Source organism: Thamnophis sirtalis, unplaced genomic scaffold (assembly GCF_051295495.1).
Source record: "Thamnophis sirtalis isolate CommonGarterSnake01/CBP01778 unplaced genomic scaffold, rThaSir2_p1.2 scaffold_7, whole genome shotgun sequence".
NCBI lineage: Eukaryota > Metazoa > Chordata > Lepidosauria > Squamata > Natricidae > Thamnophis > Thamnophis sirtalis.
Window position 1 is genome coordinate 53,883,914 of NW_028261387.1, and position 208,386 is coordinate 54,092,299.

General features: G+C 37.7%; 3 protein-coding genes across 9 annotated transcripts; 2 read left to right on the top strand and 1 right to left on the bottom strand.

The window, feature by feature from the left end:
- The first annotated feature begins 13,443 nt into the window (after positions 1–13,443).
- RASSF5 (Ras association domain family member 5) lies at positions 13,444–95,594 on the top strand. Of its 2 annotated transcripts, XM_014060941.2 has the most exons (6): positions 13,444–14,199; positions 49,282–49,403; positions 87,126–87,239; positions 90,145–90,442; positions 91,589–91,704; positions 92,890–95,594. In XM_014060941.2, exons 1-6 carry the CDS (start codon positions 13,464–13,466, stop codon positions 93,040–93,042), a joined length of 1,539 nt encoding a protein of 512 aa, XP_013916416.1. In that variant the 5' UTR covers positions 13,444–13,463; the 3' UTR covers positions 93,043–95,594. The 2 variants fall into 2 exon arrangements, with proteins under 2 accessions (XP_013916416.1, XP_013916417.1); XM_014060942.2 differs by lacking the exons at positions 13,444–14,199; positions 49,282–49,403 and adding an exon at positions 62,257–62,972.
- On the bottom strand, positions 93,848–123,113 carry EIF2D (eukaryotic translation initiation factor 2D). 2 transcript variants are annotated; one of them, XM_087720081.1, is made up of 16 exons: positions 122,886–123,113; positions 121,279–121,469; positions 119,967–120,050; positions 118,295–118,385; positions 116,890–116,997; positions 115,224–115,519; positions 113,434–113,551; positions 111,642–111,687; positions 109,359–109,462; positions 103,379–103,537; positions 102,832–102,921; positions 101,351–101,446; positions 100,454–100,574; positions 99,744–99,918; positions 97,575–97,669; positions 93,848–93,969 (listed from the first exon to the last, which is right to left on the bottom strand). In XM_087720081.1, the coding sequence occupies exons 1-15, from the start codon at positions 122,939–122,941 to the stop codon at positions 97,599–97,601; spliced, it is 1,806 nt and encodes a 601-aa protein (XP_087576207.1). In that variant the 5' UTR covers positions 122,942–123,113; the 3' UTR covers positions 93,848–93,969; positions 97,575–97,598. The 2 variants fall into 2 exon arrangements, with proteins under 2 accessions (XP_087576207.1, XP_013916423.2); XM_014060948.2 differs by lacking the exon at positions 93,848–93,969 and having other exon boundaries at positions 97,480–97,669.
- A 118-nt stretch (positions 123,114–123,231) lies between these two features.
- Positions 123,232–151,290, top strand: DYRK3 (dual specificity tyrosine phosphorylation regulated kinase 3). 5 transcript variants are annotated; one of them, XM_087720083.1, is made up of 4 exons: positions 123,232–123,325; positions 134,745–134,860; positions 139,464–147,497; positions 150,601–151,290. In XM_087720083.1, the coding sequence occupies exons 2-3, from the start codon at positions 134,777–134,779 to the stop codon at positions 141,033–141,035; spliced, it is 1,656 nt and encodes a 551-aa protein (XP_087576209.1). In that variant the 5' UTR covers positions 123,232–123,325; positions 134,745–134,776; the 3' UTR covers positions 141,036–147,497; positions 150,601–151,290. The 5 variants fall into 5 exon arrangements, with proteins under 5 accessions (XP_087576209.1, XP_013916420.1, XP_087576208.1 ...); XM_014060945.2 differs by lacking the exon at positions 123,232–123,325 and adding an exon at positions 131,949–132,161 and having other exon boundaries at positions 134,749–134,860; XM_087720082.1 differs by lacking the exon at positions 123,232–123,325 and adding an exon at positions 131,949–132,161 and having other exon boundaries at positions 134,749–134,860; positions 150,631–151,290.
- Positions 151,291–208,386: the final 57,096 nt, after the last annotated feature.

Genomic DNA, 208,386 nt, shown 5'->3' on the forward strand with positions numbered 1-208,386 from the left:
TGGGAAACAAACTGGTTTCATCTGCAGTCTTTTGGGGGGAAATTGTTATTTTTTGATGTTTTCCTGGCACTGTCATAGTTTGTGTGTGTGTGTGTGTGTGTGTGTGTGTGTGTGTGTGTGTTTGTGTAATGTCCTGCAGTTATCTACACATTAATAATTATCAAGTACAAATAATATTTCCTTATACATTTTAGTGACCTTTCCTTACATAATTGGTGTTTTCTTTCATACTTTTAGTTCTAACTTCTGTTTCTGTTAGTTAGCAATTGATAAAACAAATATCACGTGAAAAAGTATTCGAAGCCTTCTTGATTTTAATTGTACATTTATTCATTCATGCACATTCTAATATTTATTCATTTTCATATCTTTGTTTTTCCACTGTTGTGCAAACACAATTCCAGCAGCTGTTAACATATGTAAAATTAAATATGTATTGTATTCCCTTTGAAATGCCCAAACACATATTACTGGTTTTAAATCCATATCTTGCTTTACCATTGCTTCTAACCATGACACCACTAACTCTTGAATAGCTACTTGGTCTGTCCTAAGTACTGAACCTAATTCATATATTCCTGTGTTTTGAACTGAGGAATAAATTTCAGAAAAAGAAATCTGTATTGCTCTGTAAATCTACCTATGACATTCATTCTTGATCTAACGTCTTAGATGAAAAACTATATCTTTCCTGTTTGTTGGGGGACATCCTTCCTGAAAAGATATTGTTGGGTGAAAACAGAGGTCCCTCCTGTTACCTGTAGTGTAGTCCTCAGTTTACAACCAGAATCGAGTCCAATATTGTTTTATTTCTTCTGCAGTTAGTATTATTTAACAGGATGAAGAGGCAACACAGTATGACCGCTAGGGCAGTCATCTTTTCTATGTAAGTAGCTGTTTTTTTGCTTTGTGTGCTGGTTTCATCCTTAATATAGTAGTGCAAAGAATTAAAGTCTTCCTTTTTGTATCTCTTTGTGCAGGCCATTCATTGGAGAAAAGTCGTCAGTGGGTGACTTCAACAGACAAAAGGACAGTAATCTTCCTTTTCTATTATTTTGTGTGCTGGTTTCATCCTAATGCAGTGCATGCAATGAGAGAGTTCATTTCTGTGTCTCTTCTTTGTGCAGGCCATTCATTGGAGTCAGTGATATTGAAGACTAGCAAGGACAGTCATCTTCCTTCTGTAAGTAGCTCTTTTATTATTTTGAGTACTTATTTTAATCTTATTTAAGTAGTAAGTACACAAAATAATAATTTCCTTTTTTATATCTTTTTGTAGATCATCCATTGGGACAAAAAATTCAGTGACATTGTCTTGGCCAGTCCCACTCAGTCATATAGCTGCCAAGCCATACCCATCTGGCCACATGAGTGCCAAGCCACTCCCACCCAGTCATATGGCTGGAAAGCCACTCCGACCCAGTCACATGGCCGGCAAGCCACTCCCACAAAGCAGGCCATACCTACAGAAAAGGTTCCAAAAAGTTTTGAAACCCACAACTGGTACATGGGTACATAAGCATTAAGGCATTCATCAAGGATTATAGATGTGGACTATTCCTAAGATACCCTTCTTTTTGAGTTGCTGTAATAATTTATGATGGGCTGACAGTAATAATTTTTTGAGGTCTGTCACCTCTTAGGCTGTTGTTCCACAAATGTCCTTTGAGTTGTTCTCTAAATGACATGATTCATCACCTTTTAACTTAGATTTCCCATTGGATTAGAAACAGTAACCTCATAGACTCATGGTGATTATTGGTATTCCTATGCATACATTCAATTCTTCTGGAAAGAGAATTCATGTGAGTGATAACAGTTGCATCATTTGTAGCAATGATGGTTTTTAGAAAATTGCCAAGAAATGTAATAAACGAGTCTCCTAATATAAGCATCTACTCTTCATTTATCAAATAATATCTTTCCTTGTTCTAAAATAAGTATCAGTACTTTCTTATCTATCCATAATCCAAGTGGCTGCTCACATACTCCCAGTCTTTGCAGTATTATATGTAATTGATATGGATTTTCTATATAATGTTAAAAAAGTAAATTTATAGATTATAAAAGAGCTACTAAAAGAGCTACTAAATATATCTGTTTTAAAAGTAAGTCATAGTTGAGGAATGATTCTGATCCACAGCCTGTCTTTTTTTAATAGCATCTGCCCTTTCATCTGAGACCTGGCATGCCCCCTTCCCTTTAACCTTCTGGAAAGTCATAAAGGGCTGCTTTATCCCTCAAGTACTGGAATAAGTTTGGGTAAGATTGGAGGCTGAGAATCCTCCAACCTTATTGATTGGAGATGGTTGGTCAGACATCCTGGCTTTCTTGATTTTGAGTGATTGCTGCTATGTCCCCCTGACCACAACAGCTTCTAAGTGCCCCTTTCCCCTTAACAGAACTAAATTAGCCCTTTGTTTTTAGGGATCAGACTGCAAAGAAATGGATAGGCAGGAAGCTGGAGAAAAATAATGTAAATTTTGGACAAAGCCATTTGAACATAAAGTGGAACATTTTTTAAGACCCATGTGAAATCTATATAGTGGGAGCACGAAGAAGGGCTTATTTATCTGCTTTTATCACATCTGCACAGAGCAGGCTGTTAATGTTTCTCTACATTTGTGGCATCTCTTCATACAAGATACAGAGGGAGGACAGCAGAACAAATTAAGTTTGTGTTTTCAGCTTTAATAAGGTTTGTATGTTATCCAAGCCACACAGACCACTTCAGTAAAATATTCTGGAAAGTTTCCTAGCTGTTATATTTAGCTGGACTTAGAAGTTTATTACAAACAAACAAACAAACAAACAAAAAAGCAGACAGATGGATGAAAAGATACGCAGATAGATTTTCCAGTTACAGGTTTTTTGTATTTTTCGTTCTCATTTTCCTTCACTTCTCATTCTGCAAGCATTGAGTAAGAAAAGCTGTTTCTGCTTGTTTATTTTTTTTAAATAGATAACTAAGTAAACAAAATAGTTGAATAGAATCTGAGGTAATTAGTATAGTTGTGATTCTGGAGAGTCCCATCTAATATAAAGGAAGAGGTCCCTCTGTATCCCAGAGCACCAGTTTCTTACAGCACCTCAGAACCTGCTTTTGACATTTCTTGAGTGCATGGCCTCCTAGATATGTAAACCTATGTGTATACCAAACCATAATAGAACTACTGAGCTTTTCTGCTCAGTTGTCCTAAACAGGTAACAATTTTCTTAAGTTAGCATGATTCCTGCTGCCTCTATAGAGGTAATTTTCTTGGCTAAAGTACAAAAAATGGTTTGCCATTGTCGGCATCCTAGCTCTCTAGGTTATCTTCCATCCCAGAACAAATAGGGTTTAGTTTTTTTCAAGATCAGTCAAGATTGACTATGTGCTACCATCTATTGAGCATGTAACCATTGCAACTGCACACGGAGACCTGATCTTTTCCATGTAATCAGCATGCTCTATACAGTAGTTTGATTTTTGCATAAAGGAAAACTTAAATATGGCAAGTGGCAATTACAATTGTGTCTATGGATGACAAAAGGCCTCTGGTACCTGTAGTATGTCTGTGGCTCAACAGGCTAAAACAAGTGTTTGAAATAACCTTTATGAAAATAATCTTGGTCAACAAAGAAAGAATTGTGTTTGGAGCAGGTTTTCTCAGCCTCTTGCAGAATTCAAATTAGGGCAGAGGAAAGGGGAAGACTGGGAATCCTGTAAAGCCTCAGATTTCTATTTATCAAGAAAAAAACAGTGTAAGACTTGGTGAGAGTCTGTAACAGACTTGCCATGACTTCCTGACTACTTGATTAACAATGAACTGCCTTTCTAACACTGTGCCAGTATGAGGTTGGAAATAAATTTCCCAGGTCATTTTGATGACCACATTTTTATCGCCTGATAGCTATGGATAACATTAGTTAAAGATGAGTTACTCCAGAGGTCTTCAATCCCTGATCTGTCTTCATCAGACCACTGAAAATTGGACACAGACTATTACTTTGGTATATTTTGTAGTATGGTTATTTTATTTTGTCATGGTTCCTTTTTTGTGGGGGCTGACAAGCTTCTCCATTATGAAAAAATCCACTGGTCTTGCCCATATGGGCTTTGCTGATTGTTGGCTTCAGGAATTTGTCATGCGCGTATTCACTTTCTCTCTCACACAATTTAACCATTTTTTAACCTTGGGCCTTGCAAGGGCCTATGTAATCCCTAGAGGCTGTCTCAACTGTAGGCCAGCAACCACAATGTGTCATACAATGATATAGGAAGCTCCAGGTCCCTGGGGTGCCAAGCATTCAGATGATATCAGGAAGCTATTTGCCACTGGAGAAGCAGCTGCAATATTCCAACCTTGCAACCAATTCAGCCTGCTTGGGTAAGTGATTTATTGCCCCCTCCTCCAAATGCAGGGTCTCCAAGCTGCAGATGGCACAAACAATTTCTGTGATAAATATCACCTATGGAAAAAGGAACGGCTGTGTTGAATGTCAGGGAACCACCCTCATTTTTTAAGAATAAATATTTTAGGCTCAGGAAAGTGATGGTTGAAAAGGAAATGCATTCCCTTGGCTTTCCTTTTTGCCACCCCTTAGAGATAAATCACCATCCATGCACTGTTAATCTCCCTCCTGTGTAAGGGATGCTACTTCTCAACTAAGTGGCAATGAATATTCACAGAGCTGGCACCTGCCATTAAGCTAAAACCAAACGGACTGGCATGAAATTAGGTTCAAATCCACTCTTGGCCTAAAACCTAGCCGAATAAGCTTGGTTTGGGATATTTAAAAAAAATTAAACATGATTTGTTGAACAAAAGTTTATTGACACATAACCAGGAAACCACAAGAAATGAGCTCACATGTGCTATAACTTAGCAAAAATAAGTTTCATTATAACTTTATATGACACTAACCTAGTTTATATAACATTTACTTAGACTTTATCCATGGCTTATCAGCTGTAAGAGTCTTCTAAACAACAATGGTTGGGCCTTGATTTACATCAAGCTAAATCAAAATCAAACCACACCATATTATAATTTACAGTAATGAGTGAAACCATCTTATAATTCACTTTCTCTCTGTGGATTTTTAATTTGGCCTTTTTTCAGCATTGAATTGCCAACATTTCCAGTGAGCAATGGCTGTAAGATACTGGTTGGCCATGATGGGTATTGAAGTGCTATGGACTTGGAGAACTGATCTTTAGTTCTCTCTTTTAAAATCTCTGATAACACACTGGACTTTGATGTCAGATCTGGTTTTTCCCTCTAATCCACTGTTAGTCTCCAGCAAGAATCAACCTGTGTTTGGAAGAAGGAATCTGTATGGAAATCTTCCCAAATATACAAAGCTTTTGCAGACCTCTGAGGAAGGAATCCGCTGCCTCTAGCTTGTGACATCTGTTCATTCTGCCTCTCTAAAAGGGTGATATTAGTCAGACCTAAGAAGATAGGAAAGGTAGGCTTGTTTTTCTTTGTGTTGAGTGTCATCATAAATTGATTGTTGTAGGCTGTATGAAAGTGATAAAAAAACTGAAGGGGCTGCATAGTGTTTTCCAACCTGATGCTCCCCAGATGTTGGAGACTATAACTCAGGTCCTGTATTTTTAACGTTTTTAACACAGGGTTTTGTCATTATTAAAGATGTTGCTGCATCTAGTCCACCTTTTTGTCAACTATGTTATGGCTCTAGGGACATGAAACAGAAATTGCTTAATATATAGATTTATCCATGGTATAATATCACTTTTTCAGTAATGCACAATTTGACCTAAATCTCTTTCACTGCATAACTAAACGGCCAAAAAGCTGTTTTACCATGTACAGGAAATGAGAGTCTTCTTTGGTGAGTGTATTTGGCTTGTTGGTCTAGATGCTCACCCTTTCATAGTATATAATTATCATTCTGACTCAGATAAATGTTGGCATGCCTGGACAAAAAGTGTATGTATTTCTCCACTTCTTTGTTTTAGTGCAATTGATGTTTTCATCCATGTTTCTTTATAATTTGTTATTCACCAATGAATGTGCATTGTGACTCCGCTGCACGTGCTGAAATAAATTAACCAGAAATTCCATCCACCCATTTTTCTTAGAATGTAGGCAGAGATGTTTTTAAAGCATCATTCTTCTGTGCAAAATAACAGCAAATGCAATGTAAGTCCCTAACCTAAGGGAGAATTCACAGAGATTTTTAGCAACAGTTTTGTGTGTGCGCATATGTATGCATGCCTGTGTGTTTCATGAGGATGATAGAAAACTGTAGGCGGGAGGAACATAGGCTTCTTTGAAGATAAAATACTTTCTTTTCTGGGAAATGGTTAGGCAACCATTAAATAAGAGATGGTTACACATCTTATTTAAACATTCATATGTTATATGCTGACAGGTTTGCTTAGGAACTCATTTTAATGTTTATTCAAGACATGACAATAGGTTTTACATGTGAAATCATTTAAGCTTTTTAACTTATTCTTATACTTCAGTGAGGTGAATTGTAATAAAGCTTTCTTCATTAAAGAGAAAAGGTGTGGAGAATAAGCAAAAATAGAAGAATACAGCAGAACTATTAATAATATGAATGAATATCTTTTCTGTATAGCTAATGTAAATACATTTACTGTTTTTCTAACACCATTTGCAAGGATAGGAGTCCTTTACTTGGGGTGGGGGTGCATAGTGAAACAGATTTCAGATGCCTATTCAGCCACGAAATTCACTAAACATCATCATCATAGGACTAACCACTAGCTTTCAGCTTAAGCAACTTCACAGAGTTTTTGTAAAGATGAAATATGCAGAAGAATCCTAAATTATACTGCTGGAAACCAAAGGAAAGCTGAGGTAAAATAAATGTATTTATGATATATAAAGCATTTATTTCCACCCACAGTATTCTTCCTATAGATCCCAAAGAGTTTAACTATACAGAGTCCTAAAATTCTAAACTCTGCATTTAAAGACAGAGCAAAATCATCCTACAGAAAGGGTTTCCTCTTAGATCAGCCTTCTCTTCTTAGATCACCATTCCCTGAACTGGGGCTCACTTATGGGTCTGGAAATATAACTCCCATATCACTGTCTTGAACATGGTAATGAGATCTGCAGTCAAAGAAGACCTCAAGTTAGGAGAAGCTGCAGCACATCACAGAAAAGGCTCACTCTACAAAAGTATTCAAGTTAGACTTCTGCAGATGAAAAGTATTTTCCCACTGAGGGAATTTCCTCTGGGTAGTAATAGAAATCTGGATTCCGTGTGTATGTGAGAAATAATTGGGAATTTCCTAAAATCTTACTTTAAAATGGAGAAATGAAAATAAAACTACTTCCCACTTACCCATTTATCTATTCTGCACACAAACAAATTCAGAAAAATCCACGCTTCACAACAAAATAAGGAAGTAATAAGCTGAAATGTGTGATGAATGGGCTCACAAAATTCAAAATGGGATCTGATGACAGCGGAATGATATCTTTCTTGCCATGGAATAATTTGACTGAGAGTTCATGTCACTTTGGCCTAATGGAGAGAGAATATGTGACCTTGTGGAGCTGAATTACAGCATTAGGTCTGCTGCTCAGTCAAATGAGGGTTGAGTGGGCTTCATGGAATATATTGGTTCAGTATATTTTATAGGCAGTATTTGATTTAAATTATTGATTTGCCTCATAAAATCAACCTGATTTGATTAGGGTATTCAGACAACATTGTTTAATTGGGTCCATTAAATTGAAATTGATCTTAAAAGGCCAGTTCCATGCATGTATAGAATTGTCCCAATTGTTTCAGAGGCATCCAATTTGGTTAGACATTATGAAGCTACTTTCTCCTCAGCTTTGGAAAATTCATTCCATTTGGAAATTCATCTAATTCACTTTTACACTGAATCTCCAAACTAAATATTTACACAACTCTTAAGATTCTAAATATAATTTGTTAAATATTTCACAATACTGAGTTGATGTAGTCTGCTTAAGAACTAGGAAAGATAGCATACAAATCCCATCACTCTCTTTATAACGCACAGGAAAAAAAAGTAGGCCTGTATAGCTGAAATCAGCAGCAAACTTGCCAAATGTGAGTAACAAAATGTTTTTGGCTGTTTTAAAGAAATTGGTAAAATATCTATCCAAAGCTCCAAAATCTACAAACACACTATTTATGAAACATCTAAATCATGTCAATTCCAGGAACTCTTTAAGTGGTGTAAAAGAAAAACACTGATGGAGCCAAGCTAATTTGAACATATGTACATGGATTCATAAGATGATTAATTCTGTTTCTGGAAAAGCCAAATCATCTTTTAAAAGTTGGATGTTACTGTCTTTCTTCCATAGAATTGCAATCTAAAGGGCAATTTGCTGTTTAACAAACCAACTTGTTACTCAGTGAGATTTGGAAGATACTAATTCTTCTAAACTTAAATAGTTTTTGTTGGCAGGATGTACACCTGATGCATTTACTTAATGGAAAGTGAAAAGTACACTTAAGCCATTATGTGGATTCCTTATTTTTGACAATGTTCTGAGAACATAGGCATTGTAACTTATTAACATTATACATCCACATCTAAAATTAATGTGTAGAATTCTGCTGACTGCATTTTAAAAAGAACAGAATAAAGATGGAAAACAGGGAGAAGAGGACAATCAACATAATCAGGAATCCATCCATTTGGTAAAAATAGACAAGATTGAGAATGACTGGATTATATGTAGAATGGAGAAAAATGCATCAGGAGATTGTAATAATCATCAAATTGAATAAAGCTGATTAGGAGCTCTGTTTTATCTGCTCTAGGAACAAAAAACTTCACACAGTATGTAATTAACCTGTACAATTAATAACATAATGTGATGATGGTGCTGAATTTGGATAGCTTTAAAGAGATGTGATAAATTCATGGAATAGAGATATTTCAGTGGCTATTACTCTTGAAGATTCAGTAGTACTTTTTGGTAGCATGCCTCCAGGTATTTTTTTCAAGATAACAATTACAGGAGAGGAATTTATCTGCTATTTGCAAACACCCAGAAGGATATAGATAGCTATTCTGAGAAATAAAATGAGGGACTATGATGATGTTTTTATGCTTTTATAATTTATGGTTTAAATTGTTATGGATTCATCTAAAGTGGTCCCATTAAAATAAAATAAAATCATTTGGGCTGCTTTCAGGAAATAATTTTAAGATGCTAAAAGTGACCCTCAGGGAGATGTGATTTCTGAGGTGGTCAAAAAAGTCAAGATGGATGTTGCAACATGACTGAAATCTTGCTTTTTTTTACATGCATTGCTTGTATGAAGCCCATTGAAAATGGATGGGATTTTGATTGGTTGCAACCATCATTTTGTCTATTTTCTCTCTTCCTCTCTCCCTCTCTCTCTCTCTCTCTCTCACACACACACACACACACACACACACACACACACACACACACACACACACAGTATCCACAGAGTAAGCTTACTTGAGCCTGGTCATTGGTGACTTGTTCAATGATCCATTTGTTCAGTTTCTTGGCTGACTATAATATATATTTAATTATAATATTTTCTAGAGTCGAATACCAAAATTCAGAAGTGTCAATACTCTTTATATCCAGGTATTCTGAAGTCCAAGAACTGGTTTCCATAGATTGTCACTGGGGAAACCAAGTGTGCATTTATACTTGTTTAAACATGTATGTACCTGTATGTCTTTTATTTTTGCATTTTGTGATTCCTCCCCCCCCCCCCTTTCCATTCAATCATGTCTGATCTTGGAGACTAAGTGCCTGCAATTTTCTTGGTGAGGTTTTCAGAATGGTTTTCCACTGTCACCTTCCTAAGGCTACGAGAAAGTACCTAGCTGGCTTGGTGTCTCATCTGGGACTAGAATTCATATCTCCTGGTTTCTAGCCTGATGCATTAACCATTACCCCACATTGGTTCTATAGTGAATAATTACAACCTGTAAATATTGCCAAAGTTTCCTAGCTGTTTGGTGGGTGAAATTTAAGCTCTATGAATGTTGTGTTCCTGGAAACAAACAGATGGTCTAACCAACGGGTGTCAAACTCAATCGCATCACAGGACATATTGTGACTTTTTTTTTCCTTTGCGGAGCCAGGGTGAGCATGGTCTGCAAGGCCATCCAGGCCACGGACCGTCAGTTTGACAGGCCTGGTCTGATCTTTTCATTAAAACAATAATGGGATTTTTAGGACCTGACACTGGTAATTAAGTGCCATGTGTTCAATTTGTTTTTCAGTAGAGTAGTCCCAAAATTTCAAGAGGCAACTGGACTTTCTGGTTTTTCTTGAAGACATTTTGCTTCTCATCCAAGAAGCTTCTTCAGCTCTGTGCATAGCTAAATGTCTATGGAGATTGTTAGTCATCCAGGTCATGGATGCCCCAAACCATGGGACAACCATGACTGGCGACTGAGAATCTCCACAGACTTTCAGTAAAGTAATTTCTCTGACATGCTCAATCCTCCATTACTCAATCCTCTGACAAACTCTGCAGAGCTTATGCATGAAATTCTAGCATTTACATGAATAATGGTTTACATTTTCCTGCTGTTTACATTACATCAACCCTTAGAGTTGTTAACCTCCCTACTGATAATTCTTTGGAAATACTTACAACAACTTACATGTCCTGCATTTGCACTCTTACATGCTAAGATGTACTGTATACTAGTTTGTTTGGTAAGGTATAGCGTATTGTATGAATCCAAACTTTGTGAATTATAAACCATAGTTTATGGCTTAGTATGTTAACACAGATAATTGTGGTCTGTTCAATAAACAACAGCTCAACTATGGTTTAGATCTGTGAAGGTCTGATGTGTGTGGCCATTCTTGTCTTCCTAATATTGGAAATGAATACAGGTAGTCCTTAACTTATAACAATTCATTTAGTGACTGTTCAAAGTTACAACGGCACTGAAATGAATGACGTATCAGCATTTTTCACTCTTGTGAAATTCCTATGGTCATGTGATCAAAACTACGGAAGTTACAAACATACTCAATTCATAAATCTCTAAGTCAGTTTGATTAACCATGATTTGAGGAATAAACCAGAATCGACTAGGTTCACATTCCACATCAAACCATTGTGTGTATATTTAACAATAGTTTTACACTCAAAAGAAAGGACAGCGCTGCAGACATTCAAATTAGATTCCACAAAGGGCTGACATGGATATAAATTGTGTTTAGAATTGTTCAATAAACTATGTAGTATATCATATTGATCCAGCTGTTTCTTGGAATTGTAACCATTCTTAAACTTTACAAAACCAAAGTCCAGTTTAGCTGAATATGCACATCTCATTAAAGAGATGTCCAACTCCAACAACTCTCTAGGTATGTTGATTTTCCATTCCTGGCTGAAGAGGGACCAAGCTGTGGAAAAGTACAATAAACCGTAATGTGATTTCTTATTGTGTTTTGTGGTTATTAAAAACAAATCCATCATTTAAGGAAACCACAACTTTCTACAATGTGTGGCCTAGCTGTTATTTTAAAAATGCATCTCTCCTTATTATTATTATTCCAGATTGGGGGATGATGAGTAAGAAAACATGGTTTATTCAAAATCATGTTCCCAATCCAGATCAGGCCTCTATTGCCTGAAATTTTTATTTGCTTTTGCTGTTTTTATTTGCTTTCCACTGTTTTTCCCCCAAGAGTTCATTCTGGGGCATTAATGTCCTCTAGGCTGGTGTCCTGAGTGCCCCAACAGAATGCAGTTACTGCCCATTGTATAGCCTGTGTTTATTGGTTCCTTCTACAAAGTTTCACTTCTTGGTGGGAAATCAAAAGGTTAACTTACAAAAACAGAGTCTTTAATCCTTATACTGATATACAGCTAGGAATTTCCCTGCCATGATTCTCCAAAAATCCCCAGAAGAGACTGAGATTAAACATCTGACGAATTCCAGAAATCACTCAATGAGAATAAGAAAATAGAGAGCTGACTCGGGTTGGGTATATCCATGTCGCAAAAGTGTTCTGCATTCAAATGATCAGTTTTAGATTCATAGAGTGAAATAACTTCCCAATTAAATTAATTATACTTTAGCCTGATGTATCAACCCAACCTATGAGAGGCCTGAATGCCAAAGTGGCTTGCTTTCTCATGTATCAATTGCTCAGCGCTTCTTTCTGAATTGCATAACACAACATTCCTTAATGCCAATATCTCTTCCCCACCACAGCACTTCTGCCCAGCTTCTATGCATAAGGTTCTTGCAGCTTTTTAAATATAACTCAGGCTGGGGTCACACACTGCACTGCGGTTTTCCCGTTTCTGTTTAAGACTGAATGTACATCCCAGAGAAGGAAGCCTGTCCTGTTATTCCAGATGGGAAAGGAGAAAGCATTGTGCACGTGGTGAAAGTTAAACTCACGTTTTAAAAAATGTTCAGGGTATTCACCCAATACACCAAATCATAATATGGTTAGATATTATGGTCAAGATAAATACAGGTAATCCCTGACATATGACAATTGAACCCAAAGTTTCCATTGCTAAACAAGCATTCGTGAAGTGAGTTTTGCCCCATGTATTGACCTTTCTTACCACTGTTGTAAAATGAATCAAGTTAGTAACAAGAGTTTTTAAGTGAATCTGGTTTCCCCATTGAATTTGTCTGAAGGATGTAAAAGATTATCACATGACTCTGGGATGCTGTAATTATCATTAATACATGCCAGTTACAAGCGTCCAAATTTTGATCACATGACCACAGGGTTACTGTAATTGTCGTGTGTGAAAAGCAGTTGTAATCACTTTTTTCAGTGCCGTTGTAATTACAAATAGCTGTAAGATGACGACTACCTGTTACTCATCGCCTCTTTTATTAAGCCTCGAATATACCCAGCTAGGAACTTAAAAGCTTCTTTTGATTTGATCTGCAAAACTTGTATGGCAGAGGCTGAGCACAGAATACCTTCTCTGGTGTTTTGTTTGTGGTACCTTGCCCTGAGGACAAACTTGAGTGTCAGCCACAGCTACAATTTCATGAGTTCTCGAGGACGAAGTTAGGCCTCAGATCAACCAGGGCAAAGAGTCCCCCCAGCCCACCCCTTAAGTGTTGGGGTAGAAAATCTTCCTCGCTGTGTAGAATGAAGAACCGGGGCAACACTTCTGTTCCTTGCCTCTGAGCACGTACAGAATGACTCTCTTTTCCCGCGACCCATTTTTTCCAGCCAGCTCAACTCAGGTGAAAGAGGCTGGATTCCGGGTCGAAGCGAGGGACTCCGTTTGGCTAAGCCAACCAATTTGGAAGCCGAGCCAAGCCAGCATTGGAACATTTGCGCGGCGCGGGGCTTACTCGCCCGCCCCCTCCCTCGCTCCACCCTCCCTTCTTCTTCGCAAGCCTCCGCAGGTCCCTCTTAAGAGCGCCTGCGCTGCTGGCCACCCGCCGGCAGGTCGCAGCTGTTGGGGCCGCCCGCCCGTTCGCCAGGGCCATGGCTTCCCCGGCCATCGGGCAGTACCCTTACCCGCTGCTGCTGGATAAGGAACAGCAGCTCTTCCTGCAGAGCCTGAGCGCCAACGAACGGAAGAAGATCCTCAAGCGCTCCGCTTCCAATGACATGAAGCAGTCGCCGCTGCCGCCGCCAAGGCGGAGGCAGCCGCAGGAGCAAGAAGAGCCGCAGCCTCCCCGCGCTGCGGGGGCCATGTCCCAGTGGGGCGCGGACGTAGGTAGCGGGCAGGAGAAGGACGCTCTGCTGGCCGCCAAGGCGGGACGCACCGAGGCTCTGCGCCCTACGGAGAGCCGCGGAGCTTTGCCTTTCGCCTCCTGCCGCGGGAGGCCCTTCGGGGGTGCAGTGGAAGCCGAGCGTGAGGCGCCCGTCGGGCAAGCGGCTGAGGACGGAGCTGAGGTTCGCGCGCCACCCATCCCTCCCAGAGAAGAGGCTGCGCTCGGGGCTCACTTAATACCCCGGGAGCTGCCCGCTTCCCCCGGCCCCGCGGCTAAGTCTTTCCGCTCCGGCCAGCAGCATCACCACCACCACCAACGGCTGCGCCTGAGGTCCGGAGCTCCTCGCCTCCTGCCCGACGTGCGCACCATTTTCGAGCAGCCGCGGGACCCCCGAGTGCGAGAGGAGAAGGGAGAAGGGCACCGCTTCGAAGGCTTCACTCTCTGGAGGGGCTGGTGCGACCTGTGCGGGGAGGCTGTGCAGCAGCGGGCGCTCCGCTGTGCCAGTAAGTTGCTTTCATCTCACCCCGCCCCACTGTAGGGAGCCGCTTACTGCCTTTTTTTTTGTCCGAAACGTGGCAGGGGAGACTTAAGTCCCGGGTCTGATCCTCCTTACCTGGATTTGGCAGGTGACATAAATATTCTTCCTGCCGGCCCTAAGCGATATAACCGTAGAGGACCCGATTCATCCACTCTCCTCTTTGCCCCTTGTTTAGTGCAGCTCCCGGGGTAGAGTTGCTCTTTTTTTTTTATAGGGTAGGAGTAAGTGGCTACTAAAGGACGTGGTGGCTCCGTGGCTAAGATGCTAAACTTGTCAATCAGAAAGGTCAGCAGTTCGATGGTTTAAATCCCTAGCACCGCATAATAGAGTGAGTTCCTGTTATTTGTCCCAGCTTCTGCCAACCTAGCAGTTTGAAAGCATGTAAAAATGCAAGTAGAAAAATAGGGGCCACCTTTGGTGGGAAGGTAACAGTGCTCCATGTACTTTCAGTGTGATGCCACTTCGGACAGCACTGGCTCTTCGGCTTTGAAACAGAGATGAGCACCGCCCCCTAGAGTCTGGAACTGCTAGCACATATGTGCAAGGGGAACCTTTACCTTTAAGTGGCTACTACTGAGCGGTGTTGTTTTTCACTCCACAGAAGGACAGCCTTCTCATTCGTCCTACTTCTTTAACATCGTCTTGTTCTTCTCCATCGTCAGCTTCATCTCTAGCCAACTCCAGTTATTGCCTTCAGCACTTTGGGCTGGGAAGGCTCCTTTTGTCCCAGAGTGGTGTGTGGTGTGTGTGTGTTGCATGTGTCTCTTCCATATATAAGTTATTGCCCAGGGCAGGCCCTGTGTAACCTCGTTGCATTCAGTCTCCATCCTCATAAAAGCTCTCAAAAAAGCCTGACAGAAACCTCCATCCCTTTGTGGTATTTGAACTGATTTTCTTAAGAGCAGAAAGCGTAAAAACTATGCAAGATACATTGAACTAGCTTTTGACTGTTGACCTGAATCCACATTTGTGTGAACGTCATCCTGTTTTGATCTCTCTTACAATTGGATTTTCTTCCCTTTTGAGGATATCCTTTAAAAATGGCTGCATGGTGGTCAGTTCAATCATTAAAAGCCTGCCATCCTGCTGTTATCAGAATTGTGTTGATCTATGTTCCTTAGTCTGTTCAACTTGATCTCTGTTTACTGTTCTGTCCTATGTGAGCAATATAAGATAAGCCCAACATGTCTGAATGCTTGACAGTCTGTAAGTTTTAGATACTCTGCTCAGCTTTTCAGATAAATGACAGTAGTAATACAATGCAATGTACTTATTTGGAATGGATGAATAATTTCTTTTTTGGTTTTCTTTCTGTGTTACTATGGGAAATCTTTTGCAACCTCTCCAGTGTTGAAACTTGCCATATCCCCCCTTCTCTTGTGATTTGTGTGATTTTAAATTCTGTTCTGTTTCCATTGCTGACTACTACATACATATGCCTTTATTAGCCTTTAAAAAAAACCAGTATGGATAATGGGTATTTGCAATATGTGCATGACTTGATTTAATCAACTTTTTTCCCAAACAAATAAGAGAATATGTAGACAGTAAAATAATGGGGTGTGAGTATATGTATGTATATATGTGTGTATGTATGTGTGTGTGTGTGTATGTATGTATGTTTGTGTATATGTGTATCTATATTTATATCTGTGTATATATGTATATGTGTATTTGTATGTGTGTGCATGTATGTGTGTGTGTAAGTGTGTGTGTCTGTCTGTCTGTCTGTCTGTCTGTCTGTCTGTCTGTCTATCTATCTATCTATCTATCTATCTATCTATCTATCTATCTATCTATCTATCTACTATCTATCATTTTCACCACAGATCTTCAAGTGGATTATTGAGGCTCAGGACCTGTTTAAAAACTAATCTATTGGATTTCATATAGAAAGCAATTATTAGTTGAATCATGTACTGCACATAATTTTGCATCTTTTAGCTTGATCTAGGTTTTGCAACAGTCTATATTTCCCCTGAATTACTGCAATAATGAATTCATTTTCTTTAACTATGGAGTCCAATTGGTTATCCAAAAGGTCTGCTGGTTCTTGAAACCTAGCAAGGCAATCCTACACAGAGCTATTCAGAGGATGTCTTGAATTCAGTAGTAGTTATGCCTAGGCCAGTGGAGATAACCCCACAGTCTAAGAATATTTAATTTGGCCTTACTAGATGACAACAAATGCAATTCTCCAAACTGGCTTTGACTGCATCATGGATTTCTATTTTGGATATTTCATGCTTTTGTTCTATATTCTTCTTATAAATGCTGAAGGTTGGTTGACTTTTTAATATTTCGGTGGGGTGATTTTATGAGCAGTTTTGCAGAGTAACTGCATAAACTGTTCACTGAAGGAAAAATACTCATTTATAATTGGGAAGTAAGTTGGAGTATGAAAATATGTTTTTTTTAAAATCCTAACATTGTTTCAAGCACATCTCTTTAAGTGGTGCTGTAAGGCTTTAATCATTTAATGGGGATAATGAAATGAGTGTAGCTTTTAATGAAGATTAAAATTTCACCTTCAGATCTGAATGGTACCATGCCACCCTTTTTTTTTTTTTTTGCTAAGAGATTCTATGAAAAGAGTATATATAAATATGTATTTTCTTTTTACTCCAGCTTTCTTAGCAACAAAGTATTTTGTCCTGCATTAAAAACTATTGCAGTTGTCTCTTGGGTAACTAAGGGGTCTGTGTGAAAAGCACAATCAGTTGTATTTAGCATTAACAAGAAAAATAACAAGATAATTTTGAGTCTAAGCAAGTTATAGCTTCTTAAAATTATATTTATCTTTGTTAATATAAAAAAACCCACTACTGATTTCTGTTTCCAGCTACCAAGCAATCTTACCTCATTAAAAATGGAAACAGTTGACTTTAGCAGACTAAATTTTATGCTTTCCTAAAGTAAAGAATCAACTATTAGTTGCTTGCATGTTTGCTCATCCTAGAGTTTTGTGTGTGTTTGTGTGTGTCTAGGTTATGGATGCAACTGACATATCTTTATATCAGTCAGATTTTCTCTGTTACCTTTTCTCCCTGGGTTTGTAAAATGATTTTATTGGGTAAATATGGGTGGGTTTTTTTGGAAACTAGAGAAGTGGCATTTGTACACTCTTACTTGGCCTAATAATAGTAGAGTTTGAGTTAAACATCTTGGATTTAGTAATCAAGAAAAGATAATCCCTCATTTCAATTGCTCTTGGTAGCACCTCTTGGAAAACTAGAATGCATAGCTGGTTTTTTCATTCTTTTGCAGAGGAGTCTTGCCACTTTGGATATTGTACTCTTATGCAGCCCACATTTTTGGCAAGTCATAGAACTGCCATGGATTTTCCTTGATATCTTGACAGTATTCCAACTTGCTTCTCAGTAGCAGAAAAGCTTTCTTCTGTTAGATCCAAGATTTCCCTTCCTGGATTCTCTTTTATTCCCTTCATGATTTTAATGGTTTTAATGGTAAGTTCATACTTGATTAAAGGCTAGTTTTATGGGTTGTTTTTTGGAGGATTGGTAGCCCTGTATCTGCAGAAGAATGAATCTGTTCTTGTAGAGCTTTTTAAAAGAAAAGAGTACCGTATATACTCGAGTATAGGCCGACCCGAATATAAGCCGAGGCACCTAATTTTACCACAAAAAACTGGAAAAGTTATTGACTCGAGTATAAGCCTAGGGCGGGAAATGCAGCAGCTACCGGTAAATTTCAAAAATAAAAATAGATACCAATAATGTTTTTGAATATTTATTTCAAAGAAAAACAGTAAACTAGCGGTGTATTCAATGAAATACTTCACTCACCTCATGATGCTGATGTCCCGCTGTGATGATGATGTCCCGTGCAGGCACGGGAGCGATGTCCCGCCTCCTATGACACACGGCACAGTGACTCCTATCATTGGATCACTGTACCAGAGGAGGTGGGACATCGCTATGTGGCTGCTTGCCATAACAAGGAGGAGGTGGGACATCGTTGCAGAGCGGCAGGAGGGGGAGGAAGGGGAATCGTAAGACAGCCCTGCATTACATTAGAACGTGAGGAGGGGGGATGGTGCGGTGTGCGCTGCGCGGCAAACTGACACAGAGGGAGAGGAAACTCACAGGGGCACTGGGCCATTCACGAGTGTCACCCAGCGGCATGGCCCTGGCCCTTTTTCTCCTCCATTTCGGGCAAATTTTTCACTGACTCGAGTATAAGCCGAGGCGGCTTTTTTCAGCCCAAAAAGTGGGCTGAAAAACTAGGCTTATACTCGAGTATATACAGTACATGGAAAAGAGTTCCATTGGGTTCTGCAGCCTCATATTAATTTTGTAGAATTGTGCCTAGTCCTTTGATCTGGTTGCAAAGATATGTCAAATTCAGTCTTTTTTCCCCAGCAAATGAAAGTTTGGATCCCTATGGAAGTTCTCTGTATTACTGTTTCTTTAATCCCTCTGTATGTCTCTTTTGCTTATAAAGCTTTATATAACTTGTAATAAAGGCTTATATTGTTTTAGCAACATTAAAATGACTTGACAAATGAATGTTTAAGTTGGAGTCAAGATGACAGTCCTCCCATCTTTTTTTTTTAAACTCTGGATAAAGATGCTGACAAACCTTGCTTGGTCTGCATTTTGAAGCAATTAAAACTGATCTAGCCTGTGAATATTATTTTTGAGGAAAATTCATATGTAAATGTTCTGTCACTCTCTTTTTAAAAAAATATATAGATTTAACTGGAAACGGGATGATAAGCATTCAGAATGAAATGTGCTGATCTGGCAATTCTAAACTGTGGTAACTTTGAGATGTGTGGACTTCAATTCCACTTACATTCCATGCTGACTGGAAAAATCTGGAATTGAGGACCATACATTTTGAAGATTCCAGGATTGAGAAATATAGGACTAAATTCTCTTTAACCACAGCCTGATTAGGAGGTAACAGATGTAGAAGATCTGAGTTTCATTCTGCCATGAAGTTTATCTCAGTTTGAACATCTTGTTTACATTTGAATCACTGGGAGCCAATTCATATCCAACATATTAACATATCCTACAGCAAGTAGTCTTCAACTTACAATCATTTGTTTAGTAACCATTCCAAGTTACAATGGCACTACACTAAATGATTTATGACTGGTTCTTGCACTTATGATTGTGCACTCATCATGATCATGTGATCAAAATTTGGGCACTTGGCAACTAGCATGAATTTACAATGGTTGCAGTATCCCGAGGTCATGTGATTGCCATTTGCGACTTTTCCACGGGGTCTCAAACAAACATAGTAAATGAGGGAAGCCAGATTCACTTAACAATTGCAGAATTTTTTTTTGTAAGATTGGACATGAGTCACTTAATGGACCCATTTCTTAGCATGAAGTTCCTATCTCAATTGTCATAAATTGATGGTTACTGTCTTTCAGTTTCAGCACTTGTTAAGGTTTAATATTGTTTGTTCTTGATGTATCTGGTCAACTGAACCTACTCAATTTGGTTTGTAAACCATTGGTGATTCTTCCTGTTCATAAGTACTTAGGGATTAATGCTTTAGCATATTTTGTGGATTACTGAACTATGCTTGAATTTATGCACTATATTGATAAACAGTCATGGTTTTAGTGCAATGTGTAAATATTCTTTATTATAGTGTAATGAAAGGTAACAGGTTTTTTTACTCTGACACTGAAATCAAAATCATTTGCTGCATTTCTTTAATAAATGCTCTATTTTCATATGAAGAGTTTAGGGCTGATTCCAATTAGCCTTTTATATTTAAGTTGAATATATTTAGGGAGAATTCCTACCCTTTATATGTCAGGAAATAAATTTTGCCTGGTTTCTTTTCAATGGTTCCTTTTTTAATACATAAAATAATTAAGAATGTTGATTGGTAAAATCTAATACAAACTAAACTTAAAGAAAAAAACAGAGACAAAAAAGTGCAAGGTAAAAGAAAAAAGTAAGAACATAATAAAGAGAAAAGAAATATATAAGGTGATTTCAAATCATCATAACAAACATTAAAAAATCAGAAACTCTTCACACATTCTAAAGTTTCAAAAATCTCTTCATCGCATATCCCATCTCTTATCTATAAACAAATTCATAAAACATCTTTTCGGTTGTGATATCAACAGCAAGTCCATAAAGGGTAGCCAGAAGTAGCAATGTATCTTACTTTAATCAAATAAACCAATATTATGTTCCTTCCTTTTGCTTCTAACAGTCTTACTCTTTATTCCAGTATTGTCTTAGGATTTAGTGTCTCTACATTTCTTCTATGTCACAGAGTTATTCAAGGCATTGATACATCTCTTTTGTAAATCTAGCAGGAAAAAAATATCCAAGTCTCTTTCTTAATTTGTCATTTGTATTTTTTTTTATTTTGAAACCAGAGCCACTTCCTTTGTAGATCCAGTGAAACATCCTTTTATAAATCAGTCTCTTGGTCTATCAATTGTAAATCCATATTCAATATGATCTCTATTTTGTCAGATAAAATTTGTTCTACATCTGACATTTGTTCAATGATATCTTTTGGGCATAGTTTATCTATACAAGCAAGCATAATCACTGACATTATTGATCTCATGGTTACTATTTTCTGATTTAATTTTTCAGAAGTCTCCTCCAGTATTTTTAATTGTCATAACCAACTCTCAGAACTGTATATCTTTCTAGTACCTAAAATCTTTAGTCTTCTCTAGTGTCCAGTTTTTGAAATTATGAAATTATTTATGTTGTGTCTTCTAAAAATCAAAACAGCATTTTTAACGAGAAATGGCATTTTACAATTGATTCCAAAATCTTATTGTAAAAGTTTCAATATTCCAACTTTATCTGGACCCTTAGTCCATTTATAACTTTTTAAAATTAAAAACCTATTTAGCTTTTTTTGTTTATTTCACTTTTTTTACATTCCTAACATTATGATTAAAATGATCTCTTGTTCAGGATTAAAGGCATACTCACCCTGCATTTTCAAACTTTTCATTCCAAAGGTCTCTAATAGCTTAGAAGTAATTAATGAGAAAGTTCCAAAAGTGATTAGAAAGTGAAATTTGTGAATTTAGTGTTAAAATTTCATTCTGCTGTGATTGCAAGCATAATGGCTAATCCTGCTAAAAAAAACCCAAACCCTGCTGTTCTGTGGTCTCCTTGTGGAGACCATTTATCTAGAGCACATGTGAACAATTTCCCATCCTCCATTGAGGAGTTTTTTCAAACCTCATCTTTTCAAACTCTGAAATATGCTTTTCATTGCATTCCAATACTAAATAGCCAAGCCTTCTTTCAACTGGAAATATTCAGATTTAGTGCACTACAACTCCCATCATCTTTAGCCACCACTGCATTGGTTGGAGTTGGAGATTTGTTAAATTAGGTTGGGGAAAAAGTGGATTAGGATTGTCCCTTCAGATTTGAAGGAGTACATTGGGGGACTTGCTTGCTCTGTTCACTCTTCAGCTACTTATTTATTTATATTATTTATTATTGTTATAAATAATCAAGGCAGAAAACACACCTAATATTCCTTCCTCCTCCTCATTTCCCCAGTATGATAACTCTATGTGGTGGGTAGGGTTGAGACAACGTGATTGGTCCAAAGTCACCCAGCTGGCTTTCATGTCTAAGGTGACAGTAGAACTCATAGGTTCCCAGTTGTCTAGCTTGGTGTCTTATTCAATGGGATTCTATGTTCTCTACTACAAAATAAATGTATATGTCAGGTAAGTGAACAGGCTATGTTGTTCTTCATGTGTAAAATTGACAATAGAAATATCTTATCTTTTTATTTTGTTCAGAGAACATTACAGCAGAGATTTTGTATGGACTTTTGATAAATCACAGAAAAGAGAAAAAGCTACATTGCTAATTAGATATTTTTCAAAATGATTTTTTTCTTTATGATGTCATATTTTCCTCATTTTGAGAATTTCTCATCTATCATAAAAAGGCACAAAATCAGCAAAGAGTTTAGGATAGGCTTTAAAGTGGACAGCTTTAATGCCACTTCCAAAAGAACATTTTTTGAAATCCAAAAATGAAATGCTGGAAATTATTTCTTGTTGGCCTTCCTTTCAATATTGTGTTGCTTGCCTCCCCAACTCTCCTTTCCTGGCTTATGTGGATGTGAAATTGCTTTCCTTCCCAACAGACCCAGGTGGCTGACCAGCCAAGTGTAACTGGTGCATTTTGAGAGACTGTAAAATGATGATTGCGCTGCTTAAGTGTCAGTGGCATGTTGCTTGCAAATGAATTGCAAAGCAGCTGGGAACACAGGTTGATGTGTCATTGGAATATCTCAGGTCAAGGAGAAAACTGTGTCTTTAAAAAAAAAAAGCTAAATAGAAGCAATTCCGGATGTCAGTGATAGTCTGGTTAAATATTTCTTAATTTTTAGAAGAAAATCAGATGATTATAGTAAAGGATCATAGAATATGTAGCATCAAAGCCAAGTCAAGGCAGGGACCTTCACTGGAAGCAAGGACAAATTTTAATTGCCTTAATAGAGAGTCAGGCAATTGCCTAACCACAGCAACCAAGAATTGATGCATGAATCTGAGAAAATGGATAAGCAGTTGAGTGACTTGTTCATCTAGCCCAGCCTTTTTGGATTAGTGGGTTCATCTGGTAATTTCTAGTGTTGTGAGGGCTCTTGAAAGAGCAGCATAGTGGTGAAGGTGCTTGTCTCCTATTCAGAACGTTGAGAGTTCAGTTCTAGATACCGACAGACATTCCTCTTCAAGGGTGCAAAGAACAAATATTTGTTGCGAACTCCATGTGGCATTAGGAAGGACATCTGTCCAGTAAATGCTCAGCTCCATCCAGTCATCCCACTCTATCCTGAATTAAGGGATTACAGGGTTGTAAAAAGGAAGTTGTGGGGGGCTTTTTCTCGATGAGACTTGGTTGTATACAAAATATCTGCCTTGGAAAAAGAACTATTTACTACAACTCTTCTTCTAGCAGGACATTCCCTCCTAATCTCTGCTTGCTTTTGTCCTTTTTCCAAACAGACATTGGGATGGAATTCCCTTTTAATTTTATTTTAACTTTGTTAGGGCCCAGAGGCATTCTCAGAAATAGAAATACACTTTGCTTTGCCTATCAAATATCAGGGACAAAGAAGTTAGCGATTAATTAGTACAATTTGATACCACAATATTATTTTGGGAATCAGATTTCTACGTCACTAACTCTGAACATGTTTGGCCCATGATGGCATGCATGCCAGAGGTGGCATGCAGAGCTCTCTCTGTGGGCACATGCGCCGTCGCCCTAGCTCAGCCAGCTGGTCATTGAGTTTCTAATGCACACATGCATTCTGGCCAGTTGTCGTCATGTTTCCAGTGCTCTGGTGTGTGCATGCATGCATGCATGCATGCAACACCTTCTGGTTTGGGCACTCTGTGTCTAAAAGGCTCGCCATCACTGTGTTAGGCCCACTGCTGTGAGTTAAATATCACCAATTTTCTGGAATACAGACAAAGAAAAGAAGCAATTCTTCCCAGATTCCTCCACAGGGAGGAGTGTTTTTAGTCTGGCCCAGAGGTGGCATTCAGCCAGTTCTGACAGGTTCTGGAGAACCTGTAGCAGAAATTTTGAGTAGTTTGGAAAACCGGCAAATAAGATGGCCCCGGCCCCGCTTTTTCCCAGCCTCCTAGCTAATCTTCTTTTGTTGCCCTGAACAGGGGAACAGAGCTGAAAAGCAGGTTACTGAGGTGGGGAGGGAATTTACAGTATTCTTCCTTTGCCACACCCACAAAGCCACGCCCAGAGAACCAATAGTTAATTTTTTTGAATCCCACCACTGGTCTGGCCTAATGTCAAATTTATACTAGGGCCTGGTGAAACGGCTTGCAACCAGGCAGACCTATAGTAGAAACTAAAACTATCTTCAGAATTAGTTCTTTTTAGATCAGGTTACTAATTTTTGCTTCTATCTTCTCATAATTGTCTCTTCATTACTCTTTAAAGGAAGCACTGTAGTTGCTACATTTCTATATGATTCATAGATGTTTATAACTTTTTAATCGCTTTGTTTTTGCAAAGTGTTTAAGGTAACACATTCCTTTAGCAGGTGTGGGCCTTGTTTGGATGGTTCATTGCAGGAAATGATAGGTGTTACAATGAGCAAATACCTTTATAAACCGGAGAGTTTGGAATGACATTCCATCTTTCTGCATTCACTTTATTTATTTATATATCACATTTATTATTTATACCAAAAATTCAATGCAGTGCATTCAAAGCCTTCTTCCTCCTCTCTTCTCCACAACAACAACCCCATGAGGTAATTTGGCTTAGAGAGATGACTGGCCTAAAGTCACCCAGTTGGCTTTTATGGCTGAGGACGGCATTTGAACTCACAATCTCTGTGCCTGGAGCCTTGGCCGCTAGACCAAACTGGCTCTCCTGAAATGATAAATACACAAACTTTAGGGCTAGTGCTATGCTGAAGTTTCAATGTCAGAAATAATGGAAGCTGGTCTGAATATGGAAGAGTAGGTTCATACTAGGATCCAGCCAATTCTTGCCGTGGACATCTTGGTTTTAATAAATGCATAGATGTGATTTTGGGAATCCAACGATTGGCTTATCAGCACTTTAAAATTCAATTTCAGAAGATATTCCAAAGTAAATTTCTATTTGTGCTTGATTCAGGGAAGTGCTCAAATTCCAAATGTACAGATGGAAGTGGAGTTCTGCACAGCAACCCTTAGGAGTTAGAACCTTGCTCATAGGATTTCAGCTCCTGAAGAAAATCTACACAAGTAGTCTTTGCTGAGATCTTTATGCCTGATCTTTTTGTGCTTGGCCCATCTTCACATTATTAATGCTCACAAGAAGCTACAGTCAATATTTTCCCACAGTGTACCAGGTCTTAGGACTTTGATTGCAGTACGTTATAATATTAAAATTATTTTTAAGAGCAGCTGATAGAATTTTAAATCTTTCTTTTGCTATAGTGTTGATTAATAGCAAAGAGGTCCATGCAGCATGGGTTGTTTGATACCTGCTAGTGAATTAAAAACTCTCTTCTGAGTTTTCTTAGCTCGTGTAATTGGGTTTCTCAAGTATAGTAGTTTCAGTTGCCATTTGAAAGCTATTTTATAGTGTTAAGATACTGAATATAGCTGCATTATTGTGCATGTTTAGTAATTACAGATGTGTGTGTGTATGAGAGGGAGAGAAAGAGAGAGATGAGTATTCAGTAGACATTTTAATCTGGACAAAGAAGCTATAATTTTGCAATTACAATAGTGATGAAAAACAAATGTTGTGACCAATCCTTTCATTTACAACTCCAGGGGAGACCTGAAGTCAGATCATAAGCAAAGTTGCAGTTTCACTTAGCAATGGCTTTATTTGACAACTGAGTTGCCTGTCCCAATTGTGGTTGTTAAACAAAGACTATCTGTGATTGAGTCTTTCTGGCCATCTTCTCTGTAATAAACTGTATTTCTCATAATCCAGCTACATGTCACTACCCCAATCAATGTTCTGTTCATCAGATCACAATTTCTAGTACTTGAATCATTACCTCTAGTTCATAGAGAGATAATTCATGGTGAAGCCTGTGGGAATATTGTAAAGTAATTGTGCATGTGTGGAAGAATACAGACCTATTATGAGAAGTTACCAATGGACGTCCATGAACCAGCTTTATTTATGCTGTTAGTTGTGTCCATATTTGATTGTACAAATAATCATCAATATTTTGGAAGTTTTGTTATTTGTACAGAAAATATGTATTTGTACTTTAAAACAAACAAGGCAGGCTCTTTCCAGGCTAGGACTTTATTTTGTCAGTTCAAAGAGAAATTGTGGTTGAAAATATGATGTCAGGAGAGTCTAATTCTATTATTCCTTTAATATCTATTCATAATAAGCATTATAACTCACAGGTCTTGTTTTAATGTCCTTAAAGATGCAGCCTGTTAAGATTTCTGGTTTAATTATAGTCTATGATAATCTTAATTCAAAACTAAAAAAAGATTGCAAAAGCGAAGGATATTTGAAAAAAGCTTTGCTAAAGAAAGAGATGGCTTCTGGCGCTCTCTTGACTGTAGCTTCTTCCGTTATGTTGCTTTATCTTATCAGGCAAAAAGTCCCAGAAATAGAAAGTTTTCCATGCATTACAGAAGCTGCCCTGGAAGTTTGTGGACTGCAGTGTTTGCTTTTAGTTTGAAAGCGGAGAAAGGAGACAAAAAGGCAAGGAAAACTGCAAGCGCAGGACTCTGAATTTTGTAACATAAATAAATTGTAGAGATAAAACATTTGCTGCTTTCGGTAACATTCCGCATTCAAGCACTTGCCTGCCTGTCTGCTGTGCCCAAAGAAACTATTGATCTTCTGTTAGAAGAATGACAGAGGGAGAAGGAGAAGCAGGAGCTGCAGCTTGCTTTGGACTAGTAACAAAGAGAATCCGCAAGCTCTTCAGACATTTTCCTAAGTCTAAGTCATGGTCAGAGGGACTTCAACTCCGACTTAAGAAGCCCAGTAGAACGGGCTTAATGGTCAAAGGTAAGTTCTAATAGTTTGAGCAAAAATATGCCCTGGCTAACTGAAAGATATGGGGTGTTAGTGCCTGATGAAGAGGACAGAAGATGTCCAGTGCTACTTTGCACACTGTTTATAAAATGTCTTAATGATTAACTCAGACAACACTTTTTTGGGGGTAAAGTTTTGAGTTTTACTTGGGCAGTAGATTGCATACTCTTATGGGTTGATTAAGCAGTCTAATGATTAAAGAACCTTACCCTATGGAAAACTATTTCAGCAAGCTCACAACTGATAATAGCAATTATAAATTACTGTTTAAATGGTATAGTGTTCTAGCAATGCTTTTGTGAGTTGCAAAAAAACCCACTCGTATAGATTTGTGTATTTTGTTGGTTTTTGATAATGTGAGTACAAATGTTAAATTTCAAAGTGTAGCACTTAAGAAGCATGTTTTTTTTTGCTAAAATAGCATGCTTTTTTGAAATAATGAACATAGGGAAAATCATTGGAATTTCAAAACTTGTCTTGCCTTTGTAAAGATTTGATAGAGGCAAAAAGTCATAAGGTTAACAACTGTAAGATTAGCATACTTGAGGTGCATGGTGGTATAAATTGTTATTTTATGACTTTAAAATTATTTTTATGGGAAAAAATAGACTTAATAACCAATATGGATTCTGTATTGTTCTAAAGACATTAGAATTACATGTTTTACTTAAGACATACATATAATGTTTTAATTTGAGTTTGGATTAGAAATATCCCAGTAGTATTTCGGCTATACCATTCTTCTTCAAACTATCTCATAGTAGAATCTATACTGAGTTATCCTGATGGTCTGCTGACTTCATGGAATGAGAACTGGCTCACTATTTCAAACAGACCAAACATTTCCCTTATTCTCTTTCCCTTAGTCTTTTGTGAAGATGAGAAAAAAATAGATTTAATAAAATCAATCAAGCATGGATAACATAACAAGGATCAGCAGGGTAGCTGTAATCCATAGACATCCAGCTGGGGCACTCCATAAGAACTGCCATTTTTCCCCCTGACTGCTATTTTACACATTGACTATAGTAATTATGGGGTATTATTTTTGCCCCTGTGATTTCAGTGTAATAAGTGTAACCCATTGTTTAAGTGGATGAGCAGGAGAGCATAGCACCCTTCTAAGATTTTACTGTATTGTGCAATGATAACTACCCTTATATATGATAATTTATTCTTTTATTATGTTCCCATTTACAAGATATGGACAAATATGGCTTAAACAACATATTTTGGTCTAGGAGCTTTATATACTAGTTTTATTTAGCAGTGTTTTGCATTTGTAGCTATTGACGTAAGTTGGCTTTCTCAGTTTTTCTTTTGAATTGTCCATTTAGGTCAGTTGAATTTTAATCTATAAATATATGGAGGTTGAACTCTAAACTACTATTAAGTATTGATTAAGTACAATTTGATGTGATGAAGATTTGGCTATCATGTTTAGTTGTGAACATGGAACATGAACACTGAAAGTTAGTCCCCCTAATTATGAGATTTTCTGATTTAGATGAGAGATTTACTTACTGTGCCTGTATTTATATTACAGTATTAAAGATTTAAATTCTAATTAGTATAATACATTCAAAATAATTGCAAAAATAGCATATTTTATTAAAGTTGTATTGTAAGAAAAGCTCTCATTTTGCTAAATATAAGAATTGGTGATATGTTTCAACTTGAAACCAGTTGTTTTTTCTGAGCTATGTCATATTGTTTCAACCTAAAGCTGGTGTTCAGTTTCTAAAATTAGCTTTCTCATCCAGTCACTGAAGTCATTACATCTATTTGGAAGGTGATAGGGAGTACTGCTTTTAACTATAAGTGAGCCTCTCCACTCCGGCATTCTCCAGACATCTAAGGACTGCAGGTACTAGATTTTTCAGCTAGCATGAGATAGAATTCTTACCCCTCCCGAATGATGAATGTATGTTGCTTACCATTTTAGTATATGTCTCTATTTTGTTGTCTGTATCCCCCCCTTCCTAGTTTTATGTGAGCCGCCCTGAGTCCCCTCAGGGAAAAGGGCGGCCTACAAATTCTAATAAAACTAAACTATAATAAAACTAAACTAAATAAATCTTGTGACACATATTAATTCCTAATCACTGCAGGCCTGATAATTGAATGTAAGAAAAATGGTGGGACATTATCAGGATTTTGAGATAGGCATACTCATTTTTAGCTAATTCTTAGATGAGGAACCAAAAAGACTGCCAGGATACATGCTGCAAGTTAGTTACTTGAAAGATCTATGTGGAGAGAAACCAAGACAGGACATCGAGAAGGCATCAATCACAGGGAAAAAGTAGGAAGGATTATTTTATTAGGAAAAGTGGAAAACAGGATTTAAACAAAATTCAGACTGTATTCTCTATAAATCTCTTGAATGCAGGAATGTCCAATCCCCCCTCCCTTTTATTATAAGCCGCCCTGAGTCTCTTTTGAGAGTGGGTGGCATATAAAATTTAATAAATAAATAAATAAATTTGGTGGCAAAAGGCCATCCTTCCCCTTTCAAGAGTCTGAGCATTGCATAGGACATGGCAGTTCACCATTGCAGGCAGGATGAGATGGTTTGGGGGAACGTTTAAGGAGTTATTTGTTTAATTGTATAGTGTGTGTGTGTGTGTATGTGTGTGTGTGTTAGGGCTGACATTTCCCATAGCTAATAGACAACACAGTCTTCATCTGTTTGCAATTGAAAATAATGGAGATCTATGCTTTAGCTTCCACTAACTGCAAAAAGAAAAAATAACATATGACTCAAGGGCCACAAAGTGCCTGACTTTGTTTAATAACTAGTTACACCCTGGTTTCTATACAAGGTTGCAGCTCAGTTCTGAGATAGTCTTCAAGGGCAGCCAAATCACATTGTCTTGAGAGGCAGAAGACTCAGGGACATCTTTACCTTTGTGTTACTATAGTTAATGATAGTACTTACTGCGTAACATATTATTGAAGTGATTGTTAAAAGATTTTTCACCTGGAGAAAGTAATAATGTTATGGTTCTCCTTCTGTAGACCCTTTTGATGCCTGGTACAGGGTATGTGTTACAATACTCTAACAAATACATTGCTTTAGTTGGATTATTTCTTGCCCAGATAGATGAGATTTAAAAATGCTTTTTGTTATTAGCAAAATTAGGGCCGAGGCATAGTAAGGAAGTAACAAATAATATGCAGTGGTGTGTCAAAATTAATGTGAAGAAGATAAATTGGGGAAGGGAATTTCCTGTGGTTTTAAAATTCGTGATACCTGTTTTAAAAGATATTTGCCTCTGCTATGACAGTGCAAGAAGTGTTTTACAAATGTGCATCTCTTCCTCCTCTTCCTCTCTGTATAAGAAAGAGTCTTACAATTTGAATCAAAGTAGTTCTCTGTAAAGTTTGAACTGGTAAATGGATTTCAGCAATCCACAGAAAGTTCCTGGATGATGATGATGATGATGATGAAGAAGAAGAAGAAGAAGAAGAAGAAGAAGACGGAAGAAGAAGACGGAAGAAGAAGACGGAAGAAGAAGAAGAAGACGGAAGAAGAAGAAGAAGAAGAAGAAGAAGAAGAAGAAGAAGAAGAAGAAGAAGAAGAAGAAGAAGAAGAAGAAGAAGAACTGGTGTACACCTGCACCAGATGAGTTACATGGCTTCTGGTTAAAGGCACTTACAAGTGTGCACAAAAGATTGGCAGCCCAAATGAACCAGATTTTAAAAACACCTGAACATGATGAATGGATGACAACTGGAAGGACATTTTTGATCCAAAAAGATAAAGGAAAAGGAAAGGATCCTGGAAACTATATGCCAATCACCTGTTCGCCAACAACACTAAGACCCGAGGTGGCACAGTGGTTAAATGCAGCACTGCAGGCTACTTCAGCTGACTGCAGTTCTGCAGTTCTGCAGTTCGGCTGTTCAAATCTCACTGGCTCAGAGTTGACTCAGCCTTCCATCCTTCCGAGGTGGGTGAAATGAGGACCCAGACTGTAGGAGTGATATGCTGACTCTGTAAACCGCTTAGAGAGGGCTGAAAGCCCTATGAAGCAGTATATAAGTCTAACTGCTATTGCTATTGCTATTGCTAACATACAAGCTCCTTACTGGTATCATTGCAAACCAAATTTATGGATACTTGGAAAGAAATAACTTGCTTTCTGTAGAAGAGAAAGGATGCTGCAAAAATTCAAGAGGAACAAAGGACCAACTGCTGATTGACAAACTAATCCTAAAGAATTCAAAGAAAAGACAAACCAACCTGTTCATGGCTTGGATAGACTATAAGAAAGCATTTGATTCAGTTCCCCTTAGCTGGATCAAGAAATTCCTGAAAATCTTTGGCATCAGCAGCAACATACAAAAATTCAAGGAAACTTCAATGAACCTCTGGAACACGAAGCTTATAGCTAATGAAGAAGTACTGGGTGAAGTTGAAATTAAACAAGGAATTTTCCAGGGCGATTCCCTTTCAACCCTACTTTTTATACTCTCAATGCTACCACTGAACATTATTTTGAAGAAGATGAACTATGGATATGAATTTGCAAAGAAAGGACTGAAAATTTCGCACTTGGTGCACATGGATGATTTGAAGCTATTTGGTAAAACAAAAGCTGAACTAAATTTATTAATTGAAAGCACAAAAGAATTTAGCCAAGACATTGGTATGCAGTTTGGAATTGACAAATATGCAACAATGGCAATCAAAGCAGGCAAGATTAGGTCCTTGGTTAGGACTCGAGCTGTTGAGCTACCAACCAGCCCCAAAGGCTGTGAATCTCACCAAAGATTAACCACATATGATGATGATGATGATGATGATCATCATCATCATCATCATCATCATTACAAGTTCTCCTAATACAGCAGAGGAAGGGAAGCCCAGAACACTTGTTGGAATTGGTGTGCAGCAGTAGTGGGTTGCAGACGGTACGCCCTGGTACAGGCATATCGGATCCTGCCCGGAGGACCGGATACCATTCCAGTACAGTTCTCTGGAGGGCCCACTGGCCTGCCCGAGCTCCTTACCGTTCTTTTAAGTCTTTGGTGCTTCCACGCACACACACGGCGCGTACAGTGCCTGCACAATGCTCCGCTGAGCAGCTGGAGCGTTGCGGAGGCTTGCGGAGGTGCTAAGATGCATGCGCGCACTGCGTGCGTCCATGTGGACGCCACCGGGCCCGTTCCAACCATACCGGTTGGAACGGGATCCGGAACCCACCACTGGTGTGCAGCCGTCTTTAAATCAGAGTTGCGTTTTAAAATAATTTTCTGCAGCTCATGTTTTTCCATGGAAACTTTAATTTAGTACTTGTAAGCCTGTTCAGTGACAGTTAAACACTGCAAATAATAAAAAAAAATAGTTCTTTTATATTACAATTTGTGTCTCTGGCTTCATTGTGAGTTGCGCTACACAGTATTCTGGTATATGTCAGTAGTGCTCATTTTATGGAAGTAAAGTAGCCTGGGAATAGTGGAAGGTTTGTAGTCTGGATGAATCACACACCTAAAGCAGTAATTAAAAAAAAAAATCAACATGCCACTTTAATCAAGAAAAAAGTCAATTCTAAAGAGCCTTGGAAGCACTCTTAATTATTGCATCACATATACAGTTGAAGATATATTCAAAATTGGCTTGACTTGAAATGGAAAAAAATGTATATTGGTGCCATCCCAACTAACCCCATAGCATAGAAAGTAATGAATCAGCAACTCCTTCTACATAAAGAACTTTCCATTGAAATTAATTGATGACTGCCAAACTGACAAAATATTGAATTCAGAATCAGACATTAATGAATTATATTTTTGATATTATAATAGAACAAGCTTTCAGTTCTCTTAGAAAAGAAAGAACACGAAAGCCTGTGTATTTTTATGCGTATAAATCCCTGTGTCTTTTAAATGAATAGGAAACTTTAAGATTTGAATTAATAGCTATTTGGAAAATCCTGACCTCGGGAGAACAATGCTTTTGCTTTTATAGAAAAGCATAATAAACAGTTGTTTTCATTTGAGATGAATTTTTTTTTTAAAAACCTCTTCTAATATTCATTATTTGATGGAGAAACATATTAGAAGAGTTTTGCCCAACGGGGTTTTGGGAATTAAAAATCTCAGAATTTCTAGCTCTTAAGAGATCCCCCAAATTTTAAAAACACTAGATCCTAAAGATAGGATTAAACTATACATGCACCCACACCCTATTATTGACATTAATGTGGCTGAAAGCTGCAGCTTGTTCAGGATGGACCGAAATGGATTTTCTTGTGCTTTAACAAAATTGTCCTCACTTTGCAATCACCTAAATATGGAGGATGGCAGATCAGACTTATTCCAGCATTTTGTTTCCCACAAAGGAGAACTGAGGAGAACTGTCTTTTTCTGCTGGTCTTCTATGATGTTATTTTGTAGCACCTGATTTTGACATCTGGCCTTGAAGATGATGTAAACAATCTTTTATTCTTTTATTCCATGAATTGCTGACCATTGCCATTTCCATTATCTCTATGGCACTTTCCTTTGAGATGAATCAAACATGAAATGGTCCTCATGCTTTCTTTTCATTTCCCCCATATAATCTGCCTGTCCTTTTCATTCAAAAACAAAACACTGTAGATGAGTGCCAGACAAGAGTAAGGGACTTTGATCTCTTCCAACTAGCAAATTAAATTGAACCACCTTAGTTAGACCTCCTCGGTGTATATAATGATGGAATGAAAGGATTTATGTTCTTAAAAACATGTTTTCAATAATGTAAGAAGAAATCTATGGGCTCAGACCAAAGATCTATGCAATCCAGTGTTCTGTTCTAAAGCTGGTTGAACAGATACCTTTGAAAAACTCAGAAATAGGATATGTGGTTGATGAGACCCTGGTTGATGAGACCGATCCCAAGGAGCCTCCATCTGTTATTGAATTTTAAAGAGTTCCCTAGTTTTTTTAAAAATCCTTTGGAGATACATGTAGTCCTTGACTTACAATTATTCATTTATTGGCCATTCAAAGTTACAGTGGCACTGAAAAAAGAGACTTATGACCAATTCTCACAGATATGACCTTGCAGCATCCCCATAGCCATGTGATCAAAGTTCAAGTGCTTGGCAACTGCCATGTATTTCTGATGGTTGCAGCATCCTGGGATCCTGGGATTGTCATTTCCAACCTTCCTAGGGAGCTTCTGAGAAGCAAAGTCAATGGGGGAAGCCAGATTCATTTAACAACTGGGCTTAAACTGGTAGTTTAAGCAGCAGCACATAATCATACTAACTGGATCAGAATACAGAATATAGAATAACAGAGTTGGAAGGGATCTTGGAGGTCTTCTGGTCTAACCACCTGCTCAAGGAGGAGACCCTGTACCATTTCAGACAGATAGTTGTCCAATTTCTTCTTAAAAATCTCTAGTGATGAAGCGTGCACAACTTCTGGAGACAAGCTGTTTCACTGATTAATTGTTGTCACTGTTAGGACAGTAACAGAAAATTTCTCCTTAGTTCTAAGAGCCCTGGTGGCACAGTGATTAGAATGCAGTATTGCAGGCTAACTCTGTCCACAGACTGAAGTTTGATCCTAATGGTGCTTGAGGTTGCCTCAGACTTCCAACCTTCCAAGGTCAGTAAAATAAGGAACCATATTGTTAGGGGCAATATGCTGTCATTGTAAACCACTCAGAGAGTTATGTAAAAGCACTATGGAGCGGTATATAAGTCTCAATGCGATTGCTATTGCTAGATTGAACCTCTGTTTGATAAGCTTCCATGCATTACTTCTTGTCCTGCTCTCAACAGCTTTGGAGAATAGGTCCATCTCCTCTTTTCTGTGACAACTCCTCATATATTGAAAGACTTCTATTGTGTCACACTTAATTCTTCCCTTTGTTAGACTTGACATACTCCATTCCACAATCGACTATTGTATGCTTTAGTCCTCTAATTGTCTTTGTTTCTATTCTCTGCACTCTTTCTAGAATTTCAACATCTTTTTTATATATGGAGTGGTATATAACCACCACTGCTCCGTGGGGACTAAAACTGGATGCGGTATTCCAAGTGTAATCTTACCAGTGCAATATAAAGCTGTACCAGCACTTCACATAATCTTGAAACTATCACTCTATTGATGCAGGCCAGGACTGTGTTAGCTTTTTTGGCAGCACCACAAGTGGTGTCCACTAGGATACCTAGGTCCCTCTTATAGTTATTGCTGTTGAGCCAGGTACCACCTATTCTATATTTGTGCCTTTGGTTTTTCTTGACCTACTTTTCTCACCACTGAATTGCATTTTGTTGGATAGAACCCAGTATTCAACTCTGCCAAAGTCCTTCTGGTTTTTGAGCCTATCTTCCAAGGTGTTGGCTGTTCGTCTCAGCTTGATGTCATCTGCAAATTTGATGAGTTCCCCTTCTTAACCCCTCATTTAAACTGTTTATGAAGATGTTGAAAGAATACTGGACCTAAAACAGTGGCTGGTCAGCTATTCATCAATCTGTCTGTGGGAGATGCTGTATATCCCCACCCCCTATTTCTACCTTGCTAAGAAGTAAGCTGTGCTCTACTTTGTCAAATGCCTTAGTAACGTCTATATAGGCTATGTCCACAGTATTTCTGTGATCCATTAATTTAGTCACTTTATCAAAGGATGCAGTAAAGTTAGTCTGGCATGATCTGATTTTGACAAACCCATGCTAGCTACTGGTAAAAGCTTTGCTTGTTTCTAGGTGTTTGCAAACCCGTTGCTTGATTATCTTTTCCAAGATCTTCCCAATATTAATGTCAGGTTGATAATTCTGTGGTTTCCTGGATCAGTTTTCCTCCTTTTTGAAGATTGGAACTGCATCAGCTTTTTTTAAGTCCTCTGATAGTTCCCCAGTGCTCCAGGATCTTTGAAAGGTATGTTCAATGGTTCTGAGATCACATCTGCCAGCTCTTTCAGAACCCTGGGCTGTAATCCACTGGTCTCAGTGAATTGAACTCATCCAGAGTGGATAGGTGTTCTATTACTATTTTTGTACCTATTTTTGGTTTGTATTTCTAATCTTTTACAGTATTGCTTTTGACACATTGGACTATTTTTGTCTTTTGTATGAAGATCAAAATGCACCATCTGGGAATATGGAGTCCTTGCCCACCATCTCTTGGATACCTTGCTCCAGAAGAATATTGGCAAAGCTTCATTATACTGTCCCTCTCTCTTTTGATTAGTCACTATAGTTTTGGCTTGGCTGTATAGTATTATCTGTGCAGTATATTCTGTGCTTCAGCCAATTGATGGGGTTTAAATATTCCTACAAAAATGACTGACACTATGGGATTGATTTTCCTTTTGCATAACTGTACTTGTTTTGATCTAAATTTAATCCTTTTAGAGTTAGTTGCCTGAATTAGTTAACAAATATACACTAACTTCTCCATTGAGAATAACAATTCCACTTGTTATAAGAAGACCAACATGAAAAGAAGAGAAATGGCCAAGGTAAATATTGTTTTCAGCTAAATTATGGAATCCATATTACTTCTGTGTTCAAACATGCTTCTTATTTCCATTCTTCAGATAGCTAAATCCCCATAACCTACTATCAGTCTGGAGTAGCCAGGTTATACTATCATGCTAAATTGTAACCTCTATTATTGATATACTCTGTGATATAATCAAAAGGAAGCAGGCCCTGTATTGGAATATATGCTGTTGTTCAATTAGACATTAAGAGAAGTAATACAAATTATGATATAAAAAAGGAAAAAGCAAATATGGAGGAGATGATTCTAATGATTAAATATTCATACTTGCACTTTAACTTTTCTGTCCCATTTGCCCTCAATGAAACTGGTCCTTTCCTTGTCCTGCACTCTGTGTAGGAAGAAAAAGGTTCGAATGAAAATACCATGGCTTAAAAAATGATGTGGGCTGGAAAAGAGCTGAAAAATAAATGTTTGCAACTATTATAAGTTGCTCAACAATATGCAGCAGTAAATCCATCTTTCTTGGCCATTAGTTGATTAAAAATGCATTTGAAAGTGAAATTCTGTCTTTTGCCTGCACACACGCCAACAGAATGAGAAAGGAGGCTCAGAAGCATTAGAACAGATCTATGCAGTGTGTCTCAGTTTTGCTGAGGCACTCTTGATTAATAAGCTTAATTGACTGTTGAAGTACTTGACCAATGTGATGATAGAAGCAATGGATTTCCTGCATTAGTTCTGAAAGCCTCACTTAAAGATAGAAGTATTCAGTTCAGACTGAAACATTATTGTGTAATTGAGGACTGCACTTGTGCATCATTAATAAATCTGTTCCTATTATATTCACCTGAAAAGAGGACTAGTTTTTCCCTAAATAATTAACCTTTAAAATGGAAGGGATGATTTGCTTTAGATTTATAGAGAATACACTAACGAGGGTATTCCCCCTCCCCTTTCTTTTTCTGATGGTATTATTGTGAAGTCAGTGTAATTTTTGGGGGGGGAATAACAAAAAATATGGGAATAACGTTTTCATTAATTCCAATAAACATGGATATAATTTAGTTATGAATGCTCCAAATATCTTAAAAGATATCACACAGAAGACTGGGACTCATTCTTTAGTGTAACAGGGGACAGGATGCAGTGTAATGATTTTAAATTACTAGGAAATCAGATTCAAAGTTGAATGTAGGAAAACCTTTTAACGCTAAGAGCAGTTAATAGAAATAGTTTCCAAAGAAACTGTTGTGTTCAGGAAGAGGTTGGACTACTACAATCTATAAGGATGATTTCACTCAGGACTTAAATCTTGACCAAGGGATTCAATAGCCTTAATAATGTTTTTCCAACTATATGTTTGTAATTTAGTATTTAAAGAAACATTTTAACACATTATTTATAGAGTACAAGTAGAAAAACTGCTAAAAAGCACTTCACTGCAGTCAGCTACCATTTATATTTTCTAAGAATGCCTATGCAGACTATGTAAGATTACTTTGTATTATTGTTATTGCTATTATGTCAGCTGGGCTAGAAATGAGAACCATTGGTGACCATGTGAACTCTGATTTAGAAAGTTATCATGGAGATCTTTTCAAGAAGGCATTTGACTGAAGTCTGTGTTCCAACTGTATCAGTGGTGGGATTCAACATTTTTTATTACCAGTTTTGTGGGCTTGGCTTGGTGAGCATGATTTGGTGCGTGTGGCAGGGGAAGGGTACTGTAAAATCTCCCTTCTCTCCCCACTCCAGGGAAAGGTTACTGCAAAATCCCCATTCCCTGCTGATCAGCTGGGTTTCAGGAGGCAGAGAATAGATGGGGAGGGACCAGTCAGAGGTGATATTTACCGGTTCTCCAAACTACTCAAAATTTCCACTACCAGTTCTCCAGAACTGGTCAGAACCTGCTGAATACAATCTCTGACCTGTATATGACATATATATGTTTTTCTATAAGGAGAAAACCCTAATTAATTTCTCCTAAACAAAGATTGTCTTTTGGAACTTGTTTCCTCTTTCATTCCATTGTAACAAATAACTTGTGAATTATGAGAAGATATGAAATATGAGAAGGTATCTCGTTTAGTGTAGTGGCTAAGACACCAGTCTGGAAACCAGGAAGCTATGCGTTCTAGTTCTGCCTTAGCCATGGAAGCTGGCTGGGTGATCTTGGGCCAGTCACACACACTCAGTCCAACTCATCTCGCATTCTCACAGGGTTATTTTATGGGGAAATGAGGAGAAATGAGTATTAGGTACATTCACTGCCTTGACTTATAAAAATAATAAAGGTGAGATATAATTGGTGAGCAACCAAAATTTGGGGCTCAATTGTAGTCATAAGTCAAGGACTATCTCTGCCTTTCTCTGCATGGCAGAGATGTCCTAGTAAACTATTTCTCCTTTCTGGAAATTTTCCTCTCTGTTAGAGGCACCAAAATAATCCATACAATGTAAGGTTTCCTGCTGCAGCAGGGGGTTGGACTAGATGACCTCCTAGTAGCCTTCTAGCCCTAAATTGCTGAGCTGTTTTTCTTTCTTTCTGCTAATAAAGAAATCTGCCTGAGTTTCATTTCACATGCCTGCCAGATAGAGATAATGAGATAATGACCCTAGAGAAAGTTTGGCTTCATTCACAAGCAGGGAATCATCCAAACCCTTTTAGACACACAATGCTCATATTGCACAAACCCCAAAACTTCAAAAACATAAAACCATAACATATAACCATATAACCAATTTGTTCTTTCCTGCACCTTTTCAATTTAAAGTTATTAAGACTTGTGGACTTCAACTCTCAGAATTCCACAGCCAGGCATGCTCAGTTCTGATTTAAAGCGACAGCATTTGTTTTTCTCCTTTGCAAAAGAAGTTTCCTTCTTTCTTTTTCTTCTCCCTTCCACTCCTTTCTCCGTCTCTTCCTCCCCCCCTCTCAAACACACACACACACACACACACACACACACACACACACACACACACACACACACAAGTTGGATTGGATTATCTCTCCTACCCCCTTCTCTCTCACACTCACTCTATCTCAAACACACACACACAGAGACAAGTTGGATTGGATATCTTTTCCAATGGCTTGAAAGTAGCTCCTCTGCCATCCCCTCCATTCCCTCGCTGCCTTCCCCAAACACCTCCTCCATTGCAAATGCAGCCTGCTGACTGGGTGGGAAATGCCTGGAATGCAATAAAGCCCACTCACTCATCTCCTGCTGGCAGGCTGGGGTGAGAGGTGAGACTGAGAAGCTGGAGGGGAGCTGATCCAAACCTTCCAAAAGAAAGGGGCTGGGTAAAGTGTGTGCGCTACAGCATGGCTCTTTGCCTGGCTTCCTGCCTCCTCCTATGGTCTCCTCAGTGCTCGCTTGTGCTCTCTCTTCCCAAGTGTAGTTTGATTGCAGGCGGAGCCACAGTGACTTTTCAAACTTGTAATTAGTGAAGCTGGGCTGGATTTTTACATAGCTTTATCCAGCTCTGTGTGTGTGAGAGAGAAATGGATGGGGGCCTTGGGGAGGGAGAGCATGAGCAAGCACTGAGGAGACCACAGGTGGAAGCAGGAAGTGTGTGTAGCAGACACACTTTCCCCTAGCCCCAGAAAGCTCGGATCCGCTATGTAAAAATCCAGCCCAGCTTCACTGATTACAGGTTTGAAAAGACAACATGGCTCCGCCTGCAATCAAACTACACTTGGGGAGGGAAAGCACGAGCGAGCCAGGTCCTTCCCTCCAGCCTTTGCCCAAAGCCCCGCACAGCACCAGGAAGATGAAGTTTGAATTCTTCCCCCTCCCTCTGACCCATGCATACCTTTTCCAACTGTTTCAGAGAGGGCTTCAACGCTGTTCTTGCTTCGGGTCCTCTGAAGAAACCCCGCCCTCACTTCATTCTCTTTGAGAAGTGCCTTGCAAATGGGCTGCAGGGTACAGGAGTGTACCGGTATGGGGGTGTGGCCACGCCTCTGTGAAACTGATATGCAAAAGTATGGCAAATTTCTGGAACAGGTACACCCGAAGAGGTGCGAACCGGCAGGAACCCACCTCTGTGCTGGTGTTAGGAGAACGAGGAAAGGAGGAAGTAATATACAGAATACTTTTGGGAAAGTGAATATAAAGTGATGTATAACAAAAAATAATTGCAATCGTGCAGTAAAAAAGGTTCTTCAAATATACAGCGTTAAAAAAAATCCATTAAAATCCTGCCAGGAACCTTCTACCAGTTAAAATTATTGAAACTTGAGGACCTGTCTAAATAGACTGGCATTCATGGCCAGCCTTCAAAAGTATTATTGATAGCAGGAAAATTCAACTTCTCAGTTTATAATAATGTTAATAAAAATTAAGATGATGAAGCAAAATGCTGACTCACTGGGCCATCTTTTACTAATTAGTGATGTATAAAGGAATCTTTTCTGATGTCTTCCCGACAAAGGATAATAATATAAGTTAATAAGGAAACCACGTTAGAAGCCAGGAGATCAATTGCAAGAAGAGTTAAACATACATTGGAGAAAAGTCATAGAAATTTCAAATTGTACAAGGATTTTGAAGAACCAACATTTATGACTATTTAAATTAAACTCAAGCAAGTGATTGAGTTTTTGATGTATTTATAATGCTCCACCTTCTATGTAACTTATTTTAATTTTAATAATTTCACAAAGTCTGATTCTTACTTATTTTCCAAGGTGAGTCCTTAGGCTTTGCTCTGTCAACGCAATTGTGTCTTTGTACTTGGGAACATTCCTTTCTAAGTGCAGTTCTCCTTTCAATTCATATAGACACTTGCCAGTATCTTGCTCAGTTCTCCTTAAATTAGGTAGCATCAGTTCAAAAATATATTTACTGGAATATAGTCATATTCCAGTAAACCACTCAAAGCCCTTTACTTTTCATTTGAAGCAGCAGCATATGATCTTTGCATTCTTTCGGATTTCTCTATACTGGGTTGATTAATGGCAATGGAGCAGAATATTCAGTCAAACTGTGCCGCAAGGTAAGGGAAGCAGGACTTGGGAGAGACCTTCCTTCCCCCTTCAGTGCCTGTCTGGGGAGATAGGAGGCGGCCTGGTTTGAATGCGGGTGCATGGCAGTGAAGGAGGCATGCGAGAAAGCCCCTCCCCCCTGCCTGAATGTGTGAAGGAAGGAAGCGGCAGGCTCCTTTGCCTTAGCTACGCGGCCTCCTTTTTTTCCTCCACCTGCCTCCTTCACTCATTCGGGCAGTGGAGAATGAAAGGAGGTCGTGTAGCCGAGGGCAAAGGAGCCTGCTGCTTCCTTCCTTCACACGTTTGGGCAGTGGGGCAGTTCTTTCTTTCTCCGAAGGTGTGCAAGAACTCCCCCCCCCCACTGCCTGAATGTGTGAAGGAAGGAAGCTGCAGGCTCCTTTGCCCTTGGCTACGTGACCTCCTTTCGTTCTCTGCTGCCCGAAGGAGTGAAAGAGGCACTCACTGGCCACTAAGCCTCCCATTAGCGATCATTCAAACCAGCCCACTTCCTCTCTCCTGGCATGGGCTTTCTGGAGGGGGAGGGAAGGTCCCTCCCAAAACCTCGCTTGTCCTGGTGGCACCTCGGCAATAGCAGCTGAGCGAGGGAAGGAGGAATTCTGGGAGTTGAAGTCCACAAGTCTTAAAGCTGTCAAGTTTGAACACCCCTGGGGTTTTTTCTAAAGGGTTAGGGGTGCAAGGGTCTTGTAACTTGAAAGTTTTAAGACTTTTGTGCTTCAAATGTCAGAGTTTCTGAGCCAACATTTTGGTTGCTGTTAAGTGAGTTTCACCTCATTTTACAAGTTGGCCATGCCACCAGTCACATGACCACTAAGCCACTCCCACAAAACAAGCCACACCTATGGAATAGGTTCTAAAAAATTTTGAAACCCATCACTGCACCCTACCCTTTACTTCCCTTTAGAGATTTCCATAATATAGTGCCTTAAATAGGACTAGAGCTAGCATTAGGCATTTTTAAAATTATTCTTCATCTTTGGGAAAAATATTTATCTCTATTGAGTGGTGACAAAGCAGCTGTCATCCAGAACTGGAAAATTCATATCTGAAATGTTTATAAAATGTTCTTCATTTCCCGATAAAGTGCTTTCCGTGTGTTGTCTTGGAATTGAAGAGCATTTCTGCAATTGTGGAGCTAATACTGTATGCATTTATGAAAAGAGTTCAGATAGAATACCTCATAATTGCTCCCCCCACACAAGACTTGCACACTGTTTTTTTTCAAGTTATACAGATTTAATGCAGCAAACAGTTCCAAATAGATCACTGTTTGACATTCTGAAAGCTATTCTCATCCTGAGAAGAGCTGCTTTATTCCCTAACCTTCTGACCTTTTTCTTCTTTTTTAATATTTTGGGTTCATAAACTGGAAATTTTGGCTGGCTTGCCTTGCACAATAATAAATTCCTAGGAGTGTTTAGTAATTTAAATTCTCTAATTAGTCAGCTTCACCTCTATAGAAGATGTGGATTGGCAGAATGTTTGAAAATAATGTGGGTATTTTGATCTGCAAGTTTTGTGATAAATGTAGCTCTTTGGCCCTGCCTCAGTAATATTAAATGTGATAATAAATGTGTTGGTTCTTAAAATATCACAAATCTTTTTTTTCTTTTTGTTGCAAAAATTAACATGGCTTTCCCCTGGAAACTTTAACATGATGAGCGGGATATATGTGTAGATACCAGTGGGACCACACATGCAGTAAATTGAACCAGAAAGTTGTGTAGCCCCGTAGCCATTGTATATGTGCCACTTCTGTGTTCTTTTCTGATTTATTCTTCTGCTTCTCTGAATTCCATATTCCATATTCCTTTTCAGCTGATGTATAGCTGAGCTATTCAACTTTGCTACATATTTTTTAGCCCTTCTTCCCTCATAATGCAGTGCCATTGTTCTATTTCCTTTTATGGATTGAGAAAGATGCTCTTGTCACATTTCATTAAATGTTTTATTTCTACTTTGGCTTAAAGTAGTATTTGTCTCCCCTGCCTTTTCCCTCTGCCACTATTAATAAATGTAGAATTTGTTTGATTGTACCATTACAATTCTTAATATATTTTATTCAACATGGATGAAAAGAATAAAAAGGCAGATCCTGAAACAGCATTATACACAGGTAACAGCCAAAGTCTGGGACTATAAAATAGCTATTGACCATACTATTGATTAGATGCAATTAAGTGAATTCTCCCTCCAAAGACAAAGGCACTCCAACACCAGTAGTAAAAATGGGAAAATGATAAAAAAGAGAGGCCCACTTACAATCATTCTATGCTGCTTCAACTTATCAGATTTGAAATGGTACATAGCGATAATTTGCATAATAAAATCCAATCACAACATCCATCACAGCAGCCACCCTGAAACAATATACAAGGTAGAGTATCTTACAATCATAAAACTTTAAAGTCTGTTTTGAATGGTCAGGGGCCATGAGAGTAGTGCCCACTTATGTTTTTAGGGGCATATCCCATAGAGAGAGCCTATTTCTATGCCTCCTTCCTTCAAATAGCTAGAGAACTTCGGTACACACTATTTAAATATACTGGGTAAGAAGATAATTAAGATCCAAACAGACAGGCATCTTGTTCATAACATGCTGGATGTAACAGCTGTTGAAAAGAAGAAAGTCTGGTTCATTGATGTTGGTATACTGCCTGATACTTGGATTGATGAAAAACAATGGGGAAAAAATATAAATACAGGGTCTTGCAAATAGAAGTTGAATACCCCTGAAAATTAAATCCATTGTTTTACATCAGGATTTGAAACCTCAGAGTAAGACCTAAAGGACCCTCTTGATATCTGGAAATATTTAATTTATTGGAAATGAATACCCTAATCCCCCCCCAAACCCCACAACCCCACTCTGCTTGGTACTTCTGATATTCTTAGTGGCTACCTTAATAATTCTTATGTTCTTGGTTTGGACTTGAATTATTACGTTTCCATTAAACTTGGGCTATGAGTCTAATCATAAATTACCCACATAACAAAAGCAATAATAAACTTTTTATACTGTTTCTGTTATTTCATAGTTTATTTAATATCTAGGCTATGTGTATGCATTTGTATCTGTGAAATGGAGGGAGGGAGGAATTTTCCAGAACCCAGATGCTACTTAAGAATCATGTAGTGCAAGATCTGTTATGTTTGCCATTTTATCACAAAGCCACAGCATCCCACAATTACAAGGGTAAAAGGAGATGCTTGAAGAACATTATGGTGCTGGTAACCAATAAACTACAACCTTAGGCTTCAATTGATGTTGTAAACATACACCTATTCAAGCAATCAATTGCTTTTGTTTTAAAGTGCTTCAGGATTAATTTTAGAGAGTGGTACCAGTTGTCATTTTTTAAGCAGAATTGTTTGATAAACTTCTGTCAGATTATCAGAATCTTCTTGTGGAAGAGGCTGGAGAGGGAGTGGATAAGAGGTGAAAGAGTTCCTTATGGTTTTGGGGGAGGGAACAGAATAACAGTTGGAAGGGATCTTGGAGGTCTTCTAATCCAATCCCCTGCTTAGGCAGGAAACCCTACACCACTTCAGATAAATGGTTAATCAATATCTTCTTAAAATTTCCAGTTTTGGAGACTTCTGGAGTCAGGTTGTTCCGCTGATTAATTGCTCTAACTGTCAGGAAATTTCTCCTTAGTTCTAGGTTGCTTCTCTCCTTGATTAGTTTCCACCCATTGCTTCTTGTCCTGCCCTCAGGTGCTTTGGAGAACAGTTTGACTCCCAATTCTTTGTGGCAACTCCTGAGATATTGGAACACTGCTATCATGTAACCCCTAGTCCTTCTTTTCATTAAACTAGACATACCCAGTTCCTGCAGCCGTTCTTCATATGTTTTAGCCTCCAGTCCCTAAAGATCTTTGTTGCTCTTCTCTGCACTCATTCTAGAGTCTCCACATCTTTTTTACATCGTCACAACCAAAACTGGATGCAGTATTCCAAGTGTGGCCTTACCACCGCATTATAAAGTGGTATTAACACTTCATGTGATCTTGATTCTATCCCTCTGTTTATGCAGCCTAGAATTGTGTTGTTTTTTGGGCAGCTTCTGTACACTGCTGGCTCATATTTAAATGATTGTCCACGTGGACTCCAAGATCCCTTTCACAGTTACTACTGTTGAGCGAGGTGCCACATATACTGTATCTGTGCATTTTGTTTTTCTTGTGTAAATGTAGAACATTACTTTTTTTCACCATTGAATTTCATTTTGTTAGATAGTGCCCAAAGTTCAAGTCTGTCAAGATCTTTCTGTATCTTAAGCCTATCTTGTGGAGTGTTGGCTATTCCTGCTAGCTTGGTGTCATCTGCAAATTTGATGAATTCCCCATTTATTCCCTCATCCAAATCATTGATGAAGATGTTGAAGAGTACTGGGACTAAAACAGAGCCTTGAGGTACTCCACTGCATACCTCCCTCCATGTAGATGCAGTTCCATTGAGGACTACATGTTGAGTGTAGTTGGTCAGCCAGTTACGAATCCATCTGGTGGTGATGCTGTCTAACCCACATTCTTCTACTTTATCTAGTAGTAGGTTATGGTCTACCTTATCAAATGCCTTACTGAAGTCCAAGTAAACTATATTGACAGCATTCCTCTGATCCACTAATTTTTACAAGGGTGTATGCATGTATAGAACTAATACCTATTTTGTCATTTAACCCCCAGACAAAGAGGGATCTGGAAGTTACAGAAGGGTTGATGGTGGTTTACATGTGGCCAATAGTTTTGCGCTCCCATTCTAAGATAAGTTCTTTGTGACAAACTATTTGTAGGCAGAAGATTTAAATGTAATCAAATAGATTATGAAGTGACTTTCATTTTCAAATATATTACAGTATTTATTCTGCAATAATTTAATAAAATGGAACATGCTTCACTCTTCTTGGAATTGCAGGCAGTCTGAAGTCCACTTAATGAAAAGATTTTACAAACTGAAGAAGTCATTATAGAGATAGAGTTTCTTCTCCAATTCCTTTTTGGAATGTGCTGTTTGTTAAGTGGAAATGGTATTGAGGGGAATAAAATTATGATACAGTGGCTGAATGAACTTAAAATTGGAAAAGATGAATAAATAAAGTATTAGTACTTTAGCTTTCTTCTCTCTAGATGATTCCATAAAACATCATTAGCATCCATATAATCAGAACGAAACAGGAATCTTGTATCTTAAATAAATCATAGCCAAAACAAAGCATGATATGTGCATTTGTTTAATTAATCCAACTGGTGTGGACAGGAATAGGAAGTCAAGACTGACTTGGCTGCTATTTTTTGTAAAAGGCAAATGGTGTTCAAAAGAAGTTACTCCAGGTATCTGAAGACCCTATTGGCTGTTGGTGTTCATAGGACAAACTTGGGCACACTTGAGAGAAAATACTCTTTAAAAAAACCCCAAAGCTTCCCAACCCTTTTCCTTCATTACCCAAAACCACTTACCAGAAAATCCTTTTTACCCAAACCATAAGTCAATTTAAATGTCCCTGTTGTCATTGGTTAATGTGTTTGTGTATTGTTCCCAAAAAAACACTTGACTTCTTAATATTCCTAAATAATTCCTACAGTAATGTTTTGTGTAACTCAGTTATGTATGTTTGTGAATGCAGCCCAACTAAATATATGTTTAACTCATTATGAATTAATATTAAAAATTGCCAGTTTTCTTCTTCCCAAAGTATCACCTATGTATGAGAGGAATTGCTATTCCCCTGGAGGCTTGCTTTAATGGCATCCATACACTGTGGCCAGCTGCCTTTTTACATTTTCATTTTTAATTACAATGCTGTGCAGGCTTTTTGATTTAATTGATTTCTTTACTCTCCCCCCACCTTAATACTGGATCCCAAGTGCTGTAGTCGACAAGACATTTGGTTCTCTATTAACAGCCTCTTAGTATAATAAGAATAACAATATAATATTAGCAAAGCAGCTGAGACCATTGACGTTATCTCATATTAAAGCAGTATAGCTGTATTATGCCAGGATTTCTGCTGTGGGAAGCATGTTAGGCACAGCTCCTGTCATGGTTTGAAAGAAAGTGTTGGACTGTCTATTAATGATTAATCTGAAGATAACATTTCTATAAACCTTGTGATGAATGGCGCCTTATTTGACTCATGGCCACTTTACCTGAGAGCTTGCTCAAGCCAAACCAATATAAAAAAAGGAGTGTTGGATTGAACTAATGGCTTAGGAGGTCCATCAGATTCCAAAAGTGGTCAGTTAGATGTCAGTGGGACAGCTCTAAGAAAGATATAAAGATAGTATTAAAGTAGAATACAATATGAATTAAAATAAAAGAATGAAGACATTCTTTTATTTAGACATAAAAGGGACAGTTAGAAACTTGCTTAAAGGAAATGTCATCAGCCTCTAAACACAAGATGTTCTAGCCAAACATCCCTATGTCAAAAGTCCAAACCACAAGGTTCAGATAAAGTTCATTAATGACACGTAGTCCATACCTGTAACAAAAGGAGAAGTAAGACCCTCATCTACTTATAAGGCTTTTTCCTCAAAATAAGCAATAAGAAATGAGTTAAGTATTTCCGTGCTGTGCTGTTTTTGAGAATGTATAAGAACGCGTGCTTTGATGATGAAGGTTGTTCAGAATTTGCAATGTTAGCCATTTTGCTAACTTTCTGAACCTGGCTGCCAAATAAACTTTTCTTGTATACTGGGAAGTCTAAAGCCTATCATTTTCTGCAACAGTATCACCTCTGCATTCTTATATCCTGCTATGTGGACAAGAATTGCTTATTAATTGTGAAAGTGCTTTAGCTGCAGTTTGTAAACACACATTAAATCAATTTACTACCATTAGTTAGGCAATCAGATGCTCATCAGATATTTGGGACATAAAATTGCTTCTTAGCATTGCAGTTGGAAAATCCACAAGTTTTAGTCCAAAACATATATAGCACCCTTTGTATGTGTTGCTATCACAACAGCACAAACCACACTAGTTCCTCTTTGAATGGTAAGCCAGACCCATGTGGTTGAGGTACTTAGCATTATGTACAAAATAAAGCTAAGAGGTTTTTCTCCCTATTACAATTAAAACATCGATCTAAGACATAAAGACATTGGCCTTAAGTAGAGTGCTTCCCATGTCCAACAGAGAGTTTTATGGCATAAATATTGATTTTGGCATAAAATGTTTATGGATTTTTCATTTATGAAAATAAGGAGCTCTACTTTATTAAATATTATTTCACCAGGTTCTTTTAGGTGCTGTGACTAAATTGCTCCCCCGCCCCTTGAACATTTTCCTGTTCCACACTGTTTGAACAGAAAGGGTAACAGCATTTTTCTTAGAATTATGATTTTCAGGTTTTATTACAGAGATTTGTGACCTGTTTCTAGCAAATAATAGAAGACGTAAAAGTTATTTTCTGGACTGAACCAGTTTAGGCTGCAGATCATCAGGTCTTCATCATTTGACTGTTTATACAAAATCTCTACCACATAGTGAGTCTAAACTATAGTCTCAATTGCTTTTTTTTTTCTTTCTGCAAAAAATATCAGCCATGCCGTTTCCTCACCTGTAGTATGCAATTATACAGTCTAGGCACAGATTTCAGATTTCATCTGATGTTTGTGTGAAATGAAGCCTGTGATTATGCAATTGCTTTAGGAAGCTACAACACATTGCTTTGGGGAGCTATTTTCCATTGTTTATATGGATAGGAACCAGGGTGTAATCCAATATATGCAGTAAAAGTATGGATAGCTGTGGCTAGTCAAACCTTGAAGAGGATACTAACTTTTTTCTTTGTAATTATGTCTTAGTGTTGATAGACTTTCATCAATGACATCAGTTTGTTGTTGCCTTTTCATTTTTGATTTCTGAGATCCTGATTGCTTAACCTGTGGATTTAATCATTCTCCATCTCTCAGACTGGTTTATATCTTTTGTGATGTCTTCAGTGCTGCAAAATGCACACATTGGGAAAAATGGTGTTTAGTATTTATTCCACATCTTAATCACAGTTAATTTCCTTCTTCCTCCCTAGACTGCAAATACACCTGCCATCAGGAATGCAGAAGACTCATCCAACTGGATTGCAGCCAACGGGAAGGAGAAACCCACAACAAGCCTTCACCAGAAAATACCTTAACACAGAACTATTACCAGGTATGACCTGTAGCACCTCCACCTAAATAAGAACAGAACTGAGTCTTTTCTGGAAGCTAAGACATAATAATGGAATAGTTCATTTGTGTGGGTGAGAGGAGGAATGACATTTTGTCAAGGTAGGTTGTGGTCTACTTTGTTGAATGTCTTGCTGGAGTCTAAGTATACTATGTCCACAGCATTTTGCTGGTCTACTAATTTAGTCAGTTTGTCAAAGAATGCAATAAGATTGGTTTGGCATGATCTGTTTTTAACAAACCTGTGCCAACTTCTAATTATTATTTTATTTATTTCTAAATGTTCTCAGATCTTAGAAGTTTTTTCCTATTGTGGACGTATATCTTTTAACAAGATTATGTTTTGTATCTCTGCTCATATATCTGACCATATGAAAATAGTGGCATTTTGTGCTAATGTGTAACCTACATTTAGTAAATTATTTATTATATATACTGGTGCAGATTAAGACTGAAATCAGAAAAAGGTATTTTGGCACATGTATTTATAGAAGTGGTAATGTGCCATCTAGTACAGAACTAGCAGATTCATGATAATAGTACTGATATAAGAGAAGACATCAAAGAAAACATAAGGAAGGAGCCAGGGTTTTGTGACATTGTGAAATACAACAGAAAATAGCTTACATTTTAGTGGCACAAGTTGATCATGCTCGACAGGTAATTATTGAATGATGCCAGGATCTTCTATGGAATTCAAATTCATGAGGTTCTACTTTATAATGATCAGGTGGTATTTTCAGGAACTGAGACATCATATCTTGAACAGTGGCTGCTAACCAATAGCAAGAGACAAATCTTTTTGGCCACAAGAACGTATGACACATAGATGTTTGACTTAAGTCAGGAGATAACAATTCGATATGTCATAGATATTTTCTTTGGCACCTGCCGGATTCCTGCCATATTTAACTTCAATCATTTTTAATGGTACGTGTAATGAAAAAAAAAAGAGAAGTTGATGTCATGCAAAGCAAAACATTTCAACCAGCATTTTAATTTACAAGTACGCCTCAAGGCACTCCACATTAGCATCCAAAGGCATTCTTAGAAATAAAAGGAAGATTACTTTTTCCTGGTAATATGCTCCCTGTCCTGTAAAAAAATAGACAAATGGATAGAACATCGCAAGGTACTATAGAGGTGGTAATGTTGCACTAATATAAAAGAAAGAAAGTGGGATTGTTCCCGTGATATTAAAGCATTACTTCCATAGAGAAGTTGGAAGTGAAATCAAGAATCATTTGGTCACCATTGCAACAATGAGGCAAAATTAGCAGGATGTATTTTACAATCCTGCAGTTGGCTATGACCTGAGCATTTCCTCTGAGGAGTAGGTCAGAATTTATTATTGTTCTTAGTTTTAGGTATAGCCTGCCTCCAAGTTGATTTCTAGTGGCTTGCAATATCAAACAAAGTGAATTAAATTTAATAGAATATAAATAAAATTAGTAAAATATAAATAAGCAAGAATAATCAAAGGCAGTCTGGATTGCTTGTTGGGCCCAGGAGCCAGGTCAGAAAAGAGGGGTATAAAGGAAGAAAGAGCACTAAAAGGATCTGGGAGGCATTGATTGCCAAGAGTTTAATAGGACGGTGTTGGAAGCTGTCTACTCCAGACAATAATTTCAGTCTGCCTTACACCTCCATTTTTGGAATTTTGGTCCATGAATTGTTTTTTTTTTTCTGGATATATTCATGACTTTCATCTGAACTACAACCATTCTTCTAAGCAGATCCCTCTTGGTTCTGGTACAGTATTTCCAGTGGTGGGTTGCTCTTACAATACAATACAATACAATAGCAGAGTTGGAAGGGACCTTGGAGGTCTTCTAGTCCAACCCCCTGTCTAGTCAGGAAACCCTACATCATTTCAGACAAATGGCTATCCAATATCTTCTTAAAGACCTCCAGTGTTGGGGCATTCACAACTTCTGGAGGCAAGCTGTTCCACTGATTAATTGTTCTAACTGTCAGGAAATTTCTCCTCAGTTCTAAGTTGTTTCTCTCCTTGATTAGTTTCCACCCATTGCTTCTTGTCCTGCCCTCAGGTGCTTTGGAAAATAGTTTGACTCCCTCTTCTTTGTGGTAACCCCTGAGATATTGGAACACTGCTATCATGTCTCCCCTAGTCCTTCTTTCTAATAAACTAGACATACCCAGTTCCTGCAACCGTTCTTCATATATTTTAGTCTTCAGTCCCCTAATCATATTTGTTGCTCTTCTCTGCACTCTTTCTAGAGTCTCCACCTCTTTTCTCCATTGTGGTGACCAAAACTGAATGCAGTATTCCAAGTGTGGCCTTACCAAGGCATTATAAAGTGGTATTAACACTTCACATAATCTTGATTCTATCCCTCTGTTTATACAGCCTAGAACTGTGTTGGCTTTTTTGGCAGCTGCTGCACACTGCTGGCTCATATTTAAGTGGTTGTCCACTAGGACTCCAAGATCCCTTTCATAGTTACTACTGTTGAGCAAGGTACCACCTATACCAGTGATGGCAAACCTTTTTTGGCTCGTGTGCCATAAGTGGGGGGGGGCAGAGGGGGGTTGTGTGTGGACGTGCCACACCCATAATGCAATGCGTGACTCCCCCAGTGCACATATGTGCACTACATGTGCTCCCCCCATTTTTTGCATGCTTTTTTTCACCCTCCCAAGGCTCCAGATGCTTTACAGGAGCCTGGGGAGGGTGAAAACAGCCTCCCTGCTCCCCCCAGAAGCCCTCTGGAGGCTTCAGGGACCTTCAGGAGGCTTTCCTGAAGCCTCCGGAGCAGTCAAAATGACCCTCCGAGGTTTTTAAGCACTCCGAAGACTTCAGGGACATTCAGGAAGCTTCCCTGAAGCTTCTGGAGCAGTCAAAACAACCCTCTGAGCAAACCGGAAGTCCGTTCCCGAACTTCCGGTTTGCCCATAGGACCAGTTTTTTGCGCTCCGGAGGCTTCAGGGAAGCTCATGAAGCCTCTGGAGGGGGGGCTATGGGTTGGGAGAGGGAGGCTCTTTTCGCCTTCCTCAGGCTCCTATAAAGCCTCTGGAGCCTGGGTAGGGTGAAAAATGGTTTTAAAAAAGGCTAAACTCAGCTGGCCAGCATGCCCATGCACGCTGGCCAGCTGACAAGGCAGCGCCTCGCGTGGCCTGACAAATAGCTCCGCATGCCACCTGTGGCACGCGTGCCATAGGTTCGCCATCCCAGACCTATACTGTACTTGTGCATTTTGTTTTTGTTGCCTAAATGTAGAACCTTACTCTTTTCACCATTGAATTTCATTTTATTAGATAGTGCCCAATATTCAAGTTTGTCAATATCCTTCTGTATCTTAAGCCTGTCTTCTGGAGTGTTGGCTATTCCTGCCAGCTTGGTGTCATCTGCAAATTTGATGAGTCCCCCATTTATTCCCTCATCCAAATCATTGATGAAGATGTTGAAGAGTACTGGGCCCAAAACAGAGCCTTGGGGTAGTCCACTGCATACTTCCCTCCATGAAGATGCAGTTCCATTGAGGACTACACGTTGAGTGCGGTTGGTCAGCCAGTTATGAATCCATCTGGTGTTGCGGTATAACCTACATTCTTCTACTTTATCTAGTAGTAGGTTATGGTCTACCTTATCAAATGCCTTATTGAAGTCCAAGTAAACTGTATCAACGGCATTCCTCTGGTCCACTAATTTTGTCACATTATCAAAGAATGCAATAAGATTAGTCTGGCATGATCTGTTTTTGAAAACCCAGGCTGGCCTTTGGCTATTACTTTGTTTGCTTCTGGATTTTCGCTAATTCATTGCTTGATTATCTTTTCTAGAATCTTTCTTGGTATTGAGGTCAGGCTGATAGGTCCTGGATCTGTTTTTTTCCCTTTTTTGAAGATGGGAATCGCATCAGCTTTTTTCCAGTTCTCTGGTAGTTTCCTGGTGTTCCAGGATCTCTGAAAGATATAGTTCAGTGGTTCTGAAATCTTGTCCACCAGTTCATTCAGAACCCTGGGGTATAATCCATCCGGTCCTGGTGATTTGAACTCGTCTAGGTAGACAGGTGCTCACCATTTTCTTCCCTATTTTAACTTGTGTTCCTAATCTGATTTTTGTGGTGCTGTTTTTGATAGATTGGACTGTTTTATCCCTTTGTGTAAAGACAGATGCAAAACATGAGTTAAATAGTTGTCCTTTCTCCCTGTTGCTTGTCATCTTCTTGCCACTTTCTCCCAGCAATGGACGAATTGTTTCCTTAATTATTTTTTTTAACATGTTGAAAGAAGCTTTTTTGTTATTTTTGTACTTTTGTGGCAAGCCTTTCTTCATTGTGAGCCTTAGCTTTCCTCACTTCATATTTACATGCTCGGGCTATTTGCTGATATTTTGCCTTAGTTATGTTCCCCCCCACCTTTCCACTTTTTATACTTATTTTTTTTGTCTTTCAATTTTACTGTGTTACTGTCACTACCGGCACGCTGATCACACGCTCGTGTGTTCTGTTCGTTCACATGCCTGATTTGCGCCGTGCATGCATGTGTAATCCACTGCCCCTGCAACAACCAGCTGATTGTTGGGGCTCACACAGGCATTGTGCGCACATGCGCACTTTGCTGTTTGTCATAAAAACAGCTATAGAGCGTGGGCAAGTAAATGGGCCAAACAAACCACCATACGTACCGGTACGCTCTCAGTTGTTCCCGGCCATTACCAGTACGTCCGTACCGGGCTGTACCCGCAGCAACCTACCTCTGAGTATTTCTTTGACTGCAGTATCTCTGCAAGACAGAGTTACTGGCTCTTGATCTTCGGTAAACTCTTCAACACAACCATTTGTTTTGTGAGCATTTGAAGTTACAACAGCACTGAAGAAAGTGACTTTTGACTGTTTTTCATACTTAAGACCATTGCAACATCTGCACAGTTACATGATCATAATTCAGATGCTTGGTAACTGGCATGTATTTATGACAGTTGCTGTGTCCTGGGGGTGTGTGTCATATGATCACCTTTTGCAAGTTTCTGACAAGCAAAGTCAACGGGGAAGGCAGATTCACTTAACAACTGTGTTACTAACTTAACTGCAGTGACAAGAAAGGTCATAAAATGGGGCATTTAACAACTGTCTTCCTTATCAATAGAAATGTCGAGCTCATTTTTGGTTGTAAATCGACGACTACCTGTGTTGGCTTGCAGTCCCTCTCTTGATCCTTACTGCAAAATTTTAAAAGCCAAGTTGTTTCAACCCGATGTTAAAGTTAGCAGGAGGCTTCCATAGTAAAAATATGTTTTCTGGGAAAATGTATACATTATTGTATATTTTATTTAACACCGTGTCTCACTAATATGCTACTCAAAGTGATCCTTCCATAAGAGAAGCTGGATTTTTTAAAAGAGATACAAGGAAAAATAAAGAGTCTTTCCATGGAAGATTCATATGTATTTCATCTGATCATACCAGGAAAAATCTCTTTAAAGGGCTACAAGACTCATTCTTGTTTTAATAACAAAAGAAAAATAAATAGGTTTTGAAAAGCCTGCTTCTTCTTTTGATTTTCCAGGGTTGAATAGAGTGCTCTGCTTTTCGTTTTCCATTGAATTGGAGACAAATTTAGTAGAGAAATAGATTTTCTCTGTATGTTCAAGATTTATGGTTGTTTTCTATGGTGCATCTATTCTTTTCAATGGATTTTGTGCAGGAAAATATTTGTAACTAGAGGGAAACCACTCCTTCCTTCTATCTTGAAAAAAAAAGCATATAGTAGAAAATCAAAGAAAAATATATGTTTGTTTTTACCTCTGCTTCCCTCTTCAGGTGTTCTTATTACACCAGCAACATCTAAGGAAATGTTTCTCAACCTCAGTAACTTTATGATATGTGGACTTCAAGATTTATGGGACTTGAATATCACGTGAAGATGCTGAGGTTGAAATACTGCTCTAAGGCAGGGGTCTCCAACCTTGGCATCCTTAAGCCTGGAGGACTTTAACTCCCAGAAGTCCCCAGCCAGCTCTCTCTCCCTTTCTGTCCCTGCCTCTCTGTTTCTCTCCCTCTCGCCCTCCCTCTATCTTTCCATCCCTCCCTCTCTCTTTCCCTCCCCCCTCTCTTTCCCTTCCTCTCTTTCTCTCCCTCTCTCTCTGCCTCTATTTCTCTTTCTTTCCCTTCCTCTCTTTCCCCCTCTCTTTCTCTCCCCCCTCTCTTTCTCTCCCTCTCTTTCCCCCGTTCCCCCTCTCTCCCCCTCTTTCTCTCTCGCTTTTCTCCCTCCCTATCTCTCTCTCACTCTATCTCTCTTTCCCTCCCTCCCTCTGTCTCTTTCCCTTCCTCTCTTTCTTCCCATCCACCCACCCTCCCTTTCTCTCTTTCCCCTCTCTCTTTCTCTCACTCCCTCTTTCTGCCTCTCTGTTTCTTTCTCTCTTTCCCTCTCTTTTTCTCCTTCTTCCCCCTCGCTTCTGCCCCTCCTCTTTCTCTCTCTCCCCCTCCCTATCTCTCTCCTTCATCTCTTTCTCTCTCTCTTTCCCCCTCTGTCTCTGTCCCCCTCTCTCTCTGCCTCTGTTTCTGTTTCTCTCTTGCCCCTCTCTCTTTCCCCCTCTTGCCCCTCTCTCTTTCCTTCCCTCCCTATCTCTTTCTTTCCCTTCCTCCCTCTTTTTCCATCTCTCTCTCCCTTCCTCTCTCTGTCTCTCTCTCTCTCTTTCCCCCCCTCTCTTTCTCTCTCCCTCTCTTTGCCTCTGTTTCTCTCTCTTTCCCCCTCTGTTTCTCTCTCTCTCTCCCTCCCTCTCTTTCTCTCTCTCCCTCCCTCTCTTTCTTTCTCTCTGTCTCTCTCAAATGCCAACAAAACCTGTGAACTCTTCTTAGAAGGATCTACTCAGGCAATTGGAGGACAAACTGAACTTTTGAGAGTGATTGCAAACTTAGGAGAAGAGAAGCAAGCTGAGTCTCTCTCTCTCATACACACATGCCCACACCCCTCCTACGACGGCTCCACCATCATCATCCCGGCACCAGTGAGCCAAGTCCTCCTGATGAGGGAAGGTCTCAGTATCTGTGCAGTTCACACCACCACCTTCCCATCCCCAGGCCAGATCTTTTCTGGACAGCGTTTTCATTGGGAAAACGCTGTCAATGAAAGTAAAAAATGATCAATTTCAAATACATTTATTGTGGGCTTTTTGTAGGGCCTTTCAAAGGCAGTAAGTAATTTTTTTTAAGTTAGAGTAATTCCTATAGGTTTAAATAACATTGATCCAGTGACAGGTAGACTTTTCTTCTTCAGTGTTTTGTGAAAATGAACTCGTGATAACAAGACTGAATCAATTTCTTATGCTGTACCAGTTTATATATCTTATATAATTTATAAATTATTTAACTTATTTGAAGAGTAAACCATTCAATCTAGAAAGCTACCATTCAGAAAGTTTAATTTTTTGTTAAATGTAATGGTGCTGGGAATTATCTTGATGGTTTGTTCTTGATAGTCTGCTGGTCTATTTTTGATTAAACTTCTGTTGAAAACAGAAGGAGGCACTTACGTTTAGCAATGTTTTAAGAGTTTCTACAATTATAGTGGACTTAGCTTCTGTGCATGAACCCTTCCTTCTTCCCATCCTGACAGTCAGGATACAGATACCTGTATAACTGTTTTACCCATCAACAGCACTTGGGGGAGCTGAAAGGCAAATTAATTTAATTGAGAGCACATGCTCACTAATGATAGTGTTTTGCCAGAACAAAGATTATTGGACAGTGCTCAAAAAAAGCCAGGCAGACAGGTTTTTTCGTACTTGCGAAATTGCAGTAAACTTGGAACACCTTTTCTATCACCTGAATTATGAGATGAACAGGACAGCTGCATCTTGTTGAAAAAAAACATACATTTCTCATACGACTCAGTTTAGGTATGTAAATATGACTGTTGAAATCTGCCACTTAGTTAGAGATTAAACTGGTCCAAAGGTGCTGATAACTAGGAAACATGCTGTAATTTTTGATTGCCACTTGGCATAAGTGTGCAAAGGTTGTGTGCTGCATGTTTTATTAGTGCTTTTTAGAGGAATACAATAATGATTCAGACTAACCAGTGAGGCAGTGAGACGATCACCTCTGTCGCACTTTCTTTGAGATTTTTTTTAATGTCTATCAAAGTTTTCAAAGATTTAGATTTTATACATAGCCGTGTTCAATGGCAGACATCAAAATACATTAGAAAGTATGGTTCTTAGCTCCTATTTATAGTTTTGGGGGATAAGGAATTATTTCTCTGTTTAGGACTCTACATTTTGATAAAGTTACATAAGTTATTATTGTAAATTAACCTTAAGCTCATAATGCAAGTTTAATTATGATTATGTTTTTTGGGAAAGCACATAGATGGTGGCAATTTAAGCATAAATGTTTGAGAAATGATCCTGCACATTAAGGCACACCTAGCTACATCATGATTTTATAAGTGTATAAAATCATGAAGTGAAGTGATAAAACTCACTAATGTCATGTTTGCTTAGAAGAAGATTGTGGCTTGTTCATCTTTCTGTCCACAAATATAAAGTCTTAACAAAATGTTACTCAGTTAAGAAAGAAACCTTTTTTTGAGTCCTATCCTTTTCTTCCATGCTAATTTTTAAAATATTTAGCTATCTGGCAAGGTAAAAATACAGCCTATCCTGCTGTAACCCTAACCCTAACCCTATCCTTATTTTATTCTAGATTATACATCTTCCACTTATGTCCAATTTTTTTGGTTGTTTTTAAGTTTTATGTTGTCACTGTCAACTTTCTTTTGGACAGAAATAACTGTGGTGTTTATTGGTTCAATATTTACCAAAACAAAACCTGTTTTGGCTACAATTCCGGGGATGACTAAATTTGAAAATCTCAAAAGTCATTGCAATTTGGGGTAAGAACTACCAGAGCAAGACTGTAAGTAGTTTTAATGAGCAGAGTTGGCTTTTCTTCAGGTATTTATATTCATTGGCATTTTAAAAAAAATATTATGCCAGTCAGAATTCTTAACCTTATCAAGCTTGCAATGACTTATAAAGAGATGAATTGAGTCTGAAGCTGTGAGTATTATGAAGCACATGTGATATATTCTTTCCCAGGCTCCAGATAGATGTGACCATGGAATCCAGTGATTTTGTCAGAATAACAAAAGTAGCATCATTCCATTGTATGCAGGCTCGATCCATTTCATATAATATCATGATAATGATAGAACATGCATTTCAATGCTGCTTCTGTCAGTCCCTTCTGTCAGTCCACACTCACCCCTGCCTTCCTGGATGCCTTTATATCTAATATTAGCCTTGTTGATAAGGTGGCGCAGTGGTTAAATGCAGCACTGCAGGCTACTGCTAGATCAGCAGGTCAGCGGTTCAAATCTCACCGGCTCAGGGTTGACTCAGCCTTCCATCCTTCCGAGGTGGGTAAAATGAGGACCCAGATTGTTGGGGGCAATATGCTGACTCTCTGTAAACCGCTTAGAGAGGCCTGAAAGGCCTATGAAGCGGTATATAAGTCTACTGCTATTGCTATTGCTATTGCTAATTCTGAGAGCTCTCATTAATCAGATTTGGAGACCACCTGGTTGGGAAGGTCCCCAAGGTCTATGGGGATTCTCGTTTTTCCTAAACAAATTTCAGTTGCCTTTTGAAAAAGTCCCTTGGGATTATTCCTAAGGGTTAGGAGGCAAATAAAAATATTGGAAGTTTTTAAGAAGAGATTGGACAATCATTTGTTTGAAATGGTTAGGGTTTGGTTGAAATGAATAGGGTTTCCTGAGCAGTGGGACAACAGGTTTCCTGAGCAGAGGGTTGAACTAGCTACAACAGGGCTGTCAAATTCCTGGCCCATGGGCTGGATGCGCCACACACTGGCCATGCCCTCACGCATTTTAACGAAGTGGGGAGAAGTTTGACACCCCTGAGCTAGAATATCTCCAGGGTCTCTTCCAATTCTGTTATTCTGTTCTGGTAATCAAATCAGACTCAAAGATTTGGGAAAATGTAAACCTTGGAGTCTGACAAAAGCGGAATGCTTATCTATTGCTCTAGGCAATAATATGAAGAATGTGTTCCCATCAAGGTTATATCACATAGTTCACTTCTTCCCATATTCAGCCTTTTTCAATCAGCAAATGCAGAAATCATCAAATCATTTTTATTGACTTTATTTTCAGCAAATAGTCTATGAATTTTTTTTAAAGAAAGTACTTGTAGTTTTATCCCTGATCAAAAAGGTCATTTTTGCCATTTCTGCTAGTTTTGTCATTGTTAGTCCAATGTCCATTGTAGATATTTCTTTATTTTTCCATTTTTTTCATAAGCCTTGCTGTATTTACCACATATAAAACCAATCTTCCTTGTGTCTTTTATGACTGACTATCCATAATTAAGGTGACCAGATTTTCAGATTGGTAAAGAGGGACACCTTTGACTAGGGGGGGGGGGGTGATTAAAAATTTTATACGGAGCAACAAAAATTTTCATACAATGCAAAAATAGTATTGTAATATTTTTTTTATTTCAACATAACTACAATTTACAAATATAAATTGTAACTGTTGCCAAACATCAAAATTTTGATCACGTGACCATGAGGATGCTGCAATGGTCGCTAAGTGTGAAAATGGTTGCTAAGTGTGAAAAATGGTCATCAGTCACTTTTTTCAATGCCATTGTAACTTTGGTCACTATACCACCTTTCTTGCCACAGTTCTTAAGTGAATAACTGCAGCTGATAAGTTAGTAACATAAGTGAATCTGGTTTCCCCATTTGACTTTGTCAAAAGGTGATTATATGATCCCAGAACACTGAAACCATCATAAATACGAATCTGTTGCCAAACATCAAAATTTTGATTGCGTGACCATGAGAATGCTGCAACGGTCGCTAAGTGTGAAAAATGGTCATCAGTCACTTTTTTCAATGCCATTATAACTTTGGTCACTAAGCCCATTATACCACCTTTCTTGCCACAGTTCTTAAATGAATAACTGCAGCTGGTATTTTGTATTTTGGATAAAATCTTTTTTTAAATAGTCTAAGACAATTTAAAAAAAGAATCCACACAGAATAAAACTATTTTAAAAAATCCTATGCACAATAAATAAAATATTATTTTAAAATACATTTAAAAAATAAAAGAAAAAACCCAGCTCACTTACCAGGAGCAGGAACTCCAAGTCAATCCAGAATTATGTAGATGTTAATACAAAGAACTGAGCAAATTAAAATGGTGAAATTAGTCAGGGAAATATTTTTCAAAGAAACTTTGCCACCATTTTTTCCACACGAGCTGACCTCCAACCTCCGTGTCCCTCCCCTCCGGAAAATCCAGGAAGGAACACTCGCGACTTCTTTAGCCAAGTATTTCCTGGAGCTCTATGGTATTGGGTCATTTTTTCTTCTAAAATGAGGTAAAAGGGCGGGAGGGGTTCATTTTGTTGCTTTAACGTACTTCAATGAAAGTACTGAGACAGAGAGAGGGTTTAGACAGAGTGTCTTTTGTCTTGGCCCGGTTAGGATTTCTTAAGCAAATCCACTGGGCTTTCAACATGAAGCCAGAAAATCGGGACTTTTTAAAAACGCCCCGGGATATGGGACAAATTGTTATAAATCGTGACTGTCCCGCCAAAATTGGGAGTCTGGTCACCTTATCCATAATGGATATAATAGATAATGAAATCTGGTTTCATTTGAATGTTAATTTTTTTAAGAGACCCTGTATCATCATACATACTTGTATACTGTACCACAAATAAGTTTGTTATCTTAATATATTGCACAAACAATCCAAAGTTGCTAATTTTGCAACTTTAAAACTTTATTATTCTTTGGCAGGAAATACAAATATTATTTTAAAAGCATATATGCCTTAGCTGTAGTTAATTGAGCAAGTTCAGATATGCAAGGAAATATACAGAAAGGAAAGAGGTTGTGAGAATAATATCTATGGAGTTTGAACAGATTTTAAAATGCATTTTTACAAGCAAGGCATTGGACAAGTTGTAGCAAATAAAATTATTTGACGAGCACTTTCTTTCCAAGCATATGTTAGTATTCTTGGAGAAACATAGTCTGGAACCCAGAAACTAGAAGAAGGGAGCTGAGATCAATATTTCAGCCTTAAATCTAGAGAAATGAAAGGAAATGTAAAAAAAAACATTCTGGGTTTTTTGACTAAGATTGAAATTATGATGGCAAAGTGCTTCTAACATAACAGTTTTTTGGTGACAAATAATTAAAAATACCCATGATGCATGATGATTACTAAGGTTATGATAAAAGCGGCCACTTCTTGGAGCAAAGAATGCTGAAAAAAAATCTTTCTGACTGTTCTAAAATTAGCTCAGAACACAGATGGGCTACTGCATCAAAATGTTGCTAGGGAATCTCTGTTTTTCTTCTTCTTTTTACCATATATGTTCGTCAGATATATTGCAATAAATGAAGAAATGTACATAGGTGCTCATCATAACAGGTGTCACAGACCATCTCCAGTAGAGGCCCAACTTTCTAAAATTCCCCGGAAGTCCTTGTGGAATCCCATCAATATTCTGAAAAACTCTTTCTCTTCTTTCTTTCTTTCTTTCTTTCTTTCTTTCTTTCTTTCTTTCTTTTCTCTCTCTTTTCTTAAATTATGTGCTGAGCAGAGAATGAATAAAGATACTTTTGGAGTGCTTTTAACTACTATCAGAAATGCCTTAAACCTGTCATAGGATGTTTATCTGGGAGCCTACGTCAAGTAATGCATATTTAATCAGCAACTCTCATCTCTGCCCCTCCCTTTGATAAAGGTTTGCTATGGATACTGGAGAGCAAGAAGCAGGCTGTTCCTTTCCCTGTGGGTGTATAACTCTGTTTCTCTCTTTACCAAGTTGTGTCACTCAAAATCAACTGAGATACTGTCAATGCTCTCTGAAGAACTATGTCAGAAATCTTGCAAGAGGAAGTGGTTCAAGAGAAAAAGAAGCAGGAAAGAGTGGGGGTGGGGGTGGAGAGGAAGGCGATACTGCTCTCGCAATTAGGCTCAGTTGGGCTTGCAGAGAGACCAATGAAGCCGCACAGATGGTGAGCAAGTTCGTGAGTCAAGAGCAGAAGAAAACTCCCTCAGGTCCTGGCACCCACTTTGCTTCTGGAAAACAGCCAAACCAGGGAGCCTGGTGGTGGAGGAAAGGAAAGGTTCTCCCGGCAAGATTTTCTGTTTCACTCTTGCTGGCTGGCTTGCTTGCTCTGTTAAAAAAGAAAGAAAAAAGCCAACACTATTATTTGATTTGCTGATGAGAACAAACTGTTACAAGGCATGGCAAGTAGGAGCTGGAGGAGGTGAAACTGCTCACTGTTGATTGCACAGGAACTCGATTGAGAAACTGCACTGTTGCTGCAGTGAGCTGAGACTCGGAGGTACCTGGCTGTCTGGCTTCCTGGAGTTGACATGTTCTGAAGATCTTGGAACTCTTCCTCAGATGACTGTCCATAACAGCATGAGTAGTGGCTACTGTAGTTTGGATGAAGACTTGGAGGAGTGTTTTTTTACAGCCAAAACCACCTTGTTTAGGAATCCCCAGAGCAAATTTGCTGCAAAGGTAACAAAATTGTGGTGTTTAAACTTCTGTAGAAAATCTCTATCTTTACATGTCAGCTTATCCAAATCAGTTGACTGCTTAGCATTCTTTGATTGGGGTTCTTTTGCAATAGGTGCTGAAATCAATTATAATGAGATTAAGACATTAAATCTCATATTTGTCCAATGGTTGATTTTGCTACTGGTATGATATTCTCTGGTTGTCAAAGTTACCTGATTGAGATGCTATGCTTGCTTTTCATATATAATATTTCTGCAGATTTAACTTTACAAAACTTGTCTGTGGTTTGTTGTTAAAGTAAATGAAGGATAATTGAAATGTGATCTTGGTATTGAGTCTAATGATGTGTTAAGTGTGTTAAGAATCTCCAAGAGAGTCAGGGAGGGAAATTTTCTCCCTCAATGCCATGGATTTAAAATAGAGGCAGTAGACTAATTCATATATTCAGGTGTGATGGTTCTCATAGATGAGGATGATATTTGGTATATAATCTGATATATAGAAAAACCTTATTTGTGCCATCAGTTTTGCAGAGCTTTTACAATCATAGATATAAGATTGGAGCACAAAAAGAACTAAACATTTTGCTTTTAATTTGTTGTAATGCACATGATATTTGTTCCCTCCCTCCCTCCCTCCCTCTCTCTCTCTCTCTCTCTCTCTCTCTCTCTCATTCTCTTTCTCTCATTTTCTCTCTCTCTCTCTTGTTCTCTAGGAAGATGAATGCTTGCAGAAACTTGCAAGCTAATAGAATAGAGGCAATTTTGAGCAATGAACAGATTGACACCTTTTAGGCAATTAAGGGACATCAGGGCAATTTAGGCAATTCAGAAGATCATCAAGGGTCATCAAGAAAGGCCTAGCACATCTTTCCAATCTCACATAGGATTGTGACAAGGCAATGTCCAATTTCCCACTCAGAGTTTGGATCAACCAATGTCTCTTAGCCCAACCTACCTCATGAGGTTGTTGTGAAAGTAAAAACCCTGTTGTATACCGTAGCCTGAGTTCTCACCAGATGAGTGATTATAAAGATAATGATAAATACAGCCTAGCTAATAAATTCTGTAATAATACATTTGTGACTCATTCTTTGATGCCAATGTATTGTACAACTTGATGGTCTCCTGTTAATTAGGGTTGAGGATTATGAAAGATATCTGCAAGACACCAAACAGGATAATCTTATTGTGTTTATGTTTGTAATACTTGACCTAAAATCAGTTTATTTATACTCCAGTTCCATCTTTAATGTTAAAAAATTGAACTTACTAGCATTGAAGAAAATGTGCTCATTTCTGTTTATTGGACATTTCAACATAGATGAATAATATAAAATAAAAAATTATTTTTGAACATTTGGAGGGTTATTATCAGAAATAACTAATGGATGAAACAAAACAAATAATTTTTAAAATAACACTTGATCTTTATCTGTCAAATGAACGTAAAGGTCAGATATCCCCTGTTTATCCTAAAGAGTGTAAACTGTTTTAAGAGTATTTGCAATTATTTATACATGTGTGTGTTGTAAGAGATGTTTAAAACACTTTATGCAATTGTTTCAATACAATGTTAGTTTTCTTTGAGCAATATATATTTGCCGCTCTGAATGGAAAAGTGAACATAGTCCAATTGTGCGGGTTTTTTTTTAAAGGAAGTGAATAGACAGTCTGTAGCAGCCATTTCCCATCTGAAAAAAGATCCTCCTTCATTGATCTGACATGCTAACCAGATATTGTTAGGACTGATACTTCAAATCATAGAAAGAAGAAATCAGTTGAATAGGAAAAAATGTATCTATAGTCTTTGGTTCACCAAACTATCTAGTTTATTAGAATGGAAGGGAAGGGAGATGCATTTAGAGGGAAATCAAGTTCCTTTGCAATGGAAGAAAAATCATAACATCGTTACATAAAATGAACACATTGTTTGCAGAGTGAACTTCCTTCTGCTTTTATTTTTATTTCCATTTATGTTTTCTAGCTTATAGTTGAAGAAAAGACAGCAATCTGTTTATTCTGTATTTGGAGAAAATTATTTGGATTCCCATTCCCCCTCCCCTCAATTTCTCTTTAATTATGAAATGGGTAGCTCACATTCATAATTTCTAATGATAATGTAATGCTTAATGTTACTGGTATCTTTTTTGCCTAGTAATTTGGTGCAATTTCTGGATGCAGGTTACAGCATCCAAGATACCTTTAATTTTCCTACTGTATGGATTCACTTGTATTCCTGTCTACAGTGCTGTTGTAGTTTAGAATTATAATATAGTTTATCGGTTGCCATTTTAAAAATAAAAGAGTTTTTAGGTCCGTAGTTTTATATGTATATTAATGTCTTAAGTGTTTATGTAACGTACAATGTGCATTTCTACTACACTGCATATTTTGTTCTGTTCCTTTTGTGGAGGAACAGAAATATAGAGGTAACTAGGCAGGATTTCTGAAATGAACTATCTAGCCAAATATTCTTCTCTATAATGTCTTGCACCAGATGATTCAGAGGAGGTACAAGAACACACAAATTGCTCACCATCAATTATGTGGGAGAATTTGCTTCCATGTAGAAAATTCTGGATATGTTACTGATTTGGATTGAATCCTGAAATAAAGAAAGCTGTTTTTTTTAATCATGAATTTTTAAACCCTCAATATTTAAAGGATGTTTGTTCTATATGCATTCATTCATTATTTCTCTCTGAGAGACCTATAGAAAAGCTGAATTCAAATTTGAGAAGATTCAGTTCAATGATATCTGAGCACAATTGTCAGAACAGTTGTTTCTTCTTTAAGAAACAATAGAGTATGGCTCTACAATATAGGTAAACTTCCTTTGTTACAATATTAGGTGACCACATAACTGCATGATTTCCTAATTAAGGAAAGCAAATAAAAATGGCTTAATTCCACATTGTTATGAATAGTTTGCTACATTGGATATGATCCATCTTGTTTCCTTTCTAGATTAAGAATTTTGAAAGAAGAGAATATGGATTTAGAAAATTTGTACAACAATACTGTTTTTTTCATTGCTCCAGCAATGAAGATGAAGAAAAAACAATATAGGTAGTCCTCAATTTACAACAGTTCATTTAGTGAACTGTTACAACACTGAAAAATGTGACTTATGACGTTTTTAATAGTTACTAGAACCTTTGCAGCATCCCCATGATCATGTGGCCAAAATTCAGACACTTCATAAGTGATTCATATTTATGACCTTTGCTGTAACTCAAGGTCATGCAATCTTCTCTTCTGACAAGCAAAATCAATGGGGGAGCCAGATTCAGTTAACAACTGGGATTACTAACTTATCAACTGCAGTGAATCACTTAACAACTATGGCAAGGAAAGTCATGAAATGGGGCAAAACTCACTTAACAAATATCTCTATTAACAACAGAAAATGTGGGTTCAATTATAGTCATAAGTCAAGGACCACCTGTACTAAAAATAATGTACTGGCTAAAAGAAGCAACAATATTGTAACTTTTATCTTCTTCTAGCTTTCAATGCAAACAAAATTAATTTTTTCCTATCAGAAAATTAGATTTCCATGTACTGATTAAAACCAAAAGGTAGCATCTAGGAATAAAATATAATGAATGTAATGTTGAATCTTATACCAGGTGACCTAACTACATCTTAGAAAATGAGCTTATACTGTATTATAGTAGCAGAAGTAATAACTAGGGTTAGATATAATAATTTATCCTTAAGGTAGATGACTGACTGTGTCCTCTTCCAGTAACACTTCTCTTACTAGAAAGTATTTAGGACTGGCAAACTCTGTTTATCTGAATATTTAAAAGCCAGTACCCAATATATATGATATATCTACCACCATTTCCTAGTCTGTGCAAATTCTTTAACAAAAAATGTGACTAGCTTGCTTTGCAACCCCTTCTAGGTTTTTGGTAAATAAAAAAATGTATGACCTCAAATAAATTATTCTACTAAAATTAAAGTGACATTTACAATTGTTCTGTTTTATTGTTTTGAAGGTTTGATTTAACAGAATGATACACCTGGTATATAACTCAAAGATTTAGGGCAATTAACTTGCCTTCTGAAATACAAGAAAGAAAAGGGAGACATTCACACAAAATCCAAACAATGGTTAAGTATGCAAGAACAAAATAAAGACCCAGTGTAGAAGAAGAATAGATGTTTTACAAAGGTTAATATACCTCTGCATTTTATCATTTGGGGAACTTTCTGCTGTTTTGGTCTGGAGGAAAAATACTGGTGAAACCAAATTATAGTTATGGGAGGAGAGAATAATTTGTAAGAATAATTATAACTAATGAGAATCTTTTCCTGGAATTACAATTTTCTAAACAGTATTAATGCAGTGTTTCATGGATATATGCTTTAAATTCAATTTGCTTGTTAAGCATGTTCCACTTAATGTTGATCAAATGCTTTTTCCTGCACCACCAACCATCTTCTGGGATTACTATTAAAACAGGTGTCATACTCAATTTTGCCATCATGTATCTCTTGTGCATACAAGGAAAACATCAGCTTCATCACTATTCTTATGTCAACATCTGGCAGTAGGGTATGGTGCATGATTTCATACAGAGCAGACTTTCTGAAAGGAGGCAAACTTCTTTCACTTTCTATTCTTTCAACTGAACAATGTGGAAGAAAATAGCATTGCTTGTTGACCTCCTTCTATCTCTGAATACAGCAACTAGTCTTACAATGAAATTGAATCTTTGCAATATGATAGCAAGGTCTCATGTTGAGATAGTAATGCATCCTGCTTTCTTATTATAACAAAATGGAGTCTGCAACAGGAACTTCAATTCTAAGAAACTGCTTAAACTTCCAAGTCTTCTGAAACAGACAGATGCAGACAGTTATGTGAAGTGTATAAAAAAAACCCACAGACTTTCTGTTTTTCCTTTTGACTTTTTTACCCCAAACATGTTTTTTTTTAAGTGTTTAACCTCACTGTATGGAATTCCTGTCTATAGCTACAATTGCATACAGTAGCTGCTTGTGAATCTTAATTGTGTATTTGACTATCTTAAAGTACAGAAAAGAATATTTAGACTTGCAGATGGTTTGTTAAACAATTGGTTGATCTTTCTATATGTGAAATGATTTTCAAATATATGTGTTAGCATTACGCTTTGTGATTTTGTTTTCATCTAACATATATTTGAATTTAAGTTTTTCAGGTTTTAGTTCTGTTGCTCAGATCTATGCTTTATTTCAGAAAAAGTATTCTCTCTTGTTCATTATTTAAAAAAAAAAAATCCAATCTTGGACTGTTTCTAGTTTTCAAGTGCCCACCAATTTCTAACAATTTCCATCAAGATAAAATAAAACTCTTCCAAAAATGTCCTCCATGATCCAGTAATGTGCTACCTAGAACAAAGCATTCACAATGGGATTAGATATTATTGCATGACAAAATCTCCTAATTTTAGTAGATATGCTAGAGAAGGGAAATGCACATTTTAATGACTTGTAGCACAAAAATAATTTCTACGAGGAACATGACATTTCAACTGACTTTCATAAAACATAGGTGAAGGTAATTTGCACTCACTCTAATATTTAATATTGATATAAAATATATAGTACAAATTATGAACTCACTGAACCATGAAAAACAATGAAATTTTCTTCAGGTGCTTTTTTGCAGAGTTATAGAGATGATTGAGGATAAGAATATAGATGATATCAATATAGGTAAACTGACATTTCCTAACCAATACTTTATAGGTAAAGGTAAAGGGTCCCCTCACACATATGTGCTAGTCGTTCCCAACTCTAGGGGGTGGTGCTCATCTCCGTTTCAAAGCCGAAGAGCCAGCACTGTCCAAAGATATCTCTGTAGTCATGTGGCCAGCATGACTAAACGCTGAAGGCGCATAGAATGCTGTTACCTTCCCACCAAATGTGATTTCTATTTTTCTACTTGCATTTTTACATGCTTTTGAACTTCTAGGTTGGTGGAAGCTGGGATAAGTAACAGGAGCTCACTCCGTTACGTGGCACTAGGGATTCAAACCACCAAACTGCCAACCTTTCTGATCGACAATCTCGGGGTCTTAGCCACTGAGCTACCTGTCAATCCTTTTTATACCCTCTTCCATATTCATAATAAGGGCTTCAGCATGATTCTTAGCTTGACTTGTACAGATCTTTCTCTGCAGTATATGCAAAGGAGAAGAAGGGCCTAGCTCACATTCCAGACTTAAGATTCCTTCTGGAGGACACAAGAACAGCTAGTCTGTCAGACTTCCCACTCTAGTGTGTATTCAAATGTGGAAAAAGAGTAGTGCGTGTCCTCTAAAGAATGGATAGTGTTGTCTGAGATGAGTCAATTAGTGTGATGATTGGGTGAGTTATTTCACATCCAAACCTGTCTATACAGGCAGGTAATCAAATTTATGAAGGAAAAGAGAAACTGACGGAAATCCTGATCTGGCAAACCCATATAGGAGGAGAGGAATGAAAGAAAATGTCATTAAAAAAAAAAAGACAAAGTGGAAATTTGCCCTTGAAATGAGATGCCTGATGAATAAACAAGGCAGTATCCTTCAACCCAAATATCCTTGTGCTTAAAAACATTGTGATTTGTACTCTGGAATGTTGCTATGGTATTTTGTAATACGTAGCTGAGTGGTTTGCATTGAGATTTATAGCCAATAGCATAAATTGCTTCACTCTTTTTTCTACATCTATTCCTCCCCTCCCCCCACATCTACATTTTTTGTTCTACATCTGCAGCACAATAGCTGTGTTCATTTTAAAACTGAAGAAGGTTTTAGGCAGGATGAATTTTCCATAAGAGGATTTTTTTGCAGACTACATTGATCACAGAGAGGGCAACCTGCAACCCCACATGTGTCCTCTGAATATATGTACCAGTTTGTAGTGCCTGGTCCTTTCTCTAGAAATGGTGGTAAATATTGGCAATGATATATCAGTTATTTTGAGATGGAAACAAGTAAAAGAGCACTATAAACCCTAAAAAACAGAACAGAATAACAGAGTTGGAAGGGACTTTGGAGATCTTCTAGTCCAACCCTCTGTTCAGGCAGGAAACTCTATACCATTTTAGACAAATGGTTGTCCAATCTCTTCTTAAAAACTTCCAGTGTAGGAACATTTACAACTTCTGGAGGCACGTTGTTCCACTGATTAATTGTTCTAACTGTCAGGAAATTTCTCCTTAGTTCTAGGTTGGTTCTCTCCTTGATTAATAGTTTTGAATGTAATTCAGAAACACCAGATCTGTCTGTCCATCCCCAAACCAGGAAAAAGAAAACACTGGAAATCCCAGTTCCATACAGAAATGTGAAAAGGACTGATGCCACGTCTCACATTGCCCCAACAACTCTGGACTTTAGCCTCTTACCCCAGAATGCTAAGGATGCTTCCTTGCCTCTGAACAATACTCTGTCTGAAGAGAAGATCTATATATTGCATTCTTAGCTAAGTTTTTTGTACTATTAATAGATGATTTTCATTTTTGGGGGGAATATATTGATTACTGTATGAAAACTATGATTCTCAGAATCATGTTACATGAATGCTACTGTATCTAGTCCCTTTGTGGAAGAGTCAGATAATGATAGTTTTGGGGAGTGGATTTTTCATTGTTACCAATCCCCTGTATGTTTGGTCAAATATTAAGTTTTGAATTGGATTATGTTACAAAATTACTATAAGCAATTATAAGAAAATTAATTTCCACATTGTGAAGTGAACGTTGATTTAAAATTAGTTTAGGATATTATCATTTTAAATTCAGTTTGCAATGATGACCTTGGCAGCAACTTGCAAGCTAATAGAATTCACTCAAGAAGATAGCTAGCTTTTAATTTAACTTTTTTTTTCTAAACAGAAAAAAATGTGATAATCCCCCTCATTACTAATCTGATATTGAGTGCATTTAATTGACCTTTCTACAATTAGACTATTTATTTCTGTCTTGCTTTGTCTGAATAGTATGGCATCTATTGGGTGCCAAATTCATACAATACAAATATGGAATGTTAGCATACTGGCAATTCTCTGATCCATTGTCTTTCACATATAAGATCCAATATAACATGGTTATACAATATAAAAACTTTGTGAACATAATCTTACTCATTAAATTGGCACTCATAATAGATTATTAATAATAGAGTAGGGTATTACCAGAGTTTAATTCTCGGTAATATTCTATATATTCTAGTCAATCTGACCTGGATTTTCCATAGACAAACAAAATGAAAGTTCTTAGAAAAGGTGCCTGGGGGTTGGGAATATACAGTACAAGGGACTGAGTTTATATAAATCTAGAGCAGGGGTAGTTAACATTTATATACCTACCGCCCACTTTTGTATCTCTGTTAGTAGTAAAATTTTCTGACTGCCCACCGGTTCCACAGTAATGGTGATTTATAAAGTAGAGAAGTAACTTTACTTTATAAAATTTATAAAGCAGAGTTACAGCAAACCCCTACCGCCCACCATGAAAGCTGGAACGCCAACTAGTGGGTGGTAGGGATCAGGTTAACTACCACTGGTCTAGAAGAATGGCTGCCCTTGTGGGCATGGTAAAATGTATTTACCAAAAAGTGGATTCTTTCAAATATGCTGTCTCCCATTTTAGTAGGATAAGTATGTACTTGCTGCAGCCTGGTGTTTGGCTTTACAGTATGCTACTTCCCTTTTTAATTATCTGATTAGATTTTTGTTCAAAACATAGAGCTTTGTAGGCATAAGGAAAACGGCTAGGACCATGATGGCAAACCTATGGCACACACAGAGGGCCCACACAGAGCCCTCTCTGCTGGCACATGCACTGTTGGACCAGCTCAGTTTTGCCACGTATCTGCACACACCTCCCATCGACCAGCTGATTTTCAGGTCTCTGCTTCGCATGTGCAGGGCACATGCAGGAGACACATGTGCATGCATTGGGGTGGGTCACTTGTGTGTGGGGGGTCACATGTGCATGCATGGGTGCATTGCATTATGTGTGCGCGTGCATGCACACACTTTTGGCACTTGGCGCCAAAAACGTTAGCCATCACTGGGCCAGTATTACATTGTTGACATGGATGCCACATTGCCCAATCTTGATCTAAAACACAGCATCATTTTTCTCTCACTGAATGTTTTCTTGGCTATCTTGCTCATTCTTGGTTGCAATTGGCAAAGGAGCAAAAGGTGAAAAAACAACCCCTGTAATTGTTTTGTGTGTAACCTTATTCCCAAACTTGGGGAGGGGGGGGACACACACTGAAAATACCATTTCTGCCAGAAATGTGACAAGGATCTATGCCTATTTGTTTATGAGCATTCTTAATGTGGTAATTAATTGCTTTTTCTCAGTTTGTTTTTCTACTATAATCTTGCAATTTTCTTAGTATTAATTTTGGAATCTCCTCCTTAAATCTGATATGTTTCTTAACTTGCAGAGGATTTTTAAGAGCACCTATAACATTGAATGAAGTTTCTACATCCCACTGGAAGATCCATTAGTGAGCAATTTTCTTTATTCTTTCAGTGCTGCTTGAATAAATCTTTGCAGGCATGTTGCTGAATTATTTAAATTATTTACAATGCCACGCACCACATTTCTCAGGCTGGAAATTTATTCTGAGTGGCAAGTTACAGTATTTCTTTTTCTTTTTTTCTTTTGTTTCTGGTAAATGGTAGCAGCATCAAACCAACATAGTCTGGGAATACTGGTCTCATCAAGGATGCCTCTGTATATTAATTGTACTTCTGTGAGTTTATTTCTAAATTTAATTCTGAAATATATCATTTTCAAAGTCTAACCGGGAAAGGCAACTAAGGAGTAAGTCAGCGGATAGGATCTTAATTCTCATTACTGTGCAATTGAGTGATATTCAGTAATCCAAAATATTCTAAAAGAGTCTTCAGGAAGGACCATCTCCAAATAAATAATGCATGAGTGGACTATAGCAACAAGAATAACTGCACTATATCTTCTGGTTTCCATGCTAATTTTCTGCTGTCAGTGACTAACTACATGCATTGAGTAGAAAAATGACTAGAATGTACATGATAAAGCATCACTTCTACTCATTTCAGTGCTTTGCTCAATTCCCACCTCCAAATTCACAATGTCTTTATTTTTAATTGAGACGAAATCAAAATGTGCATTAATGTATCTTTGATTGTTTAAAAAACAAAACAAATCCAAGTTGCTATGATAAAATGTATCCAACATTTACAGGATAAAGTACACTGTGATAGTCTTTGACATATTTATACTATGTATCATAAGAATTCTAAATAAATTCCATTCATTTCAGTAGTTCAAAAGAAGATGCTGAAATCTAAAATGTAAATGTGAATTTCATAACTATGCAGGTCTATACATATATTCTTTAACTTGTTGGCAATCTTCTTGGAGCAATCTAGACAAAATGCAGGTTACATACATAAAGAATAACAGTGATTCACCCCAATGCCAGTAACTTTGGAGACACACTCTTTATTAAATGCTGCTCCAAGGAATTTATCTGAAATAGAACTTGGCTCTGATTATCCTGACAACAAAGAGAACACTGCCATCATAATCTCCCACTACAAAACAAAACAGAAGAACCAAACAATTTTCGCATAATCAAAAAAATTGCATAAGGCAATTTTTCTCGGGATAGTAAAGTCAGTAAAAGGAATATTTCATTGAAAATGAAATTTAAGTTGAAAGCCTACACTTACTCTGAAAATTAATGATCTAAAATTGTAAACCATGTTTCAGTCAGAATATCAGGAAATGAAGGACATGTTAAGAGGAGATTATTTTGTCTTTCCAAGGGACACCTAGTAATTTAATACAGGATGCCAGTGATATTATGAACATCTGGGAAATTAATAATAGATTAGAGATTGATGCACATAGTCCTACTTATTCTTTCTCAATTTTTTAATTTTAATTCAAGTAAGCAATACCCTCTGGCTTTATTACTGTACAAGTTAAATAGTTGCAAAGATAAAAACATAGGCTTTAAATTCTCTTAAAGAATAAAACTTCTGCTCTTGCAAGGTTTCGTTTGATTGGATTAAAATGAATTGATAGGACTGTCTTAATTTCAACAATAATTTGTTTTCCAATCTTCTTGCTATAAAGATAATGATCAGAAAATACATTTCTTTGAAACGAATTGTGTCCACTCACTGCATATACTTGGTGGTGATATTTAGGCAACAGAATGTTGACTTGCAAGGTAGTCTCTGGAATAATGAATCTATCTTGCATAGAACATTATAAGCATGCTTGAACCAAAATTCAGTTTTGATTGTAATTATGGCATATTGGTCAAAATGTGCAAATTGAGACGAGTTTCATTATTATTAAATCAGTAAATGTTGCATGTTCACAGATACAACCAAGTCTGTTAATGTAGTCTATGTTTCTTCTGTCTTACTAAAAGTGTTGCATGAAAATCGTGCTTGACCAAAATCAGGGCAGGCAGTAAGGCTCAAATTTGTGGTTCCATTTCATGATGTCTCTAGTCTAGATTGTCTCTTCAAATGTAAGAAAAGTAAATAGTAAAGAACATGAATTAACAAAGGAAAGGAAAATAAATAAGTTGCATGTCTGTAAAACTAAAAGGAGAAAGATCTAATATAGGTAGTCATTGACAGTTTATTTAGTGACCATTCAAAGTTACAATGGCACTAAAAAAAATGACATGACTTTTTCACATTTAGAATTGTTGCAGCATCTCCATGATCAAAATTCAGGCACTTAGCAACTGACTCATATTTATGATAGTTGCATTGTCCTGGCATGTCATCACCCTTTGTGACCTTCTGATAAGCAAAGTCAATAGGGGAAGTGAGATTCACTTATCTGCAGTGATTCACTTAACAACTGTGGCAAGAAAGGTTGTAAAATGGAGTAAAACTCACTTAAAAACTGTCTTGCTTAGCAACGAAAATTTGGGGCTCAATTGTCATAAGTCAAGGACTATCTGTAGATGTAAATGCAGGTGGTCAGACATTGCTATACAGATGATGCCATGTGGTTGGCTGATAACCTGAATGAGACATTGTATCCATTGCAGTGATTGCATGGGTTAGAAAATTAAATTATTGACAGGGAAATAAAGTATTTACAATTTATACATAAATGATGACAAAGTAAGTATTTTTGAATTGGTCTATGCTAGCAGAATGTTTTTTAAGACAGAAAAATGGAAAAAGAAATTTCAAGATGTGCAAATGCTGATAGAGACGTGTGCTAATGTAAGGAATGACTATTTATTGAAAGAAGTGAAAATGGCTATGTGCTTCTGCCTACTTTGTTAAATAGAAATGAGAGTTAGACATGTCAGGAGAAACATAAAGGTAAATTGAATGCAATGGAAATGGGGAATTTAAAAACTGTATGTGTTTGAAAAAGAAGAAATAGGTTCAGTAATGTATTGGTGTTAAAAGACTGGATTGAATGATTTGTGTAAAAGAAATACCTTGGTATGATATGAAAAGAAAAATGGTCACCAGGACAGAAAGGCTGAAAAAGTGATGACTTGATGATGAGCCTCCCCCTCCAGAAAACAAGGAGTGAGAATTTTAAAAGATTAAAAAAAAAACCGTACATTAAGTGGCATAAAATAATAGCACAAGCAAGGATGATTTGTAAGGTTGAAATTGTATGAATGATGTTGGTGTCATTATTTTAGCTGGGTTTCATTTTTTTTTTATCTTTTAGCTTTAATATTTTAACTCTTTTGTGGCGTTTCCTGCACTTTGTGTAATTTTGGTTATCCGTTGAGCAACATGTATCCATATATTTATTAAATCTCTTGAAATCAGTTTTAAAAATTGTTTCTCTTTACTATACCTTCATCCTTTTGATTTATGGCAGTTCTCATTTTAGTTTAGCACGGCATACAAATTACCATAAAGGAAATATTTTCAAAGGTAAAATCTACTTAACAATTAAAATAATTAATTTTCAATCATTTTTTGAACCTTTCTCAAGTAGGCTTCCCTTCTTCCACCTCCATTTCTTTAAAGTTGGGTTGCTAGCTTCATCTTGTTTGGACAATTTCATTTAGATCCAGAAATGTATGCCCTCAAGCAAACAATTTATTTTTTGAATCTCTAATATGTCTAAATTACTATTTTTTTAAAAAAAACTTTCCCACTTATAATTGGAGGAACAGTGATGGGGAAGATGTACATTGAATCTTTTTTATAAATACACTTTGCAGCTGCTATGAGGAAAACTATAACATTTCCCCCACCTTTATTTTATTAAGTTTTGGGGCTTGATTTTTTCCCTTCAAACTAAGGTTTATTTTTATATGAAAGACCAAAGCATTTTCCTATATAACAAAATAGTTTCATCATATGTCCAAATGGGATATATAATACAATACAAATTTGAAAATGTATTGCAGGAAGAAATGTTTCATGGACATATTTGCTACTGTGAAAATGCCAAATTTTTGGCTTCATATAAAATCCCTAGACAGATTGCACAGAGAGTAATGGTTACTTTGTTCTCATAAATTTGCTTTTAAAGCAAAATATTTCCATTTGATAGATTTGCTTTTCCAACTAGCCCCTAGGTGTATAAATACTATTTTTTTAAAAATTTCAATGAAAATTCAATTACTTCTTATTCTAAATATCTGATCATCCAGATCCACCAAGAGAAATAAAACTGTATTTTCCCTTAGCAACATCAGTTATTTTGACATCAGATTTTGAGCAGAAAGTTGAGTCCACTAAGAATCCAGAATTAGTGACACACAGGGTATCAATGGAGATTCTCAATCATCCAGGTCATGGTTGTTCCTTTTTTTTCCTCTAAAAGGCAACTGGACGTTCTTGCTTTTTCCTTTGAAAACAAGGTTTTGAAAGTCAGAGTGTAAACCTTTCCGTTTTGTGTAGAATGTCTTTTACCAGTGCCCTGTGCTTGCTCTGGGCTTGCCCAATTCTTGATTTCTTTGGTATATGCGTCTTTGCCAATGACCAATATATTTGGTTACTGATGATTGTCTTCCTTCCTCTGCATGTCCCATGAACTATTTTTTTTAGCAATGCTGAGGTTTGAAAGTAAGATGTACAACAATTCATTGCATTTTGTAAGAAAAGTATTAACAGAACAGAGCAGGGTTGCAGAAGGATGTATTACGCAGAGAGACAGAGTAGTGCAACAGTGGTTTTTGGCTGTCTTTATTTCACATGCACTGGTAGCTGTACCTTTTTTTTTGTTGCAATGATATACATGTATGCTTTAGCTTTTCTGTATCAAGATTAGATCATGTTTTCACACCTAATTTGTGATCTAACAAACTATTATTCACTTCTACTTAGAAGCATTATTGATTGCTGAAATATTTATATTGCTGTAGTCTTAGTTACGACATATAATATCATGGAATCACATAAAGCTTCCTCATCATTTTGGGGTCTGTATTTTCTTTGTTTTGTATCACTATTTTTTAAAACATTTTTCTTTTTGCATCTGCTTTTGAAATATACCTATAAGTTGCACTATTTTGAATATTTCATGCTGTGTTGAAATATAAATATGTATATATGTAAATATATACATACACATACACATATACATATACATATCGTATATATATGCACTCACACACATATGCCCCAAATATACATGTGATTTGGGTGAACAAAAAAAAATTACAGTATGACACAATAATAGTAAGACAGTAGTTCTCAAACTTTGTGGTACCATGATCCTTTAAAATTTCAGATGCAATTTACCTTCTTCATTTCACTTTCACAAATTCAGGAATCTTAAGTGCAGCCAATAAACACAAACTTGTCCATTATGATTGTTGTATTAGGCCATATCTTGTTGTATTAGGCCATATCAAAAGCAGCTTTTGAACAACTGTAAGTAAGTAAGTAAGGAAAGTAAGTAAGCAATAGCTCACCTGTCAATCACCTGCCATTTCCAAAATAGCTTCAGGAAAACCTTGTTTCTTACTATTTTCCCATAAATAGTAATGCTTGGCATGGTAGCAGTAGGTAAACAAGACAAGTTGATAGCAGAGTGAAAATCCAATAATACTTTCTCAGCCAGACTGTGACTTATGTATTGTATTTATGTAATAATTTGTCAGATAAATAGACTGAAAAGATCATCATAAATTGTCCTTATACTACTCTCTAGATAAATATTCTGTTTTATCTTGAATGACTGGGAAATTGTCAGCAAGACTGCTTTTTAACCAATGAAGGAAAACAGTCAAATTAATTTCTACCGATTACTTTACAGAAACAAGACGTAAATATATTCTCTTCTTGATAAATGGAGTGCAAATACACATATGTGTCATTAAGGTGCCATAAGAGATTGCTGAGTTTTGCTAGTGCATGTTAACTCAGCAACTCATTGGGAAATTTTTCAGTACAACACAATACGCACAATGCATGCATTGCAACATTCTCTCTCTGTAAATGTTGCAATGGGGGATTCAATTTTCCCAGAATCATGTTGCTATTTTCTGAGCAAATAATATACAAATGTCAGGAACACTTCTTTTCAGAGGATTAATACAAATTTCAGTTAGAAAATACAAGAGATCCACATTTAATGTTTCACTGAAAACATTATACTCAGATTTTATAATTTCCCCCTTTGTTTTTCATTTCCATTAAAAGCAGTAGAAAAATGAATCAAATAAATGAGAAATGGATTCATTTTCTTCCAGAACTTATTTGTCTAAATTGTTGTTTATCTTCAAAGCTAAAAGGATCCAGTGAATTTGGTTTATTATCTATATTTCCATTCATAATTTTAAAAATAAATATATCTCTGTACTTCGGCAAGTGCTTTAAAAATAATTTTCTGATGGTTCTGTTCTGGTTTTTAATGTTACTTTGTGTATATTGATATATTATTTCCTAAGTGTTTGTGTTTTATTTCATTTGTTTAATATCTGCTATTGTTTTAACCATGGCATATTAAATAAGCCATATTTTGCTAGCTTCATGAAAGATACCAAACAAATTATAATAAAATTACCTTTTGTCTGTCTGTCTGTCTGTCTGTCTGTCTGTCCGTCTATCCGTCTATCTATCTATGAATTCTTAATAGAATCCACAATAACCTTATAAATAAAGTGCAATAATTCCTGGACCTCCCATATAATTTCCATAAATGAGGTTGGATGACTGAACACCAAAATGTTGCTCTGAAAGCAAACTCTACAGTAATGGCATAGTTGTTTAGTGCACAATAATCATTGAAAAAAAATTGAGAGTAGAATGATAGTGTTTTTTAGAGTAAGGTGATAGTGTTTTTTAAATCATAAAGTTATTAAGCCATTGTAACCCATTGTTGAGTTGGGCAGCCTTAGAAATCAAAGATATAGAATTTCAGCTGTTTGACACTATCAGTCTACCAAGTTCTGATTATGTATCCAAATAATTTTGTTTTTTATTCTGAACCTGAGAGTTTGTTTGCATTAGATTCACAATACAACTTAGCATTTTAAAAAGAGAATAGATTCAGATGGCACAACTTCTTGTTCTAATGGAAAGATGAGGCCTATATGATTCCTTATTCTCACTTTTGTCATTTTTAAAAAAAACAAAAGATCCTAAAACAGTGGTCTCAGGTGGAAATGAATACACATGAATTTTTAATGTGGTATATGCATTAAATGTATATATCTATCTGTATATGTATATATACATCTCAAGATATGCTTGGAAGTGGTATTTTATTTTCATCTAATTCCATGCCTCAGGGGATGGTATTGTGCAAATGGCTTTCATGTTAAGAGTTTTAAGAGCAGGTGTCTACGACATCCTGTTTTATCTGTTTGGCAATAAACAGTGAATATACAATAGAAACGTCTGTAGAGTAGAAAAATATGAAGCCTTGTTCACTTAATGTATTTTTGAAAACAAAAATGTCAGTACTGGTTTATGTATATGTTCAATCAAGCTTAACTTTGAAGTTATAATGGATGCTATTAAGTAGAAACTCCCTGGCTGATTCCAAATTTAAGCAAACCTTTTTTGCTCTTGACTAGAAAAAGAAGTTTAAAGCTCTTAGTCTGGATTTTCAGATGTAATAAATAGAAGGCTGTACAATGGAACTGTTACCTTAATATTATAGGACTCTGATTTTTGCTCTTCACATGTATTTCCTCCAGAGAATGAATGAAGCACGTGATTGTTCATATATGCAAGGCAATGCATTTGGTGCTGTACTTATTCCCTTCCACAAAATCTATGCATATTGTGTAAGCAATACAAAAAGGGTTTTATAGTTTTACTCAGCTGGTCACCATTGATGTACTTTAAATATTTGCTGGAAACTATTCTTTGGTTTATTTGTTATCCCTGTGATGTCCTAGTACGCCATAATTCTGATATCATTTTATAAGAAGTGAATAATTTGGAAATGTATACATTTACTTCCCTCTTTTTCCAAATACATAAAGGAACATATATGGTCTTTTTTTCCATCTTTATTGCATGAATAAAAAGATTCAGCAAGGATACAAGGATGGATTCAAATTTTGTTTAATTAAGTGGTGATACCATTAATTTAAATTGATATCATTAATCTAAATAGACATGACTGTGCCACCAGGCTTTTAATTAATTTTAGAGGTTGGTATAGATAAAGAATAATTAAAGCCCATTGTGAGTCATAGAAATTGTGGTTAAGCAGATAGCAACTTTTAGGAAGTAAGAGTTCTAGAATTGGAAATACAGTTACAAATTGTGTCCATTCTTTAAAGTTCCAACAAACAATTGGGTCATTGTACCCCACAATAAAGAAAATATGTTTGACAAACATTCGTGGCATAAAACAATTTGTCATAAAGAGATTGCCTTTTAAGAAAATAGTACAGCCAATGAATATTAACAAATGTAGAGACAAACCACAATTGGAAAAATTTTTGAATCGCTTTGTTTGGAATTTTGACAAGATGTTATGGGTGCTCTTACAAAATGGCTATCATAGGAACTTGAGGGTACCAAAACACTAATTTCTTAGAGAGAAACTAGTGTGTGTCTCTAGATCAGAGGTGTCAAACTCTATTTCACTGAGGGCTGCATCAGGGTTGTGTTTGACCTTGGGAGCTGGGGTGGGCGTGGCCAGTTTGACGTCACTCGTGTCAGGGGCGTCTATGGTGGCCCAAGTGCTCTGCCAGTGAAAACGGGCTCCAGAGCTCCCGCTTTCAGCTGCAATGGCCTCCTGCTGCCCTCTGCCAATGAAAATAGAGCTTTGGGGCTCCCTCCCTGAGCTCCATTTTTGCTGGCAGAGAGCAGCAGGAGGCTGACTCAGCCAAAAATGGAGCCTGGGAAGGCCGCAAATGGTCCTCCTGAGCTCTTGCTGTTTCTAGGGCAGCCCCAAGGGCCAGATCTAAGCACCCTGCAGGCCTGATAAGAAACCCCGCCCCCAGGCCTTGAGTTTGATACCCATGCTCTAGATCTAATTTAAGATATCCTGTTAATCCAGTATGTTCATCTTTTTCCTACTTTCAAATGAATCATTAGATTATGCACCCATTATTTTCTCCTAAGAATGCTAAAGAGACTAAGGGCTAATAAATACTTTATTAATGAATTAGCAAGTCAGTTTCCTAATTTTATTAAAATTAAAGTTGAATTTTAGCATGCCAAAAAGGTCCTGGGGATGTATTGGTGTTCCCAAACCCAGCCTTAAAGTTTCATGAACTTTTCCTCCATCATAAATTGGTTATTTTTTAAATGTCATAAGGTTCTTCGTTAATCTATTTAGCAGTAGAATAGCATGTCTTTTAGAGACTGTTGTAAGTATAAAAAGAATCAGGATATTCTCTGATGTTTCTCATCATAGTGTGTTCACTCTGTGACCCAGACACAAGCCTTCTATTGCCTTTTGATTCAACTCAGAGGAAAGCTGTCACCCTTAAAAGATTGCAAGATTTCCTGTTTTCAAAGAGAAATGACAAAAACTCAATAATTGTTGTCTATGCAATCTCTTTGCTAGTATCTATTTTCAAAAATACAAATAGTTTTAGTTGAGATAAGATTCTAAAAGAAAGAAGCTTTAGATCCTTCACAGTTTTGCATTCTAATTGACCTAAGTCTCTATATAGAAAAGCTAGGGAAATGAATGAAGCAAACTCATTTAACATAGCATTATCTTTAGCAGCTGTATTTTCCATTAAGGAGAAACAAAGTATCATATCTTAGTGAATAAAGTCAGTCAATAGATACTTAAAAAATGGAAAATAGAAACATTAAGTGGACTTATTTTACACTCTTGTAACAGATTACAACACATTCCTAACATAGTAACACATTGCATGTTACTATATTAGGATTTTTCTGCACTTTTGGCAAGACTGATGCTGTTTGTGACAAACAATAAGGATTCTGGGAATATCTGAGTTAACCTCTGTATTTTTCTTTATCTTGTGAGTTTAAAAAAAATTACTTAGAGCTGTGAACAGAAACAGACGGTATCTTCTCTGAACCTAGGTAGCAGGGTCTAGGTAACTGTGGTAGACCTTGGACATTTAGCAAGGTTATTTTGTTCTACTCTACTCTACTCCTACTCTACTCCTACTCTACTCTACTCTACACTTACACTTACACTTACACTTACTCCTACCCTATTCTGCATTTGGATGGAGGAATTTGACATTATATATTTCTGTTGTAGTCTATAGTAGTTTGCTGGCGGATCCTGAATAATCTGAGAGTAATAGTTGATGCCTTTGTTGGTTGTTGGCTGAGTTTATAAAGCATGTCATTTTTTTTTATTTTAATGTTGTTTGCTAACAATGCAACAGTGGAACCATCTGTCAGTAAACACAGAGGTGTAATAAGAATAAATTAATTCCACTCCACATGCAAGTTACCTTGTTAAATGACCCCCTAGAGAACAATGCCAGAACCACTAAAACTCATATTTATTCAGTTGAAGAATATGATAGTATATTTGGAATCTCAGAGAGAAGAAATTGAAGTGTATATTAACTGCCCATTATTTCCTTGTATTATAAAGCAAAGCAATCTTATGCAGACTTCAACACTCTTCTCATGGTTAAAATTTGCATCAGCTTATTTTATTTTAAGGTAACACTTCAACCTTCTATACTACCTTACCTCCTTTTTCTGTATGTAAACTGATATGGAGTACCTGAAATTCTAACTAAAGTTTCTTGCTGCATTATGGTTTTTTTAAAAGAACATTTTCTAACATTTCTCAATTTTAGAATACATAGTTGTATTTAAGTTAGGTTCAGAGCAGATGCTGCTAAGTCCAGTTTGCCAAAACTGCCTAAACAAATCCCTAAGATTACTTGGTAAGGTTTTTCATAAGTGCCACTGTCTTCTTCCTAGGAGAGAAAGTGAATAACCCCAGGTCACTCAGTTGGCTTTGTGCCTAAGGTGGGACTAGAACTCATGGTCTGCCAGTTTCTAGCCTGATGCATGAACCACTATACCAAAGTGACTTTCAATAAAATTCTAGCTACGTGCTTCTAGTGAAAGAAGGAAATGTTTTTTTTATTTTTATTTGTCATTTATAGTGTCAGCATGGTTGATCTCTCCAGCATATTTCTGTTTAGTAAAAGTATTGCTCTGCTACTATTGATACATTGCTTACTGTTTCAGAGGTCAGTAAAGCTGCTCAGAGTCAACCATGATTGAAAAAGCTCATAAGCCCAGTAGAATAAATAAATCAACACTTGGAAAAAAACAGATCTAAGTTTTGTTTCTATTCTGTTTTATGATATCACCATGCTACTTTCATGCCTCTTCAGCTTCTACAAGTCCCAGCCAGAATCATCAATGATTATGATGTTACATTTTAAAACATGTCTGTGCCTTCAAGTTGCCAACCCCTATTTAAATCATATTGCAATGAATAGTACAGCATAATAATATGAATTTCTGCTTCAAAATTGTGCTTTATTTAATAGGGAATACCTATTCTTAGGGCTTGAATTTAAGAACAGATTCATTACAGGAGAAACAATTGCTTCATTGTTTGTTATTCTTCTCCATTTGATGTACTTTCTGTATTGGAAGATGTATTTCTAAAGAAGTGTCAATTTTGTGGCCTTTCAGTTTGATGAGTTATTTTAATATCTTTAAAATATAAAAGTTATAAAAGCTTTTATAGTTATTGCTAGCTGTATAGTCGTGTTAAACATAATTGGAAGCAATGTTCCCTTTAATATTTTTTTTCAGTGTGTGCAGAAAAGTATAGAGTTTGAGCAACACATTTTCATGCCTGAGCACCTGAATTTTTTTCACAGATGTTTCACAGAGCAATTGATTTATAGGATCCAAATTGAAATGGAGAAAAATGGTTTTGTGCATGCGTGAGTGTGTGTGTGTGTGTATGTTTGAGTGAGCAAGGGATCTGGTAAAGGAACTGCGCTTATTTAGAAAAGAAGGTAAATTATTGCAAACATGATCAGTTGAAGATGAGTATGGGGACAGGTTGGGCGGTAGAAAGAAAGTGATAAAAGAGTGGGAGAGAGGAAGAGGGGAAGAAAAAAGAGGGAAGAGAGACAGAGAAGAAGAGAGAAAGTGACAGAAGAGTGGGAAAGGAGAGAGAAAGAGAGACAAAGAGAAAGAGGGTGAGACAGACAGAAAGAGACAAAGAGGAGAGAGAAGGGAGAAGGCGAGAGAAAGTGACAGAAGAATGGAAAAGAAGGAGGAGAAGAGAGACAAAGAGAAAGGATGAGAGAGACAGAGAGAGAAGAGAGGAAGAGGAAAGAGTAAGAGAGAACATCTCATTTCAAACCTGAGGTGCAAATATTCTCTTTGATTGGTAATTTTATTTGTCCATTTACTATCCAATACTCTCATTTCTCCTTAAGTTCATCAAGAATTCCCTTCTTTTTATTGAATTTATCACAATACCTTGAGAACAACTTTTTCAGCATAGCTTTACAGCTATTTAAAATATATAGTAATTTAGGTCAGGTTTTCAGAACATTAGTCTATTTATTAGTCACTAAGTGCAAAGAAACAGAATTCAGAAAGTTGGCTTCCATTTTTGTAATTGCTTATTGCCTGCTTAATTTTCTACCTACATTTTTGATAACTGATATTCACTGTTGACCCAAGAAGCCCATCGTAGAAAGAAACCCTCCCTATGAACTTTAAGTCACTAAGTGCAAAGAAACAGAATTCAGAAAGTTGGCTTCCCTTTTTGTAATTGCCTATTGCAAATGGCAAATCCAAGCAGCCGCTGCTGGGAGCCCTTCCCATGCCTTCTCCCAACCCCCACACCCCTTCTCTCAGCTACTTTCTGCCTTGTGATTGCTGTCTCCAGGCTGGCTCTCCTCTTCTATTATTGTGGAAGGTGTCTCAAAAAAACCACTGCGCGGCAGTGTGTTTTGTTGCTGCGTGCGCGGCCGCGCACCCACGCAACTTAGAGGGAACATTGATTGGAAGGCACTTGGTTGGAGAGAACTGATTTGAAGTATATGTAGTGATGGATATTGAAGCCATTGTGCATGGTTTTTCTTTTCAACTCCTGAATGAGTGAAGATAATATATTGGAAGCAAAAAGAAGATAATTTTTGTTCTACAATTTTATCACTTGTGTTGTCCCATCTAGATAAGAATCTCACAACTTGATTTTAGAAAACAAAGAAAAAACAATCAGCTATATTCAGGATAACGTAATTTGACTGCATCTGAAGGATGAGTGTAATCTTTGGGAATCTTTTGGGTTATAAAAGAGAAGTCCTCAGAAAGGTGAAGGAAAGATTTTGACAACTTGTGAGCTTAGGAATAGATAAGATGGAGGATAGTATCTCTCCTATTCTAAAGCTCAGCAATTTGTTACAATTTGTTCTTTAGAAACACAAGGGAATAGTAGTAATGCACCTAACCTTCTCATATCTGATATTGATTTTTAGGTTATAATGATATCATGAAATTAGTCTACTTCCTCTTCGATTTCACTGCACAAACATGAACAATACATGTACATTTTCTTTTGTGATTATTTGCTACGCTAAAATGTAAGATGCTAGAAATAAACTTGTTGGTGGAAAGGGAGGTGGAAACTATGCAGGACAGAAAAAGTTAGGAATCTTTTAGGTTAAATAAGCAGTACTGGGAATACTTAGCTCAATGTGAACCTGTCCAGGGACATGTGTGGCACATTGTATCAACTATTACATATCAGGTTATGGATATGCTTTTTTACAGGACAGCAGTTATTCTCATCTGGGGAGGACTTCACCATCTGCTGCATGATTGTGACTGACAGTGCAGACAGTCTGAAATAAAGTTTTTGACTGGTCTAGTGTGTAGAATGTTATTCATAATGAATCTAGAAGCTCTGAGCAGTGTACATTTTGCAGTAATGTTCTTAGTCATCATGGTTATCAGAAAGTTCTGAAAAATATATGACCAAAGCTAAAAAACATCCTATACAAAAGGCTTAGGGTAAACAACTGTAAGTTGATTTTGAATTAAGAATCTATTGTTTCCAATTTATCCATTGAATATATCTGCTCAAGTAGGCAATTCTTTGCCATGATTTTAGGAATAGATTCTCAAAGCTACAGGCTGTTGCCCCTTTTAGCTACAGTTAATAGTAGTGTTGGTCTTCTGCACATGCCCTGAGTGCTCTGTCATATAATGTGCCATCTCCTCCGAAATATGGCTTCCCCGACAACTTCAGAAGATTACCCATCAGAGACCTGAGACTTACAGAGGGTATCATATTTGTTTATGAATTGTCTCCAATGCAGAAGTCTTTCTAAATGTTTCCAGAATTTCCTGAAATTTGCATTGTTGAAACTTAAAAACAAACTGGCATTAAATCAAGATGTAGGTCAAAGCTGATTTTTGGCAATAAGTGAAACAAATGAAGCATGCTTAATATAAAAGTAAAAGAAAATCATTACTATCAGCCGGCAAAATTTTTAATTTACTGTGGCTTTGCAGAATGGCATAATATATCGCTCCTGGCTATCAAATGGTTGCCACCTTGTTTTAACTAATGTCATCTTACAACTGCAATGGAGTATCCTGCATTATGAAGATCAAATATTAGCTTGGTAGAATGTGTGTTGGTGCTAGGCTTGGTTATCTTTTGTTTGTTATTAAACTTATTATATCATCATCTAGCAAGTTTGCTTGTCTCAGTATTGCTTGTTATCTTTTGTTTTAGAATGTAACAAAGACAGTGGAAGAAGCAAAACCCAAACCACCTACTATCCAAGAGCTGAAAGAGATGATTAGCAATTACAACTCAAAAGTCAACAATTGCTTGCTGATGAAACTGGTTGGTATTGCAATTCTGGATATTTCCTACTTTTGTTGTGGTAGCTCTTAAAACTATTTTCCCTTTCAGCATTTTTGATGGGAAGCTTGCTTAAGTTCTGAAGGGAACCCATCTGTCTACTACTCTAGGATCTACAGAAAAAGGTGGACATCTCCATCTTTAATAATTGAAATAACAATTAAATCAGGTCTTCTGTTAATTGGCATTGTCTATAAAAAGAATGGCTATGTTTACTATGCTGTGCAATAATTTGGATTCAAAGGTGAAACAAATGAAGTGTTCAACATATCTTTTCAATTTCTTCTTCAACCAAATGGCTCTTTTCCTGAGATCACCCTGTAGTGCAGGAGCAGCTGTAGAGTATCATGAAAAAGTGTGGTAGCTTTAAGGAGTGCTGTGTATAACCTTGCACCCTTTGAACCACATTTTGCCTTCAAGTATGAAGTGTTGCACAGTCCTAATGTTTACTTTCTAAGATTTTGATAAGAATGGCCAGAGCAGTTGAACTATCTAAAGTAAAAGTGCTGGTGTTTTATGGATGACTATTAAGTAAATGATTGTCAAAAACAGCTTTTATCATACCTTTCCTCCCTTCTCCTTTTGGAGCTTTCAGTCACATGATAAATGGTTGTTTGCATGTCTTGTATTTGGATTTTCTGTTCTTTCATGGATCCCTTATATGATGTACAACCCAGATAGGCCTTTGGTTAGAATTTAAAGAGTAGGATTCTGCTACTCTGCAACAGAACATAGCAGGAGTCCACCTTATTGAGGAGACAGGTTTTAAATAAAACAAATATTTGTTGTTTATATCTGGACCACATAGTTTTCATCTGGATTAAAAAGCACTAGTTCCATTCCCCAAGGTTAAGCTATCTCACAGGGTTGTGGTATGAGAAACAGGATGCAAGGAAGATAAATAGGCATGAATTCTTGCTTTAGCAGAGAATTGCCTATAATTCTAACATTGAGTCTATGTTTCCATGGCACTGATGTAACTGAAAATCTGTAAGATTGGTACACAGTTTATTAGCACAAATGGGCAATTTTAGCAGGGATCCACTTTTAAAGATCTGGTTTATTTACTTTTTAAATCATGGTTCGGAGGAATTCTGATTAAAGCATGATTTTTAAGAGATTGATCCCAAGGAAAAACACTATTTGAACTGAGGAGGGTTTAGAGCAGACGTGGGTTCCTACCGGTTCGGACTGGTTCGGCCATGTAGGTAGTAATTTGACCTGCCACGCACTCGAACCTATGGCACCACCATCTTGTTTTTTGCTTCTGCGCACGCGCAGCATTTTTTTAGTACTGTGCATGCACGCATAGCATGCATCAAGCACGTGCACGCAGCGCCTCCCTGAGCAAACCGGCAGTAGCAGCAGCCGGAATCCACCCCTGGTTTGGAGGTATCTCTGTGTGAGCTGAAGTTTCCTCAACCTGTCATTTAAGTATTTTAAGCCATATAGCAGCTGTGGGGTGACTGAAGCCAATTTAAGTCTTGCAAACATTCTGTAATGTCTGCGCAAATGTTCTCTGAATATTAACTAATGATTTTACCAAAATAGCTATGCCTGTATTATTTTAGATATTTGAATTGAGACAAATCCAACTCCTCACTTTGCAAAGTGGTTCAACATCTGTCTCAGTTGCATTTATGGATGAAGAACATGTTTTCCACCACAGAATAAGTATCAGCCAAAGTGCAGAGAGCTGATAATTTCCCCTTTAGTGTGCATTCTTCAGTATGTATAAGGACCATCATAGACAAATCCATTTGGGGATAACTTTCAAATTAACTGGATAATTTACTTATTTATTTAAATACTTGCATTCTGTCTTTCTAAAGAAAACAACTTGCCACAAAGCATTGTGTGGCTTAAAATACCCCAAAGAATTAGAAGAACACTGCAGCCAAATAGCAGATTTGCAAGTATGAATCACTGACATTGACTCTCCCAGCCACTGGAATTCTGTGGCTTGACCTTGCTGCCTTTCTAAAGTTGCCAGCTCCTAAAACTGAAACTGCAGTGAAGTTAAAGGGCTGCATTCCTTTGCACATCACCTTCCCTCCCGCCCCCCAAAAAAAATCAGCTGTAGAAACAATGCAGTACCAAAAGAACTGGAGCAAGTGAAATAAATGAACCAAGTATTTACATCTTGATTCTAAAAAGAAAATTAAAAAATGGTACCTAGAAGAATCAAAAACCATGGCTGGACCAGGCTTTAGAATTGCAGTTCATGTATTGAAACCAGAAAATCGCACTGATTTTAGTGGATCTTCAAATATAAATATGAATGGATTCAATCAATGAAAAGTGCTAATTAGGAAAGAAAAGGGTGGTGAAACTGGGTATGTCTTAGTAAAGACTGTAGGCTGAATGAAGTAGTACTAACAAGTCTTCCCATTCATAAAAAGAGATTCAATTCAGCAGAATTTTAATCTGGTTTTCAATGTCCTTGCCAAGGCTGTCCTTCAACCTGATTATAGACTTTCCATTTAAAATAAAGAAATAAACAAAGTAATTGCCTATTCCTAGGAAGAGACGTTCTTATCTTCAGAGCAGTAATGCTAAAGACGGGGATGTTATGTATAAATTTTTAAAAAGCTAAAGTGGTGATTAGAATGATTATTTTTATACTTTATTTCTCTCATACATTGAAACTGCTTGGAACAACCAGAGAATATTTGTGAAAATGTTTCAGAAAGATATGTCATTATATGTGGAGCTTCCAGGATATTACATAGCTGGAGTACATTAGTTTTAGAAGTTGCTTGCAAAAACTTTCAGATTTTCTTTAGAAAAATAATCTGAATTGCTTCTTCCAAGTCATTTAGTAAATAGAGATCACAGAAAAGGTAATCTGCCTTTAACTATTTTTTTTCATTTTTCCAATCCCCAGAATGATGATGGCACTTATACCGGTTTCATTAAAGTGCACCTAAAACTGAGGCGTCCTGTGACAGTCCCAGCAGGGATTAGGCCACCATCTATTCATGACGCTCTCAAGGAAGTCAATTTAGCTAACATGACAGAGAAAAGAACATCATTCTATCTACCCTTGGATGCCATCAAACAGTTACATATCAGCAGCACAACAACTGTGAGTGAGGTGATACAGGGACTTCTGAAGAAATTTATGGTGGTGGACAACCCACAGAAATTTGCACTTTTCAAGCAGATGCAGAAAGATGGTCAAGGTGAGAAAGATACAGAATAACTATTGCAAAGAGCTTTCAGTTAAAATTATATCAAAATTATAAATGGAGATGTTTTAGACAAGGGGTCAACCATTGCTGGGTTAGATGATCAATAACTGCATTAAAAATACAGAATTTTGATTTAGAATCATAGAACTGGCGTGGGCTATTTAAACTGAACCTATAAATTGAATCTAGCCCTTCGGGAACTAAAATTAAAGCGTGCCAAAAGGGAATGAATTACAACTTCACATCAATGGCTTCAGTGCCAAACCACTCGTTATACTTCTTTATTTTTACTAATATTCAATAGGAATCTCTTTCCTGAAGCTTGAATACTGAGAATCTCTCTCAGCCTTCTTTTCTAAAGGCAAAGTATTTCCAATTACTTCAATTTCACTTCATAAACAATGATAATTTTCATTGTTCTTCTCTGATTCAGGTCTATTTTGTCTGAGTCCTTAATATACGATATCTGGAAGGAGGTCTGAATGTGATGCAAAACTAAGCTAAGCTCACTGGCTGTTTTGTAGTTACTTTATACTGCAAATTTATTTTCGATTTGTAATCAACTAATATTCCAAAATCTTTTCACAAATATTACTGTCAAACCAGATATCCTCCATCTTACATTCGTTTTATAATTGCATTATTTTCAGTTGTTGCCGTTAATTCAAATTTGGTTATTATCTGTTCACTTCTCTAACCTATAAATATCACTTTAAATTTTATTTCTGTTTTTTGTTTGTGTTATCTGTATATTAGTAAGCATTCCTTCCCTCTCTTCCTCCTGTTAAAAAAAAAAGAATACAAGACTGATGACTGAACCCCATGGTTCTCCACTTTATACCTCTCTGCAATTCTTTAACCTAGAGTTGTTTTCTTCCCTATGATGGCTTTCCGTAAGGGTAAACAGTAGGTGTTCATGTCCATTTTTGAAGAATTAATAATAAGTGTTTGAAATTGCTGTAAAGGAAGGAAGAGCTGAAGATCTTTAATTAGCAGCAGTTGCAGCGTTTTCTATTCATTCTCCTAGTGGATCTGTGCATAGGCCTGGCTATAATTACATGTGCAAACCTGAAGAAATTTGCATTTTCTTTTCACTTAAAAGATCCTAAGTGATTTTTGTTGCCTTATCTTTTGCAGTTCTTTCCCAGAAGCTTCCAGTCACAGAATGTCCTTTGTACCTCCGGCTCCTAGCGGGCCCTGACACGGATATTCTGGATTTTGTGTTGAAGGAAAATGAAACGGGAGAAGTTGAGGTAGGTCTGATTGCTGTATAGTTTTTGTTATTATTCCTAACTTACAAAGACGCACAAAAATAGAACCACGTTACACAAGCAGTGATTTGAATCTATAGAAGAGCAACTGAGTGGGTGGAAAAGCAGCTGTTCCATCTTAATAGTTCTTATAATAAACATAATTAGATACTTGTGCTCTAGAATAAGTGTAATATTGAAACAAATACAGAAGCAAAGGGCATTTCATACCTCATTGAATTACCTTTTAAAAATATTAAATATGATTAATAAAGTTTAATTATACAGGACAAAATAACCTTCCTGCAGAGTCCTGGTGTTTAAAATTTAGCTATATAAAAATGTTCAGGCTTCAGAACACAGATTAACCAGGCACCAATGAAGACATTCTTCTGTGTTTCAGAAGTACAGGACTAAGAAATAAAGGACCAAGCTCTGAGTCATAGGAATGATTTCCAAACTAAAAATAAGCCAGTCTTTCAAACCTTGGAAATAATAGTTAAAATGCATTTCTTAAAATTTGAATTGTTTGGAAGTTCTTAGAGGAGAATTTCTTTCAAGATAATTGTAATAGCATGGCTGATGATGAACGAAGTCATCTTTCTTTCCGATAAGCCCTCTGGGTTTATAGATAATACTATTACTCATAGTAATGAGTGATTTATCTTGCTGACATCTGTCTCTCAGAGAGTATGTCAACTGACACCCTCCCACAATTCCAGTGTGCAACAGGCAGAGGGCTCAAACTTTTTTTTTTTTTTAAATGTCTCAAATCCTTTTTATTGTTAACTATCCAGCAGGTAAATTTTTCAATTTTCAATGTCAGTTATGAACTAGAACCCAGCTGTCTGCCCAACCTTCTTTGAATTTCAGCCCAAAATAATGACAAAACAAGTAGCTATATTCTACAAAATCACCCTTGGCAGACATGGGCCTTTTTGTGGTTGAAAGATAGAAAACCATGTATAATCTTTCCTACGGGTAGTTTCTCTTATTTACCCTGATAGTTTCAGAGTAGCAAGCTCATGACTTGAGGGAAAATAGGATTACAGAGGATTCATTATTTTGGGATGGGGTTATATTCTGGCAAATTAAACTTGTTACAACTGACATTTTTCACAGGTTACAATAGCGTATCCCCGCTCCCCCCTGCCAGTTTAAAGCCTCTCTGTCTGTTTTCTTCTTTAGTGGGACAACTTCTCCATTCCAGAGCTACAGAATTTTCTAGTAATACTAGAAAGAGAAGAAAAAGACAAAATCCAGCAAGTGCAAAAAAGATACAGCAAGTTTAAACAAAGACTGCAAGAGGCCTTGAAAGAAGCCAATGGGAAGCCCGGATAACCAAGTTTGGCTAGTAAAAAAACTCAATTTTAGAGTCTAAATAATGAGATATATTTAAAAGAAATAAAAACAAAACCGAACAACAACTTTTTCTTTCTCAGGACACTTTTCAGTTTGGTTGTAATCCAAGCTTTGCTTAGAACTGGTAGTTACAGAAAGGGAAACTGACCCTCTAGTACCAGAAGTGGTGGCTGCTTTTCCTTCTCCATGGTCGTGCTGCCTGGAAACTCTGCAATGATGCTGAATGTCTACTTTATTGGTTGGTTTATTGTACACATGTTAAGGCTGGACTGAAATGGCTATCTCCCCTTCCTGCCATCCTGATACCTCACCTGTGGATTTGTGTTATGTGCAGTAGACATGTCTAGTAAATGTGTTCTCTGTGGTCAACTCATCCACATAACCATCGGCAAACAGAAGAACCTTAGTCTGAAATAAGTGAGACACATTATAAAAATGCCAAATGTATTGTTGCACAAGAAAAGCGAACTGAGCAATTGCCAAGGAAGTGGCAGAATATCGGCATGACTTCAGGAATGGCTCTGGACAAGAGAAAGAGTACGTTTCTGAGAGGGGAAAAAATCTCTTTGATTTTAGGATTCTGATATAAATAGAGTGTAGCATAGCCCTTCTGTTGGAACCCCTTTTGCCCTAATGCGGAACAAGTTCTGAAGGCTTTGGCAGCTGATTGTTATATTTATCTTTATTAATATACGTTGGAAGCATTAGTCACATGTTATCCTAGAATTTATGTGAAGCTTCTGAAAGGAAATAATCTTGGGTGCTATTGATACTCATACAGTAGAAAATGAGTTGCAGTTTGCAACTGCTCAGCTTACTGGCTCTTTCACTTTGCAGGGTCATGTCACCTGATTAAAGGTGTAAGTTCCAAATAGCTGGCTGCTCCATTTGTTTTGGAAACCTGAACTGGAGAAATAAAAAGTAAATGTGACAAGAGAAGAAGTATTATGAGAAATGGGCAATGTGTTTGAAAACATGGGCATTGTTATCTAAGTTCTTAAAGTTATACAGAATTTCCTGTTTGACTGAATACTTCTGATGTAGTTGCAGGTGTATGGGAACAACTTCTGAAAGATGATCTCCTGTATTTGGAACCCGACTCTGAATTATGCACACACTTACAATAGGGAGGGATAAATTGGGAATATATATGGCAACTTTGGGGTAGTCAGGCACAGCTTACAAATGTATTGGATTGTCTTGCATTGGAGCAGCTGGTATGACTGGCTGCAGTTTGCTAGATGATGTAGGATATGAGGCATTGTTCTCCTGTTTATAAGGTTGGTTGAGACAAATGATTTTATATTTTTCCTTCCCCACCCTTTTCTGTGTGTAGTTTCAACAAGAGTTCATTGAGTCAAACTAGGTTTCATGTATTTCCCCTTTAAGGGCTAGCTCAAGCATGCACTTAACCCAGCGTGTAACTCTTGTCTCGGCTGACTGAGCAAACTCCAGGCTCCCTTTCCTTGCTTTGCAAATACTAGCCTGTTGTTTAAAACAAACAAGAACATTTTTCTTACAATAAATTGATAATTAAGCCAGTACCAAGACTCTGATTTTATTAGGCCAAGAGTTTATCTGTTGTCAGAACCTGACAAGCCTTCTTTGAAGATTCTTTAAGCATATTGGGAAGGGGGCATATGAAGGGAAAAAGATATTTCCAGCTCTGGCATTGCAGGGTTATGTATAGAGGTGTACCTTGCAATTAAAAGAAATTAATGAAACAGGAAAAGCAAGGAGCAAATTTAACTAGTTCATGCTGAAGCAAAGCTACACACAAACTTCCTCAGGACTGTAGAAATGGTTAATGAAACAAAAAATGTGAAACCCCAGGAGTTTTTCATGTCTGCATAGTTGAGAAAAGGAAGAGTGAAGCCAGTTTTGTTAAGTCATTAAAGATCTTCTCTCCAAGAGGGATATTATATATTCTGTTTTGTTTTCATCAAAGAGGGAGGAAAACTGTCTCCTGCTCTTCCCTTTGGCATGTCTTGAACATTTCTATAGAAGGCATGGCTTCTTATGCAATTGATGTTAATGCTGCTGACTAAGCCTCCTGTATATAGGCAGGTGGTTGTTTTTTTTTAAATATTATATAGCTAGGGGCATTAAGCTGAGGAAAAAGAAGATGAAGATTAGATTGGGAGAGAATGCAGAGCCATTTGATCTGTGGTAGAACAGAAGCCTTAGATGTGGAGGCCCCTACTTAAAAAGCGCAGACTACTGCTAGCAGTGCCTTTGTTTAGTATATTATGTTGCTTGCATCTGTTTGTGTGTGTGAGTGTCTATTTTTGTTCAGAATGGTCAGCTACAAACACATTTATAGTCTGTATAGAATGGAATTAGTGAAAGTGTTTATGTGGGCAAAGTAAATACATTTTTGCAATGCTGTAACTTATTTTTACTACTGTTTCAGCCCTGTAACTTTTTTAAATGTCACCATCTGACTTTTTTTTAAGTTCCTTCTCAATTTGGTTATATGATGCAAACTGTGTAAGAAACTATTAAAAATAAAGGATATCTGATATAAAGAATGAGCTCTTCCCTCTTAACTCTTTTATGTTAGGTTCACTTAACATTATACACGTTATTATTTTCTACCTCACTGACTCACTATTCTTAATAGGCAAAGGATCTTGAACTTCCTGTCTCCCAGTGTGATTACCAACAGAAATTTTTTAGACTTTATTTTTCTATGCAGCTTATCTATTTGATACCATTTCCTTTTGATTTATCCTATATATTCAGCATTTCATCTACCTCTGTATGAGCAGGAAACACATTCCAATATGCATTCCATTTGAGTTCATACTTCAGCCACTGCATGTTGGTCAAGAGTTATTCCACAGAGCTATTTCGTAGCCATGTAGGAGAGAGAGAAAAATAATGGTCTAAAAGCTGGTATGATTCAGTTAAAGTGCTGAATTGGGAAGATCCAATTTCAAGTCCACCGTCATCATGGAAGCCAGGCCAATCGCACTCTCTCAGGTTTAGATACTGCCCAGCTCTTGTGGGGAACAGCTTGAGTACCTAAAGCAGTGATGGCTAACCTTTTCAGTGCTAAGTGCCCAAACCGTGTATGTGCACAACTTCAAAATGCAATGCGAGCACCCTCTAGCGCATGCGCAAGCATCCCCCACACATGGGCCCTGTTCCCCTGCCCATTTTTGACTCCCAGGTTGGTGCAGGAGGCCTTCCAGGCTCAAAACAGGGTGTGGGGGAAGGCGCATGTGCAAACCCCCAAAATGCAATGTGAGCACCCCCCCCCAATCCCCCACATGTGACCCACTCCCCACACATGTGCGGCAGACACCCAAAGACCAACTGGCCGTCGGGAGGTGCACACACATGAGTGGTGGAGCTGGGCTGGGGCGATGGCTGGTGTGCCCGCAGAGAGGGCTCTGTGTGCCACAGGTACACTATCATGGACCTAGAGCAGTGGTTCTCAACCTGTGGGTCGGGACCCCTTTGGGGATCGAACAACCCTTTCACAGGGGTCGCCTATGACCATCGAAAAACACATTTTCAAAAAATACGGAAAACATAAGTTTATGGTTGGGGGCCACCACAACATGAGGAACTGTATTAAAGGGTCACAGCATTAGGAAGGTTGAGACCCACTGACCTAGAGGAACCATGGGATATAAATCTAATGAATGTTTTAAGCCAAGGGGCATTTTTGCATTCTGTGACGCCACTCTTTGCAGTCCTTGGTAGCTCTTCAATCTATAACCTCTAAAACCTGGCTGAGTTCAAAAACACATAACTATTGTTATGTCACAATTTAAAAAAAGAAAATTTCCTGATTACTGTTTTTCTAAAACTATCCCTATTTATTTACCTGAAGGGGTTCCATCTATTTGCAGCCATCAACTTTTAAAAATTAACTCTCCTTTTCACTGAAAAAGTTGCCCATCTTGGTCTTTTTTTGACTCATCCTTTCAATTTTCCTTGCAGCAAAGTTCTTCTCATCTTTCCTATTACCTTCTCCTATTGTTATCTTATGATTTATCAGTTGTTTGTATCTTATGATTTATGATCTATCACTTACCACTGTGTTGTTTGTATGTACATTGACAGCTTATGCACTGGAGACAAATTCCTTATGTGTCCTATAACGCTTGGCCAATAAAGAATATTCCATTCCATTCCATGTGCTAGGTGCAGGAATAAGGTACAAATTCCTATCATACTTGTTCAGTAGAAACAGTTCAAAATAAACAGCTATTAAGTGGGATGAATTATATTGTTGCTAACAGAGATATAGTTCTATTCTGATTATATAGTACTACAATTATATGGTACTATAATTTTTTGAATAGCCAATATACAGAGTTAGCTTTTAGTTTTAGTATCTTATTCTGGTAAAAGCTGAGTTATAAATAAAAAGGGTAGGTTGGGGGAAAACCCTCATAGGTATCTGGGAAAAGTCTTTATTTTATCTATTAAATAAAAATAGTTTATTTATAAGGCATTTGGATTCAGTTACATTGAATAAGATATTTATAACATACTCTCAATCTGATGTACAGGTTTGGCTACTTTTTCCGCCCTGTTTTTGGTGCTTTTTTAAGACCTTGGATATAACTGCAAGGTATCTGGTAGTCCTCTGCAACAGAATCAAACATTAATATTAGTCACTTTACATTTAGCACTAATGAATTACAGCTTACAAAGAGTTTAAATGTTCTGAAAATCTGAAATCATATCAGTGGTTCTTAGATGTTGCCATCATAGACAGTGGTGAGAGATATTGGAAAGTAGTTCAACAATATCTAGTTCAACAATATCTACACTATGTAAAGGACTAACAATATGTATAATTCCACTTTCTTTTATAGAGTATACAGGTGAATCTTGAGAAATTAGAATATTGTGCAAAAGTTCATTCATTTCAGTCATGCAACTTAAAAGGTGAAACTACTATATGCGATAAGACTCATTACATGCAAACCAAGATAGTTCAAGCCGTGATTTGTCATAATTGTAATGATTATGGCGTACAGCTCATGAAAACTCCAAATCCACCATATCAGAAACTAGAATATTACATGCAATCAATAAAACAAGGATTGTACATAGAACAATATCGGACCTCTGAAAAGTATAAGCATGCATATGTACTCAATACTTGATTTGGGCCCCTTTTGCAGCAATTACTGCCTCAATGCAGCATGGCATGGAAGCTATCAGCCTGTGGCACTGCTGAGGTGTTATGGAAGACCAGGATGCTTCAATAGCGGCCTTCAGCTCTTCTGCATTGTTCGGTCTCATGTCTCTCATCTTTCTCTTGGCAATGCCCCATAGATTCTCTATGGGATTCAGGTCAGGCAAGTTTGCTGGCCAATCAAGCACAGTAATCCCACAGTCATTGAACCAGGTTTTGGTGCTTTTAGCAGTGTGGGCAGCTGGAAAATGAAGTCAGCATCCCCATAAAGCTCGTCTGTGGAAGGAAGCATGAAGTGCTCCAAAATCTCCTGGTAGACGGCTGCGTTGACCTTGGTCTTAATGAAGCACAGTGGTCCAAAGTCCTGTTGTTCAGTGGTCCAAAGTCCTCTTTTCTGATGAGAGCAACTTTTGCCTAAAGCACCAAAAGCTGGTTCAATTACTGTGGGATTGCTGTGCTTGACTGGCCTCTTCATTCTTCCTCCATACTCTGGGTCCTTGGTTTCCAAATGAGATGCAAAAGTTGCTCTCACCAGAAAAGAGGACTTTGGACCACTGAGCAATGTAATATTCTAATTTTCTGAGATGGTGGATTTGGGGTTTATTTGTATGAGCTGTAAGCCATAATCTTCACAATTATGACAAATCACGACTTGACTATCTTGCTTTGCATGTAATGAGTCTTATCTCATATATTAGTTTCACCTTTTAAGTTGCATTACTGAAATAAATGAACTTTTGCACAATATTCTAATTTTTCGAGTTTCACCTGTATATGCACTTGCAACAATTTTTGTGACTACCATAAAACAGGGTTTCTAAATTCAGCAACTTTTAAGATGTGTGGACTTCAACTTCCAGGACCTCACAGCCAGCAACCTGTCCACACATCTTAAAAGTTGGGGAGCCTGAGAAACACTGCTTTAAAGTGTTAAGAAATACTTTTTAATTCATCATAACCATTTAAAATTGATGAATGTTACAGCTCCAAAATCCATCAACCAGTTGCAATTTGTAGCACTGTACAAATGCACTGTTCACTAGAAAGGTGGCAAATTGGTATATATACTTGCAAATAAGTTCCTATTAGTGGCATCAGAACTAGTTCTGGAATCACTGCTTGCTAAAAACATTTATGAGTTTTCACTCTGATCAAAAGTAAAAGGGAATGTCCCTTTGATATATTGTGTTTTCTGTTCTGATGCCACTAATAGGAACAAAAATAAATACAAATATTCTCAGTGTCCCAGCAGGTGGCAGCACCTGAGAAACTTTGCTTGGTCTTACAAACCATGTAGGATTGGGTTGGGTTCATATTTGGATGGAAATCCTTAGGGGACTTCCCAGGGTTAATTATTAGATTGAAAAGTAAAAATAAAAGAAGAGGACAATGGCAAACTACTTCTCAGGTTCTACCAAGAAAACCATGTGGAATTATCTATGAAGTCATCAGGAATCCACCTTCATTCAGAGAGGATGATTAATTAATACTATTACAGCATGCCAAAGATACTTACCTAAGAGCAGTTTAGCAAGATGGTTGGTCTGATTGCCCTGTATCTGGACTTGTGATCTGTCCTTTGCTCCAGGGATTGCGACGATAGTGGCGCTAGCTTGAACCTTTTGCTGAAGGGTGCTAGCAACAGCCTGAGGGTCCAAACCATACCGCTCAAGATTCTTAATTATTGTTACCTAGTAACCAAAACAAAAAAAGGGCATTACAAAATTGCCACTAACAGGCAATCTACTGTAAGAATTTGGGGTATTACTTTTATGCGACTATGCTCTACTTTATTGATAATTTTCAAGCTGTGGGGATGGGAAGGTATACCTCTTACCATGCATATTAATCATATCTTTACATGTCTTTAGAAATCAACATAAATATCTTTGGAAATGCTAATATGACAGCATATCTCTAAAGGGGCATAAAAATTTATGAACCTGATTAAATTTATTTAGTTTTAGGACTTATGTGGAGAACAGATCATATTTTAGTTCATAATTATGCAGAAATATTGAACATTCAAAAGATTCAGCAATCTAAAGCATCTGGGTGGCTTAAATGAATGGATGCATGTATGGAGAAAGACAGCCATAATAACCCAGTGGGTGACACTGATGATTTCTTGATCCACGCAAGCATGTTAACCTTCTTCCTGGTGATAGATTCTGGACAAATGCAGTTGGGATTTCTGCTCAGAAATCCTCATGTTGTGACTCTTACCTTTTTATTGGCTGATCTCTGTGCTACAGTTACATCAATTGGAAGAATATATCCTTTTCTCACAACAGGTTCTTTTCCTGAAAAGGTTACCTGATGGAAGGGTTCTAGTTTGTTTAGACACCTGCCGGTAAATTAGAAAATATTAAGCTTAATCTAGTAAAAGATGTTGAGATGGTTCTTTCAGCATTTATGGCTTAGCCGTTCCTGATGTCCAAAATTGCCAACTACATCTATTCATTTAGTACATGAATGCTGAATCCTGTGAGTATGTTGCTATTAAAAATATTTCAAGAACAAGAACTTATTTCTGGGCTTGAAATGTACTATTTCTCTTCGCAGGTCATTTGTTTTACCGTATAGACAAACCAACCTGCCACTGTTAGACATTGGGAAACCTATGCTGAAGAGGCAAAAATTAAAAACTAGGTGACAAAAATCTTACCTTGCAAACAGTTGTCCAACAGTACCTTTTGCACAAGAAGTATACCTTGCAGAATTTTTGGAGTCATGCAAAACATCCGAGCAAGGTGAATGAAGCATCTTGCCTCTTTCATTAAAGCTGCTGCAACTTTTGCAAAGCTTGGAAGGCTGCTTCCAAAGAGTGCCCATGCAGCCAGTATGATTTGTTTTCCTTCCAGTGAGGAATTTCAACTACTTTTCCCATTGACTGACCATTGGCTATGAAATAACTCTTACAGTGGGTATCATCTTAGATAAATCGCAAGACACCAATTCACCAAATGTTACTTGATTGTAAAGGAATCAGCCATGCTGATAGAAAATTCTTGAGTTATGGTCTCAATAGAGAGGACTCAAAATTGGGGAAGGTAGATTTACTTTATAAGGGGAGCCTATATCCAATATATAAAACATCACTTTGAATTAGTCTTTCCTCACCTGCTGAGGAGATCATCCCACTTGAGTTTTGAGATTTCATTTTGCTCTGCTTTGTCCAACAGACAGTCACACAAAATTGGATTTACCTTTACAAAGCTGTGATTTAAAAAGAAACACATTTTTATCATGATTTACTCCCTACACCAGTCTCAATAATGTGCAGCACTTAATTTTTACTGTATCAGGTTGGTTTAAATTTATAGGAACTACAAAGAAGAAGAGTCTTGCCACCTACTTTTTGCAGTTTAGAAAGGTAAATTAAAGAAAGATAAAGGCTTCGTCCAGCCAAGGTAAACAATTATCAACTAGATAATTATAAACCAGATAATTACAAGTTACTAATCTGTGGAATACTTGCTGGGGAAAGTACATTTAATGATTAAAATAACAAACTTACTGATTTGTAATCCTATTAATTAATCAAGTTTATTGTTGATGGTGCTATCTAAACCTGAGGAAGTACTTTCTGTTTCAAATAGCTGCTAAATTAAGAGTACAAGTTCACAAGGCCCATGCCAGGCATGAAAGACCAGGTTCCAACTAAACTGATTTATTACTACTCATGCCTATGCACAGGAATGTACTCAATAAACAATTTGTACAATTTGGGTGCTGAATAATGGCCTATGGAATTCAAGAGGGGTTGGACTAGGTGAATTTGTGTCAATTTGACTCTAGGCTGATTCCTCTTTTGACTCCACCCTGAGGTTCTGCCACTCCTTCTCCTATAGCCCATACTCATATAAGTATGTTTACATGTGTTTGTGCATGGGCAATAGTAAGCACTTCTGATTACAAATCACATAATAATAAGCCTTCCAGAAAATGCCTGTCTCGTTTTTATATTGCTAGATATCAGAAAGGACCAGGATGGGACTAATCACTTGGGGGACTGAACATTCTGATTTGGAAATAGAAACATATGAGCTCAGAAAGCTAGGGTATATCATAAAATTCCAGTGTTATCATTCTATGCCAATGGTATAGAACTGTGATGGTGAACCTATAGCACACATGCCAGAAGTGGCATGCAGAGCCATCTCTCCGGACACGCGAGCTGTTACCCAGTGCTCTTCTGGGTTCCGGTGTGCCGGCCAGCTGGTCTTCACGTGTGGAAGAGTAGCTGGTTTCAAACCAGAAGACCATCAGAAGACCATCAGAAGACACATGTGCACCGGGCGGCTGCTCTTCTGGTTTCCAGCTCTTCTGGTTTCCAGTACGCGCATGTGCACTGGCCAGCTAGTCTTCACACACACATACACACCAGAAACTGGAAGACCATGTGGCTGGTGCACATGTGGGCGTCAGAAAGCAGAAGATCATCTTCCTGGTGTGCGCATGCTCACCGGGAAGAACGGCTACTCTTCCAGGCGCACATTCCCGTTTTGGTATTCGGTGCCGAAAAGATTCACCAACGCTAGTATAGAGCCAATAAGCAAATATTCTTATCTCTATGTTCAATGGTTTCATTTCTTACATACTTTTTGTTCATTTCATCAACCAATTCATTAGTCTTCACATAGCTGATTATCACACTTCTCACTTCACTGCTGGAGAGGGTATGGCCTTTCCTGGGGGAAAATGAGAACTTTATCAGTTGTGAAGTTGAATTATGAAAACAATTGCAAATATCCTGCTTTTCCAAATTGAAGATTTTCTAAAGATTTCTCAATATAGTTGACACTCTAATTAAAAGGCAAAATATGGAAGAGGTGGTTCCATTTTTCCATAAAGCACACAGAGTAATTTGGCATTCCAAAAGCATTAATATTTTAGGTATTTTTCCTGGTAAGCCACTCTTTTCAAACTTACGCAAATACTACTGATAAGGTCTAGCTATGCCATTCTATTTTTGCCTAAAACATCTAAGTTAACTCTGGAATCTAAGTGACTCAAACACATAAACAATGACACAACTCTTTCCTTTAAGCAGTGGGGTGTTGCCATCTCCAAACACTCCCAGCCCACTGAGTAAGATGGTGTTTAATGTTATAGAATACAAAGATGCTGATTTCTTATATTCCTTACTTATATCCTGACTCTTGAAACAATGGGGCCATCTTTGATGAGATTCCATAAAGTGGTATAATTTCAGGAGGATGGTACAGTTGTTCTTGGTCATCACCTTTACAATCTTGGACAGACATTTCAGATGTTGCAGTTTCAGGTACAATGAAGGATCTAATGCTGAAGTGCAGAGAAACATTATTTTCATACATTTAACCAGAGACGTATTGTAATGATTAGAGCTGACATGCAAAAACTAATCAATAAAGTATCTCAGCTTTCTGACTTAACAGAAAATAGACATTGTAAACTACTCTTCACATTATTGCTATATAAAAGCTCATGGCAGAAGTAAAAGTGGGAGCCTTTTTTGTTCTTAAAACAATAAATCAAGAGGATTCCAAGATGCACTCTTTTATTGACCTCTTATGCCTATGATGATTTTGGGCAATCCCAGATTTCACATAATGTTTTTCAACAAGATAAAGACAAATTCCTTGTGTGTCCAATCACACTTGGCCAATAAAGAATTCTATTCCATTCCATTCCATTCCATTCCACACTACCGTATTTTCACCCATATAACCCGCCCACGCAAATAACCCGCACACGCATATAACCCGCGGGTTTTCCGGATCGTGTAAAATATTTCCCGTATACCCCGCCCACGCATATAACCCGCCCACGCATATAACCCGCGACGAGTAAAAGAGAAGGGAAACAGCTGAGATGGGGGGAAGAAACGGAGAAAGAAGCCTGCGCACGCTGGGGAAGAGGAAAGGAACGGAGGAGAAGGAAACAGCTGAGATCGGGGTGGGGGAAGAAACGGAGAAAGAAGCCTGCGCACGCTGGGGAAGAGGAAAGGAACGGAGGAGAAGGAAACAGCTGAGATCGGGGTGGGGGAAGAAACGGAGAAAGAAGCCTGCGCACGCTGGGGAAGAGGAAAGGAACGGAGGAGAAGGAAACAGCTGAGATCGGGGTGGGGGAAGAAACGGAGAAAGAAGCCTGCGCACGCTGGGGAAGAGGAAAGGAACGGAGGAGAAGGAAACAGCTGAGATCGGGGTGGGGGAAGAAACGGAGAAAGAAGCCTGCGCACGCTGGGGAAGAGGAAAGGAACGGAGGAGAAGGAAACAGCTGAGATCGGGGTGGGGGAAGAAACGGAGAAAGAAGCCTGCGCACGCTGGGGAAGAGGAAAGGAACGGAGGAGAAGGAAACAGCTGAGATCGGGGTGGGGGAAGAAACGGAGAAAGAAGCCTGCGCACGCTGGGGAAGAGGAAAGGAACGGAGGAGAAGGAAACAGCTGAGATCGGGGTGGGGGAAGAAACGGAGAAAGAAGCAAGCCTCCGATCGTGTAAGCCTCCGATCGTGTAAAATATTTTCCGTATACCCCGCCCACGCATATAACCCGCAGGGGGGCGCTGTGCATGTAAAAACCGCATATAACCCGCGGGTTATATGGGTGAAAATACGGTACACTACACTACACTACACTACACTACACTACACTACACTACACTACACTACACTATTCTATTAAATGATTAACTAGTTACCAGGCATACCCAAGCCACTACATTTGCTACAAATAAGTTTTGCCTGTGTGCAGCAAGCACAAACTCCAATTTTACTCCAAATATACTGATACATTTCTATGCAAGCTAGGATCTCTAATTTAGGGTTTTTAAACCACTATATTGTTGCTCATATGCCACCAATTAGGAATACACTCACAAACACAATATACAGTTCTTAAAAGGAAGATGTTAACTCAATTTTGTGTATTTTCTAAACTTATATTTAGGACATCTGAATATTTTACTTTTGTTAACTTTTCAATACTTATTTTCCTTTCTATATAAAATTCTATCATGGGTAAAACACAAATTTTGTTTTGTACGATTTCTATTTAGAACAAATAAATTGTTCCATAAGAAATTTAAAATACTTATTACCCAGCAACTTCCTAGATACTATGGCAGTAGAAGAGTTTAACTTTACTCTTTGATTTAGCAAAGAAAGAAAGAACCAGAATAGTTAGAGAAAACATTCATACATTTGAGCAGGGTATATGAAACTGTCAAATATATTAGAAAATAGCAATCTTGGATTTTTTAATATATATTTAAGGAGACAGAAATAATCCACAACTTCCCAAACCAGTCTCATAATGATTTTGGGGGAAAAGAACAACAAATGTCCTTAAAATAATTTTATAGAACTTTCTGGAATGGATTCTAATGAAATCTATTTCTGGTGTAAAATATATGGATAGGTACATTTTATTCATCTTCTTGCATATCACTTCTAGTTAATTTCTTATCTAAAGCTACATTTAAATGATCCTCTTAGACATACTCAATCAACTTCCTTGACATCACAAGTACCTATTATGACAGAGCTAAGGCTGTACATTGCCTATTCTAGCAAATTACTACAGAAAGCCCTGATATCACATCTGTCAAAGTATAGCACAAGTAAGATCTCATCAAAGTTACTGTAAAATGTGAATTTTCATAATGCTATATTTATGTGACATCACAGATGGGTGGGGGAGGAAACGCAATAGAATTTCCTATAGGAAATAAAACCCAAGAGCCCAGAATCAAGGAACCGACCCCTTCAGAGATGATCCCCAAGGAGAAAGGTGAAGAGGGGCTGCAATGCATCTTTATCCACACTAATCCACTGCCACTTTTAGCAGAAGGAGGAGGAAGATTTGCGAAGAGAGCATGGGCAGCAATAGGAAGAGACGACAGGTAAGCATGCTCAAGTTCCAGCATTTTGCATGAAACTGGAGCGAGATGACATACAGTACGTGGAGGGTGTGTGTTGATACTAAAGGAAGAGAAGAGTAGAAGCCATGCCTTTCCTTTTCAAATATTTTCTTCTCCTTTTCATTATCACTATCTACATCAGGGATAACCATTGCCATTCAGAAGCTGTGGCAGTAAGCGAAATAGGTTAGATGTACTGTATATCTAGGTTGCAGGCATCCCCAACTTTTCCAAGTATCAAATGTGTAACAGCTGACACAATGTTTATGGCTGAGCAGATACCACAAATATTTTTGTCTGTTACCACTTATAGACTGTAAGAAAGTTAAATACTATCCTTTCATATCCACTAAGCATCATTGTTTATGAAGTTTTAAATCTTGCACATATTTCAAATGCATAGTTCCATTACAGTTACCTATTCCTCACAACAGTTTCTACACTTCCAAATTATGCATTTAAAAGTAACACAGAAATAATGTAAGCATCCCATAAAAATTTAGAAATAGACTGCTATCAAAAAAATGTGGCTCAATGGCATGGCAGCAAAGATTGTAGTGGTAATAACTATGGTAGCAATGATGGGCTGTTGTGTAGATTATCTTACTACTAAAATAGCTGAGATTTCCAAAGTTTGATCTTAGATTTTTATTTTATTTTAATGTGAATCACTAGAATGAGTTTTCCAAAAATTTACCCCTTTTCATACCTCAAAAGGAATGGTGAAAGCATGATAAACTTTATGTGATAAATGGATTGATCAACATTTCTGGTTGCAAAGCACTGTTATGTTGTGTCAGATGCCCCTTTTTCAAAATTGTCACATTTTCATTCAAAACATTCTGTGGGTTTTTTTTAAAATGTTGGCTGTGGGGGAAATATGTGTGCTTCTAAAGAGCCTGGCTGTTGCTGCATTGCTGACCCCTCACCTCTAATATGATACAGAGATTTAGGCTCTACAGGTCATGACGTTCAGCACAATTGTAACATATTGATTTAAAACCTGAGAAAGCATTTAGTATTAGTCTAGTCCTATCTTTTTATTCCCCCTCAAGATCTGCTTTGCTGTCTCATCATGGCAATGGAATGTTGGGAGTGTATTCCAAGAGTACATATGCCAGCAAAGTTACTCAAAACATGAATAATCCAACTAAACTCAATAATCCAACGAAAGCAAGCAACAGAGCACAGGGTAGCAGTGATATAAAAAGATGCTGGAAGCTGATGATCAAATTAGCCAAGCACACTATGGGGAGGAAATGCAAAGGCAATGGCAAAGTACTATACTTTACTATAACTACTGCATGGATAGACAATATTATAAGATTGGCAATACAGTGCTGTATGATGGGCTCTTCAGGTTTGATGGCATTTAGCCTGTTAAAGGGGAAGAGCTGAAGATATTTTGGACTATTAATGATGTCTATGTCATGGCTAAATTTAAGCCTCTGAAGTGTCTAGTTGCTGATGTAGACATCTAGTAAAAGAAAACCTGAAAATGTCAAAAAAAAAAACCTTGCAATGGAAACATGGAATATAAGACACATGAATAAGGAATAGTTCAAAACAGTGAAAGATAAAATGACTCAACTACATAGTGATATCTTAGGCACCCAAAAACTGAAATGGACTGGAATTGGGCACTTTCAGTTAGACGACCATACTGTTTACTATTCAGGTCATGAAAAATAAAGAAGGCATGGTGTTGCTTTCTAAGGACAGTATTTTGGTGCAATGTAGCCAATGACCCAAAATAACAGTTAGACTTTGTGAACAATTCTTTATTAGGATTATGATCCAAGTTAATATTCCTACTATTGGTATTGATTACTCTTATGGTCAATTTCTATCTGAAACTGCCAAAACTTGCAAGCAGATTATGCTGTTTGTGGTTGGAGACTGGAATGCCAAAGTTGGAAAAACTAAGGAGAAAAACAGAGTTGGGTTGTACGGCCTAGACAAGAGAAATGAAGCAGGAGAACAACTTAAAATGTTTCTGCCAATCCAATCCTTTCTTCACTGCTAATACAAGTATTTAAATAACCAAAATGATGTCCCTGTAGATGGCCATCATCAGATAAATAGAAATCAAAGTGACTATAGTGGTGAAAGAGCTCAGTCATAAATTAAAAGACACAGACAGGTGCTGCCTATGGAACACATGATAACTGCTTAGTTTCAACTCAAGCTACAGTGGAAGAACAAACTCAACTAGTTTCTATGAGTCTGAGCATACACCCACCATTTTCTAGAAGAGTATCAGGAATCACTTTGAAATCCTGAAACTTTTTGGTAGAGAACGAGAGAAATTGTTAGCAGAAAAAGAGACTGACAAACCGGGGGGGGGGGGGGGGAGACAGAAAGCAATCTGTATGTTGGAATAAATGATGGAAATTGATTGGAAGGGAAGCCAAAGTTAAAAAAAGAAAAAAAAATCAAAGAAGGAACTGAATAATTTCAGATAGCTATAAAAGGGACAAGAGGCAACATGAATAAGGACATTGAGGATAAAAACAGAGATAGAAAAACAAAGACAGTCTTCCAAAAGATCTCTGAATTCAGAAGGTTCTAGCCAGAAACTTGTTAGAATGCCAAAGACAGATTTAAAGAAGACCAAAGATACACTGAAATTCTGTACAGTACAGATTTATTATTAATTATTGTCAACTTCCATGTTGTCTTAGAAGGTATTTCTTATTTATAAGATCTATATTAGAAATAAATTTATATTAGCACTCAAGTCATTAGCAAATTGGAAGGCTACAAGTGTCGAAAGACTATCTACAGAAATATGGCAACCAACAGAAGAAGAATCACTGGTAAATATTCTAACCAAACTATGGTATAGATCAGGAGAAGAAATAGTGGCCAATAGATTGGAAAAAGTCACTGTACATAAGATAGGGCATTTAGTAAAATTTATAAACCATTGCACAATAACCATGATTTTATATACTAGCAAAATAATTCTTAGGATCATTAATCATCCTCAAAATTATGACTGACATTCCCCCCAGGTTCATACGATTGCATTATGGGAGCTTGGCAATGGTTCGCATTTATATAAGTGGTTGCATCTGTCCCATGGTTCCATGACCACAATTTGAAGTGGGTTTTTTTTACCATTTCTGCAAGAAAACAACCAAGCTCAGAGAAGCATCAGAGACCCCCATATTTAAATGTCTCCCTTTTTTCTAAGTTTGCAGTTATGTGATTTAAAATCTTACCTTTCATGTCTCCAATTTACTTCCACAATACTTTCCACGCCCTTATTCAATTCTTTTACCTGGAGAATCTTCTGCTGTTGCACTGAGTGCAAAAATTTTGAGAACTAAGAGAAAAATAGTTAAAATTGAATATTGGGACAAAATAGTAGCATCAGCCATAGAATAGTCCAAATAAAAGGGGATATTGTCTAAGGAATGTCAATTCTTCACTGTAGACTTGGGATACAGATAAAAAAAAGGGGGAACCTAGGTAATACACACATAGGCTGATAGTAATCTGTTCACAACCATATTGGGAAGTTCTATGGGCTACAATAAACACAGACTTATTTTTTGGGCTGGCTGTAATGGCAGTATACTAAAGTCTACATCAGCTGAATAAACATCTTCAAGTTGTATGAATGTGTAACTCTTAAATGCTTGCTAAAAAGATATGAATAAGTAAAATAATACAGAGGAAGCAATTTACATTGGAGAGACATTATTGGAAATATTATGAGTACAAAATTTATTGTTAATCTCTTTCCTAAATTGGAATTATCTCAGGCCTTATGTCTTGAAAAAGAGGGGGGGGGAGAACAAATTTCTTAGCATAATTTTTTTGCAACATTGTAGAAGAAAACTCACGATATTGTTACAATATAAAGATTGCCCTGACTCAAACCATTTACAAATATCAATGGGAAAGTACAAATCAATTCGTTCATTTGTTGCTTGACCCACATAGACCATTTAGTGCATACAATTGAATGATTGACCAGAGACACAATGTGCAGTAACTAATACTACAAATACAGTTTTGTATTTTTTAAATACTGGTTTGAAAATCTAATATATTATTTTGGCAAATTCTAAAAAAAACCACTTTATCCATTACACTTCTTTTAATCCATGAATTTGCATGCGGATGCAAAATCTATGCTTTACGTTTCAAATATTTCCATTATAATTTTAGAGCAGTTTCCAAATTATCTACACTGTATGGTCAATGATACATGAAATGACATCATACTTACTTATTTTTATTCAGTTTGGTATATAACACGTCAGGTTTCCACTGCAGTCCTAAAATGGCATTTTCATTGCATGTAGTGAGATTTAATTCTGAATATATCTCAGGATTGCACTATGATCCAAAATAATTTAAGATTATCTATATGGTCATGTGCATTGTTCACTTCCATTAGATTTATGTATGTATGTGTTAGATTTGTATTTGCCTTTTCTGTAAGATTTAAGATGCCTTGCATGGGGGAAGGTGGGTGTCAATCTCCATTTTATTTAGACAATAGCAACCCTGTCAAGGAGCCTGGGCTGAGAGATAGAGAATGAGACAGAACTAGCTCAGGCGGCCAATGAATTTCTAAGGCTTAGAATGGACTAAACATGGGTCTATTTATTTATTTTTAAAATGTATACAGCTTCTCAAGTCAAACGGTGTGACTCTGGGTGGCATCCAACATTTTAAAAAAAATCAGAAAAAGAAAAAACAACAACAAAGAAAACCATACCAAAATAAACAGTCAATATAGAAATACAAATTATAAAATGTAAAAAGACGACCAAGCACACAACAAAAACACCATGGCGGGGACTCCCATTTAACTGGTCCCTAATGTCTGGGAGACAAGCCAGGCCTTAATGGCTATTGTAAAGATGAAAAGATTTGGGGTCTGCCAAATATCAGAGGGAGGGAGCATTCCAGAGAGCAGAGGAAACCACAAAAAAGGCATGCTTCCTAGGTCCTATAGGAATCTGAAGCATATCTTCCTTGTATGAGCATACAACAAAGGCAGATGTTCTTGGGAAAAAGCAGCCCCTTGGGTTACCTGGCCCTATGCCATATAGAGCTTTAACTAATTGGGAGTCCTCTTGCCATATCTGTGACCTGCTCTGTGAGCAGGAATCCAGGAAAACCTCCACATTGTGCACAACATCTGAATGGGATAATGCCACCCGACCCAAAAACTAAAATGGAAACTCTGAAACTCCCGCATCTAGGGCAGCCAAAACCAAAATCTTGACAGTTTAATTTGGACAGCTGGTAACAGAGATGTGTTGCTGGATGGATGTCATAAGTATTTTGATAATAAATCACCCTGAACCCAACCAATGGCTTCTCCCATCTGTTTCATGCAGATATTAAAAAGGATGTGGGAGGGCACCCAGCAAAATTAGAACATAAATATGAGAAGCAGGCAAGTCAAGAAAATCCCCACAATATTAAATCAAATGATCTATTACTGCAAACTTCCATAAATGCACAAAGAAACAACTATTCACCTTTTTGTAGCTAGATTTCTTTATATCCAGTTGTTGATCTTTTGGACTATTAATAAATTAAAGGAAAAAATAATTACAAAAAAAAATGCATCATCTAGAATAAGCTAACTAGAAAGACATCCTTGCTAAATTCATATAGTGATTCATTTAATTACAATTGCTGTGGTCTAGTCTTTTACGCACATCGGATTTTGACTCCTACTATAAGTACTTTACCAAAGCATGGTGTTTTTTTTTAAAGAATCCTTAGCTAGCATAAACTCCAAGATAACTTCAATCCATTAATCAGTTCTTGCAATCTTGTTCTTGCAGTTTGGCCTAATCCCAAATATCCTTATATACAGCATAAAGAAGCTCTTACATGCTCAAGTGCAGTTAAAGGATCTGGTTTAATTCAGAATATTCTTACATATAAGGAAGCTTCTACATACAGACAAAACTCCCCAAAACAAGCATGTTCACTCTCTGAATGCTCAAAGGAGGTCAACTGTGTATTTTGCAACCTTCATGATTAATGGTTCTAAACCATGTTGCAGATAACAAGAAGCTGAGAATCACCAGAACTTCACTCAGTATAGAAATGCATGCTTTACATACCTACAATTCCAAGTTTAATCAGTTGTATTTCTATTTCAAATAATGGGACAAAAATGAGCTCTGTTTGGGATCTGGGGTAGTAACATTAATTGGAATAGAATGAACTGGATTCAACAGGAATTAACGGTCTTGGCTACATGTGCCAATTCCACTTCAAGCTACATAGATTTTAAAAAGATGTTAAACTAGATCAGTATTTTTCAAATTTTTGCACTTTTAAAGCACATGGATTTCAATTCCCTGAATTCCCTAACCAGTTTGCTGGCCTGGGAATTCTGAGAGTTGGAGTCCACACATACACCAAATTTGAAAAGCCCGCATCTAGAGGCTGAAAAGAGCATTGTCAGAAGCTGCATAACTATCAGGATGGTAGCATATGGTTTTTGGTTTTGTTGCAATTAGTATTTCTAACTAATAATCTTCCAACTGATTGTTGGAATGAGAGCAAAATCTTTAACTAAATCAGAGTAGGAAGCTAAATTATATAACATAATGGTTTTGCAATCACTGAATTAAATTTATGAATTATGAGAACTGAAATATCATAGAGTTAACTGGTATATTGCCATATTAGGATGCTAGGTTCAAAAATATCAACCTTGTGTTACTGTATTAACTTGCACTTTGTATATGCAAATGTTATTCATGGATATAGTACATATTTTTTTAGGTTAATCGATTATGTTCTGAATGAATGAATTATAGTAACATATCAGATATGGTGAACATGGGTAAAATCTAGGAGGTTCAAACAGAAAACAATTCTCTACAGCAGTTGCTCTCACACATTAGAGTCTCAGGAGCCCTTTACATTGTTAAAAATGATTCAGGATTCCAAAGAGTTTTGATATATGTGGTTTATCTATCAATACGTTAAATGTTAAATATTTATTTATTTGACTTCGTGGATCCCATGAAAGGGACTCAGGAACCCCAGGGGTCTGCAGACCAGATTTTGAGAACTATTCCTCTGCAGCAAACTTAATATTCAGCCTACAAATATGATACTTATTATATCGGTAGATATGAATTTTTTAAAATTTTGATTCACTTTTATCACTTTACTTGTTTAATTTTGTTTTCAAATTGTGTTTTTAGTTGTGTGTTTAGATTGCTATATTATGCTGTGTAAAGTACCCAGAGTGAGATGGATGATATAAAAATTTAATACATAAAAGAAATAATAAATACTTACCAGCAGGAAAACATGTAGTTACGCAAAAAAGTACTGGTCAGCAGAGGGAGCTCTGACTTCTTCACTTTACATTTTAAGGCATGAAAGAAACACTGATAAAGCAGGGCGTCCATTTGCTCTGTAAAAATTAACATTAGGCACCATATGTCCCTCAATAGGCTCTGCACAGAATACAATATTGTTTGGTTTGCATATAAAGTCACTTTTAATTAATTCATGCTTCTGTATTGTACACCACTAACATTTCAAATAAGGATTTTATGTAATTTTTAAATAAAATGTACAGCTATGAAGCAAAAAATAAAATAAATAAATCAACAAGCTTTCCCTCATAAATTAAAAGCAATAACATACATCTCTTCTGCCAAGGTTTTATTTCTTATTCACTCAAGAATCTGATTCTCAAGCCCGATTTCAAAAGTTTTCTTTTGTGGGATTGTCAGAAAGAGATTGCAGAGATGCTGTACTTCCTTTTGGGCTCCCTCTTCTTTTTCTCAACTGGGTCCTGAGCAGTGGTGGGATTCAAAAAATTTTACTATCAGTTTTGTGGGTGTGGTTTGGTGGGCGTGGGAGGGGAAGGATACTATAAAATCTTCATTCCCTCCCCACTCCAGGGGAAAGATACTGCAAAATCCTCATTCCTTCCTGATCAGCTGGGACTCGGGAGGCAGAGAATAAATGGGGATGGGGCCAGTCAGAGGTGATATTTACTGGTTCTCCGAACTACTCAAAATGTCCGCTACTAGTTCTCCAGAACTGGTTAGAACCTGCTGAATATCACCTCTGGTCCCGAGGATTGTAGGAGGAATTGCTGTAATCTGCTGAGCTTCCATTATTCCCTGACCTCTTTGTGCAAAGAGACTGTTGTAAAGCAAAGTGTAGTAAAAGCTGCTGGTAGCTTCAAGGGCCAGTCATGTTTTAACTTTTGGTAATATATGGATGTGGTTCTGAATGGTTTAGGGATCGGTCTGTCATGCAAGCATGGGCAGGTTGTTGCTTCATTAAGCTTATAATTTTGTAAACAATGGGCAAGCAAGCTATATGAGCTTTAACTTCACTATTTCCAGGTTTGTCTGTTTGGGATTGTCTTCAGCTGGAATCTGACTTAATTCTACCAGTACGCACTCTCTAACCACAAGTGCAAAGATTAATATCAGAGAAACAGGCACAAGTTTCCCATTAAAAGTGTGGTAAGTGGGTGTACAGATAGTCCTCAACCTATGACCACAATTCAGCCCAAAATTTGTTGCCAAGTGAGAAATTTGTTAAATGAGTTTTGTCCCATTTTATGACTTTTCTTACCCCATTTGTTAAGTGAATCACTGCAGTTGTTAAATTAGTAACATGGTTGTTAAATGAATTTGGTTTCCCCACTGATCTGGCTTGTCAGAAGGTTGTAAAAGGTGATTACATGACCCCGGGACACTGCAACCATTTAGAAATGTGAGTTAGATGTCAAACATCCAAATGTAAGTCACATAACCATGGGGATGCTGCAATGGCCGTAAGTGTGAAAAATTGTCATGTCATGCACTATTTTCAGTGCCATTATAACTCCGAACTGTCACTAAGTGAACTGTTGTAAGTCAAGGGCTACCTGTACTTTATCCCTTTTTTCTTTTTTTTGGTAATCAGGTTTTTGACACATTGCTAAGCGACTGGTGGTACTCAAATATTGCCATGTCCTAAACATGGTATAATCTGTGAAAAGGTTGAAAAACAATGATAGAAACAAAGCAGCTACTCTCTGCATCTAGTAAACCTATTTCTGGGCAAATCTCTAATTATACCTTGTGGACTTCTGTTATCTTCCATCTCCTGAGAAATATGTGGTTCGCTCTCTTCAGTCTTTTCAGCAGTATCATTTTGATTGAGTTCCTCTTTTTCACCTATGATAGTACACGAAATGTCTTCCTCTAAGTTGAGATGTTCAATGTCCATCTGCAAGGATGGATCAAGAGAGAGGCTGCTTTCAGGTGTTTCCTCTTCTTCATTCTTCTGTTCCTCCTCTTCTCCAGCAACCATCTCTGGAGTTTCTATTTCTAAGGGGGGTATTGTAGGTGGGCTTGATTTGTCACCAATTGCCCTTGTGAATTTAAAAAAAACATAGATAATGTGATAAAGCATACTCCGTATGAAGCCAAAAGGTCATGGAAACAAGCCTACTTAAAATGCAATACCTATTCCAGAGAAATCAGAAAAGCAGTAACCATCTGATCCCATAAAAGTTATAGTTGAAATAATACCAGTTAATGAATGCCAGTAGAAAGGACCAAGGTCTTGAATTGACCAAAAGCCAATTCAAGACTTTGTCTGTGTAACCAAGCACAAGAACACCCACATTTTAATTAATTGAACGTGGTCTGAAGTTACAGAAATCTTGTGTCTGCAAATTACAGATGCATTTTCAAATTGCATTTGTAGGGAGAGCAGTACAATTCAGGTGAACATCTCAATACTATGAAGTCAATGGAACCATTCAAACCTGCATATATCTCATAGTGACACATGCAATTTATTCTGGGACCTAATCCAAGAGGGAAGGGAAATGTATATCTTAGTAGTGCAAGGGGGAATTTAGGGGGAATGCTGCTCCCCAACTCCACACTGATATCACTAGGCTACAAAAGAGTAGGTATCACCAAACATATTAAGACCCAATTTAGAAACAAGGTTCAAATAAGACTAGAAACAAATCCCATGCTTTTTGTTGTAATTTGATGTTTGTTATTAGCAGTGCTAACACGTAATTAGAGACTATTCCTGAAACACTGTGAGATCTCTGTTCTCCAAATTGATGATATACCCAAAACCTTTTCCTTTTATTGTTCAAAAGTGCAAATGTAAGGTGACCTAACATGGCAGAAATAAAGCCTCAACCTAGAAACTCCAATTTACAAGTTGATTATTCTAATAAAATCTAATATAGTCTAAATTAATATATACAGTAGGTAGTTGTCACAACTAACAACCACTCATTTAGTGGCCATTTCAAGTTTACACAGCTCAGAAAGAAGTGATTTATAACCGTGTTTCACACTTATGACCATTGCAGCATTCCCATGGTCAAAATTTGTGATCAAAATTTGGGTTCTTGGTAACTGGCATCTATTTGTGACAGCTGCATTGTCCCGGGGTCATGTGATCATCCTTTGTAATCTTCCCAGCAGTCTTCTGACAAACAAAATCAATGTGGGGAGCCAGATTCGCTTAATGGCCATATGATTCACTTAACAATTGTGGGGGGGAATCATAAAATGAGGCGCAACTCACTTAACATCTGCCTCTCTTAACAATGGAAATTTGGGGCTCAGTTGTAGTCATAAGTTGAGGACTACCTGTAATCAGGTTAGAGTCCAGAAATCAGCTGGCCAAAGGCTTGAATTCATATGGTGCCAAAACTAATAGCTTTACTTCAGATTTGGAACATTCTCTCAAATTGGTCTGTGTCCTCACCATAGGTGATCCATGTAAGTGTGCAGCACTGTGAAACCCTTTCCTTTCATCCCAGCTGCTACCATCTCAGCAGTTGTCATAATAGCTGTTCCAATGGCCACAGGAGCTCTGCAAAAAGACAAGAAAAAGAATGCAACATGCTTAAGTCAAACTCTTACTCCATTTAAAACAGCTCTAAAGACCAGTTTCTCTTAATTTGCATATCATACCCAAAACATGAATTAACTGATATTGGCTTTATGTTTTATCCTGAAAGTCAAAGTTAAAACCTAGAAGAAACACCAAAGTTCAAGGGTTATGACACCCAGAGACAAAGTATAACATTGCTAAAGGAACAATTAAAAATGCAGTTTATGTTCTTCTTTTTCTAATCCACCTGTATTTTGTTCAGTGCATTATCAAGTTTTCAAGTAGATTTACTACTCTTGTTAACATTTGCCCTTCAGATCTGGAAGGTCTTTTTGTAATGAAAAACAATAAAAAATAGTAAAAGGCATTACCTTAAAATGAGAAAAATCAAATGTCCTGATTTTTCCTCTTAAACAAAGAATTGCCTAATTTTTATATTTTATATACAGAGAATCAGCTTTGTAACTAGGGTTTTAAGACAGAAAGGGGTGCTTCTACCTTCTACCTTTGCTCTATGGAAAAAGCACATCAACTATCCCTGATACTACACAAAAATGTATACATACAAAGTCTGTGGTCATCTTCCTTCTTTGCATTTTTCTTGTACATAAATTGTAACAATGAAGCATGCTAGACTTGGATACCAATTGAAGCTGACATAACTCCCCCCTCCATTCCTACAAGCAGCTTCACAAAAGAAATTCTTCAAGATATCAAGCAAATGTCTCCAATATATGAACTCAAGAGACTTCTACCTGCAATATTATAAACATATGCAATCTGCAATGTTCTGTCTTCATGGAAGAGTAATAATTCATTGATAGACATCTGCTTTATACACAGAGATTTCATTTCTGTTAAAAAAAATCAAGAAAGAGAAAGCCTCTGCCTGTAAACTATTTCATATCATTGTTTAATTCAGTGTGAATATGTTTCATTTATTCACAACTATGTACACTGTAACACTGCTATAGACCTACAATTTTTTCTTCTAAAAACAAATATAAGTTTTATGTTGGTTTGATCTGATGCTACAAGGACCAATAAAATTTTGACTGTTGAGCACCTTATATAATAATACAGCTGCCAATAAAATAGGATAACATGAAATAAAATGAAGTGCCACAATTTTAAAAATATCCTCCCCAAAAAGGAGATCTTGTCTGAGATATATAATTGTCACTTTCTAAGGTAGCCAACATTTCAGAATATAAAAATAAGAGATCATTAACAAATCATTAACCTTTTTAGCATTCATTTTCTCTAGAAATCATACCTGTTTTCTACTAAGGTAACAGCACAGAGAGTACCTCGATTTATCTGGGGAAGACCACATTTGGGAATTATAACTCCTGGAAGCATTAAGTCTGTAGTAAAGAAACATATGTTCAAGAGAACAAATATTCAAGCAACCTCTCACAATTTTCTGTAGTAAACAATTAAGAAGCAAAATATTATACCAGTAATAAAATGCAAGATACATTTCATAGCAAGTATCATCTTTTCAGCAATGTAACTTAAAGGTATCGGCACAATCTTTAATTTTATCCAAATCTTATTTTGGCTCAGTGATCTTCACATGACACTAAAAGGTACTATGTTCAACATGTCTGAAATCAAATATTATGTAAATCTGTGTCTCTGCAATCTGTACCTTGAAATAACTTTATTTTTCTGTTCAGTTATGTCTGATTTTCCAAGACTGCCTTGACATGTTCCTGCAGTTTTCCTAGCAAGATTTTTCAGAAGTGATTTCCCAGTGCCTCCTTCCTACAGCTGAGGGTGAGTGACTGGCTCAAGATTACCCAGCTGGTCTTGTTCTGAAGGTGGGATTAGTATTCAGAGTCTCCCAGTTTCTAAAATATTACCTTATCCACTACACTGAACTGGCTCTATAACCTATAACTATTATTCCAGAAATTCCAAAACCAATCCTACTTGTATGTTTGTGTGTGTACATGTATAGTTAATCAACATGGACACAAACCTGTGTTTGTTTATGTGGATGGATGGATGGATACACACACAGGTCTGTATCCATGCTGACAAATAGTTATTCTCTCTTCTGTACTTCAAAAACAGGGCCAGAAGGCAGGAACAGCTGAAAACTGGAATTAATGCATCTGCAGCATATGAACGATTCCTGAGTATATTTCAACCCTTCCAAATGCATAAAAAGAGGCAGAGACCTCAATAGATTTCAATATTGATTAAATAGGTCACTGAGTCAGAATTTCCCTCCCAATTCTCAAAACACAGACAGGAAGTGTTTGCCAAATTTTTTGCATACTTCAAAATCACACACAGACAAAAGGAGAGTACCTGCATAGCTTCTACAACTGCATACTGTTAAAATGATGACAACTCGAATATTGACCATGTTTTACAGGCTGTCTGGTATAGCATCCATAAACAAACACTAGCATGGCTTAGGATATTGTGTGTATAAGCCCAGTGTGTCTCTTGAGTTTTCTCACCACTATCAATTCAACAATTCTGCCACAGCATTTATTACAGTTACAAACTAAGGCTCTCTATAGAATTTAAGAATTTGTATTAGATTTTGTATTAGGAAAAAGGAAAGCATAACAAAAAATTTCTTAGTGTCTGAAGAATAACAATTAGGGATCAGAAGTGTTCTATAGGACAGCATTCAAAAGCCACCAAGGAAAATAGGGGTGGGGGATGGGGGTCAAATCAGACTGATTATTAACTGACTATCCTTTATTTTCCTTTGTTAAGGTTAAATAAGAGAAATTTCCCAAAGCTCTTCTGAAACAATCAATGGTAAAAAAGTATGACTATTTGAAAATGTATTTAATTGTGTTTTAAAAAGCCTACTTTCAAACATGCATGTTCAGATCAATAGTGTTACAAGACAAATATTGAAGGCAAATTCCACAAAAAGGCAGATAAACAGCCCAACAGATTTCAATCTGTTTCCTTACCTGCTCCTCCTACTAATTTGTGCATCACGGGTGGCCAAGTAGAAAAGGCAGGGAGAAGGTGGGGATAAGACCATAAAGTATACACTGCCCCAAAGAGAAAAGAAAATAGTTTTTAAATGTTTTGCTAATATTGATTTCTCCTCAGTTTTGCATAATGTAAAATAAAAAAATAGAAATTACTAGAAAAATAAAGGGCATATCCAAATGACTCTCCTCATTTCAACTTTTCATTCAACTAACTGAAGAATGCAATCATTTCATTAGCATTAGCTTTAATATGACCCATACAAAGGAGTGAGTACAAAATATTTAAAACTTCTAAGTATAACAATGGAAGGCTGACATTGATTAGCTAGAGCTGTGCAATTATGCTTCCTTTTCTGTACCATGTTTATGGCCTAAGTATCATGGCTTATTTAAACTATAGTTGCCTATTACATTTGAAGAAATGGTGATATCTAAAACTTAGGCTAAATAGATTATTAATTTACCATAATCAAATAGTAAATGTGGAGTGGTTTCATGTCAGAAAATGTTGAGCACTACAATAAAATACAGATAATCCTTGACTTATAATTGTAATAGACCCTGGAATTATGGTTGTAAATTATTGCAGTCATAGGATTAAGCGTTCCCATGACCAGAAAAAAATGTATACTGTTTTTCACCCTCGGTTAAACAAACACTGCTGTTGTTAAGCAAATCCATTCATTTGAGTGGGTGGAGGTTTTTGCCAGACATTGGCAAAAAAATAATAATAATCACAAATCACAGCCATGTGACTACAAAATACTATAACCAGTCACCAAGCTGGCTCATCCAACATATGGTGCTGTGATTGGGGGGGGGGGGGAGGTGACGCTATCATTTATGACAGATGGTTACTGGGGATTAAGCACCAATTCCGTGGCTGTCATGAGTCTGAATGGTTTTTAAATGACTAGTTAAGCCAGGACTATCTGTATGTATCCACTACTATCATCACAATCCTTTCATAGAAACTAAAACCCTAATTAGCCTAATCATATCCTCCTACAATCAGTATAAATTCTTTCTTTCCACTCACCAGTAGAAATATATTTTGAGAAGTTGTAATGAATCATGCTTCAGAAATAATATATGCATCATGAAAAGCATGCTGCTTAATTGCAATTAAACTTTTTGAAACTTCATTGCCATAACTAGGAAGTATTGGACCACTGTTTTTGGAGATGGAAACCAAGGGTCAGAATAATGAAGTAACTTGTTCAAAAAGAAAAAGAGAAAAATTCCAAGTGTCAACATCAACTGCTCACTGAAATATCTGCTGTACCTGTTGGATATAGCATTTTCTCCATTTCAAAAAGGATGGGATTTTTGCCATTAGCATAAACTGTGACAATTTCTCCTTTATGAGTATACATTTTAATAATATTCAATTCTTCTTTCATTGGCACAACTTCAGCCAGTTGTTCCGAAGTTAGGGTGGGAAATGTTGCTTCAACATCATTTCGCAATTTCCTCCTGCAATTTTAATTTTATACCTGTTACTACATATCAATAGACATCCCTTGAATACCATATCATTCAATCTGCGATTACCTATATATAAGATTATGAGATGTTTTAGTAGTACATTATTAATACTTATTTTCTTAATATCCTAATTCTGTCTATTTATTCTCCCAAGCAACTCATATAAAATATACAAATATCCTAACTATGCTATAACATTTAAAAAGTTATTTAAAAACCTCAAAGCCATTTTAAGACTGGCACACTATTCTAAAGCCTTTATTTCAAATCAGAGTTGTATATTCTATTCAGGTAGTCCTCAACATACGACTTTAATGAACCCAAAATATCTGTTGCTAAGACAGACAGTTATTAAATGAGTTCTGCTCCATTTTACAACCTTTCTTGTCACGGTTGTTAATGGAATCACTGCAGTTGTTAATTTAGTAACAGGATTGTTAAGTGAATCTGGCTTCCCCATTGAATCTGCTTTTCAGAAGGTTACAAAAAGTGACCATATGACCTCAGGTCATTGCAATTGTCAATGGAATTGAATTTTGATGACGTGACCATGGGATGCTGTAAAGATCGCAAATGGGAAAATGGTCATAAGTCATTTTTTTTTAAAACAATCACTAAACAAATGGTTGTAAGTCAAGAAATACCTATTTATTTCAATTTTTAATGGTAAAGTATCATTGAATTATCTATTTTGAATGGAAATCTGCTTCAATGATAGCAAATAATGAATAAGATAAAAAAGCAGTTTGAAGAATACCAGTTTTAAAAGAATCTCAAGTATTGAAAGTTGAGAAATAATCTTATTGGTCCAAATAATATATCAATTTCTAAATTCTAACGCCATAGATATAAAGCCCAAACAATCCCTTAACAAAAAATGTTGAGTCAGATACTACAGAGTTATAAGAACAAGTATTTTATTATCTGAAAAGAAAAATCGATATATAAAAACATTTCAGAAAGTAATACAATGCTATTCTGTAAATTGTCAATTATTCTAGGACGGTAATTTTTATTTTAAATATAGCAAGACTAGATAATTACATCTCATTTAATAACATATATTTAGAAGATCGTTATTGTTTTGTCAAAACAAAATCTTAGCCCAACATTCCTTTCGATGCACACACTATGCAGTGCTGGAGTAACAATCAGTTCACTTTTATCTGTCGACCATCGATCTTTCCGCGTAACACGATGTCTGTAAGCAAAAAGATCCAAGTTTGCATTCCAGCTGAAGCAGGCATTTATTCACCACAAAATTTCGAAACCGCATTCGTCATTATCGTGTAAAAGAGTCTTAGGCTTGCTCACATAAAACTGCTCCTTGCGATCGACATGAAAATATCCCGATTTACAACTCCCAAGAACATAACGCCTTGAAATGAAGGAAATCAAACTCACCTATCGGAACCTTTGATAGCGGTATTGGATTTCACCCTGAAAGGTTTGACGAACATATTTAAAGAAATGCCAAGACTCCAGTTCTGGGAGAACTTGGAATTCCGCCGATCGTGGATTCCCTAGGAAGGGGGGGGGGAAATGCTTTAAAAAGGGGGACCCATTGGTTGTCTGGATAGATAGAAACCTTTCTTCGTTACATGGGCGCAGCCATAGTGCGGTACTGCAACAAAAGGAGTCCGCGGAGCAATTGCATGATTATTCCTACAGCTGGTACGACGACTATTTCCTGCTCTGGTGACCTCAGCAGCAAAGATGCCGCAGTAGAATCGGTTACACTTCCGGCAGGGTCCGATTTGCTTAGCTTTCGGCTACGCTGTTTCAATGGAGTAGGAGTAGAGACGAGTCTCCGAAAGCGCTGCCGTTTAATTCTGCTGAAATTGGTAGGAGAAACTTATGTCATGAGCTGGTTGGAGCAACTAAGGAGGATTAAACTCTACTTCAGTGGGAATCTGAGAACACATATTATACTAATAATACTATACTATACTTATTATATTTATTATATTTTATTTATTTATTATATGTGTGTATATGTGGAGGTCCGATAGGTCCGCATCGAACCGAGCACTGTTGACAGCTTGCACCAAGGAGTATATTTGGGCATTGAGAACCGCCAAAAGATCACATATTGCCTCCTTGGTAGCGTCCGCCGAGTCTCGCCCAGCCGCCCTGTTCAGGATAACCCGCTCCCTCCTAAATAGGAGGGAGACGGGGAACCCCCTGCAGGGTAAGGCTGAGGAATATAGTCAGTTCTTGGCGGACAAAATTGCTCGGTTTCGATCGGAACTGGACTCCACCCCCGCAGATCCAGCCGGGACACAGGGGAACAACTTGGTGGACCATCTCTGGGTTGAGTTTCAGGATGTTGCCTCTGGGGATGTGGACAAGGCTATGCGAGCTGTGAGTTCCTCCACCTGTATACTGGACCCGTGTCCCTCCTGGCTGACTGCCAACAGCAGAGAGGTGACACGAGGCTGGATCCAGGCGGTTGTCACCGCCTCTCTTCGGGAGGGACACCTCCCCACCGCGCTTAAGGCGGCGGTGGTGAGGCCCCTCCTGAAGAAACCGTCCTTGGATCCAGCAATTCTTAACAACTATCGTCCAGTCTCCAACCTCCCCTCTCTGGGGAAGGTTGTTGAGAAGGTGGTGGCCTTACAGCTTCAGCGTACCTTGGAGGAAGCTAACTATCTTGACCCCTTCCAGTCTGGCTTCAGGCCCGGTTACAGCACTGAAACCGCTTTGGTCGCATTGACCGATGATCTCTGGAGAGCCAGAGATGGAGGCTATGCGTCCATCCTGGTTCTCCTCGACCTCTCAGCGGCTTTCGATACCATCGACCATGGTATCCTTCTGCGACGACTGCGGGAGGTGGGGGTGGGCGGCACTGTTTTACAGTGGTTCTCCTCCTACCTCTCAGACAGGTCGCAGTCGGTGTTAGTGGGGAGGGAGAGATCGTCCCCGAGGCCCCTAACCTGTGGGGTGCCGCAGGGCTCGGTTCTGTCCCCCCTGCTATTTAACATATACATGAAACCGCTGGGCGAGATCATTCGGAGGCACGGGATTAAGTACCATCAATATGCGGACGATACGCAGTTGTATCTGTCCGCCCCGTGCCAACTCAATGAAGCGGTGGACGTGATGAACCGGGGCCTTGAGGCTGTTAAAGACTGGATGAGAGCTAACAAACTGGTACTCAACCCGGAAAAGACCGAGTGGCTGTTGTGTTTTCCTCCCAAAAATTTGGCTGACGTTCCATCGATCAGGCTGGGGGGGCAAAATCTGTTCCCCTCAGATAGGGTCCGCAACTTGGGAGTCCTCCTGGACCCACAGCTGAGTTTTGACCACCACTTGTCGGCTGTGACCAGGGGGGCATTTGCCCAGGTTCGCCTGGTGCGCCAGTTGCGGCCCTACCTGAACCGGGAGGCTCTCACAACAGTCACTCGAGCCCTTGTGATCTCTAGGCTGGAATACTGCAATGTGCTCTACATGGGGCTGCCCTTGAAGAGCATCCGGCGACTTCAGCTAGTCCAGAACGCGGCCGCGCGAGTGATTATGGGCGCACCACGGTTCGCCCATATTACACCAATCCTCCGTGAGCTGCGCTGGCTACCTGTGGATCGTCGGGTGCACTTCAAGGTCTTACTTACTACCTATAAAGCGCTCCATGGTAGTGGATCTGACTATTTGAGAGACCGCCTCCTGCCAATCACCTCCCTGCGTCCCATCAGATCGCACAGAGTAGGCCTCCTCCGAATTCCATCCGCCAGTCAGTGCCGACTGGCGACTACGCGGAGGAGAGCCTTCTCTGTTGCAGCTCCGACATTATGGAACAACCTCCCCGTGGAGATCCGTACCCTCACCACAGTCCAGGCCTTCCGCACAGCCCTCAAGATCTGGCTATCCCGTCAGGCCTGGGGATAGGATTATTCTCACCCCGCCCGAATGTTGAGTGAATGTTGTATTTTTATGGTTTAATTTCTTTTAATCACGATTCTTTTTTTCAAGTCTTGTCTTGCACTCCCTTCCCTTCATTGTTGTAAGCCGCCCTGAGTCCCCTCAGGGAAAAGGGCGGCATATAAATCCTTAATAAAATACTAAAATACTAAATACTAAAATATGTGCATATATATGTGTATAGCTCTATCTATCTATCTATCTATCTATCTATCTATCTATCTATCTATCTATGCTGTGACTTCACATTGTTATGAAGAGAAAAAGAATACAATATATTTATTATATTACAATAAGTAATAATATATTATTATTACATTATACAATATTTATTATAACCAATATACCATAATGTATAATAATATAACAATAATGTATTAGATGCTATAGATTATAATATATATATAATACACATTTATTTATATCCTGCTTTTATTATTTTTATAAACAACTCAAGATGGTAAACACACACAATACTCATTCCTCTTCCTCCTATTTTCCTCACAACAGCAACACTGTGAGATGGATTAGGTTGAAAGAGAGTGACTGTCCCAAAGTGACCCAGGTGGCTTTTATGGCTAAGGCAGGACTAAGATTCATGATCTCCCGCTTTCTAGAAACCATTAGACCAAACTGGCTTACAGACCAAACATTATTTGTATCTTTGTACAATGTACATCATCAGAAGTTTAGATCTCCAGAATGTCAATGAAATGTGTTGACCCATCTGTCCAAATAGCACTACTAGTTGATAATATTTTATTAAATGTATATGCTGCCCAGAATCGCTGAGAGCTGGCACTGGGCAGCATATTCACACATGAGTTCATGCATGACTGCCTTGAAGTTTCTTTTTGATTGAGCAGTCCTATAAATAGATAAGATTATCCTAAGCTAATTATTTCAACTATGTTTGTCACAAGATACAATGATAGCCCATATATAATTCTAAATTTGTTTACCCTAATTTACAAACTAAACTAAATATTCTGAGTGGACTGAGTGAACCTAATTAATCTTTAGAGGATTAGTTGTTATTTTGGAGGCTTGTTCAAAGTGTTATAGATAGAATAGAATAGAATTCTTTATTGGCCAAGTGTGATTGGACACACAAAGAATTTGTCTTTGGTGCATATGCTCTTAGTGTACATAAAAAGACAAGACACATTTGTCAAGAATCATAAGGTACAACATTTAATGATAGTCATAGGGTACAAATAAGGAATCAGGAAACAATCAAATTATGCAGGCATGTCACCACATACTATTTGATAACAGTGCTAGAAAATTAATTAATTAAATTTGTCATCTCATTAGCAAAAGGAAAGCATTTCCTGAAAAAAAAATTACTTATAAACTAGCGATAACAGGAGTATTGATTTTTAATTTCTCCAGGCAGTCCTAGGATGTTTGAAACACTCTAAAGTGCAATGAGATATGAAGCATCTATCTAAGCATCCAATGGCAGCATTATAATGGCAATTTCCACATCCTATGAACCTCAAAAATCTAAGTCTTTGGATAGTAGTACAAAATACATTTGAAATAAAAATAGCATATAAAAGATAGGGACTTAACAAATTGGAGGGACCCTAAGGTTCTAATCCTAATTTTGTTGCAAAACCAGCTGAGTGGCTTTGGGCCACTCATTCTGTCTCAGTCCTAAAAAGAGGATGATGGCAAAATGAAGATTTCTGAAAACCTTTCCAAAAAAACTGCAAAGACTAGTCCAACTAATTATCAGGCGGCTAGACTAACTGAGTATGTGCATACACGCATATGCACATAGAAAGCACAGTGCTGTCCTGCAAATATACTGAACCATCTGCACTTAGCATAAACGTTTGATTAGCATTTACTTAAGTTGCATGTTATACCTTTCCAACCATCTTTACATAATGGAAACAGTAAGTTTCAAGTTTATTAGAATTTGTATGCCGCCCACTCCCATAGGGACTCTAACCACATTAGTAACCACATTAAAGCAAGATAAAACAGTACTAACCATAATAAAAGGTATCAGATATTAGAGAATCCATCTTCAAAAGTGGAAAAAGATAATTTCTTTGATTATCCCAATAAAGTTTCTGATAGCTTTGTTATCTGCTGCCTTCAAAATGTTATTGGCTGTATCTCTTGTACTCATCTAACACATTTCAAAGGATGACAGGAAAGAACAGGACTGTGTGGCTGATTCTAAAATTCAGTATTAATTTAGGACTGCCAGGTCTTATTAGATCATTATCTATAGCATGCTGTCCAGATGAATCATTATTAATGCAATCCTGACCACATTATAATGAAGATAATTTAATTAGTTTCAGTTTGAATCCATCTTTGTAATTGGGTTTTGCTTGGAATTAGAATGACATAGTAATTGAAATAAATATGCTAATTTTCAAAGAATGTACTGTGGAGATAAAACAATGTATTTCCCAATCATTACAAAGATTTGTGATGTTTTGGACTAACAGCTTTATAAGAGAACACATGTGAGAATCAGTTTGGAGTCATGGCTCAGGCTAGAAATCAGGAGATTGGGAGTTCTAATCCCCTCTTGATCATGAAATGAGCTGGGTGATTTTGGGCCAGTCACTTTTCTCAGTCTAGGAAGGAGTGAATGGCAAATCATTTCTGAAAAGCCTTGTCAAGAAAACTGCAGGGACTTATCCAGACAGTCTCTGAGAATTGGACATGATTGAATGGTTGGGGGGGGAGGAAAAAGGGTGTGGTCACCCTTTCTCTTCTTGGACACCAATAGTCAGAATTCTTTAATTGATGGCATCTGCAACATACCTTCCCTGCCTGACTGGGTGGGATGGGCTGATGTAATGGGCAAAGATGAGTCCATAGGTGGACTCCATTCCATGCCACGTAAGACTTTAAAGGGCATAACCAGCACCTTGAATTTTATTTCACTTATAAGATTTATAAACTGTCTCACTCCATAATGTATGTATGTATGCATGCCCCCTTATTTTGTATATGTTTTAACTATTGCTTTTTCTAAAGAAAGTTACGTTAGTGTTTATATTTATCAGGAAAAAAATTTATTAATAATAAATAATCTTTGTGCTCTGGTTCCTGAATCAAGCAAAACATTTAAAAAGAGATGAACTAAAATAATTACTGAGGAATTCACATTATTTAAGAAGCTACTAAAAGCATACCTCCAAGAAAAAAAATCTTCCAAAAACCATAATGATTTTAGTTCTAGAAAGGGAATAGAGAATAATCACTTTCACAACCTTGTAATTCCCTGCAGGGTGTCATAATAGTTCTGTTTTTTTTTTTTTTTTAAAAAAAAACTTATTATCACTGCAAAGTAAGAAGTACACTTTGGAAGTCATGGTTCATTACATTTGGAGTAATTCTATGGCACTTAGGAGATACTTAAATATTCATTCAGCAGCAAAGATTTTCCAACCAGCAATCTTTTCTACAATATGCATTTGAATGCAATTAAACTTCCCACCATAGAAGCAAAGAAAATGGATACAGTATTAGACATATAGGTGAAACAGTCCAAGCTGAAGAAAGATTTATTTATTTATTTAGCCTATGGTTAAAAGTGTTAAAAAGCACATCACAATTACATTCTCAATGAGAAAATATGAAAATAATTAAGACAAAAACACTTGAACATGACTCACATATTGTAATGTCAGTGAATCATCCTATAACACTGATATGTCCAGTATTGTTTCTTATGAGATGATAAAAATATAAAACGTACTAGAATTCAATAATAACACTGCTTCAAGAAATTCCATAATTAATTATCTGCAGAATGAGGATCCTTTTAAAAAAATATTTTGTAAAATAGCATATACATTTTGTGATACTTGTTAATAGCACCAGGTGGCTCTAAAGAACACAACTGTTAATCTGCCCTTGAGGCACAACCAATTTCCTAATGAAAAAGACAACTGTATAAAAGTTTAATATAGAAACACCCTAAATAAATAGTATTTCCTAGAGGTTTAAGCTTTTATTATAAATAAGTATCACAAGTGAGAATTCTTTTTGTTGAGAAGGTGTCTGGAGCATTAAAATCTTGCTTCCTATATAAGACTATATATAGTTTTACTGACAGAGAAATAACCGAATTGCTATTTATAGCCTGTTAATCAGTAGAGTCTAGATGTGGAAATGGGTAGACAGAAGGGGCCAAGGCTCTTTGTTTAGATACAAAACAATAGTTTGCCATGTGCATACGTGCATTACTCATATTAAGGAAACAGACTGCCTCTTTGCCTCAATTTAAAGGACAAATTTAAAATCTGACTGCTAAATTTTCCTGAAATGTTCTATGTTTAATATTCTCATTTTGAAAGGAAAATTGTTTTGATATTTTTATTATTAATGAATTTGGTGCTAAATCTCCTTGCTAATTTACTGTAAATCATCGAGAAATAAACCAACACATCCCAGGCTCTCTATCTTAGGCCCAGAACAAGGATTTGAGAGCCAAGAACTAAATTTCTTTTCTTCAAGTTTTTGGTCTCTTTGTGTTGCAAGAGATTATTATCAATGGGAGAGGGTCAGAATGGTTTGGCATTTAAAAGCCAGTGTGTTTAATTTATTAGAAGTTTAACACATTTAAGGGCTACATTTTTAACAAATAAGTGAAAAAAATGAACCACCAGGTGTACTTGGCTGCCAATTTTGGCTGTAGGGATGATGCTAAAAAGCCATAACCTAACTTAGGTCAAGCATTATATATTCACACACAATCCACACAGACTCCCTTGTGTCACAAGAACTACCTTTTCAGAGTTAAAATTATTCTAAACATAATTTAGAGCTGCAGCCTTGTACAAAATATTTTGGATGTGAATCCCATTAAACTCAATTCAGCTTAATTTTAGGGAGACAGAGGATTAGACTGATAGTGGATAAGTTTAATGACTTTAGGGGCTAGATTGAATATGTTCTTGAGCCAATTCATCCCAATGTTCTTGGAATGATTTTAAAAACTACATTTAATGCACATCATATGTGTAACCCCTTTTTACTGTAAACAAAATATACAGTGGCTCAGTTGAGATCAAGACCACCCTAAATTAAGAAGGAACTTTAGCACAAACTATTTTAAAAACCTACATATAGGATATTTTTTTAAAATATTCCATTGGAAGTTTTCCAAGAGGAAGAATCCTGATACTCAAGGAAGCTCTGAGAAATTTAATGGTTAGGTTTTTCCTTCATTGCAGACTAAAAAGTAAATAGAAATGGATTTTATAATCTATATGAAACACTATACTTTCAAGGTTAGTATTTAGTATCCCCCCCACAAAATGACAATGATTCTTCACACCAATTAAAAATAATCACAAATAATTTCATAATTCTTTCAACATTCCACCAAAAATAAGTGTTATCAAACCAAAATTATACCAGATGATTATATTAACATGTCTGTATATTCCAGAATATATCATATTGAGGGTGAAGTCTGTAAAGATTCTCAGTCATCCAGGTCATGATTGTCCCAAAGGTGCTTTTTCAGCACCTGAAAGACATTGAAGGTGAAAATTCATTGTCCTAGCTTGTGAGTTGGTTTCTGACCGTTTCGTCATATGTCATATTCTCATATATATTCTCATAAGTGTCATATTTTCTGGCCATCAAACAGGGCAAAGATACAAACAAGGTACTAAATAAAATTGAGCATCAAAGGAAAACTGAAGACAGTTTGGAGATACTGCCTTGGTTTCTTGTAATTTTTCAGCCTTTTGGAGATGATGTTCATCAGAACAGAAACATTTCACCATCCCAGGTCTTTTAAAGCAGCAATCCCAGGGATTACTGAACTACAACTACTATCATGAAGTACAATATTTTTGATCACATTGGAGAGGGCAAAAGGGAAGTAGAATTCAACCTAAGTTGCTCATTTCTGTTTTAAGGGAAAGAATGGATGAGCAATTGCTGAAAAAGGCAAGTTGGAAAAATGGTGAGAAAGGCTTAATTGAAGTTGCTACTGTTTCTCAATCCATTCCATCCCATCCCATTTTCTTGTGAGATGTTTTTCAATGTCCCTCCACCCTCACTTTCTCAAGCATTTCCTTATACAAAAGCAATGCTTTAAAATCATTAGCATCTAGGTTTATATATTTTTTCCAGAGTGCAGTAGCAGGATTTGGCTGTTCCAGCAAAAGCAAGAATTTTGTGGAATCATATATATCTGCCAATTTGCAACAGATGAAGTACATCAAGTCCTCGAAAGCACAGCTCACACACACGTCCGTAGTCTTTATGAAGCGAATAGTAATTTATTTCGACGGGTTTTCTCTCGAGTAACCGAACTACCAGTTTATAAAGTATTCTGTTTAAGAAGATAGGAAGGTCTCCTGTCTTTAGGCAAAATAAATACGGATCCCCTACGCTTTGTACACCCGCGCGCGGTATGAAGTCGCTGGGCTCAAGCACGTTTTATTCTTCGGTCGCTGAAGAAACGCTTGAACGGGAGGGGGGAGTTCTTCTCCTTCGCTTCAGCCCCTCCCCCCATCGCGCAAGCGCAGAACGACCCAAGCAGACGTTCCCTTAGCAACCGCGCTTTGAGCACTACCACGTCCCTGCCTGCTCGACTACAACCTCCGATACTAGAGCGAGCGGCAGGCTTCGAAGGCGGGGGAGATCTGGGGACCGGGCAGGCCTGGACACGGTGATGGGGCGTACGGCCCGCGGTCTTTTCCCCCGGTATCCTGCTCGTTATGATGCTGCTGAGCAGGAAGTCGGAAGGTCCCCTCTCGGCAGGTACTGGGGGTGGGGGGGGAAGCTTAAGGGGCTCCTCGGATCTTCTCCTTGCGGGCGTGGATTCTTCCCTCCTTTGGGCTTTTTGTGGCTGGGCCTTGGGGCTGTCTGGCTTCCTGCTTTCCAGGCACTCAGCCGTTTGCGTGTCTTTGCAGAGGCGAGGCCTTTTTTTTATTTTTTTACAGGGAGTGTATTTTGTGTGGCGGGTGTGTTGGTGGGAGATCGCTGGCGCCGCGGAGGAGGAGGCTTTTGTAAAAGGAAGAGTGTTGTCGTCCCCCTGCGACCTACTGGGCTGTTTCCTCCCTGAGTAATGAAACAGCAGCGAAACGCCTGCAAGAAAGCAACCAAGCTCAGAGAGCACCACGGAACCCTTGTTCCCTTTACAGCCAAGCCTTTTCCTGCCCATCCTTCGCCAGCCTGCTCACCCCAGGCACACACGATCGTCTGGAAACGGGAAGCGGTTTTGAGGCATCGGGTGTAGGGATTGAGGATGGGGGTCACCCTGCCCCTTGGTGGGAGGAAGAGGAGCCAGGGCTGCGTCCCCCACGTATCCTTCGCAGGAAGGGCTGGAACTTTTGCAGGAGGCGGCGGGGCCACGTGGGGAAAAGGGACGATCGGAACGAGAAGTAACGGCCGGTTGCCGGATTCGTGGCGGGAGGATGGCGCATGGGACTTGGAGCATAGCCCGGCGCCTGTACTGTATATTTTGAATTGGGGATAATGGGCAAAAATGTAGACCAGAGAGGGCTCGAGAAACGTTAATAGCATCATTTCCCCGAGAGACCGATGGGAAACTATCACATGAACAATACTTCCCCCCTCCCCCCCAAAACCCCTCCAATCCGAATAGCCGCCGTCCAACGGTAACGGACAAGTGAGCCTCAATTGGGAGGAGTTGGTGCTCTTTTCGTAAATAAAAACGTTGGGTTTTATTGTTGTGGGGTGTTGTAACACTTGATTTTTTTTTTACGCTTCCCGCATGTAACGGTAGAGGTGAAGTACAGTAACTGTTGGAGCCAAAATAGTCTTAGTTACAAGAAATATTCGGTGTACGCTGTGACTTCGAAAAGCAGGCCAGATTATTTCAACTCCCTGCCAAATTATGCATAAGGAAATTTTTAAAGATTTTTCCTTTGGTAATAACTTAGCTGGCCCCTGCTTCGTGTGCTTTTTTTAAACTGTTAACTGGAAGGCAAGGAGCATTCCTTCCAGTCAGCAGTAATTACCATAAATGTTTATTTGCTTGTTTGTAATCCCATTTTTTTAAAAAAACAAATCATCTGTGCTTAAGCAAGAGGAAGCTCAGGAACTCTTCCTTTTTCATGTTAGAGGCAGTTTTAAAATTTTGGAATACTTAATAGAACTTTTTAAAAAACAGCAATTCCAGAAACAAAACACATCATTTGTTAATTTCTATCCGATTCTGTTTTGCACTACAAACAGAAGTATTTGTAAAGAAGTGAAATTGGTTGGAGCATTACTTGTTGAGCATTACTCAATAGATCAGAACAAGGCAAAATAATATTCATAACTCTTCAATACATTATTACATTGAAGCAAATGATGGGAACTTAAGAACTTTGCCCTCTGGTTCAGTGTTCTTTGTCTAACAGTGTCCAACTAAATGAATTTAGGCAGGTCATAAATGTGGCCAAGGTAATATCCTTCATGTTCCCAGTTGGCTAATGTTGAAGGCAAACTACTTTTATTCCAGGGAAAATAAAAGCCCATCAAGCCATAAGTATGGTATGACTACTTTCTAGAAGAGTTATTTCTAGGCAAGCCTATGCAGAATTATAACTGGATGAATAATATGTGATGCATATACTTACTATATTAAGTTTCAGTAAGTTTATTGTTTTAGGGGGTTGGTATTAAATGAATTGAGTTTCAAACTATTTTCGAAGCTGTAATTCTTCCTAATGAGTCTACAGATACTGATTCATGATTGCTGATGACAATTGCAGCTTACTTTACTTTCAAAGAAATCCAATTTCAAATCATAGATGCAACATTTTATCACCTACATTTTTTCTTTGGTGGATATTGCTGAGATGATTTTTTTAAATTGATAACTTTAATTCATGATTCTGAGTGCTCATAAATAGTACCACAAAATAGTGGTATTCTGTGCAATTTAATGGTGGGATCTTATATTACTTGGGAAATTGCAATAGTCTACAAGAGTTGTTGGTTTTCTGTTTGCAAGACAGAAAAGAATCAATATTGGACAGGTTTCTGTTGCTGGCTTCTAAGGCAGTCTTGAATATGGTACCTCCCAAAAGTGAGTGTAGCAGGACAGATTAGGCAAAAGTGAAAATATGCTACATACTAATTCCTGTTCCTTGTTATTACACAAAAAACAAAGAAGAATTTTACATACTCAATGCCTATTATAATTTTTTTCCTTTTTAATGAAAAAAGAGGGGGATCAAATGCTGCTCCTTCCAATTATCTGCAGCCACATCATCTGGACCTTGGGATTTGTTGGAGGATTCCAATAAGAGTTTAGGAATATTACTATAATTTAAAATGATGCTTGTAAGAATTTGTGTTCATTTTTACTGAACATTTTGTTATTTCCAGCCAGGTTTGGAGATGGCTTGTATGACTCTTATATGAGAATAGATCAGATTAGATATCCAGAACCTACAAATGAAGAATGCACCCCTTCTGGTTTTCCTTCACTAGGGAGATCTAATGTAAGTAATTTTCCTGCTTCTTGAATTTTCTTACTGCTGGGACAACACAATCTAGATGCTTTAACAAACCAGAATACTAATACTAAGTTTATGCAGTACTTCTGATTTGATTCAAAACAGCTGCTTTATTGTGCAAATGTGACATCTATGTGTAGCTACATTTGTTTCCAGGATCTCATGGGTGCTTTTAACAAGCTGCACACACGTGCTACATTCATTCTTGTACATTAAGGAACTTCTTCCAAATACAGCCTGAAACACTGCATAACATACATCTATATCAGCAGAAGGCTGTAGTTAAATATTGTGTCTGTGCTATCTTTTCCAACCATTCAGGATGATTAAGAATGTTACAGGTAATTCTCATTTAACAATTGCCTCAGAGTAACCATTTGCTGTTAATGATGATTAAGAAGTAACTTTGACCTTTGTAGGTCTGTAAAGCAAAGGAAAGCTGAAATAAGATTATAACAGTCATGGTTTCACTTAGCAACTGCTTCACATAACAACCATTGTCCCTAAATGAGGACCACTTAATAACAACATGGCAAAGCTTACAGTAATATAGTTGTGGAGATGTCTTATTTTTCATAAATATTAAATACTATATAACCTTGCAAATAGATTTTCTGGAACTCATCCACCTTTTGTTCTGTTTTCCTTAGTGTTCCCCCCCCCCCCCCCAGCATAATGTTAGTGTTCTTCATAATGGAAATGGACTGATGACAACAATAGGCATATATAGATAAGAGAATAACATAATTGATCAAGTGATCTGAATTAAGAGATGTCACAATTCTTGTTCTCATTCTACCAGATCATTAATCTAAAGCTATATACTCCTTGCCTCTTTATGGCTTGTACACTCAACTGACAAAGAGAAAGGGATCTGGCTTCCATTTTTTTCAACATTTATAGGATAAATGTTTTCCTGTTGGTAAACATCAAGATATTAAGTAAATGCCTGTATGATTATTTTAACCACTGTATTTACTCAATATGAGGATGTAAGTGGCAAGAATAGCCTTTTTTCTCAGTGGTGTGAAAATTTGAGTTGCATTTTGAATATTATAGTAATTTTTTATGGTGAAATAGATTAGAAACATGTCAGTAAATATTTCCTTGCAGGAAAAGTAAGAACTGGAAAGCATCTCTCTACTGAAAAGAAAGGTTTACATCAGTGGTGGGTTGCAGGCAGTACGCCCGGGTACGGGCGTACCAAAGCCAGCCCGAAGCACTGGATACCATTCTGATACGATGCTCTGGGGGGCCAACCCACCCGCTCTCATTTCTTGCTGTCTTTTTACGTCTTCAGCGTTTCCGCGCACAGCACATACAGTGTCTGCGCGACACTCCGCTGAGCAGCTGGAACATCGCAGAGGCTCACAAGCACCAGGACGCACACACGCACTGCGCACATCCCCGTGGACACCAGCAAGTCCATTCCAACCGTACTGGTTGGAACGGAATCCGCAACCCACCACTGGTTTACATTATAGTTACATATCTTCTTGAATGTATCTATGTTCATTCCATAGTTAATATTCTTAGTGTTACAGTCAATTAACTAAATGTTTAATTATAGGACTGAAATTTACTGGTTTTGGTTTTTTAAAATACAAAATGAAATTTCCTAATATTTCTTTTGGAAACAGTAATGCCTTCTGTCACTTGGATTGTTTTTGTAGAAATGATATATGTCTTAATCAAAGTCATGTATCTTGTCAGCTTGTTAGAGAGGACTAGTTAGATTACAGCAATTATGTCCAGTTGTGACAGCCTTAACAGATACTCTACACATACTTTGAAGCAACAAAAATATTCAAGCAAAATCAAAACTTAGTTGCATAACTGATCATTGAAAGAAAAGGTTGATCTAGTATCCTTTCACGTGTGCCATAATTGCTTTTCAGAAGCCTATAGCTAAGAAGGGGAAAACAATATTTGAATTTGGCAGAGATTCAAAAGCAAATACAGTGGGTCAAATTTTATAAAGCCCTTAGACTTAGATTAATTACATAGAGTAATTATTGCAGTATTGACAAACTGTAATATGGTAATCATAGTAGTATTGATATATGATGATATAAAGAGACCTGAACCTGCATGCATCAGGCTTTATAATCCTGATTTCTTATATTGACTTACATAGTGAAGGGCATTAAAGTTGTTTTGTGCATAATATGTGTATCATAGAAAGAAAACATCACTGAGAGATTATCATATACCATATACATGGACTTGTTTTCTCTATAGATAGGCAATATGAAAAGCTCATAGACATGTCCTAAGGGTTTGTACATGTTGTCCTCAGGCTATAATCAGTCATTCAACATCTATTCAGAATTACAACAGCGCTGAATGAGAATGACTTACAACCAGTCCTCAAAGTTGCAGCCATCACAATGTCCCCAGAGTCATGTGATTGTGATTTGAGCACTTGACAACTGACTTGCTATTATGACAGTTGCAATGTATCACAGTTCCATGATTACCATTTGGGACCTCCTTTGCTGGCTTTGCACAAGCAAAGTCAGTGGGGAAGCTGGCAAGAGGTTTCAAGTTGCTCACCTCCACTCTAGAGCACTTCTTGTGGCACCTGCCTTCCTTCTTGCATTCCATAGCCATTGGAGAACTAATTACCTGTCATTTTCTTGTCACGTCTTTTGAATTTCTAAGACACTAAGCAAATATTTTTTCTGGCAATTGGCTATCTTTTTGTCTGGCATATGAAAACAAGAAACTTGCTTTTTATTAAAGATGAGCTATTGCATACAGTTTCAATGGAGCATAGCTTTAGAGGCTGAATTTTCCACTATCCAAAGAACAGATATGAGAAATGCTTCTCGTTTTATTTCTAAAATAATTTAGTCTAAGGCATCCTACTGCCTCATGTGCCTGCAGCCTTAAGGTTATCCGTGTGTGAGTTAATTTCTAGCTATTTTGCTTTCATTTTATATTTAATCAGTTACAGAATATCTTCTTTCACTGCCAGTTCCTTTTTCATTATTCTTTATTACTTCAAGGTAAATATAAATATATTGGTAATGTAAATGTAAACATATTGCTGATGTTTATCTTCATTTTTTTCTAGCTTATATTTTATCTAAGTATTGCATATGGGACAAAATTAAAGTTCAGATTCATTTCCTGTTTGGACTCTGTATTACTATTCTATTTTTTCTCTACTTTTGCCTACAAAATGCAAAAATTGAGTGCAGAGTTCTTTGTCCTTTAGGAGATCAAATGTTTCTGAAAATAGAGGTCTTTGAAACCCGGTTGCTCTGAATTACTAACGAATTGCTGATTGGATTGGATTAATATCCTGCAAGGGGCCATCTTATTCAAAATTTTACAGCATTCTTCTTTCTTTCTGCTCAATTCAGCCATAGATACTAAAGAATCTGTTAACATGCTAATTCTCTGGATCATATTTTCTGTGACTTCTGAGAAAGTTGTATGTCTCAAAATACACTATATATATTTTCCAAACTGATATAGCAGTTAAGCAGTAAAATACAGATCTTGGTGTCCTGAAACTGCATTTTCTGAACCAATGCCGTAACTGTTTTGGCATTTCATTGAAAAAGGTATACACATAGTTTTTCAAAAGAGTTGTTTGCTGTTTTGGTGGAGTAAAAATTTGCTATAGAAATGGAAGAAGATAGCATATATAAAAGTTGCTATTTAGTTGCAAATGTTGGTTTCACTGGTTTTTTTAAAAAATTTAAGTCTAAATTAAAAGATGTCTCAGCAGTTCTTCTTACAACTATTTCATAAATTTAGTACATTACCGTGCAGTTGCCTTGCAGAACTCAATGAGGTATGTCAGACTTATGCTAGTCTGCCTTGTGGGCTCAACAAGGTACTTTGCAAAATGAAGATGACCTGATCAAATCTTGTAAAAGTGGCTCATTCATTCATTCAATACACTTGCAAGGTAGCTATTCTGCACCAGTTTTTAGGATAGGACATTCATTGCATTACTTGGGAGTTTATAGCTCACATTGCCTATACTGAAATAGAATCTGAAGTGAGTCTCCAAAGTTACAGTTGTTTCAAATGCAGATAAATCATTTTTAATGTTTTCTGACTGTTTTGCAGTTTTGTAGGAAAAATATTTAGTTCCTTCATGCATGGAACAAAACTCTTTGCAGGGCTCAAAACTAAGTTAGTATTCTAGAATACAAAATATACAAACATGCCTTCATAAAAAGTTAAGGAGAGGTGGGAATGCACTAATTTAAGAGCAATATGGAATTTTTGGTAACCAAATTATTCACTAATTCTGCCTTAACTCTTTTGGAAAGGTTTTATAATCTCTGGTTATTTATCTTTTTTTTTCAATTTGCCGTTTTTGAGCTAGTAAAATAGTAATTTGCAGTTTCTTGGTTGCTTTACACTTTCATTACTTGTTGCTATGCTGACTGAAGAGTAGATGTTGCAAAACTACTTTAGTGTATGCTAATACAGATTTTTACTATATCAGGTTTATGTAAACATTCATTTTTACTACAACATTTTTTCTGAAGTTAAATTACTGTTGCTGTTTCCCAAATGTTAAATTTGTGGATTCTAAGGATTTTCTGTTTCATCTTTAAAGGTACCTACTAGCACAATCACAATGAAGGATCATCCTTTGACTGGGAGCCAAGTCAAAGTTGAGCAATTATATGAAGACTCTGGAAATAGAAGGAGCAGTACTCTGCAGTCCACTGGAATAAATGGCTCTGAAAGGTCATTTCCAACTCCAGTAAAAGATAAAAGCGCTGATAGTATCTGCACCATCAAAAATAGTGGCAGCTCAATAAAAGCACAGAAAGTTGGTTGTCAGTCTGCAGAGCAAGCACTGAAGCAATATAAACAGCAGTTAACAGCCTATGAGCAACAAGAAATATTTAATTTTCCTGAAATCTATTTTGTGGGCCCAAATGCAAAGAAAAAACAGGGAGTTAGTGGTGGTCCAAACAATGCTGGATATGATGATGAACAAGGCAGCTACATTCATGTACCTCATGACCATCTTGCATACCGATATGAAGTACTTAAAATAATTGGAAAAGGCAGCTTTGGCCAAGTAGCTAAAGTGTTTGATCACAAAAACCACCAACATTTGGCTCTAAAGATGGTGCGCAATGAGAAACGGTTTCACCGGCAAGCAGCAGAAGAAATACGCATCTTGGAACATCTCAAAAAGCAAGATAAAACTGGCAGCATGAATGTTATTCACATGTTAGAAAACTTTACCTTTCGGAATCATATATGTATGACTTTTGAGCTGTTGAGCATGAATCTGTATGAGCTGATCAAAAGAAACAAGTTTCAAGGCTTCAGTGTGCAGCTTGTACGTAAATTTGCCCACTCAATATTGCAATGTCTGGATGGGCTATTCAGAAACAAAATTATACATTGTGACTTAAAACCTGAAAATATTCTTCTGAAACAGCAAGGGCGCAGTGGAATCAAAGTAATTGATTTTGGATCTAGTTGTTTTGAGCACCAAAGAGTTTATACTTACATACAATCTCGGTTTTACAGAGCCCCAGAAGTTATCCTGGGAAGTCGCTATGGGATGCCCATAGATATGTGGAGTTTTGGCTGTATTCTGGTGGAACTTCTGACTGGTTATCCTTTGTTTCCAGGAGAGGATGAGGGTGATCAGCTAGCTTGCATGATGGAGCTCCTTGGAATGCCTCCACAGAAATTGCTAGACCAATCCAAGCGAGCCAAAAACTTCATCAATTCGAAAGGTCATCCTCGCTATTGCAGTATAACAACTCAAGCAGATGGGAAAGTTATTCTTAATGGTAGCAGATCACGAAGGGGTAAAATGCGCAGTGCTCCAGGCAACAAGGACTGGATCACAGCATTAAAAGGCTGTGAGGACTCTTTGTTTATAGAGTTCTTAAAAGAATGTCTTAATTGGGATCCTTCTGCAAGGATGACTCCTAGCCAAGCTTTAAGACATCCTTGGATTTGTAAACGAGTACCTAAACCTCCCAGCGTGGATAAAAGTTCAGGCAAACGGATTGCTCACTATACAAGTGCTTTCCCAGGGATAAATTCCAGATTACCCCCAGTTGTTGGGGTAGCAAACAAACTGAGAGCTAATCTAATGTCTGATTCAAATGCCAATATACCTCTCTGTACTGTGCTACCAAAACTGGTCAGCTAATAGAGAATTACATATTCCCAGGGTACATATTCTGTGTTTATTATTATCTCCTTGAATGACAAAGAGATTAGTGTAGGGCCTGGGGAAAAGATTATTGAAGGCTGAAACTTGTGTAAAAAAAATACCTAAATGAAAACAAGCATTTTAAGGGCTATAATTATTTAATCAAATTGTTTCAGCTAGAATTGGGATGCTTATTGTGTACATTTGTTTTATTCAGTGAGATTACATGATGTATAACAGATTTTAGAGCAACATTATAAACCACAAGATCACTTGTTTATGCAGGGAGCCATGTAACCAGAAAATTGAGTGCAATGTGGTTTCAACATAATTGCACTTAATAGTAAATTCCTTACAGAAAGCTGGTCAAAAAGCACAAGTTCTTAAGCTTTTTGTTGTTTAGGACTTATTTTGTAGCATTTTCTACATATAACAACAAGGTTTCTGAGTTTGCAAAATTAATTTGTGAACTCTCCTTCAAATTTCTTGCAGACAAACACCTTGCAAAAATGTGTGGTGAGCCAGAGCTATGAAGATAATAGTTTTTGGACTCTCATTTTAATGTTTTAATTTTTCATTCCAACATTTTAATTGAATTAATTGATCACAAATGGAGATAAAAATATTTCTGAGGAAAATTCTTGTGTATTAAAATAAGTTGCTTTTAATTTTAGTAAATGATAAACTGAGCAAAATGCTGTTTTCAAATCTCAATTAGATGCAAAAAAGATAGGTGCTTCAGATATTTTGTACAGGAAAATGTAACGGGCAGCATCTGGATACTGGAAAATAAAACTATTTTTACTAGCGCACATAAGCTTGCCTCTTGGTTTTCCCATTCAGGATCTTGATTATGAAGACTTGATCTTTAGCAAAGCACAAAGCAATACTACTCAGACCTGAAGTACAGTATAACTATATGGTGCAAATTTATTGAATTACTATTAATGGTAGACATTTGCATTGGATGTTTATGAATCAGTTAAACTCAATTTTCTACATAGGATGCATTCTATGTTGTAGTTAATCATTTGTAGAACAGCTAATCACTGAAAATCAATTTGCTTCCTCTTGTTTTTGTGTTTACTCTCGAGTTAATGTCTCAAATGCTAGATTATATATTCTATCAGCAGTTCATTCAGATTGCAATGCAATTTCTGTACATCTGATAATAATACTACATACGGTATTTTTTGGAGTATAAGACGCACCTGAGTATGAGACACACCAAGATTTTGAAGAGGCAATATTTTAAAAAAAGTTTTTGCATTCTGCAGATCTCCCAAAAACAGCCCATTTTTTGTCAAAAAAAGGGGGGGCATGTATAGAATGCTGCTGGGGGGCAAAAAAAAAACCTGTTTTTTGCTCAGCCTGTTTTTTGCTCATTTTTGCCCTCCCCAGTCCCCAGGAGCATTCTGGAAGCCTTCTAAAGGCTACGCACAGCTATTTTTGTGAAGGGGGTGGGGTTTGGGGAGGCAAAAATTGCTGTATTTATTGTATAAGACGCACCCAGATTTTCAGCCTCTTTTTTTGAAGCAAAAGGTGTGTCTTATACTCCCAAAAATACGGTAGTAGAAAAATGTGAAGAGTCCTCAAGAATGGAGATTTTATAGATGCTCACTAACTTCAGACCCAGAAAGCTCTATTGCATTTACATATAAATTATTCCATTTCCAAAAAAATACCTTAATTTGTCTATTTCAGATAGTTGGGTTGTTATATCTGCACAGCCATTTAAGATTATTTGAAATTAAGATTTCTGTCTTAACAGTATTAATGATCACGGTTGAGGCTTTTTAGATTGTGAACATCCTTGAGGCTTCCTTCAAATAAAAATATTCTATGCAGTAGCAGACATTGAGTGCATAAAGCATTGTGCATATCGTTCTAGAGATATGTCCAGTAGCCTCAAGTGGGATTTATTCCCTTTTTTGTTTGCTTGGAAAAAAGTATTTCTCTTACTGAGAAATGTCAAGTGTATTACAATGTACTGTTTTTATTTTTAAAGTGCATGGTTTAACATAACGTGAAATAATTATGACATTAATATTGCGTATAAGGAACAATTTACTTTCACCTTGGCAAGAAAATCTTGTGAAAAAGTTATCCTACTGCATAAACATTTAATGTTTATTGCATTGTATGCCATTCCATTAGTTGAGGAATTTGAGGCAGTTTACAAAGAAAAGAAAATTGTGAAGTAAGAAACAAACTGTAAAATTGAAAACTTGACTTTAGTTGCATGTTTATAGCTCATTGCATTTTGTTTTTTAATTGTTCATCCTTTGTATAAAATATAATAAATTTCCACAAAAATATCTACAAGCTATACTGAAATACCTGGGGTATATTATAGCTTGTTATTTTTTTATAGCTTTAAATAATGCTGAATCCTGCAGATAAAAGTCACCATCAATAAAATCTGGATGATTTTGGGAAATAAAATACAAATGTATAGTCCTTGACTTACAACAATTCATTTAGTGACCAAAGTTACAACAGAACTGAAAAAAATTGACTTATTAACATTTTTTCACATTGAGCGTTGCAGTATCCCCGTGGTCATGTGATTTACATTTGGATGTTCGACAACTAGTTCAAATTTATGATGGTTTCAGTGTCCTGGGGTTATGTTGCAACCTTCTGACGAGCAAAGTCAATGGGGAAGCCAGATTTACTTAACAACCATTTTAACTTAACAATTGCAATGATTCACTTAACAAAAGCGACAAGAAAAATGGGGCAAAATTCCACAAACATCTCACTTAGCAACATAAATTTTGGGCTCAATTGTGATTGTAAGTCGGACTACTTATATTTGATTGAAAGCTTACCAGATAGGTTTCATAGTAAACAATTTTCTCTTTAATTACTATCTTTAAGCTTTTTTTAAAAGGGCGTTCCCATTCTTCCATTTTCTTATTCTCTTCGGTGATAATTTTTGCTAATTCAAGGAGAATAACACAAAAAACTGATTAGAAAGACATTTCCATTGCCTTTAATAGGCAATTTATTATGGAAACATCTTCAAAAATCACTTGCATTATTTCAGCATCTTATAACATCTGTAAAATAAGATATTTTCTATTAATATCTTATCTGAAACAATTTGGATTTTTACCATTCCTATTAAGAAAGGAAGTTAATTTAAATGAAGTAACTGATACTGTTATGGAATTTCATGAATTGAGGAATAAAATCCTGTAGTAACAGTCCATTTCTATAAAATGGCTGTTATGGAAAATGCAACAACAGCATGTTGGCTTATTTAGCATTTGGCACTGGTCTAATGTTCTTTTGTAAGTAGACTGGGTTTATTGATATTGTTTTATACCCCAAAAATGTTCTATTTTGAAATAATTTTCATCTAAATTCTTTATACTAATGCGGGAACTAAATTAATCTCTTCAGTTCTATGAAAATAGCCCAGAAATGTCAACTGAAATGAATTTTCTTGAAACATATACGATAGAATAAATTGAGGTGAAATTTTCTGTTTCATAGATTGGAACAAAGGTCTAATAATCTTAATATCTTGCATTGTCTGTTCAAATCTCTTATTCCCAAAGCAATGTCCTAGTTCTTGTACAATAACCAAAAAAATGATTGTATCCATATAAAGAAATAGGCAACCTAAAACTCTTCAAAGCTTCTGGAATACAGCTTCCATATTCTTGACTTTTGCTGACTGGTTTATGGAACTTGTAGATCAAACATTCAGAACACATTATTGCATTATCATAAAATACAAATCTGATTTGGAAGTATTTTAAACTGATCTTATTGGTCACTTCGAACCTCTGAACTTCCTGAATGTTGCATGGAAATAGATATAGATGACTAAAATAAGGCACAAGGACATTCAACTGTCCTAATCATCTTAAGCTAGTTCCAACAAAGAGCCCAACAATTTTTGCTTAGACAATCTCACATTCCAAATTAATTAGTGCTGAACTGCATGATAATTTGGAATATGTGTGTGTGTGAAGGAACATTTTCAAAAGTTAGTGTCTAAATATATATAAATGCAATGGAAAAAGTGCTCCAACGTAAGATAACTTTCTTTAAAAATAAACACTTCTTTTTTAGATTCAAGCTGTATGTAGTTCTAAAAAAATTCACCTACTGTTTAGCATTCAGATATAAAGAAATACCTATAAAATCTATGAGAAATTTTGTTTATTTAAAAAAGCTCTTTCTCTTAAATATTAGAAGAACATAATAGAAAAATGTTTTAATTGAAAGCAATTGTGTGTTTTAATGTCACAGTGTAAGAACTGAAGCTAGCATGAGATTCAGCATATTGAGACTCATTTGTAAATCCAGGCTTAAGCATGAGTGCCAAGAGTGAACTAAAGATAAAAATGAGCTTTATGAATAATGTAGGTATTAGCAAAATGTTCTTGCTTTGCAACAACATACAGATCAAATTTCATTGGGATTACTGATTGTGAGAAAACCAAAAATAAGTTCTAATGGGAAGGATTTGTAAACTTGTTTCAGAACTGATAAACTACATACATATTTCCACTTAATTGTTGTCTATTAGCCTGAGCCTATGACTTGGCTTTTTGCTGATGGATCTGAATTCTAATATACAAAATAGAAGCCCACATGTTTCTTCTAAAATTGGCAATTGGCAAATGAACTTAATTACAATATAACCAACCCTGAAATGCTAAGAGAAAGTTAAAATAATAAATTGCAAAGATTTGGCGTGAAGCTTTGATACTCTGAACTCAGTAAGTTTTTATCGATGTTTTAACAGTAAAGTAGAATGAATACTATATTAACTACGCAGGAACAATTTAATGGATAAGAGGTACGTTCAGATAATCATGATGCTGTATTTAAAGCTAGCCTTTTAACAAAACTGAAAAAGCCATTTACTGAAGAATTTTCACTGAGTTTGCACATTTTGTAATTTAGCATGAATATACTTAGTCATTTTGGCTTGGAAAAAGATTTGTCACAGCAATAGTATAGCATGTTGGCTAATGTCAGTTAATTTTAATATAAGTTAGTTTTTGGTCGCCACGATGTAAAAAAAGCTGGAGACTAGAAAGAGTGCAGAGAATAGCAACAAAGATGATTAGGGGACTGGAGGCTAAAACATGAAGAACAGCTGCAGGAACTGGATATGTCTAGTTTAATGAAAAGAAGGACTAGGGTTGACATGATCGCAGTATTCCAATATCTCAGGGGCCACCACAAAGAACAGGGAGTCAAGTTATCTTCCAAAGCACCTGAGGGGAGGACAAGAAGCAGTGGGTGGAAACTAATCAAGGAGTGAAGCAACCTGGAACTAAGGAGAAATTTCCTGACAGAACAGTTAATCAGTGGAACAACTTCCCTCCAGAAGTTGTGAATGCTTCAACACTGGAAGTTTTAAGGAAGATATTGGCTAACCATTTGAAGTGGCATAAGGTTTCCTGTCTAAGCTGCTTATTATTCAGTATATTTTATTATTTACTTATTCAATTTCTATAGCTTCCCAACTCAACTAAATAACTGTTAACATTTCTATATTATTCTTAACCCAATACTTCTATTAAATTTTTTAAAGAAATGTTCAGTGCAGCACAAGATGAATGTGCATGCAAAACAATTAAGAAAATTGAAATGCATGTGCAGTAAATTATCCAGATCAAAGATGTGAATCAGCCACCATTTTATGCCTATTCATATTCCTTGATGTGGCAAGAAATATTGAAACAAATATGTTAATGTTAATAGACATTAATGAGTCATGGTTTCTGATCCCAGATATTGGAATGTTGTATCTCTGATGCCACTAATGACCCTCAAGATACTTTTTATTTTATTGTATTGATTGCTTAATGTATTTTTTTTAAAGGAACCATTCTATAATTTCACTATATGGCAGATAAATGTGAGTTTGTCAAAGCTCTTGAATTGGACATCTTACATAGCATTCTTTACTGTCGTTCTTTAAGTTGTAGAAACCTGGAATTTTTTTTTTTTAAAAAAAACAAAAATCACTGGCTTGGAAAAGGAAACCTAGAATGAATCAATGAAAACAGTTTTTCCTCTATCAAAGCCCATGTCTTGGTACAGTAGCTTACTCAATGAAGACAGTTGCATAGTTTGAAGCTAAAATTACATGCAGTAACAGAAGCCTTCACAGCTGTGAAATACAAGATGATATTTAGAGATTTGTAGAGAAACATTTAATCATTCTTTAAATCAATCACTGCCAATACGCAATTAATGTAAACCCCTGGAACATTAATGCATTCTGGATAAAAATGGGAAGCATGACATTTGTGTATCTGCCAATAGACACATTGCAATATCTCTCCTCCAGTGCTAAAGCTACCTTGTGGCACTCCAGCTGTGTGGCTTTTCTTGTATTAATAGATCTTCTTTTGTTTCAGAAGTAGCAGTCCAATCTGGAAGAAGCATCAGTGAGGTTTCTTTACACATTGGATTTTCCTTGTAAGTGTTGAGTGAGAAAAATGAAGATTCTTGTGCTGGAAGCAAATAGATTTTCCTGTTAGAATTGACTGCCTAGGGTAACATTTCCCCATCTTTGTAGAAAATCGTGAAATTATTACTGGAGGAAGCTTTTATAGAGAAATAACTTCATATGGGATGCTGGACAAATTCTGTGACAATGTAATTATGTGGAACTTGCTAAGGAACACAAAGTAGTCAATGGAAAAAATAGAGGGAAAAGGAAACGGAACAATATGTGATGCTTTCTGTTATGAGTATGTAAGTGGAGGTCCAAACTCCTTGTCACTAACCTTGCTAAGCCTATTAGGTATAGACCAGGATTAAACCTGTATTGAAAATTGCAACCTTGCCTATTTTGGACAAGTTCTCTCCCTTTTTCTCAGTCAAAATTTAGCATATGCTAAGCTTTAGACTACAGAGCACCGATTAAACTTCTAACAGCCCTGACAATCTGCAGTTAACCTTTTGGTTCTAGAATGTCACGTTCCATGAGCAAGTTTTATTAAATGAAGTTCACAGTTCGATTGTATAGGGGATCAGTTGAGCTTTCTTGTATATTACAAGATATTATTGGGAAGTCATAGGTTTCCAGTATATGGCTCTGGTTATTGCCTAATATGCCTGCCGATGATGTATTTGTCACTCTTTCACATAGAAGAATGTTTGTACCTACTACATGGAGGAATCCATTTCCTATCAATACAAACAGATTGGGAGGAGGCATCTAGGTTGAAGTTTGGATGAATAACTTAAGTATCTGTTGTACTTTCTACTATTTTTAAATCCTCTATTTAAAAAAAATCCAGTTTGCACAAGAAGACCTCCTGCACTGGCCTTTAACCATTATAGGATGGATGAGGCTATAACTTGCGATGGACTGGCGCGGGGGGGAGGGGGAATAGAAGGTATATTGTTTCATAGTTGATATCATGAATGATGTAGAAAGTTCACTGCTAAGAGAAACCTATGATTTTAAGTTTTTTGTATCTTTTAAAAACCATCCTGAATCACCGTAGGCTGTTGATGATCAGTAATGTACCGGTAAAATGACATGATACTTGAACTCGAAGGGTCTGTTTAAAAAGTCAAAAACCAAAAGGTGGTCTATATATCAGCCTGCCTCAAAATGACACTCAAGTAATGGAATAATAAAAGAGTGCTGGTAGAAACATTTCAGGGTGTCTGTCATAGGCATATCATGCAATCTCCCTTCATTGTTCTTGTTCTTCGTGATAATCTCCAAAGCAGATCTAACACATTGTTATGCACTCCCATTTATTATTATCTGCAATGAATAGGCGCATCATTTTATGCCTTAAAATTTGATAGAGATATGGTGCTGAATGCCTTTCTTTGGCATGATTTTCTCATATTCAGTGTTCTCTCTCCTAGCACATTTAGGAAAATTTCCTTATTGTTGAATGGGTGAGGCCTAATAATTAAAGAAATTAATGTACAACAATTAAAGAGTCATTTGTTTAAAAAAGTCAATGGGTTTGGTGAAGATTGGATTGCTTAATATCACAACATGATTTGCAAGACATTTCTGTAGTTCCTTGGAACTAAAAACCCAGAATATTGGTTTTGAAAACCCAAATATTGAGTCTAGAACAGTGTTTCTCAACCTTGGTGACTTGAAGTCCTGTGGACTTCAACTCCCAGAATCCCCCAGCCAGCTCTGGGAGCTGAAGTTCACAGGACTTCAAGTCGCCAAGGTTGAGAAACACTGGTCTAGAATGTATCTAGAATAAACCAGCATTCACCCCTAGAAACTGACGGGATAAATCTCTGCTATTTTCTTGATAAGATTTCAGAAGTGGTTTACCATTATCCCTTTCTAATGCTGAGAGAGAGTGACTGATCCAAAGACGCCAAGCTGGCTTCTTGCCTAAGGCAAGACTAAGCTCACAGCTTCCTGGTTTCTACATAACCTGCTGCCTTAACAACTAGACTAGGCTCTATGGGTTTATTTACTTAATTTGAATATTATTTTTTTAGGTACAAAATGTGATGACCTAATTGTTTTGACAAATGTGATATTCTTTAGGATTCTGCTGTACATCAAATTGGTTGGTGTGCAGATGTGGTGAAAGACTAGTAAACATTAAAGCCAGAGGTGATATTCAGCCAGTTCTAACAGGTCTCAGAGAACCGGTAGCGGGAATTTTGAGTAGTTCGGAGAACAGGCAAGTAGGCTGGCCCCACCACCACTGCCTCCCAGCTGATCTTCTTTTGTTGCCCTGAACAGGAGAACGGAGCTGGAAAGCAGGTTAATGGGGTGGGGAAGGAATGTGGATTTTGCAGTATCCTTCTCCTGCCACGCCCACAAAGCAGCACCCACAGAAAAGGTAGTAAAAAAATTTGAATCCCACCACTGATTAAAGCAATGACAGCAGAACTACCAAGAATGCTGTGTCCAATTTGAGTTGCTTCATGTTTTAATATTTAATTGAAAATCAGCTTTATTAAATAAATGCTTAAATAATGTTCATGTTTAATATTAAGTAAATGTTTGAAAAGGCAAACAACAAAGAATCCATGGTGTAAACTGGATTTAAAGCAATTAATCCTAGTCTTCATTTAAAGAGATTCCAATAGAAATATTGAGGTGAATAAATAAAGCTGTCTCTTCATTTATTCAGAAAATATATATATGCATTCTGCCAACAGGTGTTTTTTTCCTATTACTTAGCTGTTTAAAACAGCTGATACTTCCTCTTTTACACTCCTAACTTCATTTCCTGCTTGGAAATAACCTTGTGTCAGTTTGCCCTTTCGTGCTCATTATAATTAGTTATGTGGATTATCACTCAGCCTAAATACAGACTAGGGCAGGCTCTTGCTAGCAGGCATATGATCAGGTCAGACAATCTTGGGAGGTTGTATTTTCTGTAGTGAAGAACGGAGAGGAGAGGGAAAGGAGATTGTTTTCAAATGTGTCACAGCATTTCATGGATATTCCTAATCATTTTTGTGTCCATTCTCTGGCTTCAGTTATTTTTGGCAAGTTCCTAATGATGCCCCATGTTTTCTTTTTCCTTTTATGAATGTATGCATGGCTTTGACTGCTGAATGTTAAAAGCTGTTGTATAAGCCTCAAATCTTTGCTCAGTTGTTTAAAGATCACAGGAGGAATTCACAGGAAACATCACCACGTAAGACTGGCTTTAAAAGTACAGCAGAGACTGCAAAACAAATAACTTCATCCTTTAACCCAGTGTTTGTCAACCTTAGCAACATTTTAAGTTGTCTGGAGTTCGACCAACATGCTGGTTGGGGAATTCTAGGACTTGAAGTCCACACAGATTAAAATTGCCAAGTTGGAGAAGCATTGCTTTAATCTAATACAGTGGTACCTCAGTACACAACATTAATTGGTTCCAGGAGGTGCAATGAGTATCAAAAACGAGTACCAAACAATTTTTCCCATAAGGTATAATGTGGGTCACAAGGCAGCTGACACTGACAACTTCTAGCTTGTACATTGAGTACCAAACAAATGATGAATATCGGGATAAAATATTTGTGTCAAAATGTGTTGAATGCCAAATTTGATGAGTTTCAGAATACTACTGTATATTTATCCATTACAGACTTTGAGCTAAATATTAAAGTAGTTTCCCTAACCTTTTAACTTAGTCCTTCAGCATATGTTTTCTGTTGGTAAATAAACTTTATATTATAACTTGTATAAAGTTTATTGTATACTGTTACTTGTATTTAGTTTATTATAAATAAAAGTCTGTTTGTAAATAAACTTTATACTGTTACTTACTTTTATTAAGTCCAAACAATGAATAAAATTTATAAAACTAATATCTGAATTCAAGATCAGACAATTTACCAAGGGTAGCTACAGACATTAGCATTTGCCTATAAAAAGTTGGTTAATGAATTTCTCATCGCCATAGATTTCCAAATATGAAAGAAGAGGAAATACATCAGAACAGATTATTAATTTGGAACAGCCTTTCAGCCCTTGCACTAATTTTTAGGTAATATCTGTTTAGCATATTTTGCAAGTAAAGTGAGCATGTGATCCTTTCTAACAGCACTGCAGCTTCATAGTTATTCATCTTCCATGTCCATGACATCAGGGTCAATAGAAGCAATGTACTAAGTGCATTATACCATCTATTAAGATCTTGCTAAGTGCCAATTCCAGATTTGGAAACATGGATGCTTGCTTCCAGAGTTACCATATATGGTAACTAGAATTATCTCCTTCCCAGTGCTGCTGTTATAGCCATTCACAAGTGTTTTTAGGCACTCTTGCATCCATCTGAAAACAGCTTCAGTCATTCCAATCTATGCAATCTTTTCTAAAGAATGCATGTCAGGCAGTGTCTCTCATTTGTTATCATGCCTGTTCTCTAAACAAACATTAGTATGCCTGGTTGTTTTTCTTCCTTCAAGAAGTTGTTCATGCTCTTTGTTTTCCCATAGACTCCATTTTTGCACAAATAGATCATTTGATATTTGGAAAAATGCTGCTAAATTGCTTTCTTGCTATCATTGGATTTATTTTCGCATTAAAAGCTTCTTCATTTTGAGTTATTTCTGTATCGCAAGTTTTGCTATTGAATAGAAGTGGACGTGCCTATGTTCAGATCTTCAACTTTTTATTTAAAAGTTTCCTTTCCTGCTGGGAAAGTCCCATGTCTGTTATGCAACCAATTTCTTTTTTAGTTGGATACCTTAGCTTCAGCTCTTCCCAAACTGGTATTCTCGACGTATGTTGAGGAAACAAGTCACCAAATTTCTAGCCAACATAGTTGAAGAACAGAAGAGTTGACATTTCAGGGAGTTACAGTTTGAAGGGTATCTCCGAAGGGCCCCATCTAGTCTGTCTCAAAGAAATCCTGTATATTTCCCTGAATTTCTGCAGGCTGAAGTTGCTTTGTTATCAGCTTTAAGTTGACATTCACATTATTTGAAATAAGAATTGACTAAAATGTAAATTCCACTCAAACAGTATGGGCACTTCTATATTAGCACTATTTTCATATCCCAATCCTCCCAAAGCAGTTTGAAATGGATTTCCAATTGTTTTCATGTTGCCAACATTGAAATGCAGGGAACATGCTGCCAATGAGTCATGAGGTAATTACTACTGTTTCCCCCGCTACTGGGAAATACAAAACACTAGTTCAAACTGATGCCCTGGGCTTTGTGCTTTCCTAGGTCAAAAGGATCCCTATTCCATGAAAAAAATTAAATGGCGGTGGGGAATTAATTGCTACTCTACACCCACCCTCATCCAACCCCCCCCATGTGTGGTAGATAAGATCAGAAGTTATGGAAAGGAAGATAGTTTGCTTCAAAAAAATAAAAAAATAAAATTTAACTTAGCTTTCTGTCATCATTGCTTTGCATAAAAAAACAACTGAAGATATAATAATAGTAATATACAGGTAGTCCTCGAGTTACAACCATGATTGAGGCCAAAAATTTTCTTGTAAGCAAGATAATTTTTCTGTTTTGCCTCATTTTATGACTTTCTTGCCACAGTTGTTAAGTGGATCTCTGCAGTTGTTATGTTAGTAACATGATTGTTAACTGAATCCCCATTGATTTTGCTTGTCAGAAGGTTGCAGAAGTTGATCACATGACCGCAGGACACTGCAATCGTCATAAATGCATGCCAATTGTCAAGCATCTGAATTTTGATCACATGACCACAGGGATGCTCCAACAGTTGTTAAGTGTGAAAAATGGTCATGAGTCACTTTTTTCAATGCCGTTGTAACTTTGAAGAATTACTAAACAATTGTTTGTAAGTCAGGAACTATCTTGTAGCATCATGAGTTCTGCCACCAATTTTTCCCCAGTATCTTGAAGCATGTTTACATTCAGCAAGTAGTAGTTTGAGCGGAGCTTAGGATAAGTCCATAAACAAAGCAGAGTTTCAAGAATTCTATTTTAAAATTCAGCCAAGATTGACTCCTGCTGTTTTGGCTATTTATGACTTCCTTTCCTTTCTGTTTCATAAATATTGAATGCGGCGAATGAAATTTTCAAACAGCAACAGAATATAAAAAATTTAGAGCTTCAAATAAAAAATAGCTTTTAAATAAGTATTATTATAATTTAACTTAAACATCGGGCAAAAGAGGTGTATTGATTGGTTTACAAATTCTCAGTGCTGAGAAAATCGAAGCACACTCTTCAGACGATGCGCATTCCATAATCTTGCAGCAGTACAAGAAGATAGACTGATGTCAGCATCTTTAAAAGGGCCTCTCCTGCAGTTCACAACAGCTGGACAGTCTTCTAACTGGAGTGTCCACATGTTTTCACATTGCAAAAAAAAAACTTGCCCTGGTTTCAAATAAACCAACACAGTGAGGAAAAAAAGTTGGCTCTTTCACTCTTTGAAACCAGTGTCATCAGTTATGCCTGGACCAGATTTTTAACAAACTCAAACTCTATAGTTAGAGGTGCTGTTTTATAAATAAATGTACACCTGAGCTTTGTGTATTTTATATCTCTGCTATCAGTAATAACTAGCTCTGCTAAGCAGTTAACACAACAACATGTGATCAAGTCAAGGCATTTTTACACTTGCATCCATTCTCATGTGGGTGCTGCCTCTAAATTTAAAGTGGACCTGAGCTCATTTCATATTGTGATGATGTTCACTGACAAGAATCATTTCACTGAAGGCAGCCTTTTACAACCAGGCTTTTAATAATTAACAAATTAACAGAGTTGGAAGGGACTTATAGGTCATCTAGTCCAACCACCTGCTCAAGCAAGAGACCCTACACCATTTCTGACAAATGTCTTCTTGAAAGTCTTAAGTGATGAAACTCCTACAACTTCCGAAGGCAAGCTGATCCATTGGTTGATTGTTCTCACTGTCAGAAAGTTCCTCTTTATTTCTAGGTTGAATCTCTCCTTGGTCAGTTTCCATCCATTATTCCTTGCCTGGCCTTCATGTGCTTTGGAAAATAGCTTGACCGCCTCCTCTCTGTGGCAGCTCCTCAAATATTGGAACACTGGTATCATGTCTCCCCTGGTCCTTCTCTTTGCTAGATTAGCCATGCCCAGTTTCTGTAACTGTTCTTTATATGTTTTAATCACCAGTCCCCTAATCATCCTGAGTGATCTCTTCTGCACTTTTTCTAGAGTCTCAACATTTTTTTATAGTGCAGTGACCAAAACTGCATGCAGTACTCTAGGTGTGGTCTTACTAAGTCTTTATAGAGTGGTATTAGTATCTCACTTGATCCTGATTGTATCCCTCTGTTAATGCAATTTAGGATTGCATTGGCTTTTTGGCTGCAGCTGCACACTGCTGGCTCATATTTAGCCGGTTGTCCACTAAGACTCCAAGATCTCTCTTACAGTCACTGCTGTTAAGCCTGGTTTCACCCAGTTTGTATGTGTACTTTTGGTTTTTCTTACCTAAGTGTAGGACTTTATTTTTCTCTAGATTGAATTTCATTTTGTTAGATAGGGTCCAGTGTTCAAGTCTGTCAAGATTCATCTGGATCTTGAACGTATGTTCTAGGGTGTTAGCTATTCCTGCCAGTTTAGTATCATCCTCAAATTTGGTAAGTTCCCCTTCTATTCCCTCATCAAAGTCATTTGCGAAGATACTGAAGAGTACTGGGTCTAAGATGGAACCTTGGGTACCCCACTGCTTATTTGTCTCCATGTGGACTTAGACCCATTAAGGAGTACTGTTTGTCAGCCAATTGCAAATCCATCTGGTGGTGAAGCTATCTATCCCACTTTTTTCTAGCTTACTAAGAAAGAGGTTGTGGTCTACTTTGTGCTTGAAGTCTGGGTTGCCGAGGAACCATTGAGAAAACTAAAAACAGAGTTGTTGCATTTAGTCTTCCTTTTATGCATTTGTATGTATGTGTGCGTTATTAAATCATAGACAGAGCAGCAAGATATATTGAATTGTCTTAAGGCAATAGCACAATGTAATCCAAGTTGCTTGGCTCCTTAGCAACTCCTCTCTATTTATTAAGCCAACTTGAAAAATTCTTCCCTGGATTGGTGTACCAATGTACCAACTTTTCCTCTCAAGGTTTGCTTTATTCTTATTAGGCCCTCTGTTTTCATGTGCTTTCCCAGATACTTACACACAAAGATACCCAAACACTTTCCCTCCTCCCCAGTCCAACTTCATTTGCTTTCGCATGAATTCAGTCATACCTCTGATGCTACAATGATGAAAGCAATAGGAACAAATTATTTTGGGTCTATCATCCATGGAAACTTTGCAGCAAAGAAGAATTGACTGTTTAGGTTCAAAGGAACAAAATAGTTACAAGGAAAGGAGGGAAGGGAAGGAACATCTTGCAGTATTGTGGGCAGGACTTGAGAAGCAAGGGGAACATGTTTCACCCAGCCTAAAAAATAAATAATTTGAAATACCTTCAATTTATTTAAGGGTTGAATGGAACATCAGCTTTTAGGGTTGACAATACTGTACTACTACATTTATTTATGTACCATTGTGGCAAAATCTCTCTCTACTGACTAGAGAACATAGCCATGTTCAGCCCAGGATAAAATGGCTGCATGGGGGAGTGATCTAGGAGGCAAGCGGGTATGCCAGGCACTGCAGCCAGTCAGAGGTGGGGCTGCTAGAATGGAATGAAGTGCTGGAGACTATCTTGTTGTGAGCAACTTGAGATGGCTCAGTCAGAAAATCATTTTTGAAAGAAGCTAGAAAACACAGGCATAAAGTGAATTTGTCATGAGCTGGAAATGAGACAAAGATGACGTTATCTGTTCCAGCACTCAGGAAGTGCTGAGTGGATCAAACTGGCAATGGGCCAAGGAAAAAGTGCAGATCTGCTCTCCAAAACATCTACCAATAGTATTTTGAAAGTGAGAGAGAATTAAAAGCAGATTTCTCCTACTGAGCAGCAGCCAAACCCAACATCTGCAAGACAGATGCTATCAACACATCTAAAAAGTCTCTTCCCTCCCAATTTTCCTAAAGTTGGAAGAGAATCAACCCAAAGATTCTATGTTTAACCCTTTTACTGCTTTTCTTTCCTTCTTTACAAATTGACCAACTTTCAATGAAAACATCCCCTCTATTGGTGAAGTCTACTCTCCCCCTGATTCTTGGCCTTCCAGTTTGGCCTTCCAGAAGGGAATTAAAACCTGGCTCTGCTGGCTGGCCTGGGACCCTGATGGGGGTCCTCTGGCTGGGGGTGGCTGATGAGGTAGACAAACCCCCTCATATCACCTATACTTTTGGATTTAGTCTCTGTTTAATCACTGTTAATTTTAATTGTTTTATCTTTATCTTTTTATCACTTTGTAAGCCTCCTGGGTAGGGATGCAGTAGTTAAGATGCTGAGCCTGTTGATCAGAAGGTCAGCGGTTTAAATCCCTAACGCCGCATAACAGATTGAGCTCCCGTTACTTGTCCCAGCTTCTGCCAACCTAGCAGTTTGAAAGCATGTAAAAAATGCAAGTAGAAAAATAGAGACCATCTTGGTGGGAAGGTAACAGTGTTCTGTGCACCTTCAGAGTTTAGTCATGCCAGCCACATGACCACGGAGATGTCTTTAGACAACACTGGCTCTTTGGTTTTGGAACTGAGGTAAGCACCGCCCCTAGAGCCAGAAACGATTAGCACACATGTGCTGGGGAACCTTTACCTTTAAGCCTCCTGAAGTCACTTCAACAGTGAGATGGATGGCCTATAATCAATAAAATAAAATAATAAATCACCCCAACAACTTTCCCACCCCAGAGTCTTCCACATAGCATTGCCTTTTACAATCATTCTTTGGAAACAGAGCAAGAAGAGAAGTAGGCCAGGAAAGGGACAATTATGAAAAGAGAACCATTACCTCACACTTCAACATTTCTACATGCAAATACAGTCATTTGCTCACATACAAGTAGTTCTTGACTTACAACCACAATTGGGCCCAAAATTCATGTTGCTAAGCAAGAACATTGTTAAGTGAATTTTGTCCTATTTTATAACCTTTCTTGCCACAGTTGCTGAGTGAATCACTGCAGTAGTTAGCAACCTGGTTGTTAAGTGAATCTGACTTCCCCATTGATTTTACCTGTAGGAAGGTCACAAATGGTGTCCATGTGACCCTGGAATACTGTGATTGTCATAAATATGACTCAGTTACCAATATTGTTGGTAATTGACCCATCAGAGCCAAAGAAGCTTCTTGGATGAGAAGCAAAATATCTTCAAGGAAAAAACAAACTCCAGTTGCCTTTTTAAAAAGCACCTTTGGGACAACCATGACCTGGGAGATTAAGAATCTCATAAACCAGAACATATTTTCTTGCTGTTAAGTATGCCTGGAATTCTGCACAAGCTCAGACACAATCTTCATATTAGAAATGAGAAAGGATTCCATTGTCTGAGAATTGCCTCTTTCTATTAAAACCATGTCCTTATGTTTGGAAGTGGCCATGCTAGAACTTTTTGAAAATATGTTTAGCAGTAGCTGGCTAAATATCCAAACTCGGTGGAACGTGGCGTGAATAAAATGTTGAGAATCAAAATATGACTCTGTACCATAGTTGCTTCTGTGCATAGTAAAGGGAACTAATTCTACAATGATTCCTTTCAATTTTACTGAACCATAGTTGTAAAAGTTAAATAATTTTTTGAGATGGCTTAACTTTTATTTCTGCTCTCCTGCCATACTATGCATGTGGAATGCCAACCCACACCCACACGTACACAATGAATCCAAATATAATTTGTCGATCCGGTGCAAATAGTACAGAAGATGCTTTTGTTATGCCAGCTTATTATTCATTTAAATTGTCTATTTTTTATCTAGTAACCACAGGCACAAATGAACAGTGGGAAATGTCCTTACCACTTGCCAAACTTTCTGTTTCAGCAAAATAAAAGCCAAAAAAGGAGATCGTTTTACTCTTTCTTTAAATGGGATTCTGGCTTACTGCAAAGTGCTAGTCTCCCACATTATGCCAAGAATGTCCAAGAAAGAGATTCTTAGAAAATAGAGAGTGGTGAATTGCCAAAAATCTGGTTTGGAAATGTGCCCAGCTAACTAAAAACAAGGCAATGCTAGGATAGGGATCTGTGGAGCCTGGGAACTCCTCACTCTCTGGTAGTTGGGGAAGCTTCACTCTTCACTCTTGTGCACTCACATTAATTTAAAGCAAATAACATTTTCCAGATCTTGTGGAGTAGGTTATTTTCTGTTACTTTCCATGTGTATCATTTCAACATAATTTATAAAAATAGCCATCGAAAAAAGGGCAGATTATAACTATAGATGATGACGCACATCTGATTTCCTTCTAATTTCAGCTTGGAGGAGAATGAGCAAACACTACAAATTAGGAGAAGTAGACTCTCTGCACCAGCTTGGCTGTATGAAATGACATTCTTTTTCTGTGACAGCTGTGGAGAGCTAAGCTGCGATGGGGATCCAATTGAATGGGGCTGAGCATATTCAAGTACAAGCTGCGCTTCATGGCTCCAGTTGCTAGTTGCTGTTTTTCATTTTTTCTCTTTGTGAAATCCATGGACCAGTTAATGCACCAAGTAACATGGCACCAAATGCACAAGCGTGCATGTGAAGTAATCATTTCCACTTTCTCAGACAGTATGTTTAATCACAATTGATTCCATTTCTTCTGTTTATTTATAGCACCTATAGAAAAGCCAGCTTCAAGCATGAGATGTTGACACAATATCATATGATAGAAAGTTTAAAGAATAACCACTGTGGGAATAGTAAAGAAAAACTTGGGTACATAATTTTCAAGGGAATAAAGCTACATTGTTTTATTTTCTGAATTAGTTAAATCAGGTTAATGAATTTTATATGTAATGCAGTGGTGGGTTTGTATTGGTTTTACTACCATTTGCTCGTGTGCACACGCTCTCTGTTGCACGCATGTGACACTTCTGCGCATGTGCAGAAGCATCCAGGTGGGTGGACAGAACCTCCCACTGCCGCCATTACCAGTTCGCCCGAACTGGACCGAATCGGGAACAACCCACCTCTGATGTAATGGTAAACTATTTCTTTAATTGTTAAATTTGATTTGATAAATATTACTTCTTACTTACACTATAGCGTTTCTCTATTTGAAATCTGCATAAATTTGTATACGTTTTCAGACATAATTGCAAAGAAAATGGAGCAAGGCTTTAACCTACTATTGATCCAGATGTATTCCTGCCTGAAATGGATCAAGTTCAGAAGTTACGGCATGTACTCTCCTTCAGAGCTAAAGAAGCTTCTTGGATGAAAAGCGAAACGTCTTCAAAGAAAAATGAGAAAGTCTAGTTGCCTCTTGAAAAAAGCACCTTTGGGGCCTCCTTCAGATTGTTTTTCATGAAGCTTCTTCTAATCTCCATCCATTTTATGTCTTTTGCACCTGTGACACACAAAAAGTAGACTGAGCCTATAGTACTATCGGACTGACAGGTTATTCTTTTGATCATACACTATGGAAATCCTGGATGGGTCCATAAACTAAATGTGACCACAAATATATGGAAACACCAAGTGGCCCTACCTAGTTTCAAATACAAATACAACTTCATGATTTTTATGCTCAACTGAGACATGTAATCATATACAGAATTACAAATTAAAGGATGCATATGTCTTATTCCACTATAGTAGGGATGATTTTAGTGTTGTTCAAAAGCCTCCTTCTTTGATCATATTTATCTGTTGGGAGAGGGAAGGGGAATAGAATGATGAACACAGCACACAGTAATACAACATAATCCCCTTCTCACATATATGAAGGAGATGTGCTATGACGCTGCTCATATTATTCTGACAAAAACAAGATGTTGAGGAAGAACAGAAGGATTACGTTTTGCAGATGTTTTCCTTTGTCAGAAAAAAATAATTCAGATATTGGTAAAAACAAAAACACCTATCAAAGTTCCAGTGCTACAAGCCAGGCGCAAATTTTTCCTTCTGGTGTTCTGTAATATTTCTTTAGCTATTGCTCATATCATAAAAGCCAACTTTTCTTGATATATCTATTTATTTAAGACACTACAAGAACAAAATACAGGTGTTCCTCAACTTATGACCAAAATCCATATTATGGTGCCATTGAGTTCACTCCAAAATATGGAAATAATAGTATATGTCCAAATTATATAAGTTTATGTTTCACCTCCTGGGTTGCATATTTAATATCAAAGCAAATACAACTATGACCTATTAAGTATTCTCTTTAGGTGTCTAAAATACAAGAAACATTTTCTTTAATTAACCTTTAATTAGAATGCTTATATCATAGGAAACTAACTGCATATTATCTTAAGCAATCATTTTTTAGTTTTTTCCAAAAGAGGATTTTAAAGATCATTATGTTAATTATTTTTAGCTTCATCAAGTATAAAAACAGCTTATCAGATTTAGGTGTCTCAATTAATTCATTCAACCAGCTGCAGAAGTAACAGTGGAATCTAGACCAAATAACACATGTTTGAGTTGAATATACTATATTTTACTGACTTTTTTAGCAAAGAAAAAGAAAAACAAGGTTAACAATGGGGAAATGTCAGCAGATACAAACTCTGGCAGAGCATAACACTTTGTTTGTCTCTATGGCTTTCTTACAAACAAACAAACAAACAAAACCCACAAAGCTATCTAGTGAGAAACAAAGAGAAATGCTTATCAGTTTGGGGTGGGGGAGAGAAGTGTCTCACCTAGCTAACTGTTGCTATTATGTTGGTTACTATATAAACAGATTTATTTCTGGCTCACACCACATACCCGGTTGTAAGTCAATGCTGTATCAGCTGGCCCCATTGGCCTAGACCTGCTGTGGGTTTCCTCAAGTTTTGATTAAAGTTTTTTTAGCATTATGTGACAGCAGCTGTTCTGGCCCCCAAATGGCAATTCCCTCTAAGGTCTCTCCCCAGTCTAAGGGCTTGTACGGTAATCACTAAGGAAAAAATAGATGGTCTTTCTCCATCCCTCCACCTCTTTGAGCTGAAATAGCTGCCACCTGCCCAGGAATGTTGCTAAGAGGAGCTGATGACAGGCCAGAGTGACACAAGACCATTGTGTGTGTGTTTGCGTGTGTGTAGATTGCCAGAAACTTGATCAAATTGTTTCTGTGTGAAGTGTAAGGTCTGGAATCAGAATGCTATAGTGGTCCCATTTTAGCAATGAATCACATACAAAAAGACACACAGAGAAAGCATTCTATTTTATATACACTTTTGTAAAAAAAAAAGATTGCATCTAGAGACATGATGCTTTTTGCATTTCAAAGAGAAAAGCACCCTGTTTCCTTCTTATAATTTCATTCAGATGTTGAACCTTATGTAACACATATTTCACTTTGCTATATTTTTATTTATTTAAACAAGAAGTAGAACTTTGATCTTTCTTGTGCCAAAGCTTGCATTAGTAACATTATGCAATGGACTTATGCAATGTCACAAGGGTGCCTGGATCCGATTTGGATTTTTCTACTGCTGCAAATGTGGTACTAACAATCTTCCAACTGGCTGAAGTTTGGCTTCCCCTCCAAATATATTGGACTTCAACTCCCAAAGATTCTCAGCTAGGCTACCTATGGATTATAAAGGTTGATGATCAAGGCAACATGTTGGTTGGCTGGTTCACTACATTAATTTTACAATACAACATCAGAGACTCTAGACCACCTATATTTAATCAGAGCAATACAAATGCACTAAAAGTATCTATAGATATAAAATTATACCTAAGACATCAAACACAATCATGTTATAACACCTCCTTGACAGCTGTCCTCAATTAAATGGCATCCTTTGCTTTTTATGGATAAAGACAAGCTTGATGGCTGAAGGTTAGGAGAGAGGAAATCACCAGGTCTTGGGAAGAAAGCTATCCAGAGTGAGACCCCCTGACCAAAAATCTCTGCTTCTGAGCTCTTTGGCATTCTACTTTGGATTCTACTTGGAACAAATGGTATACAGATAACAAGGATCTGATCCATAAAGGCTTTTTAGATAATCAGCAACATCTTGAATTGAGCCAATACAATTCCTTGTGGTAATGATTCTCACTTACCAGCAAGGAGGAGTTGCATTTTTACCAGCTTTAGCTTCAATATCTACAAGAGAAGTGCAATATAGAAAGGATTATAGCAATTCAGACATAAGGAAATAATGCCATGAGTCCCTGGAGCAGTGGTGCAATTCAGCTGGTTCTATCCATTTCGGCCGAACCGGTAGCAGTGGTGGCAGGAGGCTCTGCTCACCCACCCGGATGTCATCACGTCCCACTTTTGACGTCCTGTTTATGCGTAGATGTGTGTGTGAGCGAAGTGCGCACAGACCAGGGGTGGGTTCCTGCCAGTTCTAACCTCTTCTATAGAAGAGGTTCCACACATCTACTGTTTAGAACCAGTTCCAGCTCCCTTCCCCGCCCATCTGCACATCATCAAGATGAAGAGCGAGATGAGGAATTCTGGGAGTTTAAGACACAAGTCGTAAAGCTGTCAAGTTTGAACACCCCTGGGGTTTTTTTCTAAAGGTTTAGGGGTGCAAGGGTCTTGTAACTTGACAGCTTTAAGACTTGTGTGCTTCAAATGCCAGAGTTCCTGAGCCAACATTTTAGTTGCCAAGCAAGAGCATTAAGTGAGTTTCACCACATTTTACAAGTTGGCCACACTCACCCAGTCACATGGCTGGCAAGCCACTCCCACGTGGTCACATGGCCAGCAAGCCACTCCTACAAAGCAGGCCACACCTACAGAAGAGGTTCTAAAAAAATTTGAAACCCACCACTGGCGCGCACCCACATTTGCAACTGGTAGCAAAGGTAAGCTCCAGATTTCACCCCTGCCCTGGAGCTAAAGCCTTTCGATCTAGATAAATCACAACAGGCACACTAACCAAAGCTAGTCAAATACTTTTTGGCTACAGTGTCTTTTCAATTTAGCAGAAGCTGCAAGTTCATGAAAACTTACTGATTGTGCACCTGCTCCTGCTCTGATTGATGGTATCAAGTGCCACTAAGAGATAAAGCAAAATAAGTGAGACTCATTTGTACTCTAAGTCCTGCTGCATGTTATCCAGAATAGCAGCCAGTGTAGTTTCTGTCCCATTGCCCTTGAGCCTGAACTCATACTGAAAGAGATCAACATAGACTGCCTCATCCGGGCCTCTTTGCTGTTTCTCCTCCTCCACCTTCTCTACTATCTAAGAGCCAAGGTGGCGCAGTGGTTAAATGCAGCACTGCAGGCTACTGCTAGATCAGCAGGTCAGCGGTTCAAATCTCACCGGCTCAGGGTTGACTCAGCCTTCCATCCTTCCGAGGTGGGTAAAATGAGGACCCAGATTGTTGGGGGCAATATGCTGACTCTCTGTAAACCGCTTAGAGAGGCCTGAAAGGCCTATGAAGCGGTATATAAGTCTACTGCTATTGCTATTGCTATCTTCTTTAAAAAGAGAACTTGACTTCAGAAGTCAAGAAAACTGCTATTACTGAAGTATGGGAGTGAGAACAAATGATAGATTTTATAATGGTCTCAATATCATCACTAGGTTACATATTGGAATGATGCAGATCAGGAGACATAATGTGATGTGATCATTAAAGTTCTGGAATACGAGAAGTAAGAACCTGCTTCTAGTTTTTCCAAGGCATGGAAGCCAGCTGAGTGACTTTGGGCTAGTCAGTCTTTATCATCCCTAAATTATGAAGTCAAACAAACATTGTCCTAGAAGGCAATGCTAAACTACTGTACTTCTGTACTGTTACCAAGGAAACTACATGGCCCTAGCTGACTTAAAACCATCTCTCTCTTTCTCCCTCCCCCCCTCTCTTTGTGTGTGAGTGACTTTCAACTTGAAAATTACAATGTCTCTCTCTTGCCATATTTTATTGTTTAAATTGCCATGCTACCACAGATATTATGAATGGCCTAAAATCTACTTAAATGTTGGTATTAGTGATTGAGTTTCTACTAAAATACCTAAATGTTTTATATTAAAATGTGTATTTTGCAGAGTCTCTGCATTATTTCAGGTGAGCTACCAGATATGTTCTCATAGCTTAATTTTCATTCTAGAATTTAGATGGCTATGATGAGGTTAAAAAAGAACAGGGAATGTATCCCAGGAAAAATAAACAATATACAGTATAATAACATATGTCTTATACGACTTATCTACCTGTAAACCTTATAACAGACCATTATGGTAAATTACAGAGAGCAGGGAGCTAAATATGTGCCAAAGAATACTTATCTTTTGAAAAACTGAACTATATGCAAATATGAGTTAGGCAATTAATGACTTTCCTCCAGAAGTTGTGGGTGCTTCAAAGATGAGATTGGACCATCATTTGTCTGAAATGTCATAGGGTTTCCTGCTTTAGCATGAGGTTGGACTAGAAGACCTCTAAGGTCCCTTCAAATTTTGTTATTCTGTTAAATCTGTTCTGTTAAAATGTGTCCAGTGCAAACTAAATTGCTTTTGATGGTGATATACTCTGCTACAGAGTAGGCATTATTTAGTCACCTAGTGTAACTGTGTGCAATCTTAAGTGAGATTAAAATAAGGTTTTTTGGCTTTTAGGGAGGGTCAGGAGAGAAGTTACAAATAGCAAGAACGGACAACAAACTGATTTCATTCATACGAATTGCTAAAGCAAAATCAATGGATGTTGGGTATCATGGATGCATTTTATAGAATTAGTGTGAAAGGGGGAAAGGTAGGTTCTGAACAACAATGAATAGGCCAGATGAATCTTTGATAGAACTCTGTGAATTTTCTCTCTGCAATGCTTCAAAAAAAATCTACTCTGTCCTTGGTTAACTTAGGCGAACCTATAGCACTCGTGCCACAGGTGGCACGTGGAGCCATTTGTCAGGGCACGCGAGGCTTGCCCTGTCAGCTGGCCAGCACACATGCACGTGCTGGCCAGCTGACTTCAGCCTTCTTTTGAAGCCATTTTTTCCCCTCCCCAGGCTGCAGAGGCTTTATAGGAGCCTGGAGAGGGCAAAAACAGCCTGCCTTGCCCCCTCCCCCCGGAGGCCTTCTGGAGACTTCAGGAGCTCCAGAGTGCAAATAACCAGCCCTACGGGCAAACTGGAAGTTTGGGAACAGACTTCCGGTTTGCTCATAGGGCTGGTTTTAGCGCTCCAGAGCCTTCAGGGGCCTTCCGGAGGCTTTTGGCACGTGAACCAAAAAAGGTTCACCATCGCTGTCTTAGGCCATGCTCATTTCTGAATAGCACGGATATTATTATTCTTGTCAGGGATGGTTGTCTATTTCCTGTTCACAATGAAGAACCTGGCTACCTAGGTGGTGGAGCATGGGAATAGGGTGCTGATAGAGTAAATCTGAGGTTCCTGCTAAATTGGCATTTGGAATAGGCTTCTACAGAAGCTGCTGAGCCAGAAAGATTAAAGCCAAGCATAGCTCGTATTAACTGTAGAGAGGAAATGAAAAGAAAAAGATCCTTGAATTAAGCAAACACACTTCTAGCCTGATGCTAAAGCAGACAGCAGCTTTAGTGCTAAGTGGAATAAGAAAAGGAAGCAGAACAAGAGAAAAATAAAAAGCTAAGCTCTATTATAAATAGATTAGAGAGAACAATGGTCAATGCCTGTCAAATGGCACTGAATAAATCAGGAAGGTTAAAATTTCATTTTTGAAAAGAGTTGTCTGGTGATTCCACACATTAAAAACAAAAAGATAAAAGTGCAATTAAGATTTGAAAAGGTTCATTGTTACACATGAATCTGAGAACAAATGATCTCACTTTGAGATAATGCTTCCATTAACTAATGGATTCATATTTAAGAATGAGACTGGATTTAAAGCTCATGTTGGGAAAATCAGTTCTGGTGCATCTTTCCATATTTCTTTTTAAATTATTATTATTACATTTTAAAACCAATAGAAATATTCATAGAATGATACAAATAGTAACAATTGCAAATGAAACTACTAAATATCTATTGTTACCAGAAAAACTATATTACAAAAATGAAACAAAATAATGAAAACTATGGAAAAGGAAAAAAGAAAAAAAGAAAAAGGGAAGAAAAAAAGGGCAAAGGGGGAAAGATCCCATTTTTTAAAGTTTCCAAATAATATTATATACATAATCCTTAACTTATGACAATTAACTTAGCAACTGTTCAAAGTTATGACAGCGCTGAAAAAATGACTTATAACTGGGCCTCACACAACTATCATGATATTCTCATGGTCATTGATTGCATGACATGATCTACATTTGCGACCTTCCAGCAGACTTCCAACAAACAAAGTCAATGGAAAAAACCAAATTTGCTTAATGTCTACAGCAAAAAGGTTGTAAAATTGAGTCACTTAATGCTCACTTAATGACCTTTTTGTTCAGCAATGGGAGTTCCAAGCACAATTCTGATTGTAAGTCTAAGACTACCTGTAGCCTTCAGTTTTTAAATAGAAAATGAAGCTTAGATCATAGAGTAATACTGATTTTCTGCTGATTCAAGAGCATGTTGAAGGCTGAGGGCAACCATATTTCATGAAACCAAACTTTAAAATCTGGTACATACACCAGATCAAGAGTATAAAATGTCTCTCATAATGGATGAATGGCAGGAGAACTGATAGAATTAGCCAAGGCAGCTCCAATCAATAAAAAACATAGAAATGGCTAGTACATATTGAATATATAAAAATAAAAAGTTGAAGTTGTAATGTTATTATTTTATTCTAATGCACTAGAAAGGCTCGGAAATTGATGTTTTTTTTCTTCTCCCCCTTTATTCTACACTTCTTCTTTTCCCTTTTCGCTTCCCCATTTTCTTACTGTTTTCATTTTTATTTTTATTTTATATTTTTATACTTTGAAAAGTTAAAAAAATATTACAAAAGCAAAAAGAATACATCTTTCTACCAGCCAGGAATGATATGTCCATATCACTTCATACATAGACAAGTTACCATTTTTTTGGAATATAACTCAACATTAAAAGTGTAGTTTTGACCTAAAGGTTCTTCTTGATATATATATAGTATTAATATCTAACAAATATGCCAATAGACATATCTAAAATATACACAGTAATATTCCTTTATTGCATGTAGGAAGACAACAACCAACTTTTTCCTAAACAGCCACTGAGGACTTCAACATCCCTGGAAAAGTTTTTGATGAACTAATTGAGTTTTTAAATAATAAGAAACATAGTTTAAATTCCTTAAAATGCAATATGGGACACTCCAATTCTCTATATCAAATTACTTGACATTATCCAAGTTCATTTTGGTAGCTTTTATTAGTTTTTGATAATATCAAATTATTAGTTTAGCCTCTGTAAAAACTTTCTCCAATTTTCCAAGTTTCAAAGATTGCTAAAATGCAAGGCTCAAACAAGGATTATAACAAATGATTGAACTGATTATATTGCTATCCGTTGTTTGAAGTAAAGTGTATTCCATTTGTAATTTTTGAGAAAGTTTTAAAATGATCACATACTAATTAAAAGTAAATATCCCATTTCCAATCAATGAATTATAGTAAATTAAATTAGTTTATGCTGGAAATTAAACTATTTTTCGTCATTTTAAAATAAAAATCATCACACAAGATGATTTTGTGATGATTATGTCAATCTGTATATTTGACTCCAGATTGGAACATAAACAAAATATGAACTAGCCATAATTCAACTCAATTAATAATGCCTTTAGTAATACAGTTAGGAAAGCCAGAGTTTTGTTTCAAAATATAGCATCCATTCAAAAATTGGGCTGTGTGGGCCTATGACATCGACAGCACTTTCCATTGAAATGTAAATCTATTAATGAGGCTGAAGAAGTGATCCAACCCTCATTAAAAAAAAGATGCACACATTTGACAGCTTACATCAAGGGCAGGAGTGGGATCGATATTTCCTGATTAACTTAGTATAATTTAATTTAAGTATTCAGACAATTGCCTTATCTTTTAGGCTACTTTTAGAGGGATATTACATTAAAAAACCAAACTCCATATACTCGGCTACATCCTGAAGGACATGTCAATAGATTCCTACTGGCTAGATAACTTGGTCTGCATTAAGATGAGCAGATCTTTCTGGGCATACCTCTTGCTATTAGCAAAGGTAGAGAGAGAGAGAGAAAGAGAGAGAGACAGACAGACATTAGGTAGAGAATACACACACACACACAAACACACAAACACACAAACACACACACACACACACACACACACACACACACACACACACACACACACTTATTTTGCTGTCATTCCCGAAAGATATAACAGAGATATGCTGGTTATCTGTTAGAATTGCACAATGGCATCAAACTGCTTAGCCAGCAATCCTGGAAATGCTTTAACTCAGTGGTCCTTTCTAATTCATGGCAAGACTGGAATAGTGAAACAGTAGAACAATGGGACTAACCCCAACCTCCATCAGTTTCTGAGAATAGCAATAGCAGTAGACTTATATACCGCTTCATAGGCCTTTCAGGCCTCTCTAAGCGGTTTACAGAGAGTCAGCATATTGCCCCCAACAATCTGGGTCCTCATTTTACCCACCTCGGAAGGATGGAAGGCTGAGTCAACCCTGAGCCGGTGAGATTTGAACCGCTGACCTGCTGATCTAGCAGTAGCCTGCAGTGCTGCATTTAACCACTGCGCCACCTTGGCTCTTAAGAGAAGAATGTAGGAGCATCTGGAACTCAAAATATATTGCCTATATAAAGAAAAGAAAGGAAGTGAAATCTTGAATAGCAGTGCTGCTTGTGAGTCACTTCCCTTCAAGATTCCAATCTTTTTCAAAAAAAATTATTCAACTCATGTTATGACAGAATGGGGTCTAGGTGAGAGATCCATGAAAGAATTAAGAGATGAGAGAGTCCTGAAGCTAGACAAAACACAACTATGACAGGATGTTTCTCCTGTCAGTTAGCATTATACAAAATAGAGAGATCAGCAAAACCGGAAGAACCAAACATTTCGTTTCTCAGACTTCATGCAGATAAAATCAGAACAGACATAATGGAGAAAGAATAAAGGTCAGAAATGGGGACAGTGAACTTTGTTTGGAGTTATTTTCAGATGGCTCAAAGATGAATTTATAGCACTTCAGTTAAGTAGAGAGGAACACTTTTTCATGTAGTCAGAATCACTGTATGTTGGTAGATTTATGCCAAAATGATGCTGCTCTGGTGTTTGCTATGAAATTTGAAGTAATGTTGATGATTCTCATTCAGGGAATTGTCAATAACTTTCAATCATAATAGTGATTCTGCAAAACTAACCCATCTTCAGTGATGTTTCTAACCCTGAATTACTTTGAACAAATGACTGATGGTTCACAAAGCCATTAAATATGCCAACAGTGTTCAATTTTGTGCAGTTATTAGTAGAGACTGATAGATGAGAAAGCTGTAAGTATATTTTGCAATCATGTTCTCCAGCAGGTAGTAATGGATAGAAGGACATATCATTGAATTCCTAATGGAATAATTCTGGAAACAGGCCTAAGACTAAGATTATTCTCATTATAGCTTGCCAAATAGCTAAGTGCTGGTTGCCTTGCAATGATCGACATTAGTACTTTTTTCCTCTGGAAACATCTTTGCTTTTACAAGCTACCTAGCAGATAGAAATTCAAATGTTCAGCTTACTCTGGCAGTAATGCAGACCTCAGAAGGATTCACCTGTAATATCTCTATTCAGGCTGTCATCTGTAGAAGAAAGAAGCCATTTTAAAGAAAATTAAAAGCCTATATTGGAAGCAGCTGAGGGATGGAAATTTCTAGAGCCCTGCTAATCACTAAGGTCAGTGATTTGGTCATTAGCTGGGTGCCACTGAGTTTAGTTCAGTTTTTGCTGAATATATGAACACATCATCTTGACTTAAATAGTTCATACAAGGACAATCCGGCCATCTTTTATTCCATCAATTTATCTTCTTCATTTTTCTGTCCCTCAGATTTGCAAACTTTTTTGCTTATTTCTGTTTACTAGTCTTCATCTGAGGGGAATACCTTGGTTTGGGCCAGGTCTAACAGATTTTTCATGCCATGGTACATGGTATGGTGTAGCACCATGGTATAGTCTCCATGGTACTGTAAGTAACTAATGTAAAACAATGCTGGGCACGTACTACCACATGTGGTGGACGTGTCCGGTTGCCAAAACGTATTGGAAGCAAATACTACGATGGCTGAACGGAATTTTGTCAATGAAATTATGTCTTAACCCGGAAACCTTCCTATTAGGGATAACAGATCAAAAAATATGTAAAATCAACCAATACCTTCTCGTCCATATTTTGACAGCGGCAAGGATTGCCTACGCACAGTGCTGGAAGAGTGAAAATGCCCCCACCAGCACTATGGTGATGAATAAAATCTTAGAATTAGCAGAAATGAACAAATTGACGATGCGGATTAACGATAAAGAAGACACAGACTTTTATAAAGTCTGGGAGAAATTGTACAAATGGCTTGATGAGACAGTGAAGATTTAGACACAAAAGGAGATAGTTGACTAACTCAACACGATTCAAGCAATAACTCTAACGAACAACATATAAAAACTGAGAGATAAGTGAGAGGAGAAAAGTATTAGAGGTGAGGATTCACCGTTGACCAACTCGAGACCATAACGTCGGAAAAACTTGCAAAGCTGATAGGTAATCCGTTACAACTACCTGCATGGAATTAGCAACCAAGTTTCATTCTAGATAAAGCGAGATGAGCAATGGGAGATGAAAATAACTCTTCATCTCGCATCCTGTAAAGCTTGCCTTTTTTTAAATAAGGAAAGGAAAGAGAACCAGGGCATCCTCAGTAGAGGAAAATATGTAAATGCAACAAAGGTTAGATTGGAGGGAGGGAGGGGCAGTAGGAAAGACAGGATGGAGAGGAGAAAGGAGAGGAACAGGAAAAAGGAAAAGGCAGAAGAAGGGGGGAAGGTTAAAAAGGAGGAAGAGAAAGGAGAGAAGGGAAGGGAGAGGTGGAAAGAAGGAAGGAGAGAAGAAAGAGAAGATAGGAAGGAGGGAGGGAAGAAGGTAGGGAAGCAAGGAGGGGAAAAGGGAGGGAAGGAAGGAGAGAAGGAGAGCAGATAGGAAGGAGGGAAGGAGGGAAGAAAGGAGGGAACGTAAGAGAAGAGAAAGGAGGGAAGGAAGGAAGAAAGGAGGGAGGGAAGGTATGAGAGAAGGAGGGGGGATGGAGAGAGGAAAGGGAAGGGGAAGGAAAGGAGGAAAGGAAAAGAAAGGAGGGAAGGAAGGAGGGAAGGAGAGAAGGAGGGAAGGAAGGAAGGAGAGTGGGAAAGAAGAAACAAGGGAAGGAAAGAGAGAGGGAGGGAAGAAGATACCTAACCTTTGATGTCTGTAATGATTTTGATATCACGGGAATGTCTTGAAACGTAGTCAAATGTAAAGCAAAACAGTGGATGTTGTATTGTCTTTTACCAGCTATTGGTTGTTGTATTTTTCTTTTACTAATAAAAATAATTTAAAAAAAAAAAGTAACTGCCTATAATCCAAAATGTAAAGTTATCCATTTCACTTTTTTCTCTGTCCAGTTCAGGACAGATGAGCCTTGGAGGTATGATGAATGAAATTATGATAAGGAAGTATTGGAGTGTGCTTATTTATGGTTTCTCACGACTGTCCTTTGCCTCAGGATAATATCCTAGTCTGGCCCATTATAATACCCTAGATCTCTAAAGAGAGAAGGTAAGAATTTAATGATTTTTTTCACCTGCAGATTATGCCCAAATCATTTACCTTGCCTTTCCCCTTCCCCAGGGGTGGGCTGCTTGGGGTTTGCATGAATTTGGGCAATCCTCTAGCTAGGATTCTGCCCAATTTGGCAACCCTCCCCCCAAATGCAACTCCTGGCGGGCCATGCCTGCCCCACCCTGCCTGTCCCATGCGGCCCGTTTATCATACCAGGTAAATGCAAGGCCAGCATGGAGGCTTGGGCAGGGGGGAAATGGGCCTACTGGAGGTTCCGGAAGTCCAGAAATGGGCCTTTTTCTGGCCTCCGGAGGGTCTCCGGAGCCCAGGGGAAGCAGTTTTTGCTCTCCTGGAGGCTCAAGGAAAGCCACCAGAACCTTTGAGCTCCCTAATGATTACAGCCTACATTTGGTCATTCTTTGATCAGCCCATTTGTTATGTACAATATTTAAAATATTAAATAACATATGTATAATGTGTGTATGAATTATGTACACTGAAGCTCAAAATAAAAGTTTGAAATCAGATGCCTGCTTAACAACAACAAATACCCACCAAATCCATTTCCACATTTATAGTATAAATAATATTCTGTTTTATACAAGAGATTTTCTTCAAATAAGATTCACATATTTTGATATAAGAATATTATTTCAAATGATGTTCACATATTTTTATATAAGATTACATAAGAATAAGGTTCTGAGCAGAGGGATAAAATCACAAAGCAGTCTTTAGAGACTTTTCCTTGACATGATAATATGTGGGTGCTTTGTGTTCTCTGCAGCACTGAAATTACCTAGTTTAGTAATGAAATGGCTGCCTAGAAAATCATCAAACTCGGAGAGCAACAAGAATCCTTCAGTTCAAGACTGAGCCAGTACTTTAGTTCAGTGTTTGTCAAACACAGACCATATGGCCTCCTGTGGCCCCTAGGATATTTCAAGAGAGCCGCAGGTGAAAAATATGTAATGGAGGACTAACACTAACAGCATATGCTGAAAGGGCCACAGAAAAGCCAAGGGGCTTCCGGGGAGTGGCCTGTCGCCGGTCGGCAGCTTAACAGAGCTGCCCCCAGAATTCAGGATCGTTATCTACTCAATATCAAGAAGGTAACTCTTTTTTCAGACAAGAAAAAAGCAGTGAGGAATCTCAGCTGGTAAGAATCTTCTTTGAAGTTCACAGTTTGTTTCTTTGTGAGCTGTGGACGGAGGGGGAGAATCAACCCAAAGCTGAGTCATTCAACTCCGACCTGAACTTCGCAGCTGTTATTCACAGCACGAGACAGGATCCCCTCCCCCTCAGGACAATCTTTAGAAAAGAGACTATTAAAAATCAATACGAGCAAAGACCAACTTGTGAACTTTAAAACCTTTCTCTATCTGAAATACCAGCTTCAATGTTATAAAAACCTCTTTTGCTTAATTGTCTTCAAAATGGCGTTTACAGCTTCTGCATCTGTTATCTCCGGCTTCCTGCTACAGAAGTAAAGAAATAATCTCTTATAATTTAATTAGAGCTACTCCCTTAAAGCTTTCAAGACTCTTTGTTGATTCAGACACATTCCAAACATTCTAAACGGACTTTCTCTTTTGAAATCCTCTGTAAAACCCCTTGGAAAAAAAAAAGAAAAAAAAAAGAAGGGGAAAAAGGGGGGGGGAGGAATTTCTTTTTCTCCACAGAGCACAGTGGATTAGTAATTTAGAATAAATAATTAAAACCAAAATATAATGGCATCCAAATCAACCTCTGTTAAATTACCTCCGAAAACGTCTCCCATACCTGGCACAAAGTTGCAGCCCCCACCATCTATGCCCCCTAGTGGAGATGTACTAACAAAAGAATTTTTTCTGGAAATGTTCAAAGAATCCAGAGAACAGAACTTAGAAATGTTTAAAGAATTCAGAGAACAGAATCTAGAAATGATTAAAGATTTCAAAGATGAAATAAGGAATGAGATGGAAGTTCTATATGACAAATTCGATCCCAGGGTCACTAAAATGAATGATAATATGATGGGAATTGTAAATGTGATAACAGAATATATTTCTGGAATGGAAGATAATTTAGAAACTCTCAATGAAGCTAAAACTAACCTGATATCCAAAACTGAAGTGGTGGAACAAAAAATTGATAATGCTGAAAAACAAATTATTATGATACAGTATAAGCAGATGGAGCTTGCATTAAGAGTGAGGGGGCTGCGTGAAGAAAAGCAGGAGAACTTAAAGCAAATGTTTTCTGAAGCTTTTGACCGTCTGGTGGGAAAACCGGGATCCAATTTTGATTGGCAGATTGACAGGATTTTTCGTGTTAACTCATGGGCGGCAAAACAAAGGCAACTTCCCCGAGACGTGGTAATATACTTTGTTACAAGAGAATCTAGAAATATGATACTACAAGAGTCCTACAATACTAAGCTTCAAATTGGTGGACAGGACCTGATTGTTCTGAAAGAAATACCGCCTCAGATGCTAAGAGCCAGAAGAGATTATGCTTTTCTGGTGGAAGAGCTCAGAAGGCGCCAGATACAGTACAGATGGGATGCCCCATTCGGTATTATAGTTACAATGGACAAACAAAGATATCGTCTCAGCTCTGTATGGAAAGCTCGTGATTTCTATCATAAGATTCTGAAGATGGGATATCCTGAACCTTCGGGATATGGTGAAAAACCACGAGACGAACAAGATAAACAGCAAACCACACAACCATCAGATAAAATGTATCATCTCCCTCTTCCGGAAGGGCAAGGAGTCAAGGAAAAAAGATCCAACCGCAAGACCACCAGACAAACGGATAAACAAGCTACTATGCAACAATCTCAACAATCATTGGCCACTGACCAAGGAGCTACTGCAACAAGCTCAGAAGCTGTGGGAGGAGCCAAACCAAAGGTGAGACAGGCCTTGAGGGAGGCTCTAAAAAAGCTTCAGGCAACCAAAAATGACAACTAAGATTTTGACATGGAATGTTAACGGATTGAACTCTCCACAGAAAAGAAAGAAAATATTTCATTATCTTAAACAGTTTAAGAATGACATAATTTGCTTGCAAGAAACTCATATCAAATCAATCGATCAAAAATATTTGTTTAACCCCAAACTGGGCCAACATTTTGCGACCTCAGCCATGGAAAAGAAAAATGGCATAGTAGTATATTTAAGAAAAGACATTAAAGCTGAGCTAATTGAAGCAGATCCCTTTGGAAGATATATTGCATTAGATTTAATCTTAGAAGGGAAAAAGACGTTACTTTTGGGAATTTATGCTCCTAATCAACAACAAGATGGATTTTATAGAAATCTCCATGCTAAATTAGTACAGTGGGATTTTGAGTCTTGTATATTAATGGGTGACTGGAATGGCGTGATCGACACCAAAAGAGATAAGAAGACAGCTCGCCCGAACACCAAATTTCGAGCTAAGTTACCCAAACCCTTTTTTGACATGCTGGACGACTTTGAATTGCGAGACGCTTGGCGCGAGAGGCACGCAGAAGAATATGACTTTACCTTTTTTTCCAATAGACATCAATCTCTTTCAAGGATTGATTTTATACTAATTACAAATGATTTACTTTGTAGGGTGAAGAAGACAAAGATTATGGCGAGAGTTCTTTCAGACCATAATCCAGTCTGGATGGAATTGGGAAGGGTAGCCCAGGCAAGAAGGTCCTGGAGGTTGAATGAAAACTTATTTAGATATGAAAAGTATGTTAATGATTGTAAAAAATTGCTATCGGAATATTTTGTCTTCAATATGAACAAGGGTACATCTTTGGAATATGTATGGGATGCAAGCAAAGCGTATATGAGAGGAGTATTAATGAATATAAATAAAATACATAGATACAAACAAGGGCAAAAACGAAAAGAATTGGAAGAGGAAATTAAAGGGAAAGAGTCAGAATTAACATTGAATCCAGGAGATACAAAGATTAGGGAAACAATTGCTATATTAAAATCTCAGTTTGATATGCTGATCTCTGACCAGGTAGCTACTAGTTTATTATATGCTAAACATAATACTTTCTGCAATGCAAATAAACCCGGTAGGTGGTTGGCTTATCAGATTAGAAAAAAAAGGAAAGCTCGAAATGTATCCAAATTGTGTCACAGAGGGAAGGAAGTGTTTCAACAGGAAGAGATTCAAAAGGTATTTCGGGAATTTTTTACAGAGTTGTATAAAGGGGATAAAATTAAGGACGGAGATATAGACAAATACCTAGATAAAGAGAAAATCCCCCTAGTCAGAGAAGAACATAGGCATAAGCTGAACCAACCTATAACCTCTGGGGAAATTTTGCAGGCAATTAAACAATTAAAGTTAGGGAAAGCACCAGGCACAGATGGTTTAACAGCTGTTTATTATAAATATCTACAGTTAGAAATGGTAGAACCCCTCAGAGAACTATTCAATAAAATTCAATCGGGAGGGAAAGTGCCTCCCTCGTGGAAGACTGCGTTCATATCGTTGATACCCAAAGAAGATCAAGACCTTACCCAACCAAAAAATTACAGACCTATTTCATTACTTAATGTAGATTATAAAATTTTTACTAAAATATTAGCAAATAGGCTAATGGGGGTAACTCAGCAACTGATACATACCGATCAAACTGGTTTTATACAGGGCAGACAGATGAAGGATAACGTTAGATTAATTATCAACGCTTTAGAATACCTGGGAAAGAACAATCAAATCCCGGCCGCATTCATATTTTTGGATGCGGAGAAAGCCTTTGATCGAGTTAATTGGCAATTCCTGCTGAAGACATTGCAAAAAATGCAGATAGGAGATGGCTTTTTACGGTCAATTGGTGCAATATATCAGCAGCAAACAGCCCAGATCATTGTCAATGGAAGTCTGACAGACTCCTTTCAAATTGAAAAAGGTACAAGACAGGGCTGTCCTCTGTCCCCATTATTGTTTATTATAACTTTGGAAATACTGTTGAATAAGATACGGGGCCTGGGCGGTCTAAAAGGGATCAAAATTAGACAGCAAGAATATAGAGTTCGTGCATTTGCGGATGATCTGGTTATAATATTGGAACAACCGCAGGAATCTAGTAGGGTATTATTGAATACGATCAATCAATATGGTCAAGTCTCGGGATTTAAAATAAATCTAGGAAAAACCAAAATAATAGCTATAAATATGACTATCAAACAGAAGGAAGAACTGGGGGCGACGCTAAGATGTGAGGTAGTTAAAAAAGTTAAATATCTTGGAGTTAATATCTCAATCTCAAATGGGAAATTATACAAGTATAATTATGAATCACTTTGGCATAGTACACAGTTGGAGTTGAAAAGGTGGGAAAAACTGCATTTGTCCTTGCTGGGTAGAATAGCGGCAGTAAAAATGAACATTTTACCAAAATTTTTATTTCTTTTTCAAATGTTACCAATACTTAAAAGAGATGCGAATCTTTTAGAATGGCAGAAGGGTATCAACAAATTTGTGTGGGCAGGAAAGAAGCCGAGGGTAAAGATGAAAATAATGCAAGATGCACGTGAAAGAGGAGGATTGAAATTACCTAACTTAAAATTATACTACGACGCAGTGGCATTATCTACAATTAGTGATTGGATTCATCTAACTAATGACAGAATTTTGAATATCGAGGGATATGATTTGTTATATGGTTGGCATGCTTACCTGTTATTTAACAAAAAAACGGATAAGAAATTTAAAAATCACATCTTAAGAAATGCTTTATTGCGGGTTTGGAAAAAATATCAACATAAACTAAATGATAAAGTGCCCATGTGGGCAATTCCTAGACATGCAATTGAAAATATGAATGTAGAACAAAAACACGATAGAACCACCTATAGACAACTTCTTATCTCAGAAAGAGGGGTGATGGAACTAAAATCTTTAGAGGTACTTAAAGAAGAGAAGGTAGTTCAAACGTGGTTTCAGTATGGTCAACTACAAGCTAGGTGGAAAACAGATCAAAAAACTGGCTTTGTAAAAGTTGAGGATAATTTGTTTAAACAAATAAGAGATCAAAGCTCAATGCATATAAAGAGGATATATAATGTATTAGTACAGATGGATTCTGAAACGGAACTGATTAAGGATTGTATGATAAAATGGGCTCAGAATGTCGAGGAACCAATAATGCTTGAAACATGGGAAAGAATCTGGGTAAGAAATGTGAAATTTACACAAGCACAAAACTTGAGAGAAAATTTTTATAAGATGTTTTATAGATGGCACCTAGATCCTAAAAAGCTTGCCTCTATGTATCCAAATGTTCAACCTAAATGTTGGAGATGTGGTTCTTGTGATGCTACATATTTTCATATATGGTGGACATGTCGTAATGTTAAGGCATTTTGGATAAAAATATGGTGGATCCTGCAAAACATCTTTAAAAGAAGGATAAAATTTACCCCCCAGCTGTTTTTACTGGGTATATGCATTGATTTTACAGTAGCAGAGACTAATTTGATCCTGTATTTAATAACGGCAGCAAGACTCTTGGTGGCGCAGTATTGGAAGAAGAAAGATTTACCCACAATTCAAGAATGGACTTTGAAAGTTATGAACTTAGCTGAAATGGCCAAAATCTCAGCATATCTCAAAGAACATTCAAACGAGAGATACAAAAGAGACTGGAAAAAGTGGATTGATTACATAAAAAGTAAATATGGGACTAAAAAACTCCAGATAGCTTATGCTTAGTATCAGTAATAATTTAAATTGTTTAAAATTTGGGTAACAGTAAGAAGCTGAGTTCAATGTAGAGATATTTCAGACTGTGATTGTTCAAAAATTATACCACGTATGGTCTTTGGGAAGTCGGGGGGAGGGAAGGGAGGTGGGATTTAGGGGGAGGGGGGAGGGGGGAAATACAATATGTGTTAAATTCCATGATTGTATTTGTATACTGTGGCTTTTCAATGTTAGTGCGAAAATAGTACAAACCGAATATACTGGAAGGTAATAGATACCGAAGGAAAGAGTCGAGTGAAAGAAGAAGGAGGGTGGAGAGGGTGAGAGAGAGGAGGAGGAGAAGGGAGGGAGGGAATGGAGAGGGAGTGATAGGGTTAGAAAGAAGGGGAGGGGAAGTAGGCGTAGAGGGGTGTGTGAGAAGGAAGAATGAAAGTTGGAGGGGGTTGAAAGAGGGTGTATGGCAGGCCAAGGTGGTATACTGGGTTTGTATTGTAGAGGGCATTTTCTATATAAGTGAGGGCCGTGTTTATTATTCAATGTTATATGCCCTGATCAAGCACAGTGAATATGTGATTGTATAGAATGAAAACATAATAAAATATACATTAAAAAAAAAAAAAGAAAAAAAAGAAAAGCCAAGTGTATTATAGTCCAAATACTTCCCCATGTATGTATCCAGTAATGAAACCTGGATAGGGAGACCGTAGGAGAAAAACATAATCAAGACAAGGTTATGGACGGACGGACGGACGGACACACACACACACACACACACACACACACAAAAACACACAAAAGTGGAATGACTTTTTGAATCCCATTACTAAAGGTATTGGGGGAGGGGGTTGCAAAAGAAAAATTATTTCATTGTTACAAGGATGGAAATGATTGTTATGATGAATGAACTGGCCCCGTGTTTATTAACGTTTTCAAATTCAAATTGGTTGCCTATTTTTAAAGGTGCCCTTGAAAGAGAGCTTCTCACTTTGATCACTGCTTTCATGGGAGTAAACATGAAATAAAAAGAGCAAGAGAGACTGAGAAAGGAATCCTAGGTCAGAGAAGACTAAAAATAAAATTATTTCCTTTTCTTTTCATTATTGTGGGTCAGAGAGGGAAGATTTTGGTATTGAAATTGCTTTAAATTTTCTAGATTGTAGGTTAGTACTGTATGCCTATTCTACGTGTCAGGTTTCTTCAAATTAAACAGTACTTCAACACTTAGGTAATGTAATTCCCTGTGGGCTTTTTAAAAATGATATTAAAGGGTAATGTGACAATTAAGCATCATGTAGATTTACTGAATGAGAATAGGGATTGTGTGTACCTGTTCAGCATTGTAGTTAATTTCCTAAATTTCCAGATGACATAGTTATGTGTTGTGGCCCAGCAGGAGCCGTTGGAGCTGCAAACAGACTTTGATAGCGAGGGACCCTATGAGTCGGCTCTGGAAGATGTGGAGGACCCTGGACAGGATTCAGACTCCAAGCAGGGACCAGAGAGGCTGGTTGGCCACCAGGAGGCGCCTGAGGCATGGAGCAGTGGTGAAAGCCAAAGGGAGTTTGTCTCTGATGTCAGGCCCTGGAGCAGTGGTGAAGACATCAGGCCCTGGAGCGGTGGGGAGGAGCTAAGGGAGATGGTCCCGGACGCCATGCACAGACGGGCAGATAAGCGCCGACAGCAACTACGAAGATATAGAAGATAATTGGGGCCAGATGGTTGTGATTAGGCTCCTCCCAAGAGAGTATATAAGAAGAGACTTTGGGAAGAGGCTTTTTGCAGGACACAACCGTTATACTAAAGCTGGAGAAGCTCTTGTGTGTATTTCTTATCTGTGGAAGTCTGAGTTGCTGCCAAAGTCTTGTTGGTGTGTTAATTTACTGTGAATAAATTGTCTAGCAGTAATCTTGTGTCGGTGTGACTCATCGTACGGAGCGGGGTCAGAACAGTTATGCATAGACTCCAGAGGTGGTATTCAGCCGCTTTGGATCGGTTTGGGTGAACCAGTAGTGGAAATTTTCAGTAGTTCGGAGAACTGGCAAATACTACTTCTGGTTGGCCCCATTCTCCTGTCCCCTTCCCATTATTTGCTGTCCTATATTCCCTTGTTTTTTAGTTCAGCTGATTCACGTGGCAGAGTGCACCTCAGCTGAGCTAAACAACAGCTCAGATCACCAGCACTGACACCGAGGGCGGTCTTTGAGTGATGCGTGTGTGTGAAGCAAAGCACTCTCTCATAGAACCAGTAGGAAAAGATATGGAATCCCACCACTTATAGATTCTGTATGTATGAATTACATTCCTAGTTAGTCCTGAAACTCATTGAGTTATTTTCTCTAATTACTTTCTTTTTAATTGGATTCAAGGAACAAACTCTATTTGCTTTACACTAATATTTTTACAATATTTTTTATTAAAGTTTACAAATACAAAAATTAAAAATTAACAAAAAGTAAAGAAGATATAAAAATAAAGAAAAAGTTATATAAAAGATGACTTCCCCTTCCCTCCAGACAAGTATAAACCATTTGGGTAATTTTTGGATACCTTCTCTGGCACTTCAATTAAAAAAACAACTCTTCTTCCCATATCAATAATCAAATTGCAAAAACATATCATTCAGTCCTAATCAGCCAAACAGTGCTGATTGTGGGAAATTTTCCCCTTTTGAAATGAATACTAATGATTTTACCACCTGCCATTTTAAAAAAGGAAAGGAATTTCATGTTGTTCTACTGAAATATAAAGGAAGTGTGAGTAAATATATAACACCAAAGTTTGATGCTTGTCTCCTGTATTTCATAAGCAAAGTCATCCAACATGTGATACATCAGTGATGGCTAGCCTTTTCTGGACTGAGTGCCCAAAGCGCATGCGTGTGCCAGAACCCCCCAAATGCAATGCACACATGCCTCCTACGCATGCGCATGCACCCCGCCCTGTCCCCACACATGCATGTGTGGCCCCTGCATGCAACCCACCCCTACATGTACATGCAGCTCCTGCAAACACTCCCAACACATGTGCACACAGCCTCTCTGCATGTGCCCTGCCCCCCGCGCAGGCCCAGCAGAGACCTGAAGACCAGCTGGCTAGCGGGAGCAGTGACGTGCAGTGAGGTTTATGGCTGGTGAGGCAAGCGGGCAAAAGCCGCCCTATGTCGGAAACAGTGGCAGGGCGCTCGGACGCCTCGGCTCTGCTTAACTGTTTAAAAAAAGCCTCTTAAAAAGTGCCCTCTACAGGAGGAGGCGAGAGAACCACTTGCCTCATCTACATAAGGAATTTATTGGCTTTTAACCCTTGCTTAACTCTGCTCAAGTGATCATAAAGATAGACTAAATGAGGCACATGGTTCTCTCGCCTCCTCCTTTAGAGGGCACTTTTTAGAGGCTTTTTTAAACAGTTAAGCACTAAGCAGAGTCATCCACTGTGACTCTGGCAGCAACTACCTCAGCCTTTTTCCTTTTAATTTTCCTTTTCTTTTCATGATGACAGTGGTGAGGCCCTGCCTCCCCTGCCTCCCCTGACTGCACGTCACCGAGCGGGAGGTGCATGCACATGTGCGGTGGAGCTAAACTTGGGTAACGGCTCATGTGCCCACAGAGATGGCACTGTGTGCCACCTCTGACACGAGTGCCATAGGTTGACCATTATAGTGATATACCAATGTGGGGTCGGAGGTGGAGACAGAAGTTTGTAATTCAGTCATTTCAATTACATGGATAACTATAGCCAGTTTGGTGATGACTTCACTCAACAAATCTGCCCTACATACATCTCACAAAGTTTGTTCCTTTCCTCAAAGTTAAGTTCTCACTGTGCAGATTCCAAAGGTTTGTCATGCACCAGTCAAAACACATTTCTGAAGACCTCCATAAACATGTAACTGATGCCTATCAGTCTGGGAAAGTTTCCAAAATTACTTCTGAAGTTTTGGTGCTCCACTGATCTGCAGCCAGCCAGAGATGTAGTCTGAAATAGAATGTGGGACAATAGTAAATCTTCCCTTGCATCCTGACTGTGAGTATATGCTATATATACTGTAAGCTCCTGGCTGGTAGGATGCAGGCAACAGATTGCTGGCTTGCAGTATAGTCTCTTGATCAGGGAGCCTAGCTTCCATAGAGTAGCATGGTATACTTGTACTAAAACTGGATTTTGGTCATACTTGTAGGGTACTTATTGATGTGTCAACATTGATTGGTATATCCTAGTATGTCAACATCAAAGTTCAGACCTAAAGTCCACAGAAATGGATAGAAGCTATAGAAAACCATTAAATGATATTGATCGGAAGCAGTTTGCTATGGAGAAATCCACCCAAAATCCAGTAAAGTGATATGAGAGGTTAATCATCAATTTGAAGAAGTCTTTGATTGCAATTATTGCAGATAAGATGGTGCAGTTTTTGCATTAAATTATTATTGCAATTATTTTTTTCATGGCTTTATTGTAGTGAGGTGTTGAGAAACCCAGCTGTGTATATTAAAAGAATGAAAGAAGTCCCTGAGGATTTTACTCCAGTCATTGCTGATTATAGGGCCATTTCAGGGCCATGAGCTAGAACTGTCCAAAGACAATTCTATGGTCATGTGGCCAGCATGACATTGCAGAGCTCCATTTCTTCCCCACATAAGTGGTACCTATTTATCTACTTGCATCTGCATGCTTTCAAATTGCTAGGTGGGCAGGAAATAGGCAAAGATGGGAGCTCACCCCATTGCACAATGCTTGAGTCTTGAACCTGGGCTGTCAGCTTTCCAGCCAACAAGCTCAGCATCTTAACTACTGAACCATTGCACTATCCAAGTATATGCCTTAGTGTATATTAAAAATGCATGGAATTCATGTGATTTAACACTGGGAGACACAAAAGTTGAACTATACACATTACTGGTATATTAAAAATTGTGTATGTTCTAGAGATTTACTAACCAGGCTTAGATATCACACTAAGCCATGGTTGCTTAACTACAATTTATAGTAAACAAAAAATGGCTGGCTTTATACAATGTGCTAAGTCATAAGCCATGCCTTATTTAACATTATTAATACTAAACACATTATTAGTCTTACCCAGCATTCTAAGCCATACCAAGCAAATTACATTACAATAAAGTTTCTACTTAAAGGAATAATTGAGGGAAGAATATGTACTAAAGCCAAAGGCCAGTTAAATCTGAAGAGAAATTTTCTCATGTTGGGCCTGAGTATTACAACTGAGGCAAATAAGATCCATCATTGTCACTGGCAGCTGGTCTAATGGACATAAACCATACTGATAATGACAGCAAGTCGGGGAAAGGGTGTTGCAAGCCTTCCCAGAACAGCAATATGAAATTGCAGAATGATTAGTTTTTGCACTACATTGAGCAGCTGGGTTGCCTTTTTTTGTCTATTTCATTCAAAGACAGTTAAACTGAACCCAGTAAAATGGAGGGTTTACTGTATAACTTAATGTGTTGCATGAAACCTATCACAGGCTGGCAGCATTAGAACCTGGAAAAATCTGATACACATTATTGGAAAAAAGCAATAGCAATAGCAATAGCAGTAGACTTATATACCGCTTCATAGGCCTTTCAGGTCTCTCTAAGCGGTTTACAGAGAGTCAGCATATTGCCCCCAACAATCTGGGTCCTCATTTTACCCACCTCGGAAGGATGGAAGGCTGAGTCAACCCTGAGCCGGTGAGATTTGAACCGCTGACCTGCTGATCTAGCAGTAGCCTGCAGTGCTGCTTTTAACCACTGCGCCACCTTGGCGCAAACCAAAGAGAGACTTAATTCAAGGTTCTAAAAGGTGTGAGTGTGTATGGGGGGGGAACCTTCATAAAATGTTATAATCATGATTTTATCTCGCTAGATCACCATCCAAGACTTCCAAATTAGCCCTTGCTTCAAATTCTAAAATGCATATTTACAACTATTTATATTTCCCTTGTGATTTCATGATGCTACATTGTGAATTCTCATTATTGTATCACTGAAACATAATGAGATAACCAACTGAAACAATATTGCTCTCTGGGGTTGAAGTGCAGAATTACAGCCCACTGAGAATTAAAGAGAGAAATTCTTGCTATTATTTAGCTTGATGAACAAATTTGTATGATTTTCTTGATGGTTTTGTAATTGCCTACTCCAATATAAGACCCTTGTTATGGGTCTTAGGTCTCAGAATTATCAATACATCCAGTGGGCATAAGGTTGAAGAAGCCTAAGGTGACTGAGCCTAGTTAACTGTTCTGAAAGATGCAGAAAATGCTCAGTTCAAGATTTTAGCCCAACAAAAGGCCAGATTAGTAATTTGAACAGCAAACCTTATGGCCTCTATGAATCTAGGACTGCCCATGTATAACTTTGTGTGATGACTTTTTGTTTGAAATATAAGCATGACATTGAATGAGGTTGTTTTTTTTTTTTTTGCAGGAGTACAATTTTTAGTTTATTTCATTGGATTTCCTACTCTGTACATCCCATGCAAACATCCCACTTATCCAAAAACCTATGAATTCTATAAAGTCAGTAACTACATTTTCTTATTCTCTTCTCTTTTTTAATGCCTTCAAGGAGACAAAAACCTTCTGATTTGGAACAAGCTGCCCATTCTCTGGGAAAAAATTGACTACTTCAAACTAGCAGGTGTCTAATTTATTAAAGCAAAAGCCTTCATGCCCTTATAGAGTGGAGAAGAGTGAGGGACGTCAGGCAAGGGTTGGGGAGCAAGGCCAAAGCTAAAAGCCATAAAAAATGGGAATGAAACATCCATTTTCATTCCTATTATTTATCTATTATTTTTTTTTTGTATTTTATTTAACATTTATAGGCCGCCCTTTTCCCTGAGGGGACTCAGGGCGGCTTACAATAATGAGGGAAGGGGAGTGAAAGACAAATACAACAAAAAGAAAAGTGAAATAACAAAAAGTGCTAAAACACAACATTCACTCAGCATTCGGGAGGGGCAAGAAAATTATCCCCAGGCCTGACGGGCTAGCCAGGTCTTGAGGGCTGTGCGGAAGGCCTGGACTGTGATCTAGTCTCTCCTATCCAAATTTCAAAATAAGTGGGAGAAGTTGGAACCTCTTAAGAACTGTGTGATTCACTTAACTGCAGTGATTTGTTTAATCGGGTCATAAAATTGGGTATGACTTGTTAACAATACCTTGCAATAGCAGTTAGTAATAGCAGTTAGACTTATATACCGCTTCATAGAACTTTCAGTCCTCTCTAAGCGGTTTACAGAATCAGCATATTGCCCCCAACAGTCTGGGTGCTCATTTTACCCACCTCGGAAGGATGGAAGGTTGAGTCAACCTTGAGCCTGGTGAGATTTAAACCTCCGAACTGCAGATAACAGTCACCTGAAGTAGCCTGCAGTACTGCACTCTACCCACTGCACCACCTCGGCTTCCATTGCTTAGTAATGGAAATTATTGTCCCAATTGTAGTCATAAATCGAGAGCTATTTGGTATGTTTTCCTATATTCGCAGAAGCACATATTTTAACTAGGGCTCCTGATGAGCTTAAATCTCCCATTAGCAACCAATTCTGGAAGACTCATACAGCACTGAAGGGCTGCAGCCTTTGGAAAGTCACGTAGAGTCTTGCTTTATGTATGATAAACGCTGTGAGATTAAAATATACATTGCAATAATGGAAAGACCCTGATACGTATATCCACAATAGATAATGGCTGGTGAAGATGACAAAGTTTGCTGATATGGTAAAATTTGCTTGTCTGGTTAGAAAAATGATAATAATTACATTTATTAGTAACTGGAAACCCCCTCTGGGTTTTTTTGCTGAAAAAAAGAAAAAGAAAAAAACCCCAAAGTTGTGATTTATGAGTTTGATGATCAGAAAGGGTAAATTATGCAAAGAAGGAAATTTTAATCTTAGAAAGGGGATAAAAATAAATGTATTTTTAACTACTTCCCACCAGCATTTGGTCATGACCATGAAGATGTCTTCAGACAGCACTGGCTCTTCGGCTTTGAAACAGAGATGAGCACACACACACCCCGACTAGCACATATGTGTGAGGGGAACCTTTACCTTTACCTAACTATTATTAAAAAGTTCAGAAGCTGCTTCCTTTCTTTCTATTTTCTAATTCTTTCTTTGTATCTTTTTTATTTATTACTTTACTTTTTATTTCAAAATCTACTGTACATTGTTTTTATTATTTTAGAAATTTCTTTAATAATATATTAAGCACACACATGGAAGCTCACATATCAATTATATTGTTATATACACTTTACCATTTGTTTGAAGTGGTGTAGGGTTTCCTGCCAAAGCAGGGGGTTGGGCTAGCTCAAAGATCCCTTCTGTTTTTCTATTCTATTCTGTTCTGTTCTGTTCTGTTCTGTTCTGTTCTGTTCTGTTCCGTTCCATTCCATTCCCTTCCATTCTATTCTGACTTCATTTTGCAGATTGTCACAGCAAACTTTACAGAAAAGGATTAGCTGCAGTCTCTGTTGCAAATATATGGAGAGGTAAACAATGTCTTTTGAAAAAAATAATCAATTTCTTTACCAATTTTGATTAAGATCTGCTACTTTTTCTTTACTGTTTGGTGCCCCCTAGTGAGACTGCACACTCAGTTCTCTATGAATGGGATGGGTGTTTTGGTTATTTCCAGAAAACTGTCCTTTCTGTTGCCTAATGCTTTTCATTCCTCAATTAGAAAGCAGCAAGGATTAATGGGTTATTCTGAAAATTTCTAGATCTGTAAACATACAAGGAAATGATGGGGACAAGTACTGTATGTTTACTTGATTGCAAATTTATAGCACTCTCACTGAGAACAGGCAGCTAGCAAATAGTTGTCTTTCCTGGTCAAGAGTTGCATCCAGAGTGTACACTTGTCAACCAATAAAGAATGCAAACCAATTGAACTACAAATCCATTCTCCTTCTGTAAAAAAAGTAAGCAATCTACATTGCTGGCATTTCTGTGTTTGTCAATATGAAAAAAAACTTGCTTTATAAAAGACGTCTGCTGTCATATGGCTACATGTCTTTGGATTCAGTCACAATGTTCAATTATGACATAAATATATCAGGGACTGGAAGGAGGGATGAGGCCTATATCTCCTTATTATTACACACACCTATCAAGGAAACCTAGCACAATGGAATGCTGCCACCAGCAACAACAGGGAATTTCTTGAGCAGTTAAATACTCACAACTAGAACTGGGATAATTGCAATTTATAATCCCAGGAACAGCAGCATATGTTCAACACTAGACTTCATATTTCCAATTTTTTATTAGCTTATAATATAAAATACAAAAATACAAAAGCAAATATTAGGAAAAATAACAGAGGGAAAGGGGAAAGAAGAAGTATAGAAAAGAAAAAAAAGAAAAAAATGGTGTTGCTTCTGACTCCCTCTGGTGCAATACAATAAAACAGTAACATCAAACCTCAACTTTTTACTTTTATATAATAGCGTAAACTAGCCATTTCTATAACAACCAATCTATCTAATCAGTACAATCCAAAATCAAAGTTTCATTTTTTTCCACCTCAAGCACAAAGTCCTGAAGTGGTTTCCAGTTCAGCACAAGACTTGACTCCATCCTCGTCAGATCCATGACCCTGATAGAAAGTAGTTATATAACACCAACCTTTTCTAATCTGGGTGAATATTTATTTATATATTTAGCTGTATTAAAATTTTAAACAGAAAGAGAAAAATTAACAGAAACTAATATGGGGAATAAAGAAAGAAGAAAAAAAGACAGAGAGAAAAAGGCAGAAAAAATAAAGTAGCTACACACACACACACACCTCTACCTTTTACATTATGGTTACAGCATGACTTTCATTTTTTTATATTCTAGTTTTTCTAACCCATCAAAGCCGTTAATTTTTTTTGTTCCATGCAAAAGGTCGGGGGGGGGGCTCCAATCAACATTAAATTTATTTTATTTCTCTAACCAAATGTGTCAGTTTGGCCATCTCAGTAAGTATCATCATCCATTCTTCCATTACAGGTAATGTCAAATCTTTTCATGTTTATGCATATAATAATCTTGATCCCGAGTTTTTATCTATTCCATATTCTTAGTATGGCATATGTAATAAAATTATTTTTAAAATCTATACTAACTTTAGTTTTGTAGTACATAAATAGTCATGCTATCTGCATAACTCCTATAAAAGAGTTTTCATTTTTTATTAATTAAAAAGAGCAGGAGAAAGCTTTTTGATATTGTGTTCAGTGTAGATGTCTCATAAGTTTTCCTGAGATCCTCAAGCTTGCTCATGTAGCCATGTTTTAAGGAATGGATTGGCATCAGCTCACATAATTCTCAACAATCTTTCTAGTGGCTGGAGACTTTTTAGTATTAAAACCACATATCTAACCTATTCTTATCATTATCATACAAAAAAAAGATAAAATTCAATGTGTGATTTACATTTACATATTTGTTAGATTTCTATCCTGCCTTTTGTTTAGGAGCTCAGTGAGGTAGCCCTTACTCCTCCTATGTCTACCCAACAGCAACCCAATGTGATAAATTGTACTGACAGAGCCTGAATGGCTCACTTCATCCAGTGAGTTTTTGGCTAAGGATGGACTTGACCCTGGGTCTTCTGCATGTCAGTCCAACATTTTAACCACTACATCATACTGATTCTTAATGTCATTATGATTTCTCCACTTAGCTTTTGGGGAATGAGGGTGGTCCAATTATGCCCGGAATAGTGATTTTATGCTATACTGGGGAAATGGCTTGGAAAGAAAAATAAGGCACGTGTCATATCTGAAGTGTTATAATCATAAAACTTTTGAAGTTGAATTCATTTTTGAATGAAATGTTTATGGATAAAATCTAAACACTGGAATTGCTTCTAGATGTGATCTATTTGAACTGTAAAACTATGGGTACATTGTTCATCTTTTTACTGAAAATTGCCCTGTTGTCATTTGATTCTTGGCCAATAAAAGTCAGAAGTGTAATCTTGGGGGACTCTGAAGTCACAAAGATGGATTGGGGACCATATGTGGCTCATAGAATACCTGGCCCTAAAATGTTTTACCTGCACAGGGGTGCATTAAAGAAAACTCTTGTTTCCTAATATATCCTGCTTCTGAATTTCATGCTTCTAAAAACTTTAAAGAGAACTGAATACACTACCTGCCTTCCTCATTTTGGAATCCTCCATTGGTGTCAGACTAGAGTTGTCAGCCAACATGGCTAGGACTGGAATGGCCATCCTGTGCTTGCTGTATTCTATTTTTGTGCTATGTGATTTGCTTAGAATACAGGATAAAGGGGTCATATTCAACACTGTTTTGACTCCAACACATTGCTGCATATTCATCTCTGCCCTGTAGGTGACTCAGTTACCTTAAATACAATTAGCTTGTCTATGAAGCAATTCCATAAAATGTAGGGTTTGTATTCAAGATTTTTTCTCTTTGTTCTTTTTCATCTCAGATACCAAAATAATGGTCAGTTTCTAACTCTACAATGCTTAAGAAAAACACATGGCTGGAAAAACAATTCTTTGAAATATTCTGTGCCTTGTAATTAATTATGTTTTTTGAGGCCTTGCCCCATAATCAATATTCATCAATGCAAGAGCTGGCAAAAACTAAACTAGAATAAAATGTGCTTCCCCCGTTGCCAGTCCCTATCCTGATCCTATGTTCTGGCTTGGTGTTGAATGTGCAGGCTCTGACTTACACATCAGGTTTGCTGGTTCATTTTGTCTCTGTACTTCTGCTTCCCCCCCCCCCCCCGCCCCCTTCCAATCAATCATGTGTGATTCCAAGAAACTGTCTGGACAAGTCTCTGCTGTTTTCCTTGGCAAGATTTTTCAGAAGTGTTTGCCATTGCCTCCTTTCTGTGCTGAGAACAATAGCAATAGCACTTAGACTTATATACCACTTCATAGTGCATTACAGTCCTCTCTAAGCAGTTTACAGAGTCAGCATATTGCCCCCAACAATCTGGGCCCTCATTTTACCCACCTTGGAAGGATGGAAGGCTGAGTCAACCTTGAGCCTGGTGAGACCTGAACTGCCAAACTGCAGCTAGAGGTCAGCTGAAGTAGTCTGAAGTACTGCACTCTAACCACTGTGACACCTCAGCTCTTGTGACTCTTGTGACTCAAATGACTGGCCCAAGATCCCCCAGTTGACTTTGAGACTAAGGAGAGACTAAAATACCAGGTCTTTCAGTTTCTAGATTTATGTTTTAACCACTATACCGAAGTGACTCTTTCCTGTATTTAAAGAAATAATTTTTGGAGAAGCTTTCCAGATAGTTTCAGTCTCCTTTTTACTACCAGTGGACTGGGCTAAGGAATAAAAGAGTCTTTTCAGCCACAAGAGAAGGAAAGAAAATATGGATCAATTTTTTAAAAAAAATAAGGTACTGCAATGTGTTTCTTTCTGGATTTTGCACTAAAGCATTCACACACGCTCATTCACAAAATGTTTGTAGTTCCTTTTGAAGTGCTCTCTCCTCCTTGACAGTTTCCTGTCTTCAACACACACACAGATAAGCAGCTTTTGTTTCATTTTCATCAGGAAGAAACAGAAGCTGCTAGGCTGTAACCTCAAACTCTTTGCTGATTTTTAAGTGTCTACCTATATTTTTCCAGTCAGATATAATAGCCCTTGGTTCATGCCACAGTTCCCCCACCCGAGCCCCGATGGGAGTGGGCGGCATACAAATTTTAATAAACCTTAAACCTTAAACCCATGACTTTCTGTTTGCAGAGTTTCTTTTGACAGTGGGTTTAGTGCTGCTTCATGACTTTGTAGTTAGGGAAGTTCACAGAAGCTGCTGACAAATCCAAGTCATTAATTGGTTGATGGAGAGGCTGGAGGAGCAATGTAACAGAAGGGGAAAGCTGGCTTTCTGTCAACCCTTCGAGGTAGACCAGACTTGAACACCAAAGTCGTGAACTGCTTTTAAAATAGGGTTACAATAACAAAATCTTGCAACTCTGAATGTGCCTCCACCCTCCTTTATCCCAAAAAGAATTAGGGAGGGTCAAGTCTCAAATTCCATTCCTGCTTTGGACTCAGATTGCTCTTACTGTATTATTGCGTTGGCTGTGGTTCTTCTTCCACTTCCTTGAGGTTATTGTCACAACTTATTGTGCTCTCTCAGTCACAGCCAAGTATCTGTATTGTTCCCCAACCTCTAATCAACTCTTTGGTGGGCTACATAAAGCTGCCTGGCACTGTGGGGGCCAACAAATGCAGGGAGGGAGGAAAAACAGCAGGCAGAAGCAAAATATGTTCATACCAGTCTGAAGTGGCCAACAGTGACTGCTATACCTTGAAATGGGTTGCTGTCAGCTTAAATGATAAAACAATGCTTTAAAACTGGAGTAGCTACAGATGCTTATGGGTGAGGGATTTATCTATCTATCTATCTATCTATCTATCTATCTATCTATCTATCTATCTATCTATCTATCTATCTATCTATCTATCATTTGGAGTTTTTATATGCCGCCCAATCCCAAAGGACTCCAGGCAGCTTACAAGAAATATAGAAAACACATAACGACAAAACAATTTAAAACAACAGACACCCCTCATACATTCATTCTAGTCGGGGCCAGACCTCAACAGTGAGGTCAACAGTCCCAGACCTGCTGGAACTGCCAAGTTTTTACGGCTTTCTTGAAGGCCATCAGAGTGGGTATTTCCGGGGGGAGCTGGTTCCAAAGAGTCGGAGCAGCCACTGAGAAGGCTTTCCTCCGAGGGCCCGACAGCTGACATTGTTTGGCCAACGGCATCTGAAGGAGGCCCAATCTATGGGATCTTACTGGCCGCTGGGAGGTATGTGTCAGTAGACGGTCTCGAAGCTATCCTGGCCCTAAGCCATGTAGGGCTTTAAAGGTAATAACCAACACCTTGAATTGAGTCCGGAGACCAATAGGTAGCCAGTGGAGCTCACGGAGGATAGGTGTAACATGGATGTACCTTGGCACACCCACTATTGCCCACGTGGGCACATTCTGAACTAACTGCAGTCTCTGAACGCTTTTCAAGGGTAGCCCCATGTAGAGCGCATTACAATAATCCAGCCTTGAGGTGACAAGGGCATGAGTAACCGTTAGAAGTGCATCCCGGTCCAAATAGGGCCGCAATTGGTGCACCAGACGAACTTGGGCAAAGGCCCCCCTGGTCACAGCCGACAGATGATGTTCCAATTTCAGCTGCAAATCCAGGAGGACTCCCAAATGGCGTAAATTTTCTCCCCCCAGAGTTAAGGATGGACTGTCCAAACAGTCCTTCGGGGGCAACATCCAAAGCCACTCAGTCTTATTGGGATTGAGCACAAGTTTATTCGCTCCCATCCAGACCCTAACAGCCTCCAGGCATCGGCACATCATGTCCACCGCTTCACTGAGCTGGCAAGAGGCAGAAAGATATAATTGAGTATCATCGGCATATTTATGATACTTTACCCTATGCTGTCGCATGATTTCACCCAGCGACTTCATGTAGATGTTAAATAGGAGGGGGGACAAGACCGAACCCTGTGGCACACCACATTCGAGGGGCCTAGGGGTCGACCTTTGCCCCCGACCAACACCGACTGCAACCTGCCAGAGAGGTAAGAGAAGAACCACAGTAAAATGGTGCCTTTCACTCACACCTCCCCCAGGCATCGCAGAAGGATATCATGGTTGATGGTATCAAAGGCCGCTGAGAGGTCAAGAAGCACCAGGATAGAGGAATATCCTCTATCCCTGGCCCGCCAGAAATCATCGGTCAGCGGTTTCCGTGCTGTACCCAGGCCTGAAACCAAACTGAAAGGAGTCTAGATAATCTGTTTCATTCAAGGTCTGTCAGAGTTGAAGTGCCACCACCTTCTCAACAACCTTCCCTAAAAAAGGAAGGTTGGAGACGGGACGATAGTTTTTCAAAACAGCTGGGTCCAGGGAAGGCTTCTTGAGGAGGGGTCTTACCACTGCTTCCTTTAATGTTTGCGGGAAAAACACCTCCTGCAAAGATGCGTTGATAATCGACTGGAGCCAGCCTCATGTCACCTCTCTGCTGGTCGAAACCAGCCAGGAGGGCCACGGGTCCAGTAAACAGGTGGAGACACTCATCGCTCCCATGGCCTTGTCCACTTCCTCAGGGGTGACAAATTCAAACTCATCCCAAAAAATCTGATTAAGACTAGCCCTCGGCATCTCGGCTGGTACTGCCCAAGCGGAGTCCAGGTCTGTCCGAATCTGAGTGATTTTATCCGACAGAAACTGAACAAACTCCTCAGCTTGTCCCTGCAAGGGTTCCCCCATCTCCTCACCTTTCAGGAGGGAGCGGGTCATCCTGAACAGGGCGGCTGGGCGAGATTCCGCAGACACAATAAGAGTGGAAAAATGCGTACATTTTGCTGCCCGTATCGCCACTAGATAAGTCCTAATAAAGGCTCTTAACAGTGATCGATCAGAGTTACTAGCCCTCCAACGTCGCTCTAGGCGTCTCTTTTGGCGCTTCGTCTCCCGGAGTTCCTCGGTAAACCAAGGTGCCCTCCTGGATCCGCTGCTGCGGAGAGGCCTCAGAAGCGCAATCCGATCCAATGCTCCAGCCGCCGCACTATTCCAGGCAGCGACCAAAGACTCAGCCGGTCTGTGGACAAGGGAGTCAGGTATCTCTCCAAGCTCCCTCTGAAATCCCTCCGGGTCCATCAGGCGCCTGGGGTGGAACCACTTAATCGGCTCTGCCTCCCTGCAATGGGGGAGTAGTGTCATGAAGTCAAGCCTCAGCAAGGAGTGATCTGACCATGACAAGGGCAAGGTCTCTATTCCCCTTAAATCAAGATCACGTCTCCACTGCCCCGAGAGAAATACAAGGTCGAGCGTGTGTCCCACCCTATGAGTCGGACCCTGAATTATCTGGGTCAAGTCCATGGTTGTCATGGAAGCCATGAACTCCTGTGTCCCATCTGAGAGGCGGCAGATTAAAGTCCCCCAATACTATAAGAGTTCTAGGGAACTCCACCGCCAACCCGGCTACTGCCTCTAGTAGCACAGGCAGGGCTGTCGTGATGCAGCTGGGAGGCAGGTACGTCAACAGCAAGCCCAATTGAACCCTTAGGTCCAATTTCAAGAGGAGAGACTCACACCCCACAATCTCTGGGGCAGGGATTCTGCAAGGAACTAACGACGTTAGGACGATAACTGCTACTTCCCCACCCCTTTCTCTGGTGTCGTGGTTGGTGGAGCACCTGAAACCCATCTGGGCACATTTCTGAGAGGGGGACACTCCCCTCTTGGCCCAGCCAGGTTTCAGTTATACATGCCAGGTCTGTCTCCTCGTCCAATATTAGATCCCGGATGAGGGGGACTTTGTTCACAACTGACCTGGCATTTAGCAACAACAACCTGAGACCAGGGTCCTGTACTCCTCTGAAACCAGAACCTTGAGTTGAGCCTGAGGGGCCGGAACAAGCAATCGCTGTAATGTATCGAGTCCTTCTTCCCTGGTAATGGCTAGCCCTACAGCTCCTGCCATATCTGCCCCTCCCAGTCGTGACCGAAATGCTCCGACGCCCCCTATCCCCATAGACCCCTCCCCCTCTCCCATTCCCCCCCTTCTTCCCGGCAGGTCATGTATTCCATTCACACCAGGACGGGAGGTGAGTCTGGGCCCCCATCCACTTCTGCTTCTGCACTCAGTGGAGGGGACTCCAGGTCGCATCGCTGGTCCTACCATACTTACCGATCAATCACTCTTCAGACACACCCCACACTGATTACTAAAATACAATACAATAAATTAAAAGTCGGCACATTTTCTCTCACATTCATACACTCATACACCCAGCAAACCAGCTAAAATGGGATGAGTTGAAGGCAATGTCATGGAATTTCAACAGAATAAAAAGAACGGGGTGTGTTTATATGTTAGTTTGGAACAAGTAGGAAAAGACCTTGGTAACAGAAATTAAGGCTACTACTTATGGATTGTGTCAGAGAGAAAAGCTACTTATCTATTAAATGTCAACATAGCTTGGCTATGAAAATCTGGATGACCATTCATGGCAGCAAAAGGTTAGCTTTCTGTGTTTTCTTGAATCCATCCACATGGGTGGGTGGACTTCTGCATCCCAGAAGAGCCCTACTAATATATTCTTGCAAACTCTTCCTGTTCTCCAGATTTCATAACCTTTAAAACAGAAGATACTGAATTCCTGGAAAAGTTTTGTAATCTACATATAATGCTTTCTGGTGACTGACAATCACTTTGGCATTGGATGGATGCCATTGCTGTTAAGATATAATTTCTCTATCTGATATCTTTGACATGTATATTGTGAGTGATTCAGCGGCCATGAAGCATTTGTACTGGCTAGCTTAAGACAACATAAAATTCCTTTCTACACAATGATTTATTTTGTTTTAAGATTGTGAACATCTCTCTTAACTATAACATTGTACTGGGAGCAAATCTCATGTAAAGAATTTCTAATGAAACTTGAGCATTATTAAAGATGAGAAGGAAATGGTGGGTATGTATGTATGTATGTATGTATGTATGTGTGTGTGTGTGTGTATTTCTGCATGCATACATATTTGTGTGTATGCACATGCGCATGCTCACATACACACATATCATGTTTCAAAGTTGGAACAAAATCATTAGGTATTAAAAATTCAATCACACTATTAAGAGTCATTGTAGATTAGCATAAACAAAACTTAGAATGTTTTGGTTGTTGCCCTTTGACTTTACAGAAAGTCAAGGGGCATCCCTGGTATTGCTTGAGTGTGCATGTCAACCCCTCCTTCCCTATATCTAATCAGTAACTTCCAGCATGGAATAAGCCTTTGGTTACCCCAGCTATCATGAGTTGGCTATCTTGACTTTCCCCACTACCTTTCCAAATAATTTTTGGCTGGAATTATTACATTTTAGTCTGTAAACTCCCCCCCAAAAAAGTCCTGTTTACTCAGTTTATGGGGCAAAGCATCCAAAGCAGAGATTTTAGTTCACCCAAATCAGATGTTTTTGTGCATGGGCTGGTTCATGCACAGAACATTGTGCACATCTCTGTGTTGTCGTATTTCCTTAATGATGTTAGCAGCTCAAATGATATTTCATATAGTATTAAAAATATATTCTGCTAATAAGCTGAAAATAAATGTTTTCCAGAGCAATATAGTTAGTCCAAGAGGAAAAGCAAATGAAAGGTAAAGATAAAGGTTCCCCTTGCACATACACTATATTGCCAGAAGTATTCGCTCACCTGCCTTTACTCGCATATGAACCTACTGTAAGTGACATCCCATTCCTAATCCATAGGGTTCAATATGACATCGGTCCACCCTTTGCAGCTATAACAGCTTCAACTCTTCTGGGAAGGCTGTCCAAAAGGTTTAGGAGTGTGTTTATGGGAATTTTTGACCATTCTTCCAGAAGCGCATTTGTGAGGTCACACACTGATGTTGGATGAGTTTATGTGGCCTACCACTTCATGGCTGAGTTGCTGTTATTCCCAAAAACTTCCATGTTCTTATAATACAGCTGACAGTTGACTGTGGAATATTTAGGAGCAAGGAAATTTCACGACTGGATTTGTTCCACAGGTGGCATCCTATCATAGTTCCATGCTGGAATTCACTGAGCTCCTGAGAGCGACCCATTTTTTCACAAATGTTTGTAAAAACAGTCGGCATGCCTAGGTACTTGATTTTATACACCTTTGGGCATGGAAGTGGTTGGAACACCTGATTCTGATTATTTGGATGGGTGAGCAAATACTTTTGGCAATATAATGTACTGTATATACTCAAGTATAAGCCTAGTTTTTCAGCCCACTTTTTGAGCTGAAAAAAGCCGCCTCGGCTTATACTCGAGTCAGTGAAAAATTTGCCCGGAATGGAGGAGAAAAAGGGGCGGGGCCATGCCGCTGGGTGACGCTCGTGAATGGCCCAGCGCCCCTGAGTTTCCCCTCCCTCTGTGTCAGTTTGCCGCGCAGCGTGCACCGCACCATCCCCCCTCCTCACGTTCTAATGTAATGCAGGGCTATCTTACGATTCCCCTTCCTCCCCCTCCTGCCGCTCTGCAACGATGTCCCACCTCCTCCTTGTTATGGCAAGCAGCCACATAGCGATGTCCCACCTCCTCTGGTACAGTGATCCAATGATAGGAATCACTGTGCCGTGTGTCATAGGAGGCGGGACATCATCATCACAGCGGGACATCAGCATCATGAGGTGAGTGAAGTATTTCATTGAATACACCGGTATTGTGTGATAATAATTTGTTATGCAGAGCAAATTTTTACAATGGCTACTGTATATTTAATGGGCACAGGCAGGCTGTATATGTTATTCAATGGGCAATGGCATTATTGGTATCTATTTTTATTTTTGAAATTTATCGGTAGCTGCTGCATTTCCCACCCTAGGCTTATACTCGAGTCAATAACTTTTCCAGTTTTTTGTGGTAAAATTAGGTGCCTCGGCTTATATTCGGGTCGGCCTATACTTGAGTATATACGGTATGTGCAAGTCATTCCTGATGACTAGGGGTCATTTCAAAGCTGAAGAGCCAGCGTTATCTGAAGACGTCTCCATGGTCATGTGGCCGGCATGACTAAACGCTGAAGGCAAGGCGCATGGAACGCTGTTACCTTCCAACCAAAGGTGTTTCCTATTTTTCTACATGCATTTTTACGTGCTTTCGAACTGCTAGGTTGGCAGAAGCTGGGACAAGTAGCGGGAGCTCACTCAGTTACGTGGCACTAGGGATTCAAACCGCCGAACTTTCTGATCAACAAGCTCAGCGTCTTAGCCACTGAGACACAGTGTCCCTTAAAAGCAAATTACAAAGATATAATTTGCAAAAAAAAAGTGGTTTTATGCCCTCTTGCTTACAGCAAATATGAAAAGGAGAGGGGAGAGCAATAATTAACATTCTGTTTTCTTCCTACTTCATTCTATCTCTGTGGTGTGGAGTAAGAATATGCAGTTGCATCTCTCCCTTTGTTATGCATGGTAGAACAAGCCATGAAGTCACCCCAGAGATCCCCAAGGCTTATTGCTTACTGGAGTGTTTGTTTCTCTGAAATAATGGAATCAGGCATCTGGGCTTACTAATAAACATGTGTATTACCATATTAATACTATATTGCATATTCTGTTGTGCAGTGTTCATAAATGAGGCAGTTACTCCAACCCAGTGTGTCTTAACCTTGGCAACTTTAAGAAGTATGGACTCCAACTCCCAGAATTCCTCAGCTAGCTTTGTGAAGAACACTACTGTAACATGTAGATTTTCATATTAATTAATTTTCTTTAACGTTCTTTATGAGTTTGGATTTATTCTATATTTCATCTTCACCTTATAAAAGCAAACATCACCTTCCAATTCTCTTTTTCTCTCTTCAGTTTTTCAAATGATCCCTAGCAGATGCCAGGTTGCTTATAGATAAATGGGGTCTGATTAATTGCCTCTTATCTTTGAAGTCCAGTTCTGAGGCTCATTTTTTTGTTTTTGTTTTTTATTCACTGTTACACATGGCTGAGCAGGCTAATTTGCTGCCTTTGGGATGTGCTTTGTTCCTTCCAGAATTCATTCTCACCTCTTGGCCTTTCTTTGACACTCACCCTACTTGTTCTGCTGTTCATGTTTCTTCTCTTCCTGAGCATTGATTACAGACAAACACTTGACAGAGAACAGGGTGCTTCGGTCAGTACAGTTATTAACTCATCAATATTTTTCACTTTAGATGTTAGAGACATCTGAAACAAAGGGCTAAAGTAGATTCAAGCTTATTAACTGAAATCAGAATGACTTTTCTTTTTTATGTAATAGACATTTCCCTGCAAATCTTGCTTTGGACAATAGTGGGAAAAATCAAATTTACAACCACATTAAATGGATCAAGTCTTCTCATTATAAGAAAATAATGAAGATAGTACCAACTATCATAGTTCTTGTCACCAAAATATTAAAACATTCGGGTCTTTTCCATGCCTCTCTCTGCATTTATCAGAAAGCAGTGTGAATATGATCCATTGTCCTATTCACTTAAGTAGACTTGAAATACACATAACGCATGGAATTCTGTGAGTCAATCAATGCAGCTAACTAATACAGTGCACAGAATGTACAGTAATCCTAAACCTACAATACATATTGGAATAGCAAATGCCTATTCATTAACCCCCCATTCAAAAAGAAATGCAATAGATTGTTAGTGCCATCAGTATCTATGATTTTAACACCTGTGTTTGTAAATCTTATGGGCTGCAAAAACTTTTTATGAAAGCAAGCTTTGAAATGAAAGATTGATTATTAAACAGTAAAATATGAAAAGCAAAGCACACTGAAATATACCCTACTGCTTGCCGACTTGCATTTAAAAGCCCCAAAGAGCTGTGACTCCAAAATGCTATTAGTATGTTGGTAATTTTTGTCATCAGGTGCTTTTTCTAATAACAGTGACCATAATTGCATGTTGTTATGGCAGCTGGATGGGAGAGGAGGTAAATTTTAAACATATAAGAAAAGACAAACTCTGGGAACAAGACACAAGATCTATGAAGCATGGAGAGTATGGCAGACCACTCAGGGTGAGACAAGAGTTTCTGCTAATAGGAAAACAGTCTGCTTACTAAGTACGCAAAACCACAGCCAATCAGAGGAAAATGCTAGCTTTGCAGCCACTTCCCGTAAACTAAAGAAGGTCAAAACTACAGTACATTGACTCAGCTCCCTAAAACAGACAAAAATATAAGATTCATCAGATCCCTAGTCAATGCTACATCTTGTAAAACCCTGAAGTGGAAGTACCTTTTAGGCAGAAAGCAACTATATTGATAAACATGATAAAAAATAGAAAAAAAATGATCAACTACAAATTATGATTTTTTTTTAAAAAATGCTTAAAATAATTGTGACCCAATCATCATTCTTAGATAGATAGGGAATCTGATGTAGTGGGAAAAAAGAGTGAAGAATGAAGGCATCACTATAATTATATGGGTGGGCCGCTGATGGTATTACTACCAGTTTGCAACCCGCATTCAATGCGCACGCACTATTCAGTGCAAATTGTTTGTGCATGCGCAGAACAATTCACAGTGAACTGCGTACACGCAGTCACTAAAAAAACAAAATGGCGGTGCCCAACAGCAGCAAGGGAATCAGTTTGGGGGTGTGGCAGGCCTGGGTTGCTGTCGGTTCTACGTAGATTCACTTATTCTTCATCCTGAAGACCAGCTTTTAGAAACCATTAGAACTGGATTAATGCAAAATACTATATCAAAACAAACCAAATCACATGACAGCTTTATGTAATGTGTGAACTCAGGAACTGAATTAGTGGTAATCAAATGACATAAAAAGTTAATAGGATTTAATATGTCCCATAACTTGGATATTTGCAAAGTAATAATTACCCAAATTCTATGCTGTCTTTGGAAATTATTTTTATTCTACTGCTCTACTTTTATTATCATTTTATTTATTACATTCATTTTCATTGTTTTATTGAAGTTTTTATCATGAAAATTTTTCTTCTGCTCTGAGCTTCACTGAAGGAAGAATCCTATGCAGATACAATGGTAATATCTTACCATTTGGACTGTGTAATTTTTTTGAAAGAGATGCAGTGGCTCAGTGGCTAAGATGCTGAGCTTGTTGATCAGAAAGTTTGGCAGTTTGATGGTTCGAATCCCTCGTGCCGCCTAACGGAGTGAGCTCCCATTACTAGTCTCAGCTTCTGCCAACCTAGCAGTTTGAAAGCATGTAAAATGCAAGTAGAAAAATAGGGCCCACTTTGGTGGGAAGGTAACAGCATTCCATGTGCCTTCGGCATTTAGTCATGCTGGCCTCATGACCACAGAGATGTCATCAGACAGCGCTGGCTCTTCAGCTTTGAAACACTCCCTAGAGTTGGGAAGGACTAGCACATATGTGTGAGGGGAACCTTTACCTTTTACCTTTAGTCTTTTTGAAGTGATTGCAAAGCAAAATTCTAGTCTCTGAATGAGCAGAGGACCCCTCTGTTATTTATGAAAGCAGCACCATTATTTTTCCAGGCTATTGAGCAATCTTGGGGAAAAATACTACTGCTTTAAAAGTTCCATTAACTTTAAAAAGTGGACTCCTTAATGCTCTTTATTTAGGCTCATATGAAAGCTTGAAAAAGGTCAGGTTGTTTTCAGGAATAACAGAGAGGAACTGTGCTTGTGTAAGATCCAAAGCTTTGACATCATTCTTTGGAAGTGGGTGCAGCTGTAATAACAATAATGATAAAGATTGTGGGTAGAATTACAGCGTATGTACCTCTGTTTCTTTAAGTCAATGGAATTGTGGAAGGAATAATCTGTAGAGCAGTGTTTCTCAACCTTTGCAACTTGAAGATGTCCGGACTTCAACTCCCAGAATTCCCCAGCCAGCATTCGCTCACTGCTGTAGAGAAAAGCAGAACAAGGAGATGTCTGCTGTTGTTTTTTACCTTCTCTCTCTCTCCTGCTATTACTGCATAAGCTTCTTTAGCTGCTCACCCCACCCCCCTCTAAATGTCAATTAGCAACTGGAACCTCACTGGGAGAAGATGGCCTTGAACTGCAACAGAATAGTAGAAAAACGAAGAAAAGATTCACCGTGCACCTGCCAATTATGAGCAACTTACATTTAGATAAGCTTCCAAAGAGTGGATATATAGAGATGTTGTTCAGGCAGAATAAGATTCCATATGGATAACCAACAGAAAAAAAAATTCAGCAAAGCTGCACCCTCTACTATTAGTACCATCTTCTGTTAGAGGCTGGAATCTGTTAAAGTTGGAAATGAGTTGTATTTGTGCTAAACCATAGATTGTACAGCCATGATACATCATTACCAACACTGTTTTTTCCTTTGAATAATTCATTGAAGTAGTACATGTGTATCCCATGTCTTCAATAAATAGTCCAATTAATTTTCCTGATGATATTCACATTCTCACTAGATTAGATCAGTGTTTCTAGCCCAGCATGGCTGGCTAGGGAATTTTGGAAATTGAAATCCTCACATCTCAAAGTGGCCAAGATTGAAAAACACAGCTCTAGATTAATGGCCAAATTGCTACCAAACACCCAGGCTGGTTTGTTTTGCTGAGCTCTTTACCAGCTTGTTATATTATTAGATTCCTTGCCTGTTCAGAGCAATGCTCACTTTGGCAGAACCTTATTAAAGACTTGTGGTGTCTTTCAGTCATCCAATTACACTCATGCTTCTATCTTCCATGTTACTATATATTTATATAACCACTGTGGTGATTGGATAACACAAGAAAAAAGCTTTAAATCTCTCACAGGAAAATGGCTTTGGCTTCTTAAAGCCAGCTTTTTGATAGGTTCTATCGGTCAGTATCCTTCTTTTAGGTAATGCTGATACCTATGATTAACCAGCTGCTCATTGAAAGCACAAAGATACAAAGACTTTTCTTTTCACCCCCAGCAATTCTATTTAGCCCTTCAGCTTAGTGCCTTCCAGTTACGGATGCAAGCTTCAGCTCATCACTTCAACTTTATAAATATTTCTTCTTCAAAATGAAAAAAAAATCTGTTAGCGTCTTATTTGGCTGTATGCTCTGCGGTTTTGGACTGCCATGATGCCTAATCTTATTTTGAACATCCATGTGATTTATGACTGAGCAATAAAAAGACATTTACATATAATTTACTCTATTAGATAAATGTTATACTGTATGTTTGTACCACATGATAAACTAAAATGAGGTTGGCTAAGTAAGTTATTATATTATACAAACCCAGCCAGTAGGCAAAATTGTAACTAATTAACATCTAGTTGTTAATTATATAATGCCTGGTAAAAATGAGTAACACAATCTAGAGCTGCCCTTCTACATTTACAGGAGAAAAAGATATGGTACATCTATTGTGTGGAGCTGAAAACATAAGAGACTTTGGGTGAAAGAAAAAGACTAGAAGAAAAGCATTTTAATAGAGGATATGCCATCTGAACCTGGTTTCTGGTTCATCCCATTGTTACTTACCCCAAAGTTCACAATTCCACAGGGTCTCTTTGCTACTCAGTTGAATGGATTTACTTCAAAAGAAGAGGATGGAATTTCTTGCTCTAGCTGATAAACCTTTCCTTTTTTAATCCCCCAATGACATTCCTGATGCAATGGAATTTGAATATTTTCATTCTAAGTATTGGAAAGTATTTACCAGAAAGGCTGATGACCCTGAGTTTAAGATCTCTTCTGCCCTCACAAGGAATTTAAAGAGAGTTTAAGAGGTGCAAAATTTTTTATCATCAAATTCCCTCTCAGTGAGAGTGATAACATTCTTCCATGACACTAAAAATATAATATTTACTCTTAAAAAACCACTTTAAACTTATTTTAGAAGTTTAGTAAAAGTCAAACAATCTTTGCCTCTTATCTCTTCTCTCATTCCTTTACTCACTGCCTTTTTAAACAAAGCTAAATTTTACATAATGCATGATGTCAAAAAGAGGAATTTATAGGATTAGACATGTGACTATTGACAGAAGCCTTGTCACTTCTGAATAGATTTATTAAAAAAAAGTTGCACTTTGATTTCAAATGAGACCAACTTGGTAACTCTTTTATAAGCTTACTACCCACTTGAAGAATAACATACTGTACATCTTTTCACTGAAAACCTCAAATACTATATAAAGCTCTTATATTTAGTCCATCAGATTATCTTGTAAGTCTCAAAAAGTTCTATCTGTGAACTGAACTCAGTACCTCTCATTGCAATTCTTTGTGTGACATAATTTATAATCTGTTTTAGCAAGTCACCAAGAGTTGACTAAATATACTTTGTAAGTGATAATATGCTGTTAACATTATATTATGAAGGTTGTAACCTATATAGATTGTACCTGTGGGGTTGAAAGACAAATGGGTACATATGTCCATCTTTGGTTACAATGTTCAATTACTAATTTGTTTTGGTCACTTTTTAAAAAGAAATGAGAGCAATCAATTGCCTGATAATGAATTCTGACATTGGCTTATTGTCCATTTTTCCTAAGGCTGATTGCATCATAAAACATTGATTGAATTCTTATTAACTGCTGGACTAGTTATCGCAAAAGGTTGAAAAAATAAAGATGATCTGTCTCTGGATTAATGTTATTTAAAAATGTGGGAGGTTGTACTATCCCTCCAAAACCCTCCACCTGAATCACAGCAATAAAGAGCTTGGAAGAATTTTACAATTAAGAATAGTTTTATTCCCATTTAGCCACCCATTTCATAAATATTTAAAATATTCCTTTCATTTCTACAAATTTCTTTCTGGGAAAAATATTAAACATGGATATAAATAATAATTTCTATTCTTTTTCAACTTTCTGCAGTGCATATAAAAGGAGCAAGAAATATTAAGCCAAATCAATGAATGAATGAATATGTATGTATGTATGTATGTATGTATGTATGTATGTATGTATGTATGTATGTATATATATATGATTTTTACAACCACATACATACATACATACATACATACATACATACATACATACATACATTTCCACTGGAACTATTCATTATCTCTTTTCATACTTTTCTACCCATCCTTGTTCCTATTGTCTCCATATAATGATTCATACATTGCCTTTAGCTTCTTAAAACATATTTGTATTTTATCTTAAGGGAATAGTTTTCCCTCTAACCTGTCTGTGGAGGTGAAAACTGGACTTTGAGAAACCAGGCTATAAAGAGCATTGCTGTTTTTTAAAAGTTTGGTGCTGGAGAAGACTCTAGGCAATATTATCGATAGCGATGAAAACAAATAAATCATCAAACAAACCCAGAGTTCTTATTGCAGGCACAAATAACCAGGATCAAATTATCATTCTTAATATGTATATGTAAATATGTAGCTCTCTGGACAACAGTGGAAAGAAAGAGGCTGACCAAGCGCAAAGTTGAGACTCAATTACAGTGATAGCTGGAAGATCTGAAGAATCAGTTTAGGGACATGACAGGAGAGAATAACAGAATTGGAAGGGACCTTGGACATCTTCTAGACCAACCCCTTGCTCAAGCAGGATATCCTATAACATTACACACAATGACTGTCCAATCTCTTCTTAAAAACCTCTAGTGATGGGACAGCCATAGCAATAGCAATAGCAGTTAGACTTATATACCGCTTCATAGGGCTTTCAGCCCTCTCTAAGCTGTTTACAGAGTCAGCATATTGCCCCCAACAACAATCTGGGTCCTCATTTTACCCACCTCGGAAGGATGGAAGGCTGAGTCAACCCTGAGCTGGTGAGATTTGAACAACTGAACTGCAGAACTGCAGTCAGCTGAAGTAGCCTGCAGTGCTGCATTTAACCACTGCGCCACTTTGGCTCTTCAGAAGCCATAACTTCTGAAAACATGCTATTCCACTGATTAATTGTTCTCACCATCAGGAATTTCTCCTTAGTTCTAGGTTGATTCTGTCCTTGATTAGTTTCCATCCATTGCTTTTTGTTCTGCCTTCAGGTGGTTTGGAGAATAGGTTGACCCCCCCATCTTCTTTGTGACAGCCCCTAATATATTGGAAGACTGCTATCATGTCACCACTAGGAGTGTCAAACTGGCAAATGCATCACGTGCAGACTACGCCGCTCAGTTCTGCAAACGCAAAAGTCACGGTGTGTCATGTGATGTCACATGATGCGGTCAAGTTTGACACCCGTGGACTAGACATACCCAAATCCTGCAACTGTTTTAGCATCTAGTCCCTTAATTATTTTTGTTGCTCTTCTTTGTACTTTTTCTAGAGTCTCAACATCTTTTTTGTATCATGGTGACCAAAACTGGACACAGTATTCCAAGTGTGGTTTTACTAAAGCGGTATATAAAGCAGTACTAACATTTCACATAAATTATCATGATTGAGAAAACCTGTGAGGTTGCTGATAGCCGATACCAATATAAACCATCATTTTCTCCTTAAGATTTCACATGCTCTGGTATACATATAATCACAATTTCCTTTTAAAACTGTTTTTGTTTTCTTTGTCTTCCTTTTCCCCTTCTATATTTTTAAGTACCGTAAGTATTTATCTGGAAGACCTTTTTTTTCTTTTGTTTGTTTCTGTTCACTAAAAGCCAATCTAAGAAATAGAATCATGCTGCAACTGTGGAAATTGGGACAAAGTGAGCATTTCAGATAAGTCATTCCATCAAATGTCAATAGTAATTCTATCCGTAGGAGAAAAGAGATTTGTGTCTATCTTTAAAAATATGGATTTTTTTCATTCCAGCATTCCTTTAATTGAGTTTCAGTCAGTAAATACATTTTTTTTTTCCCGTTTCCAGATCGTTTTTCTTTTTTTGCATTCCATCTTGGGTGGAGATCCTTTTTCATTTGGAGATCATTTTGGGGGTGAGGATGCTCAAGGTGTTATAATCGAGTCAAATAAATATTTGGGGTACTGAAAGAAACACAGATATCACTAATTAGTAGCAATTGTCTGTATATGGTTGGCAAATAGCAATTAATATGCATGTTATTATTTTTATACAACATGGATTTGCATATAAACATATTTTTAAAAAATCACTAAAATTCTATTTATTTACCCATTGTCCATTTAGTTTTTTCTGCTTCCTTGAAACAACCATCAACTTGCTACATTCAGTCATTCAGTGCAGAGCAGGTCTGACATTTTTAGATTAATTCAGTTTAAATATTTGTTGCTGAAAGAAGAACTTCAAGTGCTTAAACATCAGCAGTTGTTTTTATTTGTAACAAAACTGAAGATGTATGTATGTATATTAGCATATGATATTTGTGGCTGGATCTGTGGAGGGCACATGCCAGGCTGATGTGGCTTAGCAAGGTATCTGTTAGTATACCCCAGAAAATATTTTCCTATTTCCGTATTTCTGTGCAGCATAAACGATCACGGCTAGTACTGTAATGATATGTTCTTCTGTATGCCTATTAGCAGCCACTGAGACACAATTTTGCAAAGCATTGTTAGTAGTGACTGTGCTGAATGGATAGCTAGCAAGATCTCCCTATCCGTAGTACTGAGAACATGAGCCATTCATACAGTTTTTAGTCCACCCTTTACTACAGATAAAAAAACCTGAAAATATCATCTCAGAAATGTGTAAAGTTGGTTTGCCATTAGCTTTAATAATTATCTTGTGTTCAATTTGTGGGAACAGAAGGATAGCACTTACTCACAGTTGGCATTTTCAGTCCCAAATATCAGTATTTTTTTTGTCCATACTGCATCCAATATTGAAAACATAGCCATAATTTGATTCAGCCCTTTCTTCCCTTCATAGGTACAAATTAAATTAATTATAATATACTGTGTGAAGGAAATCAAAATCTCAACAGCTTATTTTAAAACCCTATGCTTATTTACTTAAATCCAAATTCTCAGTTTGTATATAGTGGTTAACAAAAAACACAATGTGAAATACAGAAAGCAAAATTCAAAAACATGACTAAAACTATTTCATGTATCAATTAGCA

What these genes read in the sequence shown, in the direction of transcription:
- RASSF5 (XM_014060941.2), top strand. Translation starts at nt 13,464, where the DNA reads ATGGCTTCCCCGGCCATCGGGCAGTACCCTTACCCGCTGCTGCTGGAT. An exon ending in ATTGCTTGCTGATGAAACTG is followed by an intron (nt 87,240 to 90,144) that starts GTTGGTATTGCA and finishes TCCAATCCCCAG; the next exon opens with AATGATGATGGCACTTATAC. An exon ending in ATGAAACGGGAGAAGTTGAG is followed by an intron (nt 91,705 to 92,889) that starts GTAGGTCTGATT and finishes TTTCTTCTTTAG; the next exon opens with TGGGACAACTTCTCCATTCC.
- EIF2D (XM_087720081.1), bottom strand. Translation starts at nt 122,941, where the DNA reads ATGTTCGTCAAACCTTTCAGGGTGAAATCCAATACCGCTATCAAAGGT. An exon ending in GAAAATGCTATATCCAACAG is followed by an intron (nt 120,051 to 121,278) that starts GTACAGCAGATA and finishes TCTTTGGGGCAG; the next exon opens with TGTATACTTTATGGTCTTAT. An exon ending in ACTTACATGGATCACCTATG is followed by an intron (nt 115,520 to 116,889) that starts GTGAGGACACAG and finishes TAAATTCACAAG; the next exon opens with GGCAATTGGTGACAAATCAA.
- DYRK3 (XM_014060945.2), top strand. Translation starts at nt 132,073, where the DNA reads ATGGGGCGTACGGCCCGCGGTCTTTTCCCCCGGTATCCTGCTCGTTAT. An exon ending in GGAAGGTCCCCTCTCGGCAG is followed by an intron (nt 132,162 to 134,748) that starts GTACTGGGGGTG and finishes ATTTCCAGCCAG; the next exon opens with GTTTGGAGATGGCTTGTATG. An exon ending in CTTCACTAGGGAGATCTAAT is followed by an intron (nt 134,861 to 139,463) that starts GTAAGTAATTTT and finishes TCATCTTTAAAG; the next exon opens with GTACCTACTAGCACAATCAC.